This window comes from Tachypleus tridentatus, chromosome 12, assembly GCF_004210375.1.
Source record: "Tachypleus tridentatus isolate NWPU-2018 chromosome 12, ASM421037v1, whole genome shotgun sequence".
NCBI lineage: Eukaryota > Metazoa > Arthropoda > Merostomata > Xiphosura > Limulidae > Tachypleus > Tachypleus tridentatus.
The window spans coordinates 67,941,947-68,216,952 of record NC_134836.1 but is presented as its reverse complement, the minus strand read 5'-3'; the positions used below and the strand labels follow the sequence as shown (position 1 = coordinate 68,216,952).

The window sequence follows — 275,006 nt, the reverse complement described above, 5'->3', positions numbered from 1 at the left end:
TTAGGTAGTCATTCTGACCAATGCTGACTACCTGACAATAGTCTCATTGCCTACCTGCAAACCACTACAGAGTAGTTATGACATAGTTAGTGTGACCCTATTCGTCCAAGGAGCGGTTGTCATTATTTGTCATTATGACCATCCATTAAGAACGGACTGTTGTCATTATGACTATCCAATGACCATGGAAGATAAGTTATGTTGACCCGGTTAGGACCACCTCTGCAATGTCACTGTTAGGCAAAGAGACAATCTTCAGTCAGTTGTGGTCAGCAGAACCGTCACTGAGTAGTCAACCCCGCATCCATCTAATGATTCAACCTAAGTCCGAGTAACCTGCCACCATCCTGAAAAATATAAAATGCATTTTAGCAGCACCATTTTTATTCTAAACTGAACACAAGTGTACATCAATATACATGTACAAAAATAAAATTCAAAATGCAGCAACAATTTGAAAATAAACAACTGAACTTTACATTTGGTTTTTAAAAATTCACCCTGGATCAAATACACATGACAAGTTACTATTACCAGATCTAATATAATCTTATGGCTTTGAACACTTTCCTCTTCCTTTACTTTTGGACGTTTTGACAGATTTCCCGCTGCTATGTTTTTTGACATTCAAGAGATAAAGAACTGAAGAACACATCTGTCTGTATCTTTATCAGATTTGGTAATTTTTCTGGTCTCATCATAGAGCTTCAGAACAACTCTTTCAACAAAGTTGAAAGTTTTCTTGAGTTTTGTTGGAAATGCAAAGTTGAAGATATAAAACTCCCTATATACATAGTAAATGCTTCCACAAAATCTTCAGTGGCACAGATATCAAAGCCATCAACATATAACTTGAATTCCTGATCACAAAACTGAGAAATTGAACTACATTGAATGTAAAACCACTCTCAGCAAGTTCCCTAACTTCAGTACCCATCATGATACTTTCACTTTCTTTTAGAAGAAAAGGGATACCAAGAAGGGCAATACTAGATGTAACATCAGGCATGTGCGAGAACTGTTTCATAAGAAATGCTAGCAATGGATTATTTTCTGGTGATATGTTTCTGTCCTGCAGGTAAGAATTTACTGAGTCCTTATATTGAGAAAGTTGGACACTCCTTTTTCTGCATCATTTCCTAGCGGTTTAAATTCATTCAATATCTTTGCTGGTGATGCCACAAGTAAGGATAATGCTCTATAAGTTCATTGACAGGAGTGTTGTCAATGACCAGTTTCCTACGATCATGCAGAGTTTTGTCCATAAGCAAGTCTACTTTACAAAATCACCCCTTTTTTATGCAATGTAGACGACTTTTCATCCATTCCTTGTGTTTTCGGTGGAAGTTTCATCTTCCCCAACTGGCTTTTTACGTAAGTATTGCTTTAATCCATATAGCCTCTGTTCTGAGATGTGGCTTAGAGATGGGGTTTCATCTGTTGCAGTTTTCGTCTATTTTTTTCTTTCTTGGACTATAGGCAATGATGAATCCTTCCGCTTTCTATTATTCTGGAATTTCTGACGAAGTCTCATCCTCCACAGCTCCTGCAATTAGAATTGACAGAATTAGTTCTATTGAGAATGAGTAACAAAACTGCCCTGGTATAACTATAATTATTTTAAACAGTATTTCTTTTAAACCACTTTTGGCATTTCCAGGTTTAATCTGAGAAACTGAAAGTCTTACACATACGAGGGCTGTTCAAAAAATACGCGGACTGACGTCATAAAACAAAATGTACTTTAGTTAGAAGTTACAGGTCTGGGGCCCCTTCAAAGTACTCTCCTCCCCAACGCACACACTTATCCCAACGGTGTTTCCACTTGTTGAAACAGTCCTGGTACGCTTCTTTTGTAATGTCCTCCAGCTCCTTCATCGCATTTGCCTTAATCTCGGGAATCGTCTCAAATCATCTTCCTTTCAAGGGTCTTTTGAGTTTGGGGAACAAGAAAAAATCGCAAGGAGCAAGGTCAGGTGAGTAGGGGGGTGGGGAAGAACAGTGATCAGTGTTTGGCCAAAACTCACGAGTTCTGAGGGCTGAATTTCGTAGCAACGCGGTGCATCTTCAATTTTTCGGTCAAAATCTCGTAACAAGATCCAACTGATATCCCACACTCTCCAGCAAGCTCCTGACAGTCAGGCGTCGATTTTCCCGCACCAGGGTGTTGATTTTGTCGACGTGTTGGTCGTCAGTTGACGTGGAAGGACGTCCAGGACGCTCATCATCTTCAATGGACTGTCGACCATCCTTAAAACGTTCATGCCACTTGAAACATGCCGTACACTTCATAGCAACGGCACCGTAAGCCGTGTTAAGCATAGCAAAAGTTTCAGTCGCAGATTTTTCAAGTTTAACACAAAATTTCACAGCAAGTCGTTGCTCCTTCAGGTCATTCATTCTGAATATACATATATCAAGTTACTTGCCTAAAACAACTCACAACTAGGGAGACCAGACGTCCCGTGTTTGGTAGCTTGTCCAGGAAAGAGCTTTATGATAAAGACATTAAAACTATCAGGCACGTAGAACCGCGAATGTTGTATCAGGTACTCATGAACCCGAGTGTGAATGTGGAGGCAGTGAAAACACTACACATTCTTGTAGTGAATTTCATAAATTTATAATGAAAGGAAAACAGAACTCCGTTAAATCCATTCTTTACAAAACTGTGCCCAGAATGTTTGAATGTAATACCGGAAACTAAATGTAGTATGTTTAATGATGTCGTGGGTTCTTAAATAAACTTATAAAGACAAGTAGGGACCGATGTGTACGTAACCTAAATCGTTGTAGTGATACAGAAAGTTTTAATGCAACCACAATTCTTAGGGCAAGAAAGTAAACATTACAAAAACTGAATTTAAAAAAAATCATGCTTTATAAAAATCACTGTAATCATGTTAGTCTAAGCCAAAGTAGGAATATTTTCACATTTGAAGTAATTCTGTTTTTTTGTAATTTGGACGTGCTTGTTTCGATGTAAATTTATAACATCAAAACTTTCTATATTACTGCAGCTTGCATGGTTACATATTTACTGATCCATACTTGTTAAGCTAAAATAAACGTTTTTTTTTGTTCTTGTTTGTTTCTCTTTCTATCAGCTATATTTTGCACTAACGTGGGACGAGCCCATATCTGATTCGATTTTATTACTCATTAAAATTTCTTCTAACTTACCCTCAATTTTAATTACCCAAACTAGGGCATACACTACTACCATTTTCAGTATAAGAAAGGAATTCGACTGATAAATTTAGTCATTTTTTGTACGCTTATCTGGAAAAATTACTTTATTACTAAGATAAAAATATGTTAAAATAGAATAATTTTGATTCACCCCACAATGTCACTCTCTCTTCCAGTTGTTTCTGAACGTTGCTCATATTTTCTGGTACAATCTATGCAGAAGAAGAGATGTATCGGACGACATGGTTCCTATCGTGGCAGCTGACTGAATTAAAAATCATCTGATTAAAATGTAGCAGATTAATCAGTTGTCACAATTATATATTAGGTGTGTAAGGATTATTCTACTACTGTATACATCATATAAGATGTACAGTGAATTGATTTCGTTTTTATTATGAATAAAACTGCTTTGGACAGACACAAAGTTGTTACTGCTGGATGTGAAAACATCCTCAGAGCAACGTTCTTACTACTGAATGTAGTAACATACTTAAAACAACGTTCTTATTATTGAATGTAGTAGCATCTTCAAATCTATTACGTTTCATTTGTTATTAAAAGTTTATTTTTTTCCCATTTAATGTTAGGTTAAGGATTAAATCTTACAGTTGTCATGAACATGTGGTTTCTCCAATTATGCCACGCTTTCACCAAACATACACTTAACAATAACAAACTACCTCGTAAGCATACACTTAAAATAAGAACTAGTCAAGGCGACGACTTTTGAAGAGTAAATCAGGTAGTCAAACGGTGCCAAAAAGACTCTCCAAGTAGTCGCTAAAATCGATGACTACCTAATATGACTATTAAATATTAGTCATTTTACTATTGTGTAGTCGGAAAATAGTCAGGTGATGGTGATACCTGGCAGGTAATAAATTTGACTGCTTTATGATAGTCGTTATGACTTTCGTTAGGTAGTCATTCTGACCAATGCTGACTACCTGACAATAGTCTCATTGCCTACCTGCAAACCACTACAGAGTAGTTATGACATAGTTAGTGTGACCCTATTCGTCCAAGGAGCGGTTGTCATTATTTGTCATTATGACCATCCATTAAGAACGGACTGTTGTCATTATGACTATCCAATGACCATGGAAGATAAGTTATGTTGACCCGGTTAGGACCACCTCTGCAATGTCACTGTTAGGCAAAGAGACAATCTTCAGTCAGTTGTGGTCAGCAGAACCGTCACTGAGTAGTCAACCCCGCATCCATCTAATGATTCAACCTAAGTCCGAGTAACCTGCCACCATCCTGAAAAAATATAAAATGCATTTTAGCAGCACCATTTTATTCTAAACTGAACACAAGTGTACATCAATATACATGTACAAAAATAAAATTCAAAATGCAGCAACAATTTGAAAATAAACAACTGAACTTTACATTTGGTTTTTAAAAATTCACCCTGGATCAAATACACATGACAAGTTACTATTACCAGATCTAATATAATCTTATGGCTTTGAACACTTTCCTCTTCCTTTACTTTTGGACGTTTTGACAGATTTCCCGCTGCTATGTTTTTTGACATTCAAGAGATAAAGAACTGAAGAACACATCTGTCTGTATCTTTATCAGATTTGGTAATTTTTCTGGTCTCATCATAGAGCTTCAGAACAACTCTTTCAACAAAGTTGAAAGTTTTCTTGAGTTTTGTTGGAAATGCAAAGTTGAAGATATAAAACTCCTATATACATAGTAAATGCTTCCACAAAATCTTCAGTGGCACAGATATCAAAGCCATCAACATATAACTTGAATTCCTGATCACAAAAACTGAGAAATTGAACTACATTGAATGTAAAAACCACTCTCAGCAAGTTCCCTAACTTCAGTACCCATCATGATACTTTCACTTTCTTTTAGAAGAAAAGGGATACCAAGAAGGGCAATACTAGATGTAACATCAGGCATGTGCGAGAACTGTTTCATAAGAAATGCTAGCAATGGATTATTTTCTGGTGATATGTTTCTGTCCTGCAGGTAAGAATTTACTGAGTCCTTATATTGAGAAAGTTGGACACTCCTTTTTCTGCATCATTTCCTAGCGGTTTAAATTCATTCAATATCTTTGCTGGTGATGCCACAAGTAAAGGATAATGCTCTATAAGTTCATTGACAGGAGTGTTGTCAATGACCAGTTTCCTACGATCATGCAGAGTTTTGTCCATAAGCAAGTCTACTTTACAAAAATCACCCCTTTTTTATGCAATGTAGACGACTTTTCATCCATTCCTTGTGTTTTCGGTGGAAGTTTCATCTTCCCCAACTGGCTTTTTACGTAAGTATTGCTTTAATCCATATAGCCTCTGTTCTGAGATGTGGCTTAGAGATGGGGTTTCATCTGTTGCAGTTTTCGTCTATTTTTTTCTTTCTTGGACTATAGGCAATGATGAATCCTTCCGCTTTCTATTATTCTGGAATTTCTGACGAAGTCTCATCCTCCACAGCTCCTGCAATTAGAATTGACAGAATTAGTTCTATTGAGAATGAGTAACAAAACTGCCCTGGTATAACTATAATTATTTTAAACAGTATTTCTTTTAAACCACTTTTGGCATTTCCAGGTTTAATCTGAGAAACTGAAAGTCTTACACATACGAGGGCTGTTCAAAAAATACGCGGACTGACGTCATAAAACAAAATGTACTTTAGTTAGAAGTTACAGGTCTGGGGCCCCTTCAAAGTACTCTCCTCCCCAACGCACACACTTATCCCAACGGTGTTTCCACTTGTTGAAACAGTCCTGGTACGCTTCTTTTGTAATGTCCTCCAGCTCCTTCATCGCATTTGCCTTAATCTCGGGAATCGTCTCAAATCATCTTTCTTTCAAGGGTCTTTTGAGTTTGGGGAACAAGAAAAAATCGCAAGGAGCAAGGTCAGGTGAGTAGGGGGGTGGGGAAGAAGAGTGATCGAGTGTTTGGCCAAAAACTCACGAGTTCTGAGGCACAAATTTCGCAGCAATGCGGTGCATCTTCAATTTTTCGGTCAAAATATCGTAACAAGATCCAATTGATATCCCACACTCTTCAGCAAGCTCCCTGACAGTTAGACGTCGATTTGCCCGCACCAAGGTGTTGATTTTGTCGACGTGTGGGTTGTCAGTTAACGTGGAAGGACGTCCAGGACGCTCATCATCTTCAATGGACTTTCGACCATCCTTAAAACGTTCATGCCACTTGAAACATGCCGTACGCTTCATAGCAACATCACCGTAAGCCGTGTTAAGCATAGCAAAAGTTTCAGTCGCAGATTTTACAAGTTTAACACAAAATTTCACAGCAAGTTGTTGCTCCTTCAGGTCATTCATTCTGAAATCCGCCAAACGAAAAAATCGCACTTCACTTAAAACCGCGTAGCTAATACACAAATGAAGATATCTGCAATCGAGAAATGGCGTCGTAATCAGCTGATCTGTGCGAACCTAGCGACACCAAGCGGATTCCCCTGGAACCAACTGGAGTCGCGCAATTCAAACAGTCCGCGTATTTTTTGAACAGACCTTGTACTGGTTAATAAATCAGTTGTACGAGTTCATCTTGACAATGTATTCTCTTTAGTGTCAAATTAGTTGAGTCATGTTACATCGTATACAAACAAAACAAATATTTCAAAGTATCAAAATAGTGTTTTCCCACAGCCCCTCCTTGATAGATATATGTACTTGTGTGTATTTTTAAAAAATATAAAAACTTCCCACAAAATTTACACTTGTTTTTTCACTAATATTATGCAACACAAAAATGCTACTTAATTTATTTTGTAACTAATGAACATATTTCTTGCAGAATACATTTACACCTTTACAAGTGGTGATATGGTCATTCCGGTTATGCACTTTAAGACGAATTTTATTGAGCTCATAAAGTAAAATGTGTAGATGAAAGAATATATTTGTGATGAAAATATATTTCACAACAAACATAACATAATGCACATGTGGATAGTACTTACACGAACACCTTGGGGTGTTAGATTTGGGGCATCTGACAACTGAGGGTAGCGCATAAATATTTCATCCACTACTTGGTCATACTGCCTTTAAGTGGGATATCTGGAAAATAGAGGTTGGGCAGGCTATCAAGTGCAGATGAAGGCATCTGAAGAGATAATTACACGCTTGTAATCAGAAATGGTACACATGGTATTCACTGCACAGCACTTACAAGGTATAGTTGGAAACCTCAGTGTAGACTGCATTCAGTAAATGGAAGCGACCTTCTTTCTCAACAGGTTTCCTTTGCGACAACAGCAAAAGCAGTAGATCTAGGCAGACTTGGCAAATTTTCCAGCTTAAAGGGTACTGGCCAAGCCTTGAATGCTAAGATGCTGACCAAAGAAAATATCAAATGGTTCAAAACACTTACAAATTGGGGTTGACTGATTGCAATGAAATACTAACTAAGGCCTAATTGTCTCAAGTGAAAGATGAAACTATTTCTCCAACAGATTGAAAGATCTTTCTGACATTCATTAGGACATATCTTACTGTGATGATATGGACTAAATTTGTTCAGTACTGGGACCGGGTGAAGATGCACTCTGCTTGCTTGAAGGCACTTCAGTGTTCGGTGGATTCTGGTCAAAAATACATTTTTAACGGGTCTAAATTTGTAACAAAAAATTAACAACCGTAATTGTACTATGTTGAATAATGTATATTGAACAATTTTACTTCTTTTCTTCGGAATAATGTTTCCGCATAGTGATTTCCAATGACTACATAAATGATTATAATCACTCAAATTTAAATGGGTTGCGCATTCTTACAAATGACTCACCACAACAGTTATCTCTCCGTCAGAGGCCCCAGCATTAGAAAGTAGAGAAACGCGCAACTTTGCTCGTGGTTTTAGAATGTCAGATCATTGGACATTCACACAGTCCTGCCAGTCTTCCATGTACACTTGAGCTGACAAGTTGGTAGCATCTACATTCAGATTTAGGTTGTCAGAAATCTTACTGGGCAACAATCCCAGATCAGCCATTGACACCACAATTGTTTTTCATTGTAGGTAATGTGGTAGGATAAAACCATCTCTCTGGAATCTAAAGGTATAGGTACTGATCAAAAATGATTCATACGTATACACATGCAGAAAAGTTGTCATTGAAGAACAACTACAAAATACCAAAAAGATATATTGAATTTCCATAAATTTAACATCAGCAGGACTGGTATAAATCAGCTAAATAAGTAATTTGTTGTTTTGTCCTAACAGATAGTAGTCTTTAAAAGGTAAAAGCAAATATAAGTAGTCTGACCTCAATAGATGGTGATGATAGTCGTGATTTTAGTGCAAATATGCATGATACATATTACATATGACACATGTTCTCTCTGAAAATTTTGATGAAATTTGTCACATTAAGGTAGAAACAAATTTACATAAAATATGTCAAATCTTTTGATGAAATTTGTCACTGGAAGGTACACACCAAGTTACATAAAATAGGTTAAAATTTACCACTGATTAACGAGTTTTGTTTAAAATTTGTCTTCATTCAGTCGCTACGAATGTAGTGATGTAGGATGATTATATTTTCGCCTTTGTTCACATAACAAGGCAATGGGTAATGATCATAAAGATCTGGAATGCTCAGAAGTTCATAACTTCTCATTGGCTCTACAATGTAAACATGAAGATGCATGTGATAATCAACAGTCTGGTATCTTTGACAATACAAAAAAGGTTTCCCACAAAGAACAAAGCAACAGATCATTGAAGAACATTGAAGACTGTCGAATTCATAGCTACTGACAACCATTGTCCCTGTGTTATATGTGAGGCAGTTAACTGTACAACCTGATGCTTTAGTGACAAAATCGCCTTCCCAACAAGTGCACTGACAAGGTTTCGCTCTTCTCCGAGTGAATTCACAGGCAATCTGACAGTCTTAGTCAGATCAAAGGCATCTATTCCAAGAAATCCATTGCTTTCCAAATGGGAACAGAGTTTATACTGGTGTCTCATTGCCATTATTTTGGCTAGATTCCTCCCGTTTTTGGTACGTCTTGCAACATCAACAAAAAACTATGTTTGGCCTCAAATCTCATAATCCACACATTCCTCAGTGGACCAAATCTGCGGGTCATCTCTGGGTAATGCAAAGTAAAATGTCCCTTTGGCTTGAGAGTTCTATTTGGAAATTTTTTTTCATAAAGAGAATGGAACTGGTGTATCACATCATTTAAGAATTCAATGCTTGCATATGACATTTATGGACACATTATCAATTCTACCATATCCAACAGAGCCAAGAAAACTTCCCATTTGTTGTTGCCTTCTGGCACTGTATCACCCACCAATAATGAAAATAACCTTAAGGGACACTAAACTTGCACATCCTTTTGCTTAATGTATACAGACCCTCTCAAAATAACAAGCTCAGGCCTATGGATTTTATCAGTTCCTTTGTAATGGAACTCCTTCACTCTGCCTGCAAGGTACTGAAGGCTGAAGTATCCAGACAAGACATACTGATCTACGAGTAAAACTAAAATTTCTGACAACAAGCCAAATTCAAAAAGGTCATGCAATATATCAGGTGGTAGAGCATTTGCCACATGAAATTGCTGCAAAACGTTCAGAGGCGATCTTTTTTTAACCCCATATGTACTTGACAAAGTCGGTTCAGTTTCGACCATTGCAACTTGGTAATTTAGGGTGCAATAGATCTCTCTGGACATTTTGAATAGTCAACTTTCTTAAATTATCCGAAGCTACCATGCAGAATCTACATGATCTGAGAGCAGAAAATTATTCAAGAAACCCTCCAATAGCATGGCTTCCCAAATTATCTGCAACAACAAGAAGAGGTGCACCTCTGAATTTGAATGTTCCCTATGGTTTGACAATGTCAATACCGATGTTTACAAGAACAGATAGTTCTTCAATCAAAGGTCTCATCACTGTATTTAGCCCATGTTTTTTTTAAATTTTGGCTCTTCACAAAGATTGCCAAGAATATACAATGAAGTTAAGATCTCAAAGCAAGTTCAATATTGCCTAACTGATAGTAGAAAGCAGCATATTTGTAAGCAGGAGCTCGTATTCCAGCTTGGTTCACAGCTGTAAACTCATCAAAATAGAGAATGATTTAAAGGGCAAGAGGAGTTTCTTGCCAGAATGGATGGTTTTTGAAATGTTCACCATCAACGACATCTCTAAGACAATCATCAGCTGACTGGCGAGGATAAAAACCTGGCTAAAAATATCATCATGTTTAAGCAAACACTTCAGAGTATCTAATAAAGAAACATACTGCATTGTGTCATGTTTCCCATCACCAGCAATTCCCAGGTCATACTCAACAGGTTTTACAAATGACAAATTATCTTCAATATAAGACTGGAAATTATTGTGGTCAGTAAAATTTTCAATCATGGAATGAAAGTCAAGACTTTCTTTCTTGCAAGCTTCCATCACTGCAACTATACTATTTCTTGGAACCCCTCTCACTGATCAATGTTCTTTTTATGGTTTGGAATAAATTTTCATCTTTGGCAGCCATAATAAAACAGGACAAATTTTAAAAATTACTTGTAGTTTTGTAAGTATTTTTTTTTCATTTTCACGCAGCTGCAGAATTGTTTTAGCTAAGGTTCTTCGCTTGTCTGTGACAACTATCACCTTATTACCATCAAATGCCTCATCACTGTCAGAGTTTTTATACCTCTGTTCCATAAAGTACTCGGCACATTCACCACCAGCTTCATTATCATGCCTACTGGTAGTAGCAAACCATCCATGCTTTTTATTTATATGTCTTTTCAAACATGTGATGCTTTTGAATGGTCTTTCTGTTTTTGTTGTTTTTGAATTCCTACACGAGGGCTGTCTGTGCTAGCCGTCCCTAATTTAGCAGTGTAAGACTAGAGGGAAGGCAGCTAGTCATCACCACCCACCGCCAACTCTTGGGCTACTTTTTTACCAACGAATAGTGGGATTGAGCGTAACATTATAACGCCCCCACTGCTGAAATGACGAGCATATTTGGCGCGACAGAGATGCGAACCTGCAACCCTCAGATTACGAGTCGCACGCCTTAACACGCTTGGCAATGCCGAGCCTGAATGGTCTTTCACATCCATTAACCCCACATGGGACAACAAATCCAGGCTCATGCTCATGAACTAAAGAAAAATGTGGAATAAGCTTGTTAAAATGCCTAACCTTCTAGTTACATTTAATGCAAGGAAAGATATTGAAAACGTCTGACTGTTCTGCCATGTTTAACTCGAAAGTTTACCAAACTTCACAGCGTCTATTAATAAATATCACCCAAGACATGCATCCAAATGTCACGGGTTTTCATTGTGGAACGTGAAATGTATCATTTATTTAACAAAATTTAATGATAAATTTCAACAATAACAACTAGCAAATGTCGGTCGCTCGCGTACCGATGGTGTATCCTTGGACTTGCTCTCAATCTAGCGAATAAAAACGTACTTCAAAATGCAAATTCTTGCCACAACCACCCCCCTTCCCCCGGAGATGGCCAAAAATATTCATTGGCCAGATCTCTACCTAACTAACATATTCACCAAATTGAACAGAAATCCGAAAGGAATTGTGGACTGTACAGTGAACACAAGGAAATCTCTGCAGACGCATACGCATGCTGATGCGTGATCCATAGTATCCCCCGATTTTCGTAAGGGTATACAATTTTTATTATTTTAACTACACAACTCTGTTGCTCATGACTCGATGCAACATCCCCCGGATCCTACATTTCTCTCACCGGTATGGATTATGGGAGGGACCCAAAGTCTGAGAAAGTTCCCTGGGAACAAAGAAGGGAGAGGGGTTGGGGGAATATTTTGCAGGATCACAGACCTCCTATTCATAGTGTACGGCCTGGCGCTAGCTCCTATCTCGCACCATTCGATTTCAAACTATAGAGTTTAAAAATTTATATACATTTTGTACCTAAAATATATTTTTAGATAGTTTGCAATATTAAATTAAAGAAACACACATTAAACACAATATATGTTTCACTTTTTTGCTGTTTTTATATGATTTGTCTTGCCACCCCAATTGTAAATACATTGTTGGCTGTGTTAGTGGATCCCACCATAATACACACGTGGCATAAAGTGTGTACGCTTTAGCATTTGCAGCTCTGCTGATTTATTAAAAATAAGGATTTATTATTTACGTATTATCGTATGTCATCTTTCATTATCAAAGGTCTATAGAATCATAACAGACGAGGTCCCTTTTAAATTTAACAGAGCAGCAACATGGATCATTGCGGGCTTTTGATTCTACCACAGAATATGCATTCAAGATACTAAATATGTGCATTTGTCATGTCAAGACTGGGGAATGTTTTTGATTTCATACTTGCTTCAAAGCATTACCTAAATATAAATTTTCCTACTCTACTACTACTAAACTACAGTAGTACGGACTTATACAATGTAACGGGCAACCATCCTTTTTTTACACATAACGAGTTGTACAACAAAATACGGATGGATTCACTTCAGCTAATCTAGAAAGTTAAACATTCGTACCCCTTTATTGTTTTATTAAAATATAGTATAGGAAAATAAGACATAAACGATTAATATTTACCTTAATATTTTCTTCTTTCCATCATTTGTGCGGTTGCATGGCAATTGTGCAATGTCAGTACAAGTTTTGGTCATTATAAATTCTCTAAACATCACATGTAATTCTCCAATATGCGATAAAATATTGCTGTGTGTGATTTCTCCACCCCCCCTCGTCCCCTATGGGTTTATAGTGCCATTCCAACCTTCGGCTGCTACTAAGAAGTGGACCGTGCCGTCTTTACTTCCCTCCTGTGTATGTATTGTTGTATGTGAGCTCCTAAATCGACCACCTTCAGGAATGATCAAACTCTCACCACAAATAACACCTACAGCCCTCCTTGCACAAGGAATTCCCGCCTTCAGATAAACTCGACCTGATACTCCCCTCTGGAAAAGATATAGTTTCCCTCGCGCCTAATGTAGCTGCTTTCCATTTGTACTCGATTTGCGCTGCGGACCACTAGACGAATCGGATGCATTTCCCGGAGGTGTAGTGTCAGCGCGAGTGTTAACCACGTGGGGAAAGCTGACTTCGGTCATAACTAAGATCGTTGTGGATTGTAATAATAAATGTATTGATTATTGGATTTCATATTCGAATGTTCCAACACACGCACACAACGATATAAAAACACAATTGTCAAATAAAACAGTGAAGAAATAGCAGTGGTCGATAAATAAGATTTATTTAGGTAGGATTTATTTTGTGTGAAAGAAATTTATTCCCCACCCCCCAATAAAAGTAAATAAATAAATTCTTGCAAAGTTTAACCCTGGTCACGTTTCAATTGTTGCATTTATGGAATAAAATACATGTATAGAGTCATCTGCTTGAACTGCACCTTAATGATATAAGAAACATCAAGAGTGTCAGTTCATGAGTTAATGGTGACTATGGTGTTGGTCTTCCTGACCACAAAGTAGTCCTTAAGACTAGCATAGCAGTGCTGCTACGAAGTAGTCAAGATGACTGGGAAGTGGTCAAACAAACTGGGACATGGTCGTTCTGACTGGGAAGTAGTCAAACTGACTAATTGCTTAAATTGACTAAGAGTCAGTCAAACTGACTAGTAATAGATCATCTTTACTATTTAATAGTTAATTTCATATCCACGACTACAAAATGATAGTCATCTTGCTTATTGATACATTTTAGATAATCAATTTGACAGCGACCACGCTATCTCTAAAGCAGAAAATAAACGTGACTATGCCCTGGTAGTCGTAATGAACAACTTTTATTTAGAGTGTACTTGCACCATTTTAAAATAACTTGGGTAAATTCACAAGTAACGATTTATTAATAAAATTAAATGGTTTTATTTTGGAGTAACGAATAATATGTTTTGTCAAAATATATAATACGTCGATAAAATATAAAACCAGTTCATTTTGCTTATAAATCGTTGTCTGTGGATTTACCATTGAATAAGCATCGGTAAACGTTACACACGCATTGAGACTCTTTATAGGAGGAACAGTTCGGTTTCAAGAAACCTATAGGGAAGAAATTTATGTTGTATTTAATAGAGACAAACAAACAAAAATTGATATTCAGTTGTTACACCAAGACAAATAAAGTTTTTCACAGTTAAATACAAATATCAAATCTCATGAAGATATAATATTTGTGGGAGCTTTTCTTCATGGCTTTAAAATATCATTTTTCTTGGTATGAATCAGCTGTTGGAGTTATCTACACATCATCTGGTATGTACAATAACAGTTACATCTTATTGCATGTCATCTGCTATAAACAATAACTGTTAGACGGGTAGAGTTTTGTTAGTTGAACTTTACCTATAATATCAGTTGATTACTATTACTTCTTATGCCATGAGGGACGAGTGGAGTGTTTCTAAATATAAGATAAAGTTCCTAAATTCTTGATGTTGTCATGGACTTTCTGGTATTTTGAGACTACATTTTAGTTCAATATGCTCTCTGGTAAACGTCTCAAGTGCAACATTTTAAATAGTGTTATAAGCTATCATATTTATTTTATAATTTATATTTTAGCTAGAGGGCGTATCACGTTAAGATCGATTTAGATATTCAGAAATATAATGTACAAGAAACTTGGCAAAATACCATAAACAATAATAAAAATTCGGGTAATTTATGTAAGCTCGTGGTGAAACAGTGAAGCACCAAGATTTGGTTCGAATTTCGCACAAAGCTACACGAGGGCTGTCTTCGCTAGCCATCCATAATTTAGCAGTGTAAGACTAGAGGGAAGGCGGCTAGTCATCACCATCCACCGCCAACTCTTGGGCTGCTCTTTTACCAGCGAATAGTGGATTGACCGTCATATTATAACGCCTTTACAGGTGAAAGGCGAGCATGTTTGGTGTGACGGGGATTTGAACGCGCGACCCTCAGATTACGAGTCGAGTGCCTTATCCATCTGGCCATGACGGGCTGAAGCATGAAGAAGATAGAAAGTTGTTTTTAGCCGTTAGGGTGAAACGATCAGGGTTTACGTTTTTTTACCTGTTGCTTATCGTGCGTATTGGATTAATTTTATACAAGTAAATTGACTTTTACGTTGGTGTAATGCAGATCGCTTGGTTGTAAAGTTACAAAGAAACTATAAAGAGAAAATAAAGCTAATTAATCATGTTACGTGAAGTGAACGTTGAATTATTTTCACCAGATGATTTAAAATTACACTCTAGCGAGAGAACACTGTTTCTAAATTCACTTACTATAACAACATAAAATGTTGATTTACGAAATTTCAAATTATTCTCAATTTTTTTTTAGATATTTTTTTAATTTTAGATGTTTGTTTGCTGGAGGAAGCTTAGCACGATGTAATAATGATCCAAGAATATATCGAATCTCAGTGAAAAACCTGCAGTAAAAGGAAGAAACTATCAAAATTCTGATATCAAAAAATGTTTTAAAACTTTAGTGAGTCCTCTTTTTGTCACCAATTGCAACACACGATACTGTGTTTTTATTATTATTATTATTATAAACCAGTCGTTTTTACATATACATTATCATTATTGCTATGTCGAATTTTCATGTAAAAGATAAAATACGAATAAGGAGAAAAATGCCAAACTCTATAGGTTAAGCCAATTAATTAGTTATTCATTTCATTGTTAATTAATTAATTAGAGAATGAGAGGGTTATGGTGTTTATTTGTCTGTAATACTCTTAGTAAACTAGTTTATTTGTATATCAAGAATATATTATTTTTGGAATTTCTATTGAAACGTTGTTTCTGAAATTAGGCCCAGTGAGAGTAGTTTATAGTAATTGTTATTTAAGAAATAAATTAATTCCATACTACAAAAAGATCTAAAAGAACCTACCCGACAATGCTATGGAAAATTGCGATAATTGTAACAGACTTACACATTCTTGGTATACTATTATTTGTATTATATGTATATATATACTTTAACAAATTTACACATGCCTAGTGTACATTATTTGTATTTTATGTTCTAATAGATTTATACATGTCTGGTATGCATTATTTGTATTGTACACTGCATATAAAATAATGTTTTCCTTTCAGAAAATTTTTAAAAAATGTCACTTTAGGCAGGTATAAGTTAATGTAGATTGAGCGCCAGAGAAATGTGAAATTAACGCCTTTATTGCCACATGATGTCGCTCTGAGCTCATGCTAAAACACCTACTTTATGTGTTAGTTTTTTTTATTGCTCTGCTTATTAAAATCGTCACATATAGGCTTAAACGTTTGTTATTTTTAGAATTTGTGATACGTCAGTACTGTGCAGTAGAGGGTGGTTATTAGAGGGAGCTAAGAACAAACATATTAATGTGGTTTTAAAACTCGTGATTCGAACATTGTTCCTGTACCAAGAGCTGCTCCACTGTACACTCCATGAAAACCAGTATTACATAGCGTGATTAGATTCTTGAAACCATTGGTAAGTAAAACTAGTTTTTCATACAGTCGTCCTTCCAGGTCGAGTGACGTTTGTGCAGAACCTGTTTTGTTACACTTTATTAGGTTTTGTGTATTTCATTCATATACAGAAAAGTGTAACACAGCGCAGCTTGAACTTTGACCCTATTCCCCAACTCAAGCAAAGAATGCTCAATATAATTTGAGCTTTGACCCTATTTCCCTACTCACGCACAGAATTATCTCAATCTTAATAAATACCTAGTAATGATTTAGGCCAATTCGTATCATCAACTATATGAACAACAACTGTAAAGTTGTGAACTCGACTAAATTCCAAGTAATAGTTCAAGCCTATTCCCATCATCAACTATATGAACAACAACTGCAAAAGTGTGAAAGAGACTAAATGCATATTACTAAAATTTAGGTCTGTGGTTGTGCTTGTAACAAAACTGGCCCGACTGCAAAATCGATGGATCTTCCACAGACTTGAATGCTTGTACTGTAGTAGGGGTCAGTTCGTTATTCGGTTTGATGAATACTCGTTCACGATTAGCAATCCCACTAAATGTATTTGGCTTTTCAATTAATGTGTGTAGAGGATGAACTATGTCATAGACAAACTTTACAAAAGGGCGATACAGTAATGTCTACACTAACTTCTTGTAGGTTCAGTGGATCTTTAGACAAAACAATAATCACTGAAACGTAGCAAGAGCATTATGTAATGTAAATGATAATGCCACAATCCATATCATACAGCACAGACAGTCTTTTCTTTACTTCGTTTGTTGAGTTGCGCTTGTCAATATCCACGTTTAAGATCTAACGTGGAAAAACATTTTGGTACAGATAAAGTCAAACTTTCAAAATGGGTAAGGTTTCGTGTTTATAGCTTCATTAAATTCCATACAGAACCACATGGGTACAATCTTTGTCTTAATAAGTAAAATAGGTGATACTAGCTAATATGCGATTGTAATACTCATTTTTCTTTTATTAGTTCTATGTATCTGAAAACCTCAACTTGTTTTGCAAGGTGAAATCTTTTGGCTAAATGATATACTGGGCTGAATCTCCGGTATCAAGCTTGTTGAATATTCAGTTGTTCATTCTAAATCATGAGTCTCACTGCAGGAACTGTTTTGTTATTCTATGAGCAAGATATGGAACCATCAAAGTTGATTACTTGTAAGACCTCAGTAGTCCTAATCAGGCAGCTCTTGTAAGTGAGAGAATGAGGTGCCCTTATTTGTGAATTTGACATCAGAACTCCTGTAGCGTTCAGCAAGTGTGGCTACTTCTTGATGTGAAAGTCCTTTGAGGTTCCATCCAGATTTCACTCAAATCTTATGGTTTATGTTCATGAGATTAATGAAGATGTGTTAATTATTCATATCCTGGAGAGTTCTACCAATTCATCAGAACACATTGGAGTGATTGGTTCTGTTATAGTTTAGTTACTGGATGTAAATTTATTTTTGACAAATACTGGCATAAGTGTCTCACTTCTTACTGATACAATAACTTCTCGACCCGACATGGCCAGGTGGGTTAAGGCGTTCGACTCGTAAACTGAGGGTCGCGAGTTCGAATCCCCGTCACACCAAACATGCTCGCCCTTTCAGCCGTGAGGGCGTTATAATGTGACGGCCAATCCCACTATTCTTTGGTAAAAGAGTAGCCCAAGAGTTGGCGGTGGGTGGTGATGACTAGCTGCCTTCAATCTAGTCTTACACTGCTAAATAAGGGACGGCTAGCACAGATATCCCTCGAGTAGCTTTGTGCGAAATTCAACAAACAAACAAACAAACAAACCTTTTAGGTCAAATTTACAAGTGATGGTAACTGCCTTATACAAACATAGAAAATAAACTTACTTGTACAACTTCACAGCTAAAACTAAAACACAGTAACTAATTCACTTCACTTGTTAGAAGCAATTCAATGTCTTATCTTCCTAACTATATGTTATGATGCTTTGCGAACTTCCTATTTATTAGAGAATATGACATCAAAATTTCTTATAAGTTTTCAGGTATTCTTATTAAGCCTTTAGATTTTAGTGTTACCACTGCGAACCACGTCTGCCTATAACAAACAAGCAAATTACAAACGTTACGAATTAAATTTAGGACAATATAATTACTCGTTGTACTACCAGATGTTTAACACTGCTATTGTTATCCTTAAAAATCCGTTCTCACATATTATTTTATTCATTTACATCTATCCTCTCTAGCATCACAGATACGTGGAACGACAGATTTCATGGTTATTAAAACCATTCTTATGAGAGAAAGATAAGGAACATTCCGTTATCAATACTCCTTAATAGAACATACTCCAGTTTTACACTGTTTTATTTCATATTTTCTGCTTTGTTAGAATAAAACTTTAATATCTATTTCATGTCTTATATTTGAACACATTATTGTTTGTGTTTAAGACGAGTATCTGGAAGGATGGAACTTGAAAACAGTACTACCCTAAGAAGCAAGTACCGATGGATGACTCGACGTCAGATGCTAACCCTGACTACAATAAACTTTTCTGTAGCTTTCCTAGCCAGTTGCTTTGCACTTCTGGCGCCATTCTTTCCAGAACTGGTATGTCTTTAAACTTGTTTTTCATGAAAGAAATACCAGTTAATCGTCTTTCCATTTTACATATCGTTGTTAATGTTTTGTAAGAAACCAATTTTTGAAATTGAGATTAAATTTGTTGACTAGTGTGTAATATTGTAAGTAGTATTTTTAATTTACGGGTAAAAATAATCCATTGTTTAAAATTCACAATAAAACTTTTATTTCACCAACAGCCAAAATTAAAATAATTCAAAAAAATCCTTAATAGGAACTTGTAGTACTTCAGAAGATTTGTTTTTCTTAGACTTACATCAAAATTTAAAGTTAATATCCAGTTATTTATAGTATTGTACATTTCCTTTTTCAATTCTGTATCAGCAGCAGTTTTCACACAACAGACGGCTGAAACATTCATCATATTTAAAATGTCTAACATATCAAAGATGACTTCTACAGACCATGCCTTCCATTTTGGAGATGTCACTTCTTTTCTCTTGATCTTTAATAGCGTTAATTTAGTTTTTCAGAAGATAAGTTGTGCTCTTCCTTTTTTCGTTACGCGTGATACTGATGAAGTTTCGCATTACTGAATGCTTTCTGCTGACGTAACTAAAACTTTTAGTTAAATCGTAACTTATGTTAATAGGGAGTGGAAAATATTTGCTGATTATCTTAATATCTACTCTTTACATGTAAGATTGAACGAGGTAATTACATATTTTGCTTAACATACTTTTTAAAAGAAATAATAGTATAATTATTCTCACATCTGTTTTTTTCTAATCTATACTCAATCTCTTGACCTTAATGTAAAAAACCATATCACCCTTTTTCTTAAACTCTTAGCTTTTCATACTTAAATAGATGGATAATTTGAAACTTGTTCTATTCCTACTAATTTGAAAAACGAATTGAATTATATAAAAAGCATTGCTAATAATTATAGTGTTAACATCACTGAACATCTAACACAGAAAATATCACCCAATGTTTACTAAACAATGCTCTAGATTAAACAGTGTTTATGAAAATAAAATTAATATACGATGTATATACGGTAATATGGTACTATCCTTATGTTCAGGAAACATACTTTTATTTTCAAACCAAATAAACATATCAAAACAATACTTCTCAGAACTGAGAATAAAAAAAATACACTTTGGATAAAAAGGTGCATATCGAATTAGATGTGAATACATCAAAAATATATTGGTTAAACTAAAGATAACTTGAAATATTATCTTTATGAACATACAGATTCTATACGTAATAAAAACACTTTAATTTTTCCACTTGCTGAAGTTACTGTCGAAACAGAAATTGATATGATGGCACGAAAAAATAAATTGGAAATTAACCCAACACTCAAAGTGAATTGAATTTTAGAGAATCAATAGATATTTCGTGTTGTAAATTAAATAATTCTTTGCTTGATAAAGATGTCTGGTTAACTGTAGTAATGCACAGTTTTGGATAGATATATTCATTATTTGCTCATAACACTGATACAACCCTTAAAGATTACAATGAGTAAAATCTTTTCTCTATAAAATTACCTTCTTCTCATCTAGCCCCCCCCCCGCATCCTTACGATAGTTGTGTAAAACTACCTAAACTTGAATAACCTTTAAGTTTTAGCTGTCAACTAAATACAATTTTCGTTATTCCTTTGAAATGTTGACCTCTTTTTTATTTTAGATTTCATTACACTAGCTTCTTTGTTTGAATTTTTAGTATTTTTACATTTTAACTTAGACATATCTTTATTGGATGAAACAATATATAGAAATTTTATTAAACTTAAAGCCTCTGTAGAAAGTAGAAATGTGATGTATTAGTGAGAAAATAAGAGTACAATATGAAGACCAGATTTAGTCAGTTAATGATTTATTTAGTTTTGTGTATATAAGTGGCTTAGGCAGTGAGAGTTATCGCATATATTCAGTTACCTAATGAATTAGCCAATATGTTTGCTATTGATCCACTAGTAATGATATTCTACAGGTAAGTTTCTTTGTGAATTAGATGTGTATTAATGTAGGAATTGCTGTTGAAACTTTGTTTGTTAAATTAGAGATGCAAATGAACGTAGTTTGCAAAAAATATATTTAATGCTTTATCATTACATGGACTGAAATTGAAATTGTTTTTATAAACTAATACGAAAGAACCAAGACAACGAGAAAACACGTTACATCAGTGTCAGAGTGGAATTGTTTTGATAAAAATAAAATACAGCTTTTAACTAAACTTCAAGATGGATCTTTATAACAAATATTGTCATTAAGTCCATATTATATTTAACTTTATATAAAATCAGTATTTATTAGAAAGTATCTTATTAGAAAAATACGCTAAACTTTGGAGGTTCTTTTAGTACCAAGATGTGCGAGAAAATACGTTTTGTGAGCTAATGTAGCGAGATAATGTGGTGTGCGTCTGAAAGCTCCAATCACAATAAATAACATAAATGTAATAATATACTTTAGTGTGAATTATGAATGTCCTGACAAAACGGTTAATGCTTGCTAAGATAGATTGGAATTAAGTAATCTATTTAACCCAGTTATATTAATTTTTCAACAAAAAAAATCAAATACTATATATTGAGAGTTGGGTAAATGTGATTCAAAGTAATCTTTTTAACTATAAATTAACAAGGGTTCATTTATTTCCTTCAAGAATCTCCTTGCATATTAAACCTTGGAAAAGCCAAAACTACCACTCTATTATTATTTTTCATAATAATTGATTCTTAAACTTTATCCTCTCGTGCAGTTCTCTCTAGCATACAGTACAGATGCCTTATTTTCTAGTTACCATCGATAATCTTGAAAACTTCAATAATATCGTCTATTATGCCTTTTTATTTTCAAGTTGCAAGAGAAAAGATAAGATAAGATATCTTAGCACATCTATATAGCATAATCGTACCATTCCCACCGTCTAATTTTTAAAATTTAAGTAAATATAATTTTCGTTTGTTTTAAATCGGGAACTCTTACCTTTACAAACTATTTTAAGTGAGGCATAAAAAGATGAGAGTGTACTAGTCCAAGTGAGGCCTAACAAGGAGAGTATGTACAGTTCTAATCGAGTCCTAACAAAGTGACTATGCACTATTTTAAATGAGGTCTAACATGATAAGCATACATTATTCTGACATAGGATTAACAATGTGAGCATGTATTATTCCATATGAGGCCAACCGAAGTGTGACTTGAGAGTGTATTTTCATTCCTAAGAACGTAGTGCTTCAGAACTCACACAATTAATTAGCTTGTAAATTCACACTGAAATATTTATTCAGGCAGAGAAGAAAGGGGCAACACCGATTCAGTACGGCTTTATTTTTGGAGTTTTTAATTTGGTCATGCTTCTAGTATCTCCAGTGTTTTCAAAGTTGGTAAGTTAAAATGTTATTTTGTACACTAGATCGTTGTTATAAGTTACATATAAGCATCAGTGTTGACTAACTTAAAAATACGACAACGTTCACTTTCTACAAGCTTAAGATGTACATGTTTTTAACAAATATTAGTTCGTATCGGACGTCAAGACGCAATCACTGCGTGGTCATTCCTGGTTTGGTGATTACGAGAATCTTTGTGTAGGAGTAATACACTGAGTTTCCTGAATAACTACTACTAACTCACTTCCTTTCACTTCATAGGAACTGATATCGACCGTATGGTCCAGTTAACATAACTTGCCACACTTGGTTCTTATAAAATTTACTATGAACAAGAGACGAGTTATAATCGCGATTTTCTTTTACTTCTTTTTAGTAGAATGTAATGCTAAATGTGAAATTTTGTATGTTGTTTATATATGATAGCATCTTGTATGAATAGTATTGTTGGGTTATAACAGGGTGATATATGAATATTACAAACTCAGATATTGAAATAGGTGTGGTACAGTATAACCGTTAATCCGATACATCATTCAAACACAATAACGTGACGTTTGAATAGTGTTGTAGAAGTATAATAAATAGTATGGTATTGAAAGAGTGCATTGAGGTATAATGTTTTTTTCAACTTTGCGCAAAGTTACTCGAGGACCATCTGCGCTAGTCGTCCTTAATTTAGGAGTGTACGGTTAGAGACAAGGAAATTAGTCATTACCACCCACCGCCAACTCTGGGGGTACTCTCTTACCATTAAGATTAACCCTCACATTATAACGCTCACATGCTTGATAGGGAAAGCGGGTTTGGTGTAACGGGGATTCGAATCCGCGACCCTTAGATTAGGAGTCGAGCGCCCTCATCTACCTGGCATGCCGGGCATATAATATTTTAATGGTGCAGTTGAGACATAATAGCGTGATATTAGAATAGTGCAGTTGAGATATAATAGCGTGGTGTTTGAATAGCGCTGGTTTACAATAATCGCGTGATATTGAAATGGTATTGTTGAGATATGAAAGCATGGTACTTAGGTATAACAGCGTGGTATTTGAAGAGTGCTGTTGAGCTGTAATGACTTGCTATTTAAATATTTCTATTTAGGTATCATAGCGTTGTATTTAATAGCACATGGAGATGTAATATCGTACTATTTGAATGGAGAATACGTCTAAAATTCTTAGACTTTTACTGTTTCATGAAGTTGTATTAAAGTAGCTTCTAAAGGGTGTAAAGACAGAAATATTAACTTCAGTTAAAACACATGTTTAAAACTTCATTGACAGATGAAGATGAAATAGCTTTATATCAAAGAGGAAGCACGTGTTACGTGTACGTTGGAAAAAATAGGAAGTTTTTAGCTAGGAAAAATACTACAAAACAGTAGAAATAAAACTGTCGTCATTATAAAACTACGGAGTTAGAGAGACGATAAGCGAAGGTATGTACCTAATATAAGGTATTTAGATACCAAGAGTGATGTGTGTACCCACCATAAGACGTTTAGACACGACTAGTGATGTGTGTAACCAGCAGAAAATGTTAAGATACGACTGGTGATGCGTGTACCAAACATGATATATTTGTACACGACGAGTCATGTGTGCACTTAACATGAGGTGTATAGACACGACAAGTGATGTATGTAACTAACATGGGATGTTTAAACATGACTAGTGATATATATCTACCCCATATGAGATATTTATACACGACGAGTGGTGTGTGCACCGAACATGAGGTGTATAGACATAACTAGTGATGTGTGTACCCCACATGAGATGTTTAGATAATTTGCTGGATGATACTGAATTCATACTGTGATTGTTTGTCGTTTCTTAGAGATAAAACAGTTTCAGATTCTGGTATGAAGTTCAATTTAAGGTTCAAATAATTTTGTTAAATTTCAAAGTTTTGATTAAGTCCAATAATCGATAGTAAACCAGTCTACTACATTTGTATAATAAATAATGAATTTGTAGTGTTCGAGCAAATCTCGTGGTAGATTTCTCGAATCTTGTTCACAAAAATAAGACCTCCTGAAAGGTCATGTTTTATATGATGTTCGCTTTTTTGATTTATCAACGTGATTATTTTACGTGATTACTACCAATTTCAGGTCCTTTACGTGACACCGAAGTTTATTGTAGTTTCTGGAACGTTCATCGCAGGATGCTGTTCTTTGTTATTTGGGTAAGAAATCACACTATAATGGAATTCTAGCTTATGTGGTACTGCAAAAAGTTTTTTTTTTATTACGTGATGTGAAGTCGCCAACTTCGCCAAATATTTTATCCTGTCTTAGTGTAGATTTGCAATAGAGGTCACGATTTTTCTGTTTTGCCTTTGTTTTCGGTCACGGAGAACTTTATTTTTCTCCATTCGAATATTATTGATGTTGTAATTCAAATGTTCGCTAGATGGTGGTGCGATTTATTAAGATGGGTCTAAAACACAAAAAATTCTAAGAATGCAACGTAATGATTTTATATATATATAAATATAATTGTGCTCTCTGTTGTATAAACATGCAACTACTTCGAATGGTTTAGTTGATCTTCACCCAAACTGGTATCGAGGTTAATTAGGTCCATGTGGAGATACATACTGCTTTTCAGTTCAGTGTTTTGCGTTTTGCGATTTTTTATGAGCGTTTTATATTCTTATCAATGCCCCCTGAAAATGAATTTTCACCAAATTTGATATGGATGTTCAATGGGTCGTAAAGGACTATACACATAAGTTTTAAATTGTGTGTGTTTTGCGCTTTTTATGGGCGATTTTTCGTTTTTTTTAGAATTGCATGTAATGAAGCAACTTTATATCCTAATATAACCTTTAATTAATCGTCAGTTTACTCAACTTCCGTCTAAGAGACGCGTACTCCAGCTAATTCTTCATAATTCAATTTGAATTTAGGTCTTGGTCTCATGTTCAACGTTATTTGATTTGCTCTGGTTTATCTGTATAAATCCAGGTGTTACCTGAGCGTTAACTGGAAACTTTGATCAATAATAAATCAGGATTTATTTTTCTCCAAATGTATATTTATAGTTATTTACTAATTATTAAAGAATATCTCTCAGAAAATGTTGTCGAACTATTTTTTACTGCTCCAGAACTTCATTATTAAAATATTCTACGGTATTTGAATATTTTACCATTAAAATATTGCTTACAACTCCAAGACTTTATTATTGAAATATTGTTTACAATTCGAAGACTTTATCATTGAAATGTTGTTTATTGCTCGAGAGTTTTATTGTTGAAATATCGTGTATTAATCAAGGATTTGATTATTTATATTTTGTTTACTACACCAGCACTTTAAACCGTTCCCCTCCTGGAACCCCATTTATTGCTCTCGCCTTCATTCTAAGATCTGTGAAAGCTGTTGGAGCCGCTGCTATTTTCACTGTTGGGTATACCATTGTTGGAGCAGAGTTTGATAAACGTCGAGCAACTGCATTTGTATGTAAAAAATGATATAATATGTTTATTATGGATAATTGTAAAAGCTGAATATACAGTGTCGTAGAGTTTGACAATATATGAAAAGCATTGTAAAATCTAACTTATTGTTTTTGAATGCTCACTAGTATATACACTGTATGCGAACAATAGTTTAGTACATCGAATACATTGGCCAATACATCTCAACATATTTCGTAATATCATGACATTAAATGTACCTTTTTCTATTCAAATATCAGATCGACTGGTAAACGATATATTTTCCAACTTGAACATATTTGCAAATTATCTATAATCACAATTAACTATGAACACGGGTGAGCTAGCCTGTTGAGTAAATTGATCAGTACGTTTACATTTTTTGGATCTGTGTTACCTATAGCGTATATTAAACTCCTTTATACAAGTTGTTTTTATAGCACAGTTAGCGAAGCTACTTTGTTTTGAATTTCGTGCAAAGCTACTCGAGGGCTATCTGCGCTGATAGCAGAGAGGCTACAAACGCAGACCTAGAACAAGTCACGAAATGTACAAGCCTGTAAAGAAACAAAGGACTAAATAAAAATAATTTGTTATTGTTATGTAGACTAGACGTTGAATTATTTTCACAATATAATTTACATGAATCCACCAACAAAAGATAAAATATTATCTTATTTCTTTCGGTATTTTCTTGTGTTAACATTTTTCTGTTGGTTGTGTTTGATGTAGCACGTTACATAGTGGCATCTTTAAAAAAATCACTGAAATATACTGTGCTTGTAGTTCTAATTTTACGTAATGAAATTAAGTCTCAACATTTTTGATATTTTATTTCATATGTACTTTTAATTATGCTTTAAACAGCTTTGTTATTTTAAGCCTAATTTTTAAAATGTCAAATGAAATTATTTTCATGTAATAATAATTAATTTGCTAGGCTTCCATTGAACTGTCATATGGATTTGGTACAGCAATTGGGCCAGCAGTTGGAGGCCTCCTTTATGAGGTGAAATTTGTTATTCATACATTTTGTGCAATTTTAATAAACCTAAATATACATTTAGAGACCTTTATAAATCTATTTTAAAATATCTGAGATCTGTTCATGTTTTTGTTATTAAAACAATATGTGTATATGTGTTGTTAGGAAGATGAAAAGAACAGCACGTCCATTAAGATGATGTTTATCCGTTGCATGATATCTCATTTTAATTTTGTAGCAAGCATTAATTTTTTATCTTATAAATATATATATATATATATAAAACAAGCTCCATTTTTGCCCGTTTCATATTTTTTTGCTGTTGGCAAGTTTCTTTTTACTTTAATTCAAGATGGATTTTTAAAACTTGGAGTGCATTTCATTAAAAACATTGATAAGTTGGTCCTAAAATTTACATAATTTCAGATAGGAGGGTATATGGTTCCATTTTTTGTTCTTGGAGGAATTTTGATGACGCTTACTTTAATACTTTTCTTGTATCTACCAGAATCAGGTAAGTTACAATGTATTATTATTATTCACACACGTATTGTTGCATCCGTTGTCTTAAGTTTTGTACTGCTGTTTCATTGGACGTAGTTTTAAACTAGTGTTATAGTCGTGGGCTAATGACTAGAACCTTCTTTGAAAGCCTATGAATGTAGTTCAATCGCATAGAACACTAAATGGGCTAGAGAAAATAATCGATATGCGAATTGTTTTTTACTATCGGTTGATTCAATATTGACTTGGAGTATTTGTTGGCTTGTCTTTTACTCTAACCAGCTAGTCATTCTGTTGAATATTGAGTATTTCATCGAAATACAAAAAGTACGAGCATATGACGTAGAGAAGAGAAAACATTACCAAGTAGCTGTTTAGCGTTATTTGAAAGTTAGGCCTATTGCTCGGATAACATTAGGTTAGTGTGTAAAATTTGTAGAACTTGTTATTAAACGAATAAACCAATTTTGTTATCAGAACATGAAGTAGACTTCGTACTCTTTTTTTTTAACTGAGAAAATTTTAAAATCATCTTGGTTGTACGTACTATATGAAACTCCTATCTTATTATCCCATGGTTGTAAATTCTGTATGAAACTCCTATCTTATTTTCTCCTGGTTGTAAATACTATATGAAACTCCTATGTTATTATCTCCTGGTTGTAAATACTATATGAAACTTATATCTTATTATCTCCTGGTTGTAAATACTATATGAAACTTCTGTCTTATTATCCCGTGATTATAAATCCTAAAGAAAAGGCCGATCCTGTCATTATGTGGTTTTAAATACTAAACAAAATGATCATCCTGCCATCTTGTAGTTATAAATCCTAAAGACATACTCCAAAGTGAAATCTGTTTATACTAAATAGTGAAAAACGAGAAGAGGGAATTGAAACTATATCCGACTAACACTGAGAAACTAAAGTTACAAAATGAGCCATCTGCACTGTGTCAACCAAGGGCAACGAAATCCGGTTTTTAGCGTTACAAACTTTCAAACCTACAGCTAAGTCACTGGGGTTTAAATGTGAATAATAACTTTTTATAGTAATTGGATCTAAAATTAAAAGGATACCAGTAGTATAACGTTAATTATAGTGAAACCACTGTTTATTAATTAAAGGCAGATAAACTTATTTCAGAACAAACGTTTGAAGAAGAAAGTGGAAATTTTTTCAGAGTAATTCTGGACTTTGGGTTTTTCGTGGATATGCTTAATATCTTAACAGGACTTCTATTTATTGGGTTTAACGGAGCTACACTAGAGCCACACATTAGACAGGTATGTAACCAACTAAAATTACCTGATCTAATTTGACTTGTTTCTCTCTGGCTCCTCCTACTTTTAACTTATAATGTTAAATATTAATGTTTTAAATTATTAGAAATTTGGAACTATTTTATTACGACAACGGTGTTTATATGGCTTTTTCTTCAATCAGTTCGACTTGAAGCATTCCACAATAGGGCTGATATTTATTATTTCTGGCGGAGTGTATGTCTGTGGTACTTTATTCTGGGGACATGTTTCCGACAAAATGGTGAGTACATATGCGATAGGTTCTATTTCAGTGAAAAGATGTAATATTTTTTTAACACAAGGAATACTTCTACTTCAGCCTGTTACCCGAATACTGTATCATATGTTAATCAGGTGAGTTGTTTAAAGGTGAATTTTACAGAAAAGAAAACTTTACAGTCAAAAGAACTGCTCATACTGATTAATTTTGCAGGTTCACATTTTTATAAAAAATATGTGCTAATAAATGGAGCATAGAACTTGGTGCAGGAAGAGCCCTTTCCAGTCCGAACGTTTTAGTTTTTACGTTTGTCGCGAGGAAAAGTACTGTGACGTAATAGTTGCTAAACAAACCGCCAACGCTAACGCGTTGAATGTAAATAAAAATGGCCAGTGCATACGGAGAAACAGAGGCGGAGTCTGTTTTGACTTTGTGTTCTGAAAAATGTCGAGTAGCGCCATATCAATTCAAACCTACTCTGAACGAACCTAGAACAGTTACTTTTGACACTAATCTGACAACTTACAGTGATGAGGACAGTACCACGAGCGAGAGTAGCGGAACTGTGAGCGATACTTATAGCTACCAGGCCGGTTGCGAGTCGGTCATACCTCTAGTGGAAGAATGGTAAGCCTAAGTCATGACAACAAATATGGTCTGTATTATTTCACGTGCAATTTTTAGCATATCGAAACCTGTCTGATGTTTATGAATTATTGGTACCACAGACTGGGTTTTATTTGTTTATACTTTGCCGACTATGGTAACTTATACTCAGCTCTTCCACAATCATTGTTTATGCGAGCAGATGCCAACCAGGAGAGAGTGCATTGCGTTTGTTGTCGCTAATTCGACAAGGTGTCAAACCGATTAAAAGATGAAGAGTACATTACCCAGACTCGAGGCTTTGATGGAAATTGCCTGTATGTCGATGTCTTGGAAGCATCATACTATGAATTTGTTGACTTGAATGATGAGGAGCCAGGTCACGAGTGTGTATTTTTCAAGATGCAATTAAACGTAAAATAGTATATTTGAGTTTAACCTACAATTAAAGATACTGTTTATCCAAAACTATGATCCTACTTAGTCATTCCAAGTCATCCAAAATAGTAGGATCCGACACAAAACATGAGCATTCAAAGTGATCTTAACAAAGCTTTTCATGGTGTGAAGGAGTCCAGTTCTTCCCATTGACCATCCACACCCACTGTCGTCACCTTGCCGGTTCCTTCTCCTTGTACGGAAACGAAAAGAAGCTTTTGTCCGATGCCGAACCGTTTTTACAACCATAAGCAACGCAGTAAACCATGTTATTATAAAACAAACATAAAGTAGCAATATCAAGACAAAAAATAGTCTCACAAAGTATGTAATCCGAAAAAAGCACCGATAGATTTACATAAAACACCAGCACTGAAAGGAACGAAATGGTCGGCGCGCAACGAAGCGTATTTGGCAACTGTTACAACATAGTTGTGAAACTGTGGAAACAGCCGAACGACGGAGAGTAACTTGAGTTCGAGGACCCGCATATTTTACTCAAAAACTAAAGTGTTTAAAAATATGGCAACCACACATGAATTATACCTAACCAAAGTAGTTTCTACGGCAATTATTAATTTTGTTGAAAATTCACCTTTAAGAGAATGGTGTGTTAGTCTAAGATTATATAAAAATTTGTTCGTTATTGTCTTAAGTGTAGCTACTGTTGTTGAGAAAATGTTACCATTGTTAAAATACAATTGTTTTTCGGCTCGTGACTCTTATTATTATTATTTCACTAACATTGTTAAATTTGTACATAATTGGAATATATATTTCAAAATAACACACATTAAAATCAACAAGTCACGTGACAGCCACATCCAATGTAAAGTCGCGGTGGAACGGAATGTATCTGAATTACATCTTGATTTTGGGGACGCTTAGTTATTGTGATTCCATCCAAAATTTATCGTGTTTAGGAACAGTATCCAACAGCTTCTTCCGACAAAAAATATTCATACAATTAGATCATAAAGATACGTTCAGATCTGTGGTACTGGCTGGCATTAAACAACAAAAATATATGGATTGACTTGGAGCATAATTCTCACTCTAATTCTGACGTTTTATGACACAAATAAAATTTATTAAAATCACACATGACCAACATAATCTATATTAGCTGTAACAGTTTTTGTCAGTTAGGCTAACCTGAAGGTAACCTAAGAAGGTCGAAACGTTGTTCTGTATTTTATTTTAACTAACGTTTCAATACCCAAACCAGCAGTCTTGACAATACATGTAACTAAAAATGCTTGTTATGGATTAGGGGGTTTTGATGAACGATAATTTAAACACTAGATGGAAAGAAGTGCAGTTGACTAAATCAGTCAAACAGAAACTCGTATGAAACGAGAAAGTCTTAGAATTAATTGCATTGATACTGCTTGTAGATTTAAAAACATATTCCAGAGCAATCCGACAGAAATAAAACGCTGAGTTTTTGAATATTTTCTTTGTTTTTAGATTATAAACAACATGAAATGTAATCAGATAACATGAAACACGTGACAAATGTACGTAGTGAACATTTTAAAACCGGGAATAGAAGCTGATATTTATAAAAACAATGTTTCAACAGCCTAATTCCCGTGCACCTTTGTTCTTGGCCAGTGCCCTCTATGGAACAACGTGTTTACTACTGGGACCAGCTCCATTCATTTCTACAGAAACGTAAGTAATTATAATAATCTTATGTTAAAGTTTTGGCTGTGATTTTATTTGTTGGTTAAGTAACGAATACATTCATAAGCAAATCCGTGACTCTTCGTTATGTTATTCGATACCAGCTGCCTGTGGATGGTGATTGTATCTCAAGTACCGTTGGGATTAGGCTCAGCAGCCAAGCTTGTGGTGGGATTCAACCATTCCTTAAAACATACAATGTAAGGCATTATACGATATATAACTTTAATGGTTTTATTTAATACACCCTTTATTCTTTGCAAAAAAAAAACTCCAGAAATAAAATAATCAGCTTCTGACAGATTTGATATTTCATTACCATGGAACTTTTGAAATTAATTATACCACCAGTTATAACAGTACCTGATGTTACTAAAAACGTTTCAAAGTTTACCGTACATTTATCGAAAATATAGATTGAAATTTTCTTCCATAATCAGATCACGAGGCTTTCCTGATGATATACCAACCATAGCAACAGTTGCAGGTGCTTTCAACTGTGTTAACAGTCTTGGGTAGGTCGTAACAACTGTGTTAATACTCTCTGGTAGGTAGAAACAGCTATGTTAATAGTCTTGGATAGGTAGTAACAGCTGTGTTTATAGTCTTGGATAGGTAGTAACAGCTGTAACAGTCTCTGGTAAGTAGTAAAAGTTGCATTAACAGCATCTTATAAAACTCTAACGACTGTGTTAACAATGTCAGATAGACACTAACAGTTGCGTTAATAATCTCGGGTAGGTAGTAACAGCTGTGTTAACACTCTGAGGTTGGTTGTAGCAGTTGCATTAACAATGTCATACAGACTCTAACGACTGTGTTAACAGTCACGTGTAGGTTGAACAGCTGTGTTAACACTCTCAGGCAGGTAGTGACAGATGTGTTACCAGTCTTGGAGAAATAGTAAAGGCTGTGTTAACAATCTAAGATAGGTAGAAACAGATGTGTTAACAGTCTCAGATAGATAGTAATAGCTGTGTTAACAATCTGGGACAGGTAGTAACAGCTGTGTTAACAATCTAGGATAGGTAGTAATAGCTGTGTTAACAGTCTTGAGTGGAAAGTAACAGCTGTGTTAAGTCTCATGTAAGTATTGACAACTATGTGAACACTCTCAGGTAAGTAGTAGCAATTGTATGAACAGCCTTGGATAAGTAGTAAGAACTGTACGAAGAGTCTCGGATTGATAGTTACGGCTGTGTCAACAGTCTCAAGCCAGTGGTAACAGCTGTGTTAAGTCTCATGTAAATATTGAGAACTGCGTGAACATTATTTAGTAAGTAGTAATAATTGTGTGAACAGCCTTGGGTAAGTAGTAACAGCTGTTTTAGCAGGCTCAGGTTTGTAGAAGCAAATATTTTAGTTTTAAAAATAAGTTAATTGCAGATAACTTTTTCCCGTGTTCATCTTAATTTTTCCATTGATTACAGATATATCTTTTGACTTCTTTAATCTTGTGTTTAGTTCAATATCTGGATTCATCTATGGGCTCTATTTATTATTCATAGAACTTATTTCTACATACAACAGAATAATTTGAAAAGATATGGTTTAAAAGTGAGTGGAAATTTTGAAAGCCCAACATGTCTTAAGTGTAGATTTTTTAAAGTAAAATTAGGAAAGAAATCATACTATTATTGTTTCATGGCTGGAATAAATCAAGTTCATATCCTTCTGTCGTCTATACTAACATCTTTGTTTCTTCCCACAGTGAATTCATTGGACCATCAATAGGTGGAGTTTTACTTGAAAAAGTAGGCTACAAAACTGGAACCATGGTTCTGTTAGGATTTGAAATGGCCATTGTAAGTTTACAATGCTTAACTGTTGTGTCTATTGAACACATTTTACAACATTGATTTTAAGCCTTTACAAAGTCTTTCCAACATAGTGTGTGGTATCAACTTCACTAAACTTTTAAAATATAACTGTATTTATCATTCATAGAACTTACTGAAGGAAATGTGTGCAAAACTCCATAACATCAACAAATAAACCTATAATTATACTTGGTAAAGACCACAGAATACACACAATTACAACATGAATTAAATAACACTGTGAATTATATGTATTTAAAACAAAGTTTCATAATTGGATAATGGGAGAGAGGTCAGTGCAGTATAAATTTCCAGATCAGCTGTTTGTTATGAATATAATTCCAGCTATTTCAGAACTATTTCTGCACAGCTTGAGCCAACAAAATGATTTGTTTGTACTGTGTTAAGAAGGACCATCTCAAGGAATATGAGAACAGATGCATTACCTCACAAGCTACTTTATAGTTACTATGTAGAAAGGAGGTACCTGTTACTTTAGTCTGTATTAGAGTAGCTGGACGGCCACACCTTACTTCAGGTAGTATTGTATGTTAGGCTATTGTACGATTCAAGAACAGTGGTGACAGCAGTAAGCCTCATGGATGCTATCATACCCTTCAATCTTCTGGAACTCATATTTTCTTACAATTCTTGGGCAGTGGACACGCCTGATTTTGCCACTATAATTCTTAGACAACAGGCACATGATTCTGCCACCACAATTTTTGGGCATTTGACATATCTGATTTTGCTACCACAATTCTTGGGCAGTAGATACACTTGGTTTTGTCACCTATCCTTTCAGGAATTTTTGTTAAATCATCTGCAACACATGAAAAAGTACTGGAATATTTCTGCTGTCATGTGGGGTGCTCAAGGGTGGGTGAACAATACCTTATCATGTTATACCAAGGTATGGATCAGTGCTACACCATTTTTTCTCCTTCCACAATGACTACCTCACCAGACAAGACAGTGTTCCAATGAAAGATGAGGCTTCTATCCAGTCAAGTTCAGTGACAAAACATAGGCTTGAAAATGTGGTTATTACCAGATCAATGAACTTTATTGACTGAGCATAACCCATCCCTGAAAAAACATCCCAAACAACTCTCATCACCAGTTTCCTTCCCAGTAGCAGAATGCAATTCCAAGAGCCGAGATCTCAGGTGTTTTTAAATATGATGTTTTTCTGTCTTACTTGTTGCAAAGAATACACTAATAGTAATATCCTTTCAAGTGTGTTTAAAAAAACAACAACATTCTTTCTGGAGAGGGAGACTGGTTATTGGTAAACTGTGAATGTACTGTTTATGTGTCAAAATGGTACTCTCATCTGTATATGTATAAACCACGAATATCTGTGTCTGGCCAATATCTAACTATTTCTAGATAATTGGGCCAGCTAGTCTCAACCATACATTGTAGGATGATAATTAAGAATAAGTGGTATGTGAATGGGGATTTCATAGCCCTTCCATTCCCCATTATCAATCTTTTTTTTTAGTATTTAAAAATACTGACCCAAGTTAACAATATTCACAGATGGCACCAGATTCTCACACTGGAAAAAGACTAACTTTTCTATGAGAACATGCACACAATGTATGGGAAGGAGGTCTCACAAATGTCTTGTATATCTGAGAGTGCTCTAGCAGTCTTTATGGTGGAATGCAATGAAAAAATTGTCTGCCAGTACTACAGTAATAAACAAAACCACTGAAACTTCTACTCCAACAGCCACCATAATGCTTGTATCAAGAGCCGTTTCTTGAGTCATACCTACTTCCTACTTTAACCTGTGACCTTTCAACTTTAGCCTGTAAAACATTTCTGTAGCCAATGACTGTCTACTAATTAATCACATGAAACACCTTGGAGGGACATTAAGAGCTGAATGCTGAAAGCAGGTAACAGAAAGCACTACTTTCACCATTACCTCTTTCTACAAAGTTACCTGACTATCACACAGTGAATACCAAGTTTTTATTATACACTGCTGGCCAAAATCTTAAGGCCAATGAGCATAAAGAAAAAATATGCATCTTGCATTGTTGGACTCAACCACTTATTTGAGCAGAGCTTCGAAAGATGAAAATAAGAAAAGGGAAAATAAAAATAAACTTCTTTTTGCTTTTAATAGGGAAAATGTGAACACTATGAAATAAGCCTAAATACTAGCTGGTCAAAAGTTTAAGACCATATCAAAAAGAAGTCCTAAACAGAGAAGGAAATGCTCAACAAAAGGTCTCAGTAGTGAGTTGGGATGAACACATTGGATGATCCAAAAGAATCACGTTATTCACCATGAAAATGTCCTTTGTCCTGCGGGCATTGTGGATTGCAGCTTTGTCCTGCTGAAAGATCTAGTCATTTCCACACAAGTGAGGACCTTCAGTCAATAAGGATGCTCTCTCCAACATGCCAATGCTGCCAGTTGCTGTTTGTCACTCCTGTATAACCTGAAGCTCCATTGTTCCATGGAAGGAGAAAGCACCCCAGATCATGATGGAACCTTTTCCACTGTGCCGTGTAGAAACTGTCTCCAGTGTGATATCCTTATCATGCCACTAACATTGGAAGCCATCTGGACCATCCAGGTTAAATTTTTTCTCATCAGAGAACAAAACCTTCATCCACTTTTCTTGTCCCATGTTTGGTGCTTCTCAGCAAAGTTTAACCAACCACTTGAAATTCTTGTTCCGTGCCCCTCAGAGTCTTTTAAGAAATTTGCAACAGCAGTTTTACTTCACCCAATCTCACCAGAAATGGCACATTGAGAGAGACCTTGTCTTTGCAGCTCAACAATTCTGCCACGTTCAAACTCTGTCAACTTTTTAGCCTTTGCCATGTTTTTACCCAATGTAACTCAGATGTCAGTGGGAGATGTTGAAAATGCTAATGCTTGAACACAAATGACTAAATTTTGTTACGTGTTTTCTGATTAATGCTTCATTTCAGTATGATCTTAAACTTTTAACCAGCTTGTATTTAGGCTAATTTCATAGTGTTCACATTTTCCCTATTAAATGCTAAAAATGTTTTTCATTTTTATTTTTCCTTTTCTTATTTTTATCTTTCGAAGCTCTACTCAAATCAGTGGTTGAGTCTAACAACACAAAATGCATATTTTTTTCTTTATGTTCATTGGCCTTAAGATTTTGGCCAGCAGTGTATACATAATTAGTTCTTAAAAGTTATATAAAACATTTTGTGAAGTAATAATGAACACTGTAATAATATGTTACATTTTAAAGTCTCCCAGGGACAGCAGTAACCCTTCAGATTTGCAATACTAAAATTAAGGGTTTGATTCCCCTCGGTGGACACAGCGGACAATCTGTTGTGGCTTTGCAATTACAAAACCCACATGTGATATTATAAATAACTGTGTGAAAGTTAGGATTTTTGTCCTATTTGTTTTAGCATTCACCCACATATTTGTTTGAGTTCATAACCTGGACAAACCACCTCAGCCAGGTTGTTATAATTTGAAAAATGTTAGCAGAAGAAAAGCTTTCACCTCCAGTTTGGTTCTGAAAAGTAAAAGGTTCTGCAACTTCAAGACAGTAGGTGAACTTGTTCTCCAAGTGGGTTTAAAACTTTGTAATTTTCAGTAGAATTATGACTGTAATTCTCATTTAAACTTCATTCAGTATTATTTAGTTAAAATAAAAATGAACTAAGTGTATGCAAGTACTATAATCAAATTACATGCTAAACCTACATGTTTAATATTTTTCATGCTGCTCTTAACATTATAAATTATTTTCCTTCTTTCAAAATCTGAACTGATAGAACACATTGTGTAATAATCTGGCAAGATCATATCTATCAGCCTCTCCCTCCCTACAAACACAAAAATGTTTCTCCTACACTTTCTCCTGATCTGTCTACAATCAGTTCTCATGTTTAATAAATATCCTGTGTAAGTCTCCCTATCTTCAACAAATAACACATTGAATTCCAATGTTTTCATTATGTTGCCACAAAAATATTTCAGTGTTATTACATGCTGGTGTTCCAATAGGATCAGTTTAGTGAATATTCGGTGTTTCTTTTTTGTTTTTTCTGTAGTTTGTGGTTACTGTTGGTTACTCATCATGGTTAACATGGAAGAGGACAAGATTCATAGAAGAAGAGAAAATTCCTGTTCTCTCAACTGTATATCACAATTCATAAGAATCGTGTTATATACACCAACATCATCTCACCCAGGATTGTCTGGTAAAGTCCTTGTTTACATGTTTACAGAACTGCTACTGAAAGTGAACAAGTACAACTAAAAATATGTGAATCTGGTTAAAACCTGTACATCAACTACATCTAACTGAGGGCTGTTTAGTAAAGCCCTATTTTACGTGTTTACAGAACTGCTATTGAAGATGAACAAGTACAATTAGTATGTGAATCTGGTTAAAACCTGTACATCAATTCCATCTAACCCAGGACAGTCCAGTAAAGTCCTTGTTTACAAAACTGCAATTGAAGGTGAACAAGTTCAACTAAAAGTATCTGGTTAAAATCTGTGCATCAACTCCATCTAACTCAGGACTGTCTGTTAAGGTCCTTGTTTACAGAACTAATACTGAAGGTGAACAAGTACAACTAAGAGTATATGAATCTGGTTAACCCCTGTATATCAACTCCACTTAACTCAGGACTGTCTAGTAAAGTCCTTGCTTACATGTTTACAAAACTGCTATTGAAGGTGAACAAGTACAACTAAAACATGTGAATCTAGGTAAAACCTGTACATCAATTCCATCTAACCCAGGACTGTCTAGTATACTCCTTGTTTACAGAACTACTATTAAAAGTGAAGTACAACTAAAAATATATAAATATTGTGAAAACCTATACAAAATCTCCATCTAACTGAGGACTGTCTAATGAAGCCCTTCTTTACATGTTTGCAGAACTGCTATTGAAGGTGAGTAACTACAATTAAAAGTATGTGAATCTGGTTTAAACCTGTGCATCAACTCCATTTAATCTAGAAGTGTCTGTTAAAGTCCTTGTGTACAGAACTGCTACTAAAGGTGAACGCATACAACTGAAAGCATATGAATCTGGGTTAAACCTGTACATCAACTCCATCTGACCCAGGACCATCTAGTAAAGTCACTGTTTACAGAACTACTATTGACAGTGAACAAGTACAACCAAAAGTAAAGAAGCTAATTAAAATATCTATGATTGTTCATACTAACAATGTATCAATGTAGAATTCAAAATTTAACTAAATGTTGTCAAAGTCCATTATGACCAGAACTTCTAAGTAAATGTTGTCCAGATCCAAGTAGAAATGATTATTTTCAAACTTCTCCCACACTGTTACTTTATAATGTAACAAAACAGATGTGTTCTGTACAATTTAAGTTGCTATATATTTTCTAAAAATAATAAAAAACATGAAAAGGACTTCGAGGTAATTTTATGTCAGTGAACTTCAAAGAGAAACTGTTTGATTATTCATAAACCCTATGACTATTTTATGTAAAAAGATTTAGTTACTCTTCAGTGTTTTTAAACTAAGTGATTAGTAAATGTATACAATAATCAGTTGAGAAAAAATGGTGAAGAAATATTCATAACTAAATTATCAAGTAATCAGTTTGCAATATACAGTAAAGAAAGATTCATAACTAACAGATGAATTAATCAGTTAACAATACACAGTAATGAATTAGTTCATAACATACAGTAACAGAAGATTCATTATTAAATGATGAAGTAACTACTTAAAAATATGACTTACAGAAAGATTCATTACTACAGGTAGATGTGATCTGTTAAAAATACACAGGAAAGAAAAACTGATTACTAAATGATGAAATAATCAGTTAACAATATACAGTAAAGGCAGAATCATTACTAAATGTAGATGTGATATGTTAAAATACAGTAAAGGCAGAATCATTACTAAATGATGAAGTAATCAGTTAACAATATACAGTGGAGGAAGATTCATTACTGAATGAAGAAGTGATGAGTTAATGATACACTGTAAACAGATTCATTACTAAAGATAAAAGTGACCAGTTAACATTTTGTAATGTAAACAAAGATTTATTACTAACTGAAGAACTGATGAGTTAACAATATACTCTAAACAATGATTAATCACTAAAGACAGAAGTGACCAGTTAACATTTATACTGTAAACAAAGATTCATCACTGAAGGTAGAAGTCACCAGTCAACAATATTCTGTATCCAAAGACCCATTACTAAATGTAGATGTAACCAGTTAACTGTTTCCAAAGATTCATTAGGAAATATAGAATTAATCAGCTGACAGTATATAAGGAAAGATTAATTACACTATGTAACAAAATTTTTACTTTTTCTTGTTCCTGGGCAGAAAGTGTTATTTCCCAAATGCATATGCCTAAAGTAAATGGAAAAGACCTATTTTTGTCTTCAAACTTTGCCTATGTGACCTGGGTAATGAAATTTTCAAATTTACCCATTTTCCAGAACATTCTAGGTAGATTCAGTGCTGAGTGGCTGATAAAGAATTTTCTCGAATTTTCAAGAATTTTCCAGAATGTTGTAGAACTTATGAGAATTTTCAAGAACCTTTTAGAATTTTCTAGAACTTTCCACAGTAATATATATACAAGGGCTCACCACTCACAACTGCAGTTTAGTTCTAGCTGCTTAAGAAAACACATAGACCTATCCAAGGAGACTTTACCAAGTTTCCCTCTTATCTTTGCCTTTGGGATAGCAGCAAAACTACTGCACACTACAACAGAAAGCACTGGTCACAACGGACAGAGTTCTCTGTGGGGAGGAACAATGTCAAGTGTAAGCCACTAGTGGACCTCCAAAAAGTGTTATTCCCACCATTGCACATAAAACTGGGTCTTACAAACAATTTCTCACAGCTCTTGATAAGAAGTCTGCAGCCTTTGAGTACCTTCAAGACTTCTTCCCTAAGCTGTCTGAGACAAAGGTCAAAGCTGGTGTCTTTGTTGGACCACAAATAAAGAAGATCCTGGAGTCTACATAATTCCCCAAGAAGCTCAGTAGGAAAAAAAAAAGCTTGGGGCAACTTTGTTGCAGTGGTTCAGGGCTTCTTTGGCAATCACAAGGCCAAAAATTATGTGGAACTGGTTGAGGCTCTGGTGAAGACCTACTGGCAAAATGGGCTGCAGGATGTCCCTGAAAGTCCATATCCTTGACACTCATCTTGATAAATTCAAGGAGAATATGGAAGCATACTCAGAAAAGCAAGGCAAGCTCTTCCACTAAGATATACTGGACTTTGGACACTGCTACTAATGAGTGTATAACGAAAACATAATGGGAGACTATACTTTGGGGCTGATACGTTAAAGTGATTTACATTACAGTCACAAATCTCAAAAAAAATACTTCTAAAAACTTTTGTTAATTTTTGTTCAACTTTAGATTAAATGCATGTAAATCTTGATTCATATCTTGTTTTATTCAGACCTTATGCAAATAAAAATGTGAAAATTTGCCCGTTTTTATATTGAAAATAGGTTAATTTCTAAATTTCATTATCCAGGTCACAAAAGCAAAGTTTGAAGGAAATAATGGCCATTTTCTGTACTTTTACAACAAGCAATTAAGAAATTACACTTACTATCGAGGAACAAAATTTGTGTTACATAGTGTCACTAAGTGTAGAAGATACCAATTAACAATATACCATAAACAAAGATTCATTACTGAATGTAGAAGGATCATTCGATGTCAAATCATCCAGATTTTGGAAAATTTTCCAGGTGACCCCCTCAGAATGCCTTGAAAAAATTCACGTGCTCATCTACTCATATAATGAAAAATTCTACATTCAGTTATGAATTTTTCTTTACTGTATAAATGTTAACTGGTGACTTCTGGGTCATTCCATGTCAAATCATCCAGGGGGCTGCAGGTGACCCCCACAGAAGGCCTTGAAAAAATTCACATGTGCTCATCTACCCATATAATGAAACATTGCCAAAGATTAGATCAGTATCTCTTAATAGTTTCCGAGTTACAGTTCTGTAAAATTTATTTTTTTTTATTTTTGGCAAATTCATTTTCAGGCAACTTTGGCTGCTTAAAGCTGCAAGAGTAATGGTGGTAGAAGGCTGAAATTTGCTACACTAACTGGGTTAATCTCATATAATTCAAAAATGGTCTCAAACCAAGTTTATCTCTCTTAGGATTTTCATAGTGAGGCTAAAAAATAACCAGAAAACCCAAAATTGAAAAAAAAACATTCAACTTTGTATCATATTAAGTCTTAGAGCTATGGCTTGTTAAATAAACCAATGTCTATCAGATCTCCTGTAAAAAAATTTAGTTGCATGGAACTTTTATGATTTAGCTAAAAATAGCCCTACTTCATGCCACAGTTTGACCATGTCACCAGTTATTCAGTTTTTTCAGATTTATACCATATATTCTTACATCTCTGAATATGATCTACAAAAAAATCAAGATGGTCTTCAACCTACCTTTTGAGTTATAATTTTTTAAAGTATCCTCTGACCACACGTTTTTTACTTGAAAAAAAAAATTCAGTTCAGGTGTGTTACTGTGTGCAAATATATCCATACAATTTTGAAAACATTTATGAATCCCATTGAAATATTTTAATCAGCCTTTACCATAAATTCTTAGATCTCTGAACATGATCTCAAGATATCAGTGTTGTTAGCATGTGTGTTCTGTCAGATTGTCTGAAACACGACACAGTAGCTGTTCATGCTTTCATTACCACAGTACAAAGCCATGTCAAACAGAAATATCCAAACACAGAAAAGATTATTCATTTGAGTAATGGTGCAGCTTCACAATACAAGAATTTTAAAAAATCTTGTAAATCTTTGCTACCATATTGAAGATTATCAGTTGTCCGCTGAATAGCATTTTTTTGCCACCAGTCATGGGAAAAGTCCATGTGATAGAGTTAGTGGTACAGTGAAGAGGCTAGTGGAAATAAAGATTGTTCAATCTTCAAACATTTGAATTTACTTCACTGCACATCACAATTCCATTAAAACTTTTAATTTTGTTATGAATTTGTTAATAGAAGATGTAGAGGCTGGTGGCTTGTGCAAGCCTTCAATTGCCTATAACTTATCAAATTTTAAGTGTCTCTGACATGTACCACTGGACAAAGGACCACATTCAGTTCTTTCTTGTCAATCAGGAATCAGTCCTGCAGAATTGTGTAAAGTTTGATCTACTTGAGCACTATGACAAATACAAAACTGTGTCAGGTATTAGGTCACATCATAGCTTTATTCTACCAACAAATTGTATATGAGAAGGCTATCAGAGGATGATGTGTACACAGTTGTAACTGTTGGTAGTAGCAGTGAAAGTGATGCTACAGCAGCTCAAATAGGGTCTAATGATAGCAATGACAATTATCAGCCAGGGAAATATGTGGCATGCATATACAATCATGAATGGTATGTGGGAAACATAAAAGATAAATCAGTTGAACATTCCGATGTGTTGGTGTCATTTATGAAGAAATCAAGAAATGAACTGTTCTCATAGCCTGCAAGGTCATGTCAAGATGAAAGCTGGATTCCTTTCCAATATATTCTTTGTCTGATACATGCACCTACCGTGCAAGGCAATAGTGCTCACCACTATGTTCCGAGTCAAAGTGATCTCAACATAATCAATCTCAAAACTCAGAACTTTATTCAAGCTGTCTGAACAAAGCAATGTTTATTTTATGTTGTTAAGGCTAATTTATCACCAAAGCAGTTTTTTGAAACATTGCATTGTCATGATTATTTCAGTTTGGTGTGACTATAATCTTTCTCAGTTATCACCTGTTGTGACACTGTGCTTTTTGTGTCTGATTTACCATTATTTATTATATTATGAATCTTAAACTCAACTATATCTGCATAACTGTAATGCATACACAATATATTTGCATTACCATGTGATCTAACTAGGTATGCCAATAAACTTGTCCTGAAATGAATTAATTCTTTCTTGTTTCTTACAACTTAATTATTTAACAATGTAAAAGGCTGGTTAGAATATTTCAGTGGCATTCATAAAATTCTGACAGTTATTTTTCAAAACTGTAAGAATATATTTGCACACAGTAACACACCTAAACTGATTTTATTTCAGGTAAAAAACGTATGGTCAGAAGATACTTTAAAAAATTATAACTCAAAACAAAGGTGGAACACTATCTTGATATTTTTTGTAGATCATATTCAGAGATGTAAGAATATATGGTAAAAATCTGAAAAGGCTGAATAACTGGTGACATGGCCAAACTGTGGCCTGAAGTAGGGCTATTTTTAGCTATATCATAAAAAGTTGCATGCAGCTAAATTTCTTTACAGGAGATCTAACAGACTTTTAATTACAATAATTGCTGATTTATCAACTCTTATGTTATAGGAAATCTGAACAAAAATTCAGCTTTGTATGATATTTAGTCTTAGAGCTATGGCTTCTTAAATAAACCAATGTTTTTTTTACCATTTTGGGTTTTCAGGTGATTTTACAGCCTAACTATGCAACTCCTAAGAGAGATAAACTTGGTTTACGACCATTTTTGAAGTCTGTGGGATTAATTCAGTCAGTGTAGCAAATTTCAGCCTTCTACCACCATTTCTCTTGCAGCTTTAAGCAGCCAAAGTTGCCTGAAAATGAATTTGCCAAAAATAAAAAAAAAAGTAATTAAATTCTACAGGGCTGTAACTCAGAAACTATTAGATATATTGATCTAATCTTTGGCAATTTTTCATTGTATGGGTAGATGAGCACATGTGAATTTTTTCAAGGCATTCTGAAGGGGTCACCTGCAGCCCCCTGTATGATTTGACATGGAATGACCCAGAAGTCACCAGTTAACAACATAATGCATCCAAAGATTTGTTACTAAATGCAGATGTGACCAGTTAACATTTATACTGTAAAGAAAGATTCATTACTGAATGTAGAATTAATCAGTTAACAATATATGGTAAGCAAAGATTCATTACTGAATGTAGAATACACTAATTAACAATATACCATAAACAAAGATTCATCACTGAATGTAGAAGTCACTAATTAACAAGAAACTGTATTCAAAGATTCATTACTAAATATATATAAGTGATCAGTTAACAATATACTGTAAGCAAAGATGTATTACTAAATGTGGATGTGACCATTTAACAACATACAGTAAAGAAAGATTCATTGCTAAATGTACAAGTCACGAGTTAACAATATACTGAAACAAATATTTGTCACTAAATGTAGAAGTTACCAGTTAACCATATACTATATCTAAAAATTCAATACTAAATGTAGAAGTCATCAGTTAACAACACACATTATGTAATGATTCACAACTAACCTTAAAAGTGACCACTTAAGAATGCATTGTAATTAGTGATTGATTACAAAAAACACAAGTAACTAGTTAGCAGTAACTGTATCAAACAACCCCATCACTAAATCTAAAAGAAATAATATAATATTAAGGGACCTGTTGATCCATCTAGGCCATCTCCACTAAAGTAAACTGACATTACTTAAAAACAACTTGGAGAGCCCTATAATTCACACATTACTGTACAAAAAACTGTTATCACAAAGTCAAGAATTAGATTTCAGGGCTACTTTCAAAGAACAATGGAAGATAAATCACAGGTGAAACATCAACATCTTATTAATATTCATATTTAGTACAACAGAAACTCAGTGGAAGTGTTTGAGTTCAGTCAAATAGTTAATATTTTTTGTCACTTTTTATTTAACTGCAGATGGAATTTTAGGCATTGTTGCAACATAGTTAAAGAGCCCTTTGGGAATTTACTCTGAATGTCTATAACACACTCCCATAAAGTTTCTTTGGAATTCACTTTTGATTTGTCAAGTTTTTCATCTATTAAATCCTAGATCTGCCCAAATACAATGATATTGGAGCTCTACAAAGACACTGTATCATTGAATGACTCCAATGGCTTCTTTCTTAGCCCACCCCCCGCTAGTACAGCAATATGTCTCCAGATTTACAACCCTAAAATCAGGGGTTTGATTCCCCTGGTGGGCTGAGCAGATAGCCCGATGTGACTTTGCTATAAGCAAAACACAAACACTCTTTCTTAGCCAAGTAATTTCTGCATAGGTTGGATGAGTTTTGGGGGTCATTTTCTTGGTAGTAGAAGCCTTTACTAATAATATATAAACCAGTGGGTACACCAAGACATATCAGTATTCAGTGGTACTTGCACTGGTTCATTAACCCATCTATTTTACAAATATCTCCTGTCTCCATGCTTCATGGTAGGTGCTATGTATTGAGGTAAGTATCTTTCACCTTTCTTCTGCAGAACATAACAACCTATGCTTTGAAACAAGTGTTCCAAACTTGGACCCTTTTTCAATAAAGAACAGAACAGTTTTAGTACATTTTAGCATATTTCATTCTCTTGACAACATCTGGAGATTGAAGTAAATGTTTTTTAACTGCTGGATGACCAAACATTCCATTTTCATTGAGTCTTCTTGATACTGTAGATCTGGACAGTTCTTTCATTTGATACATGGTGGTTTATTTCATGTTTGACATCAGTGCCAGTCTTCCTTCTGTCCTGAAGACTGCATAAACAAAGATACTTAACATCAGTATCATTGCATTTAGGTGTTTTGCCTCTCTTTCCTATTTTGAAATGTTGCTGTCTTGGTCTCACATTATAGGGTGTACTTGACAGTGTTTGGGGAGCATTTCTAGTCTGTAGCAAGTTGTCAGAGAGTTCAACCAGCATCATGTAAAGCTTCTATGCAAACTTCCCACTGTACTGAGAATTTTTATTCATTTTGGGCCATGGCATGACAACAAAACTTAATATATAGTGTTAAACACAGTTTTTATCAGGGTATATTTGTGGATTGGTACTAAAATGATTTCTTTTAGCATATATATGCTAACTTCTTTTTATATAGTTAAGACACTGCATGTAGTATCATGACAGTTATTTCAGACCCTAAATTTGACCTTATGTTCATTCAAATATAATCCTTATGACATGCTCTTGGTATATGGTAATTCTAAAAAAATGATAAGTATTCTCACCCTGGCTGATTTAATTGTCGACAGGGAGCAACGAAGTATTACCTTAGTGTTGAAACATATTTGTTAATGACATGGAAGAATTACCAATCCAAATGGAAAGAATGGTAAAATATTCTCTTAACACTTTTCCACAGTACTGAATATTTACCCATTTTTCCCTTAAAACATTAGTGCCTCCACCACATTCATAGGCAACCTATTTCAGAAATGATTTCCCTATTAGAAAAATAAAACTGCCTCAGCTGAAAATAGCTCTTATCCCAACCAAACTTTATATTTGTGCCCTCTGATCCTACCATTCTCACTCTTAACAGTATTAACCACCGTAATCAGATCTCTTCCACATCTCCTCTTACAAAGTATCATTCCAAGTATAACTCTAGTAACCTTTCTAATGGTCCAATGTCCTCCTGAGATAAGGAACCAAAGACTAAACACAGTATTCCAAATGTTACCTACACGATTAAATTATAGCCTTTTTCAGACTTGTATTCAATATTTATTTAGCTACAACCTAAAATCATATTGGCCTATAACTGGCAACAGTACACTGCTTTAATGGTTTTAAGAGACTGATCAACCGTTACACCAAGATCCCTTTCTTTCATGACACTGTTAAGTTATTCCTATCCAAATTATACTTATAATTCAAATTATGATAACAAATAAATTATCTTACATTCAGTGTAATTAAAATCTATCCAATCTTTATTTAACCAACACACTAAATGATATAAATCCTTCTGTATACAAGTTGGTAGAAATCAATACCTTGATATCATCAGCAAAGTTAAGTAATTTATTAACTATTCCTTCATCTATATCATTGATGTAAATCAGAAAGAGAAATGGTTCTGTGATTTAACCCTGAGGTACCACACTTGTAACATTAATCCAGTTTAATTGAACTCCATTTGTAAATACCATCTGCTTTCTTCCATCCAGCCACTCTTCTATCCAGTTTGCTAACTTATCTCTCAAACCTGTAGATAAAATGCGTTAAAAGCCTTTTATGTGGCACCATATTAAACATTTCCTGAAAATCTAGATACACTAAATCTATATCCTTACCCTCGTATACATAAACAGTAACCTTTTCAAAGAATGTCAAACGATTTTTGAGGCGAGATTTTCCCTTTGTGAAACCACGTTGATTATCAGAGTAGATTCTAAACTTTGTTAAATACTCTTTAAGTGTCTCTTTTTTCAGACTTTCTAAAACATTTTGCATAACTAGTGTAGGCTAATAGGCCTGTAGTTACTGGAGCAGTAGCACTGCTTCACTCAAAAAAAGGAGTAACATTAGTCAACTTTCTAACTTTCCCTGTATCATCCTACTTCCATCCTGACACACTGTTTGGTTTTATTGTATTTAAAGAAATCTTTATTGTTACATTTTTCTGCCAACCTTCTCATGTACATCGTGTTTGATGTGCTATTTGAACAACTCTCTCGCTATTCTTCTAAATCTCCCATCATAACAGTCAATTTAAACTTCTTACATTTATGATGCTTTCCTTTCATTTTATCCATTTGTACAATTTGTGGGCCAACTTGGTTTTTTCACCCTTGTCTTTCTATGAGGAACTTATCTTAAATATTTAAAACATCTTATCATTGTCTTTAAGTAACTGCCCCATTTATAACAGATAATTCTTGTCATCTTTTTAAAGTTTGCTTGTTTGAATACTGTAACCAAAATATCATTATTCATTATTTCCAATAGTAGCAAAACATCAAACTTAATGGATCAGTGATCACTTGTACAAAGACGTTTCCAAATTTCCACCTTATCAAAAATTTCTGTATTAGAAATAAACAATAGATCTTAAATAGCATTGTTCCTAGTAAGTTCCTTGACCAATTGGTGAAGAAATCCATCTTGAATGGTTTCCTGAAACCTTTCTCCCTCATGGTTTGACTAACATTTCACAATAATGTGTGACTAAAACTAAAATAACTCATAATTTTGGTTTTATTAATAGTTAAAGTCTGAATCTTACTGTAAAGTTTCTCATTAATTTCATCATTATCACCTGATGGACTGTAATCAGTTCCCACTAAGTTTTTCCCGTTACGTTTGCTAATAGAAACCCAATTGAATTCCATCTCCTTGCTGTTATCTTTGATATATCAGCTTCAGTAGAATGTATTGTAAATTTTGCATATAAAACCATTATTTCCACTTTCTTTAATAATCTGTCCCTATTAAATAACCTGTAATCCTTTACCTCAAATAAATTTTTGTCAAATGTTTGCATTTAACCATGTTTCAGTTATTCCCATTATATCAGAATTCTCCGTTCCTACAAGTGCTCTAAGTCACCTATTTAACTTATTGTACTTCTTGTTTTATAATAGTTACAGTTAAGCTTATTCTTACAGCAATACATCGTTCCTATTATAAATTTTTCTCCACATCTAATTTTTTCTGCATTTAATTTATTCTAGCTCTCAACACTGTTTAGTCTTAGTTTACAACTTCCCTTACACCTGAGTTAATAGAATTGTTAAACAAGACATCCCCTACCCTATTGAAATGCAAACCATCCATTCGAAACATCTCTCTTCCGTCATTGAACTGATACTGAAAGACCAGTCAGCCAACCTGCTCATCCTTGCACATTAACCCACACCTAGCAGTTAACCCTAATGACCTATTTATAATTTCCAAACACAGTCAATTTAAACTTCAATGAATCGAAGAGCTTATTACTAAACACAGAAATAATCAATTAACAAAACTTCATCAAAAGTAACACAGAAAAAGATTCGTTAACTTGATTAAAAAAAAAAAGAGTCACATATAAAGCTTTATCAAAACTGAGAACGAAGCGGTTTTGATTTTAATAACTACACAGAACGAATATATATCAAAGTGATTAATCTTCAAAAGTAGTAGTAAGTAATTAAACAACTTTATACCACCTAGAATAAAAAGATATCTAAAAAAGCTATATTCTCGCCCAAACATTCTCGCCCTTTAAGCCGTGGGGTCGTTATAATCTAACAATCAATCCCACTATTCGTTAGTAAAAGAGTAGCCCAAGAGTTGGCGGTAGATGGTGATGACTAGCTGCCTTCACTCTAGTCTTACACTGCTAAATTAGGAACAGATAGCGCAGATAGCCCTGGAGTAGCTTTGCGCGAAATTCAAAAACAAACAAACAAACTATTTCAAATTTTATTGCATAAAACTTCTTTTGTGTTAAAGAAGGTAATAGGAGAAAGCTTTATGAAACGTGATAGTTTACTGTGGAAAATGGAAATTAAGGTTATAAAATATTTTGGGTCGTTTTATATTTTTGGTTTAACTTCAAATAAATAGTTTCGACAACTACATGCATACTCACTCTTCTCGCTGAATAAATTGTGGCATAGACAGCGCTGAAATTTTGTAAATATAAAGCACGTGCTTTAATGTTTACGTACAAGTAATACCGCCCATTATTTCATAAAACAACCAATCACATTCGCTTTTGAAATATTTTGACGTTTTGCTTTTTTTTCTATTTCCATCAATATATTTTGTTGTGTAGGTTTATGTACTTGCTAACTGTTTAAAATTTAATTTAAATAATTTCATAAAAGCTCATGAATACTTTATAATATAATTGACGGAATATATATATATTTAAATACCCGAGTAAATCCAAACTTTAGTTGGCACAGAGAATTTGCTTCATTATCTAATGTGCGTGTTTATAACTTTGTATATTAACACTTTAATATAGAAGCACTAAGGTTACAATATTACTACAATTGAAGAGAAACAGAAGTAATAATTGTATGGTAAACACAACTGTTGCTTACTGTTAGTGTTAGCACAACTACTGTTACAACAGATGAAGTATTCTATCTTTATTATATTGTTATATTGTTGTCATGCGTTTAAAGAGACAATATTTTTCGTTTATTTTTAATATTTATAAATTTCCTTATCTTTAAACTATTAGTATGAGTATTTAATGTTCAAATTGTTAACAGATATATTCAGTAATTTTTATTGGTCAGATTCACCATCTAATCTAAGTACTTAATATTTACACCATAGATCTGATGCATGTTACAAGTGTGTAAAAAACATAACATAAATTGTGAGCTTTTGGTTACATTTAGAGTGTGAGGTAAGTTGGTCACACATGACTTAATCATCAGTTTCATGTGTGCATGCTAAGGATGGTTAGATAAATGTACTTTATTATTAGTTTTCAAGTAAAATCTAGAAAATTCATTATTTTATTTTTGAACTTTATTGTATAAAGTGAAATTGGAACAAATGTACTTAAACACTGAAATCTTTAATTACTTTATTATATATAGAAACAAACAAACTTGTTACATATAGGAAAAAAATGTGTTTTAGTGGAAGGAAATTATATTTGTGTATGCTTCATACAAAGTAATTTATGGCTTGTAGTCTACATTCTTGTAGTGCAAGATCTACATCAGTAATTTTACACTGGTAAATACACAACAGATCAGACATGATCAGTTATCCTACATGTAGATTTCTATTTGGTTTTGTGTTACTGCTAAACACTAAGCAGTTTAAGAACACAGACACTGAGGATGGGGGATAGACACCCATGACAGGAACTTCCTTCATATGCTATTGAGTTCAGTGATTTACTTCTAACGTTGTGTGCTTTCATTATTTGTAAGTCTGTTGTAAAGAAAGCTTTCTTGCTTACTTAAGACTCTGTGAGGCTGGCTTTGTTAAGACATTGCATTATAAGAGCAACTAACTGAGTGGCTTTCATTATATGAGGGATACAAATTTGTTAAATAGCTTTCAGTACCCCCATTATAAAAACTGTTCTGTTTCTCAATAAGAAAACTTTTTTTTATTCTGACCCACTTTGTTCTAAAGTGAGTATTTAATGCTATGTTTTAATGTATATCTTTAAGGAACTTCAAGGAGTGTAATTCTACCAATCAGAAAAAGAGCCACTTACATCTTTGAAATAGCCAATCTTTTAATTAAAACTGTGATAACTTTCATAATTTACTGAATGATATGTTATATAGCACCACATAACACCAAGACAAAAAAAAACTTTTGTCCAGTTATGTTGAAAATCATTAGGTAAATGTCTTTATTTTCTGATGGCTTCAGACAACAGGTGGATAGGAGACTAATTATTATTAGATATTTTCTAAACTTTTCTGAAACTTTTTTTCTCATAATTAAATTACAACAGAGTCTATATTACAATGTTTTTGTTTTGTAGCATTGTGTTTAATACTAAAGTAATGTAATGTTCTTGTTTTCTAACATTGTCTTTAATACTAAAGTGATGGAATGTTCTTGTTTTGTAGCATTGTGTTTAATACTAAAGTGATGGAATGTTCTTGTTTTGTAGCATTGTGTTTAATACTAAAGTGAGGAATGTTCTTGTTTTGTAACACTGTGGTTGATACTAAAATGATGGAATGTTTTTGTTTTGTAACATTGTGGTTGATACTAAAATGATGGAATGTTCTTGTTTCATTGAGAATGTTTTTCTTATCAAAAATGTTAGTGCCAAAGCTGAAATTCACAAATTTACCTTTACCTAACTTTAGTACTAACAAATGTGAAGTAATGAAGTTGGGTGGAAAGATAATTTGGACCTTTTATGTAGTATTCATGAACATGCTGTTTGGAGTGAACAAGAAAGAGAGCTGATGTGATGTAGATATTAGAATTGCTGCAGCATCAGTTAACATGTAGATTGGTAGTGGAATTATCAATTTGAAAATGTTAACTGTGTTAAATCTTTGGAAACCTAGTTACAGATTAAGTGTTATGTTTTTGTTAGAATAGTCAAGTTCTGAATAATTTGTTGGTATGTCTTTCTAGTTTTAAGATATTTGAAACATTTATTATGGGGGACAGTTTTGTTTTGGTTTTGATTCTTTGGATAATGGTTTATCCAGACTGGCCTTTTGTTAGATTAATTTATCCTCAAACTTGGATAAAAACTGATATTTTCTAAGTATATATGTTTCTGAAGTGTTGATGAATTCTCATATATATTAAACTAGTAAATTAATAAAGATGTGTCTCTTGGCTCAAAGCTCTGTTCCACTCCTAGTGGACTGCTAATCTTCTCCACACACTTAAATATGATCCATAACTTGGCTTAATGCAATGTTAGGCATTTTTAACCCATCACTCTACATCATAGTTCAATAGCTGAGGAAAGGTTCGACTTATCATCTCTTCCATTCATGTGTAGAGGTGGGACTCACTGGTATTTGTTAGTTAGTTAATCTTTAAGCCAATTACATTTGGTTATTCTGACATGAGACTTTATGAAATTTAAATAATAAAAAACTAGGTTTGATTAGATGGTTATTTTCTGACATTTCACTGAGTTAATTGCCCACAACAACTCCCAACGGATGACAGTAGAATGACTCAGGATGCTAAGAAATTTTCCCCAAGTGAGGCTAATTCCTCCAGGTACACCAGTGATTGTAAATCATAGTTTTGACACCATGACTCAAGCATACAGATCATATCATGATTGCTGTATGTATTGTGACTCAAAGAAGTAGAAAGTTGTAGGAAATACTAATTGTCTATAACATTCCTTTATCAGCAATAACATTGTAAATACATTGTCCATAACATTCCTTCATCAACAGTAACATTGTCCATAACATTTCAGTGAAACGGCAGTTCGATTTAGAATGTCCAGAGGGAAGCAGCAGTAATGAAGGATTCAAAACACCAAGGACTAAAAGAGGGTGTTCCTGGAACTCATATGATAATCCTAAAGGTAGTATATCAGTATTAAGTTTGTTTCATAAGTGGATTATGTTAGTGTGCAACCCAGAAAGGAATGTTTCAGTTGGATTACAAAGAATATTAACAGTTGTGTGATGTCACTGTCACAATATTTCAGTTTGGTTGCAATGAGAGCAATTGAATAATGTTAACTTTATTAAAAAGGATTTCTTGAAACTGGGATGTAGTTTATGAAGAGGTCTTTTTTTTAACCTTTTGTATATTTAGGATGGTTTGTTTTTTATAATAACTTAAAGATATGTTAATTTTAGGCATTTATTTATTACACATTTTGAGATGTAAAAATTTATAACTGTAAATAGATTATCTTCGTGTCCAGTTTGTAATAAAGTACATATTTTGTTAGTCCAATATATTTTATCTATGAATAACTTCAGTATCACTAAAATATTTTGTTTCAGTCAAATTACTTGTTTGTTTGTTTGTTTTTTCTTTGGCCAGCTGAAACATTACTTGTAGAAATATAACAAATCATGACAGTGACTAAATATTGCAAAAGTTTAATTATTAGTGACTAAATATTACCAACGTTTAGTCTCTAGCGACAACATATTGCCAACATTCAGCACTAGTGACTACATATTGCTAATGTTCAGCATTGGTGACTAAATATTGTCAACAGTCATCACTACACCCTTGTGCAAATTAATTGAAACAAATAGTCATTTTACAATATTTTCAGCATGGCAGCCGGTGTAGGCTTGCTGGACCCGCTGATTTCTTTTAATAGTCGTTTTTTCACATAGATGGCATCATTAGCTGTGTTTCACAGTACGGTCGATCTATTTTTGGGATATATGTGATGAAATTTTGAGGAATATTACGTCATTCGAAATTGTGTTAAAAGGGCAAGGAGACGAGTCAAAAAACTTCTTACCAACTCAATGAAGAAAAAACTGTATCAATGGGGTCTGAAATACAAGAACTGGACGGAAGAACAATGGAGGAAGGTGTTATTCAGTGACAATCCTCATTTCTTCGTACAGGGTCAAAGAAGTCTGCATGTTCGCAGATCTCCAGGTGAGAAACTTCGAGAATCTCACATCAATCGGTTTGTAAAACATCCCTTGAAGAAGATGTTTAGGGGCTTTTTCAGCAACTATGGCTTCGGAGGCTTACATATCGTAGAAGGTATGATGTTAGGACCACAATACATCAAAGTTTTGCAGAGAAGAGTCGTTCCAGAATTGACAAAGAGATTTCCAGATGGATCTGGCATTTTTCAGCAAGATCTGGCTCCGTGCCACACATCGAAACTTGTGAAGAATTTTATGACCACAACACGAATAAAGGTGCTGGACTGGCCTGGAAACTCTCCAGACTTAAATCCTATTGAAAATTTTTGGGCAATTTGTAAAGAAAGACTTTGGGGAAAAAGACTGTACTATGAAAGATAAGCTAATTGAGGCCATAATTGAGGTGTGGTACTGCGATCCAAAAATTAGTAAACATTGCAATCAACTCGTGGACTGATGCCTAAGCGGATTAATGATCTTCTGAAAAATAAAGGTGGTCATATCATGTATTAAGTTGTGAGTAATTTTTGGATTCTCAGAAATAAAACGCAAAAACTTGAAAATATCGTAATTTACCGTCTTGTTTCAATTAATTTGGACAAGGGTGTTGTTGCTACATATTGCTGACATTCAGCACCTGTGATACTCTGTTGATGTACTTTGTTGGATGAAGTTTAGGGTTCTACAACTAAACTGGCAGATAAACAAAACTGTTTTAATATCTTAATTATTTATTTAAGGAAATATTTTTATTAAACAGTTTATCCTATTATGATGAGCTTTGAAAGAAGTTTGTGGTGTGCATATATGTTTCTATGTTTGTACAGTAAAGTCCCCAGGAGAGAAGACTAGATTTGATATGTCATTGGGACTTCTTACCAAATGTTTGTTAACATCTGCACATAATGGAGTAAGTAATAATCATTTCTGAAAGTTTAAAGTTTCTATGTACTTTCATGTAATTTGTTGAGCAGAAGTAATGTTTTTTTGTAAACACAAAGTACTCAGACTTTCAAAATGTCAACTGATAATTGTGGTTTATGTTTACAAAGATGCCATAATTTTACTTTATGTAGTTTAGTTTATATGTTAAATATTCAAAGTGTTATTTGTCTTAGTAACACAAAGCATAAGGAGACTATTTATTTAGACTTAATGTGCAGAACGTAAGGTTTTTTTATTAGAATTTTTAATTTCTAGTTTACTTCCTAAGTTTTGTTGTGCTTTACTTTGAGAATATAACTCTCCCATTCATCTTGCTTGAGCAGTAATCATTTAATTACTGATGAATGGAAAGGAAATAATGTTTGTCCACATGCATGTTTAATAGTGTGTGTAATTTATTAAATGAAGAAGTATCTTTAGACTTTGCTTTTTTGTAACTGCATTTTTAACAAGCTTCAGGAACTTCTGAATTCATTGTTTAAAGTAATACAATAAATACAAGTATGGGAAAATTAGTTTGTAGTTTTTAGGCTATAAACTTTAACATGTGTAGTATTGTTTAAAGTTTATTGTTTCAGTTATTTGAAGATGTGATATATGTTTTGATTATCTTACAGGTGGTTGATCTGAACAAAGCATCATCACTTCTAAATGTCCAGAAACGACGTATTTATGACATAACCAATGTATTAGAAGGAATAGGACTTGTAGAAAAGAAGTTAAAAAACAACACACAGTGGATGTAAGTGATTGTGGTTTCAAATACGGTACTTCTCTTCCCTCACAATTAGTTTCTCCTGTTTTGTGCTTCCCTCTTAATGTGAACTTTTTGCATCTCCTATTGGAATAAAAGATCCCAACATGTTTGTCATTCAAATCATCATACATCACCATCAATAGGAGAGTTCTACTATTATGTGACACGTAATTCTCTATGAACCATCACTTCGAAGTTTGTCAGATGTAAGCACCAGAAGATTGTGGGATGTGCAAGAAGAGGGAAGTACTTATCAGAAATTAATTTAGAGTTTATGAAAATTATAAATTTTGATGTTATCCCTCTTTCCACTCACATGATTAGCTAGAACCTACATTGAAAAGGAGGGACCAGTGTGAGGAAAGAACAGGCTTACTTCTCGAAAGTGTCCAAAGGATAGTCTGCAGATGAAAGAAACAGATAAGATGATTCAAGGAGAGACAACACTTCTGAACCAAGTATCTCTTTTCCATAAATAGAAATGAATACATGTGGTGGAAAAGAAAGAGAGCACATCTGACTGGGGAGAATATGTCTGAAAAGTGATCCTGGTCAGACAAATAATTCAATTTTACAGAATTAAAGTTGTTAAAGGAGGATGTGTACCATGGTATAGAATGGCTTGGGCGTGATGGACCATACCTTGTAAGTCAGTCACATGTTTGTAATGTTTGTGTATTTATTAAAATTTTTTGAAAGTTTTACCTTTACAAAATTAGGGGTTAGTTGTTCCTTTCTACATTGTTGAATAAAATAGATGTCATTTCTTCTATTGATAATTCGTTGGTTTAAATTTCTTAGTTTCTTAATGATCGTATGAGCGTGTACTGTTAATAGTGGTGTACAGTATTCTAGTTCAGACATAATGGAAACAGGTAAGTACAAATACACTGAGAAAAATTTCAAGTCTAATCTAAATCAACTTAATCATAAAGCCTTAATGGCCAGTTTCGATGTTATATCCCTATTTACAGAAGTTCCAACTGTTGAAGCCTGCAAGATAGCCTTAGTACTCTATATCCGAGACCCAAACCCAACAATAGACATTCCCAGCAACCAATTAGCAACCCTCATAGAATTCACCACGATAAAGACAAACTTCATGTTCAACAACCACAACTATATACAAATAAATGGCCTAAGCATGGGCAACCCAGTATCACCAGTTCTAGCCAATATTTTTATGACACAAGTTGAAACACAAGCAATTAACACACTATACTGGTACAGATATGTAGATGACACGGTTGCGTGGATTCAAATCTACAGAACACATACTTAATTTTTTCAATCACATTAACTCTATACATCCCAACATTAACTTCACATGTGAACAGGAAGAAAGCAATCAAATATCATTTATTAACCTCAAAATTACAAGAACCGACACACAATTCAAAACAGAAATCCACCGAAAAATCACCCATACTGGACTATACATTCCTTGGGACTCAGCACATGAAACAAAACAAAAACTCAACATACTAAGAAACCAAATAAACACAGCCATAAAACTATGCTCACCAGATAAAATTAACGATGAATTAGACAAAATAAAACAACACTTGATCAACATCAATAAGTTTCCTCCACAAACCATAGAACACATTATACGCACACACCTAGACAGAAAGCAAAATCAACCAACAAAAGTAAATATATCTCACGAATCAAAAAATCACGAAACCATATACTGCTGCATACCATATATTCATGACATCAGCAGACAAATAACCAACATTTGGCAAAAACTAGTAACAAAATATGAAATTCCAGTTAATACCAAATTTATTCAAAAATCAGGCACAAAACTGAGGACTATACCATGTAAAAACTACACTGACAAACATCACACCAACATTATTTATAAAATACAATGTGATAACTGCCACGACTACTATATTGGAGAAACAAGTAGAAAAATGGAAACCAGATTCAAAGAACACAAAAAGTCACCTTCACGCGTTTTCGAACACGGAAAATCAAATAAACACAACATAACCATAGAAAACACTCAAATACTAAATAAAGAAACAAACATAAACAAACGCAAAATTAAAGAAGCCTTACTTATACAACAACTTAAACCCAAAATAAACCAATATAAAGGAACGCCTTTATACCTATATTAATAAAATAAATAAAATTATATATTCAAACATATAACACCGCCCTCTACATTCCGACAATCAGTTACATAACCCTTCCAAACATGTGGTCAACTTCCGGTCAGTTACCTCTTTCTTTGTGAACCTGACGATGACCGAAGAAGGTCTAAACGTTGTTCGCTCTTCTATGTAAAATATTTTCTCAGCCCAAACGAGCCCTTTTTGCATATATATTATCATTATTGCTATGTCGAATCTTCATGTAATTGGTAAAATACGATTAAGGAGAAAAATGCCAAACTCTATAAGTTAGGCTAATTAATTAATTATTAATTTCATTGTTACTTAATTAATTATAGGATGAGAGGGTTGTGGTGTTTATTTGTCTGTAATTCTCTTAGTAAACTAGTTTATTTGTGTATCAAGTATATATTATTTTTGGACTTTTTATTGGAACGTTGTTTTGAAATTAGAACCAGTGAGAGTAGTTTATAGTTATTGTTATTTAAGAAATAAATTAATTCCATAATACAAAAAGATCTAAAAGAACCTACGCGACAATGCTATGGAAAATCGCAATAATTGTAACAGATTTACACGTTTTTGGTATACTGTTATTTGTATTTTATATATATATATATATACACTTTAACAAATTTACACATGCCTAGTGTACATTATTTGTATTTTATGTTCTTATACATTTATTGTATTGTACACTGCATATAAAATAACCTTTTCCCTTTCAGAAAATTTAAAAAAATGTCACTTTATGGAGGTATAAGTAAATGTAGATTGAGCGCCAGATGATGTGAAATTAACGTCTTTATTGCCACATGATGTCGCTCTGAGCTCATACTAAAACAGCTACTTTATGTGTCAGTTTTTTTATTGCTCTTCTTATTAAAATCGTCACATATAGGCTTAAACGTTTGTTGTTTTTGGGATTTGTGATACGTTAGTATTGTGCAGTAGAAGGTGGTTATTAGAAGGAGCTAAGAACAAACATATTAATGTGGTTTTAAAACTCATGATTCTAACATTGTCCCTGTACCACGAGCTGCTCTACTGTGCGTTCCGTCCAATCCATGAAAACCAGTATTACATAGCGTGATTAGATTCTTGAAAACATTGGTAAGTAAAACTAGTTTTTCATAGTCATCCTTCCAGGTCGAGTGACGTTTGTTCAGAACCTGTTTTGTTACACTTTATTAGGTTTTGTGAATTTCATTCACATACAGAAAAGTGTAACACAGCGCAGCTTGAACTTTGATCCTATTTCCCAACTCACGCAAAGAATGCTCAATATAATTTGAATTTTGACCCTATTTCCCTACTCACGCACATAATAATCTCAATCTTAATAAATACCTAGTAATGATTTAGGCCTATTCGTATCATCAACTATATGAACAACAACTGTAAAGTTGTGAACTCGACTAAATTCCTAGTAATGGTTCAGGCCTATTCCTATCATCAACTATATGAACAACAACTGTAAATGTGTGAACTCAACTAAATACCTAGTAATGGCTCAGGTCTATTCGTATCATCAACTATATGAACACCAACTGCAAAAGTCTGAAAGAGATTAAATGCATATTACTTTGGGTCTGTGGTTGTGCTTGTGACAAAACTGGCCCGACTGTAAAATCTCTGGCATCTGTAACTAAAATCAATGGATCTTCCACAGACTTGAATGCTTGTACTGTAGTAGGGGTCAGTTCGTTATTCGGTTTGATGAATACTCGTTCACGATTAGCAATCCCACTAAATGTATTTGGCTTTCAATTAATGTGTGTAGAAGATGAACTATGTCATAAACAAACTTTACAAAAGGGCGATACAGTAATGTCTACACTAACTTCTTGTAGGTTCAGTGGATCTTTAGACAAAACAATAATCACTGAAACGTAGCAAGAGCATTATGTAATGTAAATGATAATGCCACAATCCAGATCATACAGCACAGACAGTCTTTTCTTTACTTCGTTTGTTGAGTTGCGCTTGTCAATATCCACGTTTAAGATCTAATGTGGAAAAACATTTTGGTACAGATAAAGTCAAACCTTCAAAATGGATAAGGTTTCATGTTTATAGCTTCATTAAATTCCATACAGAACCACATGGGTACAATCTTTGTCTTCATAAGTAAAATAGGTGATACTAGCTAATATGCGGTTATAATACTCATTCTTTTATTAGTTCTATCTGTTTGAAAACCTCAACTTGTTTTGGAAGTTGTTTTGTTCATGAGCTTAATAAAGATGTGTTAATTATTCATATCCTCGAGAGTTCTACCAACTATTAATTCATCAGAACACATTGGAGTGATTGGTTCTGTTATGGTTTAGTCACTACATGTAAATTTATTTTTGACAAATACTGGCATAAGTGTCTCACTTCTTACTGATACAATAAATACTCGATCCGACATGGCCAGGTGGGTTAAGACGTTCGACTCGTAATCCGAGGGTCGCGAGTTCGAATCCCCGTCACACCAAACATGATCGCCCTTTCAGCAGTGGGAACTTTATAATGTGACGGTCAATCCCACTATTTGTTGGTGAAAGAGTTAGCGGTAGGTGGTGATGACTAGCTGACTTTCCTCTAGTCTTACACTGCTAAATTATGGACGGCTAGCGCAGATAGCCGTCGTGTAGCTTTGTGCGAAATTCAAAACAAACAAACAAACAATAAATGCTTGCCTTATTGTTATGGGAAGAAGTTTAACCTCTTGTAGTATTATTATCATACAATGCATAGGAATATTCTGATCATATGCTGTAAAACTACTTAAAGCCAGTGTAATCTTGAGTAAATATTGTCATTGTCGACTGCAGGGCATCTTTAAAGATGTACAGCTACTTTGATTCAGTCTAATTCGCACATTCTTTCTTTATGACATATTTAATCCATGAGGAACATTCAGGTAAGATAATTGGGCAAAGCTTTCCATATTTTCTGAACGTTTGACTAAGACCTCACCTTTCCTCTCTATCCTATTCCATGACACTGCTCCGGATACTTCTTTCAAATGCTATTACAAACCATTTTGGATAGAGTGGTTATTAAGAATTGGTACTTTCATGGCTCTTAACAGTAGGATTACTTAATGTTATTGAATTTGATCTTTCTAAACGGGCAGTAAGTTTGTTTGTTTGTTTGTTTTGGAATTTCGCACAAAGCTACTCGAGGGCTATCTGTGCTAGCCGTCCCTAATTTTGCAGTGTAAGACTAGAGGGAAGGCAGCTAGTCATCACCACCCACCGCCAACAATTGGGCTACTCTTTTACCAACGAATAGTGGGATTGACCGTCACATTATACACCCCCACGGCTGGGAGGGCTAGCATGTTTAGCGCGACGCGGGCGCGAACCCGCGACCCTCGAATTACGAGTCGCACGCCTTGCGCGCCTGGCCATGCCAGGCCCAGGCAGTAAGTTGGATGAATTGTTTTTCAATATTGTACACATTCACTCTTGAAAGAAGTTTGAACTGGGTCTGGTATACTTTGCATAACGTCTCACATTGAAGATGATTTCTTGGTTATCTGATGTTGAACGGACTAATTTATGGAATTTTATTTGGTAATTTAGTAGTTTCATAGCTTGAATAATCCAGAAATGTCCTTCAATTACAAATGTAGTAGTAATAGGTTTAGAATAAATAAATTCTTCTATTCCATATTTGATATTAAATGGTCGTTTGGGTCAGAACTCTTGTGTCAATGCGGAAATATATGTGACTTATTTATCATTTGTATTTAATGAATCGTTTCTCAGGTTCTGTTAATAATGCTGTAAAGCTGTACTTCTGTGATATTTATATGAATTTCTTGAAATTATTTTTGTAATATTTGTAAATTTTCAATAGCTTTATCGATCTTCTCTTCAGTAAAATTAATTTGTCGTTTAAATTTTCCTATAAATTGTACATCTTCTTTTATCTCCTGTACACTCTTCCTGTCTTTTTTAATTTTCTCTCTTTCTCTCCGTTTTTCTTTCCATCTGTTTTACCATACCCATCATGATTCCCACTTCACCAGAAGCTTTTGTAGTAATCTTGAACAAAAGTTGAAGTTTTGTGAGAGCTCATTTTTATTCTCACTAAAATAATTCCACATTTCACAACAGTGTTGTATGTTGATCTTTCATTGGCGAAATGTTGTACATTAACTGGAGAAAATAATTTAACGTCCAGTCTGCGTAAAAGATAACAAGTTAATTCATTTCCTCGTTTAACGTTTACATACTCAAACATTGTGGTACCTTTTAGGTCAAATTTACAAGTGATGGTAACTGCCTTATACAAACATAGAAAATAAACTTACTTGTACAACTTCACAGCTAAAACTAAAACACAGTAACTAATTCACTTCACTTGTTAGAAGCAATTCAATGTCTTATCTTCCTAACTATATGTTATGATGCTTTGCGGAACTTCCTATTTATTAGAGAATATGACATCAAAAGTTCTTATAAGTTTTCAGGTATTCTTATTAAGCCTTTAGATTTTAGTGTTACCACTGCGAACCACGTCTGCCTATAACAAACAAGCAAATTACAAACGTTACGAATTAAATTTAGGACAATATAATTACTCGTTGTACTACCAGATGTTTAACACTGCTATTGTTATCCTTAAAAATCCGTTCTCACATATTATTTTATTCATTTACATCTATCCTCTCTAGCATCACAGATACGTGGAACGACAGATTTCATGGTTATTAAAACCATTCTTATGAGAGAAAGATAAGGAACATTCCGTTATCAATACTCCTCAATAGAACATACTCCAGTTTTACACTGTTTTATTTCATATTTTCTGCTTTGTTAGAATAAAACTTTAATATCTATTTCATGTCTTATATTTGAACACATTATTGTTTGTGTTTAAGACGAGTATCTGGAAGGATGGAACTTGAAAACAGTACTACCCTAAGAAGCAAGTACCGATGGATGACTCGACGTCAGATGCTAACCCTGACTACAATAAACTTTTCTGTAACTTTCCTAGCCAGTTGCTTTGCACTTCTGGCGCCATTCTTTCCAGAACTGGTATGTCTTTAAACTTGTTTTTCATGAAAGAAATACCAGTTAATCGTCTTTCCATTTTACATATCGTTGTTAATGTTTTGTAAGAAACCAATTTTTGAAATTGAGATTAAATTTGTTGACTAGTGTGTAATATTGTAAGCAGTATTTTTAATTTACGGGTAAAAATAATCCATTGTTTAAAATTCACAATAAAAATTTTATTTGACCAACAGCCAAAATGAAAATAATTTAAAAAAATCCTTAATAGGTACTTGTAGTACTTCAGAAGATTTGTTTTTTCTTAGACTTACATCAAAATTTAAAGTTAATGTCCAGTTGTTTATAGTATTGTTTATTTCCTTTTTCAATTCTGTACCATCAGCAGTTTTCATACAACAGACGGCTGAAACATTCATCATATTTAAAATGTCTAACATATCAAAGATGACTTCTACAGACCATGCCTTCCATTTTGGAGATTTCACTTCTTTTCTCTTGATCTTTAATAGCGTTAATTTAGTTTTTCAGAAGATAAGTTGTGCTCTTCCTTTTTTTCGTTACGCGTGATACTGATGAAGTTTCGCATTACTGAATGCTTTCTGCTGACGTAACTAAAACTTTTAGTTAAATCGTAACTTACGTTAATAGGGAGTGGAAAATATTTGCTGCTTATCTAAATCTCTACTCTTTACATGTAAGATTGAACGAGGTAATTACGTATTTTGCTTAACATACTTTTTAAAAGAAATAATAGTATAATTATTCTCACATCTGTTTTTTTCTAATCTATACTCCATCTCTAGACCTTAATGTAAAAGACCATATCACCCTTTTTCTTAAACTCTTAGCTTTTCATACTTATATAGATGGATAATTTGAAACTTGTTATATTCCTACTAATATGGAAAACGAATTGAATTATATAAAAAGCATTGCTAATAATTATAGTGTTAACATCACTGAACATCTAACACAGAAAATATCACCCAATGTTTACTAAACAATGCTCTAGATTAAACAGTGTTTATGAAAATAAAATTAATATACGATGTATATACGGTAATATGGTACTATCCTTATGTTCAGGAAACATACTTTTATTTTCAAACCAAATAAACATATCAAAACAATACTTCTCAGAACTGAGAATAAAAATACACTTTGGATAAAAAGGTGCATATCGAATTAGATGTGAATACATCAAAAATATATTGGTTAAACTAAAGATAACTTGAAATATCATCTTTATGAACATACAGATTCTATACGTAATAAAAACACTTTAATTTTTCCACTTGCTGAAGTTACTGTCGAAACAGAAATTGATATGATGGCACGAAAAAATAAATTGGAAATTAACCCAACACTCAAAGTGAATTGAATTTTAGAGAATCAATAGATATTTCGTGTTGTAAATTAAATAATTCTTTGCTTGATAAAGATGTCTGGTTAACTGTAGTAATGCACAGTTTTGGATAGATATATTCATTATTTGCTCATAACACTGATACAACCCTTAAAGATTACAATGAGTAAAATCTTTTCTCTATAAAATTACCTTCTTCTCATCTAGCCCCCCCCCGCATCCTTACGATAGTTGTGTAGTTTTAAAACTACCTAAACTTGTAAAACCTTTAAGTTTTAGCTGTCAACTAAATACAATTTTCGTTATTCCTCTGAAATGTTGACCTCTTTTTTATTTTAGATTTCATTACACTAGCTTCCTTGTTTGAATTTTTAGTATTTTTACATTTTAACTTAGACATATCTTTATTGCATGAAACAATATATAGAAATTTTATTAAACTTAAAGCCTCTGTAGAATGTAGAAATTTGATGTATTAGTGAGAAAATAAGAGTACAATATGAAGACCAGATTTAGTCAGTTAGTCAGTTAATGATTTATTTAGTTTTGTGTATATTAGTGGCTTAGACAGTGAGAGTTATCGCATATATTCAGTTACCTAATGAATTAGCCAATATGTCTGCTATTGATTCACTAGTAATGATATTCTACAGGTAAGTTTCTTTGTGAATTAGATGTGTATTAATGTAGGAATTGCTGTTGAAACTTTGTTTGTTAAATTAGAGATGCAAATGAACGTAGTTTGCAACAAATATATTTAATGCTTTATCATTACATGGACTGAAATTGAAATTGTTTTTATAAACTAATACGAAAGAACCAAGACAACGAGAAAACACGTTACATCAGTGTCAGAGTGGAATTGTTTTGATAAAAATAAAATACAGCTTTTAACTAAACTTCAAGATGGATCTTTATAACAAATATTGTCATTAAGTCCATATTATATTTAACTTTATATAAAATCAGTATTTATTAGAAAGTATCTTATTAGAAAAATACGCTAAACTTTGGAGGTTCTTTTAGTACCAAGATGTGCGAGAAAATACGTTTTGTGAGCTAATGTAGCGAGATAATGTGGTGTGCGTCTGAAAGCTCCAATCACAATAAATAACATAAATGTAATAATATACTTTAGTGTGAATTATGAATGTCCTGACAAAACGGTTAATGCTTGCTAAGAAAGATTGAAATTAAGTAATCTATTTAACCCAGTTATATTAATTGTTCAACAAAAATAATCAAATACTATATATTGAGAGTTGGGTAAATGCGATTCAAAGTAATAATCTTTTTAACTATAAATTAACAAGGGTTCATTTATTTCCTTCAAGAATCTCCTTGCATATTAAACCTTGGAAAAGCCAAAACTACCACTCTATTATTATTTTTCATAATAATTGATTCTTAAACTTTATCCTCTCGTGCAGTTCTCTCTAGCATACAGTACAGATGCCTTATTTTCTAGTTACCATCGATAATCTTGAAAACTTCAATAATATCGTCTATTATGCCTTTTTATTTTCAAGTTGCAAGAGAAAAGATAAGATAAGATATCTTAGCACATCTATATAGCATAATCGTACCATTCCCACCGTCTAATTTTTAAAATTTAAGTAAATATAATTTTCGTTTGTTTTAAATCGGGAACTCTTACCTTTACAAACTATTTTAAGTGAGGCATAAAAAGATGAGAGTGTACTAGTCCAAGTGAGGCCTAACAAGGAGAGTATGTACAGTTCTAATCGAGTCCTAACAAAGTGACTATGCACTATTTTAAATGAGGTCTAACATGATAAGCATACATTATTCTAACATAGGATTAACAATGTGAGCATGTATTATTCCATATGAGGCCAACCGAAGTGTGACTTGAGAGTGTATTTTCATTCCTAAGAACGTAGTGCTTCAGAACTCACACAATTAATTAGCTTGTAAATTCACACTGAAATATTTATTCAGGCAGAGAAGAAAGGGGCAACACCGATTCAGTACGGCTTTATTTTTGGAGTTTTTAATTTGGTCATGCTTCTAGTATCTCCAGTGTTTTCAAAGTTGGTAAGTTAAAATGTTATTTTGTACACTAGATCGTTGTTATAAGTTACATATAAGCATCAGTGTTGACTAACTTAAAAATACGACAACGTTCACTTATATTAGTTCGTATTGGACGTCAAGACGCAATCACTGCGTGGTCATTCCTGGTTTGGTGATTACGAGAATCTTTGTGTAGGAGTAATACACTGAGTTTCCTGAATAACTACTACTAACTCACTTCCTTTCACTTCATAGGAACTGATATCGACCGTATGGTCCAGTTAACATAACTTGCCACACTTGGTTCTTATAAAATTTACTATGAACAAGAGACGAGTTATAATAGCGATTTTCTTTTACTTCTTTTTAGTAGAATGTAATGCTAAATGTGAAATTTTGTATGTTGTTTATATATGATAGTATCTTGTATGAATAGTATTGTTGGGTTATAACAGGGTGATATATGAATATTACAAATTCAGATATTGAAATAGGTGTGGTACAGTATAACCGTTAATCCGTTACATCATTCAAACACAATAACGTGACGTTTGAATAGTGTTGTAGAAGTATAATAAATAGTATGGTATAGAAAGAGTGCATTGAGGTATAATGTTTTTTTTCAACTTTGCGCAAAGTTACTCGAGGACCATCTGCGCTAGTCGTCCTTAATTTAGGAGTGTACGGTTAGAGACAAGGAAATTAATCATTACCAACCACCGCTAACTCTGGGGCTACTCCCTTACCATTAAGATTAACCCTCACATTATAACGCTCCCATGCTTGATAGGGAAAGCGGGTTTGGTGTAACGGGGATTCGAATCCGCGACCCTTAGATTAGGAGTCGAGCGCCCTCAACTACCTGGCATGCCGGGCATATAATATTTTAATAGTGCAGTTGAGACATAATAGCGTGGTGTTTGAATAGTGGTGGTTTACAATAATCGCGTGATATTGAAATGGTATTGTTGAGATATGAAAGCATGGTACTTAGGTATAACAGCGTGGTATTTGAAGAGTGCTGTTGAGCTGTAATGACTTGCTATTTAAATATTTCTATTTAGGTATCATAGCGTTGTATTTAATAGCACATGGAGATGTAATATCGTACTATTTGAATGGAGAATACGTCTAAAATTCTTAGACTTTTACTGTTTCATGAAGTTGTATTAAAGTAGCTTCTAAAGGGTGTAAAGATAGAAATATTAACTTCAGTTAAAACACATGTTTAAAACTTCATTGACAGATGAAGATGAAATAGCTTTATATCAAAGAGGAAGCACGTGTTACGTGTACGTTGGAAAAAATAGGAAGTTTTTAGCTAGGAAAAATACTACAAAACAGTAGAAAGTAAAACTGTCGTCATTATAAAACTACGGAGTTCGAGAGACGATAAGCGAAGGTATGTACCTAATATAAGGTATTTAGATACCAATAGAGATGTGTGTACCCACCATAAGACGTTTAGACACGACTAGTGATGTGTGTAACCAGCAGAAAATGTTAAGATACGACTGGTGATGCGTGTACCAAACATGATATATTTGTACACGACGAGTCATGTGTGAACCCAAAATGATATGTTTATACACGACGAGTCATGTGTGCACTTAACATGAGGTGTATAGACACGACAAGTGATGTATGTAACTAACATGGGATGTTTAAACATGACTAGTGATATATATCTACCCCATATGAGATATTTATACACGACGAGTGGTGTGTGCACCGAACATGAGACACGACAAGTGTGTAGACATAACTAGTGATGTGTCTACCCCACATGAGATATTTATACACGACGAGTGGTGTGTGCCCATGAGGTGTATAGACATAACTAGTGATGTGTGTACCCCACATGAGATGTTTAGATAATTTGCTGGATGATACTGAATTCATACTGTGATTGTTTGTCGTTTCTTAGAGATAAAACAGTTTCAGATTCTGGTATGAAGTTCAATTTAAGGTTCAAATAATTTTGTTAAATTTCAAAGTTTTGATTAAGTCCAATAATCGATAGTAAACCAGTCTACTACATTTGTGTAATAAATAATGAATTTGTAGTGTTCGAGCAAATCTCGTGGTAGATTTCTCGAATCTTGTTCACAAAAATAAGACCTCCTGAAAGGTCATGTTTTATATGATGTTCGCTTTTTTTGATTTATCAACGTGATTATTTTACGTGATTACTACCAATTTCAGGTCCTTTACGTGACACCGAAGTTTATTGTAGTTTCTGGAACGTTCATCGCAGGATGCTGTTCTTTGTTATTTGGGTAAGAAATCACACTATAATGGAATTCTTGCTTATGTGGTACTGCAAAAAGTTTTTTTTTATTACGTGATGTGAAGTCGCCAACTTCGCCAAATATTTTATCCTGTCTTAGTGTAGATTTGCAATAGAGGTCACGATTTTCCTGTTTTGCCTTTGTTTTCGGTCACGGAGAACTTTATTTTTCTCCATTCGAATATTATTGATGTTGTAATTCAAATGTTCGCTAGATGGTGGTGCGATTTATTAAGATGGGTCTAAAACACAAAAAATTCTAAGAATGCAACGTAATGATTTTATATATAAATAAATATAATTGTGCTCTCTGTTGTATAAACATGCAACTACTTTGAATGGTTTAGTTGATCTTCACCCAAACTGGTATCGAGGTTAATTAGGTCCATGTGGAGATACATACTGCTTTTCAGTTCAGTGTTTTGCGTTTTGCGATTTTTTATGAGCGTTTTATATTCTTATCAATGCCCCCTGAAAATGAATTTTCACCAAATTTGATATGGATGTTCAATGGGTCGTAAAGGACTATACACATAAGTTTTAAATTGTGTGTGTTTTGCGCTTTTTATGGGCGATTTTTCGTTTTTTTTAGAATTGCATGTAATGAAGCAACTTTATATCCTAATATAACCTTTAATTAATCGTCAGTTTACTCAACTTTCGTCTAAGAGACGCGTACTCCAGCTAGTTCTTCATAATTCAATTTGAATTTAGGTCTTGGTCTCATGTTCAACGTTATTTGATTTGCTCTGGTTTATCTGTATAAATCCAGGTGTTACCTGAGCGTTAACTGGAAACTTTGATCAATAATAAATCAGGATTTATTTTTCTCCAAATGTATATTTATAGTTATTTACTAATTATTAAAGAATATCACTCAGAAAATGTTGTCGAACTATTTTTTACTGCTCCAGAACTTCATTATTAAAATATTCTACGGTATTTGAATATTTTACCATTAAAATATTGCTTACAACTCCAAGACTTTATTATTGAAATATTGTTTACAATTCGAAGACTTTATCATTGAAATGTTGTTTATTGCTCGAGAGTTTTATTGTTGAAATATCGTGTATTAATCAAGGATTTGATTATTTATATTTTGTTTACTACACCAGCACTTTAAACCGTTCCCCCTCCTGGAACCCCATTTATTGCTCTCGCCTTCATTCTAAGATCTGTGAAAGCTGTTGGAGCCGCTGCTATTTTCACTGTTGGGTATACCATTGTTGGAGCAGAGTTTGATAAACGTCGAGCAACTGCATTTGTATGTAAAAATGATATAATATGTTTATTATGGATAATTGTAAAAGCTGAATATACAGTGTCGTAGAGTTTGACAATATATGAAAAGCATTGTAAAATCTTACTTATTGTTAATATTTTTGAATGTTCACTAGTGTATACACTGTATGCGAACAATAGTTTAGTACATCGAATACATTGGCCAATACATCTCAACATATTTCGTAATATCATGACATTAAATGTACCTTTTTTCTATTCAAATATCAGATCGACTGGTAAACGATATATTTTCCAACTTGAACATATTTGCAAATTATCTATAATCACAATTAACTATAAACACGGGTGAGCTACCCTGTTGAGTAAATTGATTAGTGCGTTTACATTTTTGGATCTGTGTTACCTATAGCGTATATTAAGCTTCTTTATACAAGTTGTTTTTATAGCACAGTTAGCGAAGCTACTTTGTTTTGAATTTCGTGCAAAGCTACTCGAGGGCTATCTGCGCTGATAGCAGAGAGGCTACAAACGCAGACCTAGAACAAATCACGAAATGTACAAGCCTGTAAAGAAACAAAGGACTAAATAATTTGTTATTGTTATGTAGACTAGACGTTAAATTATTTCCACAATATAATTTACATGAATCTGCCAACAAAAGATAAAATATTATCGTATTTTTTTGGTATTTTCTTGTGTAAACATTTTTCTGTTGGTTGTATTCGATGTAGCACGTTACATAGTGGCATCTTTAAAAAAAATCACTGAAATATACGGTACTTGTAGTACTAATTTTACGTAATGAAATTAAGTCTCAACATTTTTGATATTTTATTTAATATGTACTTTTAATTATGTTTTAAACAGCTTTGTTATTTTGAGCCTAATTTTTAAAATGTCAAATGAAAGGTTTTCATGTAATTAAAATTGAATTGCTAGGCTTCCATTGAACTGTCATATGGATTTGGTACAGCAATTGGGCCAGCAGTTGGAGGCCTCCTTTATGAGGTGACATTTGTTATTCATACATTTTTGTGCAATTTTAATAAACCTAAATATATATTTAGAGACCTTTATAAATCTATTTTAAAATATCTGAGATCTGTTCATGTTTTTGTTATTAAAATAATATGTGTATACGTGTTGTTATGAAGATGAAAAGAACAGCACGTCCATTAAGATGATGTTTATCCGTTGCATGGTATCTCATTTTAATTTTGTAGCAAGCATTAATTCTTTATCTTATAAATGTATATATATATATATATAAAACAAGCTTCATTTTTGCCCGTTTTATATTTTTTTGCTGTTGGCAAATTTCTTTTTACTTTAATTCAAGATGGATTTTTAAAACTTGGAGTGCATTTCATTAAAAACATTGATAAGTTGGTCCTAAAATTTACATAATTTCAGATAGGAGGGTATATGGTTCCATTTTTTGTTCTTGGAGGAATTTTGATGACGCTTACCTTAATACTTTTCTTGTATCTACCAGAATCAGGTAAGTTATAATGTATTATTGTTATTCACACACGTATTGTTGCATCCGTTGTTTTAAGTCTTAAGTTTTGTACTGCTGTTTGATTGGACGTAGTTTTAAACTAGTGTTACAGACGTGGGCTAATGACTAGAACCTTCTTTGAAAGCCTAGGAATGTAGTTCAATCGCATAGAACACTAAATGGGCTGGAGAAAATAATCGAATTGTTTTTTACTATCGGTTGATTCAATATTGACTTGACGAATTTGTTGGCTTGTCTTTTACTCTAACCAGCTAGTCATTCTGGTGAATATTGAGTTTGTGTTTCATCGAAATACTAGAAGTACGAGCATATGACGTAGAGAAGGGAAAACATTACCAAGTAGCTGTTTAGCGTTATTTGAAAGTTAGGCCTATTGCTCGAATAACATTAGGTTAGTGTGTAAAATTTATAGAACTTGTTATTAAACGAATAAACCAATTTTGTTATCAGAACATGAAGTAGACTTTGTACTCTTTTTTAACTGAGAATTTTTTAAAATCATCTTCGGTTGTAAATACTATATTAAACTCCTATCTTTTTATCTCCTGGTTGTAAATACTATATGAAACTCCTATCTTATTATCTCCTGGGTGTAAATACATTTATATGAAACTCCTATCATATTATCCCGTGGTTGTAAATTCTAAAGAAAAGGTCGATCCTGTCATGCGGGGCCCGGCATGGCGAAGTGCGTTAAGGCGTGCGACTCGTAATCTGAGGGTCGCGGGTTCGCATTCGCGTCGCGCCAAACATGTTCGCCCTCCCAGCCGTGAGGGCGTTATAATGTTACAATCAATCCCACTATTCGTTGGTAAAAGAGTAGCCCAAGAGTTGGCGGTGGGTGGTGATGACTAGCTGGCTTCCCTCTAGTCTTACACTGCTAAATTAGGGACGGCTAGCACAGATAGCCCTCGAGTAGCTTTGTGCGAAATTCCAAAACAAACAAACTTTCATGCGGTTTTAAATATTAAACAAAACGATCTTCCTGCCATCTTGTAGTTATAAATCCTAAAGACATACTCCAAAGTGAAATCTGTTCATACTAAATGGTGAAAAACGAGAAGAGGGAATTGAAACTATATCCGACTAACACTGAAAAATATGTTTGTTTGTTAAGCATAAAGTTGCAAAATGAGCCATCTGCACTGTGTCAACCAAGGGCAACGAAATCCGGTTTTTAGCGTTACAAACTTTCAAACCTACAGCTCAGTCACTGGGGTTTAAATGTGAATAATAACTTTTTATAGTAATTGGATCTAAAATTAAAAGGATACCAGTAGTATAACGTTAATTATAGTGAAACGACTGTTTATTAATTAAAGGCAGATAAACTTATTTCAGAACAAACGTTTGAAGAAGAAAGTGGAAATTTTTTCAGAGTAATTCTGGACTTTGGGTTTTTCGTGGATATGCTTAATATCTTAACAGGACTTCTGTTTATTGGGTTTAACGAAGCTACACTAGAGCCACACATTAGACAGGTATGTAATCTACTAAAAATACCTGATCTAATTTGACTTGTTTCTCTCTGGCTCCTCCTACTTTTAACTTATAATGTTAAATATTAATGTTTTAAATTATTAGAAATTTGGAACTATTTTATTACGACAACGGTGTTTATATGGCTTTTTCTTCAATCAGTTCGACTTGAAGCATTCCACAATAGGGCTGATATTTATTATTTCCGGCGGAGTGTATGTCTGTGGTACTTTATTTTGGGGATATGTTTCCGACAAAATGGTAAGTACATATGCGTAAAGGAAAAATGTAATACATGTTTAACACAAGGAATATTTACACTTCAGCCTGTTGCCCGAATACTGTATCATGTGGTAATAAAGTGAGTTGTTTAAGAGAATGGTGTGTTAGTCTAAGAATATAAAAAAATGTTCGTTACTGGCTTAGGTGTAGCTAGTATTGTTGAGAAAATGTTACCGTTGTTAAAATACAATTGTTTTTCGGCTCGTGACTCTTATTATTATTATTCCACTAACATTGTTATATTTCTACTTAATTGGAATATATATTTCAGTATAACACATATATCAAAATCAGCAAGTCACGTGACAGCCACATCCAATATAAAGTCGCTGTGGAACGGAATGTATATGAATTACATCTTGATTTTGGGGACGCTTAGTTATTGTGATTCCATCCAAAATTTATCGTGTTTAGGAACAGTATCCAACAGCTTCTTCCGACAAAAAAATATTCATACAATTAGATCATAAAGATACGTTCAGATCTGTGGTACTGAGTGGCATTAAACAACAAAAATATATGGATTGACTTGGAGCATAATTCTTACTCTAATTCTGACGTTTTATAACACAAATAAAATTTATTAAAAATCACACATGACCAACATAATCTATATCAGCTGTAACAGTTTTTGTCAGTTAGGCTAACCTTAAGGTAACCTAAGAAGGTCGAAACGTTGTTCTGTATTTTATTTTAACTAAAGTTTCAATACCCAAACCAGCCGTCTTGACAATACATGTAACTAAAAATGCTTGTTATGGATTAGGGGGTTTTGATGAAAGATAATTTAAACACTAGATGGAAAGAAGTGCAGTTGACTAAATCAGTCAAACAGAAACTCGTATGAAACGAGAAAGTCTTAGAATTAATTGCATTGATACTGCTTGTAGATTTAAAAACATATTCCAGAGCAATCCGACAGAAATAAAACGCTGAGTTTTTGAATATTTTCTTTGTTTTTAGATTATAAAAAACAACATGAAATGTAATCAGATAACATGAAGCACGTGACAAATGTACGTAGTGAACATTTTAAAACCGGGAATAGAAGCTGATATTTATAAAAAAATGTTTCAACAGCCTAATTCCCGTGCGCCTTTGTTCTTGGCCAGTGCCCTCTATGGAGCAACGAGTTTACTACTGGGACCAGCTCCATTTATTTCAACGGAAACGTAAGTAATTATAATAATCTTATGTTAAAGTTTTGGCTGTGATTTTATTTGTTGGTTAAGTAACGAATACATTCATAAGCAAATTCGTGACTCTTCGTTATGTTATTCGATACCAGCTGCCTGTGGATGGTGATTGTATCTCAAGTACCGTTGGGATTAGGCTCAGCAGCCAAGCTTGTGGTGGGATTCAACCATTCCTTAAAACATACAATGTAAGGCATTATACGATATATATATCTTTAATAGTTTTATTTAATACACCCTTTATTCTTTGCAAAGAACTCCTGAAGTAAAATAATCAGCTTCTGACAGATTTGATATTTCATTACCGTGGAACTTTTGAAATTAATTATACCACCAGTTATAACAGTACCTGATGTTACTAAAAACGTTTCAAAGTTTACCGTACATTTATCGAAAATATAGCTTGAAATTTTCTTCCATTATCAGATCACGAGGCTTTCCTGATGATATACCAACCATAGCAACAGTTGCAGGTGCTTTCAACTGTGTTAACAGTCTTGGGTAGGTCGTAACAACTGTGTTAATACTCTCTGGTAGGTAGTAACAGCTATGTTAATAGTCTTGGATAGGTAGTAACAGCTGTGTTAATAGTCTTGGATAGGTAGTAACAGCTGTGTTAACAGTCTCTGGTAAGTAGTAACAGTTGCATTAACAGCATCTTATAAACTCTAATGACTGTGTTAACAATTTTGGGTAGGTAGTAATAGCTGTGTTAACAGTCTGAGGTAGGTTGTAGCAGTTGCATTAACAGTGTCATACAGACTCTAACGACTGTGTTAACAGTCACATATAGGTTAAATAGCTGTGTTAACACTCTCAGGCAGGCAGTAACAGCTGTGTTAACAATCTCAAATAGATACTAACAAATGTGTTAATAGTCTTGGAGAAATAGTAAACGCTGTGTTAACAGCCTTGAGTAGAAAGTAACAGCTGTGTAAAGTCTCATGTAAGTATTGACAACTATGTGAACACTCTCAGGTAAGTAGTAGCAATTGTATGAACAGCCTTGGATCAGTAGTAACAGCTGTATGAACAGTCTTGGATAGATAGTTATGGCTGTGTCAACAGTCTCAAGCCAGTGGTAACAGCTGTGTTAAGTCACATGTAAATATTGAGAACTGTGTGAACAATATTTAGTAAGTAGTAATAATTGTGTGAACAGACTTGGGTGAGTAGTAACAGCTGTTTTAGCAGGCTCAGGTTTGTAGAAGCAAATATTTTAGTTTTAAAAATAAGTTAATTGCAGATAACTTTTTCCCATGTTCATCTTAATTTTTCCATTGATTACAGATATATCTTTTGACTTCTTTAATCTTGTGTTTAGTTCAATATCTAGATTCATCTATGGGCTCTATTTATTATTCATAGAACTTATTTCTTCATACAGTATAATACTTTCAAAAGATATGGTTTAAAAGTGAGTGGAAATTTTGAAAGCCCAACATGTCTTAAGTGTAGATTTTTTAAAGTAAAATTAGGAAAGAAATCATACTATTATTGTTTCATGGCTGGAATAAATCAAGTTCATATCCTTCTGTCCTCTATACTAACATCTTTGTTTCTTCCCACAGTGAATTCATTGGACCATCAATAGGTGGAGTTTTACTAGAAAAAGTAGGCTACAAAACTGGAACCATGGTTCTGTTAGGAATTGAAATGGCCATTGTAAGTTTACAATGCTTAACTGTTGTGTCTATTGAACACATTTCACCACATTGTTTTTAAGCCTTTACAAAGTCTTTCCAACATAGTGTGTGGTATCAACTTCACTAAACTTTTAAAATATAACTGTATTTATTATTCATAGAACTTACTGAAGGAAATGTGTACAAAACTCCATAACATCAAGAAATAACACTGTGAACTATACGTATTTAAAACAAAGTTTCATAATTGGATAATGGGAGAGAGGTCAGTGTAGTATAAATTTCCAGATCAGCTGTCTGTAGTGAATATAATTCCAGCAATTTCAGAACTGTTTCTGCACAGCTTGAGCCAACAAAATGATTTGTTTGTACTGTGTTAAGAAGGACCATCTTAAGGAACATGAGAACAGATGCATTACCTCACAAGCTACTTTATAGTTACTATGTAGAAAGGAGGTACCTGTTACTTTAGTCTGGATTAGAGTAGCTGGACAGAAGCCACACCTTAATTCAGGTAGTATTGTATGTTAGGCTATTGTACAATTCAAGAACAGTGGTGACAGCAGTAAGCCTCATGGATGCTATCATACCCTTCAATCTTCTGGAACTCATATTTTCTTACAATTCTTGGGCTGTCAACATGCCCAATTTTGTCAGCACAATTCTTGTACAGTAAACACACCTGATTTTGCCACTATAATTCTTAGACAACAGACACATGATTCTGCCACCACAATTTTTGGGCAGTAGATATACTTGGTTTTGTCACCTATCCTTTCAGGAATTTTTGTTAAATCATCTGCAACACATGAAAAAGTACTGGAATATTTCTGCTGTCATGTGGGGTGCTCAAGGGTGGGTGAACAATACCTTATCATGTTATACCAAGGTATGGATCAGTGCTACACCATTTTTTCTTCTTCCACAATGACTACCTCACCAGACAAGACAGTGTTCCAATGAAAGATGAGGCTTCTATCCAGTCAAGTTCAGTGACAAAACATAGGCTTGAAAATGTGGTTACTACCAGATCAATGAACTTTATTGACTGAGCATAACCCATCCCTGAAAAAACATCCCAAACAACTCTCATCACCAGTTTCCTTCCCAGTAGCAGAATGCAATTCCAAGAGCCGAGATCTCAGGTGTTTTTAAATATGATGTTTTTCTGTCTTAATTATTGCAAAGAATACACTAATAGTAACACCCTTTCATGTGTGTTTAAAAAAACAACAACATTATTTCTGGAGTGGGAGACTGTTTGGTTATTAGTAAACTGTGAATGTACTGTTTATGTGTCAAAATGGTACTCTCATCTGTATATGTATAAACTATGAATATCTGTATCTGGCCAATATCTAATTACTTCTAGATAATTGGGCCAGCTAGTCTCAACCAAACATTGTAGGATGATAATTTAGAATAAGTGGTATGTGAATGGGGATTTCACAGCCCTTCAATTCCCCATTATCAATCTTTTTTTTTAGTATTTACAAATACTGACTCAAGTTAACTATATTCATAGATGGCACCAGATTCTCACACTGGAAAAAGACTAACTTTTCTATGAGAACATGCACACAATGTATGGGAAGGAGGTCTCACAAATGTCTTATATATCTGAGAGTCCTCTGGCAGTCTCAATGGAGGAATGCAATGGAAAAAATTGTCTGCCAGTACTACAGTAATAAACAAAACCACTGAAACTTCTACTCCAACAGCCACCATAATGCTTGTATCAAGAGCCGTTTCTTGAGTCATACCTACTTCCTACTTTAACCTGTGACCTTTCAACTTCAGACTGTAAAATATTTCTGTGGCCATTGACTGTGTACTAATTAATCACATAAAACACCTTGGAGGGACATTAAGAGCTGAATGCTGAAAGCAGGTAACAGAAAGCACTACTTTCACCAATGCCTCTTCCTACAAAGTTACCTGACTATCACCCAGTGTATGCCAAGTTTTTAGTATACACTGCTGGCCAAAACCTTAAGGCCAATGAACATAAAGAAAAAATATGCATTTTGCGTTGTTAGACTCAACCACTTATTTGAGTGGAGCTTCGAAAGATGAGAAAAGGAAAAAAAAAAAAACTTTTTTAGCATTTAATAGGGAAAATGTGAACACAATGAAATTAGCATAAATACTAGCTGGTCAAAAGTTTAAGACCATACCAAAAAGAAGTCCTAAACAGGGTAGGAAATGTTCAACAAGAGGTCTCAGTAGTGAGTTGCATGGCTGTCATTGTGAATAACTTAAAAGATTTGCTTTGGCATGGTTGATATAAGCATTTGCAGAAGGCTGGCTGGAATGGTATTCCAAGTGGTGAAGATGGTTTCATGAAGATCATGCACTGTTTGGAATTGACATCCATTTCTATAGACTTCCTTTGCTATCCACCCTCAAACATTTCCTATGGGGTTCAGTTCGGGTGAACACATTGGATGATCCAAAAGAATCACGTTATTCACCATGAAAAAGTCCTTTGTCCTGTGGGCATTGTGGATTGCAGCTTTGTCCTGCTGAAAGATCCAGTAATTTCCACACAAGTGAGGGCCTTTAGTCAATAAGGATACTCTCTCCAACATGCCAATGTAGCCAGCTGCTGTTTGACACCCCTGTATAACCTGAAGCCCCATTCTTCCATGGAAGTCAGTTTGTTATAATTTGAAAAATGTTAGCAGAAGGAAAGCTTTCACCTCCAGTTTGGTTCTGAAAAGTAAAAGGTTCTGCAACTTCAAGACAGTAGGTGAACTTGTTCTCCAAGTGGGTTTAAAACTTTGTAATTTTCAGTAGAATTATGACTGTAATTCTCATTTAAACTTCATTCAGTATTATTTAGTTAAAATAAAAATGAACTAAGTGTATGCAAGTACTATAATCAAATTACATGCTAAACCTACATGTTTAATATTTTTCATGCTGCTTTTAACATTATAAATTATTTTCCTTCTTTCAAAATCTGAACTCTCCCTCCCTACAAACACAAAAATGTTTCTCCTACACTTTCTCCTGTTCTGTCTACAATCAGTTTCATGTTTAATAAATATCCTGTGTAAGTCTCCCTATCTTCAACAAAGAATAACACATTGAATTCCAATGTTTTTATTATGTTGCCACAAAAATATTTCAGTGTTATTACATGCTGGTGTTCCAATAGGATCAGTTTAGTGAATATTCGGTGTTTCTTTTTTGTTTTTTCTGTAGTTTGTGGTTACTGTTGGTCACTCATCATGGTTAACACGGAAGAGGACAAGATTCATAGAAGAAGAGAAAATTCCTGTTCTCTCAACTGTATATCACAATTCATAAGAATCGTGTTATATACACCAACATCATCTCACCCAGGATTGTCTGGTAAAGTCCTTGTTTACATGTTTACAGAACTGCTACTGAAAGCGAACAAGTACAACTAAAAGTATGTGAATCTGGTTAAAACCTGTACATCAATTCCACCTAACCCAAAACTATCTAGTATACAACTAAATGTATATGAATCTGGTTAAAACCTGTACAAAATCTCCATGTATTTGAAGACTGTCTAATGAAGCCCTTTTTTACATGTTTACAGAACTGCTATTGAAGGTGAACAACTACAATTAAAAGTATGTGAATCTGGTTAAAACCTGTACATCAACTCCATGTAACCCAGAATTGTCTAGTAAAGTCCTTTTTTACAGAATTATTACTAAAGGTGAACGCATACAACTAAAAGCATATGAATCTGGGTTAAACCTGTACATCAACTCCATCTGACCCAGGACTGTCCAGTAAAGTCACTGTTTGCAGAACTACTATTGACAGTGAACAAGTACAACCAAAAGCAAAGAAGCTAATTAAAATATCTATGATTGTTCATACTAACAATGTATCAATGTAGAATTCAAAATTTAACTAAATGTTGTCAAAGTCCATTATGACCAGAACTTCTGAGTAAATGTTGTCCTGATCCAAGTAGAAATGATTATTTTCAAACTTCTCCCACACTGTTACTTTACAATGTAACAAAATAGATGTGTTCTGTACAATTTCAGTTGTTATATATTTTTCTAAAAAACAAAAACATAAAAAGGACTTCAAGGTAATTTTATGTCAGTGAACTTCAAATAGAAACTGTTTGATTATTCATAAACCCTATGACCATTTTATGTAAAAATATTTAGTTACTCTTCAGTGTTTTTAAACTAAGTGATTAATAAATGTATACAATAATCAGTTGAGAATATATAGTAAAGAAATATTTATTACTAAATGATGAAGTAATAATTTAACAATATACAGTAAATAAAATATTCATTACTAAATGATGGACTAATCAGTTAATATACAGTCAACGAAGATTTATTACTAAATGATGGATTAATCAGTTAATATGGAGTCAACAAAGATTCATTACTAAGTGAAGTAATCAGTTAATATACAGTAAAGAAAGATTCATTTCTAAATGCTGAACAAATCGGTTAATGTAGAGTCAACAAATATTTATTACTAAATGATGAACTAATCAGTTAATATACAGTAAACAAAGATTCATTACTAAGTGAAGTAATCAGTTAATATACAGTAAAGAAAGATTCATTTCTAAATGATGAACTACTCAGTTAATTTTCAGTCAACAAATTACTAAATTATGAAGTAATCAGTTCGCAATATACGGTAAAGAAAGATTCATAACTAAATGATGAATTAATCAGTTAACAATATACAGTAATGAAATAATTAATTCACAACATACAGTAAAGGAAGATTCATAACTAAATGATGAAGTAACTACTTAACAATATACAGTAAAGGAAGATTCATTACTAAATGTGGAATGACCAGTTAACAATATACTGTATTCAAAATTTGTTACTAAATGAAGTGACCAGTTAACATTTTGTAATGTAAACAATGATTCATTACTAAATGAAGTGATGAGTTAACAATATACTCTAAACAATGATTAATTACTAAAAACAGAAGTGACCAGTTAACAATATACTGTATCCAAATATTCATTACTGAAAGAAGTGACTAAACATTTATACTGTAAACAAAGATTCATTACTGAAGGTAGAAGTCACCAGTTAACACAATTCTGTATCCAAAGATTCATTAGTAAATGTAGAATTAATCAGCTAACAGTATATGGTAAGGAATGATTAATTACACGATGCAACAAAATTTTTACTTTTTCTTGTTCCTGGGCAGAAAGTGTTATTTCCCAAATGCGTATGCCTAAAGTAAATGGAAAAAGACCTTTTTTTGTCTTCAAACTTAGCTTTTGTGACCTGGGTAATGAAATTTTCAAATTTACCCATTTTCCAGAACATTCTAGGAACATTCAGTGCTAAGTAGCTGAAAAAGAATTTTCTCGAACTTACAAGAATTTTCTAGAATGTTGTAGAACTCATGCGAATTTTCGAGAACCTTTTAGAATTTATACAGGGGCTCACCACTCACAACTGCAGTTTAGTTCTAGCTGCTTAAGAGTATACATAGACCTATCCATGGAGGCTTTACCAAGTTTCCCTGTTATCTTTGCCTTTGGGATAGCGGGGTCATCGCTGCACACTACAACAGAAACAACTGGTCACAACAGAACGAGTTCTCTGTGGGGAGGCACAATGTCAAGTGTGAGCCACTAGTGGACCTCCAGAAGGTGTTGTTCTCACCACTGCACATAAAATTGGGTCTTACAAAACAAGTTGTCACAGCTCTTGATAAGAAGTCTGCAGCCTTCAAGTACCTTCGAGACTTTTTCCCTAAGCTCTCTGAGGCAAAGGTCAAAACTGGTGTCTTCATTGGACCACAAATAAAGAAGATTCTGGAATGTACAGAATTCCCCAAGAACCTCAGTAGGAAAGAAAAAAAAGCTTGGGGCAGCTTTGTCGCAATGGTTCAGGGCTTCTTGGGCAATCACAGGGCCGAAAATTATGTGGAACTGGTTGAGGCTCTGGTGAAGAACTATGGCAAAAGGGGTTGTAGGATGTCTCTGAAAGTCCATATCCTTGACACTCATCTTGATAAATTCAAAGAGAACATGGAAGCATACTCAGAAAAGCAAGGTGAGCACTTCCACCAAGATATACTGGACTTTGGACACTACTTCTAATGAGCATATAAGGAAAACATGATGGGAGACTATGTTTGGGGGCTGATACATGAAAGTGATTTACATTACAGTCACAAATCTCGAAAAACTACTCACTTCTAAAATTTTTTGTTCATTTTTGTTTAACTTTAGTTTAAATACATGTAAATTTTGATTCATATCTTATTTTATTCAGACCTCATGCAAATAAAAATGTGCAAATTTGTCCATTTTTACATTGAAAATAGGTTAATTTCTAAATTTCATTATCCAGGTCACAAAAGCAAAGTTTGAAGGGAATAATGACCATTTTCTGTTCTTTTACAACATAAGCAATTAAGAAATAACACTTGCTATCCAGGAACAAAATTTATGTTACATAATGTTACTAAGTGTAGATGACACCAATTTACAATATACCATAAACAAAGATTCATTACTGAATGTAGAAGTCACCAGCTAACAATAAAATGTATCGAAAGATTCATTACTAAAGGTAGATGTGATCAGTTAACATTTATACCGTAAAGGAAGATTAATTACTGAATGTAGAATTAATCAGTTAACATACGGTAAGCAAAGATTCATTACTGAGTGTAGAAAACACCAATTAAAAATATACCATAAACAAAGATTTATTACTGAATGTAGAAGTCACCAATTAACAATATACTGTATTCAGAGATTCATTACTAAATATATATAAGTGATCATTTAACAATATACTGTGAACAAAGATTCATTACTAAATGTAGAAGTCAACAGTTAACAACACATTGTATGTAACGATTCATAACTAACCTTAAAAGTGACCACTTAAGAATACATTGTATTTGGTGATTGATTACAAAAAACACAAGTAACTAGTTAGCAGTAACTGTATCAAACAACCCCATTACTAAATCTAGAAGAAATAACATAATATTAAGGGACCTCTTGATCCATCTAGGCCATCTCCTCCACTAAAGTAAACTGACATTACTTAAAAACAACTTGGAGAGCCCTATAATTCACACATTACTGTACAAAAAACTGCTATCACAAAGTCAAGAATTAGATTTCAGGGCTACTTTCAAAGAACAATGGAAGATAAATCACAGGTGAAACATCAACATCTTATTAATATTGTTTGAGTTGAGTCAAACAGTTAATATTTTTTGTCTCACTTTTTATTTAACTGCAAATGGATTTTTAGGCATTGTTGCAACATAGTTAAAGTGCCTTTTCAGAATTTACTCTGATTGATTGATTTAGTATTTTATGGCACAAAGCAGCTAGGCTATCTGCGCCAAACGTCCGGTAAAAAGGTAAAAATAAATCAAATGTAGTAAAATACATAAAAGAGAATAAAGGTAAAGCAAAACATCATTGAAAAACAGAAAAAGTATAAAATCAATGTTGACACCTAGTCTACAATGTTAAGAGAGAAAGCAGAGTAAGAGAAGTTGTAAAGGACTTTCTTTCGCAAAATGGTAATGATCATAACCCGCCAGGAAGACTAACAGGTAAGTACAAGAACCACCGTCAGTCACCTGAAGTTTGCCTTTCCAGTTCTGGTTCCGGGTTATGTTGTCATAACAGCCATTATCAATAGGTAAAATAAGAAAAGTGTTAAAAGACATATAGCAAAATCGTAATAAAAATTAGCCAAATGTCCTGTAAAAAGGTAAAAGTAAAGTAAATGTAGTAAAATTTGTAAAAGGAAACAAAGGTAAAAACAAAACAGCAATTAAAACATAAAATGGCATAAAACCGATGTTGACATCCAGTCTACAAAGTTGTAAAGGACTTCCTGTAGCAAAATGGTAATGATCATAACCCGCCAGGAACACTAACAGGTAAGTGCAAGAACCATCGTCAGTCACCTGAAGTTAGTCTTTCCAGTCCTGGTTCCGGGTTATGTGTCATTATGGCCAGTACTAAAAGGTAAAGTAATGAAAGTGTTAAATGACATGCAGCAAAAAAGTGTAATAACAACTCGCCAGGACGACTAACGAGTAGTTAAAATGGATAGTTCAAACAGCAGCGTTAGTCACCTGAAGTTGGCCTTTCCAGTCCTGGTGTCAAGTTATTTAATGTTCTGGCCATTTTACAATGTCAAATTGAACTAGAGAAATTGAGACTATGAAAAGGGAACCATAATTAAAAAGCTGTAATGAATAAATATCAAACACTTAAATGAGGTTAAAAAGATTAATGGCCATTAAAAAACTAAAAACTTTATCAAGGTGGACAGTGTCACCATCACCAATAACACTGTCCAATGTTACAGACAAATCCTGGGACAAAACATGTTTAAAATAGTGCCGTCGTTGAGAGTCGTAACGATGGCAGGAAAGTAAAATGTGGCTTACAATGATTTGAGTGTCACACAAACAATACACTGATGCATCAGTTCCAGATAAAAGAAAACGATGAGTTAAAAATCTGTGACCAATGCATAGTCTAATTAGAACAACTTCCGAACCTTACGGAAGCTAGACGGCCAAAGCCCAATAGAGGGTTTTATTTGAAAAAGCTTGTTGTCACGTTGCTCACTCCAAGTGGACTGCCAGCTGGCACGGAGCCGAGCCTTGATTACATGACCATAGTCCATGTACGGAATAGGCACAGTGGTGATAGTGCCAGAGCAGATAGATTTAGCTGCCATGTCTCCAAGCGCATTCCCGCGAATACCAACGTGGCCTGGTATCCAGAAAAACTAGATAGAAGTAGATGTTAATGAGAAATGGCCAATCGGTTTTAAATATCAGTGAGAACAGGGTGTGAGCCAACGTGAAGTGATTCCAAGGCCAGCAGAGAACCAAGGGAGTCAGTGCAGTCGGAGTACTGCTCAGCTTCAATATGATCCAGGGCAAGAGATATGGCGTACAGTTCATCAGTGAACACAAAAGCTGTAGAGGGGATTCTGCGCGCAACCACCAAACTGCAACAAACCCAGGCAGAGCCCACAGAGTCAACTAATTTTGAACCATCTGTATCAATTGGAATAGAAAGGTTGATCGAAAGATGTTCAGTAAATAAAAGATGGTACTTCCAATAGGGAGTATCTGCCTTTTTTCAGATGACTTAAAGAAATGTCACATTTGGGGGCTGTAATAAGCCATGGGGGGATGGGCTAACTAGTGGTTTTCTGCAATGTTTTCCAAGGACAGACCCAATTCATCCAATTGCACCTGGATGCGAAGGCCAAAATGAGCAGATCGTCTGTTTTGAAAAAGTAAGGCCCACTGAGGAAGGAAAACACATCCCCAAGTGGAATGCTTTAATAAGGAGCAAAGTTTCGAAGAATACAGTAAAGACAGTTGCAAACGGCAAAGGTGCAGAGAAGGTTCGTGAGATTCCACATATAAGCTCTGAACTGAGGAGGTGCAGAAAGCCCCAGTGCAGAGTCGAAGTCCTTGATGATGAATGGGGTCCAGCATCTTTAAGGCCGAGGGTCTGGCAGAGCCATAGATCATTGATCCATAGTCGAGTTTTGAACGAATAAGAGCACAATATATCTTTAACATAGAACAGCGATCCGCTCCCCAACTGGCAGTAGAGAGGACATGGAGGATGTTTAGTGCTCTTGTGCATTTGACCCATAGCTGCTTTAAGTGTGGTATAAAGGTCAGCTTATGGCCAAAGATAAGCCTCAAGAACTTGGTCTCAGGGACTACTGGGACTGAAACTTCACTGATACGGAGTTCAGGATCAGGATGGATACACCGTTGGCAGCAAAAGTGCATGCAAACGCTTTTAGAGAAAGAAAAATTAAAGCCGTTAGCCGTAGTCCACTTCAGTACATGATTGAGAGAAGTTTGTAGTTGCCGCTCAATATATCTTATGTTCGACAACTGACACGAGATGTGAAAGTCGTCAACATAAAGCCCGTTTGCAACAGTGAGAGGGAGTTGTTCAGTGATGGCATTTATCTTTATACTGAAAAGTGTGACACTCAAAACACAGCCCTGAGGGACCCCAAGTTCCTGTACAAAAGAACGGGAAAATGTCGAACCCACACGAAATGGAATCTCCTGTTTATTAAAAAAAATTAATAAACATGGGTAAATGGCCACGTAACCCATATATATGGAGGTCTCGCAAAATGCCATACCACCATTTTGTGTCATAAGCCTTCTCAATGTCAAAGAATATTGAAACAAGATGTTGGCGTTTGAGAAAGGCTTTTGTGGTTGATGTTTCAAGTCGAATTAGGTGGTCTGTGGTAGAATGCTGTCGTCGGAACCCACACTGGATGGGCGAGAGGAGGTTGTTTGATTCGAGGAACGAATCAAGACGAGCATTAACCATCCTCTCTAAGGTCTTACAGAGACAGCTCGTCAAAGCAATTGGACGGTAGTGTGAAGGAATCTTGGGATCTTTCCCAGGTTTAGAGAAAGGTAAGATAATAGCCTGGTGCCAGGTATCAAGAAAAACATTCTCCTGCCAGATCCAGTTAAAAACAGTTAGAAGAATATCAAGAGAAGCAGGAGAGAGATAGCGCAGTATGTCATAGTGTACATCATCAGGTCTAACAGATGTTTCCCAGACCAATGAAGGGCCATTTTCAGTTCCACCAGTGTAAAGGGACAATTATAGTCAAAAAGACAGTCAGTTAAAAAGGAAAGAGGTGAACGCTCTGCCCAAGTCTTGATGGCCAAGAAGGTGGAGGAACAAGCAGAAGTGCTAGATACCCGGCAAAAGCTTTCACCTAGAGTATGAGTGATGCTCCAGACATCAGCTACCTCTTGGCCATCAGAGAGTAAGATGGAGAGGGGGACAGAATTGTAGTGCCCACTGACCTTTCGAATCCTGTCCCATATGACCTTAAAACTGGTGGTAGAAAATATGCTAGTAGTGAACTTAATCCAACATTTCTTCTGGCTTTGACGTCTTACCCACCTAGCATGTGCATGGGCCCGTTGGAAAGCAATGCGGTTCGAAAGTGTGGGATATCTATGGAAAGTATTCCAGGCCCGTTTTTGAGCCTTCCGTGCCAAGTGGCAAGCAGGATTCAACCACGGACGAGGATATCGTGGAAAATGTGTCGAGGTTTTAAAAATACACTGAGCAGCTGCTTGTATAATACAGCCAGTTACCGCTGCCACACAGTCGTCTATTGATGGCTGATTTACGATGGCAGGATCAAGTTCTGCGAGAGCAGTGAAAGTGGACCAGTCTGCCTGATCCAGCTTCACCGGGGCACGCGGGTAGGGTGGCATCGACCACGGCCAGTCTCTCTCAAAAGGATCGGAAAATGATCACTGCCTAGTGGATTATTGTCAACTCTCGATGAAAAATGGAAAAATAATGAAGGGGAGCAAACCGAGAGATCAATAGCGGTAAAGGATTGACTAGGTGCGTGAAAATAAGTAGAAGAACCAGTATTAAAAATAGAAAGATTGTGATCAGAGACCATACACTCTACATAGCGACCCCTCCTATCAATAACAGCACTTCCCCTGAGGGATGATGTCCATTAAAGTCCCCCAGGATTAGAAATGGAGACGGCAACTGTTCAATGAGAGCATCAAGGTCTGATTGATCATATGTCTCTCCAGGGGACAGGTAGACAGAACAAACAGTGATGGTATGACCCAAGGAAACACGGATGGCTACGGCCTCCAAGGGTGTGTTGAGTGACAAAAACAGGGTGGGCACATGCTGATCAACCAATAGTGCCACCCCTCCATGTATTCGTCCATCAACCAGCCTGTCATTTCTGTACAGAGAAAACTGCCGAATGGTGACCATATCAGCAGGTTTTAGAAATGTTTCTTGTAGGAAAAGACATACAGGATGGTAGGAAACAATCAGTGTTTTGATATCATCCAGATGAGAACGTAAACCTCGACAGTTCCATTGTATCAAGGTGGCCATTTTTAATGACGGGTAGGCGAAGTGGCTGAAGAACCCTTCTGTTTACGAACACGTCTTTTGTCCTTACTGTCCTTATTTGGAGGAGGTCTATCGACCTCCATGGATCCTGCCCTGGGTCGATTGGGCAGGTATTTGTTGTTGGAAGGGATTCCAGTGACTGAGGACGCAAACGAATGATTGTTTTGCATCGTGGGGTTGGAGAAAAAGATGTATCAGAAGAAATGCCTGTATTTGAAACTGAGGGATGTGGATCTTGAGAAGTGTTGGACTGTATGGGAGGAACAGATGGGTGTAGAAGTCGAATCATCAACCTTTTTAACCATGGAGGTCAAAAGGCCTTTCATTTGTTTTGAAAATGATTCTCTTGAAGGTACAGAGAGATCTGTCTACACTCCCACTGTAGTTGTGGAACGAAGTGCAACAGCATATGTCCGAGATGGAATGGCGGACAGCAATTTCCGAGCCTCAGGATAACTAATGTTATGGGTGGTTTTCAAACGCTGCACCTTTTTTTCCTCCAACCATTTTGGGCAAGAACGAAAGTAGGAAGGGTGGGAACCATTGCAGTTGACACGATGTGGCTCTGTGTGACATTCATAGGCATCGAGGTCCTTGCCACCACAACGACCACATGTCAGGGAACCAAGACATGACGTCTTTGAGTGGTCGAACCTCTGACATTGAAAACATCGAAGAGGGTTTGGAATGTACGGCCGTACCCTGCAAATTAGATAACCTGCCTTGATGGTGGCAGGTACACGTGGTGATGTAAATGTCAAAACGAGGATATATGTTGGCAGTGTAACTCTGTCTTTGCGAGTGGAGATGCACCTCACTGCAGAAACTCCTTGAGTGGAGAAACAAGTGAGAATCTCTGACTCGGGGACGTTCTTCAAATCCCTCTCAACAATAACTCCTAGTGATGAATTCAAGGTAGCATGAGGGGTAACCTCAATAGGTACATCCCCAATTGCTTTTGAATTCAAGAGGAGTTCACTGTGTTTGAATGTGGATGTTTCAACCAATATGTCTCCAGATCGAAGCTTCTTTACTGACTTTGGAGAGCCAGCAAGTCCCTTCTGAATAAAAAAGGGGGACATTTGCCCTAAAGGTTTTCTGAAAGAGAATGTAATATAAGAAAATAGGGTACAGGTGTTACAGATGTTGAAGATTGCTGCTCAGAGTCTTCAAGACGTGGTTGTTTACCTATTGAATGTTTTTTCACCATGTTATTTAAATTTTTTGTTGGAGGATCCATAGGAAAAAAGGAAAATTTCGGTACCCACTGACCCAACCTACCATGGAGCCCTACGAGAGGACGCAATACAATGTCATGCAAGGACATTGCAGCAACGCCAGGGTTTCGTGAGCACTATACCCAAACACCAGCATCAGACACAATGTCCACAACACCCGTTGAGAACTTCCAACACTGGTACTTGGTTGACTCTAGCTCAAGTGGACCAGCCGATTGACCCAAGGGGGGCCACCCAAAGGCCGCCCGTCTACAGGAAGTTAAGGCCAAAGTGGTGTGTTAGGGTTGAACCCCTTAACCACCAGGATCTTCTCCTCCCCTTCACGGGTCGCCACGCAAACACGTGGGTGGATGTTTAGATCCCAGAGGAGGTAAACTGAAAGACAGAACCTTTCCTGGAAGGTCCCCTCACCACGTACAGGAATCCACACCGAGGGGTACTCTAAATGTCTCTAACACACTCCCATAACGTTTCTTTGGAATTCACTTTTGATTTGTCAAGTTTTTCATCTATTAAATCCTCCTATCTGCAAAAATACAATGATATTGTAGCTCTGCGGGGCCATTGCATCATTAAATGACTCCAATGGCTTCTTTCTTAGCCAAGTAATTTCTGCATAGGTTGGATGAGCTTTTGAGATCATTATTTTCTTGGTAGTAGAAGCCTTTACTGATAATATATAAACCACTAGGTATACCATGACATATCAATATTCAATGGTACTTGCACTGGCTCATTATCCCATCTATTTTACAAATATCCCCTGTTGTCTCAGCAGAAAAACATCCCAAACCACTATACTGCCTCTCCAGTACTTCATGGTAGGTGCTATGTATTGAGGTAAATATCTTTCACTTTTCTTCTGCTGAACATAACAACCTATGCTTTTAATCAAGTATTTCAAACTTGGACCCTTTTTCAATAAACAACAGTGCAGTTTTAGTACATTTTAGCAGATTTCATTCTCTTGACCACATTTGGAGATTGAAGTAAATGTTTTTTAACTGCTAGATGACCAAACATTCCATTTTCATTGAGTCTTCTTGATACTGTAGATCTGGACAGTTTTTTTTCATTTGGTACATGGTGGTTTATCTCATGTTTGACATCAGTGCCAGTCTTCCTTCTGTCCTGAAGGCTGCATAAACAAAGATACTTAACATCAGTATCATTGCATTTAGGTGTTTTGCCTCTCTTTCCTATTTTGAAATGTTGCTGTCTTGGTCTCACGTTATAGGGTGTACTTGACAGTGTTTGGGGAGCATTTCTAGTCTGTAGCAAGTTGTCAGAGAATTCAACCAGCATCATGTACAGCTTCTATGCAAACTTCCCACTATACTGAGAATTTTTATTCATTTTGGGCCATGGCATGACAACAAAACTTAATATATAGTGTTAAACACAGTTTTTATCAGGGTATATTTGTGGATTGGTACTAAAATGATTTCTTTTAGCATATATATGCTAACTTCTTTTTATATAGTTAAGACACTGCATGTAGTATCATGACAGTTATTTCAGACCCTAAATTTGACCTTATGTTAATTCAAATATAATCCTTATGACATGCTCTTGGTATATGGTAATTCTAAAAAAATGATAAGTATTCTCACCCTGGCTGATTTAATTGTCGACAGGGAGCAACGAAGTATTACCTTAGTGTTGAAACATATTTGTTAATGACATGGAAGAATTACCAATCCAAATGGAAAGAATGGTAAAATATTCTCTTAACACTTTTCCACAGTACTGAATATTTACCCATTTTTCCCTTAAAACATTAGTGCCTCCACCACATTCATAGGCAACCTATTTCAGAAATGATTTCCCTATTAGAAAAATAAAACTGCCTCAGCTGAAAATAGCTCTTATCCCAACCAAACTTTATATTTGTGCCCTCTGATCCTACCATTCTCACTCTTAACAGTATTAACCACCGTAATCAGATCTCTTCCACATCTCCTCTTACAAAGTATCATTCCAAGTATAACTCTAGTAACCTTTCTAATGGTCCAATGTCCTTCTGAGATAAGGAACCAAAGACTAAACACAGTATTCCAAATGTTACCTACACGATTAAATTATAGCCTTTTTCAGACTTGTATTCAATATTTATTTAGCTACAACCTAAAATCATATTGGCCTATAACTGGCAACAGTAGTCTGCTTTAATGGTTTTAAGAGACTGATCAACCGTTACACCAAGATCCCTTTCTTTCATGACACTGTTAAGTTATTCCTATCCAAATAATACATATAATTCAAATTATGATAACACATAAATTATCTTACATTCAGTGTAATTAAAATCTATCCAATCTTTATTTAACTAACTTACTGAATGATATAAATCCTTCTGTATACAAGTTGGTAGCAATCAATACCTTGATATCATCAGCAAATTAAGTAATTTATTAACTATTCCTTCATCTATATCATTGACGAAAATCAGAAAGAGAAATGGTTCTGTGATTTAACCCTGAGGTACCACACTTGTAACATTAATCCAGTTTAATTGAACTCCATTTGTAAATACCATCTGCTTTCTTCCATCCAGCCACTCTTCTATCCAGTTTGCTAACTTATCTCTCAAACCTGTAGATAAAATGTGTTAAAAGCCTTTTATGTGGCACCATATTAAACATTTCCTGAAAATCTAGATACACTAAATCTATATCTTTACCCTCGTATACATAAACAGTAACCTTTTCAAAGAATGTCAAACGATTTTTGAGGCGAGATTTTCCCTTTGTGAAACCATGTTGATTATCAGAGAAGATTCTAAACTTTGTTAAATACTCTTTAAGTGTCTCTTTTTTCAGACTTTCCAAAACATTTTGCATCACTAGAGTAGGCTAATAGGCCTGTAGCACTGCTTCACTCGAAAAAAAGGAGAAACATTAGTCAACTTTCTAACTTTCCCTGTATCATCCTACTTTCACCCTAACACACTGTTTGGTTTTATTGTATTTAAAGAAATCCTTATTGTTACATTTTTCTGCCAACCTTCTCATGTACATCGTGTTTGATGTGCTATTTGAACAACTCTCTTGCTATTCTTCTAAATCTCCCATCATAACAGTCAATTTAAACTTCTTACTTTTATGATGCTTTCCTTTCATTTTATCCATTTGTACAATTTGTGGGCCAACTTGGTTTTTTCACCCTTGTCTTTCTATGAGGAACGTATCTTAAATATTTAAAACATTTGATCATTGTCTCTAAGTAATTCAACTGCCCCATTTATAACAGATAATTCTTTTCATATCTTTTTAAAGTTTGCTTGTTTGAATACTGTAACTAAAATATCATTATTCCTTATTTCCAATAGTAGCAAAACATCAAACTTAATAAATCAGTGATCACTTGTACAAAGACGTTTCCAAATTTCCACCTTATCAAAAATTTCTGTATTAGAAATTAAGAACAGATCTTAAATAGCATTGTTCCTAGTAAATTCCTTGACCAATTGGTGAAGAAATCCATCTTGAACAGTTTTCTGAAACCTTTCTCTCTCATAGTTTGACTAACATTTCACAATAATGTGTGACTAAAACTAAAATAACTCATAATTTTGGTTTTATTAATAGTTAAAGTCTGAATCTTATTGTAAAGTTTCTCATTAATTTCATCATTATTACCTGATGGACTGTAATCAGTTCCCACTAAGTTTTTCCCATTACGTATGCTAATAGAAACCCAATTGAATTCCAAATCCTTACTGTTATCTTTGATATATCAGCTTCAGTGGAATGTATTTTAAATTTTGCATATAAAACCATTATTTCCACTTTCTTTAGTACTCTGCCCCTATTAAATAACCTGTAGTCCTTTACCTCAAAGAAATTTTTGTCAAATGTTTGCATTTAACCATGTTTCAGTTATTCCCATTATATCAGAATTCTCCGTTCCTACAAGTGCTCTAAGTCACCTATATAACTTATTGTACTTCTTGTATTATAATAGTTACAGTTAAGCTTATTCTTACAGCAATGGGCCTGGCATGGCCAAGCGCGTAAGGCGTGCGACTCGTAATCCAAGGGTCGTGGGTTCGCGGCCACGTCGCGCCAAACATGCTCGCCCTCCCAGCCGTGGGGGCGTTATAATGTAACGGTCAATCCCACTATTCGTTGTTAAAAGAGTAGCCCAAGAGTTGGCGGTGGGTGGTGATGACTAGCTGCCTTCCCTCTAGTCTTACACTGCTAAATTAGGGACGGCTAGCACAGATAGCCCTCGAGTAGCTTTGCGCGAAATTTAAAAACAAACTATTTGAAATTTTATTGCATAAAACTTCTTTTGTGTTAGAGAAAGTAAAAGGAGAAAGCTTTATGAAACGTGATAGTTTACTTTGGAAAATGGAAATAGTTTTAAAATATTTTGGGTCATTTTATATTTTTGGTTTAACTTCAAATAAATAGTTTCAACAACTACATGCATACTTACTCTTCTCGCTGAATAAATTGTGGCATAGAGGGCGCTAAAATTTTGTAAACATAAAGCACGTGCTTTAACGTTTACATACAAGTAATACCGCCCATTATTTCATAAAACAACCAATCACATTCGCTTTCGAAATATTTTGGCGTTTTGCTTTTTTTTTATTTATTTCCATCAATATATTTTGTTGTGTAGGTTTATTTACTTGCTAACTGTTTAAAATTTAATTTAAATAATTTCATAAAAGCTCATGAATACTTTACAATATAATTGACAGAATATATATATATATATTTAAATACCCAAGTAAATCCAAACTTTAGTTGGCACAAAGAATTTGCATACGATATTTTTTAAAGAAAATCATGCGATCTAGTGCTAAACAAACTTGTAAATATATAAAACAACTGTCTATAATCTGACTTTCGTTATCAAAATCCAGGAGCTTGTTAATCAGAACAATATTTTTTTGGAAATTAATAGTTTCTAATGTCGAATTCATCTTTACGGGACACAGCCTCAAAATTACGCGGGAAATACAATTCGCGCCAAAATAAGGCTCTTTGTGCGATTAAAATAAGTTGGCGATCAGATATGAACCCAAAGTTTTGATATTGTACGATTTTTAAATCGTTCATAATCGGTCTATTTGCTTGATACTTCCTCTATATTTATTCATATTTTTTTCTGTAATATTAGCTTAAACATTTTTAATATTGTTTTATTGTAAATTTAAGTATAAAAGACAAAATTATATTACTTCACAAGTGCATTAGGGTTAGAATCTACAACATGGCAAGAACACCTCTGACTGCTACCATTTATCAAAATAGTGGTAGCGGCATTACCTTGGTGTCAGCGGTCAACTGCGGACAAAGCCACCCCATAACCCCTGTAGCCAAAACAGGGCATTTGGCTTCTATTGTGTCGCCAATCATCATTGACCAATATGGACAGACGCCTGACCACTATTATTTAGCAAGAAACCCACCAAAGCCTTCATTGGCAAGGAATCAGGTTATAATTTGTTAAACATTAAATTTACATTATTTATAAGCTTTTAACAAAAACAAGAGGTATAAGAATGCAGCAGATACGTGTGTGTGAAATTTAACTTATAATTATATTCATATTAATAACACCTGAATAATACGATTTAGCTTCATTATCTAATGTGCGTGTTTACATCTTTGTATACTAACACTTTAATATAGAAGCACTAAGGTTACAATATTACTACCATTAAAGAGAAACAGAAGTAATAATTGTATGGTAAGCACAACTGTTGCTTACTGTTAGTGTTAGCACTACTACTGTTACAACAGATGAAGTATTATATTGTCATGCATTTAAAGAGACAGTATTTTTAGTTTATTTTTAATATTTATAAATTTCCTTATCTTTAAACTATTAGTATGAGTATTTAATGTTCAAATTGTTAACAGATATATTCAGTAATTTTTATTGGTCAGATTCACCATTTAATCTAAGTACTTAATATTTACACCATAGATCTGATGCATGTTACAAGTGTATAAAAAACATAACATAAATTGTGAACTTTTGGTTGCATTTAGAGTGTGAGGTAAGTTGGTCACACGTGACTTCATCATCAGTTTCATGTGTGCATGTTAAGGGTGGTTAGATAAATGTACTTTATTATAAGTTTTCAAGTAAAGTCTAGAAAATTCATTATTTTATTTTTGAACTTTCTTGTAAAAAGTGAAACTGGAACAAATGTTCTCAAACACTGAAATCTTTAATTACTTTGTTATATATAGAAACAAACAACTTGTTACATATAGGAAAAAAATGTGTTTTAGTAGAAATAACAACAGAATCTATATTACAATGTTCTTGTTTTCTAACATTGTATTTAATACTAAAGTAATGGAATGTTCTTGTTTTCTAACATTGTGTTTAATACTAAAGTAATGGAATGTTCTTGTTTTCTAACATTGTGTTCAATACTAAAGTAATGGAATGTTCTTGTTTTCTAACATTGTGTTTAATACTAAAGTAATGGAATGTTCTTGTTTTCTAACATTGTGTTTAATACTAAAGTAATGGAATGTTCTTGTTTTCTAACATTGTGTTTAATACTAAAGTAATGGAATGTTCTTGTTTTCTAACATTGTGTTTAATACTAAAGTAATGGAATGTTCTTGTTTTCTAACATTGTGTTTAATACTAAAGTAATGGAATGTTCTTGTTTTCTAACATTGTGTTTAATACTAAAGTAATGTAATGTTCTTGTTTTCTAACATTGTGTTTAATACTAAAGTAATGGAATGTTCTTGTTTTTTAACATTGTGATTAATACTATAGTAATGGAATGTTCTTGTTTTTTAACATTGTGATTAATACTATAGTAATGGAATGTTCTTGTTTTCTAACATTGTGATTAATACTATAGTAATGGAATGTTCTTGTTTTCTAACATTGTGATTAATACTATAGTAATGGAATGTTCTTGTTTTCTAACATCGTGTTTAATACTAAAGTGATGGAATGTTCTTGTTTTCTAACATCGTGTTTAATACTAAAGTGATGGAATGTTCTTGTTTTCTAACATTGTGTTTAATACTAAAGTGATGGAATGTTCTTGTTTTCTAGCATTGTGTTTAATACTAAAGTGATGGAATGTTCTTGTTTCATTGAGAATGTTTTTTTTATCAAAAATGTTTGTGCCAAAGCTGAAATTCACAAATTACCTTTACTTAACTTTAGTACTAACAAATGTGAAGTAATGAAGTTGGGTGGAAAGATAATTTGGACCTTTTATGTAGTATTCATGAACATGCTGTTTGGAGTGAACAAGAAAGAGAGCTGATGTGATGTAGATATTAGAATTGCTGCAGCATCAGTTAACATGCAGATTGGTAGTGGAATTCTCGACTTGAAAATGTTAACTGTGTTAAATCTTTGGAAGCCCAGTTACAGATTAAGTGTTATGTTTTTGTTAGAATAGTCAAGATTTGAATAATTTGTTGGTATGTCTTTCTAGTTTTAAGATATTTGAAACATTTATTATGGGGGACTGTTTCATTTTGGTTTTAATTCTTTGGATAATGGTTTGTCCAGACTGGCCTTTTGTTAAATTAATTTATCCTCAAACTTGGATAAAAGCTGATATTTTCTAAGTATTTATGTTTCTGAAGTGTTGATGAATTATCTTATATATTAAACTAGTAAATTAATAAAGATGTGTCTCTTGGCTCAAAGCTCTGTTCCTCTCCTAGTGGACTGTTAATCTTCTCCACACATTTAAATATGATCCATAACTTGTCTTAATACATTGTTAGGCATTTTTAACCCATTACTCTACATCATAGTTCAATAGCTGAGGAAAGGTTCGACTTATCCTCTCTTCCATTCATGTGTAGAGGTGGGACTCACTGGTATTTGTTAGTTAGTTAATCCTTAAACCAATTACATTTGATTATTCTGACATGAGACTTTATGAAATTTAAATAATAAAAAACTAGGTTTGATTAAGTGGTTATTTTCTGACATTTCACTGAGTTAATTGCCCACAACTCCCAACGGATGACAGTGGAATGACTCAGGATGCTAAGAAATTTTCCCAAAGTGAGGCTAATTCCTCCAGCTACACCAGTTATTGTAAATCATAGTTCTAACACCATGACTCAAGCATACAGATCGTATCATGATTACTGTATGTATTGTGACTCGAAGAAGTAGAAAGTTGTAGCAAATACTAATTGTCTATAACATTCTTTTATCAGAAATAACATTGTAAATACATTGTCCATGACATTCCTTTATCAACAGTAACATTGTCCATAACATTACAGGTGAAACGGCGGTTAGATTTAGAATGTCCAGAGGGAAGCAGCAGTAATGAAGGATTCAAAACACCAAGGACTAAAAGAGGGTGTTCCTGGAACTCATATGATAATCCTAAAGGTAGTATATCAGTATTAAGTTTGTTTCATAAGTGGATTATGTTAGTGTGCAACCCAGTAAGGAATGTTTCAGTTGGATTACAAAGAATATTAACAGTTGTGTGATGTCACTGCCACAATATTGCAGTTTGGTAGCAATGAGATCAACTGAATAATGTCAACTTTATTAAAAAGGATTTCTTGAAACTGGGACGTAGTACATGAAGAGGTCTTTCTTTCAACCTTTCGTATATTTAAAATGGTTGGTTTGTTATAATAACTTAAAGATATGTTAATTTTAGGCATTTATTACACATTTTGAGATGTAAAAATTTAGAACGGTAAGTACATTATCTTCATGTACAGTTTGTAATGAAGTACTACATATTTTGTTAGTCCAATATATTTTATCTATGAATAACTTCAGTATCACAAAAATATTTTGTTTCAGTAAAATTACTTGTTTGTTTGTTTGTTTTTTCTTTGGCTAGCTGAAACATTACTTGTAGAAATATAACAAATCATGACAGTGACTACATATTACCAACGTTTAGGCTCTAGTGACAACATATTGCCAACATTCAGCACTAGTAACTACATATTGCTAATGTTCAGCATTGGTGACTAAATATTGTCAACAGTCAGCACTACACCCTTGTGCAAATTAATTGAAACAAATAGTCATTTTACAATATTTTCAGCATGGTGGCCGGTGTTGGCTTGCTGGATACTCTGATTTCCTTTAATAGTCGTTTTTTCACATAGATGGCGTCATTAGCTGTGTTTCACAGTATGGTCGATCTATTTTTGGGATATACGTGATGAAATTTTAAGGAATATTACGTTATTCGAAATTGCGTTAGAAGGGCAAGAAGACAAGTCGAAAAACAGCTTCTTACCAACTCAATGAAGAAAAAACTGTATCAATGGGGTCTGAAATACAAGAACTGGAGGCAAGAATAATGGAGGCAGGTGTTATTCAGTGACAATCTTCATTTCTTTGTACATGGTCAAAGAAGTCTGCATGTTTGCAGATCTCCAGGTGAGAAACTTCGAGAATCTCACATCAATCAGTTCATAAAACATCCCTTGAAGAAGATGTTTTGGAGCTTTTTCAGCTACTATGGCGTTGGAGGCTTACATATCGTAGAAGGTATGATGTGAGGACCACAGTACACCGAAGTTTTGCAGAGAAGAGTTGTTCCAGAATTGAAAAAGAGATTTCCAGATGGCTTTGACATTTTCCAGCAAGATCCGGCTCCATGCCACACCTCAAAACTTGTGAAGAATTTTATGACTACAATGCGAATAAAGGTGCTGGACTTGCCTGGAAACTCTCCGGACTTAAATCCTATTGAAAATATTTGGGCGATTTATAAAGAAAGACTTCAGGGAAAAGACTGTACTATGAAAGATAAGCTAATTGAGGCCATAATTGAGGTGTGGCACCGCAATCCAAAAATTAGTAAACATTGCAATCAACTCATGGACTTGATGCCAAAGCGGATTAATGATCTTCTGAAAAATAAAGGCGGTCATATCATGTATTAATTTGTGAGTAATTTTTTGTATTCTCAGAAATAAAACACAATAACTTGAAAAAATTGTAATTTTCCTTCTTGTTTCAATTAATTTGCACAAGAGTGTTGTTGCTGCATATTGCTAATGTTCAGCACTAGTGACTACATATTGCTGACATTCAGCACCTGTGATACTCTGTTGATGTACTTTGTTGGATGAAGTTTAGGGTTCCACAACTAAACTATCAGATAAACAAAACTGTTTTAATATCTTAATTATTTATTTTAGGAAAGTTTTTTTTATTAAACAGTTTATCCTATTATGATGAGCTTTGAAAGAAGTTTGTGGTGTGCATATATGTTTCTATGTTTGTACAGTAAAGTCCCCAGGAGAGAAGACTAGATTTGATATGTCATTGGGACTTCTTACGAAACGATTTGTTGGTTTGTTAACATCTGCACATAATGGAATAAGTAATAATCATTTCTGAAAGTTTAAAGTTTCTATGTACTTTCATGTAATTTGTTGAGCAGAAGTAATGTTTTTTGTAAACACAAAGTACTCAGGCTTTTAAAATTTCAACTGATAATTGTGGTATTATGTTTACAAAGATGCCATAATTTTACTTTATGTAGTTTAGTTTATATTTTAAATATTCAAAGTGTTATTTGTTTTAGTCACACAAAGCTTAAGGAGACTATTTAGACTTAATATGCAGAATGTAAGGTTTTTTTTATTAGAATTTTTTAATTTCTAATTTACTTGCTAAATTTTGTTGTGCTTCACTTCGAGAATTTAATTCTCCCATTCATCTTGCTTGAGCAGTAATTATTTAATTACTGATGAATGGAAAGGAAATAATGTTTGTCCATATGCATGTATAATAGTGTGTGTAATTTATTAAATGAAGAAGTATCTTTAGACTTTGCTTTTTAGTAACTGCATTTTTTAAGAAGTTTCAGTAACTTCTGTATTCACTGTTTAAAGTGATACAGTAAATACAAGTATGGGAAAATTAGTTTGTAGGTTTTAGGCTATGAACTTTAACATATGTAGTATTGTTTGAAGTTTATTATTTCAGTTATTTGAAGATGTGATGTATGTTTTGATTATCTTACAGGTGGTTGATCTGAACAAAGCATCATCACTTCTGGATGTCCAGAAACGACGTATTTATGACATAACCAATGTATTAGAAGGAATAGGACTTGTAGAAAAGAAGTTGAAAAATAACATACAGTGGATGTAAGTGATTGTGGTTTCAAATACGGTACTTCTCTTTCCTTGCAATTAGTTTATCCTGTTCTGTGCTTCTCTCTAAATGTGAACTTTTTATAATGCATGCCACAAACTTTTGCATCTCCTGTTGGAATAAAAGATCCCAACATGTTTGTCATTCAAATCATCATACATCACCATCAATAGAAGAGTTCTACTATTATGTGACACGTAATTCTATGTGAACCATCACTTCGAAGTTTGTCAGATGATGTTAAGCACCAGAAGATTGTGGGAGGTGCAAAAAGAGGGAAGTACTTATCAGAAATTAATTCAGAGTTTATGAAAATTATAAATTTTGATGTTATCTCTCTTTCCACTCACATGATTAGCTAGAATCTACATTGAAAAGAAGGAGGAACCAGTGTGAGGGAAGAACAGGCTTACTTCTCAAAATTGTCCAAAGGATACATCTGTGGATGAGAGAAATGGATCAGATGATCTAAGGAGGGACAACACTTCTGAACCAAGTATCTCTTTGCCATTAATAGAAATGAATACATGTGGTAGAAAAGAAAGAGAGCACATCTAACTGGGGAGAATATGTCTGAAAAGTGATCCTGGTCAGACAAATAACTCAATCTTACATAATTAAAGTTGTTAAAGGAGGATATGTACCATGGCATAGAATGGCTAGGGCGTGATGTACCATACCTTGTAAGTCAGTTACATCCAAATCCTCCTCACTGGGTGCCGTCATTCATGTGATGGTAGGATGCTGTCTTCACCACAGATCCTAAAATTGGGGATATGAGGAAACAACCAATCCAAGGCAAGACACTGGAGTGACATTGAACCAGGGAACTGTGAATATGTCATCTGGTGTCCAAGGGAAGCCCATCATGTGCAGTAAACCCTTGGGACCATGAAATTGGTCCTAAACATCCATAGGTAAGTGATATTACCATCACAAGAGAAAATGAGGGAATGTCCAGGACAGAGATAGAAACAACCCTGACTGACCCATGGCACAGAGGGAGAAATCAAGGGAGGAAATGGACAACAACAAAACTGTGTTGGGACTTAAGTTGATTGTTTCATTTGATATCAAAAACCAACTTGTGTGGCACCTGCATCTTCACAATAATAGGATAAGGGCACCCTCTCAAAAGAGGTAAACTGCATCATTTTATGATAAAACAGCATTTGGGCTGGCTGGTTGTCTTCTTGAGTTGACACAGACTGCTAAAATACAACAAAATCCATTACAAGTAACATCTGAATATTCTGTCAGTTTTTATGAATTCCAACAAAATAACTCCTCTTTCTTGAGACTTTGGATGGTGCTTCAAACCATTACTGTCCTGTAATACATAGCTAGTGTGATAATTTTATGTTTTATTCATTTAAAAGAGTTTCATGTCATCAGACATTATATTCATTTACAGATGTTTTCTGTCTCATGTCATCACACGGTGAATTCATTTACACATATATTATGGTAATAGTGAAAGAAGGGGACTTTGTTTCGCTGTGCAGAATACACTTGGTTTTAATGCCAAAAATAGGACCATGTTGCATTGTGAGAAATATAATTGCTAATAATGTTCTGACTTTGCTGTCTAGAATTTACTTCAAGCTTTGAGAATAAATAGTCATGTACAGAAAAGTTAAGTGTAAGCTTAGTTAGTTAAAGAGTAACGAGTGCATGATTTGGTCGAGTTTTCTGTTACTGTCAGGCAGTTTATCTAGTATTAGGAACATTGAGCATTTTATGTTAAAGAAGAAAAAAACATAAATTAGTAAGTAGGCTTCAGTGGAAATTCTGTTTAATGTAGTTTATTTTTGAGGTTAGGCCTATCAGTGATTGTTGATTACACTGAACTTTGAGCTTTAAGTTGAAGAAACAAAATGTTTTAGTTATTATTTTCACTAAACTTTCCTTTACTTTTCTTATAACCTAAACACCTCGTCCAATTAAAAAAAAAAGTAGTACTAAGTCTTTAATGACCACTATATTATTAGATTGTTTGTATATGTCTGACTTAAAAACAACATCACAACAATTTACAGGTGTTTCTTTGTCATTTCTTGAGCAGTTGTTGTATGTCACATTTTGTCAGTTTCTTACTAAGTTGTTTAACAGAAGTGCAGTACTAAATGTGTTAAATCTAGGATACTGATACATGAAAAAAGAAACAACTTGTACTCCTACTTTTTTATCTGGTTTTCTGTTGTAATGAACTGTTGCATTAAAGGTCATTAAATGTTTTGACCCTAATGTTATACATTCTTCAAAACATACTATTACACTCTTGGATACATGATAGTGATCACATTTCTTTTCAATATGTAGAGAAGTTTTAATGAGGTAAGGCTTCAATATAACTTGTATTTCAATATCTAGAGGTGATCATCATGCCATGTCTGCTGCTCAAGAGAAACTAGAAAGAGATCTAGACTTCTTAGATGCCAAAGAAAATCAGTTGGATGAACTTATTCAGTGTGCAAAGCTAGAACTGAAAATGGTGTCAGAAACTGAAGAAAATAAGAAATATCCTTTAATATTCAAGTAATGGTCAGTAGAACAACTGATTAATTACAGTTGATTAGGTTTACCATATAGGATAGTAAATGTTCAAGTAATGGTCGGTAGAACAACTGATTGATTACAGTTGATTAGGTTTACCATGTAGGATAGTAAATGTTCAAGTAATGGTCAGTAGAACAACATTGATTACAGTTATGTTGTTGATTAGGTTTACCATATGGGATAGTAAATGTTCAAGTAATGGTCAGTAGAACAACATTGATTACAGTTATGTTGTTGATTAGGTTTACCATATGGGATAGTAAATGTTCAAGTAATGGTCAGTAGAACAACTGATTGATTACAGTTATGTTGTTGATTAGGTTTACCATATGGGATAGTAAATGTTCAAGTAATGGTCAGTAGAACAACTGATTGATTACAGTTATGTTGTTGATTGATTGATTACAGTTATGTTGTTGATGAGGTTTACCATATAGGATAGTAAATGTTCAAGTAATGGTCAGTAGAACAACTGATTGATTACAGTTATGTTGTTGATTAGGTTTACCATATAGGATAGTAAATGTTCAAGTAATGGTCAGTAGAACAACCAATCAGTTAGTTGTTGATTAGGTTTACCATATAGGATAGTAAATGTTCAAGTAATGGTCAGAAGAACAACTAATTGATTACAGTTATGTTGTTGATTAGGTTTACCATATAGGATAGTAAATGTTCAAGTGATGGTCAGTAGAACAACTGATTGATTACAGTTGATTAGGTTTACCATATAGGATAGTAAATGTTCAAGTAATGGTCAGTAGAACAACTGATTGATTACAGTTTATTAGGTTTACCATATAGGATAGTAAATGTTCAAGTAATGGTCAGTAGAACAACTGACCGATTACAGTCGATCATGTTGTTGGTTAGGTTTACCATATAGGTTGGTAAATGTTCAAGTAATGGTCAGTAGAACAATTGATTTTGTTGATAATGAGTGACAATGTGGTTGGTTAAGATATACCATCTAGATTAATGAGTGTTCCATTAAAACTGTAAAACAGGTAAAGTATCTAGTGAGGCTTTCCTAAGACAGTTATTACAGTCAGGAAAGTAATATAATTACAACAAATTATCACACCTGTAGGAATTAAATTGACTTTTAACTATCATAGCTGTTGTTAAAATAAGTTCCTTTTAAATATATATTTCAATCCACAAATATGTATTTGTATTCTCTTTAATGGTGAATTACATATGCATATGTAACATACCGTGATCTTCATTGTACACCATCTCTGGCTGATCAGACAGTGGTAGCAATTAAAGCCCCACCAGAGACAAGACTTGAGGTTCCTGATCCCAGAGAAGTATGTATTTTACTTTACTAACACCGAATATTCACAAAGCATAAGTTGGTAATTATTACCTCACAATGTACATTTAACAATAATTTTATAACAGTTAACAACCCACAACACTTTCTTGTCACTATGTTTATAGGATAATATCTTCACTACACCATCGTATACTTATGTTTGTAAAATAATATCTGTGGTTATGTTTGTAAGATAATATTTTCCACTACACACCATGTTGTACTTATCTTTGTAATATAACATCACTACACCAACCTGTACTTATCTTTGTAATCTAACATCATCACCACACCAACCTGTAATTATGTTTGTAATATAACATCTTCACTACACCATCCTGTACTTATGTTTGTAATCTAACATCTTTACTACACTATCCTGTAGTTACGTTTGTTGATGTTATACATTTGATTTCATGTAAGGTCAACTATTTAATATCTACAACTGTTTATATCAGTTTGTTTGAATGCATGTATTTAATGCTGTTAACTTCAATATTTCTAGAATTAATGTTTTATTTCTGTTTGATTCTGTACACAGCTTTTTAATTTATAAGAATTAAAAAAAACTGTAATATCATTAACTTGGTAGACGTAGATGAAATTAAGTCTTAGATTGTAGTAGTGTGTTTATTTTGATTAAGTAAATATTTACCTGAAGTACATTCTCTTTGTTCAGTAAAATCAGAGAGAAGAAAAAAACAACACATCTTTTATATGAGGAAAATTTATCGTTTAAATTGTTTTTGTTTGTTTTTTTAAATGCAGAAATTACAGATATGGTTAAAAAGTGATAGTGGAGAAATTGAAGTTTACTTATGTCCAGATGATGAAGAGAAGCTAGATGAAGGAACATCATCAGGGGTTGAAGATACTAATTCACAGGATAGTTTAAAAGGTATGATTGTGGCTCATTCTAGAGACGTTGGCAGGATCCTTTCCTAATGAAATGTTATCACACTGTTGACAATGCTACATTGATTTTCCCAGTACTGATTAAAAATGGGGAAAATAAAGAATTCACAAAAAATAGTTCTTACTAGTATTGTATACAAAGTTAACTCATGATTTTACCATGCAGATCTTTAGAGGTTTTCTTCAGTGTGAGTATTACTGAAGTGCAGGTTCATGATATTTTGAAGAAATACTGTATTGGTTAACTTTAATGAGGTATTATAATCTAATCAGCAGAATCTGTTTTTTCTGCAGGTGATTGTACCTTGAAATGTGCATTGATTACAGAAGATGATGACTTAGCTCCTATGGGAAAAAACTTCTTGTTGCAAACTGAAGATCAGAACAATGAACCTTTACCCTTTCTTCACTTCGAACTGCCTCTGTCAGAAGATGACTACAGTTTTACCCTTGATGATGCAGAAGGATTATCTGATCTTTTTGATGCATACAACATTGCTGTTTGATTAGTGAAACTAACTGAAAAAAAAGGATGATGGAATCTAGCCAGATAAGCCACTGCTGGTTCTGTGGCTTGAGCCATAAGATTCAGTTATTCATGGCTCATTCTGGTGTTAGTTATTTTGATGTATTTTTTAAGTCGTTTATGAAGTTTGAAATAATTTTTAATCAGAGTTGTTGCAATTAGAAATATAGGGTAAGCTATTTCATTTCCTTATTCTGTGGATGGAGAAGTAAGTGTTGTATAAAAGGCCGGTAATGTGTTCTAGAAGTGGCTGTGTATATACTTGTTACAAACAAAGAAACTGCATTTTGAGATCATATGCTTATTTTGAATTACTTTACGTATTAAAATATTTTTATAATTATTCTGTAAGAATGTCTTTAAATGACTTAGGACCTGGTTTGATTTTTATGTGAACAAAAAAAAATAATTTAATGACTTGATTTTATTGAGAACTTTTACCATTTTTCAACATAAACTTATCACAGTTGTGACCTTTAACCTGAAAGGTTTTATTTTGAGTAATTATTTCGATTTGTTACTTTTTCATATATTTGTGGCTAATATTTATTAGTTTAAATTTAAACTTTATTATTTCATAACCATTCATAAAAGTTAAAGTAAAATAAGAAAAGATTTAGGAAGGAAAATTTAAGAATATTTTAATGTAGCACAAGTTTCTTCAGATTTGGAATTAATTGGGTTTCATTGTAGTTTTGTGTTCATGAAAGAGAAAGAAATATGAATTCTATTTTATATTGATCGTAGGCAGAGTATTCTGTATTCTCCAGAAAGTTAAAAAACTTATTGCAACCTGTGTTTTGCCATTTGGGATTTGTTGGGGTTTGTACAAAACCTGATTAACAAAAAAAGACACTTAAATGCATGAAATAATCTTTGTTGTTCAATTTCACAAAAATGTTTTAATGCACTTCTAACAATGTTCAGTTTACTATTCTTGTTCAATTCTGAGACTGTAGTATAACTTAGAATGGTAGTCAAGTGCCGTTGAGTTTCTGGATCTTTTCAAATTTACTGTTGTTTTTTTTTAATCATTGGGGTTTATAATAAAACTATTGGAATACAAATACTTAACATAAATTATGTACTCTTCAGTGGTCTGTCTGAAGGCTTATAATGCTAAAAACTGGATTTTGATACTTGTGGTGGGCATAGCACAATAGCCCACTGTGTAGCTCTGTGCTTAACGACAAACATAACTTACTTGTGTTATAATTTTTCATGTCATTTTGAAAAACTCAGGTGGTTAATATAATATAGCATTTGTGGACAACAACAAGAAAAATAAAAACTTTAAACCAGCCCATGTCAACTATAAAACGTTTTAGTTGAAACACATTTCACAAGCTGTTAAGATAGTGAAATTGGAATTACTACATTACTGAGACTACACACATTTTAAGATGACTGTTTTGTGCTTGTTAAACCTATAAGTAGATTTTCTTCCACAACTTTTGACTAAACTGGTGGAACTGTTTGTGTTGAGTGTTTACTGTCACATTAGTAGCACGCTAAGTGTACGGCTGTCGTGTAACTTCTGGATTAATTATCAAAATTCAATGATTTTCCTCTGCTCTACGATCATCCTACATGCTGAGTTTTGATTTGTTTTGAAGAGTTTGATGATAGATGCAGTAAGTTATTAGAGTACCTGGTATATTACGTGTTATATACCAAAGTAATTAGCAACTGTGTTCTTTCTGTGTTTTACACCTGATTCATTTAGTACGTTACACGTTACGTAGTGTGGTTTTGTTAACTTAATAACCATTTTTTTCCTGCATATCTCTTTACACTTTATTCACTTATATAATATAGTTATTTAATTTCTAATAATTTGCTTCTGCATATGTACTTGTACTGCAACAGACATTTGGTGAAAATAGAATTTTGTTGTAAATACTTACAACTACCAGGAATACACAGATCAATAACTGAGAAAATGTAGGTGGAAAATAAGGAATTGAGGCAGAGACTTGTTATACAAAATCAACAAGATATTTATTTTAACCTAGCTTAGTCACAAGTCTCAGTTACTTTGTCACTTATGCTTCTAAACAGCCATTTAGAGTTTACCTTTGTAGTCCATATCTGACTACTGTGGTGGCTTACACTCAACTCTGATTTTCACACCTGTATAGTCTATGCCTGACTACTGTTGGTTTAAAGAAAACTTGTACTGTCTTAGTATAGACTATACAGATGGGAAAATCAGAGTTGGGGTGTGTTAGCCATCACAGTATTCACCATATTGCTGAATATATATATAATTTAATATGTATTTATTGATGTCTAATCAGTATGATGTAGTTGTTTTGCAACCATTTTGAATAAATTTCTCTTGAAATGTGTCCGTTTTTAAAATCCATTCTTTGGTGTGATAGTTTCTAGTTATATTTTTATCTTACTATTGTATTAACTAAGTAAGAATTACGTGGAATATATGTAAACTTGATAATTCTGGAGCTGTACATTTAACGGAATATAAGCTTTCTTCATATTCTGTCATTTCAGCATAAGTTCAGAAGGATAAATGTTTAAGCAAATAGCAGTTTCTTGAAATACTTTCAAAAAATAGACGATTTTTAGTACATTCTTTGAAGTGTTTTAGTAGCTACAGATGTTAATTGTACAAGTAAGTTTAGTTGTGACAGAAATAAGAATATCCAGTCAGTCAGTTCTTTATAACAGAGACAAGTATTTTAGGATTCTGTCCAGGTTTATCTTCAAATCTAAATATTAAAGCCTTCACGAATAAACACAATCATTGTTCAACTCTTCTACACAAACGACGAATAACTTAAACTCAGTAACAGAAGTAAATACAATTTAATAGTAACGTATTAGTTGTAGGCTGCATCAAACCAAGACTGTGGATTACAAGATGCGGCGGTTTAGAATACCGTTACTGAATATGCTCGCCCATTCAGTCAGGGGTAGAGGGGGCGTTATTATGTGACGGTTCTCGTTTTTCAGTAAAAATGGCCTAAAAGTTGGTGGTGGGTGTTGACTAACTACCCTCCCTCTAGTCCGTCATTTTAAAATTATGGATGGCTTAGTTTGGTTTGTTTTGAATTTCGCACAAAGCTACACGAGGTTTAACTGCGCTAGCCGTTCCTAATTTAGCGGTGTAAGACTAGAGGGAAGGCAGCTAGTCATCACCACCTACCGCCAACTCTTGGGCAACTCATACCAACGAATAGTGGGAATTACCGTCACATTATAACACCCCCACGGCTGAAAGGGCAAGCATGTTTGGCGCGACGGGGATGCGAACTCGCGAGTCAAGTGCCTTAACCATCTGGTCATGCCGGGCCGGATGGCTTAATGCAGATAGCCTTTTGTAGAATTCAATAAACAAACGTATGTGGATGGTGTGACAATAATATTAATGTAAACAGTCATGTGGTTTTAATTAACGAAAAACATGCCCAAAGATATATTGCTAATAGACATAATGCAGAAGATAGATTATAAAGAGAAAGATTTATAGATATAATACAGAATATTAAAAACAAAGGTTTATAGATCAAACTATTCTGTCTCCATAACAGAAGATATCGGATTCAATAATCATCACATCTTTGTTAACTTAAGAAGATCGAAATGTTCTTTTATATTTTTAATTAAATTTTTAATACCCATACCAGACATTTTTAGAATACATTATCACACAAAATCAATTAGGAACTTGTAGTATTAGTGTGAATTTTAATAATTATACATGTTTTAGTACTTTCGTGCGTTAATTACCCGAGCTTTTGTCAGGTGTCGAACGTTCAATATGTAAGATACAAGCTGCCTAGGAACTACAGTAACAGTAGATTTGAGTGAGCAAATCAAACCTTTAGTTTTTGTTGATGAATTTAATAATATTGATAGAATTATACATGTTAGAAGAAAATGTTAATTTAACATTCTGAAAGAGAGACTAAAATCTGTTTTAAAATTAAGGAAGCTACTGAACAAATGTCTCGAAATAATAAAAACATTAACATAATTCTGAAAAAACGTATAGTACATAAATAACCTTAAACCAAAAAGTAGTGTTACAGTAGATAAAGGTGAGTTTTGTCATTATGAAGGAAGAAGTCTACAAAATGAAGGTAGAGTTTTTGCGTGATGCATTACTCATGCTCCTAATATCAAATCCTATACAGATAAGTCAAAGAAGAACTAAATAAACACAGGAAAAATGAATATCAATAGTTGTCTTTTCATGAGTTCTCGCCTTCAAAGTTTTATGGACTTTCCAAAATCCACATACCTGACATACTTCTACAAACTATATTGGCTCATCCACTTACAACTCTGCAATGGTGTTATCTATCAGTTTTGAAACCTTTGACCCAAAAACTACCCATAAGAAATTCAGACCACCATGTTTGTATTATTAAAGATAAATAAGAATTAAAAATGGAGATTTCTATTATTCCATTTCACAAGAGTTACTGTCTCTAATAATGTTAGTATTACATATGATTTACTAAATAATATCTCTATTTTCCTAATAGAACATATTTCATATCAAAATATCACGAAACTTTCGTAAATATACTTAAAATTTATTTTCTTTGGAACTCTCATACATCGAAAGGAAGGATGATAAATACTTCGATTGGTTCACCACTCTCTCCTATAGTTGTATTTGAGATAGTTATCGACAGTTAATTGACGAATATTTTGCCACGATGGTATTTTATTCCAAGGTTGTTGGAATGGCTGTTTTGGCCATGCTTTTTGACTCTGGACATGTTTATTGATACATATATATTCGTTTATTCAGTGTGAAGAAAATTTTGGGTTAGCTTAGGGACTGGTTGTTAAAAGAATATTTATCATTTTTCCTTTAAGTTTGATGTCATGAAAATTGGTGAATGATAACATCATGGTAACAGGACATTTGGAAACGTTAAAGCCTGGAATCTTGGGATTGTAAAATGTGTTAATGTATATTTAAAAATAGTTTGTTTGATGAATTCTAGAGTAAGCCATTTTTAAGCAAATATATTTCAACATTATCACTTCATCATGAAAATCACAATAAGAACTGGTAAGTTTATATACTCTATTATTTGAATGCTTATGAGATTAATTTTGTAACTTTTGTGTTTTGGTTTGTAATTAAATACAAAGTTACACAATGGCTATCGGTGCTCTGCCCACCAGCAGTATGAAAACTTGGTTTCTAGCATTGTAAGTAAGTCTGCAGACATGCTGCTGTGGCACTTGAGGGGGGGGGTTTGTAACATTTAGGTACGAATGAAAATACAGACCAAAAAATGTTGGTTAGTGGTACAGGTTGATCACGTTTTACTAATTTGACGAAATCAGATAAATCAAAAGAATTTTGACACTAAAGTCAATTTTGGTAACTGGAAGTAATAATTTACTTAAATTAAAAAAAACCTACCCAAACAGAGATATTGCATTTCTATGTAAGCAAATCTTATTTGTGACACGGATAACAGTTGACTCACCTAATGAAAATATAAAAACATTTAATGAATAAAGATGTATTAATGTAGCAGGAATTTTAAAGAAACTACTTAATTTATAATTGTGTGTTCGTATGTTATATAACTAGATCTGATTGGTTTGTTTATGAATTTCGCACAAAGCTACTCGAGGGCTATCTGCGCTAGCCGTTCTTAATTTAGCGGTGTAAGACTAGAGGGAAGGCAGCTAGTCATCACCACCTACCGCCAACTCTTGGGCAACACTTTTACCAACGAATTACCGTCACATTATAACACCCCCACGGCTGAAAGGGCAAGCATGTTTGGCGCGACGGGAATGCGAACCCGCGACCCTCAGATTACGAGCCGCATTTTCTTTCTTTAATTTTGATAGGAGTTTTTGAAATTTATTTTCTCTTTGTTTGATGGGATCCTTATTTAACACTTTAAACTTACTGGAATCATTAAACATGGCAAAGACTTTACCAAGATATTCTTGTTTATTTATGAGATAGCGAATTTTATTTGTATATTGTTATGGTTTTGTTTAATGTTAATTCATTGATTACTTTTGCCATTTAGTTTGGTATGCATCTCGAGTTACATTTAAACACTAACTCACCTACCAGCTGATCAGATTGATGTTTAGCTGTATGTATTTATTATTATAAACTTGACACCAACTTTGCACAGTAGTGACTACAAATGTTATCAATGTGTAGCAGAGAAAACTAATATGGGTATTAAAAACTTATTTAAATTACAAAACAAGTAATAATATTTTAATCTCCTCAGGTCATAATGAAGTTAAGAGGTAAGGAGGTCGAAACGTAGTTATTTGTTTTGTTTTAAATAAATTGTTAATACCCATATAAGATATTTGTACTACATATATTTCAAATAGGTTCCTCGTTATCAGAAGATATTATTATTAATGTTGTGGAAGATTATGTAAATTTATGGTGATAGGCAATCACATGATATTTAATTTCGTGGTCTGACGGCTAAATAAAAATCCCATCATGAGCTTCAAGTAGTTAGCTCACGTGAAAGAGTTAAAAACTATTATAACTTAATGTTGTTATTGATCTCGTAGTTGTTTGAATTCAGAATATTTTCATTTCCATATTAGATTCTTTTTTTTTTTGGCTGGTTCTTTTTTCTTGCTTCTTTTATTTATTGAACTAATTTTTAATATTCATTAATGTTAGTATCAAGTCCTGGACGGATGCCTATCTATTAACGGAATTGCCATTTTAAAAATGTAACGAACTGAAATAAACAGCCATTACAACCAGAGTTGAAACACACATACACATAAACGAATCTACCGAACGTTGACAGCCAAAAACTTTCTAACAATCTGAATGTAAAATTTAGCACTTAGCAACAACACAGTTGAGAACCCTTTGTTATCAACAAGAACTTTAGCTACCATAATTGGGCCTGGCATGGCCAGCGCGTAAGGCATGCGACTCGTAATCTGAGGGTCGCGGGTTCGCGCTCGCGTCGCGCAAAACATGCTCGCCCTCCCAGCCGTGGGGGCGTATAATGTGACGGTCAATCCCACTATTCGTTGGGAAAAGAGTAGCCCAAGAGTTGGCGGTGGGTGGTGATGACTAGCTGCCTTCCCTCTAGTCTTACACTACTAAATTAGGGACGGCTAGCACAGATAGCCCTCGAGTAGCTTTGTGCGAAATTCCAAAACAAACAAACAAACAAAAGCTACCATAATCATTCATGTGCAAAACAGCCCTTCAAACAACTCAGGAATTTACAACCATCTAAGCAAAGACTGTAGCGAGAAGCCAAAACACTGAAACACTTCAAAACTAGAGACTATGTGATATATAAATGAACATTAAGGGAAAAGGAAGCGATTTTAATTCAAAATACAAAATCAAAGCTGAACAACCAGCAAACGACACCGCTACCTCTCAAACTATGACAAATTTATCATGCCTGAAATAATGAAAGCTTTGGAATATCTTCCTTAGCTGCTGAAATGTAATGATAAAATTTGAAAGTTGTTGCCAGTTGAACTTTATTATACCATTCGTAGCGTTTGTTTCCTCATACTGATGACATCTTTATTAGTTGCAATACAAATAAACTTTGGATCAGATTCTCAATATCATTATTTTACGCTAAGTAACACGCAACTACTTGATTTTTTATTGATATAGAGACAAATAACACATTATCTTTTCTGGATATTAATGAAATAATTCGTTCAACACAAATTGGAGACTACTTTACATAGAAAAGCGATTATTTTGTTTATTTTTTCTGTTTTTTATTTTGCGAAAAACTTCACGAAGGCTATCTGCGCTAACCGTCCTAAATAGCAATAAAATACTACAGCCATTCACCTCAAATTCTTGGGTTACTATTTTACCAACGAAAAGTGGTATTGAGTATTTCATATGACGTCTCCACACTGGAAACTGCGGGCAATATTGATGAGCGGAAGTTTCGAACTCGAATGCTTCTAACGGTAGGTCACCTGCTTTGCAAAGCATAGTCCATCTGCCTTACTTTAAAATAACTGCTAACATTGATTTTGTTAATAAACGTGCATTTCCTTTAAAACTTTTTGGTGCAGTTTCAAGATATGTCAAGAAAAAGAAAACATGTTTAATTAAATTATTTAACGTACGCCTTTTTGTCGGACATGGCAACAAACTTTTTTAAATGTAAACAACTTTAAAGTGAAAACGCGAAACGTAGAGGACGTTGTTGTAAATATGGCAGGGTTCAATGAGAGGAAAAAGGTCGAGAGAGAATTGCAACTAAAGAAATTGAACAAATTCACAGAAGATTTCCGAAATGAACTTAATTCAATACTTTCTGTGCTTGAATGGACCTCAGAATCTTTTGAAGTACTGCAGGTTTGTTGATATAATAAAGTTTACTCAACAGATAAAGCAAAAGAAGTATACTACGCTTAGGCCTAAATTATTTGTATTACTATTATTATTAAATATTACTCCAGAACTTATATTAAGATAGAATTAAGACGTTACAAAATGATTTTAACTGTATAACATATGATATCGTAACTATTAGTCTAATGAATTCAGCTTGTAGTTGTACAGTTTTTAGAACAATGAGCTTAGTTCCTGCTGCAAAAGTGCAAGGTCTTTATTTTTGAAAACAAAAAACTAACTTTTCTACCCTTAGTTAAGATATTTGTGATACCATTGATAGTGATATTATTAGAAAGATTGAATCAAGTGTTTATCTTAGAAATGTAAAAAAATTTAAAAACTGAAAGATTTTCGACAAATAGTACATAGCAGATTGTAGAATAAAATACTTTATCATAATGAAACTTTATAGAGTGGATGGCAACTGCCCATTGTGGAGACACAAGTATAGAGGATGACGTTTTGAAAGTCTTCTGCCTTTTGTCTTCAGAAGATGAAAACACTACCAACAGCACACTGTTTGGATGTCTTAAGAGAATTGTTAACTATTACAGCAAGACCGTTTTCTTTCCTAACATTGTTAAAGTTATTTCCATTAAAATTATACTTCTAATTCAAATTGTGACATCCCACATGCGATATCTTCTGTTTATTGAAATTAAAATCCACTTGTCCTTTATTTATCCAAATAACCAAATAATACAAAATGTATTAGAAGGTAGCAGCAGTAGCATCACCTTCACAGTCATCAACAACAACTTTATTATCAGAAGCAAATTTAAGAAATTTATTGACTAATCCTTCACTTTGCATAATTTATATAAATCAACAAGAGTAAAGGTCTGTATACTGAGCCCTTAGCTACTTTGTTACATTAATCCAATTTGAAAGACATTTATAACAACTGTCAGCTTTCTCCTATCCATCCAGTTTTCTATCTGATTAATAAACCTATGCCCCTATACTTACAGAGATCATGTTTTTAATAAGACATTTTTGTGGCATTTTATCAGATGCTTTTTGGAAACCTGGGTACACCAAATTGACACCCATACTGTCATCAACACAAGTAGTAATTTAAAAAAAATGTTGAAAGATTAGCAAAGCAATTTTGCTACAACTGATGTAATACTAATATAACTATAATTACTGAGCCAATCAACTCTCAAGAAAAAAGGAGTAAAAATAGCCATATTCAAATATTCTTACTCCTGTCCATTATTCAAGGACATATATTTAAAAAAAAGTAATAACAAATCACTCATCTATTCAGTCCTTAATCTGTTTCAAAATCCTTGGGTAAATATTATTTATCTGGTCCAGGATTTTATTCTACTGTAAATTTCCCAGTTTTTTACTAACAATCTCACAATTAATGTAATCATATTATTCAATCTTATTTTCATCTACCTGCAATTCAGATGAGGAATATTTTTTGAACCTTCATTAGTATAAAGTTAATAACCCAAACCATCCAATAATCATGAGATGAGAGGCCCCTTCTCCTATCCTAATGTTTTGTTTACCTTTGATTTATATAAAGAAATCCTTCCAATTAATTTTGACATTTTCAGTCATCTGGTTTTCATGTATCATTTTTGACTTCCTAATGTCCTTTTTGTCCAACTCTTTTGATTTTGTAATACCATCTGAGGATCCTGTTAGTGACATCTTCAAGTCATACTTTTTGTCTTTTATTTCCTTTGTGGGTGAGCATTGTTTTAAACTAGTAGCAAATTTTTTTAAAAATTAGGAACATATCTATCAGGAATATTTTAATATTTATGTTTTCAGTTTGTCCATATTTCATCAGTATCTTCATTTAATTCTGTTGCCTAATTCACAATAGTTAGTTTTTGTCACATATCTTCATGTTTTGAAATTTGTAACCATGTGCAACAAAACATCAAATCTAATTGACTTGTGATAATTTGTACCAGGAAGTTCTCTATCCTATCAGCTCTTTCTATATTTAAAGCTAACAACAGATCTAAAATAGCATTGTTTCTAGTAGGTTTCCTGACCAGTTAATGAAGAAAACCATCCTGACCATCCTCATGGTTTGACTCTGTTGTATTCATGATGTTAATATGGTTATGACTTTAACAACAGTTGAATGTTTCATCCCATTATAGAGTTTCTCATTAATTTCATCAGTTCCACTTGGTTGTCTATAACAACTTCCAACTAAAAGTCTTCTCATATCCACTAAGAAAAATCCAAATAGATTCAGCATTCTTGCTGTTAGATTTAATATCTTCAACTTGAACAGGCTGTAACTCTTATTTAACATATAAAGTCACTTCTGTGTGGTACTCTATCCATATTGAACACCCTATACACTGGAATTTCAAAGTAATTCCTGTCATCAAAATTCTCTATATTTAGTCAGTTTTCTACTATTTTTGTTACATCAAAATCCTATATTTTAAATATTACTTCAGTTAAAGGTTTATGATACTAAATGGAAGTATGGCATTTTGCAAGACCTCCACTTATATGGGTTGCATGACTGTTCACCCATTTTTTATTAAACATTTTTTAATCAGCAGGTGATTCTAAGTTCACTTTCACATTCTTTCCTACAGGAACTTGGAGTCTCTCAGAGCTGTGTCTTGAATGCCAAACTTTTTTAGTATAACAATTAATGCCATCAGTGGACAACTCCCGCTAACTGTTGCAAACGGGGTCTATGTTCACTTCTTTCACATCTCATGTCAATTGTCGAACACAAGTTTTATTGAGCAGCAGCTACAGACTCCCCTCAATCATTTACTGAAGTTGGCTATAGCAAACAGTTTTAACTTTTCTCTCTCTAAAACTGTTTGCATGCACTTTTGCCACCAATGGGGTATTCATTCTGATCATGAGCCCACGTCAGTGAAGTTGTGCTTCTTGTGGTCCCTGAGGCAAAGTTCTGGTATGAGTCAAGTGTACAAGGGTACTGAACATCCTCCATGTCCTCTCTTCCACCTCTTAATGTTTTGTGCTAGAGATATATCGTGCTCTAATTTGATTGAAACTGGACTATAAGGCTCTGGTCTATAGCTCTTCCAGGACCAACATTGAAGATGTTGGACCCCATTCATCATCAGGTGCTTTGGTTTTGCATGGGAGCTTTTCACACTTCTCTAATTCAAAGTTTGTATGCACAGTCTCATGAACCACCTGTACACCTCTGCTGTTTGCATCTGTCTTTTCTGTATACTTCAAAACTTTGACCCTTACTATAGCATCCCACCTGGGGGATGTGGTTTCCTTCCTCGGTGGGCCATCCTTTTTCAGAACAGATGATCTGCCATTGTTCCTTTTGGCCTTTTTATCCAAAAACAGTTGGATGAATTGGTCTATCCTTGGATGACACTGCTGTATCTGCTGGTTAGCCCATTTCAACATGGCTTATTACCATCCCCAAGTGTAACTTTACTTTGAGTCATCTGAGAAAAGCAGATACTTCCAGTTGGAAGTACTGTCTGTTATTTGCTGAACATCTTTTGAACCATTCTTCCTTTCCAATTTATACGGATGATTTGAAATGGGACTGTCATGGTTTGTTGTGGTTTGGTGGTTGCTCACAGAATCCCCTCTACAGTTTCTGTGTTCACTGCTGAACTATATGCCATTTCTCTTGCCCTGGATCACATAGAAGCTACGCAGTACTCGAATTGTACTATTTATATGAACTCACTTAGATCTCTACTGGCCCTGGAATAGCTTCATGTTAGTTCTCACCCTGTTCTTGCTGATATTTAAAATTGATTGGCTTATTTTGCTTTAATATCAACTTCTATCCAGTTCTTCTAGATACCAGGCCATGTTGGTATTCACAGAATTTGGCCTTCTTGTTTCCATAAGGATGAGAAAGAAGTTGTCCTAACTAGACTATGAATTGGTCACAGTTTTTTAACCCATCGTTTTCTTTTATCTGGGACTGATACACCAATGTGTGGGCTGTGTGACACTCAGGTCACAGTCGTCCACATTTTACTGTCATAATGTTGTTATGACTCTGAATGATGGCACCACTTTATACATGTTTTTCCCACAGGTTTACCTCTGATTCTGGACAATGTCATTGGTGATGGTGTCAAATTTAAAAATGTTTTTAGTTTTTTAATGAAGATTGGTCTTATTCACAACATTTCAGGTTTCAATTCAAAAATTAGACTTTGTTTTGTATTAACATGAATTCTTTTTTACAAATTTTAATAATTGTATTTTAATTTTTTTATTGGTTGTTTGCCACGGATAGCCTAGTTGTTTTATGTCAAAATACCAAACAACTAATGAATCTTTCTACACTATATTTATATTTTTTGTATTTTATTTTTCTTTGTTTTGTTTATTCTGACCCTCACTACTGTCTAGTCCTTATGGTTGAGTTAATAGCTCTTGAAAATCAGCTAGCTTTTACCTTACTTCAATTTTGAAAATGCATACCAAAAAATACACTTTTCTTTTATTGAATTGATCCCCAAAGCCCAACCAGCTAATATGCTAGTCCTTACATGTTAATGTAAGCCTAGCTTTCAGTTCTAGTGACCTATTATAATGTTATTCCCACAGATAAGTCTTGGCAGCATTCCTAATAGAATTACTATCCATTTTTTTGTAAACCATGCATCAGCCACTTATGTTTACCATTTAGTTCTATCCTTCCCTGCTGTAGTTTCTCACCTGCATAAGCTAAAGGATGAAATCTATTACTTAAAATAATTTACTCATTACAGCTAATTTCACTACTTCTATTCTTATTAGTAGCTTCTAACTTCTTGAAAGTAACTATTATCTACTCTATCCTTTGCATGTTAAAGCTTAAGCTTATACTGAAATTCTGCTATGTTTATATTATTTGTTATTGTATTTATTACATTTAGAATAGCCTCTTCCAACCTGCTAACTATGAAAAAGTTGAAAATTCACGAATGGGCTTTTTAAAAGTGTGGGCCAATCCAGAGTTTACAAATAAGTCCCTGCATCTTGCAGACTCAGTGTTCTTCGCCACTGTAACCTTATAGTAAATAGTCAGTACTAAATACAAGTAGGCTATCGACAATAGTGTTAAGCCTAACACTTGAGAATTAAATGTTACAATATTTTATCATAATGTGATCTTCATTCTAAACTTAAGACTACTTTTGAAATAAAAAAGTGTCAAATAACTAATCTCTAGGTATTCATGGAACAGTACAATACACTTAGCCTGTTGTATAACTTACCAATAAGCTAATTTTCAGTTAAAAGTTATGTTAAATTTGCTAAGCCTAATCTAAGACTTTAAGTATTTATACCAATAAGTCTTAATTTAAAACTATTTCTAGAATTAATGGTTGCCTTGCCTTCAAAATGTACTTAAGAAAGAAATTAGTTAACACTATGATTCAAGTAATAATGAAATATATTTTGTCTTCATGTCACATTTAAAAGGTAAAATCAGTGGAAAATACAGTTAAGTACCAAATTATAATTATATCCATGTGTTATTAGCCATAATGTTTGTATATTCCTTATATCAATGGTTAGCTGAAACTTCCTTTGTAAAGAAAGCAAAATAATTCAGCTGTTATTATTATAATAGTAAAAGAATCAAGATAGCTGTAATATTCAGTATAAGCTCCACAAACCTGTATACAATACATGCATATTGTGGTAATCAGTATAAGCTCCACAAAACAGTATTATGTAAATGTGTACTGTGGTATTCATTATAAGCTCCACAAACCTGTATTATGTAAATGTATACTGTGGTATAAGCTCCACAAACCTGTATTATGTAAATGTATACCATGGTGTAAGCTCCACAAGCCTGTACTACGGTACATGTATACTGTGGTATAAGATTTACAAGCTTGTACTATTGTACATGTACATGTTTCAGAATCTGCTGTAAAACAAACTGTGCATACATTATTCTTCAAACATACTACTCTACTTATCCTGATCATGCTAAGTTCAGGCCTGCACGGGTGATTATGTAAGCTATCATTTATTGGTAAACTGTTCATCATTGGACTTGACTAAGATTTTAGCAAGGCCTGAAACAAACATTTTTTAGAACAAGTGGCAGTTAGTTCTTTTGCTGTGAAAATGTTATATATTGTTCTTCAAACATTTATCTGATGCAGAATTGTCACACACAAAACGTAAACTGTACTAATACAAAAATAAATGTTCTTTTGTTTAATCTTTCAGAAAGAGAAGATGGTAACATGTCCATTGGATAGTGGACACCGTTTACCTTCATCATCTCTCAGTAGACATACTGAGTTCTGCAAATGGTTCAAAGCAGGATATACAAGAGAAGAAATGGTAAGAAGACAGATAAGTACCTCTTTGAAACCACAAAAAAACTCCTTCAGTTCATGAAACAAAATTACTTTACAGGTTTTAATGTGTTGATGGCTTTTGATTTTCATGAGTTACAAGACAGAAATAACTTCAACTAAAATAATTTTACTGAGTTATACCTGCTGCTAGTGAGTAATACTTTGAACTAATTCTTAAACAAAGGTCTCTTTCATGTAACATTTATATTTAAGTCTGTTTTATTAATTTTACTGTGTTGTTATTTCCAGGAAAAGGCAGTGCCAAGCTCTCACTTTTTCTACAAAACCTCCACGTCTGTAGTTCCTGTTCTTATAGGTAATATTCACATGTGAACTTTGAATACATTAAATAGTACAGCAACAATATCATTATTATGTGTAGATTGTAAGATTCTTGTATAGTTAATACAAGTACTTTAAATGGATACAGTGCCTAAACTACAATGTCATTAACCAAATTTCTATTGGTTTTGATATAAATAATTTTGTGTGATGTCATTAGTAGTCTTCAGTTTCATTATAAAAAAGAAAAATGCAACACTGGTTTGAGTTCTGAAATTTAGAAAAGAAGTTTAAATCACTTAAAAATGTAATACAGTCAAGGGTACTGAAAAGTTAAATTTCTCCAACAATTATTTATGTACAGAATATTTTTAAAGATCAGTAAATAAAACATTTCTGTTTTTCTCAACTATTTTAAATTATGTATTTACTATCACCTTGTCAGAGTTGGAGTTGAGAAAGTTAAACAAATGTAAGGTATTTTAAAAGTTTGTCCTATGGACTTATGGTATGTATATGCTGACCATATACCAGAACTGAGTCTGAGATGTTCAGTAACAATATGAAGTCTGAAATAATTTGATAGTTTAACTTGATTTCCCAATCCTTAAGTATACAACTATATATACTTGCTACAGGCACTTGTGTGATAATTAGTATTTTAGGAACTGTTAACCCAATCCTTAAGTATACAACTACATATACTTACTACAGGCACTTATATAATTAGTATCATAGGAACTGTTAACCCAATCCTTAAGGATAAAACTAAATATACTAACTACAGGCACTTATGTAATAATTAGTATCATAGGTACTATTAGTAAGTAAGATGTTCAGTTACTAACTATCAGTATGTATGATGTTTAGTTACTAACTATTACCATGTATAATGTTCAGTTACTAAGCATTAATATGTATGATGTTCGGTTACTGTCAGTGTGTATGATGTTCAGTTACTGTCAGTGTGTATGATGTTCAGTTACTTACTATCAGTATGTATGATGTCTGGTTTCTAACTATCAGTATGTATGATGTTCAATTTTTAACTGTCAGTTTGTGTGATGTTCAGTATTATTAGTATGTTTGATGTTCAGTTACTAATTATCAGTATGTAGGATGTTCAGTTACTAATTATCAGTATGTAGGATGTTCAGTTACTAACTATTACCATGTATAATGTTCAGTTACTAAGCATTAATATGTATGATGTTCAGTTACTTACTATCAGTATGTATGATGTTCAATTTTTAACTGTCAGTGTGTGTGATGTTCAGTATTATTAGTATGTTTGATGTTCAGTTACTAATTATCAGTATGTATGATGTTCAGTTACTAACTTTATTGGTGTCTATAATGTTCAGTTACTGACTTTACTGGTGTCTATAATGTTCAGTTACTGACTTTACTGGTGTCTATAATGTCCAGTTACTGACTTTACTGGTGTCTATAATGTCCAGTTACTAACTTGACTGGTTTTGGTGATGTTCAGTTACTTCCTTTCGATTATCACATAATCATTAATTCCACATGTAGTTACAATTCACTGACATTTGGCTACATTATCTGGACTTCCACTAGAAAAATAACTCTTTTAGCCACTGTGGCTAAACAAAGTAATTTTCTTTCAGCCACAGTGGCAGTTGTTTAGCCACAATTTTAGGTTGTCAAAAACTGTGTGGTGCATGACTTTTAATATGCATCAATTCCATCCAGTAAAAAATAGTTGTAATTATGTGAAAATCTACAAGACATTAAGTTTTGTACTATTTTTTTATTTCCCAGCAATCTTCCCCACTAAAAAAAACAAAACAAACAAAATAGCAAAATAAACATGATAAAGAGGAAAATAAAGAGATACATTTCTCAAAATAACACAGAAACAAAAAAATGACTTAAAACTAGAATACGGTAACATGACTAGCAAGTATAAAAATTCAATGGCAGCTCTTCAGCCAAATCATTCTTTACTACAATGTAGTAATAGTAATTCTACCACATTCTCAACAGAAGATGTGGTAGAAGTTGACACCTGAGGTTCCGAAGCACATTTCTTCAACAGAGAATGGTACCCCCATCTGTCTTTGTGAGTAACCCAGTATCTGAATGCAGAGTCAAAGTTAAAATGATCTAAAGGTTTGGACTCCATGGATAAGTTCAGTAACATTTCTGTCTTAACCACATACAGATTGCTCCCGGCATCCGTTTTGATGCTGTTGTACCTGCTAATTCCCCGCTCACAGTGAACAGATGTAACTGGAATTATTAATCCAATTGCTGCAAGCTGAGACAGATTTGGAAAAGTTTGATGGGTCTGATGGATGTATTCCTTATAGAAGCTCTTCATGTTTTTGTTTTTGTGAGCATCCTGTTCCATTATGTTCCTTAGTAGCAGGCATTCAATCAGTGCCTCATCCTCATTGACGAAAGGAGAGAATTGCTGGATGAGTTTCTTCAGATCATCCTCATCAGAGACTGCTCTGCTGTGACATGGGCTAAATATTGAAAAAAATGACATGATGTTAGTGGCTGGGAATGCTACTTGTAGTCTTGTGACCACTTATTCAACAAATGACTCAGCAGCTGATCTGTACGTTTCACGTTGTTTATCAATATCTTTGATGTCATGACCTCTGTAAGAAGTGTAACAACTGGCATCAGGAGGTTGTGGGAGTTTCTTCAGTGCAGTCTGTGTGTAAAGACCAGGGATGTATACCAGCAACTGAATTGACCCATCAATAATTGCTTTAGCCTGATCATAAGATAAAAAAGTTCTCTGTAGAGATCTTGACAAAAGTCCAAGAATGCCAACAGCATTAGCCAGAAAATTAGTCATCATGACAAAGCTGTAACATGACATTTGCTGGACTAGACCATGTAGCAAGGCTTGGCCTGGAGTACCATGTTCCATTGCTGAGACCTGCAGGCAGCTTATCACATATGCAACACAGTTGACTAGTGCTTGGACAGAATCATTAAAAGAGAGCCATCGTGTGAAGAACACTTGCTTGATTTTGTTGCTTTTCTCTCCATGCAATGCTTTGCTCTCTTCCAGAACCCGACACAACTTGGGAGAATATTTCAGGCTTTTTGCAAACTGGTTCAAAACTGAAATGTACATCACAAGGTATGGCACCTGGTTTGCTGCCTTTTCAGCTGCCAACTGTAATCTGTGTGCCAAACAATGACTTGTTATTATCCAGAGGTATTCTTCCTTAAATTTTGTAGCAACACATGTTTTTATTCCCACCATGACATTTGCACCATCAGTTGCAAGTCTAACCAAGTCAACATCAAACAATCGTCGATCTGCCACGACTGAGCGCATTGTGTTGTAGGTAGAATCAGCCCCAGTGTTGGTTAGCTCACGCACAGCAAGGAATTGACTTGTAACCTCACCTAATGATGAAAGATACCTGATATAAATTATCAGTATAGAGGTGTTTCCTGCATCAGTTGCTTCATCTGCTTCAAGAGCAAAAAATGGGAAAGGTGATGCCCAAAAGTCTGCCTGCATTTCATCCTGAACTACATGATTTAGGGCACTGTACATATCATCCAGAGACTGGCTGTGGGTGTATATGAAGCTCTCTGTTCTACTTTGTGGCTGAGTCTGTAGTTTCTTTAGAGAGGTCACTCCCTGTTAAAAAATATATTAGAACTTGTGTTTTGAAATAAGACCACCAGTTAAAGTAATAAACAAAGATATTTGAAAGAGTTGGCTAGCTACTTAATTTTTGATAGATATTTTCAAAATGTTTCACTTTTAGAAAATTGTCAAATTGCCTTTTTTTAAGAAAATACTGTAGAAAATAGAAAGTATCTTATTTATACTAGAATGAAGAATATTCTTACATTGAATACTTGTAGTGAAAGGAGGGAATGAAACTTCACAGTTGGGATGGCTTCCTTTGTACAAGTAATGTGACTATCTGTGCCTGAATGCCACCTTTACATCCCACATACACATTCACAGCAGCAGTTGACATGTCCTTCTTCAAAACTTGTGATGCAACTGCACTGCGATGATCTTCTGACCGTGCATGCTTCACCAAGTTGTCTGTTTTAGGCTTAGTAGCAGTTTTCTCAGTGGTAGCATAAATATTTGTCTTCTTGTTGTCCCTGCATAATTTGCAATGGAATGTATTTTGTTGGGAAACATGTTCCAGCCAAGGACACTGTGAAAACCAAGTTTATTTAACAACTCTGAAAATTGCAGGTATATTTTTTTTTCACACCGACAGTCTGGTCACTGCTGCAAGCTTCAGTTTCTTCAGAGCTGTCTTTTCTTTTGGAAGTGGATTTCCCACCATCAGTTGATGTTGTTGCTTTGACCTTCTTTTGAAAAAACTTGATATATCTAACTGTTTAGACATCTTTTTATCTGATCTAGGAGTTGTCATGATCTCAATTCAAACACATGCCAAACAAAACTTGGGATTTCCACTTTGATACAGACCATATGTTGGTTTGACAAAGTCAGGTTTTCTCTGATTACTGTTTGTGTACCATGGGCAGAATCAAACATGTAGCATAAGAAATGAAAATAAAAGAAATCATTAGCACAGCTAAGTAATAATTTTTTTTAAAATTTAACTTGTTAGTTGTCATATCCCTGAACTCATAAAAATACATATATAAAGAAAACATAGATTACAGTCAGTGGTAGTTTTTAAAAGACATTTTTTGTTTCTTCAACTCGCTGGGGTGCCTCTGGTCATTTGTCATAATTAATGGCATGGATGGTGATAAAAACCATGAAAGCTGTCAAGACCAAACTTGAGCAGAATAAATAAAGGAAAACCATCCAAGACCGAAAAATTATCATCTTTCACCAGTGTGGTGAAACCAACACTAGATGTTTTAGCCACAGGCTGTTTCTTTTCGCCAATGGCTATGTGGCTAATGGCTAGCGGAAGCCTAGATTATCATCTTGTTCAGTTGATAAAAGTTTATTTTATTCTAATTGTATTTCATGCATAAAGAGTATCATATCATTAAACCTCAGTGTTTCATATGCTGATTCTTTATTGTATATTGTATAGTTGATTAGAAGCCATTAAGTCAACTCTTAGTTATGTTTCATTTTAATTAATAGTTCTGAACGTACTCAGTGTTGGACTTGAGAAAAATGTGATGGATGATTGAGAATATAAGAATAAAATATTTTCAAATCTGCAATGTTTGAAGTTGTTTGTTGTACATTTTATTAAAGAAATTATTCATTATTTTGACTTTTCCATGTAAGGTAACATATGTTGGAATAGCAAATGTGTACGTATACTTAAATATATATATATATATATATATATATATATATTTAAGTGTGTATGTGTTCTGAGTAACCAAGTAATATGTAGTTTCCATTCCAGCTACAAGTAAAAGAATTAACAAAGGTGTGGCTGTGTTGTGTGTGGTTATGGGCTTGTAGAGCGTATGATGGTATTTATAGATTTGCATCTTTTGACCTTGTCTATTGCTGTGTATAGAAGAGTTACTAATTAGTTTGGTGATGGCAGAAAGGAGTTGTGACTTCTTTAAATATTTATTATGTTATGTATTTGTTCAACACACATATAAGATGGGGGTTTAAACCCAATCTCTGATCTCCATCAATTGTAATTGCTGTGATACATACAAAACGTGGTGGTAGTCTTTTATCAAATCATGGTCTGTAGATCAAAGAAGTTCAGTGGATTTGAGTGAATCTTTGTGATTCTGTAAATCAGGTTTTGAGGTTGAAGTACTCCTGAAAAATTGGAAGATAAGTCAGTGACCTTAGAAATGTGTAAAAGTTTTGTTTTAGCAACATTTATGAGCCTCAGCAAGGCCAGGTCATTAGAGTGCTTGACTTGTTGCCTGAGGGTCTCAGGTTCAAATCCCAGTCCCACCAAACCTGCTCATCACTTAAGCCATAGGGGCATAATAATGTTTGCTTAATCCCACTATTTATTATTAAATGAGTAGCCTTGAAAACAACAAGATATTTATGAAGGTAAATAGTATCTTCACATATTTATTGAAACTGATGTTAAACTGATATCTCTTGTTTAACAAGACTTATGTGTGTATACTTTATAAAATGCAGAGATTATATGCTAGTTCTTATTACTGACAAACCTCAATATTGAAAGCTGTTGGTATTACCTGGTGATTTTGTTGAAGTTTTCAATATTTATATATCTTAGGAGAAAAATAAGATTTGTTTTCAATATTTCAGACAAGAAAACACAGAAAGATATTTTACTGAAAGCTGAACAGAAGGGCTTACTCCAAGGTGAGTAATAACATAAAATGTATATACACGTACTTCTATAACTGTATTCTAGCTTATATTTTAGATGTGTAGTGTTTAGAAGACACACAGACCTGTACAGTGTTTTAAAAATAAATTGACCAACTAACACATATTTTGTTTATTTATGATAAAATCATTTGTGTACAAAACAATTAGTATTCAACTATGTTTGAGGAGATGTTAATAGCCACTGTGCAAGAATGTGCAATTATAGATTCAGAAAGGTTCATAGCTATAATTTTTATATTATGTAAATCTAAAGCTATTGAAGGCAAGATTCAATAATCTTGGGAGCTATAGCTTTTGTTTTAATGTATAGAACAACTTTGTTTTGTGTATAGGATGTTAATGAGAGATTGGTGTGTAATTCTTGTTCTGTCTGAATGTAGTGTGACAGTGTTTGTAGATTGGTGTGTAATTCTTGTTCTGTCTGAATGTAGTGTGACAGTGTTTGTAGATTTGACAGTGTTTGAATGTAGTGTGACAATGTTTGTAGACGTGTTTGAGTGTAGTGTGACGATGTTTGTAGATTGGTGTCTGTCTGAATGTAGTGTGACAGTGTTTGTAGATTGGTGTCTGTCTGAATGTAGTGTGATGATGTTTGTAGATGGTGTGTGATGTTTGTATGTAGTGTAGTGTGATGTTTGTAGATTGTGTAGTGTAGTGTGATGATGTTTGTAGTGTGATGATGTTTGTAGATTGGTGTCTGTCTGAGTGTAGTGTGATGATGTTTGTAGATTGGTGTCTGTCTGAGTGTAGTGTGATGATGTTTGTAGATTGGTGTGTGAGTGTAGTGTGATGATGTTTGTAGATTGGTGTGTGAGTGTAGTGTGACAATGTTTGTAGATTGGTGTCTGTCTGAGTGTAGTGTGACGATGTTTGAAGATTGGTGTCTGTTTGAGTGTAGTGTGACAATTTTTGTAGATTGTTGTAATAAACATTAGTTTTTTCTGTTTTATTCATATTTACTGAATCAGCCAAAACCACATCAGTCTTTACAGTGTTGTAGTCCATCTAAGTTGACTGTTACTTCCCATTGTTTCATCATTATTAAACATCAACTGTGTTTGTTTTTACATAGTCTGAAATATTTTCATATGACTCCAATATACAGCCTTTAATTGTTTTCATGCTTCAACATGTAGAGTTGATTAACTTTATTTAGGATGTTATTCAAGTGTTCAGGTTTTGTAAATGTTAAAAACCATAAACTTTTATTTTGTTGTATTGAATCAAGTGGTCAACATGGCATTGAGGAAAAGGAATTTAGATATCTTCTTTCGTTATCCAAACATTTTGGTGAAAAATAGAAATGAATGGATATGTAGTTTATTTATACTTAAAACAAGTTTATTAAAATATCTTTATCACTGTCTCATACAGAACAGCTTTTTTATTCTACTGACGTTTTGAAGTTGACAGTTAATATTATTTTTATAATTTTTATTTCTTTTTCAGCAACAATGTGAGTAATGGATTCTTTCCAGTTATTTGTTTGACCATCAAAGTCTCTGTATCCTCTTTAGAATTGAATATCCTTTCACTGTGATCAGATTTAATAGTGTAGTGTAATATTACATGATGAGTAATGGTTTCTTTCTCGTTATTTGTTTGACCATTACAATCTTTATACCTGCTTCAGTGTTTGGTATACTTTCACTGTAGTCAGGTTCAAGTGTAATATTGCCTGTGCAATAAAGAACATTAAAACCACATGATTCATTCAGTTAGTTTGATGTTACAGGTTTTGTGCAGTGAAGAACTAAGTATTTCTAAAACAGATCATTAAGTTACAACAAAGTTTTTTGTAAACCAAAATTTCTGAATGGCTGAGAAATGGGCCTTAAAAAAATTTCAGAAAGTGAGGATATATATATAAGTAGAATTATGGCATCCTGAGTTAAAAATAAAATAACAAATGAGATTTTTTTAATATCATTCAAAAAACTTTCTAGGTACATAAATTCAAAGTACAATATGTTCAAGGAAAACTAGAAACTGCTGAAGAGAGTCATTATAAAATTAAGGTGGGTTTAGCTCTTGCTTACCACCTGAAACATTTATGTTAGTAGAGTTAAAGATTAGACCCTGTGTTTACTGTCTACATAAAGCCATTTATGATAGTAAAGTTGAAGACTGGATCCTATGTTTACTGTTTACATGAAAATATTTATGATAGTAAAGTTAAAGATTAGATGCTGTGTCTAATGTCTACATAGACATTTATGATAGGAAAGGTAAAAATTACATCATGTGTCTGCTGCTTGCATAAAAACATTTATGATAGTAAAGTTAGATTAGATCCTGTGTCTACTGTTTACATAAAGATATTTATGATAGGAAAGGTAAAGATCCTGTATTTAGTGTCTACATAAAGATATTTATGATAGGAAAGGTAAAGATCAGATCCTGTATTTAGTGTCTACATAAAGATATTTATGATAGTAAAGCTAAAGATTAGATCCTGTATCTGCTGTTATATAGACATTTATGAGAGTAAAGTTTGAGATTAGATCCTGTGTCTGTTGTCCACATGAAGATGGTTATGGAAGTTAAGATAGAGATTAGATTCTCTGTATGCTGTCTGTATGAAGAATTTGGTATCAATATGTTATGTGAAATTTTCACTTTTTGTTGCTTATGTTTCTTACTTTTACCCTTACTAATCATCTTTAAATAATTCAGGATTTTGTACAGTACAAACAGTTGTAAGAACGTGAGTTTAAAATGAGTTTTTTACATTGTTTGTCTAGAATAAAAAAAAGTTGTGATTCTGTAATACAAGTCAGTGTGGTATCAACTTGAGTTAATAACATCTTTGATTCAGTATTATATGTCAGTGTGGTACTGACATTAGTTAATAATATTCATGATTCTGTATTATGTGTCAGTGTGGTAACAACTTTATTTAATAACATCTGTGATTCTGTATTATATGTCAGTGTGGTACTGACATTAGTTAATAACATTTGTGATTCTGTATTATGAGTCAGTGTGGTACCAACTTTAGTCAATAACATCTGTGATTCTGTATTAATATGATGCTGACTGTAGTTAATAACCTCTGTGATTCTTTATTATAAGTGAGTGTGGTACCAACTTTAGTTAATAACCTCTGTGATTCTGTATTATAAGTCAGTGTGGTACCAACTTTAGTTAATAACATCTGTGATTCTGTATTATAAGTCAGTGCTGTAGTAACTTCATTTTCCAACACTGTCATTGTAGATTAACGTATCTAAAGAAGAGGTTGGTCAGTTTAATAAAAAACATAAAATATTAGTTTGTAGTTTGAAATTACAGTTTCTGATTAATGAGAAACACTTGATGTGTTGTTACAGTTTTTTTTATAGAAACACCCTGTTTGTTTTCATGTTAGTTTCCATGAAACATTGTTTGTTTTTATAGAGACTTCCATGAAATACCTAGTTTGTTTTCATTTTGGTTTCCTAGAAACACCCAGTTTATTTTCACATTGTTAATGTAAATAATATCTGGTGTTGAATGTTGGATAATAATATAAAATTGAAGACATCTTTAAGGAATCGAGTAGTGATTGAAAGGATGAGTAATAATGGAACTGATAGGTTAAACAGAATCCGACAATATTGTATCCACAGCAGCATATATTGATATAAGACAGATGTCACAATCAGAGATATAATTGTGCTTTGCTGAAATATGAAGTATTCACTTTCTGATTATAGAACTTAAAAAACAAACAATTTAGTACAATAAAATAGTTTAGGTTTCATCTTACACTAACCTATAATTGGTTGTTGAAAACATATAATTACTCATACATAAAAAGTGTCAGGAGAAATATGTATGAACTTGTGTGACAGTAGTATCCATAGTATTAAATGACATTTTGGTACAAAAATTACTAAAGTAGTTAATTGTAAGTTGTGACTGTGATAATGAAACAGTTATTGAAAGAGGATGGGTATAGACCAGTTAGTAGCATGCTTAGACTGAATCTTATACTTTGTACTTTGAGGCTGTGTAAGAATGATGGTCAAATCATGCTCTTGAGAGACAAGAGTATCCTAAGAGTTGGTGGTGGGTGTTGTTGACTTGACCTTAACCTGTCAACCCAAAATTGGGGAAATGTTTGTACATATTGAGTAACTCTGCAGACATATTTTGTAAGAAACAAAGAAGAATCAAATAGTTTTTATTGTTATTTTACATTTTTAAATGTACATAAGAATAACTAAATATAACACATTCCATTTATTAATGATTCATTATATCATAAAAATAATTCCAATCAATACATATTGTATCTCTCTGGAGATTTGTATTAATTATTATAAACAAAAAAATAAAAAAAATAAATCAAGTATATTATTTTCATGTCTTTTCTAGCACTTGCAGGCTATACTGGTACTTTAAGACCCTACAGGTGTTTTCAGGCTATACTGGTACTTTGAGACACTACAGGTGTTTTTAGGTTATACTGGTACTTCAAGATACAACAACTGTATTCAGGCTATACAAATCCTTTCACACCATGCCATTTTGTTTATTACTTTCTTTTATATAGCTAGTTCAAATATGACTCAGCATAAACATGGGTTTTGGTACATATTGTGGGGACAGTGCAGATAAGATATTGTATTTTTGTGTTTAGCAACAAAAAACAAACAGCCCAAAAATTTGACAAAATAATTTACTAACTGTAAATTTCTTAATTGTGAGATTAGCTGACACCTCTTTACACCTCTGTTTAAATCTAAAACTTGTGTGAAAGTTTATATACTTCTAAATGTTTTTATGAAACTTTATTATTTTCTACAAGTGTTATTTTCAATGGTACTCATTACTTTATATGAGTACTTTGATATCCAGCTGTTGTAAATGGTACTAAAACAGTGGTGCCACACCAGATGTACAAAGTATAATAAACTTGTTAAAACACAAAACTACTATTTTTGAAAATCATTAGATCATAATAACTGGTTGCTTGTGCTTGTCTAAAGAACAGTTTAATTAGTTTCTAATCAGTCTTCTAATATCCTAGGGTATCATTTCTCAAGTAAGTTTATCAAATGAACTTATTCAGAGGAGGGGGGACCATCTGTACCTGTTGCATTTGTTAAAACATGTTTTATTATCAAATATTGTAGAAGGATTAGAAGTGTTGCCATGGCCAGTACATTTGATTTTCTGAACTTTATTGACTTCATAAATTGTGTGAATTGAGTAATGCTATTGTTGGTTACACTTTGGAAATACTCAGACATGACTTAAAAGTTATGTATGGTAAGAACATAATTCTTTAGATAGTGTAAAATATTTGTAATAATTCAGATATTACAAATATGTACAGTTACCATAATGTTTTACACTTGTTACATTCATCTGTGGTTGTGATACCTACTGTTAACCAGTTTAGCTGTATGTAGCAACATGGTTATGATCGCTACTGTTAACCAGTTCATCTGTGTATAGTATTATGGTTATGATATCTACTGTTAACTAGCTCATCTGTGTTTAGCATTATGGTTATACCTTCTGTTAACCAGTCCATCTGTGTGTAGCATTATGGTTATGATTCTCACTATTAACCAGTCCATTTGTGTGTAGCATTATGAGCATTATGGTTATGATTCTCACTGTTAACCAGTCCATCTGTGTGTAGCATTATGGTTATGATTCTTACTGTTAACCAGTCCATTTGTGTGTAGCATTATGGTTGTGATACCTACAGCTAACAAGTCCATCTATGTGTAGCATTATGGTTATACCTACAGTTAACCAGCTCAGCTGTGGGTGGCACCATGGTTATACCTGTTGTTAATCAGTTCAGCTGTGTATAGCATTATGGTTAAGATCTCTACTGTTAACCAGTGCAGCTGTGGGTAGCACCATGGTTATACCTACTGTTAACCTTAACCAGTTCAGCTGTGTGTAGCATTATGATTATGATACCTACTGTTAACTAGTTCATCAGTGTGTAACATTATGGTTATATTTACTGTTAACCAGTTCATCTTGTGTAGTATTATGGTTATACCTTTTGTTAACCAGTTCAGCTGTGTGTAGCATTATGGTTATGATCCTTACTGTTAACCAGTTCAGCTGTGTAGTGTTATGGTTATGATACTGTTAACTAGTTCATCTGTGTTGAGTATTATGGTTATACCTACTGTTAATCAGTCCACCTGTGTGTAGCATTATGGTTATGATATCTGCTGTTAACTAGTTCAGCTGTGTTTAGCATTATGGTTATGATATACTGTTAACCAGTTCAGTTACCTGTGTGTAGCATTATGGTTATACAGCCTGTGTTCAGCTGTGTAGATACATGTTAACTAGTTCATCTGATTATGATCCCACCTACTTATGGTTATGATATCTGCTGTTAACCAGTTCAGCTGTGTGTAGCATAATGATTATGATCCCTACTGTTAACCAGTTCAGCTATGTGTAGCATCATGATTTTGGTCACTTATGCTATTGTTTGTGTCCATATGATCAGAGATAAAAAATGAAAATTAATTTTACTTTTTATGTAATATATTAAACCTATGTGATATATGTATATATAATTTGTTATTGTATGTTGTGTGATTGTTAAATTGTCTAAGTGAAGAAAATGTTGAAAGTGCAGTGATTCATTGAATTAGAATCACTATTTTTTCTCTGTAATAATAGAATACATTTGTAATGATATGTTGTCATTGTTTGATTAAAACATCATTATGATGTTAAGAGTTCTATATAGATGCTATTAATAACAGTGAAGGGTTTCATCCACATACTTGTACATAGAGAGCATCATCTCGGTAATTTGTGATGTATTACAGGAAATATTGTTATAGGAATATTTATTGGGACTTGCTAAAGACTGACATTTGTTTTCTTTTCACCTTTTATAACAGAATGTTAAGTATTGTATTAACAGGTACGTAATGATGTATAATAATTTTAATGATGAAATGCTGTAGTTCTTAAGTCTGTTAACATGCATACAGTCCCACTGTAAGTGGTATTATTTGTGTATTTCATTGTAAAAGTAACTGTTTCTCAAGTTTATCCAATTTAATTTGCTGCAGGACCTTCAAAGGCTGTATTGGAGGATAAAGATGTTCCTTTGACCATGGAACGATGTGTGACAGAACTCAGTCCAGAAGAAAGACTAGCCATCTATGAGCATGTGGTTGAGAAAGGGAAGGCTACAAATAAGCCAATGGCTTTTCGACTGGAGGATCTTCAGATGAGCTTCGAAAAGAAAGATAAAGGTGCTTTATTAACCTTTGAAACAGGCAGTCTGTTATTGAATCATAGTTTTAGCTGTTTAGATGCATTTTTCTTAAGGGTTTTACTCATTTGGTTTGGTGATTTTTACACATCTTGACCTATTTCTGTATTAAGGAAAAATTTCTGTTTCCAAATACAACCGTTGTGCTTGTTCATATATCAAGAATAACGTTTATGATATTCTGTTATAAATTTTATAAACCATATCCCTTTATACCCAAAAACATCAGTTGTTCAATTCCATTATTTACAAATTATATCTTTTTCCACATCAGGAACTCCAATTTTATAATTCTATCATTTATAACTACTATCATTTTTCACACCATTTTTTAGTTGTCCAGTTCCATCACTTATAACTATTATAATTTTCTTCATCAATCTTCAGTTGTCCAGTTCCATCACTTATAACTATTATGATTTTCTTTATCGATATTCAGTTGTCTAGCTCCATCACTTATAACTACTATCATTTACTAAATATACTTCTGTTTGATGTTTTCTTTATAAAAATAAATTCTTTCTTTTTTATGCTTGCTGTATATCATTTTGAATGGACATACAATGGATGGTTAATGTGAATCTGTTTTATCACCATTAAACTATAAGAATACAGATTAAAATTAAAGGGAAATAATATGTAACATGAAACAGTTTTATAGAAAATCATTTTTTTTTATGAATAATAGATTTCTTTTTGAATATAAGCAATCTTGTCAAGTACTTCACTAATGATATTCTATTTTCATTAGTGACTTTTGTTAGAATATCTTTAGAATGGAAAATTGTATATTGGAATTAATATTTAAACACAGATTCGACTTTCATTATTTACCAAACTTGTGTGTATATGGTGTTTATTACTTCAAATAGTCTTATTAGGAAAAGTTTTGGTAAATTGTTAAACCTTTGAACCTGTTAATATGGTTTCATATAGAAACGTTCTTTACACACATTCATGTAATGTCAAACCATTGACCCAAGTGTTTAGTTTAATCAGATTGTTAATGAGTGGTTTAAAACTTAAATTAGATACTGATTTAACATCAGTGTGAGAATACAAACTAAATTCATTTTTCATTACAGTTTGACAAACTTTCCAAATTTCTTATGATCTTTATATCCTTGTATACAACAAGTGTATGGCTTACCATATATCAATAAAACAAGTACTTTTCTGTATCTGCTGTCAAACTCTAAAGTACAATCTTGGAATAATTCCAGGCTTGGATATTTTCCCCTTATGACATTGAAGTGTTTTTAACAAAAGAAGGAATTTTATGGTCCAAAGGGAATTTTTTTGTGATGTTTATCATGAAACTTAAAGATTCCAACTTCAGTGCCCTAAATATTACCTATTTTATGTTTAAACAAAACTTTACTGGTAATGAGTGTGATGTTGGAAGAAAATTTAAAGCTTAACTATTCTGTATAAACAGAGTTATTGAAACTCTACCACTCTTTGAATTTGTAATGACAAATGATTTATAAACTGGATGATACACTAAAACATTTTCATAAAAGAGTGTGCTAGGTAATATTATAGTAAAATGTATAATAAAATATTGTTCCTTCTTGTTAGAATTTCTGTATTATGATTGTTAAATGAATTCCCTATAACTAGCACACAATAACTAAATTTGAAACCCTTTTGTGTATTAGCTCCTGAGAACCCTAAGAGTGAGCTTGAACTTCTGGCAGAATTACGAGATTACAAACGGCGTAGAGTATCATATCGTAGTAAAAATGTTCACATTACAAAGAAATCTTATACTGAGGTGAGGTTATATTTACCTTCACAGTTGTTTATTGTGGGACCATTGTGTTTTACTTGATGTCTGTTTTGTTTTATCTAATACTGTTGTGTTTTACTTGATACCTGTTTTGTTTTATCTGATACTGTTGTGTTTTACTTGATACCTGTTTTGTTTTATCTGATACTATTGTGTTTTACTTGATACTTGTTTTGTTTTATCTGATACTGTTGTGTTTTACTTGATGTCTGTTTATAAGATATTGTTGCATTTTCCTTGATGTCTGTTTTGTTTCATCTGATACTGTTGTGTTTTACTTGATGAGTTGTTTTACTGTAGATATATTTAAAGAAATTAGTAGTGTTACTGTAGATATATTTAAAGAAATTAGTAGTGTTACTGTAGATATATTTAAAGAAATTAGTAGTGTTACTGTAGATATATTTAAAGAAATTAGTAGTGTTACTGTAGATACATCTAAAGAAATTAGTAGTGTTACTGTAGATACATCTAAAGAAATTAGCAGTGTTACTGTAGATACACCTAAAGAAGTTAGTAGTGTTACTGTAGATATATTTAAAGAAATTAGTAGTGTTACTGTAGATATATTTAAAGAAATTAGTAGTGTTACTGTAGATATATTTAAAGAAATTAGTAGTGTTACTGTAGATATATTTAATGAAATTAGTAGTGTTACTGTAGATATATTTAAAGAAATTAGTAGTGTTACTGTAGATATATTTAAAGAAATTAGTAGTGTTACTGTAGATACATCTAAAGAAATTAGTAGTGTTACTGTAGATACATCTAAAGAAATTAGCAGTGTTACTGTAGATATATTTAAAGAAATTAGTAGTGTTACTGTAGATATATTTAAATAAATTAGTAGTGTACTGTAGATATATTTAAAGAAATTAGTAGTGTTACTGTAGATATATTTAAAGAAATTAGTAGTGTTACTGTAGATATATTTAAAGAAATTAGTAGTGTTACTGTAGATATATTTAAAGAAATTAGTAGTGTTACTGTAGATACATCTAAAGAAATTAGTAGTGTTACTGTAGATACATCTAAAGAAATTAGCAGTGTTACTGTAGATACACCTAAAGAAGTTAGTAGTGTTACTGTAGATACACCTAAAGAAATTAGTAGTATTACTGTAGATACATCTAAAGAAATTAGTAGTGTTACTGTAGATACACCTAAAGAAATTAGTAGTGTTACTGTAGATACACCTAAAGAAATTAGTAGTGTTACTGTAGATACACCTAAAGAAATTAGTAGTGTTACTGTAGATACACCTAAAGAAATTAGTAGTGTTACTGTAGTACACCTAAAAGAAATTAGTAGTGTTACTGTAAATACGTCTAAAGAAATTAGTAGTGTTACTGTAAATACGTCTAAAGAAATTAGTAGTGTTACTGTAAATACACCTAAAGAAATTAGTAGTGTTACTGTAGATACACCTAAAGAAATTAGTAGTGTTACTGTAGATACACCTAAAGAAATTAGTAGTGTTACTGTAGATACACCTAAAGAAATTAGTAGTGTTACTGTAGATACATCTAAAGAAATTAGCAGTGTTACTGTAGATACACCTAAAGAAGTTAGTAGTGTTACTGTAGATATATCTAAAGAAATAAGTAGTGTTACTGTAGATACACCTAAAGCAATTAGTAGTATTACTGTAGATACACCTAAAGAAATTAGTAGTATTACTGTAGATACATCTAAAGAAATTAGTAGTGTTACTGTAGATATACCTAAAGAAATTAGTAGTGTTACTGTAGATACACCTAAAGAAATTAGTAGTGTTACTGTAGATACACCTAAAGAAATTAGTAGTGTTACTGTAAATACGTCTAAAGAAATTAGTAGTGTTACTGTAAATACGTCTAAAGAAATTAGTAGTGTTACTGTAGATACATCTAAAGAAATAAGTAGTGTTACTGTAGATACACCTAAAGAAATTAGTGGTGTTACTGTAGATACACCTAAAGAAATTAGTAGTGTTACTGTAAATACGTCTAAAGAAATTAGTAGTGTTACTGTAGATACATCTAAAGAAATGAGTAGTTTTACTATAGATACACCAATTAGTAGTGTTACCTATCAAAAGTGATCCAGGGTATCCAACTTTAAATGAAACAAACCTATCAAATGTGATCCAATGTCTCCAATTTGAAATAAAAGAAACTCAAATGTGATCCAATGTCTCCAATTGTAAATAAAACAAACCTATCAAAAGTGATCCAGGGTATCCAATTTTAACTGAAACAAACGTATCAGAAGTGATCTAGGGTGTCAATTTCATATAAAACAAACCTGTCAGAAGTGATCCAGGGTCTCTAATTTTAAATAAAACAAGCCTATTGAAAGTGATCCAGGGTGTCCAACTTTAAATAAATATTTTCTACACCACCATCTAATACTGCTCAGTGAATGTAAGAGGAAACATCTATTGTTCATTGATGTGTGATTAAGCTGTTTTATTAATGTGTTTATATTAGTGGTTTAATAGTATATTATGAAAGTAACAGGTGAAGTAAGATCTGATATTCACATTCATTATTAATTGAAATGTCCTGTTACAAGATGTTACAAACTTAACAGGCCAGGTAAGGTCTAATGTGACAGTTTCATATTGTTTTGATTGAACTGACTTTCACTGGTTGTGGTAGTGTTTAACATTAGAAATAAGAAATTAATGTAATATGTTTATATTGTAAAGATTTAAACCTCTTAAAGTATTTCTTCTCTTCTGGCACATAAACCTATTTAATATTAAGAAAAAATGTTTTAATATTTTTTGAATTTATAAAATTTTTAAAGATATTGTCACATCAGCTGTTCAGTTTGGATGAATAATTTTAAATGTTGTTCAATTTAGAAACTAAGAGATGTCATTGAAAACCAAACTGAATACTTGAAGGCTTTGAGAGAACAAGAGAAGAAAGAAAGAGACCAACACGTAACTGATGTGAGTGTAATTTCTAACAGGTATGAAAAAACTTGTCAAATTTAATTGTAATGTATGGGAACTGGTGTTTCATGATGTATTAAGTAACTTGACATTTTGAACTAGTTGGCTTACTGTTTCACTATTCCTGAGTCATCTTATCCAATCAGAGAGATTATATTAAACATTTTTTTTTTAAATATTAAATAGGTTTACATTAAACATTATATTAAATAAATATAATTATTTGTTAGAATTTGCAGAAGTTTAATTAAAAGACAAATATTGTTAAAACTACTTCAGTGATGAAAATATCAGATCAAATAGTGCTAGCTCATCCTTCTTTAACAGATCAAATAGTGCTAGCTCATCCTTCTTTAACAGATCAGAGTGCTAGCTCATCCTTCTTTAACAGATCAAATAGTGCTAGCTCATCCTTCTTTAACAGATCAAATAGTGCTAGCTCATCCTTCTTTAACAGATCAAATAGTGCTAGCTCATCCTTTAACAGATCAAATAGTGCTAGCTCATCCTTCTTTAACAGATCAAATAGTGCTAGCTCATCCTTCTTTAACAGATCAGAGTGCTAGCTCATCCTTCTTTAACAGATCAAATAGTGCTAGCTCATCCTTCTTTAACAGATCAGAGTGCTAGTTCATCCTTCTTTAACAGATCAAATAGTGCTAGCTCATCCTTCTTTAACAGATCAAATAGTGCTAGCTCATCCTTCTTTAACAGATCAAATAGTGCTAGCTCATCCTTCTTTAACAGATCAGAGTGCTAGCTCATCCTTCTTTAACAGATCAAATAGTGCTAGCTCATCCTTCTTTAACAGATCAAATAGTGCTAGCTCATCCTTCTTTAACAGATCAGAGTGCTAGCTCATCCTTCTTTAACAGATCAAATAGTGCTAGCTCATCCTTCTTTAACAGATCAGAGTGCTAGCTCATCCTTCTTTAACAGATCAGAGTGCTAGCTCATCCTTCTTTAACAGATCAGAGTGCTAGCTCATCCTTCTTTAACAGATCAGAGTGCTAGCTCATCCTTCTTTAACAGATCAGAGTGCTAGCTCATCCTTCTTTAACAGATCAGAGTGCTAGCTCATCCTTCTTTAACAGATCAAATAGTGCTAGCTCATCCTTCTTTAACAGATCAGAGTGCTAGCTCATCCTTCTTTAACAGATCAGAGTGCTAGCTCATCCTTCTTTAACAGATCAGAGTGCTAGCTCATCCTTCTTTAACAGATCAAATAGTGCTAGCTCATCCTTTAACAGATCAGAGTGCTAGCTCATCCTTCTTTAACAGATCAAATAGTGCTAGCTCATCCTTTAACAGATCAGAGTGCTAGTTCATCCTTCTTTAACAGATGAAAGTGCCAGTTCTTCCTACTTCAAATACCTATATATAAAACTTGGTGATTCTTCAAACTTTTATTTAATTTTGTTAGAATCTCATGTTGATTTCATTTCATGTTTTTCATCTTTCATTGCAGGTGTTTTCACTACATTTATTGTTAAGGTACAGAAAATAACAGATGCAATAAAATTTATTTAAAAAATGTTCTTTAAGACATCCTAGAAGGTATGTAAATGAAATATGAAAATGGTTAAATGAAAAAAGTATTTTTATTTTGGCATTTAGACTGGTATGAACTGTGCTGAGTCCATAAGTTTGTAAGACAATACTAACAAATCTCATTTTTGTTTATAATAGAAATTTCACATGTAGTAAAAGTTTGGCAAATTTCAAGAACGTATACATAGTAAGTTCAGGATGATGATAAATGTTAATACTCCAGTGGACTGTTCTAAAGAACATGGGGTTAATGTAGAAGCATTCAAAATCCAACATTTTGTTAATGAGTGAATCTTGAGCTTGTTGTCTTGTTATTGGATACATGGACATGATTTAGTGTACAGGATAAGAAGAGCTTGTAGTCTTGTTATTGGATACATGGGCATGATTTAGTGTACATGATAAGAAGAGCTTGTAGTCTTGTAATTGGATACATGGACATGATAAGAAGAGCTTGTAGTCTTGTAATTGGATACATGGACATGATAAGAAGAGCTTGTAGTCTTGTTATTGGATACATGGACATGATAAGAAGAGCTTGTAGTCTTGTTATTGGATACATGGACATGATAAGAAGAGCTTGTAGTCTTGTTATTGGATACATGGACATGATAAGAAGAGCTTGTAGTCTTGTTATTGGATACATGGACATGATAAGAAGAGCTTGTAGTCTTGTTATTGGATACATGGACATGATTTAGTGTATATGATAAGAAGAGCTTGTAGTCTTGTTATTGGATACATGGACATGATTTAGTGTACAGGATAAGAAGAGCTTGTAGTCTTGTTATTGGATACATGGACATGATAAGAAGAGCTTGTAGTCTTGTTATTGGATACATGGACATAATTTAATGCACATGATAAGAAGAGCTTTTGCTCCATTTATTGGAAATATATAATAAATAATGTAGTTTGTAATGTTTTGTGTGTACAGCAAGGATGACCAATGCAAAGACACATCAAACAACATTAGAAGCACCAACTCACTAGGCAGACATCATAAGAGAAACAGAGATTGTTCTTCCTGCAAAGAAAGAGACCGTTATCATGGTTCCTCAGGAAGTAATGACAGGAAAAGAAGAAGGAATAGCAGCAGAGATGAGAGAAACAGTGAAGAATGGGATGTGTCAACTTCTCATTCCAGAAGAAGAGGTTCTCAGGAGAAACTGGAATTGTTTTCAGGATCACGGTTAGTATCATTGTTTCTTTGTCACTGTTTTAATGGTATCGTTTGAAACCTTCTTGAGGCCACATCTAATTTTCAAGTAAATATCACTGTATATCATGCTAGAGTGTGAATAATTACATGTGTACCATGTGTTGTACAATACTAGAATGTGAATTATTTCCATTCTGTAATCATACTATGCTGTAATACTAAATGCACCTGTAACATATTTCAAAGAATGGAGACCTGAAGGTAAACCATGGTGAAGATGAAGTGTACAACAAAGACAAGAAAACTGGTTGTTTTGATTATTGGTACTTATTTGGAAAATAGCTAGAATTGATCTAGGTCTTGTCATAAGTGGGACATACTAACACATACTAACTTTATTTTGCTGGATAATGAACTAAGTAATAATGACATGCACAATTGTATACAGGGCATGTGCAACTAGACAAGTGACTCAATGTACTGAAGTGAGATGGACCCAAACATAAGAAATAACAGAGTAAATCTACCTTATCACTGATTACATTATGCAGTAGAATGTAAAATCAATAAGAAACTATTTAGAATTTTATTTCATCAGAGCAAATGTATTCATTCTTGTGAAACAATAATGTAACACATTCTCAAAGTAAAATTAAAATTGATAGTCTTGTGACATCACAATGAAAGTGGTTATATGTTTCAAAAAATGTCAGTAGTTGTGGTTTATATCTTGAAGGTACACTATAATTAGACCACTTTGGTTTACACAATTTTGATTTACAATGTCAGCAATTGTGGTTTGTTTCTTGAAAGTACACTATAATTAAACCACCTTGGTTTACATAATTTTAATTTACATTGCACAAATATTTGTGTTTGTGCCATTCAAAATATGTATAGTAAACATGATAGTAGTACAAAGGCTTTTGTTTGTACAGTTCCATACCATATATCTACTTAAGTGGTAAATAGTGTGACAATACTTGTTTAATAGTAGACACATCTGTACTATAATTACACTGTTTTATAATAGCCACTTTGAAGACTTTCTAAGGTTTAGAATTATGAGAGATTTAATTGTGTGACAAACATTACATGGAATGATAAAACATTCTTTCAGTTTAATGTGTCTTCTGTTTAAACTGTTGTCTATACTGAGTGTTTATTCATCGTAGGTCACAAGAAGAGAAGCACAATCATTCATGTGAACAATCAGATTTCCACAAGTCTGGAACTATCAAACGTAGACAGAAGATCAAATAAAAACTTTACTGTCTCTACTCTTCTGTTTCTTCAAGAGGACTGAGCACCATGTGTTAAGAAAAATGCAGTATTGTTGTTATCTACAAATATCTTGCTGATTTAGACTGTTGTAATTGTGTTACCATGTTTTTATTAAACTCAACTAAACCATAACCCATTACATAACAGAGGCACTGTAGTTTAGTTGTTAGTGTGTGATATATATATATTAGTGTACTACAGTCATTAATAATTGTTTTAAGTTTTGTTTTTTTGTAAAAAAGACATTCCAGTAGATCATTTGGAACACTAATACACAAAGTTTGTTAAAAAGTCTGTTTTCAGAACAATAAACGTCTTTATTCAAAATTTATTAGCTGTTTTGTTCTTGTTATATAACCCCAGAATATATTAATGTGGTTCTGGTGGATCTGAACATACGGCTGTTTGCTGTAAGGTGCAATATGATGAACAGGTGGAGACAGATTTAGTCAACATTCTGGTAACAGGTTCTAATAGATCTGAACCTATGGTTAAATACTGTTTTGAAAGAAGATAAGGAAAATGGTAGGTAGAAATAATATTGTGAAGGTGGTGATGTGAATATGGTGACCCTCTTCAAATGATCTCCATTTGCTTTCACCAGTGACTGCCCAGAATTACCACATGAAAACACTTCACAAACAGCTATTAGATGATGATAATTGTGTAGTCATTAAGACATTAATGTTGATATCCAAGATGGTTCTTACCTCTGATTGTTACTTCTGTTAATTTTTGAAACTGTATCATCAAGTTTGAAGTGTCATATGCATACTGTGTGCCAGGCTGGAAAGGTATTGTTGAAAAGTCTGTTTATGATAAATAGAACTTTCAAATCTTACTCATACAAAGTTAATTGATTCTTCAGTTACGATCTGAAATAAAAGATTGATTGTAAGTCAATTTAGCTTGGATGAAGTTCAAATTTTGACATCCCTACTCTGGTATTTAATTTATTTTAGTTATTTGTAAATAGTTTAGGCATTGTGTTTGTTAATAGTGATATATGTTGGTGATTAATATTATGATGAACGTAATATCATATTTCTATTTTAATACCAAAGTTTGTTAAATTTATGTTTAGGAATGTACATAACTTATGCTGTTAAATCTCTTTTGCAAAATTCCTGCCTGTTCACTAAAGTTGTAGAAGATTCTTGAGTGTAAGAATCAACGTGTGTGTGTGTAAAAGTATAAATCTCGATCCTACCAAAAGTGTTCTGTATATATAAAAGTATGCATCTGGATCCTGCAAAAGTGTTTGTACGTATAAAAGTATACATCTGGATCCTGCAAAAAGTGTTTGTACGTATAAAAGTATACATCTGGATCCTGCAAAAAGTGTTTGTACGTATAAAAGTATACATCTGGATCCTGCAAAAAGTGTTTGTACGTATAAAAGTATACATCTGATCCTGCAAAAGTGTTTGTACGTATAAAAGTATACATCTGGATCCTGCAAAAGTGTTTGTACGTATAAAAGTATACATCTGGATCCTGCAAAAGTGTTTGTACGTATAAAGTATACATCTGGATCCTGCAAAAAGTGTTTGTACGTATAAAAGTATACATCTGGATCCTGCAAAAAGTGTTTGTAAGTATAAAAGTATACATCTGGATCCTGCAAAAAGTGTTCTGTACATATAAAAATATGCATTTGGATCCTACCAAAAGTGTTCATATATATATATAAAAGTATTCATCTGGATTCTACTGAATCTAACAGGTGATGGTCAACATTATATCTGAACTGCTGAGTATTTGTACAAATGAGGACATCATGAAATCTACCATATAGTTTTTGTACAGACATAAAAAGAAACGTTAGATATACAAGACTGTTTAGTATAATAGTTTCGTTTAGTGATCTGATCTAGTTTTTATAACAAGAGCGTTAATTATATTAAGGCTATAGCTGTAACAAATTTTGTTACATAACTCTGTAAGAGTCGCACTGTGTTTGTATAGTTCAGTTGTTGTATTGATAACTTCATGTTTCTCTAAACCTCTAACTTGATAATGTAGTGTGGATATTGTTACATTATGTGGCCTCGTAGTTTGTAGAAAGTTCGGTTGGTCAAGGTAAACAAATATACTCTTCAAAAAAAGAAACGCAAAAGAGATATTTTTGCTATTTTAAAGAGAAATATATGTAATAACGTTACAAGCTCAGAGTATGTGATGTTACACGTGTTAAGGCACTGATTGTCAGACTAAAATGACAATAAAAGTTGTGCACTTTGAAAACGGAGGAAAACATCGGATTTTTCGCCAAAACGCATTCGTGTCCAATAAATTTGTTTGAGAGATATCTGCATGTTCTGCAAGTGCAACATGTGCAAAATCCCTATAAAAGTGACGGGTTCTCGGTTTCCATAGTTCAGTGTTAAGCCACCGACATGCAATACAGTTACGCCAAGACTGACTGAAGCACAACGCAACAACGCCATTGGTCGCTTGAAAGCAGGCGAATCTCGATCAGATGTTGCCAGAGCTGTGAATGTCCATCCAAGCACCATCACAAGGCTATGGAATCGTCACCAACAACATGGATCAGCTCGTGACCGTCCACGATCTGGCAGACCTCGTGTGACCACGCCCGCACAAGATCGCTACATCCGGTTACGTCACCTTCGGGATAGGACCACCACTGCGACGTCTACTGCCTCAATCATACCAGGGCTGCGTAGGAGTTCCGATCAGACCGTACGCAATCGTCGACGAGATTCTTAGGCCCCATGTGCAACCCATCATGGTGAACGTCAACGACGTTTTTCAACATGACAACGCCCGTCCTCACACAGCCCGACTCACCACTGTCTTCTTGAGACATCACAACATCAACGTTCTTCCCTGGCTCTCCAGATCACCAGATTTAAACCCCATCGAACATCTTTGGGACGAGTTGGACCGACGTCTGCGACGGCGACAACCTTAACCGCAGACTCTACCTTAGCTTGCAGCAGCTTTGCAGGCTGAGTGGACAGCCATTCCACAGGATGTGATTCGTCATTTCATCGCTTCCATGGGCAGGAGATGCCAAGCAGTTATTGATGCTCACGGGGGGCATACTCGTTATTGACGTTCAGTGACGTTAAACTTCAACTAGTAAGCGTAATCTGAGGGTCGCGGGTTCGCATCCCCCTCGCGCCAAACATGCTCGCCTTTTCAGCCGTGGGGGCATTATAATGTGACGGTCAATCCCACTATTCGTTGGTAAAAGAGTAGCTCAAGAGTTGGCGGTGTGTGGTGATGACTAGCTGCCTTCCCTCTTGTCTTACACTGCTAAATTGGGGACGGCTAGCACAGATAGCCCTCGAGTAGCTTTGTGCGAAATTCAAAAACAAACAGACAAATCCTTCTAACGCAATTTCGAATGACGTAATATTCCTCAAAATTTCGTCATATATCCCAAAAATAAATCGACCGTACTGCAAAACACAGCAGTGACGCTGTTTGTGTGAAAAAATGACTATTAAAGAAATTCAGCGGGTTTAGTGAGTCTACACCGGCCGCCATGCTGAAAATATTGTAAAATCACCATTTGTTTCAATTAATTTGCGCAAGGGTATAAGATGCGTTTATATCTATCTTTTCTGCATTCATTGAACTGAAGTGTATGCACGTGTTCAGGACAAACAGTAATTTTAATGTCTGTTAAAAACAAATTTTCAACAAATTTAATAATTGCCTTAGAAACTGTACTTTGGTTAGGTATAATTCCTGTGTGGTTGCCATATTTCTAAACACTAGTTTTTGAGTAAAAAATGAAACAAAACATGCGGGTCTTCGAACTGAAGTTCTCCTGGTGTTCGGCTGTTTCCGTGACGTTTTACAACTATGACATAATAGTTGCCAAACACGCTTCGTTGCGTGCCGACCATTTTGTTCATTTCAGTGCTGGTGTTTTATGTAAATCTATCGGTGCTTTTTTCGGATTACATACTTTGTGAGACTATTTTTTGTCTTGATATTGCTACTTTATGTTTGTTTTATGATAACATGGTTTATTGCGTTGCTTATGGTTGTATAAACGGTTCGGCATCGGGCAAAAGCTTCTTTTCGTTTCCGTGCAAGGAGAAGGAACCGGCAAGATGGCGACAGAGGGTGCGGATGGTCAATGGGAAGAACTGGACTCATTCACACCATGAAAAGCTTTGTTAAGATCACTTTAAATGCCCATGTTTTGTGTCGGATCCCACTGTTTTGGATTCCGTGGATTTCATTCAAGCCAGGCAGGTTGAGACTGAAAAAAACATCGGCAGTAGACAGGATCGTCCCCACCATCTTTCCTCTTGTAGAGCTGAGGACTGATCTCAGCCTGCAGGGTACAGGTTCCACCCCTCTGAAGCCATTCCTTCCCATCACGAAAAGAATAAACTTAAAGGTATGTGTGCAGTATAAAGCGATAAACAATAATTAGTATATTATAATAATTTAAAAAGTACAAGTTTCTGAAGAATGTAACTAGACATACACATTTTACATTCATGAGCGTGTTTTGCATTTGTGGCACCTGAAAGTCAGTGAAACCTTGATTTCTTAGTCTAGACAGTGGACAGATCTATCCCAAATAGAGTATATTCCAAGTTTAAAACCTGGTAAATCATTCTGTAGATGTTTTTGTATCATTTTTAAATATGGAAAAGTTTGAAGAATTCCATTTTTCAAATTTAACATTTCAAGATAAATTGAAATAAGACTATGTCTTGAACATGTTGAAGTAATACATGTTATGTATTTTAAAAAAAATTTAGACTTGTACAAAATCAAATATAAACTCCATAACATATTTCCGTGACTCATCATAACAAAATTAATCTTAACACAATACCTTGACATTGTCATATTAAACGTAAATCTCATAAACCTCATAAAGCATGTTGTTTTAATATATAATCTTATTTCTTCAGCTTTTAGAGGAAAGTGCTGCTGATGACGCAGATTAGATGTATACCGGGTACGTTAACTACAGTATTCGCGTGTTCGAATCGCGGTCACACCAAACATGCTCGTCCTTTCAGCCGTGGGACGTTATAATGTCACGGTTAATCCCACTATTCGTTTGTAAAAGAGTAGCCCAAGAGTGGGCGGTGGGTGGTGATGATTAGCTACCTTCCCTCTAGTCTTACACTGCTAAATTAGGGACGGCTAGCGCAAATAGCCCTCGAGTAGCTTTACGCGAAATTCAAAACAAAATAAAAAAATCGTTAGGTATGATGGATTACTACTATACAGCTATTTTAACAGTATTGCCATATTACAACAATGCTGCACTGCCTGGATTTCTTAAAGGGAAGTACAACTCATTTTTAACTAGTAAAAACTATTAAACATTTAATAGAAACTTGTCTGGTTCCATTCTAGATCAATCGATGAACACAGTATGTCTACCTATACATCGCAACACTCGTAATAAATATTTGTCCATATGCATTGATGTAAATGTTGATGACGTTGATGTAACTGGTCATCAGTTTAGTATCCCCAAAACTGATCTCCATGTCGTAACTTTTAGATGTTTTGAAAACATTCCAACCATCTGGCTAGTTCTTGCTCTTCTTCTACTAAACCATCAATGTCATTTGCAAAATTCAGGTTTGTGGTTGTCTTGCCTTCAGTAGTGAGAGAACATTTATAATCTCTCAAGGCATCGGTCATAATACTTATTAGAAAGATGTTAAAGAAGATAGCTGACAGTAGACATCCTTGTAGAACTCCAATCGTTGTTTCAAACCAGTTCCCTTAGCTGCCTTGTATGAGGATTTCATATATGGTCTTGTCATAAAAATGTTTAATGACTCGCACAAGATGTACTTTCTCATGGTTGCCCATAAGTCTGCATGCCATACCCTCTCAAAGACCTTCTTGGTGGTGGAAATTATCTTCTTTAATGGAACTAGATATGCACACTATTCCAACTTCCTGCTTAGTAAACAACATGTGACTTTAAACATAACACAATCTCTATTAGGGGGGAAAAACTGTATGAAAATAACCGATAGGAAAATTGTTGTGTTATTAGGAAATATATCAACCCTTTCAAGTGTGTACACGTTGTAAACTATACTATAAAATCAATGTATTCCCACTTGAACACGTATTTTTAGTATTAATGTTCCAGGCTGTACAGAGTTTGTATACAAGTGTTGTACAAACTGATCATGTTTTGGTATTTCGAAAAATACATTTTTGGGTTATTGGTTTTGGAACAACTGGCGAGTTACATTCATCCCCACACACAATACCACAAAAATAATTTAGGCTTGCAGGATGACATGGGGTGGGAGTTCAGAACCGAACTTAAACCTCTATTCATTCAGTTTAGGAGGAAAAAATACGCGCCAAGTTTGGTGATAATTGGTCCAGCGGTTCATTACTTGTAAGAAGAAAGAAAAGAAATCTGTTTTATTGTTTGATTGCTTTTAAATTTCGCGTAAAGCTACTCGAGGGCTATCTGCGCTAGGCGTCCCTAATTTAGCAGTGTAAGACTAGAGAGAAGGCAGCTAGTCATCACCACCCACCGCCAACTGTTGGGCTACTATTTTATCAATGAATAGTGGGACTGACCGTCACATTATAACGTTTCCACGGCTGAAAAGGCGAGCATGTGACCGGAATTTGAACCCGCGACCCTTAGATTACCAATCGAGTGCCTTGCCAGGCCGACGTAAGTGGGATACTTGAAACTGAACTCACTGTTTTTCTTTCTATATGTTGTATTACAATCACTTTGATAATGTCACGTGCTTCTTGTGAAAAAACACCTTTAACTGACAGACATAAATAAAAGAGTATTTAATAGTGACATTTGTGAATTTTATTGTTATTTATCGATATCAATTCTCCAAATTTTAAAAGCTACTAATATTTTGAAAACAGTATTTAAATTTCTGTAGACTGTAGCTGTAAATGAGTGAAGTTGAACGTACTTGGTTTTATAGATTATAAACTACCCTAGAAATAATAAATAAACATTACTGTTTTAACATAAGAAACACAAAGATAAGTGATTAATCCGATTCCCTTCTTGTTTCTACAAACTTCATTATATATACCGGTATTTGCTAGGCCTAATCATAATGTCGACAGTTTGAAACCGTCAGCAACATTTTCATTTATCTAACAGAAGCATAAAAAAAACAAAAAAACAGATTAAAACTTTAATACCATGAGCGTGGTGGATTCATCACATCATCGGTCTTATCAAACTTTCCAATCGATTGATCTGATATTTTCAGACGACTGGTGACAATTTTTAAAGGATGACTTTATATTTCGATGAGGCGTCACAAATGTCATAAGCGAATCAAAGATGATGAGAAAAATGAAAGGGTATTGCTTTTAAAACTACGCACCTGTCATAAAAATAATAAATTGAATATTTCTCGGTTCCTTGTAAAATAGAAGTTTTTACTTAAAAATATGTCTTATTAGATGGTTTTAATGGACTGGGCGTGACAAAGTGATAAGCAAAAATTATCGTATTTGCAGTAGATTAATCTAAAATGCCCGGCGTGGCCAGGTGGGTTGAGGCGTTCGACTCGTACTCTGAAGATCGCGAGTTCGAATCTTCGTCGCACCAAACATGTTCGCTCTTTCAGCTGTGAGGGCGTTATAATGTGACGGTCAATCCCACTATTCGTTGGTAAAACACTAGCCCAAGAGTCGGCGGTGAGTGGAAATGATTAGCTGCCTACCCCCTAGTCTTACACTGCTAAATTACGGACGGTTAGCCCAGATAGTCCTCGTGTACCTTTGCGCAAAATTAGAAAAAAAACAACAAACTCTAATAAGTTATCATGTCTATAGTATGTAAACTCAGTAACTTATCATATCTAAAGTATATGAACCCAGTAAGTTACCAATCTGTTGTAGATAAATCTAGTAACTTATTATATACCTAATAGATAAACCCAGTAACATAACATATCTGTAGTAGATAAACCCAGGAAGTTATCATATTTGTAGTATATAAATCCAGTGAGTTGTCATATCTATAGTAGATAAATCCAGTAAGTTATCATATCTGTAGTAGATAAATCCAGTGAGTTATCATATCTGTAGTAGAGAAATCCAGTAACTTATCATATCTGTAGTAGATAAATCTAGTAAGTTATCATATCTGTAGTAGAGAAATCCAGTGAGTTATCATATCTGTAGTATATAAATCCAGTGAGTTGTCATATCTATAGTAGATAAATCAAGTAAGTTATCATATCTGTAGTAGATAAATCCAGTGAGTTATCATATCTGTAGTAGAGAAATCCAGTGAGTTATCATATCTGTAGTATATAAATCCAGCGAGTTGTCATATCTATAGTAGATAAATCAAGTAAGTTATCATATCTGTAGTAGATAAATCCAGTGAGTTATCATATCTGTAGTAGAGAAATCCAGTAAGTTATCATATCTGTATTAGATAAATCTAGTAAGTTATCATATCTGTAGTAGATAAATCCAGTGACTTATCATATCTGTAGTAGATTAATCCAGTGACTTATCATATCTGTATTAGATAAATCTAGTAAGTTATCATATCTGTAGTAGATAAATCCAGTGACTTATCATATCTGTAGTAGATTAATCCAGTGACTTATCATATCTGTAGCAGATAAACCCAGTAAGTTATCATATTTGTAATAGATAAACCCAGTAAGTTATCATATCTGTAGCAGATACACCCAGTAAGATAAAACATCTGTAGAAGATACATATAGTTCCACCTAATTACGTATTTGTATTCATCTCTCTCGACATCTCCAGCAGGCTTAGAGTCTACGTGTATCTACTTAACACTTTGTTCAGACAGTCTGATTAAAAGTATGACATCAAAACTGTCCTGATGTTTTCCTAAAGTATTATAAATGTCCATTTCCTTCGATTTAGAGCAACATTCCTGAACGTCAACAGGATATCCTGGGCATCAATGTCTTAACAACGACAGGTCACAGAGAAAAATATTTTGCTAGAGAACATCTAAACGTTAACAGTTTTATTTATAGACAAACATAGTTTTCGTTTTCACTTGTTTCACTGAAGATCTTTTCAGTTTCTTACTTTCCGCTGTTTCTCTTAAGCAGCGCTTAAAATGGATTTCTTCTGCTTTCAGAGTGAGTTATCGTGATTGAAAATATTTCTGATAGGAAGACTCATCTTGAGTTTAGAATGTTACAAAAATAACTGATCCATCATTCTTGATCTCGCGGGAGATTAAAGGTCCGAGTAAACCAAGAACATTCTTTCCTTTAAGAGTTGCAGTGAAAGTTTGAAAGTACATGAAACTTTCGCTGGCTAGATTTCTATTACAGTAAAGAAGCTGAGGTACCCGTTCTTTGTCCGGGTTATGAATTTAAGTAAATATGTGAATTGAAAATATTATAAATAGCAGAAAATCCTAACTCACACAGTTTATTTATAATATATTATTACAATATTCATTATTGCCCCACCAAACGTTTTGTATAAGATTTAAGAACTGTATATATACTTAAAACTTGGCATACACTGTGTGATGGTTAGGTATCTTTGTAGGAAGAGGTATCGAAAAGTAGTGGTACTTTCTGTTACCCTCTTTCAGTATCCAGCTCTTAATGTCTTTTCACAGTGTTTTACGTGATTAATTAATTGACAGCTATTGGCCTCAAAAGTGTCTCACAGGTCAAATTAGACAAGAAGCAAATCTTCACATCAGCCTCGTGGTATAGAAGCTTCAGTTGAGGTTATGTATTATTGCAACAGTGGCGATCGTTTTTTTCATTGCATGTCTCTATAGAGATATACAAGACGTTTGTGTGTTTCACATGTACTATGGGCCCGGCATGGCCAGGTTGGTTAAGGCGTTCGACTCGTAATCTGAGGGTCGCGGGTTCGAATCCCCGTTTAACCAAACATGCTCGCCCTTTCAGCCGTGGGAGCGTTATAATGTGACAGTCAATCCCACTATTCGGTAGTAAAAGAGTAGCCCAAGAGTTGACGGTGGGTAGTGATGAGTTGCTGCCTTCCCTCTAGTCTTACACTACTAAATTAAGGACGGCTAGCGCAGATAGTTCTCGTGTAGCTTTGCGCGAAATTAAAAAAGCAAAGAAAAACAAATAAACATACACTATGTGTATGTTGTCATAAAAATGTAATTTTTTGTTTTTGCAGTAAGTATGTGGCTCCATCTATAAATGTAATTAAAGATAATATATGCTTAATAACAGCGATAATGGAGGTGGTGAAGAGAAGTTGTGAACACCCTTTAACACGCTCTTTGTTCCAAACCATCATCCCACAAAGTTTGGATAGCATTTGTCCAGTGACCTTAAAGTAGTTAGATAACGGACAAACAGGCAGATATAGACTATTGCGCTTTATATAGATAGGGTGTAGGAAGTCTTCAGTTCCACATTTTAACTTGTTCGAGCTGTATAATGTTTCGGTAAGTATATGCTCTATCTGGAAACAGGGTTTAATAAATAGAGAATAAGAACGACTGCGGTAAAATATGTTATTGCAGCAGGAAAGTTCCAAACAATTAGGAACAAGTGTAAAGCATACGTCTTAATTAAAGCATTGTAGTCAAGGGTATAATGTGCTGTAGTCAAGCCTATAGAGCACTGAACTCAAGAGTAAGTACTATAATTATGAGTATAGAGTACTGTGGTCACGAGTACAAGTACTGTAATCACAAATATAATGTACTGTGGTCAAATACTTATACTTAAATAATATAGATAGTATTAAACCTTCTCAAGCAAAAGGTGTCGCTCTATTCATAAATATACATACACACACACATTTATTAAAAAGTAAGCAATCGGCGCCAGTGTGATAATTAACCTAGAGGTTCTGTTAATGTCCATAGCAACTTAATATAAGGGTTAACTAACTATACTCTATTGTACTCAGATTTCATACACTGGTAACTACGATTTTTAAAGATAATCTATGAACTAAAAGTATTTTATAAATCGATTCATTAAACTCGCATTCAATCCTAAAAAATATTTTATTTGTGACTTCCTTAAAAGAGTTCCGTAGTTTTCTGATAAAAGAAAACGTAATGAAGTAAATTTATAAACATACAGTAGAAAACTAACTGAAATGAGTTCCGCCAGGGAATGAAGCCACTAGCATTCTAGAATCTCAACTAATCAACTATAAATTTATGGAGTATTCTAGAAGTCAAGGCAATGAGGGATATTCCATGTTATATCTATTAGATAGTATATGTCTGTGAGATTATACCTATCCACATATCTCGCAAAACATAAGTAGGGAAGAACAAAAACATCTGGAAATTGAAGCCCAAGAGTTAGCGTTATGAATCATCATATTTAATGCTAAGTCATTGATGAAGGGATAAATTATCTTGAAACTATTTTTACTTTTACTAAAGGCGTAGCTGGTAAATAAAGTTAAAAAAAAGTTTCATATTTCCTTCAAGGGTTGCGGGTTTTCTGAGCGAGACCCGATTTCGAGGTTATGAAATCTAAGGGCAAAAAAAACCTTTAGCGCAAAACCTTTACCAAAATTATTAAAACATTTGGTACGTAGTTTTATAGTTTAAATGAGCATTTTCTGTAATAAAACAAAAAATATATCATTGATCTTTAGCTTTGTAGCAGCCTAGTTACAGATGTGGTGGCATCTAGTGTTGATATTGTTAACTATGGTGTTAAAAGTTGCAAAATTTATGTAATATGGTGTGTAGGTATGAAATACTGATAAGTGCTTCTCAGAGACTTACAATTACCGTAAATTTTGAATTCACAGCTAAATATATATGATAAATGAATAAGCCAGCTAGCTAATATTATACTGCTATGTTTCTTTAAAGTTGGTTAAACACATAACAACAGCTCGTTCGTTACCAATAATTCTAATTCTTTTAACTGCATTCGTTTCGTTTGTTGGATTTTGCGAAAGCTTTACCAAGGCGATCTGCACTAGACTTTCCTAATTTAGAACTGATAGAATACAGCGAAAATAGGTGCACCCACCGCCCACTGTTCTACTAACACACAGTTACATTGCAACGTGACCACAACTGAAATTGTGAGCATAAACGGTTACGGAATTCGAACCTTCGATCTCTATAACTATAACCATCCAAGTTTTATCTGGTAATGTTAGATTAAAAAGTATTCTGTAATACAAATAATAATTTCAAGCTTGCTGGATCTCTTAGTATCGACCGACAAGAATGAACAAGAATTATACGTAATTAATTATGTACTACTGTAAGTATTTATTGATGTGTAAAAATTGTCTTTCACGGTTTTTTTTTTTTTTTAATTAAGGATAAGATGAAAGTTCGTATTGCTTAAGCAGTACTCATTCTGTAACTTACTCATTGTTTCGGTCTGATCTTGCCGTTGGCAATCATAGTACGTCATGGTACAGAAAAATGACCCTTTCGATCTGCGATATTATTTTTTTAGCAGTTTTTGTCAGAAAAAGTATAAACGTAGGAAGAAAGTTTAGAAAAATAATCAGAGGAGTAACCTATGATCAAGGATGAAATTAATGGAACTTTTAAATTATTAATTTATCAAATGTACATCTTTTCAATGAAATACAGTTTGATGAATGCTGTTTGCTTATGTGCAGTGATAACAACTCACAAGTTACTGAATTCAACCAAACATACAGTGTTAGAAACTACTTTCACAATACTTAAAAAACAACACTACACGAGCAAGAGCTTGTATAAAAACCAAAAATGGTCATTTCACGCCCAAGTGGTAAGTCCACACCGCTACAAACCAAGTGTTGATACGGTTTGTAATAGAGGGGAGAACCATCTGTGGATACCGGTAAAATGTTGGTGAAATAACCGTTTTAACTAAGTTCGTATGCGATTCTCCAACAAAGAAAGAGATCCTTCTCCCTTAATATATCACGTATTACCTTTCCAACAAAGAACGTGATTAATGGCTAATTAGGATGCTAGGTTTCAGGAACAACTAGAACGAGGAAGAAGTTATAATTTATTTACTTCAGTAACTTTTTGCTTCGAAGCTAAACTTAAGGAAAATATAAATTAAAAAACAACAAACTTATTACCTAAGGGAATAACTAACACATGCCACTATATTGCTTCACAGAAAAGAACCAAAGAACAGATAAGGGTGAGAATAAATACGTTTTTAATGAACAGAAGTTTTCCCATTATCAACACTTGTGGCATTGTATAACATATGCTAAATTATTAAAATCTCAGAATGAATTTAGTTGACTGATAAACACGCGTTATCAATATAAATACAATGAACATTCGGAATCCTGAAACTGTGGAAATATTGATGTTTTCCAAAACCAAACAAAAGACAAGTTAACATATAAAAACCTATTTTATTTTCCACAACACACAAGTCTACTTATAAATACTACTATTAAATATGTAGGTGCTAAATTTCAATAACATTTCTGTTAGTTGTTAGTTCAGAGTTATTTAGAACTTGTAGACTCTCAATATGACGGATCACAGTGTATAGGCTAACCAAGCCAAACTGTGAAAAAAAAACGACAGAAGATACAATAAAAGATGAAACTTCTAATCAGATGAATAGCATCGGATGAATTGTTAATGCTACTGGATATGTTTTTTAAATAACGGGAAAGATGATTCTAGCAATAGAAATAGAAAATTATTTAATGAGGTAGTTATAGATGTATGCTATAGGTTTCATTGTTTGGTTTCAGGAAGAAAATAAAAACAATTAGTTATGATAAGGAAAATAATGTATGGACGAGGCTCTGTCTTGATGACACATGGATATTTATCAGACACTAGATGGTAACCAAAGTGGTAATATATTTGATAACCAAAGTGCCAGACAGCAGATAGGTTGATATTTTTGTGTTGAAAAGATCTTGATTTCCAACGAAATAGTTTTCATCTACGCGTGTTTGTTTATATATTTGATAAACAATGCTTTTCTTTTGCATCTAGTGTTGATTTAGAAGAATGACTTACCATTCATTCATGCCAATTTCTTTAAATTAAATGAATTCTCAAAAGCTGTGTGACTTGATAGGTTGATATATTTTCCTTTATGTGTTGAAAAGATCTTGATTTCCAACGAAATAGTTTTCTTACTGTAATTTTTAAGTTAAAACCGCATCCTCGAGAAATCGAATTCTAAGTTCAGCATTCGACTCATTCGCTAGATATATTACTTAGTACTACTACTCTGAGACTTGTTTGATTTTGAAATGAAATAACTTTTTGAAGTCTTTTTGTCCAGCGACACAGTTTTTCTTTTGGCCTCACGGTCGTTTCCTGATATGCATTTGACAGGATGAACTGGGAGTTTACATTTCCCTTAGCAACAACACAGATAGAATATGTACGATAAAACAAAACGTGAACATTACTGGAAGTGTTTATTAAACGTTTCGGACTCATTATAAATCAATCATCTGTAAACTAGAAATACAAAAGTCAGTGATGCGTTGTTGAGAAATTTATATGTAAAAACGGCTCGTTTGGGTTGAGAAAATATTTTACATAGAAGAGCGAACAACGTTTCGACCTTCTTCGGTCATCGTCAGGTTCACAAAGAAAGAGGTAACTGACCGGAAGCTGACCACATGTTTGAAAGGGGTTGTGTAACTGAGTGTCGAAATGTAGAGGGGGTATTAGATGTTTGAATATATAATTCTATTTATTTTATTATACTAATATAAGTATAAAGGCGTACCTTTATATCGGTTTATTTTGGGTTTAAGTTGTATAAGTAAGGCTTCTTTAATTTTGCGTTTGTTTATGTTTGTTTCTTTATATAGTATTTGAGTGTTTTCTATGGTTATGTTGTGTTTATTTGACTTGCAGTGTTCAAAAACGTATGAAGATGACTTTTTATGTTCTTTAAATCTGGTTTCCATTTTTCTACTTGTTTCTCCAATATAGAAGTCGTGGCAGTTATCACATTGTATTTTATAAATAATGTTGGTGTGGTGTTTGTCAGTGTAGTTTTTACATAGTATAGACCTCAGTTTTGTGCCTGGTTTTTGAATAAATTTGGTATTAACTGGAATGTCATATTTTGTTTCTAGTTTTTGCCAAATGTTGGTTATTTGTCTGCTGATGTCGGGAATATATGGAATGCAGCAGTATATGGTTTCGTGATTTTTTGATTCGTGAGATATATTTACTTTTGTTGATTGATTTTGCTTTCTGTCTAGGTGTGTGCGTATAATGTTTTCTACGGTTTGTGGAGGAAACTTATTGATGTTGATGAAGTATTGTTTTATTTTGTCTAATTCATCGTTAATTTTATCTGGTGAGCATAGTTTTATGGCTGTGTTTATTTGGTTTCTTAGTATGTTGAGTTTTTGTTTTGTTTCATGTGCTGAGTCCCAAGGAATGTATAGTCCAGTATGGGTGATTTTTCGGTGGATTTCTGTTTTGAATTGTGTCAGTTCTTGTAATTTTCAGGTTAAGAAATGATATTTGATTGCTTTCTTTTGTTCACATGTGAAGTTAATGTTGGGATGTATAGAGTTAATGTGATTGAAAAAATTAAATATGTGTTCTGTAGATATGAATCCCGCAACCGTGTCATCTACATATCTGTACCAGTATAGTGGTGGATGTAATGCTGTGTTAATTGCTTGTGTTTCAACTTGTGTCATAAAAATATTGGCTAGAACTGGTGATACTGGGTTACCCATGCTTAGGCCATTTGTTTGCATATAGTTTTGGTTGTTGAACATGAAGTTTGTCTTTATCGTGGTGAATTCTATGAGGGTTGCTAACTGGTTGCTGGGAATTCTATAGTTGGAGGGTCTCGGATATAGAGTTCTAAGGCTATCTTGCAGGCTTCAGTGGTTGGAACTTCTGTAAAGAGGGATATAACATCGAAACTGGCCATTAAGGCTTTATGATTAAGTTGATTTAGATTAGACTTGAAATTAAAAGAGTCTTTGATGAATGAGCTGGCTGATGTTACATATTTGGAGAATGCCCATGCTATGTATTTACCAAGATTGTAATTAAACGATTCATATGTGGACATTATTGGTCGTAATGGACAATCTGGTTTATGAGGTTTGGGGATGCCGTATATTTGCGGTGTGCGTGAGTCGGTTTTACGTAGGTAGGAATAAAGTGTTTGTGAAATTGTGTTGGCTTTTTTTCATTTGTAGTAGTAATTTGTTCAGTTGCGTCTCGTGTGTCTTTGTTGGATTTGTGTGTATTGGTTTAAATTTGTTCGTGTCTGATAGGATGTTATTCATTTTTTGGATGTATTCATTCGTGTTCATTATGACTATAGCGTTACCTTTATCTGCGTTTAGAATTTTTATGTTTTTGTCTTGTTTTAGGTTTTTAATGGAATTAATGTCTCTTTTTGTAAGGTTGTTTTTTAGTTTTCTGTTTTGTGAAATTATGTTGATGGTTTTGTGAGAAAATTCTTTGAAAAAATCGTTTAAGATGTTGTTTTTAGGTGTTTCTGGAAAATATAAATTTGTAATTTTACCTGGGAAGTTTGGCTGTTGGATGTCAATAAAATTATCTAAGTTGTCTTCTTTCTGTTGGTTGTTTTTGGTTGTTTCCTTGTTTTTCTTCTCTGTAGAAAGTATCACAAGTCTCTTGGCTAGGTCTTCTAAACATGTTTTGATTTCTATGGTTGGAATGGACCTGGGTGCTATTGCGAAGTTGAGTCCTTTGTTAAGTAGATGTATCTCGTCTGTGTTTAATTGACGGTCGGATCTGTTAATTATGAGGTTAGTCAACGGTTTGTCGTTTTGGTGTCTTTTCTGTTGTTTGCATCTTAGTTTTCTAGTTTTTTGTTGTGGCAGATCTTTTTGTCTCTGTCGTTCTTAGTATTGATTTGGTTTATGTTTCGTTGTATAAGTCCGTAAATCTCTGGTTTAATGCAGCATGCCAGTTGATGGTCTAGGTTCATTTTTTGAACCAAAAAAGGTTCAGACCAAAAAAGTTATTCAAAATTTACCAAATTTATTCAAAACCAGGCACAAAACTGAGGTCTATACTATGTAAAAACGACAAACACCACACCAACATTATTTATAAAATACAATCTGCCACGACTTCTAGAAACAAGTAGAAAATGGAAACCAGATTCAAAGAACATAAAAGTCACCTTCACACGTTTTCGAACACTGCATCAAATAAACACAACATAACCATAGAAAACACTCAAATACTATATAAAGAAACAAACATATTAAAGAAGCCTTACTTATACAACTTAAACCCAAAATAAACCGATATAAAGGTACGTTTTGTTTTATAATAATTATGCATTCCGGAAAATGAGTCGATTACAGCTAAATTCTGTACGGACAAAACGATCATATGGATATTTTTGTTTGTTTTGTATTTCTAGACGTAATTAAACAGGAAAACGTTTTACTAAATTCTGTATTAACATGGGCGTCCTAATAAGATATATTACCATTATATTCAGGATATATAAACGAAATTAAAGTATGTAAATGATATTACAGAATTGTACCCAACTTGTTACTTTATTTCGGGTTTGTAAAGGAAAAAGTTGAAAAGAGAGAGAATTTTAAAGTAAAAATGTTTGTGTTCATCGAAGTTGACCCAACATTTGCTTTTGTCCTTCATGCGTACCATGAATTACGTAGAGAACGCCGACTTGTACTACATAATATACAAGAAGCTAGAGTGAACAGAGTGAAGGTTTCAAATGTTATGGATGAACTTCTGTTCCGAGATTTTTATGGGTTTGCCAGAACGTATGCCCTCTGTGCTAGAGTACGCATGGTGAGAGCTACAGGAATGAATGTGAGGAGAGGTTGGTTCGGAAACGAGATCTGTTACAGGAGAAATGTTTTAGATCAAAACAATTGTCACCATCCACTAAATGGCCCTCTATATTGAATAACCGCAAATGCAGAGGAAGATATCGAATATTTCAGTAAATACGATCAACTTTATCCTTACTTTCTTTTCCGAAAAAATGTCAAATTCAACCGAATGGTCACCAAATTTCGCTGCCTTCAATGATGTTGATATTTTCTCAAGACTTCACTGAAGTTGTAGAAATCACGACAACAGCAACTATCACCGACTTTGGTGGAAACAACCGTCCTGGGCGTTTTGACGGATACATCAACGTTCTCTGCCATCGATGTACAATACAAGATCGTCAGGATGGACAATATATCCGCATACTACGGGCGACTTGTACTGACTGGCTCAACATTAGAAACCCACAGTTGCATCCACAAAACGACGGCGAAGACACCATTGAAAATGTTCTGAATAGAATTAGAAATTTACAGATTTGAAAAAGAGAAAAAAACAGAGAAGGATAGAAATAAGTTTTCCTTCACACATCATCGTTCTTTGGGAAAACCGTTTGGGAATTTTAATATAACAACAGAAGTTGGATAGTAATTCACAGCTTGTGCCTCGTTAAATTCTGATGCATGTTGCTAGGCCTAAATAAATATTAACCATTTCAATTGTACAAAATTATGTTTGTTTTGTTATGGCAAAGCCACATTGGACTATCTTCTATCCACGAGAGAAACTGAACCCCAGATTTTATTGTTTAAACCAGAAGACTTATCACTGCCCCACTAGGACATTTTTTGTATTGAAGCATTTAAAGATTTGGAAGCCTAAGAAAAGTTCACAACCAAAAAATTTATTATTTGCATAATTGCAAATTGTTGTTAGTACATTAATATTTTGTCACTCAGTACACTAATGTATTTGTGTATTACTTGTTCTTTTGATTATTTTAAAACATTTTTAGAAATACTTTTATTTGTAAAATAAAACTATTTGTTTTCACATGTGAATTATCATAACAAGATCAGTTGGCCTCTCCTTTGAGATTGTGTGTATTTATATTTGAAAATGTCAAACTTCACCTTTGAAAACTCTGAAGATCCTTTACATATCCAGAGTGTTCAACAATCTGGATCATTTTTTGTATTGTGATAAGTAGTCTCAACCTTAATGTGTCCATGAAATCCAGTCACTCCACAGAGTTAATCACCCAATATCAAGGAAATGCCCTATTTCTGCATTATAAAAACAATGTTTCAAAGTGATCTAGGGACAAAGGGTAATAAACATTGTATTTCTTTCAAGTTATATATATGTAGTATTAATGTTTATCTCATTATATGGAAACTTATTGATATTACACTATTCTCAAATTGTGTTCTGTATTTGAAAGTTTACTAATGTTTTTATTTTGTTTTTACAAACTTGTAATAAACTTTCCAGCATAGTTACTGTTGATATAAATAACAACCAAGTAAATAAACATCACACTAACAAATAGATATCGTGATATCAAAATTACACTTAGATATAATTTACTCCCTTAACTTAGAGTTGTATAATTAATGTTAGTGATATGAACCATTTGATGAAATATGGAAATGGAAGAAATGAGAAATCCAGAAATATCAACATTTACATTAGACATCTGAATGAAGCGTACAAACTACAAAGTATAAAAACAAGTTTATTTCTTCAGTCAGTTATGAGAAATACTGTGTATTCTGCAATATTATTTTTGTATCTAATATTAATTATGTGTAATCAATTATTTTGTATTCGAATCTTGTATTTTCTGTAAACTTACTTATTAAACATAAGATTTAATTTCTTGCATTTTTGTTACCACAATTATACAGTTTACATTATTTGTGAGCTAAGGCAATGATTCTTCACATGTTCCCATTGTATAGTATAAAATAATTTCTCTTTTCCCTTTCTATACACCAAACATACATATGTTATTAGAATATCAAATATATATATGACAATATAAAAATATGTCTCCTACAAGCCCTTTTTTTCTTCTTTGTCATTAAATATTAGCTGTATTTGTGAAGGCCAATTATAAAATCAATCACTTAATTGTTACTTTAGAGAAATGTAAGCATATTTGAATGGCTGTTATAAGTACTGAGTCAATAAATAACTCATAATACTTAAAGTCAACTTTAATAGTACCAGAAAAGGTTAACTTTTCTAAAAATATTAAATGATAAATGTTTTTTGTGGTTGTTGGTAAATGGTCACCCCCAATTTCTATACCTTTCATTTAGAAATAACATTGATACATGTTTGTGGAACAGCACTCAGTAGTAAATAAAGGAAACTCCTTCTGTATATGTGAAAATTAAGGTATCCAATTTTTATTTAAGGCACAAATTTACAAAAGTGTGAGAAAAATTACAACTGACATTTTTTCATAATCAAAAATATTTCAAAGAAGAGAAATTAAGTCTATTTTTCAGAAATTAAAGAAATATTTTTATAATATTTTTTTGTGTTTACAATAAGATTCTCCTTGATGGAAAAAGCTATGTCCAAGGTATAATATGATTCTCCTTGATGGAAAAAGTTATGTCCAAGGTATAATACGATTCTCCTTGATGGAAAAAGTTATGTCCAAGGTATAATACGATTCTCCTTGATGGAAAAAGTTATGTCCAAGGTATAATGTTTATTTAGTTCTGAACAGAACTGGGCTAGGTTTTGGGGTACTGAACAGAGTTAAGCCAGGTTTATTTAATTTTAATAGAACTGGAACAGGTTTTCTGGTACTGAACAGAGTTATGGGATGTTTAATAATTCTTAACAGAACTGGGCTAGGTTTTATGGTTCTATACAGAGTAAATCCAAGTTTATTTAGTTCTGGATAGAATTGGACAAGGTATTATGGTACCTAAGAGAGGTAAGCCAGATTTATTTAGTTCTAGTATAGCTGGACCTGGTTTTGTGGTATTGAACAAAGTTAAGCAGAATGTAATTAGTTCTGAACACAACTGGACTAGGGTTTGTGGCACTGAACAAAGATAAGTCATGCTCATTTAGTTCAGAGCATAACTGGGCCAAGTTTAGTGGTACTGAATAGAGTAAGATAGGATTATTTAGTTCTGAACTGAACAGGACTAGTTTTTTGACTGAACAGAGTTAAGCCAGGTTTATTTATTTCTGAACACAACTGGGCTAAATTTTGTGGTTTTAAACAGAGTTAAGTTTGGTTTATTTAGTTCTGAAGAAAACAGGCATGGGTTCTGTTGTACTGAACAGAGTTAAGCCAGGTGTATGTAGTTCTGAATACAACTGGGTGAGGTTTTATGCAACTGAAAAGAGGTAAGACAAGTTTAGTTAGTTATGAACAGAATTGGGCTATGTTTTGTTATACTGAACAGATATAAGCCAGGTTTATTTATTTCTGAACAGAACTGGGCAAGGTTTTTTGGTACTAAACAGAGCTAAGTTAGGTTTATTTAGTTCTGAAGAGAACTGGGCCAGATTCTAAGGTACTGAAAAAAGTTAAACCATGCTTATTTAGTTCTGAACAGAAATGGGGTAGGTTTTGTAGTATTCAATAGAGTTAAGCTCAGTTTATTTAGTTCGTAATATAACTGGATGAGGTTTTGTGCTACTGAAAAGAGGTAAGACAAGTTTATTAAGTTATGAACAGAATTGGGCTATGTTTTGTTATAGTGAACAGATATATTTAATTCTGAAGAGAATTGACCCTAGATTTTGTGGCACTGAACAGAGTAGAGCAGGTTTATGTAGTTCTGTAGTAAATTTGACCAGGTTTTGTGGTAGTGAACAGAGTTAAGCCAGATTTATTTAGTTCTGAACAGAACTGGGCTATGTTTTGTTATACTGAACAGATATAAGCCAGGTTCATTTGGTCCTGAACAGAACTGAACTAAATTTTGTGGAACTGAACAGAGTTAAGCCAGGTTTATTTCGTTTTCAACAAACATGGACTAGGTTTTTTGGTGTTAAAGAGAGTTAAGCCATGTTTTTTTTAGTTCTGAACATAACTGGGGTTGGTTTTGTGGTACTAAAGAAACTTAAGCCAGGTTTGTCTACTTCTGAACAGGATTGGGCTATGTTTTGTTATACTGAACAGGTATAAGCCAGGTTCATTTAGTTCTGAACAGAACTGAACTAGGTTTTGTGGAACTTAACAGAGTTAAGCCAGGTTTACTTAGTTCTGAAGAGAACTGGCACTGGTTCTGTTGTACTGAATGGAGTTAAGCCAGATTTATTTAGTTCTCAACAGAAATGGGCCAGGTTTTCTGGTACTGATAAACATTAAGTCAGCTTTATTTTGTTCTGTACAGATCTGGGCGAGGTTTTGTGGCACTGAACAGAGTCAAGCGAGTTTCATTTAGTTCTGAACAGAACTGAGCTAGGTTTTGTGGTACTGAAAATAGATAAGCCATGTTTATTTGGTTCTGAACAGAACTGAGCTATGTTTTGTTATACTGAACAGAGTTAAGCCAGGTTTATTTAGTTTTGAATAGAACTGGGACAGGTTTTCTGGTACTGAACAGAGTTATGGGAGGTTTAATAGTTCATAAGAGAACTGGGCTAGGTTTTATGGTACTGAAAGAGTAAAGCCAGCTTTATTCAGTTCTAAGTATAACTGGGCGAGGTATTGTTGTACTGAACAGAGTTAAGCAAGGTTCATTTATTTCTGAACAGAAATGGACCAGATTTTGTTGTACTGAACAGAGTGTAATGAGTTTTATTTAGATCTGAACATAACTTGGCGTCGTTTTATGGTACTGAACAAATTTAAGCTAAATATATTTTGTTCTGAACAGAACTGGGCTTGGTTTTGTGGAACTGAAAAGAGTTAAGCATGATTTATTTAGTTCTCTAGTGAACTGGGTCAGGTTTTACGGTAGTGAACAGAGTTATGCCAGATTTATTTAGTTCTGAACAGAAGTGGGGTAGGTTTTGTGTTACTGAACAGAGTTAAGTCAGGTTTATTTAGTTTTTGACAGACATGGGCCAGGTTTTCTGGTACTGAAAAACGTTAAGTCAGCTTTATTTTGTTCTATACAGATCTGAATGAAGTTTTGTGGTACTGAACAGAGTTGAGCCAGGTATATTTAGTTCTGAACACTACTGGACCAAGTTTTGTGGTGGTGAATAGAGTTCACCCAGATTTATTTAGTTCTGAACGAACTGGGCTATGTTTTGTGGTAGTGACTATAGTTAAGCAAGGTTTTTTTTAGTCCTGAGTATAATTGGACCAGGTTTTGTGGTACTGAACAGAGCTTAGCCAGGTTTTTTAGTACTGAACAGAACTGAACCAAGCTATTTTAATAGTAAACAGAAGTTAGACACGTATATTTATTTCTGTACAGTGTTGAGCCAGGTTTATTTACTACTGAACAGAACTGAGCCAGGTTATTTTAATAGTAAACATAGGTGAGCTCTGTTATTTTAATAGTGAATATAGCTGAGACAGGTTTATTTAGTACTGAACACAACTGATCCAGGTTATTTTAATAGAGAGCAGATCTGAGCCAAGTTATTGTAATAGAGAATAGAGCTGAGCCTGGTTTATTCAGTTCTAAACAGAGCTGAGCCAGATTTTGTAGTACCGAACAGATCTGGGCCAAATTACTTTAATAGTTGATCTCGGTGATCTTAATAGTTTACAGCACTAAGCCAGTTTTATTTAATACTGAACAGAACTGAGATAGGGTATCGTAATAGTGAACAGAGTTGATACATTTTTACTTATTTTTGGATAGAGCTGAGCCAGGATGATTTAGTTCTGAACAATGCTGATCCGGGATTATTTTGTTTCGAATAGAGCTTAGCCAGATGTTTTTAGTTCTGAGCAGAACTGGGCCAGGCTTTGTGGTACTGAATAGAGTTAAGCTAGGTTTATTTAGTTCTGAACAGAACTGGATTATATTTTGTTATACTGAATAGTGTTAAGTCTGGTGAATGAAGGAAAATTATAATAAAGATGGCTAAAATTTTTAAGACAAAGTTTTATTTTAAAGAAGGCTGGTATGAGAATTAAAAATTTAATTAAAATACATTTTTACTAGAAGTGGGTTTCTCGTCATCATGAAAGTAAGGTTGTATTTGTTGTACCTGTATATCATTACTTGGTTTGAGCAACTATGATTCTACGTATTTTTGGAGGGATCAATGTGTGGAAGGGGTGGTCTAAAAAGTTTAATAAACAAAAGTGCCGAAACGGTTTTTGTAATAAACGAAGCATTGCTTGGGGTGAGAATCAAATTCATCTATGAAAAAGGAAGGGAAATAGTACGTAGAGGATGTTTCAAATGATACAAGGTTTTTCTGAAACCGTTTTAACAATCAACTACTGAAGAAACCCACGAGTCGTATCTCTTTAATTCAGCTGAAGCCTTACTGATGACTTTCTGACCTCCATCTCGCCGCATGTTAAATGAATTTCAAAGTTTTCGGGCCAATTGTTTTTTTTGTCAAGCACAAATGTATAATGTGCTATATCGGCAATTTCACTATTAATCAACCTATTTTCGATCGATTTCTTCAGTGTTCTGTAAAACGTTTCCAGATTAATTGGAGGATACTTTTGAAATCTTATATCATGCTCTTGTAAGTTCAAACTCGTTTCAAATAATTCTTGGAGAGAGCATCACATACCCTTCCTAGATCCAGTAGAAATTCTGTGCTTGTAATATTTCGCTATAAGCTCTCAAATCCACATTATCTCTGTTTGTCTCTTGTTCAGTCGCACTTCGCTTCTTTGAAATGTTGCATTAACACTTCATAGTTTCCAAAACAGCTTAAACTAGATGGGTGCCTCCAACATGGCCAATTTGTAAAAGTTGGATCTTCAGCGAGTTTGTGCACATTTTCAGTTCTTCTCTGTTTTTAGGCGATGTGTGATACAAGACATAAAATTTGTCAATAAACACTTTAAATCTATTGATCCATGAGACTGATTTTATAGTGTCACTGACTGACAGGTCTAATCTGTGATTAGCACAGTGCCACACAATTACAGAAGGAAATTTGTTCATCAGTTTCTTAACTCCACACGTAAAAGTTCGTCTTTTTAAAGCATGAAATAAAGTAACCTATAAATTATCATGTATAAAGTCAAATCAGGAAATGTATTATTGCATAACAATTGTTTCGTTAACGACGTAATTTGTTGTACATTGTCTAATTAGGAAAACATAAACTTTAATTAAAACATGATATTGTACTTTTTTAGGGATTATTTAAATCTATAATTATGCATTTTATGCATCAGATTGTGTAAAATATAGTTTTTTTTAGGACAGGAAACGTAATGATTTAGTTCCAAAAATATTTATTCACTTGATTTAGTACGTTTTTAATTACGATATTGTCCTTTTAGGATGATTTAAAATTATAAGGAACAATAATTAATGTAATGATAAACATCCTTTTATGACAAAGTAACTATAAATGTATTAATGAATTAGTGTTAAGTGTCCTTTTTGATGACGATTTAAATATAAATTATTTAATTAATTAGTGTTACGAGTCCTTTTATATGACGACTTAATTAACTAATGAATTAGAATTAAATGTCCTTTTTAGAATATTTTAATTTAAAATTTTTGTATGAGTTATCGTCTACTACACGGTATTAGTATGTTATTCATTATGTTGTTGTTGTTTGTTGTTTTAAATTAAGCACAAAGCTACACAATGGGCTATCTGTGCTCTGCCCACCACGGGTATCTAAACCCGGTTTTTAGCGTTGTAAGTCCGCAGACATACCGCCGAGCCACTGGGGGGCGTTACTCATTATGATCATTTCTTTTGTATCAGACCATAAATTCAACATTATGATATCATGGTCTCCTGTCATGGCGGCGTAGCGACGCGTCCCTAACGACATCCCCTCAGGGGGTAAAATTTTGAAGAATGATCTCAGTATCTTTGATGCTGATACAGAAAAAAGAGGCACTTACTAGCCATAATAAATTGGAACTATGCTCTCGTTATCTGTGATGACATCACCTCCTCTAAGACAGCCAATCAGCGGGCGAGACCAGAGTGGTAACCTTACTACTGACGTAGGCAACTTATAAAAAGTTTTAGGATAAGAAAAATAGATTAATTCAGTTTTAAAATTAGGCATAACGTCAGGAATTTACATTGGGTGAGATTATTTAACTCTAGAAATCTGTTTAGCAATTTAAAATAAGCTTTTCATTTACATCTACAGATATAATAACACAAAAGGTCTTTCTTTGGAAACTTACGTTTAATAAAAAATATTTAATCATATTCTAAGAATAATGTATACATCAGTTAAGACATATACATAGTTTTAACGTTAACAGTACCACCAAACAATTAAAACACAAATATAGTTTCACCAATTAGAGTATTGTAAAACACATTGTAGTTTTAACATGAACAGTAACGCTAAAGAACTAAAATACAACTACAGTTTTAATATAAATTGTGCTACCTGACAAGTAAAACAAAGTTATAGCTATAATGTTAACAGCACCATCAAACCAGTAAAATACAGCTACAATTTTAAAGTTAACAGAACCATCAAGCAAGTAGAACACAGCTACAGTTTTTACAGTAATTGTGCCACCAAACAAGTAGAACACAGATACAGTTTTAACCTTAACAGTACCACCAAACAAGTAAAACACAACCACATTTCTAACGTTGACACTACCACCAAACAAGTAGAACACAGATACAGTTTTAACCTTAACAGCATCACTAGACAAATTGAAACATAACTATAATTTTACCCCCATAGAAAACTAGAACATAAAGACAGTTTCAACACTGATATAAAATCCAGAAAAATGAAACATGATAATATCGTTACTTTTAGTAACAACCGCTGCAGTCCAAATCTGGCTCCACTGTGACATAAAAAACAGCTTGGAGACTGTTCTTATCTATTTATATCGTACAACAAAGTACGGCCTAGTGACTATTCTCATTTATCTCTACCGTACAACAAAGTACAGCCTAGTCACTTTTCTCATCTATCTATATCGTACAACAAAGTACAGCCTAGTCACTGTTCTCATCTATGTATATCGTATAACAAAGTACAGCCTAATGACTGTTCTCATCTATGTATATTGTACAACAAAGTACAGCCTAGTGACTATTCTCATTTATCTCTACCGTACAATAAAGTACAGCCTAGTCACTTTTCTCATCTATCTATATCGTACAACAAAGTACAGCCTAGTCACTGTTCTCATCTATGTATATCGTATAACAAAGTACAGCCTAATGACTGTTCTCATTTATCTCTATCGTACAACAAAGTACAGTCTAGTCACTGTTCTCATCTATCTATATTGTACAACAAAGTAGAACTTTGTGACTGTTCTCATCTATCTCTATTGTAAACCAAAGTACAGCCTAGTGACTGTTCTCATCTATCTATCTATATGATACAATAAAGTACAGTTTACTGACTGTTCTCATCTATCTATATCGTACAACAAAGTACAGCCTAGTCACTGTTCTCATCTATGTATATCGTATAACAAAGTACAGTCTAGTCACTGTTCTCATCTATGTATATCGTATAACAAAGTACAGCCTAATGACTGTTCTCATTTATCTCTATCGTACAACAAAGTACAGTCTAGTCACTGTTCTCATCTATCTATATTGTACAACAAAGTAGAACTTAGTGACTGTTCTCATCTATCTCTATTGTAAACCAAAGTACAGCCTAGTGACTGTTCTCATCTATCTATCTATATGATACAATAAAGTACAGTTTACTGACTGTTCTCATCTATCTATATCGTGAAACAAAGTACAGCTTAGTGGCTGTTATCATCTGACTTGATCGTGCAACAAGGTACAGTCAGTGGTAAAAATGTCGTTAGAAATGTTGAAAGTTATCACCGGTAAATCATTGGTAATCTTATGTATTTTTAATCTTAAAGTCCATGTTTCGTTTATTCTTGTTTAGCAGAACAGAAATAGCATATTTGTTGACTCTGTACTGAAGTAAGCAAACAAAAAGAAATATCTATATATAGAATTTTCTTCAAACATTGTTCACCTGCAAAACGTTACCAACGTTACAGCTGTGTTTGAAAGTGATCATGATGACGTGGAAGTGCCTGGGGGTTTGATCGGTACAACATTTTCGTGTTTTTCTGGCCAAGGTAAGTTCTAATTATTGTTGTCCACAAGGAAACCACGTCGTCAATAACTTTAGATCTGTTTATAACGTAACTGACGCCAAAAGGTTTGAATCAAAACAGCTTTCTTTTTTTTTAAAAAAAAACCTTTAAAATCCACACAAGGAATTGTTGAATTGTAGACTTTTACTGTTATACACATTCAGATATAAGTACTGCAAACTAGGGTTTTAGTAATAAATAAATTTGAATGGTGAACTTTCGTATCTTGTTATAACGGTAATGATGAAATTGTAGCTTGGTTGTAAGTGACCAACACTGGTGTTAGGAGTGTAATTTTAATAAAAACTTAAGATATTGACTACGAGTAATTATTAATATGGTATATGCGATATAGTGATAAGTCGTATGGTTCGAGTGTAGAAAACAAATGAGAGAAAATTGTAAAACGATATGCTAGAGTTTAGTGGTGTCCAATATGATTGCGGTGCTTGCTGAACGTATGGTGACCAGGTCACCGTATTCGTCACATAAATATTTGTTATAACTACAACCAATGCGCAGGTTTTTAAAAATAGATTTGAGGTTTTAAGCCTTGTGTAATAAATATTGTAAGGTAAAATAAAAACAACACGCCTATATTCTCAATATTAATGTGAAATAGAATAAAAAATATAACAGATCAAGTGCATCAGTTAGACACACATCTGTATATGATTCGCTAAATATGGCGAATGGCGAACGAAATGGTCAAAGCTGCCATAGTGTAAAACGTTATATTTAGAATGTAGTTGGAGAAATGTATTTTGTGAATACACATTTTATGGCGGATCTTACTACTGTGATTCACATTAGTTGTAACTACGGACTGACCATTGTTCTTTACACACACCAATCAGTCAGATATCTTGTCAGTGAGGCTTTTGTCTCCGATACTAAACAAACACTGAACGGGGGCATAGGATGCTGGAACACTCAGGTACCAGTTGTCTAGGAAATATAGGGTATAAAATGTTTTTTCATGGATCTTATAATAATCTATAGGATTGCTTTCTTCGGGAATCGAAGGACAATCGAGGTAGATGTTGATCTCAATATCCTCTGAAGATCAGGTGGCTGGTTTCTTGGAGGCAGCAAAGAAACTACACTTTATTTCTTTGTTAAGGGGGATTTACAGTCCTCTTTTGATTCCATGCTTGTAGGAAACGTTCTTCACTTCTTGCTACATTCAAAGACAGCAGGTTTAATGAAACACTAGTCAAGTTTGAAATGATTCAATGATGCCGCTAAACAGAAGATACTTCACTGATTCAGCTGGAAGTGAGCAGATAGAAATCATATCTGGACCCCATGCTGTCGATCTAAACCATACATCCATATACACACAACACTATATAACTGGAGGTAACACTACTTTGACTCTGGGTGATATTTGTTGCTTCTTCAACAGGTGTCAGTATTGTTAACAAATATACAAACACAGTTGGATTACCAAAAGTAAGTTTTGATGTTCCAGTATCTAGATTATCCAACTTCTCCTGGGAAGTCGAAAATACAGACATAATCATCTTAATCTCCGAGTTCCATCATCTTGGTGTTATCGACTGAACTCTGGCTTCTCTCTCAAGTAGCTCATTAATTTTTCAATGAAGGTCACCATGGTTGATGTTTTAAAAATTACTTTCGGTAGCGGTCCAACTTCTTTCACGTCACCCCTTACTACAAGATGCAGCAGGTGGGAAAAGAAGTCATGTTCAGAAATAAATTCGGATTAACAGTGACTCCAAGAAACATGCACATTTATCTACCACTCCAGATATCTACAGTGACATTGATTTGTGTACAAGCTACAGCAGAGAGATGACTTTTGTTGAGCCTCATCAAACCTGCTCAATGTTGTGGACAGATGCTTGCTGCTGAGGAGATATACTGAGAAGTTATGATTACCATTAGATCTAGAAGATTGTTTAACTTCACCACTGAAAAGGATAAGTGTGTACTGACTGTAGAATTGTGTAGAGTTAAATTTAGTTTATTCTGTACAGTACGCTGCCAATATAGGCTGTCGTATCTGGTTGGAAGTACCAGAGCCAGATGTAAACCTATGTAGCTCTATCTCACGATTGGTCTAGAAATATAAAAGTATATTCCAGTTATATAATTCAGTTTAAAAGAATAAAAATACATCATAATAAATAAATATCAGTTACATAATATAGTTTATAACAAAACCTATAATACTAAATAAATAAAAAAAATACATAGTTTAATACGCAGGACAAATTTAGGTTGCCTATATATATGTTATTGTATAATTTACACAGAACATAATTTATTTAACAAAAACTTACCTTTAACAGTGTCAGTCCACGCACAATATTTATTTACACTTTGCCTTGACGTGACCGGATCTATCAGTAGAAGATATGAAGTGCTGATATACCAGTTTAGTGTCCATCTCAAATTCTCTCAAATAACCGTGTAATACAACTTATCCGATTTAAGATGTCATGAATATGACATTTAACAGTCTAGAAATGTGACGAGTGCGAAAGTTGACAATTTCTCTTACAATAATAAGTATTTACAAAATCATTCAGGCAATACAAATACAATGCTGTTTATTTGAATTGTTTTCTTTATCAAATTATTCGAATAGAAGAATGAATATTCCCAAAGCTGTATTGGAATACGAATAACCCATGTCTAGTCGCAACTAATGTTGTATTGTCCTAGATTCCGATTGAAACATTATTCAGTGTTTTATATAAGTTTGAAAAATAATATATTTATTGTTAGAAAATACTGAATTGAAACATATAATTCAGTGTTTTAAACAAGTTTGAAAAATAATATTTATTATAAGAAAATACTGGACCTTTGACCACAGGAGTATTAATTAATCAGCATTAAGACATTAACTTATTATATTATCAGTATTTATTCATGGATCTATAATTTGATCAGTGTAAAATCGTGGTTTCACCATGCACGTATCGGTTGAATAATCCCAGATCACTTAGATATTAATTGATAAGTGTTTGATTAGTGTTCAGTCGTGAAGTTATGATTGGATAAAATGTTACATAATTAGAAATAGCATCATTATATGATTAGTAATTAATCATGTTATTTGAATATATTAACAGATGCTACTTAATGATTTTGTTGTTTCAGTATTTAATCACATATTCATTACTCAATAAGTGTTTGTTCACGAACATGTCTTTTGAATTTCGCACAAAGCTACTCGAGGGCTATCTGTGCTAGCCGTCCCTAATTTAGCAGTGTAAGACTAGAGGGAAGGCAGCTAGTCATCACCACCTACCGCCAACTCTTGGGCTACTCTTTTACCAACGAATAGTGGGATTGACCGTTACCTTATAACGCCCCCACGGCTGGGAGGGCAAGCATGTTTGGCACGACTCGGGCGCGAACCCGCGACCCTCAGATTACGAAGCTCACGCCTTAACGCGCTAGGCCATGCCAGGCCCATGTCTTTTGATCCGAGTTACTTTTACATGTGTACTTACTGTTACAGGATACACTTTCAACGTTTTAATTCGGATGTTAGATAATGGGCACATAAATATGGGGAAGTAAGCCTAGAACGTTTTAAATGACTTCACTAAAATTTGATAACTACATTTTGCTTTATTATAAAGTTGTAATCAGTTTTGTCCGATAAAGTATTCAATTTCGGTTATCTATTTGTAATAGTGTTGGTTAACACGTTTATATTTGTTGTTTATTCTTCTTTAGATGTTATGTCTTCTTTAACTATTTTACTATTCTTGACCTTCAACAATACACTTGGGGTCCATATGGACCCCGACGATAACTGTTTTGAAATATGTTTTACATTGACCAGTTATATTTTTATGTAATTGTCACATTATTATCCTCTGACACAACAATAATAAAACTTTCGATATTTTGCAGTCGAATAATTTTGTGAATAAAAAGTTGCATGGGATCCGCACAGATCCCATATGTATAGACTCACGGAGGTTATCCATTGCGATAAACAGTGATTACGTATTTAGATCTCTCCTGAAGCAAAGTAATGCACACAACCTACTTCAGACACGTCTCCAGAATCCCCGTGCAATACAGAAAGACGTCAAATCTGCCTTTGTAGACCTAGGATTGCTTGACACAAGACAGCATGCTGGTCAAGATGTTCCAGCAACAAAAAAACGATGTTATCTTTACCCAAGAATCGCGGACAGGAAAGTCCATCAAATCTGTACAGCATGTGGAAACCATGTCTGTGCTGATTACTCTACACCCAATGTATGGTGTGATGAGTGTTTGTATGGTGTGATGAGTGTTTGTATGGTGTGATGAGTGTTTGTATGGTGTGATGAGTGTTTGTATGGTGTGATAAGTGTTTGTATGGTGTGATAAGTGTTTGTATGGTGTGATGAGTGTTTGTATGGTGTGATAAGTGTTTGTATGGTGTGATGAGTGTTTGTATGGTGTGATGAGTGTTTGTATGGTGTGATGAGTGTTTGTATGGTGTGATAAGTGTTTGTATGGTGTGATAAGTGTTTGTATGGTGTGATAAGTGTTTGTATGGTGTGATAAGTGTTTGTAAAATGACTGGTAAAAGATATAAGAAACACTTTATGTTCACTCAGAATAAGTTTTGCTTACATGTTGTCCAAAATTTGACATTAGTTTAGCTCTAAAACAATGTTTGATGTAGTTCGACCCCCTTGGGTCTGTTCGGATCTCAAGCACATTTTCTTATAATTCGGTATTTTTTGTTACATATTCGAAAAACCTGTTTCTTCATTCAGTATTTTATTAGTTTTAATTGTGAGATGTCAATTAGAGAAGAAGTGACCCTATATTATCCAAATATATGCCAATGATGACAATTTTTTGTCTAAATATGAGAAAATGGATATAAGTAAATTTCATATTTTTAATAATAAATCACATATTATACACTTATTGTACTTAGTCTTTCTTACAGTTTATCTGCACAATGCTACGAGAAGCCAGTATGCTAACTTTTCAACACCTAAATCATAGCTTCAACATTATGATCATTAAATATATGCAGGAAAATATCTCATACATAGTACTGCGGTTAACGTACAGCTTACCTGTACAGTTTCACAGTTTATCGATCGAGTAATTAAATACATGCAATGCCTAACTCTGATTCGAATACTCCACTAATACTGGATTAAACTAATTTCAACTTAATCATCATTTGTTGTTCACTTCTCGCTGAAAGCAAAACACTAATTTTAACAGTGGTTCCCAACCAGGGGTGCGAGATGGCGTTCCAGGGGGTGCGAGATCCATACCCCTTCAAGTTGGATAATATGTCAGATGATGAAAAACTGAAGGAAGATCTTATTAAACTGCGCACAAATCGAGTTCTTGAAATGCAGTTTGAAAGCAAAACTTTGGAAGAATATTGGTGCTCAGCAATGGACATGTTTCCAAGACTTTGTGAAAAAGCACTAAATGTGCTCATCCCATTCGTGACGACATAGTTATGCAAGTTTGGATTTAGTGCCCTTTTGTCAATCAAGACAAAATCTAGAAATCGCTTGGATGCACAGGCAGACTTGAGGATTACTATCAGCAACAAAATGCCACGCTTTGAAAAACTTGTTAGAAATAAACAGGAACAAAAGAGTCATTAAATTTAAATTGGCTTATGAACATTTCAAATTCAAAGAAATTTCATTTCATGCATGGTTGAAAATTTATTTTTTGTAGGCCATGTAAGATTTATGCAACTTTTAGTTTGTTGTAATTTTTTTTTTTTTCCAGATTATAAAAATTTGTTTTGGCCACCTTCACCTTTATTCTTAAATAAATAATTACTGTGAGGGGTGCGATAACATATTAAAATTTTTTAGGGGTGTGGGGCATAAAAAAGGTTGGGAACTACTGGATTATAGTATTTATATTCTAGCCTTGTTTCCAGATTATTCACAAAGTTACTAAATATTTCGTGATGTTATTTAGAACACTTTACCTTACCTCCAAAGACTTACTTAGTCGTAACTTCAAGCGTCTTCTGGCGAACACCTGAATTAAAACACATGTCACAACAATATATCTAGTAAACTTCATTAATGCGACACATATTAGCATGCTAAACTACAATTTTAGTAAACAGAGTAAGAAATGTGTACATTCGATATTGGAATGATATATTCTTGAATTCTCGGTAAATACTGACGTAACCTATATTTTTGACATTGTAATGCATTGTTTACTAGAATTAATTTTTTTATATGATATAATAATAATTGTGTGAGATTATATTAGGTCTCTGTGAAATCTCGAAGTTTTATATACCACAAAGATTAGTTGTTTGTGTTTGGATTTCAAGCAAAGCTACACCAGAGCCATTTGCGCTAGCCATCGCTAATTTAGCAACTAGTCATCACCATCCACCGCCAACTCTTGGGCTACTCCTTTACCAACGAATAGTGGGATTCATCGTTACTTTATGAAGCCCAAGGCTGAAAGGGCGAGAATGTTTGATGTGATGGGGATTTAAATTTGCGACCCTTAGATTACGAGTGGAGTACTTTAACCACCTAGCCATGCTGAGCTTTACTGCAAAGAAAATACGTAATACGTACGATTAATTATAAAGGCCCGGCATGGCCAAACGTGTTAAGGCGTGCGACTCGTAATCTGAGGGTTGCGGGTTCGAATCCCGGTCGCGCCAAACATGCTCGCCCCTTCAGCCGTGAGAACGTCATAATGTTACGGTCAATCCCACTATTTGTTGGTAAAAGAGTAGCCCAAGAGTTGGCGGTGGGTGGTGATGTCTAGCTGCCTTCCCTCTAGTCTTACACTGCTAAATTAGGGACGCTAGCACAGATAGCCCTTGAGTAGCTTTGTGCGAAATTCAAAAAACAAACAAACAAACAATTAAATATATTGAATTAAGCACGAAGCTACACAATAGGGTATCTGTGCTCTGTCCACCAAGTGTATCGAAACCTGGTTTCTCGCGGTGTAAGTCCGCAGACATATCGCTGTGCCACTAGAGGGCGAAACGTACGAAAAAAAAAAAGGTATCAAAATAAACGAGCTAAAATAAATTGGTTAGTTTGTGAGTCTGAAAATGAGTTATTTAGTCAGTGAGTTGCTATTGGTTGGTTTGCGAATAACCTTTGCATGTGAGTCATCGATTAACTTTATTTATGAGTTAGGCTTACCATTAGTCTAGAAATTTCTAGTTAACTGTTATGTGGTAACGTGTTCTATCATTGGGCGGATGCTTCTTGATGATTTTGTAAATATAATACGAAATCAGTTGCACATTACGGCAACGAATTAATTTATATTTTCAATTTTCATTTGGTTGAGGCTTTGTTTACTGGTAGGTTTAACTCCACAAACGTTTAGATTGAAAATTTGAAATTAATTTACGCATAACACACTTGCAATTTTCTTTGACAATTGAACGATAGCAAACACAACAAATACGCTATCTAACACACTTTCTCGCTTATTACCTGAATAGACATAATAATTCTCACTAACCGAAGTAAATAACTCATTAAGTTATACTTAACTCAATTAGTCATTTTTATATTATGATAGGAAGGTCCAGTATTCTTACAACGGCCTTAACTTTCTTGAAATTTCTAGATCTTGTATTATCATGTTATAATAGTATGCTTCCCCTAGCAAACAAACACCTAAATTCAATATCGCATATACAATGTATAACTGTTTTTTTTTTGTTTTTTTAATTTCACACAAAGCTACTCGAGGGCTATCTGTGCTAGCCGTCCCTCATTTAGCAGTGTAAGACTAGAGGGAAGGCAGCTAGTCATCACCACCCACCACCAACTCTTGGGCTGCTCTTTTACCAACGAATAGTGGGATTGACCGTCACATTATAACGCCCCACGACTGAAAGGGCGAGCATGTTTGGCGCGACAGGGATGCGAACCCGCGACCCTCAGATTACAAGTCGCACGCCTTAACACGCTTGGCCATGCCGGGCCCCTGTGTATAACTTATAACAGGTGTTTGTGATGTTAGGTCTATAAGTGAACATAGCTTGCACTAAATGTTACTAAACAAGTTGTAACAATACCATGACGCTAAGCAAATAGAAGTGTTCAATTTTGGAGCTATTGGAGCACTGTTGTAGCACCTGAAATTGTAGCTGAGTTAAGAGCTACAAAAAAAAAGACAACAACAACATTAAAATCAAACTGTTTTATTTTAATAAATGCATTTTGGTTTTTATGGCTCCTCCTATTTAAAGAAATAGAGAGAAATCAAGCGTGACGTAAAACATACGTGATTTTATATTTTAAATGTTTTATTATTTATATAATACACAAGAAAGGTTGTTCTTTTTTTGGTTGTTCATGGTGACAGGGCAGATGTGTGAAGGATTTTAAAAGTTACTTGTTAATATTATAGTATAATTAACAAAATAGTAAATTAATATGTTTAAAAAAAACCCTCTCGACTAGCATATATAACCAAACCCAAAGTCTCATAGAATAATTTACTCTTATCCTGCCTGGAAGAATATTAGGTGCTGCGGCTATTTAGCATTCCCTCTTGTTTCCTTAAGCGTAATATTTATATCGAAAATAAAGCAATTTTTAAACTGTTAAAAATGCCACATACCTGTTATGCTGTCAACCAACTGTTTATGAAAAAACAAAGAAAAGCATCCTTTTATAAAATTTCATAAGTTAGTTTCTTTTTGTTGATTCAAAGTTTAAAAAAAATAGTATAATGTTTAAGCCTTAATTTTAAAACCTATCTTCTGACATTAATTACTAGGTCCACCCTTACTTGTAGTAAAATATCTATCTCACATTGAGACTGTAATGTTTACCGAATCTTCTTGTAAACGTTAAGTCTATCACTTCTAGCAAAGTTAGCTTCTCGTTCGACTTTTCATTTGATTGTCTTGTTTGTTACCTTTTATCTTATAATGTTTATACCTTTATCACTTAATCGTCTGCTCGCTATATTGTCAATATCTTTGAGTTAGAAACACAACTTCCAATAATCGTCTGCTTTTAACTCTCTTATAATAAAAAAATATACAATCGTAAAATATTCATTTCCAAAATAAACTAATAAACAATATGCACAATAAACAGTGTTTTATCTTACGACAGTATGACTTTTAATTTTAGAAAACAAAATAAAGTATAAATTATTTGCAGGATATTTTAGTCTTTTTTTTTTCATCTATCCTAAGTTAATTTTGTTGTGTAAGTAATTAATATCTTATCGACTAATTTATCATTCGATATTACAAAGATTTCTTTTTTTCAATTTCTACCTTTCCACCGCCAGCGCCAATACAGCGGTAGGTCCACGGATTTACAACGCGAAAATCACGGGGTTCGATTCCTCTCGGTGGACTCAGCAGGTAGTCTAATGTGGCTTTGTTATAAGAGAACGCACACACGATTTTACCTTTAATGAAAAATTAAATCATTAACATATGTGTGTGACACATATATTTATTTTGAGAGCCCCCCGCTAGTACAGCGGTATGTTTCCGGATTTACAACGCTAAAATCAGGGGTTCGATTACCTAGGTGGGCTGAGCAGATAGCCCTTTGTGGCTTTGCTATACGAAAAACACATATACACACATTATTTTGAGAACATGTAATACATTAGAGGTAAAGCTACTTCGCTATTCAATTACGAATAATCTCAAAGTTGGCGTGAGACGCTGAGTCATTAATCTTCTTCCGATCCATAGTAAAAAACCAAGATTAGCTACACTTACGCCTTAAGATGTACACAGCCATTTACATCAGGTTAAAAATACAAATCCTGCAAATATATGAGACTTCTCAGAAAACTTCTATGGAGTGTAAGATAAGTAATACAATTGTTTGAAACAAACAATGAAGCCCATAATATGAACATTTTTTAAAAGTTTCGCTTTGCACATTACTTTAAAATTGTGTGAATATATGAAAACATTGTACTTGAAGACGTGTAGTGATGATACATATCTATGTGGAACAATAGCAACACAAGTAACAATATGTTGTTCTGATGATACATATCTATGTGGAACAATAGTAACACAAGTAACAATATGTTGTTCTGATGATACATATCTATGTGGAACAATAGTAACACAAGTAACAATATGTTGTTCTGATGATACATATCTATGTGGAACAATAGTAACACAAGTAACAATATGTTGTTCTGATGATACATACCTACGTGGAACATATCTACGTGGAACAATAGCAACAAAAGTAACAATATGTTGTTCTAAAGTCAAAACTGTCCCAGCAGGGCCAGGTGGTTAAGACACTCGACCCCTAATCCGAGGGTCGCGGGTTCGAATCATGTCACACTAAACATGCTCACACTTTCAGTTATGGGGTGTTATAATGTGACGGTTAAACTGACTATTCGTTGATAAAAGAGTAGCCCAAGAGATAGCGGTGGATGGTGATGACTAGCTGCCTTCCCTCTAATCTTACACTACTAAATTAGGGACGGCGAGTGCAGACAACCTTCGAGTAGCTTTGCTCGAAATTCAGAAAACAAACAAAGCCTAAACTATATTTTCAATGTTTTAATTCGTATGCCAACTAGATGCTCACAATGTTAAGATCAAAGAAGTTTGTGGGAATAAGTCTCTGCGCTTAAAACATAGAGGAATATCAATAGATTATAAATACAAGAATGAGTTTTGCTTCAAAAAAGAAGTAAATAGTGGATGAGTATTAAATCGGTGCAGTATTAGCTTTGGCTGAGTGAAATCTTCAGTTTTAGTGAACTGTTTTGAATAGTGTTCATTATCGCGTATATTTGGTTATTAATCAATCAATAGAAAATTTTATGAATAACTTTATTTTTTATGTCAATCGTGCGTTTTGTGCCTTCTTTGTAAAGTTACTTGGATCTACTTGTTACAACGTGTATAAATTTGTAGAATGTTAAGTAAGAAATAAATGATTTGTATAGTCACATCGACTAGACTTTAAATTATTTTTCCACTGGATAATTTGGAAAAACCCTTTAACGGCATTATAACAATTGTTTTAGTAGTGTTTATTTAACTGTTGTTATAAACAAATGTGCACAAATGCTCTGCCCACCACGGATATCAAAACCCGGTTTTTAAAATTAAAATTATATCCAGAAGAAACAGATCAAAAATTAGAAAACTGAAACGTAAACCAAGTCAATCAATCCAAAAGTAAAGCACAGAAAGATATCTATGAAGTACTAAAATTGTATGACAACAAGACTTATCAAATAGAAATAACACTAGTGACTGACTGAAACCTTATCAATCATATTTATAATTTTACCTCAGCTATCGATAATCTCTAAATTTTCTCGATTTCTATGACGCAAATTTAGAGCTTTTTAGGCCTAGTAAGTTCCAGTGTAGTTTCATTACGAAAGAGGTCTTAGACATGCACTCCCTAGTTAACATCCAAATTTAAACATTGAAAACATAGGTTACGAGAACATGAGTAACTTACAAAAACAATTGATATGTTAACCTTTTTTCTTCTTTTTTTGCAGGAAACACGAGAAAATTACAAAATTTTGTTAGATTTCTGAATATGTGGCTTAGGAGGAAGGTTCTTTACGGTTTAAGTGGATGGTGTTGTATTTTTGTTATATATCTAGTGGTGATACTTCCATCGAGTGACAACGGAGATCTCATTGATGAACTGTCTATAAACAACATATCTAGCCAACATGACGTCACTACACAAGACATTAACCGTGTTTACAGATATTACGATACCCACACAGAAGAAATTCTGGATGGCTTCAACAAACCGTTCTATAATAATTCTTCTTGGGTAGATGATTGGGTGAAGATGGATACAGATGTTTATGCTTATTCCGCGTATTTAGATAGTCGTGTTTTAAATGGATCTTTAGACCCAGTTGTTCGTATATTTGGTTGGTCCACCAAAAGAGGTAAAGAGTTAAATAACATGAAATGTGTCATTTACACTGAATATAAACACCGGCGCTACTTAAGGTCTGCTGTAAAGGTAAAAATGATAGGACAAACACCAAAAATTTTTATTTGTTCAGTTTCTGCCAAAGTAAGTAAATACGTGCGTTCAGCTGCACTCGAAACCAGTGATGTAGAAAAGCTACGGTGGATTCGCGTTCATCATCTTCCATTGGCTCGGAACTCTGATGCTCGTGGAAAGATAGCAGCTTGTGTTGCACCTTTTTATCACTATATGAACAACACTTATTTGGTTGCTCAGTTCTTAGCCTTCTACCGTGTTGTTGGTATCGATCACTTCACCTTTTACAACTTTGAAACTGGCCCACGTCTACGGAAAATGGTGGAAAATCTCTCAAAGAGAGGACTACCGATAGACTTTTTACCGTGGAGCAGTAGACACTGGAATCTTCCGAATAACTTGAAAAAATTCAGAGAGGGTGGATATGCACACATAACTCAGATACAGGACTGTTTGTACCGAAATATGTACCGTTATGAATACGTTATTAAACTAGATGTGGACGAATTCCTCGTTCCATACAATAAAATATCTTTACAACAGTTAATGGAAGAACTCACCAATGAAAGCTGTTGCGACAATTACAGATTCAGACAATCAATTTTTTGCTTGAAATTTCCGTCTTTGAAGAAAATCCGGAAGGATCTTTATCCTTTTGTCACGTTCCATAAGGTCCTTGGAAAACCCCTGCACACGAGGAATTGGCCAGACTTTTTGAAGTATATTGTACGACCAGAGAAGGTTATCTATGGTGGTATTCATAATGTTCGAGAAATGACACCAGGTGCCACTAGCGTCAAGATAGAAGGAAGCGCTCTGATTCACCACTACAGAAATATTCGAGTTTGTAATTATCACAAGGAGAAGAAAACGGCAATAATGAGCTTCGAAATTCCGCAATATTATGGAAAGAAAATGCTGGAGCAGATAAAAGAATGGAAACATCTTTTATAGTTCAGCAAGTTTTCAAAAATAATCATAATTACTCGTAACTGGTACTATATAAAATTACCATAAAATATGATAGACACAGCAAAACATAATAACTATGGTATGAAAACGCAACATGATTTACATGGCCAACAGAAAAATCAACAATTTGAGCTTTGAATGTTAATGAAAAAGCAATTTTTTAAAGTAAACCGTAATTTTCGCACAACTCCAAAGATATAGAAGATTTGTAACTACCCGAGGTTATGATCTAATTCTTTATTCATTATATGTATAACGTTAGAGACCTCTTCACTAAGGATAGGACAATTTCATGGAATATGTTCTTGGATATCTTCAGTGAAGGATATATTATACTATGTAATAAAATTTTCACTTTTCTTGATCCTGTGCAGAAAGTGTTATTTCTCAATTGCTTGTGCCCAAAGTAAATGGAAAAGACCTATTTTTCTCTTCAAACTTTGCTTTTGTGATCTGGGAGCGTATAACGAAAACATGATGGGAGACTATATTTGGGGGCTGATACGTGAAAGTGATTTACATTACAGTCGCAAATCTCGAGAAACTACTCACTTCTAAACATTTTTTTCATTTTTTATAACTTTAGTATAAATACATGTAAATCTTGATTCATATGTTCTATTATTCAGACCTTGTGTAAATGAAAATGTGCACATTTTCCCGTTTTTACAAAGAAAATAGGTTACTTCCTAAATTTCATTATTCAGGTCACAAAAGCAAATTGTGAAGGGAAAAATGGTCATTTTCTGTACTTTTACTACATAAACAATTAAGAAATAACACATACTATCCAGGAACAAAATTTGTGTTACATAGTGTTATGTTTTCGTTTAGGCAGTATTTTATTTTATCAAAGGTCTCTTTAGAAAGGATAAGTTACTTTTTAGGTTAGGGGGACCTGTATTGTCATAGGTCTCTGTAGTAAAGAATAGCCTCTTCGTTAGGTTAAGCACGAGCACTTTAATGTCAAAGGTCTCTGTAGTAAAGAATAATCTGTTCTTTTGGTTGAGGACAAGTCCTTTAATGTCAAAGGTCTCTTTAGTAAAGAGTAACCTGTTCTTTGTTGTTGTTCTCAATGTCAACTTTAGTGAAGGAGGTTTCTGATTCTTTACTTTGATTAATTTGTTATCAAAAACATATTGTATTAAGTATTTCTATATGTGTTTTGTGATTTTAGAATTTTCTTGGATTAAAATATATGAACCAACTTTGAGTTCTAATGAAAAGTTTGACATTTTGATGGATCTAATAATAGTCAAACACACACCAATAATATGAAAAACATTCTAATAATAGTGAGGATACAGATTATAATAGTGAATATACAGATAATAAAGGTCAAAATACGCATCATTAATCGTCAAAATATACATTAATAGCAGCAAAAATACTAATAACAATAAAACCAATATGTGGGTCTAATAACAGTTGAAATACTCTTCAAGAAGAAGAAGCGAGTTCTGAAAATGATAAAACGAGTAAAGGAGGAGACAGAAAATTAACAAAATTCAAGAAGAAAGTGACAGAATATTAAAACAAAACAGAAAATAAAAAGAAAGAAGAATCAGACAAGTATTACGATAATAATAAATATAAATCTGATTGCAGTCAAGACCTACGGAGATATTGGCGGTGTATAAGGATATTACAATAACAAGGTTGAAGACATACAGATAGGCTATAATAATAGAGGAATTAAGTAGAAAAAAATACATCATTGAGGGACATTACTGAGGTATAAAAAAGTATTTTAGTGTTAATCATTTCAGTCCTTCATAACGCCTTGAAAGTATCTGAAGATACGCTGTTGTTTATCAGTACAAACATTCTAGGGTGTGAAAGAGAGAAAGAGATGTTTTAGGCCCAGCATGGCCAAGCGGGTTAAGGCGTGCGACTCGTAATCTGAGGATCGCGGGATCGCATCCCTGTGGCGCCAAACATGTTCGTCCTTTCAGCCGTTTGGGCGTTATAATGTGACAATCAATCCCACTATTCGTTGGTAAAAAAGTAGCTCAAGAGTTGGCGGTGGGTGGTGATGACTAGCTGCCTTCCCTCTAGTCTTACACTGCTAAATTAGAAACAGCTAGCACAGATAGCCCTTGAGTAGCTTTGTGCGAAATTCAAAAACAAACGCTATTGTCAGTGTTAATTATTTAAAGATTTAATAACACGCGGAAAGTGTTTTTGTAGACACGTTGCTTATCGTTTGTATTTATTTTATAATGTGATATAAAAATTGATTTATTTAGAAAAAATATAGTCAGGGAACCAAAGCATACTAGTTGTACATTACGGGAAGCAAGTCGTTCAGCATTTCTATTAAGTTAACGGCAGGTTACGTCCTGTTTTGAAGTACGAATATAGCAACAGCAAATATATGAGTTAGATTTATCACCTGATAGAACACAGAGAAACGTGGTAATCATCTGTAAAGATACGGAGTTGTGTTAGGAGTTGCTACTCTCAATTCTGTTGAAAAAGTCATACAATATCTAACGTTGGAAATATGCTCTGAAAATATCTGTTATTATGTCGTTGTTAATGATTTAATTAGGGTGGAATACCTTAGCACAAGTGATTATTGCTGTATTAGGTTTGATGTTTTCTGTACACAGAAATTGTGAATAATGGTATTTTGATTCCAAATTTCAAAAAAGAAAGATTGGAAGGGATGTAACAAGGATTATCTATTGTGAATTGGGCATTTGCGTTATTTGGAGACACTGATAGCATGTGGAAAATTTTTAAAGAACATTTTTTCAATATTCAAAATAAATATATTCCTTAAAAAATAAAATGATAGTTGCAAGTAAATAACCAAGTTGGCTTACAAAGGATATAAGAGATAAAATTAAAGAAAAACATCACAAATTTAAGAAATTTAAGTTTACTGGTGTTACAGAAAGGTTATATAAGATCAAGAAAGTTGGTCAAACAGGGTTATGTAAGATCAAGAAAGTTGGTCAAACAGGGTTATGTAAGATCAAGAAAGTTGGTCAAACAGGGTTATATAAGATCAAGGATGTTGGTCAAACAGGAAATTAGGGAAAGGATGTAAGAAAAAAATTTGACTGAAAATACAAAAAAATAACAATAAGGTTTTTTTGAGAACAATAAGGATAAACAAAATATTAGGATTGGGATAAGATCCTTGAGGGATAATAAAGGAAGGCTTGTATCTGATGATTATGAAATAGCTAGATTATTGATTTCTGCTTTTTTCCAGTTTTTAGTGGGTCTAGCATAGCCAGCTGGTTAGGTCACTCGACTCGCAACCAGAAGGTCGTGGGACTGAACCCCATCACATCAAACATACATGCCCTTTTAGCCGTAGGAGCGTTCTAACTGACAGTCAATCCCACTATTTATTGGTGAAAAGGTTGACGGTAGGTGGTGTTGACTAGTTGCCTTCCCTCTAGTCTTGCACTGCTAAATTAGAGATGGCTAGTGCAGATAGTCCTCGTGTAGTTTTGTGCGAAAAAAAATCAGGTTTTAGTAATGGAGACTTAAATTTTACGCAATTGATAGATGAAAATAAAGTTGAGCAAGACAACTGCATAAGTTCTGAACTTGTTAAAATAAAATTGAGAAGTTTAAAGAATGATAAGGCTCCTGGACCAGATAATATTTTCCTGAGGGTTTTAAAGAAGTCAAGGATTAGATATGTAAACCATTTGCTACAATTGTTTATAAGTCTTTGAATAGTGGACAAGTACCAACAGATTGAAAATTAACTAATGTCATTCCGATCTTCAAGGCTTAATAATTATACGTCTGTTAGTCTTACGTTGTTTTCTGCTTATCAATAAAAGTGTTAATACCTATACCAGCCGTTCTGAGATACATAGTCTTACTTCAATTGTGGGAAATGTTCTGGAAATTCTGATAAAATATACTTTGCAAAGTAATTTAACAAAGTTTAGAATTTTATCGGATAGTCAAAATGGTTTCACTCAGGGAAAATCTTGCCTAACAAATCTTGAGACATACAATATATATAGATGAGGGTGTAGATATGGTGCATCTGGATTTTCAGAAAGCATTTGACAAAGTCCCATATAAAAGGTTTGTAAAGAAACTTATCTTTATAGGCGTGTGGGGTGGGGGGAATATGTTAGCTAATATGATAGATTAATGTCTTGATGAAAGAAAGCAGAGGGTTGTTATAAATAGAGTTCAATTAAATTGGATTAATGTAACAAGTGGAGTACCTCAGAGCTCAGTCTTAGGACCAGTTTTCTTTCTGATGTAACCCAAAACCTTTATCATCAGCAAATTTCAGTAATTTATTGATCATTCCTTCATTTGTGTTATTGATTTGTGTTCAATGTTTCTGTAGGTACAACATAAAATTCTATTTACCCTAACACTAGCAACAGCACACTGCTTGGATGGCTTAAGAGACTGATCAACTATTGCAAGATACGGGAAATAGAATTTTAGGTTGTACATACAGAAATAGTGAACACAAATCTAAAGAGGCTATAATTTCATTGTATAAGTCATTGGTTAGGCCATATTTTAAATATTGTGTTCAGTCTTGGTGTCTTTACCTTAAGAAAAACATTGAGTTGGAAAGGGTTTAAAGGAGGGTTACCAGAATGGTACCTGGGATGGAGGGTTTGAGATATGAAGAGAAATTAAAATTCTTAAACTTATTTATTTTTTAAATAAGATGAGTTAGAGGAAAACTGATTGAAATGTTCAAGATTGTGAAATGAATTGTTCACTACCGGTCAATAAACAGAGAGTTGTGTTCACCATCTGTCAGTAAGCAGAGAGTTGTGTTCACCATCTGTCAGTAAGCGGAGAATTGTATCCATCATCTGTGTTATTCTATAGTCTGTAATATTTACGTTTGTTACTAAATTTATGCTATTACATGGTCTGTGGTTTTTACATTTGTTAATATATTTGTGTTGAAGTGAAATATATATTATTGTTGATGTAAATATTTAGGTTTTTAATGTATTTTGTCGTGCGTCTTGCGGCGAAAACAACCTGCTCTAGGACACACTGTTATTAATAAGAATATTACTTTAGTTGTATTCCACTTTCCGTAGCTCATACTGTGGTAATCCAAGCTTTTGCATATTTTCAGTGGGCCCTTTCTTCCTTATTTTTAATTCACAGAGAAAGTGTGGAAAATTTATATAATAAAAAACATACTTGACTTTATGTTGTTTTTTTTAATTTAGTGTACTGATAAAGCTTTACAACCTACAGTTAAATTTCGAATTTGGTCTAAATACGTGTTACATGTGTAAAATTATTCAACAAAAACTACTAGTTTTGACCAAAATATTTCCCGCATGGCTTTGCAAAAATTCACGTGAGAGATCGACCTAAAATTGTTACTACAGTTTCACCTAATACAAAAGAGGACTTATTTTAGTTTCTATCATTCGGATTAAAGTTGGCTGATTTAAAGCAGTAAAACTATAAGGTGAAAGGACATACAGGTTTATAAATATTGGTTAGGCCAAGCAAACCAGATTAGCAATTTCTAGCTCAAGTTTTCAAAAGAATTATATTAGTGGACGTTTATTATTTGTTATTTATTGTGACATTTTATGCACAAATTCTCCTAATTCTTCTTATTAAAGAAGCAGCATTAGTTTAAGCAATTAGCGTGAATAATGAAACTTGATAGGGCTGTACCGATTGCATGAGGGTGATAACAAGAAACAGTTAATGCAAATTCCATAGCGTTACTCTAAAGAAAACTATCGACACTGTTTTAGAGAAGAAAAAGAATCTTATTGATTTTGTAAAGTATATGTCTGTTTCGAATAATATAGTTGCGATCCTAAAGCTAATGTTGGTTACTGTCATGTGTCACTTTCTTATTTCCTGTGATTTGTTGATGTGTATAAACAAAAAGCGATAATGTTTAACCAAACACATGATGGTAAAAAAAGATTCGGTCGATAAAGAATTCAACGTACGAATTAAAGAAAGGAAATCAAAATTGACAGCTAAACTGGTAGCTACACTTATAGCATTAACGACAATTTTACAGCAAATATCCATTCATTTGTTAACTTGGACGCTCCCCTTCAACTTGCCCTAACGCAGCCTGGCTAACTAATGAACGAATATTTGATGTGAAATTCTTATAAATTCTATAAGCGCAGCTACCAGTTTGGCCGTCAACTTGGTTTTATTCCTTTAAGTTTCACGCTTAATCTTTGTTTGAACTGCATTTTTTTTTTCACACCTAAGGTGTGTTTGATTAGATAAGATGAGTATCATAAATTAAAATTACTAGAAGAAATAGCCGCCCTCTAGGCAGGCATAACTGCTAATTCCTACTGAGGGCTATTAGGCCAACGGTCTTTTCTGGAATTAATTGACAATTCGAGAATAATGTATTTATACTTGACATTGAATAATATTCATCATTCACAAGAAAAATATTTTATTTAAATCTTAGTTTAAAAATAATCTATCATCACAGCATTGCATCACAGAATAGACTGTATTAAATTATTTATTTGTAGACACAGTTATCAATGTCTTGCTTTTACGTTTTAACACTCATGAGATTTTCACTAAAGAAAAACAAATAGTTTTTAAGTTTTTGTTTTATATTTCAAACTTTCTCCTTTCTGGTTGTAATTTTCATTTCTGCGAAAATTTCAACTGTTTCATGTATTGCTCAGCTGTGCAAATACTGTCTAGTTATATAAAAAAATTATCAAGTTATGACAGGTGAGGCAGTTTTCCAGATCCGAGTTTTGGACATATACATCACAGTATTTATTATAATAAGATTTCATAATAAGAATTTCATACCAGCTAGAGCTAGTACGTCTTGAACTCGCATTTTGTGCACATTTTATATTTCTTTGTGGGAAAATAAAAAAATAGATGTTACACGAAAGTCAAGCAATCAGGATACTAGATATTCTGAGAGATCACGACAGAAACGGTACCGTAATTTAGTTCTGCTGCACATGCGTGCTCTTTTCTGTTTCGTAGGGCGTGATGTTAAGTGATGGCCAAATTTAGGCCTAATAATAAAAATCTTACGGCTTGTCGGTATACTTTTGTCAAATTAGACTCGACGATTAACCTTTGACTTCGGCGAGGGCAATCACAAACAAAGGCGCCATCAAGATCTGCAAAGATCACGATCACCCGCGGCCAAATACCCTTCCACCTTGGTTCCTCTTGTGTGAAAACAATTCAACCCACCTGTTTTCACGAGTCTAAAAGGATCCACCCAACTTTTACCAAATAAATAATTTTACGAGTATTAGTAACAATAACTAAAAATGTCCTAAACGGTAATAACATATAAATATTAAAATATAAATTAAAAAGTCTTAAATGATAACAGTATATAAATATTAAACAATAAATTTAAAAATATTAAATAGTAACAGTATGCAAATATGAAACAATACATTTACAAAGTCTTAAATGTTGAGAGTATATGAATATTAAAAATATGGAAAATATTCATAACATCATTCATTTCTAAAGTTTCTAGATGACGATTTGTCTGTAGTGTTGTTGTTTTGAATTAAGCACAAAGCTACACAATGGGCTATCTGTGCTCTGCCCACCACGTGTATCGAACTCCGATTTTTAGCGTTGTAAGTCCGCAGAAATACCGCTGAGCCACTGGGGGTGTCTGTCTATAGTGACCTTGAGCAAATATTAAAAACAAACACCAAAAAACCTACAAACTTACAGCTATTTAGCCACAACCCACATTATAGTATGAAGATTTGCTTGAAATACATGACTAAAATATAAATCAGATTAACCAGTTCAACATTAAATTTGATTATTTGTGGTCAAGGTAGTTACAGCTTCCACAACATAAACCAACTGGACAGTGAACTTGGGTAGAGGGAGAAGCAGTTGATCCTGCATAATTCAATCTGACCAAAATAAACACGAAACTTGGTCCAAGAGAGCGATAATTTGTCTTCCAACAAATCAGATTTACCAGTTTACCTACTAAACTTAGGTCAAGAGAGTTTTCTACAAATCTGATTGACCAATAAAGTTTCTACACTAGTCTAGCTAAAATGTTTCAAAAGGATAAAGCACACGCCCAGAGATAGATAAGCCAATAGTTCATGTAGCTTAAATCCTGGAGAAGAAAACCCATAAAAATAACAGTACCTGTAGCATAAAACCCAGAGAAGAAAACCTATAAACGTAGTCGTACCTATAACCTCAATCCTTGAGAAGGAAAACCACAAAAACGACAGTATATGTAGTCCAAAATTTGGAAAAGAAAAACCACAAAAATAATAGTATTTGCGGCTGAAAACTTTGAGAAGAAAACCTATAACATAACAATATCTGTAGCCAGAAACCTGGAGAAAAAAATCCACAAAAATATCAGTACCTGTTCTCTAAAACCTGAAAAAGAAAACCCACAAAAATATTAGTAGCTATAGTTCAAAACCTGGAGAAAAAATTTAGAAAAATAACAGTACTTGTAGCATAAAACCCAGAGAAGAAAGAGTGTTCTGCTAAAATGTCCCAATTGGTTTAACGGTAAGTTTGAAAGTTTATAAAGTTAAAAATCAAGCTTCGGTAACTCAGGTTGGCACAGAACAAATTGCACATTTTATAGTTTTATGTTTAACAACGAACAAACTTTTTCTAACTCTAGACAACATAAGCGTCCTCTAACGGGAACGTGGACAATTGAGTAAATAACTGTTCTGACTTTTGACCAAATAATAAAATGCAGATGACTGTAATTTAGTCAATCACAGCACTCTTGAAGCTGAAAACGACCATATAAAATCCGTAAGGTGGCGTGTCGCAATTACCACAATCACAATTTTCATTGATGATAAACATTGTTATTATTTTATAAGGTTATATAATAATACAGAAATTATTGATGATAACCGTTGTTATTATTTTACAAGGTTATACAAGAATATATAACTTATTAATAAAAAACGTAATGTTGTTCTTTTATAAAGTTATATAAGAATACAGAACTTATTGATAACAAAGGTTATATTATTTTTATAAGGTTATATAAGAATACAGAACTTATCGATAACAAAGGTTATGTTATTTTTATAAGGCTATATAAGAATATAGAACTTATTGATAACAAGATTATGTTATTATTTCAGAAGGTTATATAATAATACAGAACTTATCGATAACAAAGGTCGTGTTATTATTTCAGAAGGTTATATAAGAATACAAAACTTATTGATAACTTGAAGATATTATATGCTTGTTAATCTAATTTATATAACAACGTATAACAGAAGTTGGAGATATTATATGCTTGTTAATCTAATTTATATAACAACGTATAACAGAAGTTGGAGATATTATATACTTGTTAATCTAATTTATATAACAACATATAACAGAAGTTGGAGATATTATATACTTGTTAATCTAATTTATATAACAACATATAACAGAAGTTGGAGATGTTAATCTAATTTATACAATGAAAATAGGCTATGAGTAGAAGGAGATATTAATATGTTAATTTCTCTAAATAACACCTTTTCATCCAAAATACATTATTAAAAGAATAGGGCAGAAGTAAATTAAATATTATATTGTTTAATGAAAATATTCCCTTAAAGTTATTTTTTTATGTCACAGATGGTTTAATTACTGATACTTTTTGCCTATAGATGACACTACCTTAAACACATAGAGTCTTTTTTTACTTTTTATTTTCTCCCTGATGTTTTACATTTTATTATACTACCCGTGACTCTTACAATAGGTAATGCCAAGTTACTGTGTATCCTCTGAAGGGGACATCGCTGTGGTGTCATCATGTTCTCTCAAGAGGTATCGTGGGTTTCCACTCGAGGATAAACTGTCATTTTTTTGCTGGTCTGTGGCTGAAAAGGCTGTGTTTAGTTGACTGAACGTCGTTTTTTCTTTGTCGTGTTTCTTCTATTTGAATATTTATTAATTAATATCAATTCAGAAATGAAAAACATTTTAAACAGAGCTCTGTGACATCCACAGGGTATATGGTGGATACCATACTATGTAATTGTAGAAATAAAGAACTGCCAATTTGATTTACATGCTACACTTAATGGTATTTTTAATAATTTTAAACGTATATTTAAAGCAGCAGATGATACGACTATAGGCAACTTTAATTAATAAAACATCTGCTGTTAATAGTTTTAAATCGATTTGAAAATTTAAACTTACCTTAACATTTGGTGAATATTTTTCTTGCTACCCTCCAACCAGTTAACTATTTTTACTTTTTTTCGACCTCGCCACAAAAGGCTCTGATGACAGCGTTACACGAAGACAGATATTGTTTATTATTTAGTTGGATAGATTGTTATTATCATTAATAGTGTTGGTTCCCGCGCTTAATATTACCAATTTTATCACTTTTTTAAATTTTATTTTTTTATTGCTGTTTATTACAGAAGCTATTTTGCATTATAATGTAAAGCTTATGTGTTTAGGAGTAATTTAAATTTCTTAAACTGGTATCACCTCATGAGATTTTGTTGGGATTACAGCCGAAACTGTCGTAAACAGCACGTGCACCTCACTGATGGTACGATATATCCTAACCTTCATGAATCAGGACGTATGTTTAATTAGAGAATTTCATTACCATATTGCTATTTAATTTTCACTCTAAGCTGGTTGGTTTTTTTGGAAAAAAGTTAGTAATAATTATATCAACAAGTTGGGATCTGTTTTACATCTAAAGTAACTATAACTGTACTAAATATCTCCATTAACCTAATACTCTACTAAATGTTTATTATTAACCGCACATTATACCGACTACCTAACCAAATGAAAACTCTACTAAATATCTACATTAACCTAATAATTTACCAAATGTCTACTACTAACTGCACATTCTATTCAATATCTAACTAACTGAAAACTTTACTAAATATCCACATTAACCTAATATTCTACTAAATGTCTAGTACTAACTGAACATTCTACTGGATATTTACACTAACACATTTGGTCTCGTCTTAGAATACAAAACTATCATACTTCCAGTAATTTGTAACTATAAAATACATCAGTGAAGTAATGACTTACTATTATACGAATAAGGTGACCAACTTTCCTTAAGATATCTTCTCGCGATTTCTAAAGAAAATAGGTCATCTGAATGATATGTATAGATCCTCTGGTTGGTGTGTGCAGATCATGTGGGTGGTGCGTATGGATCTTTTGGATGGTGTGTATGGATCATCTGGGTGGTGTATACTATTACATCTCGCCTGTATTTGTGTGTACACTTAATCTGTATCCAACCGTACTTAGCTTTTATAACGTATCAATAGATGTATTTTTGGTTACAAACTATGATAAATTATACATTACATTGAACTTGATAAAATTCGAGCCAGTGACTTTATCAGTGTGAAAATCACACACTTTAAACTTATGTAACCATGGATACTGGCGACCAAACAACATGAACACTATGTGACGTTAATTAAACTACATTAAAACTGTGTGATTGTTTTAATTAGTATGCGATGCTCTAACACGAACTATAGAGGAATGAAATTATTTCAAGTCTAGGCTTAAAATCCACAAGGGAAAAGACAACTGGAACTTGTAGTGATATCAGTATGAACTTTATAACAACGATGTTGTGATGATGTGGTTGCATTAGTTAGCCTACCCTTAAAAAACTATTAACTGTGTAATTACTGTATATATGTTTCTTAGAACTCCAAGCGGTAAGACATAGCAACTATTTTATTACTGCAAAAGGAATTGTTTTACTTTTGAGTTAGTGCATTAAGTACGGTAATAACAACCTTATTTTATCTAAGAGTTCTAAAAATAACTTGCGTATAACTGTTGTACTTAACCACATTCACTCTAACGATACCGAAACTAACAACGTTATCCTTGTAACAAATACTACATCAAACAGATATAACATTCTAACAGCTGTTGAAAACAATAGTGAAGACACTGTAAGAGCTGTTGAAAATAATAGAGGTTTGGTTTGTTTTGAATTTCGCGCAAAGCTACACGAGGGCTATCTGCTCCAACTGTCCCTAATTTAGCAATGTAAGACTAGGGGGAAGGCAGCTAGTCATCACCACCCACCGCCAACTTTTAGGCTACTCTTTTACTAAAGAAAAATGGGACTGACCGTCACATTATAACGCCTCCACGGCTGAAAAGGCGACCATGTTTGGTGTGACGGGAATTCGAACCCGCGACCCTCAGATTATGAGTCGAGTGCCTTAACCACCTGGCCATGCCGGGCAGAAAACAATAGTGGTGACACTGTAACAGCTATTGAACAGAACAGATATAACATTTTAACAGGTATTGAAAACAATAGTGATCACATTGTAACAACTGTTGAACACAACAGTGGTGACTGCAACAGGTGTTAAACACAGCAGTGGTGCCACTGTAATAGCTATTGAACAGTGGTGACTCTGTAACAGCTATTGAACACAACAATGGTGCCACTCTAATAGCTATTGAACACAACAGTGGTGAATCTATAAAAGCTGTTGAACACAATAGTTGTGATTTTGTAACTGTTGAACTCAGTAGGAGGAACAATAGCTGTTGCTCCAGGATTAACCAGTGGTGCCAGAACAGAAGAATTTGGACAGATGAAGTAATAGCTAAAGTCGTGACTGATTAATGCCAGATTTTCCCGAAGAACTGAGCAAATGCATGCGCTTTTCTAACCATGAGACAAACACATAATCCTTCCTGTCGAATGTTGGAGCAGCAGAAGTTAGTCACCTTGATTTTCCCTCTCAAGTGATTACCATAGCGTATAATCAAGCCATTATTAACCCGGACGTAAAAACTGTCTACAAGTACCACATGCATCAATTACATAAACAGACGTTGTATAAAATTAGCAACTTTTATATTGGTGTTTAAAAAAATATTTATGTTTATTGAAACTTTTAAGGTTTCACATCGTGTTTTAAATACTGATTCAGTGGTTACAGTATTAAATAAAGTTTAAACAAACAGATATTTAGAATTATTTGTATATTTCTTCACAAAATATTTTGTTTTTTTTCTGTCAGTTTTTTATAAAAATGTAAGAAATTGGTCAATATTTTATTTTGTAAGATTAATTTTGTCGATATAAAAGCTTCAACAAATGACAGATTTATACTAACTAATGTTAGTCTAATAATATAACATTCTGGATGGAATATAATAATGTAGAAATAAGAATTATATATAGTAATTATATAATAAAGATAAATTGTATTTTTAATAAGACATTCCTCTCCGGTTTTATTGATGGACTCAGCACGTGTTGCAGGAATAGAGTTGTCGGACTTAGTACCAGGATCAGGAAGTATAAGCAAGTTAAGAAAGGTTTTCTCTCTGTTTTATAAAGTTATATATAACATACTAATTACGTGATAAACAGTGTCACTTCATGTATATCAGGGAGTATAAATAATTTAAAGAAGGTTTTCTGTCTGTTTTATAAAGTTATATATAACAAACTAATCACGTGATAAACAGTGTTACTTCACCTGGATCAGGGTTTACTAACAGATGTTACGATTCTTTGTGTTAAATATTAGTGTTCTCATATTTTTTCTATTTTGTAACTCAAAATCTAAATCCGGTTTTTTTTGTGTCGAGTTGATTGTATTTTTTCTCTACTTCCATTTATTTCAACAAAATATGTCCGTGAACTGAAACGAATGCTGTAAAATCAGTTTGTTGGAAGGAATTAAAGACGTGAGGAGTTTGTTTTATTGTAAAGAACTGATGAAGTCGGTTGAAAGGTAGACATGATGTAGTATAAAGAACCCTGGTAGTCGATAGAAATTACCGTCATTGGGAGTAAAGAACGAACCACTTTGCTCACTCCGTACTCTTATGGTTTCTTCATATTCATGAAGCCATACAAGTAGTAATTTTCGTTTCTTAACTTCCATCGTAAAAACCTTACAAAGCTATTCAAAAGGTAAGTAGGAGAACAGGAGAAAATGTGATAATATTTCACAGCCCGACTAAGTAGAGGTGGTCGGTAAAACCGTTTCAGTTGGACGGCTTGATTACCGAGGGAATGGTCGTAAATCAAGTTAAACTCTATTCAAATGAGGATTTATGTCAAACGTGGAGGTTTAGCAAGGCTCTTACAAAGTGCTGACATCTGTTAACATACAATTGAATACTTAATATTTTATGCAAAGCCTAGAGCTAGTTCTTACGAAATTCGGTACAGTAAAGATCTAAGAAAAATATGCCAAAGTTATTCGTGGAATTAATTAGAATTTATTTAGTCTAAAATTATTTAAGACATAACAATTCTTAACTAAAAGAGAATTCTAAAATGTCCACTGTTAAATTAAAGTTTTGGAAATAAGATTATTAACAGTAAAACCTAATGTTTGAATCCCACACTAAGCTACACGATGGCTATATGTGTTAACTGTCCATTATTTAGCAGTGAAAGGCTAGAAAAAAACAACTATTCATTGCCACTCAGCGCCAACTCTTGAGCTACTCTTTTATCAACGAACAGTGGGATTGATCGTCCCATTATAACGTTTCTTCCACTAAACCGAAACGTTTACCTAAATAACTAAAACAAATCCTTTACCTCATATTGTTTAAAATGGTATTATATTTCATAATTAATTAATTTTATTTTTTCACATTATTTCCTGAGAAGTGAGTGTCGTCGCTCCCCGCTAGTACAGCGGTAAGTCTATAGATTTACAATGCTAAACTCAGCGGTTCGATTCCCCTTGGTGGGCTCAGTAGATAGCCCAATATGACTTTGCTGGAAGAAAACACACACACAAGTAAGTGTGGAGGGTTTATACTTGTACTCAGTTTACCTTTTCAGCTTTGGGTTATTTGCTTTCAAATCCATTATTTGTTCTTATTCCACACGATGTATTTGATAAATTGCTGGACTCTCCATCATCCGGGTGTTTGTGCCAAAGATTGTTAATTGTTCAGGTTTGTTTTCAACCATGGTAGGAGAATAACAATAGAACTGGCTGGGTACAAATTGACACAAAATTCAAAATAATTGATCATTTAACTTTCTTGGAAACATTTAATTATATTATGTAGAAAATCTTACCTTTATGAGTGAATTTTGTGTTGAAAACATGTAATCTTAATCTATATAATTACTAATGTCGTAAGATTTCTGTCAGAAAAAAAAATGAGAACAAGCTGAGCTAGCAAATAACACTTTGTAACACAAATTTTGTTACTGGATAGAATGTGTTATTTCTTAATTGCGTATGTTGTAAAAGTACAGAGAATGACCATTATTCTCTTCAAACTTTTCTTTTGTGAGCTAGATAATGAAAATGAGAAATTAACTTATTTTCTACGTAAAAACAGGCAAATTTGCACATTTTCATTTACATAACGTCTGAATAAAACAACATATGAATCAAGATTTACATTATTTATACTAAATTTATGCAAAAATGAACAAAAATATTTAGAAGCGAGTAGTTTTTCCGAGATTTGCGACTGTAATGTAAATCTCTTTCACGTATTAGCCTCCACATATGCCCCCCGCTAGTGCAGCGGTAAGTTTAGGATTTACAACGCTAAAATCAGGGGTTCGATTCCCCTCGGTGGACTCAGCAGATAGCCCGATTTGGCTTTGCTCTAAGAAAATACACACACTCCTCCAGATATAGTCTTCCATCATGTTTTTGATATACGATCCTTGGTAGCGGCGTTCAAAGTCCAGTATATCGTGCTGGAAGCGCTCGTCTTGCTTCTCTGAGTATGCTCATACGTTTTCCTTGAATTTATCAAGGTAACCGTCAAGGATATGAACTTTCAGGGTCATCCTGTAGCCCATTTTGCCGTAGTTCTTCACCAGAGCCTCAACCAGTTCCACAAAATTTTCGGCCTTGTGATTGCCCAAGAATCCCTGAACCACTGCGACAAAGCTGTCCCAAGCTTTTTGTCCCTTCCTATTGAGCTTCTTGGGGAATTCTGTGCACTCCAGGATCTTCATTATTTGTAGTCCAACGAAGACACCAGTTTTGACCTTTGCCTCAATCAGCTAAGGGAAGAAGTATTGAAGGTACTTGAAGACTGCAGACTCTTTATGAAGAGCTGTGACAAACTGTTTCATAAGACCAAATTGTATGTGCAATGGTGGGAATAACACCTTCTGGAGGTGCACTAGTGACTCACACTTGACATTGTGTCTCCCCACAGAGAACTCGGTCCGTTGTGACCAGTGCTTTCTGTTGTAGTGTGTAGCGATGTCCCTGCTGTCCCAAAGGCAAATATAACAGAGAAACTTGGTAAAGCCTCCTTGGACACCCCTCAGGAATGCCACCATTTTGAAGTCTCCGATAACCTCCAAGCCATACTTATCGTACTTTAAGGCAGACGCTGTCACAGAGTACTTTTTGTTCTTGTCTGAATAAATTGATCATATATATAGCCGAATATATCTGGAGAACGCTTGCAGCTTCTTGATGCTATCTCTGATAAAATCAGATAGGTCTATGTGTTCACTTAGGCAGCTAGAACTAAACTGAAGTGGCGAGTGGTGAGCCCACTGTATATATATTACTATGGAAAGTTCTAAAAGGTTCTTGAAAATTCTCGTAGGTTCTACAACATTCTAGAAAATTTTTGAAAATTCTTTAAGTTTGAGAAAATTCTCTATCAGCTACTCAATCTACCTGGAATGTTCTGAAAAATGGGTAAATGTGATACTTTCATTACCCAGGTCACAAAAGCAAAGTTTGAACAGAAAAATAGGTTTTTCTATTTACATTAGGCATAAGCAATTGGAAAATAACACTTTCTGTTCAGGAACAATAAAAAGTAAACTTTTTTATATAGTGTTATAGGTTTAAACGTATACTCTCTTCACTGAAAGAAAGAATGTTCCTAAAATATTTTTCTCTTAGCATGGCCATGTGCGTTGAAGCGTTCGACTCGTAATCCGAGGGTCGCGGGTTCGAATCACGGTCGTACCAAAATGCTCGCCCTTTTAGCCGTGGGGGCGTTATAATGTGACGGTCAATTCCACTATTCGTTGGTGAAAGAGTAGCCCAAGAGTTGAAGGTGAGTGGTGATGACTAGCTGCCCTCCCTGTAGTTTTACACTGCTAAATTAGGGACGGCTAGCGCAGATAGCCCTGGTGTAGCTTTAGGCGAAATTCAAAAACAAACAAACAAACTCTCTTCCATACCCCCTACCAAAATAGGCACACATATAATACCCAAGACTATTTATTTTTTTAGCTCGCACTTACTTTGTAACTAAATGTAACAGCTACTAACAAAGGTCCTCTACACCTATTAATATGTGTCTTGATTGGTAAAGGTAGTTGACTTCTGTTAATATAAGCACTTACAATATGAACTTTTCGTATATTCATGGGGTAAGGCGTTTTTACTTAAACAAACGCGTTTAATCAGGAAGTACAGACAAATTAAATTGTACCTGTTTTGTAGCTTGTGTTAACAAAATTTGTTTCCGAACCTATAGCGTTAAAATCCAGGTTTCAAGTATCCTAATGTGGCTTTGCTCTGAGAACAAATAAACAGAATTATGTCGTCGCTATCCAGGTACAATTAAGTGTTTAGATTTATGTGAGCGTGATAATAGAAAACATTTATTAATCGTTTAACACAATAATTAATGCTGTCTTATAGTAGTTGTTGTTTTTTATTAACAACCAAAAAGTGTAACGTCGTACGGTTGTATATAACACTTCGTCTCCATCCTGGTCAGTTAATTTCACGCTACAAAAATGACCCTTAGCGTAAACAAATGTAGTACATCGTACAGCTGTGTAGAATAAACTCTAGATATGGTTCTTCCTAATAGTAACTAAACTTCCTCTACCGTCAATATAGTACACTACATATTTATATCTTCAAAGAAACTTTCAGTGCAATTCTTACCGATAGTTATTGATCGCCCTCTAACGTCAAAATGCACACTACGTATTTAGGTATACAGAGAAAACTTCCGATGTATCCTTCCCAATAGTCATAATCTAGTAATATAGATTGTTTTTTTTTAATTTCGCGCAAAGCTACTCGAGGGCTATCTGCGACAGACGTCCCTGATTTAGCAGTGTAAAACTAGAAAGAAGGCAACTAGTCATCACCACCCACCGCCAACTCTTGAGCTACTCTTTTACCAACGAATAGTTGGATTGACCGTCACATTATAACGTCCCCACGGCTGAAAAGGCGAGTATGTTTGGTGCGACGGGGATGCGAACCCGTGACCCTAAGATTACGAGAAACACTCCTTAACCCACCTGGCCATGCCGGGCCTTTAATATAGATAAACAAACTTTATTATATTCGTGATGAGGAGAAACCCACTTGAAGTAAAAATTGTATTCTCAAGGCGGCTGCTATGGGTATTAAAACTTTAAGTAACAAAACGTGTAAAACATCGTTGTTCTTCAGAAATTTAAACTTTATTATATTAGGCAAAAATTTAACGGTAAGAGGAATGTAACCCTTACGTACCCCGGGGTACAGGGAAAACGAACAGCGGATGAATGAAGGGATTTTCTTCAGAATATTTCACATAATTTCAGCAGCCAAGGCTGACCATAGGGCACGTGACCAAGCAATAAGTTAAATGTTAATCCTATATACGTATATATATATGACAAAATAGACATTTTCTTCTACGCTTAAGATAAATATATTTCAAGCAATACAAAGGGTTTGAAGTTTTCTCTGCCCCTTCATTATCATGACTTGTAGAAAAGTGGAAATAAGCAAATCTCTGCTGTGTAGGACAACACCAAAGGAAGTTTCGCAAACCAGAACACCTAAACAGCTGATACACGTCTTTCTAAGGTAGATATTGATAGTTTAATATTAAAGTAGAACTGTAATAAACTAATTCATTTCGTTATAATTATTTAAGAACTACGGAAACCTGGAAGTTTATTTTTGTTCGGTTTTGATGTTCTCAGAATATGATCTGAGTACAACACTTCGGTTTCTATACGATAATGTATAAATAACAAAACAAGAGTTAAGTTTATGCGTGATTATAAAATGATGATAAAAATGACAAACAGCATTTTCAAGTTAGTACTTTTATTCGCAAAGTAAAAAAAGTAAAAGTTTCTTCCTTAGTTTATTACTTGTACTAATAAAGTAAAAGTTTCTTCTTTAGTTTATTACTTGTAATAATAAAGTAAAAGTTTCTTCTTTAGTTTATTACTTGTAATAATAAAGTAAAAGTTTCTTCTTTAGTTTATTACTTGTACTAATAAAGTAAAAGTTTCTTTAGTTTATTACTTGTACTAATAAAGTAAAAGTTTCTTCTTTAGTTTATTACTTGTAATAATAAAGTAAAAGTTTCTTCTTTAGTTTATTACTTGTACTAATAAAGTAAAAGTTTCTTTAGTTTATTACTTGTACTAATAAAGTAAAAGTTTCTTCTTTAGTTTATTACTTGTAATAATAAAGTAAAAGTTTCTTCTTTAGTTTATTACTTGTAACAATAAAGTAAAAGTTTGTTTCTTGTAAATTAAAAGTTGCAGATTTTTCACTAAACTTCTTGTTGATATTTTGTTTGTTTTTACTTTAATAGACCCTAACTGACAAAAAGGTTTTCATCTGCTAAAGTTCAAGACTCTTAAACTTACAGGAACTGTTATTGTGGTTGATATTAGAATCACCATTCAAGGGAGAGAAAGTGGCCAAGGAACGTTGATCAAGGCAATATTACTAGTACCACACAGCCCTCTGTTACCAACAGTAAAACAATCTTTAATATACTTTATCACTTCTATTTATTATCTCTCTATACTTGAAAATTAGGGTTATTTGAAACTCCCCAGTTCTAGCCAACTTACATGTTGATATATGTAATTGACGACAGGTTTTAACATTTTGATCACTGTAATTTCAGGGCCACATGTCTGATTTCTTATGACAAAGGCACATCGGTCTATCTGTTACGTGTGTCTAAAGAAGGATAGACAAAAAAAAATTGAATATGCATGAGTTTGACCTCTACTTCTAAATTATTAACAACCATTCACAGAGCTGTAATCAAAATCACGAAATCAAATCATCTCAATTAATATTCTAGAAAACGAAAGTGCAACCTCAAAACACCTTTCCTTTACATTCTCACCCCTTCTTACTTTTACACTCTCGATAACTACTCTCCCAGCCGCTAGGTGTCCCTTTCTCACTATTACACAGAAAAATAAGCAGTTTTGTTTATCGCTCGAAGCCTTGAAAACATTCCTGTGACAAACCCACACAGGCCAGGCATGTCTCGGTGGTCTCGTAATCTGAGGGTCGCAAGTTGGAATCCCTGTCACGCTAAACATATTCGCCCTTTCAGCCGTGTGGGCGTTATAACAGTACGATCGATCCCACAATTTGTTAATAAAAGAGTAGCCTAAGAGTTGGCGGTGGGCGGTGATAATTAGCAGCCTTCCTTCTAGTCTTACATTGCTAAATTAGAGATGGCTAGCGTAGATAGCCATCGTGTGCCTTCGCGCGAAATTCAAAATACACCAAACTAAACCAACCCATACTATAACAGCACATCCACATGAAAAGATTTATAAAGATTATGGATATAATATAGACAACATGTCCACAGTTTAAACACCATATCTACTACATATTATAGTTGAATTATAAGGAAGATGGCTTCTTATTGATGTTATAGTTTTATTATATACATGTTTACCGAATAAATATTATAGTTGTATTATATAGCACATGGCTTTTGTATAAATATTATAGCTGTATTATATAGAAGACGTTTACCGTATAAGTATCATATAGAAGATGTTTACTCTATAAATATTATAGTTGTATTATATTGGAGATGACAAATATACAAATATCATAGCTGTATTATATAGAAAATGTCTACTGTATAAATATTATAGTAGTATTATATTGAAGATGTTTACCATATAAATATTATAACTTTATTATACAGAAGATTTTTTACTATATAAATATTATAGTTCTATTATATATCAGATATTGACATTATAAATATTATAGTTGTATTATACAAAAGATATTTACCGTATAAATATTATAGTTGTTTTATATAGAAATGTTCAGCGTATAAATACTATTGTTGAAGGATACAGAGGCAGGCTACTGTATAAATACTATAGTTGTATTATATAGAAACTGGCTACTGTATAAATATTATACTTGTTTATATAGAATGTTTCTAGTGTATACATTTTATAGTTGTATTATATCAGATGTTTACTGTGTAAAGATTATACGTGTACTAAAAATAAGATGAATACTGTATAAGTATTATAGACGTATTATGCAGACGACGTTTACCGTATAAATATTATAGTTTTATTATACAGAAGATGTTTACCGTACAAATATTATAGACGTATTATGTAAGAAATAGATATTGTATAAATATTATAGGTTTATTATATAGAAGATGGCTACTGTATAAATATTATAGTTGTATTATAAAGAATACAACTACTGTATAAATATTATAGGTTTATTATATAGAAGATGGCTACTGTATAAATATTATAGTTGTATTATAAAGAATACAACTACTGTATAAATATTATAGAGTTATTATAAAGAATATACGCTTTGTATAAATAATATAATTGTATTACATAGAAGATACTTACTGTAAAAGTATTACAGTGGTAGTATATAGATGTTTGCAGCATAAATATCAAAGTTGTATTATATAGAAGATACTTAGTGTAAAAGTATTATAGTGGTAGTATATAGATGTTTACCGTATAAATATTATAGTTGTATGATAAAGAGATGTTTACTATATAAATATTGTAGTTATATAATATGGAAGATTTCTACAGTATAAATATTATAGTTGTAAGATAATGAGGGTGGCTACTGTAGAAGTACCGTAGTTTATTATATGGAAGATGGCTATTCTATAAATATTATACTTGTTTATACAGAAGGTGTCTATTGAATAAATATAATAGTTGCTTTATATAGAAAATGTGTACCGTATAAATAGTACAGATGTATAATATAGACGATGATTCCTTGTAAATATTATAGATGTATTTAATAGAAGATGGGTACTCTATAAATATTATATTTGTATTATATAGAAGATTTGTACTGTATAAATACTATAGTTGTATTATATAGAAAATGGCTACTTTATAAATATTATACTTGTTTTTATAGAAAGTTCCTAGTGTATAAATGTTGTAGTTGTATTACATAGAAGATGTTTATGTTATAAATTTTATAGTTGTATTATATAGAAGATGTTTACTCTATAAATGTTATATTTGTGTTACATAGAAGTTGTTTACTGTATAAATATTATAGCTGTATTATAACGAAGATCTTTTCTTTATAAATATTATAATTCTATTTTAAAGAAGATGTCTACCGTATGAACATTATATTTATGTTATACAAAAGATGACTACTGTAGAAATATTATAGTTGTATTATAAATAAGATGTTTACAGTAGTGATATTTTTGTTCTATTATATATAATATGTTTACCGTATAAATATTATACAGCATTTACAGTAAAATATTATAGTTGTGTTATATAAACGGTGTTTAACGTACATATATTATAGTTGTTTTATACAGGAGATGTTTACCGTAAAAATTTTGTAGTTATAAAATATAGAAGACGTTTACTTTATAATTATTATTGTTGTATTATATAGATGCTTACTGTATAAATTATATATTTGTATTACAAAGAAGATATTTACTGTATGAATATTACAGTTGTATTATGTAGAAGATTTCTACTGTATATATGTATTATAGTTGTTTTATATAGAAGACGTTTACTGTATAAATATTGTAGTTGTATCATATAGGAGATGTTTAATGTATAACTATTACAGTTGTATTATGTAGAAGATTTCTACTGTATGAATATTATATTTCTATTATATAGAAGATGTTTGCTGTGTAGATATTATAGCTGTATTATACAGAAGATGTCTACTGTACAAATATTATAGTTGTATTATACAGAAGATGTCTACTGTATAAATATTATAGTTGTATTATATAGAAGATGTCTGCCGTATAAATATTATACTTGTATTATACAGAAGATGTCTGCCGTATAAATATTATACTTGTATTATACAGAAGATGTCTACTGTATATATATATTATGAATGTTTTATATAGAAGATGGCTACTGTATAAATATTATAGTTGTATTATATAGGAGATATTTGCTGTATAGATATTGTAGTTGTACGATATAGGGAATGCCTACTGTAATTATGTGTGCAAAACCTTTTGTTTTTGATATACATGTAAGTCTATTAAGTTTTTCATTTGACATGTTTAATTAGCTGGTGAGGTTTTGAACACGTATACCATGGATTCATAATGAACAGAAACCCTCTTGAAGTAAACATTTGTGTTGTAACGATGGCTAAAGTGGGTACTAAAAACCTTTATTAAAAACAACAACCAAGTAAGAACATTTCTTAAGCAGTTGATGACCTAAGGAGGTCAAAACGTTGTTACTTGTGTTACTTCCATACCAGCTGTCCCACTGTAGCTTATCACACAAACAAATGTGTTTATTCAATAATTACATACACTGTTTATCGGACCTTTCCTCTGATCTTCTGGAATAGCTTTTCTATAAAACCAATATATTCTAACATATTACTGAGTTGGTCTTTCTTTTTTCCTCTGAATAACTAGATACTTGTCTTGGTGTTCAATGTTGTTATATTATTCACTGCAGACAACATTACTGTATAATTCGTAAAATGTACGTCGTTTGTACTTCGGCTGAGCCAAAAAGCTAATTCCCTTTGGCATCAAACCGTTTACTGGGACGCCTCCTGCAGTCAAAGGACGGATTAATAACTCACAGAGAAAACCACTACCTGTCAAAGGAAGTGAAAAATTCGGACGTGGTGTGTGACGTCAGAAAACAAATCGTTCATTTGTTTCTCACTTTCAGCTTCAGGTTTCGTATTACCCAAACAACCAGTATCGCCTTCATCTCATGTTTTAGTGCTTTACCTTAGGTTTGCAGCACACTTTGTGGTATCAAATACTGCTCTATTTAAATATTATTAAATATATTTCCAGCTAAGTTATTAACTCCTTGAGAAAAAATAACGTTAAAATCCATTTTATCATGCTCCCATATTATTAAAACCAGAAAACAAATTGAAAATCAATTTTGTTTGTAACATAGTCACTATTTTAAACTAGTTTACATTTTATTAGCAAATGTTCGCTGACTAAATTTGTACAAAAAACAAACAAACTATAAATGTATGAAAAAGCCACAAAAATTGTATTTTTATATTTCAGTTTCTTAATTTTGAAGAAGTATTTATATTTAAGCTCTCCGTATTTTTTCCAACACGCATATCAAACCCCTTTCTTAGCCTTGCAATACTTCAGAATTACCATTTAGGTTTCGAAAGGTATAGATATAAAACATGCTACGAAAAGCTAACAATTTGAGGTTTTAGAGACAGGAAAACATCATTGCATAGCACTACAATCTGATAGAAGAGTATTTGCCCGCAATATCACAGAAGATATTGTTTGTTGATATTTTGTAAACGGAGGGACATCTGAGGTTAGAAGGATGTTCTGGTGGAGGATTATTCATTTACAATATTTTACAGAAGATGTAGTTTGTTGATATTTTGTAAACAGAGGAACAGCTGATGTTAGGAAGATGTTCAGGTGGAGGATTTTTTTATCAATAATACTGTACAGAAGACATTGTTAGTTGATGTTTTGTAAACAGAGAGTCAGTTGATGTTAGATTGATGTTCTGGTGGAGGATTGATTTTTCATAAACAGTATTGTACAGAAGACTTTGTTAGTTGGTATTTTGTAAACAGTAGGTCAGCTCATGTTAGGAATATGTTCTGATACAGGATTTTTTATTAATAATATTGTATAGAAGACATTGTTAGTTGACGTTTTGTAAATGGAGGGACAGCTGATGTTAGGAGAATGTTCTGGTGTTAGATTTTTTTATCAACAATATTGTATTGAAGATATTTTTAGTTGGTGTTTGGTAAACAGCAAAAGAGCTGATGTTAGAAGGATATTCTGGTGTGGGATTATTCATCAACAATATTGTACAGAAGACATAGTTTGTTGATGTTGTTTAAACAGAGGGATAGCTTCTGTTAGAAGGATGTTCTGGTGGAGATTTTATCATGAACAATAATGTACAGAACACATTGTCAGTTGATGTTTTGTAAACGGAGGGACAGATGATGTTAGGAAGATGTTCTGATACCCGATTTTTAATTAACAGTATTGTATAGAATACTTTGTTACTTGACATTTTTTATAGGCTAGGTCAGCTGATGTTAGGAAGATGTTCGGGTAGAGAATTTTTTTATCAATAATATTGTACAGAAGAGATTGTTAGTTGATGTTTTGTAAACAGAGGGATAGCCAATATTAGGAGGATTTTCTGATAGAGAATTTTTCATCAACAAAATTCTACAGAAAACATAGTTTGTTGATGTTTTGTAAACAGAGGGAAAGCTGATGTTAGAAGAATGTTCTGATTGAGGATTTTTCATCTACAATATTGCACAGAAACACTAATAGGTGATTTTTTTGTAAATAGAGGGATATCTGATGTTAGGGGATATTCTGGAGTGAAATGGCTAACGACTGACTAATTAAAGATAATGCTATTTGTATTAACACCATCATTATTTTGTACGTGTAATTATGGTTTCAATAACTAGTTTGTATAAATAGGTGAATGGCTGTAGTTTCCAATATTATTGTATAAGTAGGGGAATAGTTTTAGTTTCAAATATTATTGTATAACAAGGAGAATGGCTGTAGTTTCTCATATTATTGTATAAGTTGGTAAAAAACTGTAGTTTTCAATAGTATTGTGTAATTACGTAAATAGTTTGAGTTTCCAATTGTTTTGTATATCACAATGAAAAGCTTTAGTTTCCCATATTATTGTATAACCATAGAATAGTTTTAGTTTCTAACATTATTGTATATCTAGATTAATAGTTTTAGTTTCAATATTATTGTATAACTAGTTGAATAGCTGTAGTTTCTAATTATTGTATAACTATGTGAATAGTCTTAGTTTTTAATATTATTGTATTACGAGGTGAATAGTTTTAGTTTCCAATATTATTTTGTAATTAGGTTAATAGTTTTAGTTCCCAGTATTATTGAATAACTAGTTAGAAAGCTCTATTTCTAATTATTGTATAAGTACGTGAATAGTTTTAGTTTCCAGTATTACACTATGTAACGAAATTTTTATTTTTTTTTGTTCCTGAGCAGAAAGTGTTATTTCACAATTACTTAAAGTGAATGGAAAAGAACTATTTTTCTCTTCAAACTTTGCTTTTGTAACCTGGGTAATGAAAGTTTCAAATTTATCCCTTTTCCACAACATTCCAGTTAGATTCAGAGCTGAGTAGCTGATGGAGAATTTTCTCGAACTTACAAGAATTTTCAAGAACCTTTTGAAATTGTCTAGAAACTTTCCATAGTAATACATATACAGGGGCTCACCAATCACAACTTCAGTTTAGTTCTAGCTGCCAAAGTGAACAAATAGACGTATCTGTTGTTGTTGTTTTGAATTAAGCACAAAGTTACACAATGGGCTATCTATGCTCTGCCCACCACGTGTATCGAAACCCGGTTTTTAGCGTTGTAAGTCCGCAGACGTACTGCTGAGCCACTGGGGTGCTAGACGTATCTGATTTTATCAGACATATCATCAAGAAGCTGGAAGCATTCTCCAGACGCATTCTGCTATGTATGTTGTCAGTTTATCAAAACAAGAGCGAAAAAGTATTCTGTTACAGCATCTGCTAAAATATGTGAAACCTACAATGCATATTTCGGCATGCCTATCGGGGATCAAGATAAACCCTAGACACTTCATTTTACCTGCGAGCACTGCAAAAAACTCTAGAAGGTAAGACGGACAATTTTTGCTTGCTTGAATAGTAAGATTTTATATTATACAAATTTTAGATATTTTAAAATTGAAATATCTTTTAATTAATTATTTTTTAATTTCCAATAATATAGAAAAATATCACATATAAAATATTTTGCATGAACCCCTTACACATTAATTTTGGATAAAAAAATCATTCTTCATAATAACAATTTTATTTTGCTCTTTTGCAGGATGATACAGAGGAGAAAAGAGAGAGCCATGAATTCGCTATTCCTAGAATTTTGAGTGAACCCTCTGACCACTCAAGCAATTTATACTTCTGCATGGTAGACCCTTCCAAACGTCGAGCTGGCAATAATGCATCTGCTATTATGTATCCGAATCTTCCATCATCCATCGCCCCAGTGTCACACTGCCCTGAGCTCCCTGTACCCACTCCATCAGAGAGAAAGCAGCAAATCAGAAGACGTTCAAGATCCAGATTACAATTTCAGAGGTGCAGCTGATAAGAGAAACCCATACTACTACTACCAAAGAGACCTGAATGACTTCATCAGAGATCTTGGTCTAACAAAGTCGAATGCTGAACTTTTGACATCTAGACTCAAGGATTGGGATTTGTTAGATGAAAGTGTGCAAGTCACAAGTCAGAGGAAGCGTCACCGACACTTTTCAAGTTTCTTCACTCGTCCAAATGGGCTCTGCTTTTGCCACAATGTATTCAGTCTGTGCAAGGCAGTTGAAATTGTTTGTAACCCGAACGAGTGGCGCCTCTTCATTGATAGCTCATCCAGAAGCCTTAAACCTCTGATGCTCCATAACGGGAATAAGTATCTGTCTCTTCCCCTGGCTCATTCGGTGCACCTCAAAGAGGAATACAACAGTGTCAAGACCTTGCTAGAAGCCTTGAAGTATGATGAGTATGGCTGAGAGGTTATCAGATACTTAAAAATGGTGGCATTTCTGATGGGTATCCAAGAAGGCTTTACCAAGTTTCCCTGTTACCTTTGCCTTTGGGACAGTAAGGACACTGCAGCACACTACAACAGGGAGCACTGGCCACAGAGAACTCAGTGCGTTGTGGAGGTGTTGTTCCCACCACTGCACATAAAATTGGGTCTTATGAAACAATTTGTCACAGCCCTTGATAAGGAGTCTGTAGCCCTCAAGTACCTTTAAGACTTCTTCCCTAAGCTGTCTGAGGCAAAGGTCAAAGCTGGTGTAATCTTGGTGTGCACAAAATTCCCCAAGAAGCTCAATAGGAAGGAAAAAAAAAGCTTGAGACAGCTTTATCGCAGTGGTTCAGGGCTTCTTGGGCAATCACAAGTCCGAAAATTATGTGGAACTGGTTGAGGCTCTGGTGAAGAGCTAAGGCAAAATGAGCTGCAGGATGTCCCTGAAAGTCCATATCCTTGATGCTCATCTTGGTAAATTCAAGGAGAACGTGAGATCATACTCGGCTGTGCAAGGCGAGTGCTTCCACCATGATATACTGGAATTTGAACGCTGCTACCAAGGATCGTACATAAAAAACATGATGGGAGACCATATTTGGGGTTGATACGTAAAAGTGATTTATATTACAGTCGCAAATCTCGAAAAACTACTCACTTTTAAACATTTTTTTCATTTTTGTATAACTTTAGTATAAATACATGTAAATCTTGATTCGTATGTTGTTTTATTCAGACGTTATGTAAATGAAAATGTGCAAATTTGCCCGTTGTTACATAGAAAATAGGTTAATTTATAAATTTCGTTATCCAGGTCAGAAAAGCAAAGTTTGAAGGGAAAATAGTCATTTTCTGTACTTTTACAACATAAGCAATTAAGAAATAACACATAATGTCCAGGAACAAAATTTGTGTAACATAGTGTAATATTAATTTCCAATATTATTATAATACTAGTTCAATGGCTGTGGTTTCTAATTGTTGTATTACTAAGTGAATATTTTTAGTTTTTAATATTATTGTATATCTAAGTGAATAGTTTTAGTTTCCATTATTATTGTATAACTACGTGAATAGTTTTAGTTTGCAATATTATTGTATAACTTGTTGAATAGCTATAGTTTCTAATTATTGTACAACCAGGTGAATAGTTTTAGTTTCTGATATTATTCTTTAACTAGGTGACTAGTTTTGTTTCCAGTATTATTGTTTAACTAGATGAATAGTTTTAGTTTGCAATATTATTGTATATGTAGATGAATAGTTTTAGGTTTTATTATTACTTGGAACTAGGTCAATAGCTGTAGTTTCCAGTATTACTCAGAACTAGGTGAATAGAATTATTTTCCTTTACTATTTCTTTACGAGTATATATTTGCGTAGAGGACTTGAAAGCTTGCGACATATTTACCTGCTCTCGGAAGACATGTGAGCCCTTGCTGATTGCAACAGGGTCGCCACGAGGAAATTAACCTCGGCAACAATAAAGGGAAAATAGCTCAAGCAGCGAGCAACACATTCCCCACTCAGTGTTTTCATTAACTCCTGTGTGTTGAGAGAATAACTCACAGCATGTGTCGTTTACTCCTATCAGGTGCTGGGCGACCAGACAACGGAATGCCTTCTCACTTTCTGTGACTTCAAACCGGTGCCACTTGGTAAAGACTTATACAGACTGTTTTCCTTGTAATACAACCTTTATTCCAACAGGACTGACAAATTAAAGCTTCATGAATGTAGACCCACTTAAAGTAAATCGTGACCCTCGCGGTGGGAAACGCGTAATAATTCCTTTAGTTAAACCTTTCTCGTAATAAAAAATTATGCTACGAACTTCTACTGTTGAACCTATTGACCAAGTCCCAAAATAATTCATCGTGTATTAAATTTCTACATCTAGAAATAGTAATTGAAGAAAAACCAAAATTCAGCACCAGATACACTGTAGGCCAAAATATTAAGGCCAATGAACATACAGGACAAGTGTGCACTTATTTGAGTAGAGCTTCGAAAGATGAAAAGAGAAAATAAAAAAACAACAGCTTTTTAGCATTTAATAGGGGAAATGTGAACACTATGAAATTAGCCTAAATACTAGCTGGTCAAAAGTTGAATACCATACCAAAAATAAGTCCTAAACAGGGTAGGAAATGCCCAACAAGAGCTCCCAGTAGTGAGTTACACGCCGTTATTGCAAATAACTTCAAACCTTCGCTTTGGCATGGTCGATATAAGCGTTTGCAGAAGGCTGGCTGGAATGTTATTCCAAGTGGTGAAGACGGCTTCACGAAGATCATGCACTGTTTGGAATTGACGTCCATTTTATAGACTTCCCTTGCCATCCACCCCCAAACATTTTCAATGGAGTTCAGTTCGGGCGAACACGCTGGATGCTCCAAAAGAATCACGTTATTCGCCATGTAAAAGTCCTTTGTCATGCGGACATTGTGGATTGCAGCGTTTTCCTGCTAAAAGATTCAGTCATTTCCACACAAGCGAGGGCCTTCAGTCAATAACGATGCTCTCTCCAACATGCCAATGCAATCAGCTGTTGTTTGACGCCCTTGTATAACCTGAAGCTCCGTTGTTCCATGGAAGGAGAAAGCACCCCAGATCATGATTAAACCTCCTCCACTGTGTCCTGTAGAAAATGCCTCCGGTGGGATATCCCTATCGTGCTAGTAACGTTGGAAGCCATCTGAACCATCCAGGTTAAATTTTTTCTCATCAGAAAAGAAAACCTTCTTCCACTTTTCTATGTCCCATGTTTGGTGCTTCTCAGCAAAGTTTAACCGAACTGTTTCGTGGTGTGGAAGGAGGCGTGGCCTTTGAAGACGTTTACGGTTTTTAAAGCCTTTCTCTCGTAGATGCCGTCTTATTGTTCTTGAGCTGCATTCTGCGTCCGTAAGGGCCTTAATCTGGTTCGACGATCGGCTGGTGTCTTGCCTAACAACCTGTCGAATCCTCCTGCTCAACGCCAGCGAAATTTTTTTGGGCCGACCACTTGAAATTCTCGTTCCGTATGCTTCAGGGTCTTTTAAGAAATTTGCAGCAGCAGTTTTATTACGCCCAATTTCACCAGCGATGGCACGTTGAGAGAGACCTTGTTTTGCAGCTCGACAATTTTGCCACGTTCAAACTCTGTCAACTGCTAGCTAGTGTCTTATAAAATCTTTAAAATCTTTTATAAAACCATCTGGCATTTGATAACTTCACTGTTTATATTAAATATACGTTGATTAAGAGTCTTTCTATGACTTCAATCAAGAGCTGCTAATGCTTGGTCAGCGTAACATATTACCTGAAGGAGTCGACAAGAAAAGTTTTGATTTTCCCATATGTTGCTTTATCACCGATTCTTCTATCCTATGACCAGAACCAAGTACGCACTGAAGACTGAGTTCACTTTCCGCTCGATTACTTCAAATTAGTCGCTCATCAATTTTCTTCTCCAATGCACCGAGTTCTCGAACACACACTGGCCTCGACTTGTATGGATTTACTTATCCAACGATGGTAACCTTTAGCTTCTAAGTGTTCTAGAAAATGACAGGGCCTTTTTAACTTTACCTAAACACGTGTAGCTATTAAGCAAGACATGTTTTAAACGTACTTAAAGTTTACTTTAGCTAAACTCGTGTAGGTATTAAGTAAATCATGTTATAAAGGTATTTAAAATTAACTTTATCTAAACACTCGAAGGTATTAAATAAGACCAGTAATAAATGTTCTTAAATTTCTCTTTACCTAAACACTTGTAGTTATTAAGGAAGACATGTTTTAAATATATCATTAATGCCAAAACAAAAAAAAACTTATAAGTTAAAGTGCGCAATTTATTGCTGGGAAACTAGAAAACAAAATGTAATCAGTCCTTGTTGGAGATGTAAGTAGTATAAACATTTGTAAAACAAAATGTAATCAGTCCTTGTTGGAGATGTAAGTAGTATAAACATTTGTAAAACAAAATGTAATCAGTCCTTGTTGGAGATGTAAGTAGTATAAACATTTGTAAAACAAAATGTAATCAGTCCTTGTTGGAGATGTAAGTAGTATAAACATTTGTAAAACAAAATGTAATCAGTCCTTGTTGGAGATGTAAGTAGTATAAACATTTGTAAAACAAAATGTAATCAGTCCTTGTTGGAGATGTAAGTAGTATAAACATTTGTAAAACAAAATGTAATCAGTCCTTGTTGGAGATGTAAGTAGTATAAACATTTGTAAAACAAAATGTAATCAGTCCTTGTTGGAGATGTAAGTAGTATAAACATTTGTAAAACAAAATGTAATCAGTCCTTGTTGGAGATGTAAGTAGTATAAACATATGTAAAACAAAATGTAATCAGTCCTTGTTGGAGATGTAAGTAGTATAAACACTTGTAAAACAAAATGTAATCAGTCCTTGTTGGAGATGTAAGTAGTATAAACATTTGTAAAACAAAATGTAATCAGTCCTTGTTGGAGATGTAAGTAGTATAAACATTTGTAAAACAAAATGTAATCAGTCCTTGTTGGAGATGTAAGTAGTATAAACATTTGTAAAACAAAATGTAATCAGTCCTTGTTGGAGATGTAAGTAGTATAAACATTTGTAAAACAAAATGTAATCAGTCCTTGTTGGAGATGTAAGTAGTATAAACACTCGTAAAACAAAATGTAATCAGTCCTTGTTGGAGATGTAAGTAGTATAAACATTTGTAAAGAAACTACTTTTAGCATGTTTTGAATATGGTTTTTCATAGGTTTTTATTCTAGTTTTAAGGTTGGTGGGATTAAGATTTTCTTTATTTTCGCTTGTTTCTTTTCCGGTTGTCTGAAATTGAAATTGTTTGGGTTTGAGAGTGTTTTAATACATGTAAACATTGTACCTTCTAAGCGAGATTAAAGAACAGTACAATACGTCAGGATATATACGGGCAATTCTGGTATACATTTCACTTTAGTTATGTCCCATACTGGAAATAAAGAAGACAACCACACCAACAAAGCACGCGTAGTGTGTATCTGTGACGTGTTACTTATTTCCTGCACATTACCTTTCAGGAGAAGCTGGAGATAACTTACTTCTTACTATTTCCGGTTTAAAGTTTTCCTTCTACTCACGTTTCAATCCGTTTCGATGGTGTGGATTTTCTAGAAGTCCGTTTTATTCCGTGAGGGTTTAGTTGCTGGGCTATGTAGTTGTAAGTTAGAATTTAAGACAGATGTAAAAAAAAACAAGCAAACTTGAAAATCTAGGTGATAAAGCAGCTCACACCTGAGTCCAGCTGAGGATGGTAACATCTCATCTGAGTCCAGTTGAGAATGGTAACATCTTACCTTGTTCTATCAGGGAATGGCAACATCTCGTCTGAGTCCAGCTGGAGATAGTAACATCACATCTGAGCCTAATTTTGAGCTGCCTTCTTTTGTGATCTAGTTTCATGGAGGTCGTTATGATCTGTGTCAAGTTAATATCGTCAGAACTTGGGTCAAGTTAACTAATTTTTCAGTACCTCCAACATCCACCATGTGAAAGTGAAATAGTATGCCAACTTTCAAACAGAAGCTTATTGCGTTAGAAATTAGATGTGGTAACATGTTTGTGTACACACCATTACAGGAAGTTCCTCTCATGAAAATGTACAGGAAATCAAAGCTTCTCTCTATAACTGGAATGTTATGTAACATTATTAAGTTTAAGGATAAGGATTTGCTTAAAGCATTACTAAAGATTATTAGATTTTAGACTTAGGCTACATTTATAACATTACATTATATTATTAAGTTTCAGACTTAGGCTTTATTTACATTATATTATATTATCTGGCTTCAGACTTAGGCTTCATTTAGATTATATTCTATTATCAAGTTTTAGACGTAGGCTTTATTTACAATACATCATACAGTTTCAAACTTAGGCTTGACTTACATTATATTATATTATCTAGATCAGACTTTGGCTTCATTTACGTTATATCATATTATCAACTTTCAGTCTTTAGCTTCATTTACGTTATATCATATTATCAACTTTCAGTCTTTAGCTTCATTTACGTTATATCATATTATCAACTTTCAGTCTTTAGCTTCATTTACATTATATCATATTATCAACTTTCAGTCTTTAGCTTCATTTACATTATATCATATTATCAACTTTCAATCTTTAGCTTCATTTGCATTATGTTATATCATCAAGTTTCAGACTTTGGCTTCATTTATATTATATTATATTATCAAGTTTCAGACTTTGGCTTCATTTACATTATATTATATTGCAAAGTTTCTGACTTAGGCTTCATTTACATTATATTATCTGGTTTCAACTTAGGTTTTATTTATAATATTATATTAAAGCATTTGTATAATATTTTCAACTTTAACTCTAAAGCTGTATTCAGAGCCTTACATGTATTATCAATTTTCAGACTTAGGATTCAGTTAGGGAAATTACACTGTATTATGATGTTTAATAATTAATATTCAATTAAAACTTTACAGAATGAGGATTAATTTAGAAGACTGTATTATAATATTAACTTTTAAAATTAAGATTCAAGCAGATTTGTGCTGGAGCCTTGTGTATTGTGAACTTGGTAAGAGTGTTTTATAAACTATGTAACATGAGGATGATTTTGAAGAGAACATTTTATACACATACACATCTTGTAGGTTTACTTGTTTAGTTACCGTGACATCAAGGTAATGACTGGTTTATAGCAAGTCCTTCTATGTCGTGACGAGTAGGAATATAGTAGAAAACTGAAGCAAAACACATGCAAATGGTCAGAAGAGTAGAGTTTTATTGTCCATATACATATTTGAAATACACACACATATGTATATATATGTAATATTCAACACAAACATTATATTGTAGAAGAAATTTACTCAATCCGCAACACACGAATGAGTAGGTCTGTTACATCTAAAAAAATTCAACACTGTCATTTAGTGTTTTGTTATCAATAACAGAAGTGTAGAATGTAACATTTGGTTTATACTATACAATAGAGATGTAACAACTGTTTCAATCGGCTCTGAGTAAAAATTGGTTTTTACAGGATGGATTTGTTGAAAATAGTTTGTTTACCAGACTCAGACATGTGTTAAATATGTTATTGTTTGTTTTGTTGATACCAACATCATTAGTTATACTATAGTCTACTTGGGACCTGTTCACAAGTGTGTATCTTGTAAATAAACCCGATGTCAGTAGTTATTCTATAGTCTACTTGGGACCTGTTCACAAGTGTGTATCTTGTCAATAAACCCAACGTCAGTAGTTATTCTATAGTCTACTTGGGACCTGTTCACAAGTGTGTATCTTGTCAATAAACCCAACGTCAGTAGTTATTCTATAGTCTACTTGGGACCTGTTCACAAGTGTGTATCTTGTCAATAAACCCAACATTAGTAGTTATACTAAGGTTCCTTGGGACCCGTTCACACACAAGTCTGTATCATGACAATAAAACCAACATCAGTAGTTATACAAAAGTTCACTTGGGACCTGTTCACAAGTCTGTATTTTGTCAATAAACCCAACATCATTAGTTATACTAAGGTCTACTTGGGACTTGTTAACAAGTCTGTATATTGTTAATAAACCCAACGTCATTAGTTAGAGCAAAGTTACATGAGACCTGTTCACAAGTTTGTATCTTGTGAATTAAAACAACATCATTTGTTATACTAAAGTTTACTTGGGACCTGTTCACAAGTTTGTATCTTTTCAATAAACCCAACATCATCGATTCTACTAAAGTATACGTGGGACCTGTTCACAAGTCTGTATCTTGTCAACAAACCCAACATCATTAGTTTTCATCTCTTGCAAGGTGTGAGTGAGAAAATGACGGATGAGATCACCTTTCCTTCGAAAGACTTTATCACAAGAGTCGCAGCTGTAGGGCTTGAGACCGGTGTGCGTGAGAAGATGAGTTTTGAGGTTACTTTTCTGGTTGAAACTACGGTCACAGAAGGAGCATTTATGAGGAGGTTTCTTGATATGGATGACCCTGTGAACAGCCAGAGTACGAGACTGACAGAAACTTTTTCCACATTCCATACACTTGAAAGGTTTGTTTTTAAAATGGACATACCTGCGAATAAACATATATTTTCAAAATTTAGTGAGTAGTTTGTTGGTCAGGAACAAGGTCAAATCAATTATCTCTACCAAACTATTCAATACTTAAATTCCCACTATCTCTACCAAACTGTTCAATACTTGTCTTCACACTATCTATAGCAAACTATTGAAAACTTGTATCCACACTGAATCTACCAAACTACGCAATACTTGTATTCAGACTATCTCTACCAAACAAATCAAAACTTGTATTCCTACTCTCTATACCAAACAATTCAAGACTTGTATTCACACTATCTCTACCAAGCTACTTAATACTTGTATTCAGACTATCTCTACCAAACTATTTAATACTTGTAATCACACTATCTCTACAAAACTATTCAATACCTATATTCACACTATCTTTACCAAACTATTCAATGCCAATTTTCACACTATCTCTATCAAACTATTGAAAACATATATTCACACTCTCTATACCAAATATTCAATAATTGTATTCACATTCACACTATTTGTACCAAAGTATTTAATACTTGTAATTACAGGCTCTATCAAATTATTCAATATCTGTATTCACATTGTCTCTACCAAACTATTCAAAACCTGTATTCACTCTTTCAGTACCCAACTATTCAATTCTTGTGTCTACACTATTCAAAATTTGTATTCACACTATTTCTGAAAACTATTCAATACTCTAATTCACACATTCTATACCAAACTATTGAATATTTGTATTCACAATGTCTTTACAAAACTATTCAATACTTCTATTTACACTAACTATACCAAATTAATTAATACTTGTATTCACACTAGCTCTACCAAAGTATTAAATACTTGTACTCATACAATCTCTATCAAACTATTCAATATCTGTTTTCACGCTATATCTACCAAACTAATTAATATTTTATTCACACTATCTCTACTAAAATATTCAATACTTGTATTCTTACTCTCTCTACCAAACTATCTAAAACTTTTATTTACATCATCTCTACCAAACTATTCAATATTTCTATTCACACTGTCTTTACCAATCTATTCAATACTTGTATTCACACTATCGCTACCAAACTATTCAATGCCTGTATGCACACTATCTCCACAAAACTATTCAATACTTGTATTCACCAAACTAATGAATAATTGTATTCACATTATCTGTATCAAATTATTCAATACTTGTATTCGCACTATCTCTATCAAATTATTCAATACCTGTATTCACACAGACTATATCAAACTATTCAATACTTGTATTCATACTATCTCTTCAAAACTCTTCAAAACTTGTATTCACACTATCTCTACCAAACTATTCAATACTTGGTTTTACATTATCTCTACCATACTGTTCAATACTTGAATTCACACTCTCTCTACAAACTATTTAAAACTTGTATTAACATTATCTGTATCAAACTATTTAAAACTTGTATGCACACTATCTATACCAAACTATTCAATATTTCTATTCACACTGTCTTTACCAATCTATTCAATACTTGTATTCACACTATCGCTACCAAACTATTCAATGCCTGTATGCACACTATCTCCACAAAACTATTCAATACTTGTATTCACCAAACTAATGAATAATTGTATTCACATTATCTGTATCAAATTATTCAATACTTGTATTCACACTATCTCTATCAAATTATTCAATACCTGTATTCACACAGACTATATCAAACTATTCAATACTTGTATTCATACTATCTCTTCAAAACTCTTCAAAACTTGTATTCACACTATCTCTACCAAACTATTCAATACTTGGTTTTACATTATCTCTACCATACTGTTCAATACTTGAATTCACACTCCCTCTACAAACTATTTAAAACTTGTATTAACATTATCTGTATCAAACTATTTAAAACTTGTATGCACACTATCTATACCAAACTATTCAATATTTCTATTCACACTGTCTTTACCAATCTATTCAATACTTGTATTCACACTATCGCTACCAAACTATTCAATGCCTGTATGCACACTATCTCCACAAAACTATTCAATACTTGTATTCACCAAACTAATGAATAATTGTATTCACATTATCTGTATCAAATTATTCAATACTTGTATTCACACTATCTCTATCAAATTATTCAATACCTGTATTCACACAGACTATATCAAACTATTCAATACTTGTATTCATACTATCTCTTCAAAACTCTTCAAAACTTGTATTCACACTATCTCTACCAAACTATTCAATACTTGGTTTTGCATTATCTCTACCATGCTGTTCAATACTTGAATTCACACTCTCTCTACAAACTATTTAAAACTTGTATTAACATTATCTGTATCAAACTATTTAAAACTTGTATGCACTATCTATACCAAACTATTCAATATTTCTATTCACACTGTCTTTACCAATCTATTCAATACTTGTATTCACACTATCGCTACCAAACTATTCAATGCCTGTATGCACACTATCTCCACAAAACTATTCAATACTTGTATTCACCAAACTAATGAATAATTGTATTCACATTATCTGTATCAAATTATTCAATACTTGTATTCACACTATCTCTATCAAATTATTCAATACCTGTATTCACACAGACTATATCAAACTATTCAATACTTGTATTCATACTATCTCTTCAAAACTCTTCAAAACTTGAATTCACACTCTCTCTACAGACTATTTAAAACTTGTATTAACATTATCTGTATCAAACTATTTAAAACTTGTATGCACACTATCTATACCAAACTATTCAATACTTGCATTCATACTATCTCTACCAAATTATTCAATACTTGTATTCATACAGTCTATACCAAACTATTCAATACTTGTATTCATACTATCTTTCCCAAACTATTCAATACTTGTATGCACACTGTTTATACCAATCTAGTCGATACCTGTATTCACACTATCTATACCAAACAATTCAAAACTTGTATTGAGAATATCTCTATCAAACTCTTCAGTAGTTGTATTTACAGTATCTGTACCAAACTATTCTATACTTGTATTCACAATATCTCTACCAAAGTATTCAACAATTGTATTCTTACTCTGTCCACAAAACTATTTAAAACTAGTATTCACACTATCTTCTCGAAACTATTCAAAACTTGTATTCCTACTCTCTCTACCAAACAATTCAAAATTTTTTATTCCCGCGATATCTACCAAACAATTCAAGACTTGTATTCACACTATCTCTACCAAGCTACTCAATACTTGTATTCAGACTATCTCTACCAAAATATTTAATATTTGTACTCACACTATCTCTACGAAACTATTCAATACTTGTATCCACACTATATCTTCCAAACTATTGAATACTTGCATTCACACTGTCTCTACCAAATTATTCAATGCCTTGTATGCACACTATCTCTACCAAACTATTCAATACTTGTTTTTACACTATTTCCACAAAACTATTCAATACTTGTATTCACCAAATAGATGAATAATACATCAAACAAATGAGTAATTGTATTTAAATTATCTCTATCAAATTATTCAATACTTGTATTCACACAGTCTATATCAAACTAACCAATACTTGTATTCATAATATCTCTACAAAACTATTCAATACTTGTATGCACACTGTTTCTACCAAACTATTCAAAACTTGCATTCTCACTATCTCTACCAAACTATTTAATACTTGCATTCACACTATCTTTACCAAGGTATTCAACGCTTGTATTCATGCTATCTCTACTATACTATTCAATGCCTGCATTCGTACTATCTGTCACAAACTATTCGAAACTTGTATTCACCCTATCTCTAACAATGTATTCAATAGTTGTGTTCACACTATCTCTACCAAACTATACAAAACTTGTATGCACACTATCTCTACCAAACTATACAAAACTTGTATGCACACTAACTCTACCAAACTATTCAATGTCTGCATTCACACTATCTGTAACAAACTATTTGAAACCTGTCTTTAACACTATCTTTACCATAATACACATAACTTGCATTCACACTATTTATACCAAACTATTTAATACTTGTGTTCACACTATCTCTACCAAACTATACAATACTTGTATGCACACTATCTCTACCAAACTATACAATACTTGTATGCACACTATCTCTACCAAACTATACAATACTTGTGTGCACACTATCTCTACCAAACTATTCAATGTCTGCATTTACACTATCTGTAACAAACTATTCGAAACCTGTATTTAACACTATCTTTACCATAATACACATAACTTGCATTCACACTATTTCTACCAAACTATTCAATACTTGTATGCACATTATCTCTTCCAAACTATTCAAAACTTGTATTCACGCTTCCAAACTATTAAATGATTGTATTCACACTATCTCTACCAAAGTATTCAATAATCCTACTTTATCCTTTCCCTTATTTGTAAATATTGCACTGTTTGTAATTCGATTTTAACTGAAACTCAGTACCTCAGTAGACCCTACACTAATTGCACTTGACTAAAACTCAATACCCTGTTAGACACTTGAACAATAACGTAACAGCCATGTATATTTTATACTGTTTATATTCTAACTAACTAAAACTCCACAAAAATTGTTTTGATACTACATCATTTGTATTATAACATTTGTAAACCTAGCTATATTGTTAAGAGTTTGTATTGTGACATCTTTAAATCTAACTTCATTCTACACTGTTTGTATTCTGACATCTTTAAATCTAACTGCATCCTTCAGTTTGTATTCTGACATCTGGAAATCTAGCTCCAAACTTCACTATTTGTGCTCTAGGTTAACATCAAGTTCATCTTTAAACCTGTTCTTCTCGATAGTACTGCTAACTTCATCTGGGTACCTGTTTACCTGTATGGTACCATTAAGTTAATTTTTAGTACCATTAAGTTCATGTGGATAGTACCACTTAGTTCGCCTATCAACCTGTTCATCTGGATGTGGTAGTACCTATATGTTCATCTGTACTTGTTTGTGTAGTACCACTAGTTTCATCTATAAACCTGTCCACCTGTGTAGTATCACTAGTTTCATCTATAAACCTGTCCACCTGTGTAGTACCACTAGTTTCATCTATAAATCTGTCCACCTGTGTAGTACCACTATATTCACCCAATATCAGAAAATAAAGACACTGCTTAGAAACTTTAGATGTAATCAACACAAATGATCTATCACTAAACCACAATAATGGTTTTGTATTTGGCATGATCTGTTCATCGTTCATATACTTGATCTTTACTTATATCCTGTTACCTGCTGACAGACTTTCTTCACATTTATTCCCTACTGTCTTTGTAACGATATATAAACTTTGTATGTCTTATAACTTATTCTACCTGAAAAAGACAAACTAATGATATATTGAAGTATGTAGCATTTGCCACCATCAATATAACTCTTTGCCAGGTTTGTAAATAATTGTTCTCCTACCTATTGTTATATTAGCTCAATGTGTTTCCTTACTCGAATAAACTATTAGTATTATTTACAAACAATCACAAGATTCTTTGTTCTATAATTTAGTAAGGGCTACTTAACTGTGGTTTCCTACATGATCTTATCTCTTGCAAGCTTTGTTCCAGACAACTAAAGATGGCCATATAAAAAGTGGACTACTCACCTGTGGTCCCGCAGATGATCTTGTCTTCGGAAAGCTTTTGACAGATGTCACACGTGTAAGGTCGTTCGTCTGTATGTGTTCTCACGTGGATTAACAAGTTGTAGGACTTGGTGAAGCGACGTTCACAGTATTTACAGATGAACTCTTTCTTTGGTCGGGAGGACACCCTTTTGTCTAACGTTGTCCCAACGTGTGTCTTCCCAAAAAATCCTGGATGAATCGTTGAAGGATAGACGGGACTGAAAAGAAATGGAAAGGGATGACCAGAGTCACCAGAAGAGTTTGATAATGTAGCATCGGGTGCGGTTGTTGGTGTCACTGGAGCACTGCTGCTGGAGGTCACAGATTCAGCAAGATGTGCAAAGTCAAATCTTTTAATGCCCTTAGTTGACGTATCCTGGACAGCCAGCCTGTTAGCTGTGTGGTATGGATCGGGTAAACAACTAGGAGTACGGCTACAACACTTGAAAGGTAGAAAGAAAGTGGAATACGTTGACCTGGCAACCACGGGTAACGGGAGTGTATACATAGGGGGTAAGATAATTGATTTGGAACACACAAAACTGTCTGATGTGAGGGTCAACGTGGATTCTGAGTGGCTTATGGGGGTCAGCGGAGAAGTGGGAAGTACCTCTCCTCCATCGTGCCGGTCAACAACAAAACAGAACATGATTTCGACAAATGTATATCTTGTTTACAGAGCAGATTTTGTAAACCTCCGCTGCTAGACGTCAGCCACTTAGTGCCAGCTCATAATCCACTTACACAGAAATCCGGAACTGACCCTGAGGGAGAGGGCGGAGACGCTATATTGCACGCGCTCTGGTCTCTGACTCTTAAAATTTCTCATAAGCTACACTCGAGTGTCACCTGGTGACAAAACTTCCGACAGCACACTCTTTCATCATAGTAAAATCCTAGTGTCGATCACAGTTTTATTTTGGACAAATATATATAATTTAAGGAACTTTGGTGAATAGCGTGAAGATAAAAAAAACGACTTTTGTTAGGGGAGTTAAATCGAAGAAAATTTTAGTTTTCATAGACTGTGTCAAAAAAGTGCTACGCTCTAGCCTGTAGCTTCTTGATAAATAGAATTTTAAATCAAACTTCCTATTTTTTATTAGTGAAAAAAGTTTGTTTGTTTGTTTTGGAATTTCGCACAAAGCTACTCGAGGGCTATCTGTGCTAGCCGTCCCTAATTTAGCAGTGTAAGACTAGAGGGAAGGCAGCTAGTCATTACCACCCACCGCCAACTCTTGGGCTACTCTTTTACCAACGAATAGTGGGATTGACCGTCACATTATACGCCCCCACGGCTGGGAGGGCGAGCATGTTTAGCGCAACGCTGGCACGAACTCGCGAACCTCGGATTACGAGTCGCACGCCTTACGCGCTTGGCCATGCCAGGCCAGTGAAAGAAAAAATAAAAATAAATCAAAACAATTGTAACTGAGTTGGTAATCAATATGATATCATTCGTTATTCCCTCAACTATTGAAAGTTTATCTATTGGTATTCCCTTAACCATTCAGAGTTTACCTACTGTTATTCCCTCAACCATTCAAAGTTTACCCACTGGTATTCCCTCAACCATTCTAAGCTTATCTATTAGTAATCCATTAACCATTCCAAGTTTACCTGTTGGTATTCCCTCAACTATTCAAAGTTTACCTATTGATATTCCCTGAACCATTCAAAGTTTACCTACTGGTATTCCCTGAACCATTCACAAGTTTATCTAAATAAAATTTATGATGCTCAAGTATGTCTGGTGAAATCCAGTTTTTCTAAGATAAGCCGTTGTTGGAAAACCATTTCAAGTGGAGTTTTCTTTATAACCATCATGGTTTTATATACATCGTTTTCTTTATAATAACTATGATGTTACATTAGGGTTACCTTTGTTATAACCATGATTTCATATTAGAGTTACCTCTATAACCATTATGACTTTATGTTGTTTTTTTCCCATATCACTATGATTTTGTATACTGGGTTTTCTTCATGAACGTGCTATTACTCAGAAACATGTACTGATAGTAGGAAAGCAAGGCACCTGACAAATAAACGTTTCACAGACCCATAAAAGCATCAATACCATGGGAGCTATTCGTGCTCTACTCTGTGTATGAATAAGTTATATTAATGTTTGGAGCATACAAATTAGCAAGTCGCTTAAAAATCACTACTGCTATAAATTCACTGTCAAACGGAATGTATCACAACTATATTTGATATTACCTGGCGTTCTTAGGTAATGTGATGTATTACAGTCGTTTCCAACATTCGTATCACATGAGAGACTTACTATCCCTTTCATTTAATGATGGTAGTGGAAAACAATACATTATGTATCAAACAGGGAACCGAGGAGCATCTATAAAAAGACCTACAAGAAGTCCTACACTAGTCATGGTATGCAAAGTGTGGCGTCTTGTAACAGATGAAAATCCACAAACATGAATTTCTGTAGAAAGGTTCGTGCACGCACTCCAGAAATAGTATGCAAAGTATTCAAAAAGAATGTTCGTCTAGAAAAGGTATGTCACGTGCACACAAACTCCTTTCATAACATATCCGTTCAATCGTCACATACCTCACACAGCTTGAAAATAAAACGGGTATTAAACACGAAGACAATCTAATCAAGCTTTCTGAAACATCATTAATTAATATTTGTGTAATTGGATTATTAAAGCAGATAATAGGAAGCCGTGATTCTCGTACACCTGAAGGAAAGCAAGCTGGGAGGAGTAGACATGAAGGTCTTACGATATGGACTAAACAACGTGGGCAACAAACACAGTCAACATCTATAGAGTCAGACAAAGACACATTTCCACAGACAGGCACAAAACACATAAAGATTAAGAAAACAGATACCTAAATAGACAGGTAAACAGTCAGACAAACATGAGTATAGACATATAAAGAGAGAAAATATATGGATAAAGAAAATAGATTCTTAAATATATAAGCAAACAGAAAAATAAACATGTTTATAGCCAGACTGGCACAAAAATCAGACAGACAAATACACAGAGAAGCAAACACCCATATAGACGTAAGTATAAATAAAACCAGCGAAGATACATCTATAACAACAGGAAGACGCCCAGACGCAGCTATAGAGAACTGAAGTTTTAAGATCCACCCAAGCTGATTTCACGTTTTAAAGTGGACAGTGGAAGACTGGGTGGACTCTTTCTTTAGTTTGAGAAAAACAGGGTGTTGGGTAGCTTTACCTGTCTAATGATCTGGATTTGTATAGATGTAAACCTAATAAACTGAATATTTTAGATTTCGACACAAAAAGTTATAAACACAGGTGGTTTCAAAATATAAAACAACGAATTTTCTATAAACTTACGTTATTTCAACGTCTAATGGAATTATTGGTAATACACTTTCAACACTATTTAGCGTAGGCTACTAGAAGAACACGTTGTAAACCGGTAAGTCGCAAAATATTAGCGTTATTGTAACCGGCGTTAGAAATCGGGACTCTATCCCAGATATTCAGTAAACCAATCATAGACTGGCATTTAAAAGTTAAAATCCTAAAAGCTTCCCCACCTTACAGGATTAGAGAAAAAGCTATTCAATGAGAAATGGTTATATAAAGAAAGGTTATTAAGACAAAAACAAAGATAGATTAGACCAATCACTATAGAAGGTGTGCGAAATAGGTTGACCCTAAATATTTCAGTCTCTGGTTCATTGAAATATCTTACTCAACAAGAGTAGCCTGGAAGTGTCTACTGAGCTAGTACATGTAGGTGTTACAAATAGTTACTGAGTCGACACTGTAGGTGTTACAAATGAATGGTTATTGAGTTTACGAATGGTTAATGAGTTGAGGTGTTACGAATAGTTAATAAGTTGACACTGTAGGTGTTACAAATGGTTATTGAGTTGACACTGTAGGTGTTACAAATGGTTAATGAGTTGACACTGTAAGTGTTACGAATGGTTATTGAGTTGACACTGTGTTACAAGAAGTTGAATTTTGATAGAAGAAAACATATGATGATTATTACTTAATTACATATCATTGCTATTTCTCTTTTGTCTTTGTTTTAATTCTAAAGTAAGTGTTTCGGGTTCACGTAAAATAAGCAGTAATTGTTATTTCCTTTCTGTATGATTATAAAACTTTCACTTTTTACATCAAAAGTCAACGAGCTGTTGAAATAAGACTCTTGAAAACTTAGGAGATCGCCTTAACATTGGTAGCTGCCACATATTCAAAGACGGTTTCTACCTATTTCCTTTACATCACGAATATTTTACTTGATTTGGTAAGTATCACGTTATGATTTCCACAAGCGCTGTTAAGACACATGACATCACACTGAGAAACGAGTTTATTCCCCATAAATAATCCAAACATGTTTCATCTCGCTAGAGTGACAAATCAAATCAAACTTGGATTGGATCAATAATTTGTATATGCTATCAGTGATATGGAGTCGAAAGAAGTAAGGTTATTTTTTATTAATTTTCATTTTAAATTTGCTAATAAGATCAATAATAGAGAAAGTTTATTAACTAAAATCATATGTTTATACTTTTAACGGATAATATAAACCAGATTCTATTCTTCTTACTAATGTACAATGTTTCATTATTCTTTCTCAGTCTTATTTAAACCATTTTCTATTCTTCTTACTAACGTACAATGTTTCATTATTCTTTCTCAGTCTTATTTAAACCATTTTCTATTCTTCTTACTAACGTACAATGTTTCATTATTCTTTCTCAGTCTTATTTAAACCATTTTCTATTCTTCTTACTAACCATTTTCTATTCTTCTTACTAACGTACAATGTTTCATTATTCTTTCTCAGTCTTATTTAAACCACTTTCTATTCTTCTTACTAACGTACAATGTTTCATTATTATCCATCCAAATTTGGTGGCAATCGATTCAGAGGCTCGCCAGTCTTTGGCTGACACACAGACACATATAAATTATTTATTTATAAATAATTACTTATACATTTAACAAGAAACGTAATAACTTTAGCCATGGTAAATTCAACTTCATAATGGAAAAGTATACTATTCTAGAACTTTCTCCTTTCTAATGAGACATGTAATTACTTTCATAACAACTGTTTGTAAATATTAAGTTTTCTGTTGTAAATGTTCATTATATGGATCACTATTTAAATAATCCAGAAAATTAACTGCATGTTTAATCCCAACACTGCTTGAGCTGTCTGATAATACGTTTCTTCATTTCTATGAGAGAAAAAAACAAAATTGATCAAGTATTAAAGTTTGACGGATACACATTTTTTTTTTTAAATTGTTTTTCACTTATACATAATAATAAGTGCCATACCGATACGATCAGAGCTCAAACTAGTTTTGCTGAATATTAGCTAGCATACAATAGTATGCCACCGCAACATGCATGATTTTGTTATTTTAATATTTAATGTTTGAAAATATGAGAAAAATTTCAATATTGTGGAACGTTAAAGAGGTTGTGTCACTGTTATACCGAAAGGTACTGTCAACTACTGGTGTAATAAACCTAAAAATGTTAACAGTTTTTTATGAAATGTTTGCGATCATAAACGCAGGAGAAAAGAGTAACAATGTGAGTTATAGGTCGTGGTCTTAGTATGGAGTTACAAGAACTACTAAGGTAACTACAATCCATGAAGCACGTGACACTGCTGAAAGTTCCAGGTACGCTCTCAGCTGTTGCCTTCAATTGCTGTGGACTCGGACAGCCATGTAAGTGACATTAAGCATATTTCTGATGACAAGGAAGAAGAAAACAAACCGATGAAAGAGCTAGAAGTGGAGGAACGACATGGTGCAGAGGAAAGAAGGATGTGATATGGATAAACCTCTTCCTACAACCAACGTTTGCTTAACAGGATACTTCCTGGAACTGATACAGACTTAATCAATGCCAACCGTAACAATTCGAACTTACATATTTTAAAAAGATGTACACAATTCTCTGGATGTTCTACTGCTATCAGACTACCACAGTGTGCCTGAAGTGAATCATTATTGGTCAACTCAGCCTGATTTGGGTGTGCCAATCGTGTACTACACAATAGGTAAAAACAGGCTTCTTGAAACCAAGATATAAATGCACTTTATCAACAATCAGAATCTTGCTCAAGAATACAAGTTGAACAAGATGTTTCCATTGTACAACATGTTGAATGACAGTCTTGTACAAGGTGGTGTGTTCCATTAGTTGCTTAGTATAAATGGATACATGGCACCATACTTTGGTCTCCACAGTGCCAAAATGTTCATCAAAGGAAACACCAGTTCAGTTTGTGCATAAAATATGGAGTCTTTGTGGTAGTGATGGGTATCCCTACCACATGAAGCTATACCAAGGAAAGGAGCAAAGAGTCCCAAATCAACCATTCAAAACTCATGTCATTACCACACTGGTTTAAGTTATTGCTTCTACTCTGGATGTCGAGAGGCATCAACTATTCATATTTTTTCCACACTTAGGATCTGCTGGATAGTTTGTCTGATTGCAATGTCGAACTACTGCGATGATTAGGGTGAACCATACCGCAGGTATGGCAACATTAAAGACCTGTACAGAAAATCTATGAAAAGAGAAAAATGGTTCTTAAACTATCATAGCGACGGTAAGATGTGTTTAACAAAGTGGCACGACAGCAACTGAGGAAACTCACATTCCAGTCCAAAAGTTGAAAGAACACGTGAAGGGAAGGGAGAAGATGTTATACAACCGCATCTAATCAGTTCCTAGAACAAAAGAATGGACGATGGTGACGTCATGGATCGACTTTCAGCCAAATAATTTGTGGTAAAAAGTGGTACTGGCCACTTTTTCTGAATATCTTGAACGTAACCACGATTGCAGCGTGGCAAGTTCACTGGACAATAGACCAGAACTACTGTCCCACCATGATTTCCGGTGATAGGCGACACCGTGCTTGCTCCAAGCTGACACAAGGGGTGATCAAGTATCACGTCAGAAGGCGCTGCTGCACTCCCGGATGATATCCACTTCGCTGTCCTCAACCAAGGTTTGAGCTCCACTTCGCAAGGACGGTTGAACATGTGCAGGAGTAACACAAAAAAATATGTGCATAATCGGCTTCGTGCTGAAAAGTGGAAACAGAGTTCAGATCTACATAACACACGTTTTAGTGTTTCTTTTGTATATTGTAAACTCTAGTAGAATGAAAAACATTTAAGAGAAACATAAGTTGAACATTTGTATCATTCAATAAACTTTACCTTACAAAACTATGATATCATAGTTTCACTCTCTTCTCATTAAGCCTCCAATGTTCCTTAAATGGGACATACTGTAAATCAGAAACCCAATACAGCTCTGATATTATAACTACGCTTTACATAGGATAATAGTTCACTCATGTGTAAAAATAATCAACATTTGACAACGTACTCAAGAGCCGGTAGAATAAAGGAATTAATCAGGACGGCGTGTTTGTATTGGTGTTCTTGACATAAAGCACATAAGAAATGTCAGTTTCACACCGTTAAACTTCACAGATATTGCTGTTGTTGTTGTTGTTTTTTTGTACGAAGACTTGAACTAAACATCAGGGTCAATTTAAACGCCAGTCATCCATGGTTAAAACACATAAACAGCTACGTAAATTATCGACTGTTTAATGAGCTCTACATCTCCTAATCAAGTAGATCCGAGAGGGTAGCCCTGGGTTTGGGCTATTTCTTCAATCCACTTCACAAAATGGGAAACTCTTGTGTAAATTCCAGGAAATTTGGGAAGAGCACAGTTTATTCCCCAACTTACTACTCCTGCTACAATCCACTGATCAGTCGTACTATTTCTACATATCAGCGGTCCTCCACTGTCACCCTGAAGAAAGAAATATACAGTAAACATACCTTCAACAAAAATACCACTTCAACATATGTCCAACATACATACGAGTACGATCTTAACAGCTAAATCAAATCAGTTTCATAGTAATACGCTTAAAATAAATTATACTAAGTACAGCTTGCCAAGACTGGTGTGAAAATTACCTTCCAACCTATCTAATTAACACATAAGCTTGAAAAATATTGTGAAACACATTTATCTAAAAATCTATAAAAATATCATCAACGGGAAACAAAGGGTGCGAAACCACAATAACACATAGCAGATAATATTATCATAAAGGCTTCTATGACATAAATATCTAAAGATAAGAGTTTCTATGATATAAATATATAAGAATAAGAGTTTCTGTGATATAAATATCTAAGGATGAGAGTTTCTATGACATAAATATCTAAAGATAAGAGTTTCTATGATATAAATATATAAGAATAAGAGTTTCTGTGATATAAATATCTAAGGATGAGAGTTTCTATGACATAAATATCTAAAGATAAGAGTTTCTATGATATAAATATATAAGAATAAGAGTTTCTGTGATATAAATATCTAAGAATGAGAGTTTCTATGACATAAATATCTAAAGATAAGAGTTTCTATGGTATAAATGTTCACCTGGCATGCATCTTTCTTCCCTTCTTCGTAGCCTGCACACACCATTGTATCAGACAAGATCACCTTTTCCTTGGAGTACCACAGTGCACACTTCCAGGACTCTATGATCGGTACTTCCACCTGGTGGGCGGCTTCTTTGTAATCCGCACCTACAGGGGGATGTGTTATTGGTAAAATATATTGAGGATTCTAGTCCCCATTACGTTACGTACCTGTCATACCATCCACATTACATTACATATCTGTGATACCATCTTCATTACACTACATATGTCATAACATCCATATTATGCTACATATGTATCATACCATTCGTATGAAACTATATATATCTGTCATACCATCCACCTTATGTTACATATCTATCATACCACTCACATTACACAATATATATATATATATCTCATACCATCCAAAACAGAAATATTACAATGTTTTATAGGCAACTTAATAATATTCCCTAGTTATAGAGAAAATTTTTAAAATATTAATCTTCCAACATTCTAACGGAAAACGTAAAAATATAAATATTTCAAAAATTTTCTCTAAAAAGAGGTAGGAATATTCCAGTATTCATGAAAACTTAAGAACCGGAACATTGCTTTTTTCTGGAGAAAAATTTAACAGAAGGAATTTCAACATGCTCTAGAAAAAAACTACAATAAAACAACAACTTCTAACGCTCTAGGGAAAAAAATTGTGTTAAATTTAATATAAAAACCTCACAAATCAGAGATTTTGACAAAGAGGTGTTGTTTTCTTAAGATCAAAGTTCGAGATCAGATATAAAGCTAGGCCTAATTTGGAACCATTCAGAGGGTCTTACTTTCTTCATGACGAGATTTCCCCCATCCTGCAACATAACAAGAGGTTCCAGGAGTTAAAGGGAAGTCAGGAGAAGGAAGGCACACCGGACGCAAAAAATCTCCGAAATTAACAGGGTTATCCAAAAGCAGAAGGGCGATATCATTGTTGTAAAGATTCTCAGGGTTGGAGTTTGAGTGTTTGAAAATCCCTTGCAGACCACGGCGTTCAGTAAAGGAGTACGATGTTCTACGAAGCATTCCTAGCTTCACAGTCCAGCCCGAAAGATCAGTCTGGCTAAATAATAGAAACATAGAATTGGTGTTAGAAACTTACATTTAAAAGGTATGTGTATTTGTGTGTGTTTTCTTAAAGCAAAGCCATATCGAGCTATCTGCTGAGTCTATCGACGGGAATCGAACCCCTGAGTTTAGCGTTGCAAATCCGTAGACTTATCTTTGTACTTTGTACTTATCTTAAAAGGAGACTTTGGCTATATGCGCCAACCGTCCCTAATTTAGCAGAGTAAGACTACAAGGAAGGGAGCTAGTCATCACCACTCACCGCCAACTCTTGGGCAACTCTTTCACCAACTCTTTCACATTATAACGCCCTTAGTGCAAGTAAAATAAAGATATTATATTTCACAGTAACTTTGTACATAAAAAACACAACTCTAGTTAAATAACCAAACATTTCTTCAATATTTAACATAATCACTTTTTTAAAGAGTCGTCAATATAGATTTTATTTTTAGTCCTAATATTGTTTAAAATATTCAAGAGTTTATCCTAAACTTGACAAATAAAAAATGTGCACATACTTGCCGATACAGTGTCCAGCAGTTAGAACCCATCGAGAGGAAATTAGAGTCCCACCACAAAAAAACACCTCGTCCGGACCTCCATAGAGCGCAACCAGCCACGGTGAAGTTCCTGGAATACTCTCGCGACCACCGACTATCCTCCAAGAAGCAGCCGATGGTAGCAACGACATAGTTCGACCGCATTCTGCCAAAGATATATTTTACTGTAATGTTATTTCTGTCATTCTATCGCTTCAGATATATATCCTTTATCTAAGAAGCTTATACTTTGAATAAATAATCTGAGTGTAACAGATATATCAATTTAATCCAATACTGTACGATTCCAGCGCCAGTAACATGAGTCTGTTGTTCACTTTTAAAACATTTCATGGAAAATATCATACACAAATAAATCCACACAGTTAGGTTGAAAATATTCAGTCACTTATTCGTATATCCATATGTCTAAATAGGTGTCTGCATGCAGCTTCTATCTTACTTATGTTTAAAATGTAAAGTTTGAAAAATTAATCTTATAAGGTGGGGCTCTTAGTGAAAAAAGTATTTTTTTCTTTCAGTTTTAAACTCTTCTCTGTAACTTGATTTATAAAAACAATGCAAAAGATATAACTAACAATATTCTGGGTTTTGAAACGAAGTGCTTTTGAGAACTATTTCGTTGTTTATTAATTCACTTTGGGATTAAATATTAATTATTGTCATTAGAATAAGAAATAAATAAAAACGAAGTGAACTGGCTGATATTTCACGATAAATTATCTTAAGAAAGAACCTGTTATTTGCTAAAGTACGCCATTAGAAGAATGGTCCAACATATTTCATTTTGTGCTGTTACATTCTCAGAGTACATTCAAAATTAAAATAACACTAATCCGCTTAAGGGCTTCCTCTGTTATCAAACTTAAGGACTAAAGTCTACTAAAACTGTTAAGAATTAACAATGAAGGCCTCACGAAACGTGTAAATCCTCCAGCTTTAAAGATAACCGGGGATATTTTAAATATATATTTTTAGTATATGTAGCTTTTATTTGATTACTGATTAATTTATTTATTTTTTCGTTTTAATATCCAATATAGCAAATCTCATTATAGAAATGTTTCGTTATTTTAAACTGTTGGTTCAAAGCTACACAAAGGTTAATTTCACACAGCTGTTTCTAAATTTAGCCTGATATATCAGGCTGAACTTTGCATAACAAGGTTTGTTGTTTCTAATTATTTGAGAAATGTTTAATGAGAAACCAACAGATGTCACTTTGCGAATATTACTCCTCGTTTCAAATTTGTAGAAGTCTGAATCAAATATTGAGAAAGAGAATTGTATTTTATGTATTACGAAAGGTAATCCTGCTAGCTTTAGATCATATGTATTTGACAATATGGTTCTTTACAATGGCCTGGTGGTTAACAACTCGCTACACAAAGAAAACAGGTATAAACAGCTTTCCACCAACTACTCAGGTGAATCCTCAAACATAAATATAAAAGATTCTAAAAAAATCTCTTTCAAAACTACTGTTTGTTTAAAGGCAATGAATATAGGTCGTTTGGTCCTAAACATCCTAACAAATAGCGTGAAGTGTTTGTAGTAAAGCCACATTGGATTACATGGTGTTTCTACCGTAGATAATCGAACCTTAGGTTTTTATCGTTGAAAGTTCTTAAATGTACCACTGGGTGACTAATCCAGGGTATAAAATTGTTAAATCACCATCGCTTTCCATAGATTCTAAATCAGAAATTCGAGTATCTTACAAATACAAGCCATTACATTGGAGTACGTAACAAATACTAGTCAAAGCAATGCAGTATGTAACAAATACTAGTCATTAAAATAGAGTGTGTAGCAAAAACTAGTCATTACATTGGACTATGTAACAAATACAAGTCACTATATTGAAGTACGTAACAAATACTAATCACTACAATGCAGTATCTGACAAATATTAGTCATTACAATGGAGTACGTAACAAATATTAGTCATTACAATGGAGTACGAACAAATACTAGTCATTACACTGGATTACAATACAAATATTAATCACTACATTGCCGTTACGATACAAATGGTAGTCATTACATCTGAGCACGTAACAAATACCAGTCAATACATTGGAGTACGTAACAAATACTAGTCATTACATTGAAGTACATAACAAAGGTAATCATTATATTGGAGTATGTAAAAAAATCTAGTAATTACATTGGAGTACGTAACAAATGCTAGTGAATAAAAATGCAATATATAACAAATACTAGTCAATACATTGCAGTACCTAAAAAATACTAGTTATTATAGTGGAGTATGTAACAAAGACTAGTCATTAAGCTGGAATATGTAACACATAGTGGTCATTACATTGGAGTATGTAACAAATACTAGTCATTAAGCTGGAATATGTAACACATAGTGGTCATTACATTGGAGTATGTAACAAATACTAGTCTTTACATTGAAGTACGTAATAAATACTAGTCATTACACTGGAGTACCTAAGAAATACTATTCAGTACACTGGAGTATATAACAAATATCAGTGTTTATATTGGAGTATGTAACAAATTATAGACATTATATTGGAGTGCATTAAAATACTAATCATTCCATTGGAGTATCTAACAAAGAGTGTTTATTACATAGGAGTATATAACAAATACTTGTCACTACGCTGGAGATTGTAACAAATACCACACGTTACAATGGAGAGCGTAACGAACACTAGTCAATACAATGGAGTATGTAACAAATAATAGTCATTATACTGGAATATACAGCAAATACTAGTCATTACACCGGAGTTAATATAGAAGACCTCATAATGGCTGAAGAGGTTTTGGGAATAGCAAACTTTACACTTCAGTTTTAATTCATTTTTATAGTGAAACAAAACCAAATACATATTTTGGGTTTGTAAATAAACAGCTATATTTCTGTTTTATTTTGGAGGCATTTAACATTATTTTATAAATACAGCGAACTCAAACTTACCTACATTATGGCACTTTACAAAAATTTCAAAAGAATCATTTTTGCACACCTCCCTGAGAAGAGATAGATAAATAACAATATTTCTTATCAAATATTGATCTACTTCTCTTTATGAACTGATAGATAAATAACAATATTTCTTATCAAATATTGATATACTTCTCTTTATGAACTGATAGATAAATAACAATATTTTATATGAATTATTCACACACTTCTCTTCATGAACTGATAGGTAAATAACAATATTTCACATGAATTATTCACACACTTCTCTTTATGAACTGATAGATAAATAGCAATATTTTATATGAATTATTCACACACTTTTCTTTATGAACTGACAGGTAAATAACAATATTTCACATGAATTATTCACACACTTCTCTTTATGAACTGATAGATAAATAACAATATTTTATATGAATTATTCACACACTTCTCTTTATGAACTGATAGATAAATAACAATATTTTATATGAATTATTCACACACTTCTCTTTATGAACTGATAGGTAAATAACAATTTTTATATGAATTATTCACACACTTCTCTTTATGAACTGATAGATAAATAGCAATATTTTATATGCATTATTCACACACTTCTCTTTATGAACTGATAGGTAAATAACAATATTTCACATGAATTATTGGTACACCTCTCACTATGAATAGACAGATAAATAACAAACTTTTATGTGGATTATTGATACATTTTAAACTATAATTGATAGAAAAATAATAATATTTTACATAAATTATTGATACACTTCACACTGTGAACAGATGGATAAATAACAATAATTTCCTTGAAATAATGATACACTTCACTTTATCAACTGTTGGATAAATAACAATATTTTACATTAATTACTACTACACCTGTCACTATGAATAGATAGATAAATAACAATATTTTACATGAATTATTCATACCTTCTCTTTATGAATAGATAGATAAATAACAATGTTTCACATGAAATATTGGTACACCTCTCACTATGAATAGACAGATAAATAACAAACTTTTATATGGATTATTGATACATTTTTAACTATAATTGATAGAAAAGTAATAATATTTTACATAAATTATTGAAACGTTCTCTTTATGAATAGATAGATAAATAACAATAATTTAAATGAATTATTATGCAATTCTCTTTATCAACTGATAGATAAATAACAATATTTTACATGAATTATTGATAAACTTCTTCTCATGAATACATGGATAAATAACAATATTTTACATGAATTATTGGTACATCTCTCACTATGAAGAGGAAGACAATGAACAGACAGTATTTTGCATGAATTATTGATACACTTCTGTTTAGTTATAGCGAGGTAAATAACAATAATTTACATGAATTATTGATACACTTCTCACGATGAACAGATGGATAAATAACAGTATTTTCCACCAATTATTGATACACTTCTCACGATGAATAGACAGATAAATAACAACATTTTACACGAATAATTAGTACACTTTTTTTATCAACTGACAGATAAATAACAATATTTTACATGAACTATTGATACACTTCTCCCTATAAATAGGTAGATAAAACAATATTTTACAGGAATTATTGTTCCTATTTTCTTTATAAAGTGATAGATAAATAACAATATTTCACGTGAATTATTGATAAACGTCTTCTAATGAATACATAGATAAATATCAATATTTTACATGAATTATTAGTACACCTCTCACTTTGAAGAGAAAGACAATTAACAGTATTTTACATGAATTATTTATACACTTTTCTTTAGCAATAGAAAAGTAAATAACAATAATTTAAATGAATTATGGATACACTTCTCTATAGAAATAGGAAGATAAACAACAATAATTTACATGAATTATTGGTACACCTCTCACTATGAACAGATGCATAAATAACAGTATTTTCCTTCAATTATTGATACATTTCTAATAATGAATAGATAGATAAATAACCATATTTGACACGAATAATTGGTGCGCTTCTCTTTATCAACTGATAGATAAATAACAATATTTTACCTGAATATTAGGTACACCTCTCACTATGAATAGATAGATAAATAACAATATTTTACATTAATTATTGGTACATCTCTCACTATGAATAGGTAGATAAATAACAATATTTTACTTCAATTATTGATAATTTTCTTTCTTGGAATAAATAGATAAATAACAATATTTTACATGATTATTGATATACTTCTCTTATGGAGCAAAAAGATAAATTACAGTAATTTATATGAATTGTTAAGACACGTTTCTTTATGAACTGATAGGTAAATAACAATATTTTCCATGAATTATTGATACACTTCTCTTTATCAACAGATAGATAAATAACAATGTTTCACATGAAATATTGGTACACCTCTCACTATAAATAGACAGATAAATTACAGTATTATACCTGAATTATTTTACAGCTCTCACAATGAATAGATACATAACTAACAATATTTTACATGAATTATTGATACACTTCACACTGTGAACAGATGGATAAATAACAATATTTTACATGAATTACTACTACACCTGTCACTATGAATAGATAGATAAATAACAATATTTTACATGAATTATTCATACCTTCTCTCTATGAATAGATAAATAAATAACAATATTTTACATGAATTCCTGATAAACTTCTCTTTATGAACTGATAGATAAATAACAATGTTTTCCATGAATTATTGATACAGTTTTCCTGATCTACTGAGAGATAAATAACAATATTTTACATGAATAATTTATACCTTCTCTTTATGAATAGATAGATAAATAACAATAATTTACATGAATTATTATGCAATTCTTTCTATCAACTGATAGATAAATTATATATTTTACATGAATTATTGATACACTTCTCACTATAAACAGATGGGTAAATACCAATAGTTTCGTTAATTATTGATACAGTTCTCCTTATCAACTGATAGATAAATAACAGTATTTTACTTGAATTATTGGCACACCTCTCACTATGAAGAGAAAGATAATTAATATTATTTGACACGAATTATTTATAAACTTCTCTTTAGGGACAGAGAGGTAAGTAACAATAATTTACATGAATTATTGATACAATTCCCTTTAGGAATAGGAAGATAAAAAACTATAATTTACCTGAATTATTGATACACTTCTTCCAAGGAAGAGATAGATAAACAATAATATTTTACATAAATTATTGACACACTTCTCGTAATGAATTGATAGGTAAATAACAATATTTTCCGTCAATTATCGAATTGATAGGTAAATAACAATATTTTCCGTCAATTATCGATACACTTCTTTTTATCAACTGATAGCTAAATAAAATCCTTTACATGAATTACTATTACACCTCTGACTATGAATAGATAGATGAATAACAATATTTTCCATGAATTATTGATACACTTCTCTTTATCAACTGATAGATAAATAAATACGTTTACATGAATTACTTTTATCTCTGACTATGAATAGATAGATGAATAACAATAATTTACATGAATTATTGATACACTTCTCACTGTGAACAGATGAATAAATAACAGTATTTTCCATCAATTATTAATACACTTTACCCTAGGAATAAATAGATTAATAACAGTATTTTAGTTGAATTATTGATACACTTCGCTCTGTGTTGAGATACAATTCAGTAAGGTTCTTACTACACTTCAGCTGATTAATAAGATACAAATGTATCGTATCTGTAATCATAGAATACCAGAGTTCGCTGCACTAAGAAAAACACTTGAACAAGTCAAACCTTAGTTGAAGTCATATTTTAGATAAACCGAATAATAGAAATTATTTCTTGTAATGCATTTATTCCATCAAAATAACTCAACATCTGCAATGTTTTAAATGTAATTTGTTAAGGTTGATTTACATGGTCCTTAGTTTATATAACTACTTATTAGGCTTAGGAGATACTTACTTATTTTTAAATAAAGTTTTCACTTCTCTTTGTGGTTTTTTCATCACCCCTATTGCCACCCTATTTTCAGCTGAAGATACATGGGAGACATTGCTGGAACTAAAAAAGCTGTTACTCAAAGCTAGTATAACAACATTCCTGGTTAACTTCATGGTATTTACATCATTATATTTGTGTAACATCCCATCCAATTTTTCTACATACTTATTTTTAGACAATATCATGAAGAAACTGTGAAGTTATGACTTTCTTTTATGAAGGTTCAGATCTCATTGATTAATAGTGTTGTTTTTTTATTAAGCACCTATATTCAATTTCATGAAGTCAAATAATAACAGTCTGTAATAACTTATACCCATAATTCTAGTAACAATAACTTTGACTTTTAAAGTCTCAACGATATTCAACATCTGCTGATCTTTTCTAGTGTCTGGGACAGTTTTCAGTTGTGTTCTAAATAAGATATCTACTTTTAAGGCATCTTTTAATGGTGTCCTACCCAAGACCCCTACCCTCTGGGACATCTTTTGATTGTGTCCAATATAAAGTATTTACTGTCTGAAACACCTTTTGATGGTGTTCCACACAACACTTCTACGGTCTGGGACATCTTTTATGGTGTTCTATACAGCACCTCTACCCTACCTAAAGGCTATCTTTTGTCTGGATCCAATACAACACTTCTATTTTCTGGGACATCTTTTTATGGTTACACAAGATCTCTACTTTCTGTAACATGTTTAATTATGTCCTATACAATACCTCTACTGTATAAGACATTTCTTGAAGGCGTCCCACACAAAACCTGTTCTGTCTAAGACATCCTTTGATTCTTTTCTACATTAAAATCTCCAGTGCTGGAATATGTTTCAGCATGTCCCACAGAAGATCTCTACTGTCTGGGACATCTACTGATTGACTCCTACTCATTCACGCTGTTTTTAATATATTGTGTATGATAATATCTGGTCTTGGTTCTATAATATACATATAATACTATCCAGTCTTGGTTCTATGGTAGATATATGTATAAATAATACTATCCAGTCACGGTTCTATGATAGATATCTGTATATATGATACCATTTAGTCTTGGTTCTATTATAGATATATGTATAAATAATACTATCCAGTCACGGTTCTATGATAGATATCTGTATATATGATACCATTTAGTCTTGGTTCTATTATAGATATATGTATATATAATACTATCCAGTATTGATAAGTGTAAAAATGATACTATCCAGTCTTGGTTCTACGACAGATATATATATGTATAAATGATATTATCATAGAACCAAGAGATATGTGTAAATGATACCATCTGATTTTGATTCTATGATAGATATATTTATAGATAGAAATAAAGAAACTGGTCTGTCAGTCATAACACAAACTAATACAATGAACAGTTCTGTAATACATACTCATTTTATTCTTTCCCATACTGTATGAATACATATACTGTCATTACAGAAATTATACTAATGATTTTATTTAATATTTTACAGTGTGTATTGTATCCTAGTTGATTGCAGCATTTTAACTTGAATAGAAAGATTTACACAGGACATATGACTAGTCCTACCTGTATCCTAGCTTCATGCAGGCCTTGCTGGCGATCTCACTGTGTGCCCACTTCTCAGCACATACTGGTTGCCAGCGTTCTTTCTGTCCATCATACACCTCCAATCTTCCTTGTCCAACTTGGGTCGTGTTCTTGTTTATACGAACTAAAAGAGGAAGAAATGGTTTTACTCAGTTTTTCTATAGCATCCACACACTGAAGACTGACTATGTAGTCTACACACTCACATAACGTAAGAGAGGTCACCAGTACTTATGACTGACCATGTAATCTACACTCTCACATAACACAAGAGAGGCCATCAGTGCTTATGACTGACCATGTAATCTACATAGTCACATAACGTAAGAGAGATCACTAGTATTTATGACTAATTATATAATCTACACACTCACATAGCATAAGAGAGGTCACCAGTACTTATGACTGACCATATAATTTACACACTCACATAACACAAGAGATTTCGCCAGATTGATGACTGATTATATAATTTATATATAAGAATACATAAACTACTGACATGGATGAATGCTGTATATTAATTACAATATTCTTCATCAGTTCGATAGACGTAATTGTTATAGACAACAAGCCCCAAGGAAGGGGGTTCATTTATCATCATAGATATAGAGTCATGAGTCAATTAGCAATCAATTACTATCTTCCATAAGATTATCTTTGGGGTAATTTCTATTAATTATTGTTAATAACATTTGATGAAACAAGTTAAATACACGTATCGAAAGTAAAAGTAATTTATAAAATAATTAAATATAATTATTTCTATTCGTCTCAGAGTAGACTTGCCTTTTTTTTCAATATTCTATTGTTCTTATCGAAGTTCCTCAGGCGTTTCTCTTTTAATTAATATTATCCAACTCATTTTATCGATGAACTCTACTTACGACAGGAGAGTTCGTCTTGTCCGTTCGAACAATCCATCAAATCGTCACAGACAGCTGTATTTTTAACACATTGTCCATTTCCACAGTATAATTCATCTTCTTTACAGTTCCCTAGGATATTAAACGATTAATAATTTGTCATTTATTGTTTTCCAAGAGATTTCAATCATACGATGTTCTATATTTATACCACAGATAAACTTCTAGCACTCCTGGTGAGCAGAGGAGATACACCCCATTGTGGAACTTTGTGCTTAACTAGAAACAAACAAACAATCTCTAGTGGCCTAGCGGTAAGCTGGAAAGTTTACATGCAAGAACTCAGATTTCGTTACCTGTGGTGAACACAGCATAGATAACAATTGCTTAGTTTTGGTTTAGCAAACAAAAACGGTGGAACAGTGGTAAGTTCATGGACTTTAACGCTAAAATCAGAGCATTGATTCTTTGTGGTGGACAAAGCAAATAGCCTAATGCGGCTTTGCTTTAAAAAATACAATATGTATGTATATTAATTCATAAATATTTATGATTAGGTAAAAACCAAAATATTTTTCTTTCAGAAAAGTTCATATGCACCTTTACACAAGTAAACCATTTTCATTGAAATCAGATCACTTTTCGTTATGCCTTAAGTGTTGACAATCAATGGCTACGAATTTCTCTGGACCAATCGTGACGTGAGAGTGTTATCGATAATTTTCAAACCTAAACATAGTAATGTAACAAAATAGTAATTTGATCTAAGTGAGAGATTTTTCTTCCAAATATGATAAAAATTCTTAGGTGGTAGAAGAAAATGAATATTACTTTCGAAACCTGTAATTACGGAAAATCCACTATTAAAACCAAAATTTTTATGGTGGTTAAATTCACTGTCCTGTGTTATTAATAGCTGCATCAGTTGTTGTGCTTAGTTTTGTTAAGTGCTGGTTTTCGTGTTAGTGAACAGCTAAATCCTCTTTAATATGAATGTGTCACCTCTGTTTTATGTAAATAAATGCTACGATAGAAACAAAAATACATCATTGTTTTCCACAGTTTGATTGTGCAAATAATTATGTTACTAAACTAAACTTTGATACGAGTGTTTCTTAAATTAAACTTATTAGTGAATTAACCCTCGCGCATTCAGAGATGGTATTCAAGTGTAACAATTCAGCAACAACCAAACTCACCATAGTCTTAGAGCTAGTTTTTAAACACAAAAAAAGCACTTATAACAGTTCTACGGCTACATTCAAACACATAAAAGTGCTAAGAACAGTTCTTGTACTAGTTTCAAACACATAAAGTACTAACAACAGTTCTAGTACTAGTTCTCAAACACAAAGTACTCGCAACAGTTCTGGAGCTAGTTTCAAACACATAAAGTACTAACAACAGTTGTAGTACTAATTTTCAAACACAGATAAAGTACTCACAACAGTTCTGGTGCTAGTTTTCAAACACAGATAAAGTAATTGCAATGGTTCTATTGCTAGCTTTTCTAACACATAAAGTACTCACAAAAGTTATATAGCTAATTTTCAAACATATAAAATACTCACAACAGTTCTAGCACTAGTCTTCAAACACAGATAAAGTAATTACAATGGTTCTATTGCTAGTTTTCGAACACATAAAGTACTCACAACAGTTATATTACTAGTTTCCAAACACATAAAGTACTCACAACAGTTATATTGCCAGTTTTCAAGCACAGATAAAGTGATTACAATGGTTCTATTACTAGTTTCCTAGCACATAAAGTACTCACAACAGCTATATTGCTAGTTTTCAAACACATAAAGTATCCACAACAGTTCTGGTACTAGTTTTCAAACACAAATAAAGTAATTACAGTGTTTCTACTGCTAGTTTTCAAACACATAAAGTACTTATAACATGTCTAATACTATATCTCATAACAGCTGGTATGTGTATTAACACTTTTACAGACATGGAGAGAAAAACGTTTCCACATTTCTATGTCAGGTTCTCTTTCATAACCTGAAGATGACCTAGGAAGGTCGAAACGTTGTTCTTTCCTTATCAATAAAAGTGTTAATACACATACCAGCCGTTATGAGATATATTCTATTTCAAGTGGGTTTCTCGTCATCAAGAATTCTAGTACTAGTTTTCAAACACACATAAAGTGCTCACAACGGTGCTGTTGTTAGTATTCTAACACATAAAGTATCAACAGTGGTTCTGTTCCTAGTTTTCTAACACATAAAGTCCTCAGAACGGTTCTGGTGTTGGCTTCCTAATACATAAAATACTCCAATGGTTACAATGCTAGTTTTCAAACCATTATGTACCCACAACAGCTATGTTGCTAGTTTACAAACACATAAGGTACTACAACAGTTATACTGCTTGTTTTAAAACGCAGAGAAAGTACTAACAACAGTTCCAGTACGAGGTTTTTAACTCACCGCAGTTTCTCTCGTCCTGACCGTCACCACAGTCAAGGAAACCGTCACACACCCATTGTTTAGGAATACATCGAGTCATGTCACATCGAAATCTTCCTCTGCAAGCTGGAGACAGTAACACATAAATACATTACTGTCAAATATACAAATATATTACTGTCAGATACTCCAAAATATACAAACACATTACTGTCACATACTCCAGAATATGCAAATATATTACTATCAGATATCCAGAATATAAAAATACATTACGATCAGACATTCCAGAACACACAAATACGTTACTGTCAGGTACTCCAGAATATACAAATACATTACTCTCAGATACTCCACAATATACAAATACATTACTGTCAGACACGTCGGAATATACAGATTCATTACTATGAGGTATTATAGAATATACAAATACATTACTCTCAAACCATCAGAAAATGCAAACACATTACTGTCCGATTCTCCAGAATATACAAATACATTATCGTCAGACATTCCAGAATATACAAATACATTACTGTCAAGTACTCCAGAATATTCAAATACATTACTGTCAGATATTACCGAATATACAAATACATTACTGTCAGAAACTCTAGAATATACAAATACATTACTGTCAGGTATTCCAGAATATACAAATACATTACTGTCAGATATTCCAGAATGTACAAATACATTACTCTCAAACCATCAGAAAATGCAAGTACATTACTGTCAGGTACTCCAAAATGTACAAATACATTACTGTCGGACACTCACAATAAGCAAATACATTACTGTCAGATACTCCAGTATATGCAAATACATTACTCTCAAACCATCAGAAAATGCAAGTACATTACTGTCAGATACTCTGGAATATGCATATACATTACTGTCAGACACTCCAGAATATGCAAATACATTACTGTCAGATACTCTTGAATATAGAAAAACCGTATTTCACGTCTTGTAAGACGCACTTTAAATGAAGAAGAATATTGAAAAATCACCATGCGTCTTCCAAGACAAAAAGTGTTTGATGGATTAAGGCAAGAGGTTAGCTAGAGTATACTTAAAACAACCTCTCATACAGATTGTAATCTCATTAATTACCAGCTACAAGTATTTTCAATAAAATAAAACATTCAATTTAACTAATACTTTTGATATATTGTGAACAATAGATGCATTTTACTGTGTTTACTCAGTAAATTAAAAAACATCTAGAGTACATCAAGATATTGGTTACTGAGCCAAAATATTTTTTTCTTAGAAATGTCTTTCCATAATTAGGGTGCGTCTTCCGCGATGCAGCCTCTTAGAAGGCGTAAAATACGGTACTGGTTCTATTTGTTTGTTTGTTTTTGAATTTCGCACAAAGCTACTCGAGGGCTATCTGTGCTAGCCGTCCCTACTTTTGCAGTGTAAGACTAGAGGAAAAGCAGCTAGTCATCACCACCCACCGCCAACTCTTGGGCTACTCTTTTACCAACGAATAGATGGATTGACCGTAACATTCTAACGCCCCCACGGCTGAAAGGGCGAACATGTTTGGCGCGACGGGGATGCGAACCCACGACCCTCGGATTACGAGTCGCACGCCTTAACGCGCTTGGCCATGCCGGGCCCAGGTACTGGTTCTATCTAGTTCTTTCTGTGATGTCATTGTCTCAGGAGTTAGTGGTTCTATCTTGTTCTTTAGGTGATGTTGTTGGCTAGAAAGTTAATGGATCTATCCAGTTCTTTATGTAATGTTGTTTTCTACGAAGTTACTGGTTCTATATCGTACTTTCTGTGATGTGATTGTCTCAGAAATTAATGGTTATATCTAGTTCTTTAAATGAAGTTGTTGTCTAGAAAATTACTGGTTCTATATAGTTCTCTATGGGATGTTGTTTTGTTCAAACTTAATGGTTCTATGTAGGCCCCTAGTAGTACAGCAGTATGTATGCAGACGCACATTGCTAGAAACCAGGTTTTGATACCTGTTGTGGGCAGATAGTCCATTGTGTTGCTTTGAAATTAATTCCAAAAAACTGGTTCTTTATGTGATGTTGTTGTTTCAGAAGTTAATGGTTCTATCTGGTTCTTTATGTGATGCTCTTTGTGAAAATAAGATATATCGAAGTTCAAACCAGAGATCAGTTTTAATAATTAAAAGAAAGTTGTTGAAATGCCAACTTAGTTTAAATGTAAGGAAACTCACCCTTGATTTCTCTTTGAAGTTGAATATTTTCCATATTTCCAATGCATTCTTGGGGATCCTGACTATCTGGAAAGTTCTCACAATCGATTCCATCGGGCCAACTTAAAGCAAAGACTCCGAGAAAAAAGTTACACTTCCGAATAGCCTCTGAAAGATGTGTAACAGAACCTTATATTTAAGTTTCGCTCATTTTCCAACTAAACCTATTGTTATTAACTGACTACTAGTGGACGAAGATCATGAAGTATCTTATAATGTTGTTGTTTCCTGATATGAATCTCTTTCTTCACCCAATTCCTTCTAGATGCAGTCTTATCTTTTCTGGGAAAACAAACTTTGTTTCTTATTCCAAGCTATCTTAACGAAGGTCATATTTTTTATCTCTTATCACATCTGATCTGATCTGTCTGCTGTATAGTTCCAAGTTAATATTTATGGTAATAAGAAAGATGCTTGTCTTGTTTGATTTATTTTCACCACATATTCTATAAACTCAATAGTTAACTTCCATTACGTAGAGACTAGTTGATCACTCGTAGAAACAAGGTGTGGTAACGACAAGAAACAAGTTTATAGTAACAATGTTGGCAGGAACTATATAAATATTACAAGTAACTCAAGTTTGGTAAAGTGTAGTACAAGTAACAACAAACTGTAGCCGATGTGGATTCGTCAAAGTCTAGAAGCCAATCAACAAAGACTTGGAAAACTGCAATATTTAACAACTAGTGACCCGTCAGAGAATTCTTTAGCCACGAACTTAAGGACTACCGTAACTTGCATGACCTATAGTGATGGTAAAACTATAACCTTTAACTATTAGCAAGTTCCCACAGATCTACGTGGATTATTCTATCTTACCGTATTTCGGCTTGATAACCTAATCCATTTTTCCTTTCTATTATAATAAGTCACTAAGTTTTGTGTATTAAACCATCGATCATAAGGAACCCTTCATACGACAGAGCTGATAATGCGTGAAAGGCACGCAATAAGCCTTGTCTGAGTTCATACGGATAAGGCACGACTCAAAACTGGCACTGGGGACAAATATTACAAGTAAATAAAGTCTGTGCTCTCTGCAGCCGACCATCTTGCTGAGCACGTGGTAAGCACATGTTGTGATTCTCATAAAAACTCGTGGCTGGAACAGGAAACAAATTTATGGCAATATCATGTGACGATCATGATAAACCATTTCATGAGATGAAAATACATTAGCAATACTGACCACAGTGACTGAGCCTAATAAAACATACTTAAATGAAGTCATCTTTTGCTAGAACATAAGTAGTTCTAAACAGAAGACACCATGTCCATATAGTGAAAGGATGTTTATTTTTTTAAAGTTCAGATCTAAACCTGTCAAACGTATAGTGATGTCGAGAAAACCCACTTGTAGAGAAATATATATGTAAAAACGGCTCGTTTGGGTTGAGAAGTTTTATTTTATTTTATTATTCTTACGTAGAGGAGTGAACAACGTTTCGCCCTTCTTCGGTCATCGTCAGGTTCACAAAGAGAGAGGTAACTGACCGGAAGCTGACCACATGTTTGAAAGGGGTTGTGTAACTCAGTGTCGGAATGTAGAGGGCGGGCTTAGATGTTTGAATATAATTTTATATTATTTATTTATTATATTATTTTTGAATATAGATATAAAGGTGTTCCTTTGTATTGGTTTATTTTGGGCTTAAGTTGTTGTATAATTAAAGCTTCTTTAATTTTGCGTTTGTTTATATTTGTTTCTTTATTTAGTATTTGAGTGTTTTCTATGGTTATGTTGTGTTTATTTGACTTGTAGTGTTCGAAAACTTGTGAAGGTGACTTTATGTTCTTTAAATCTGGTTTCCATTTTTCTACTTGTTTCTCCAATACAGAAGTCGTGGCAGTTATCACATTGTATTTTATAAATAATGTTGGTGTGGTGTTTGTCAGTGTAGTTTTTATATAGTATAGACCTCAGTTTTGTGTCTGGTTTTTAAATAAATTTGGTATTAACTGGAATGCCATATTCTGTTACTAGTTTTTTCCAAATGTTGGTTATTTTTCTGCTGATGTCGGGAATATATGGTATGCAGCAGTATATGGTTTCGTAAATTTTTGATTCGTGAGATATATTTACTTTTGTTGGTTGATTTTGCTTTATGTCTAAGGGTGTGCGTATAATGTTTTCTTCGGTTTGTGAAGGAAACTTATTGATGTTGATGACCGAAGAAGGTCGAAACGTTGTTCACTCCTCTACGTAAAAAAATGTTCTCAACCCAAACGAGCTGTCAAACGTACAGTACCACCTGTCCTGATACTTTTATCAGACTGTTAAAATATCACCATCGTACAAAATATCATTGACAAGATATCAAATACAGCTATAGATAGAACCACTACTTCCATCATTACCATTAGGGGTTTAGTGCAATGACAGAGAAACATAAACAAACGTTGTTTATACATGGGAAAACTCTGAAGCTGGCGAGTATCAGACAGTACATAAGTCGATTTTATTGTAGTCAGACAGTAAATATGGTCGTTTTTATTGTAGTCATACAGTATATACAGTATATTTTATTGCATTCAGACAGTATATATAGCCTGTTTTACACTAGTAAGTCAGTAAATATGGTCTATTTAATTGTATTCAGAGAGTATATATTGTCTGTTTTATAGCAGTCAGTCAGTATATATAGTTTATTTTATTGTAGTCAGACAGTACATATGGTTTATTTTATTGTAGTTACACAGTATGTATTGTCTATTTTGTACATTTACATTCTAATTACTTACGTGACGTAACTAAATAAATAGTGCTATTACCTCTCTACTAAAGTCAAAATATAATTTTATTATTTCTGTCACAAATCATTTTATCTTATTATTGTTTAATCTCTTTATTGTAAGAAGTAGTACCTTGTAGTTCACTGTAAAACAGTTTTAGTGTTCTTGGAGTAGCTCACATACATTTTACTTTTGTATTTTATCAGAAACCTCGTCTGTTATCAGACATTGTAGTCACATAACATACAAAAACATAGTAAGTGCAGTTAGATAGATTAATTCAGATTAACTTGTTGGTCAGTTAGTTTTTCGAAATGATGCTTAGCTTTAATTAAAAATGAGAATAATTAATAAAAATAAACTGTGTTAGTGAGACTAATTAATAACAATAATCTGTGTTTCTGAGAGTAATTAATAACAATAACCTGTGTTAGTAAGACCAATTAATAACAATAATATATGTTAGTGAGAGTAATTAATAACAATAATCTGTGTTAGTGACATTAATTAATAACAACAATCTGTGTTACTGAAACTAATTAATACCAATAATCTGTGTTAGTGAGAGTAATTAATAACAATAATTTGAGTTAGTGAAAGTAATTAATAACAATAATCTGTGTTAGTGACATTAATTAATAAAAATAATCTGTGTTAGTGAGACTAATTAATAAGAATAATCTGTGTTAGTGAAACTGATTAATAACAATAATCTGTGTTAGTGAGAGTAATTAATAACAATAATCTGTGTTAGTGAGACTAATTAATAAGAATAATCTGCATTAATGAGACTGATTAATAACCATAATCTGCGTTAGTGAGAGTAATTAATAAAATAATCTGTGTTAGTGAGACTAATTAATAAGAATAATCTGCATTAGTGAGACTGATTAATAACAATAATCTGCGTTAGTGTGAGTAATTAATAACAATAATATGTGTTAGTGAGAGTAATTAATAAGAATAATCTGTGTTAGTGACACTAATTAAACAATAATCTGTGTTAGTGAAACTAATTAATAACAATAATCTGTGTTAGTGAGAGTAATTAATAACAATAATATGTGTTCGTGAGAGTAATTAATAAGAATAATCTGTGTTAGTGACACTAATTAAACAATAATCTGTGTTAGTGAAACTAATTAATAACAATAATCTGTGTTAGTGAGAGTAATTAATAAGAATAATCTGTGTTAGTGACACTAATTAAACAATAATCTGTGTTAGTGAAACTAATTAATAACAATAATCTGTGTTAGTGAGAGTAATTAATAAGAATAATCTGTGTTAGTGACACTAATTAAACAATAATAAGTGAGACAATTAATAACTGCGTTGCGTTAGTGAGAGTAATTAATAACAATAATCTGTGCTAGTGAGACTAATTGATAAGAACAATCTGTGTTACTGAAACTAATTAATACCAATAATCTGTGTTAGTGAGAGTAATTAATAAGAATAATCTGTGTTAGTGACACTAATTAAACAATAATCTGTGTTAGTGAAACTAATTAATAACAATAATCTGTGTTAGTGAGAGTAATTAATAAGAATAATCTGTGTTAGTGACACTAATTAAACAATAATATGTGTTAGTGAGACTAATCCAATAATCTGTGTTAGTGAGTAATTAACAAAGTAATTAATAACAATAATCTGTGTTAGTGACATTAATTAATAAAAATAATCTGTGTTAGTGAGACTAATTAATAAGAATAATCTGTGTTAGTGAAACTGATTAATAACAATAATCTGTGTTAGTGAGAGTAATTAATAACAATAATCTGTGTTAGTGAGACTAATTAATAAGAATAATCTGCATTAGTGAGACTGATTAATAACAATAATCTGCGTTAGTGTGAGTAATTAATAACAATAATATGTGTTAGTGAGAGTAATTAATAAGAATAATCTGTGTTAGTGACACTAATTAAACAATAATCTGTGTTAGTGAAACTAATTAATAACAATAATCTGTGTTAGTGAGAGTAATTAATAACAATAATATGTGTTCGTGAGAGTAATTAAGAAGAATAGTCTGTGTTAGTGACACTAATTAAACAATAATCTGTGTTAGTGAAACTAATTAATAACAATAATCTGTGTTAGTGAGAGTAATTAATAAGAATAATCTGTGTTAGTGACACTAATTAAACAATAATATATGCTAGTGAGACTAATTAATAACAATAATCTGCGTTAGTGAGAGTAATTAATAACAATAATCTGTGCTAGTGAGACTAATTGATAAGAATAATCTGCATTAGTGAGACTGATTAATGACAATAACCTGCGTTAGTGAGAGTAATTAATAACAATAATATGTGTTAGTGAGAGTAATTAATAAGAATAATATGTGTTAGTGACACTAATTAATAACAATAATTTTAGAGTAATTAATAAGAATAATCTGTGTTAGTGACACTAATTAATAACAATAATCTGTTTTAGTGAGACGAATTAATAACAATAATCTGCGTTAGTGAGACTGATTAATAACAATAATCTGTGTTAGTGAGACTAATTAAAAAGAATAATCTGCATTAATGAGACTGATTAATAACAATAATCTGCGTTAGTAAGAGTAATTAATAAAAATAATCTGTGTTAGTAAAACTAATTAATAACAATAATCTGTGTTAGTGAAACTGATTAATAACAATAATAAGTGTTCGTGAGAGTAATTAATAAGAATAAACTGTGTTAGTGACACTAATTAATAACAATAATCTGTGTTAGTGAGAGTAATTAATAAGAATAATCTGTGTTAGTGACACTAATTAAACAATAATCCGTGTTAGTGAGACTAATTAATAACAATAATCTGCGTTAGTGAGAGTAATTAATAACAATAATCTGTGTTAGTGAGACTAATTGATAAGAATAATCTGCAGTAGTGAGACTGATTAATAACAATAGCCTGCGTTAGTGAGAGTAATTAATAACAATAATTATTATTAATTATTGTGTTAGTAAAACTAATTAATAACAATAATCTGTTAGTGAGACTAATTAATAACAATAATCTGTGTTAGTGAAACTGATTAATAATAATAATTATGTGTTAGTGAGAGTAATTAATAAGAATAATCTGTGTTAGTGACACTAATTAATAACAATAATCTTAGAGTAATTAATAAGAACAATCTGTGTTAGTGAAACTAATTAATAACAATAATCTGTTTTAGTGAGACGAATTAATAACAATAATCTGTTTTAGTGAGACGAATTAATAACAATAATCTGGGCAAGTGAAAATAATTAATAACAATAATCTGTGTTAGCGAGAATAATTAATAAGAATAATCTGTGTCAGTGAGACTGATTAATAACAATAATCTGCGCAAGTGAAAGTAATTAATAACAATAATCTGTGTTAGAGAGAATAATTAATAAGAATAATTTGTGTTAGTGACACTAATTAATAACAATAATCTGTGTTAGTGAGACTAACTAATAACAATAATTTGTGTTAGTGAGAGCAATTAATAGCAATAATCTGTGTTAAAAGAAATAAATGACAATATTTTAAGAATCGCTACTCTAATTCTGAATTTTAAATGACTTACATGAAAATGATAAAAATTATATTTTTATTATATAGATGGCGCTTTAACCGTTACTGTATCTGTCGTATCTCAGCCGACATGATGAACTATGTTACTGCACAAAAGGCCTGTCTCGTCGGTTCTGGATATAGCAGACATAGTGTGGTTGATAAATTACTACATATTCTTTAAATAAAAAAATCTTGTAATTACCTTTACAAAGAGACCGACACGGTGGCACCAACTGACCCTGACCAACACATTTGGGTGCGTATAAAGAGCAAAAGAACAGTGGGGTAAGAAGGTAACATTTAACACTGAAAAGAGGTTCAAAGCGACTTAACACTTCGGTGGCTACCGTCTGACTTTTGTGTCCCAAAAGGTTCGGAAGAACAGTGTAAGAATAGGGCACTTTATGTTTGTGGCAAACGGGGATTCGAAGACTTATACATTCTCCTTCTGAAGAGAAAGATAGGTAGAATTACTATTCAAAATAAAACCAGTTCACAAAAATAGAAAAACCTGTCCTGTTCGACATGTATACTCTTATCGTACTGTCTGGCAATATTTAACATAACTAAAGTAAAACTAAATATCACGCAAAAACATAACCCCCAGAAATCCATCACACAGCGCCATTTAATATAACCATTATAAAACACATAACTTGGGTTATTTAAAGTAACTTCTACATAGATATCACTTAAATACACCACATGAGTTAGCATAGCTACTTTAAATATGACACATAACGATTCTTTCTTGAAGATGTTCACAAAATATGGTAAAATAATGTACAAATATACATCTTTTTTTAGTAAGATATGCAAAGAACTCATGTCGCTGCAGATAAACTAAGTGACTACCTCTTTGGGTGAAAATTTTAGAACAAAAATGTTTGTTTTTTTATGATACACAAGGCTACATACAGAGCTATCTGTACTCTGTCCACCACGGGTATCGAAACACAGTTTCTAGCAGTTTAAGTCGGCAGATGTTCCATTGTGCCACTGGGGATCTAGAATTTTATAATGACAGAACATATACGGCTTAAGACATCTCGTCGATCAATGACTGATGTCCAAGCAAATTGAACTATATTTTCAATGTTGATGAGTGCCAAGTGTTAGATATACACGACTGTTTGAATATCATGTATGGTGAGAATGTTAAATTTAGTTATTTTTTAGGAGCGAGAGTGTATCGCAGATTTGTTAACGTAACAGTGGAAATCATGCTTTATGTAGTTTAGTTGTCGTAAACTGGCGAATGTCCTGTTACTGCGTCATGTTATTTTACCGTAAGCAAAAGAACTCGTCCTTAATGACTGGAAGTTAGTCTATCAATTTAGATTTAAAAACGTTAATGGTGTTTCATTCAGAGCTATAGTTATGAGCTGCTTACACTACTCACAGCGTTAAATAATTATTATGCATTTTAGTCATGCTAAAAGCTACTCAACAATAGCATACAATTAAATTTACATTTTTATTTAAGTTACGTCACATCTTGAAACGCTAATGAAAGTGTGATTAGTTACTAATAATTTAGTGTAGAATATCCTGCTTCTGAAATAACATTTGGCTTCAATATTATTCATGACTGTTTCGCCGTCATTCAAATATAGCGCGGGAAGTTCGGACAGATACAGAGTTTGCAATATATACTCTTCAAGAAAAGAAACGCAAAAGAGATATTTTTGTTATTTTAAAGAGAAATATATGTAATAACGTTACAAGCTCAGAGTATGTGATGTTACACGTGTTAAGGCACTGATTGTCAGACCAAAATGATAATAAAAGTTGTGCACTTTGAAAACGGAGGAAAACATCGGATTTTTCGCCAAAACGCATTCGTGTCCAATAAATTTGTTTGAGAGATCTGCATGTTCTGCAAGTGCAACATGTGCAAAATCCTTATAAAAGTGACGGGTTCTCGGTTTCCATAGCTCAGTGTTAAGCCACCGACACGCAATACAGTTACGCCAAGACTGACTGAAGCACAACGCAACAACGCCATTGGTCGCTTGAAAGCAGGCGAATCTCGATCAGATGTTGCCAGAGCTGTGAATGTCCATCCAAGCATCATCACAAGGCTATGGAATCGTCATCAACAACATGGATCAGCTCGTGACCGTCCACGATCTGGCAGACCTCGTGTGACCACACCCGCACAAGATCGCTACATCCGGTTACGTCACCTTCGAGATAAGACCACCACTGCGACGTCTACTGCCTCAATCATACCAGGGCTGCGTAGGAGTTCCGATCAGACCGTACGCAATCGTCGACGAGATTCTTAGGCCCCATGTGCAACCCATCATGGTGAACGTCAACGACGTTTTTCAACATGACAACGCCCGTCCTCACAAAGCCCGACTCACCACTGTCTTTTTAAGAAATCACAACATCAACGTTCTTTCCTGGCCCTCCAGATCACCAGATTTGAACCCCATCGAACATCTTTGGGACGAGTTGGACCGACGTCTGCGACGGCGACAACTTTAATCGCAGACTCTACCTCAGCTTGCAGCAGCTTTGCAGGCTGAGTGGACAGCCATTCCACAGGATGTGATTCGTCATTTCATCACTTCCATGGGCAGGAGGTGCCAAGCAGTTATTGATGCTCACGGGGGCATACTCGTTATTGACGTTGAGTGACGTTAAATTTCAACTAGTGAGCGTGGACTTCGCCTTTGCAGACTTTGGATGTTCAGCAGTGAATGTGCAAAGTTTCACACATGTCATACAGAACTACCCGGAATAAACTTGTTAACAATATGTCTCCAATTTTGCCTTTTGTGTTTCTTTTTTTGAAGAGTATATATATATATAAACCATAAACAGCGTATATTGGCTATTTTAAAGTGAAATTATTACAGATTGTACTGTAATAACAGAGCAGAGAAGAATAATTTGTCTTGTTAAATTGCGTTACAAAGTAACTGAACCAGCCTGTGGGAATTTCATGAAATTGAAACAATTATTTAAAGCTCTGGATACATCTGTAGTGAGCAAAAGTGTAAAGAATATTTCTATATAAGTTTGACTTGTTTAACATACTTTTCTAAAACAACTAAAGTGCGTGGTGTTTGTTTATTGTTCAAATTCATTATCAACAAGTCACAGACATCTACAGTAGATCTAAAAAAATGCGGTCCTGTGCAAAACTTGACAACAAAACAGGCCCTGTCTCAGATAAGTAAATTGCATTATCTAAATATATATATATATATATTTGTTACAGATTTTTATTACATTATCTATATATATATATATACATATTTGTTACAGATTTTTATTACATTATATATATATATATATACATATTTGTTACGGATATTTTAAAATAATTTGTTTCTTGAATAACATCGAATAATGAATTCGACTAAATGTCATATTATATACATACCTAAATTAATATCGGATACTAATACTATACAGTAAAGTCAGATGGACTTTAAACCTTATAAATAATTTAACTTTCATTTTCCAGTGTTTTTTTTTTTTGTTTATTAATTTTGCACCAGAGTAACTTTCATCACCAAGAAGTTAAAAGTTTAGGGTAACTTTCACCACCAAGAAGTTGTAAATTCATTCATTTGTTGGGAGTGCCCGGCATAGCCAGTTGGTTAGAGCGCTCGACTCGTAACCTGAGGGTCGCGGGTTCGAATTTCTGTCCACAAAACGTGCTCGCCCTTTCAGTTGCGGGGGCGTTATAGCATGACGGTCAATCTCACTATTAGGTGATAAAAGAGTAGCCCAAGAGTTGGCGGTGGGTGGTGACGACTAGCTGCCTTATCTTTAGTCTTACACTGATAAATTCCGGAAGCGTAGCGCAGATAACCCTCTCGCAGCTTTGCGCAAAATTTTAAAACAAACAAACAACTTATCTAACCTAAACCAACTACGAATGACATTTGCAAATAAAGACGTCATGAATGAATATCACAACAATACTCCACTTAAAGTCAAACATTTAAAACAATTTAATTGTTCAAGAAATGGTTTTGAGAAAACAATAAAATATTATTATAGAATAAGTAATTTGAAGAAGATTAATAAGCATATTTCAGTAAGAAACTTTTGACGCATTTAATACAGCCATACGAATGCATGAAAAGCTTGGACTACCATAAACAGTGGGCTGAAATTAGAAGATTCGGTGATAAACATGAGTATTAAGTTGAAATTAATAGCTGGGGTAATGGTACCCTGGATGGAAATTATGTAAATTAATGATTAATTAAAGCTTATCTTAGGATATGAAAAGTTTATTCCATTATATATAATTTAAAAAAAACGCCCATAAAAAGAGCTAAAAAGAGAAAATGTGAACCATAAATTTGCAGTAATCTCCTCAAGGCATGGACCCAACAAACCCTTATGCCAAATTTGGTAAAGATACATCAACCGGGTAGAAGAAATTGTTAAAAAAACCGCAAAAACACTCTTGAAAATCACAAATTGTAAAATAGAAAATTTGTGTATCTCCATAGACCTAACGAACCTACATGCAAGTTTTAGTGATCATCCATCGACACCCTAGGAACAAGTTACGTGGACATACAAGAGACACTACTGTTATATTTCTATAGATAAGTAGTTACATGAACATACAACACATAAAACTATTATATTCATATAGATAAGAGTAGTTACATGGATATAGAACAGACAATACTATTATATTTATACAGGTAAGTAGTTACATGGACTACAACTAACAGTGCTATAATACTTATATAGATAAGTAGTCACATGGACATACAACAAATCGTACTGTTATATTTATATATATAAGTAGTTACATGGACGTACAACAGACAGTACTATTATATTTATATGGATAAGTAGTTACATGAACATACAACAAACAGTACTGTTATATTTATATAGCGAAGTAGTTATATGGACATACAAGAGACAGTGCTAGTATATTTATATAGATAAGTAGTTATATGAACATACAACAAACAGTACTATTATATTTATATACATAAATAGTTACGTGGGCATACAACAGACAGTACTATTATACTTATATAGATATTTAGTTACGTGGACATACAACAGACAGTACTATTATATTTATATAGATAAGTAGTTTCATGAACAATCAACAGATAGTGCTATTATATTTATATGATAAGTAGTTACATTGACATACAAGAAACAATACTATTCTTGATGACAAGAAACCCACTTGAACTAAAAATGTATCTCAGTACTATTTTACTTATATAGGTAAGTAGTTAGATGAACATACAACACACAATATTATTAAATTTATATAGATAAGTAGTTACGTGAACATACAACTCACAGTATTATTAAATTTATATAGATAAGTAGTTACATGAACATACAACACACATGAAACAAAAGAAAAACTCAACATATTAAGAAAACAAATAAACACAGTCACAAAACTATGCTCACCAGATAAAATTAAAGATGAAATCAACAAAATAAAATATCACTTCATCAACATTAAAACATTTCCTCAAAATGATGTGGAAACAACAAACAAACAACAATAAATCCCAATATACAACAAACTATGCTGGATACCATATTTTCCCGACATCAGTGAAAGAATAACCAACATTTGGAAAAATTAAAATCACAACATTTTATTAAACACCAAATTTATTCAAAAACCAGGTACAAAACTAAAGTTCATACTATGTAAAAACTACACTGACAAACACAACACCAACATTATTTATAAAATACAATGCAACAACTGCCACGACTTCTATATTGGAAAGGGAAAAATCGTGACCCTTATTGCAAATCTGCATTTACACAGAATAAAAACTTCTCGAAGTTGGGGGTTGTACATTGTGTAATAACAAAGTTTTTCTAATATCATATAAGCAATAGTTCGTTATAACGTGATGAAAAATGAGTAAAATGGGGTGAGACATTAACATTAGACTAAAAATAAAACTTAAAAGTGGGAAGATAAATGAGCATTAGGTTAAATATAGAGAAAATGGAGACAGACATGAACATCAGGCTAAAAAACATACCCGAAAAAGTTGTTTGATTGTTATTTGATAAGACCTGACAATGACCCACCACTCTGTAATAGATTGTCAGTAATTAGATATTAACACATATTCCTACGCTAAAGTTATGTATTATTCTTCATCAGATTAGCAATTAATTTACTGTTCTACATAATTAAGCTACAACAAAACATTCTGTTCTTGAATATAAAGCAACTCTAGTGTCCAAAAGAGAATTAAAGCATACTATGAATGACTTCCATATTTGTGAAAACATCTTTACATACCTTTGTTGACCGTAACGTTTCCTAATGAAATGCTCCTAGGGAGAACTGCAAAGAGGAATATATTTAATGAGTGGAAACACAAGTATGTTAAAGAATGATGTCATCATTAGAAATTAGAGGATGATTTAGTAGAAGTTATTGTTTGTTACAAACGTTGAAAGGAACAACTTAAAACATAACATGAATTTCATTCTAGAAGTTACGTCACAAACCTTTGTTGATGCACTATTAACAGTGTAGTGCTGATTGGAGCAGTATTCATTAGTGTAGTGTCGATTGTTGTAGTATCAATTAATGTATCGAGGGCTATCTCCACTAGCTATCCCTAATTTAGTGCAGTGTTGATTGATGTACTATTAATTAGAATAGTGTTGATTGGTGTAGTAGTAATTAGTGTAGTGTTGACTGTTGTAGTCTTAATTAGTAGTGCTGATTGATGTGGTATTAATAAGGGTAGTGGTGATTTTTGTAATACTAATAAGTAGTGTCGATTGTTATAATATTATTTAGTATAGAGCTGATAAATGAATTATTAATTACTGTAGTGTTGATTCGTCTATTCTTTTTTGCCAAGTACTTAAAAACATCAATTAAAAATTGTTGGTTGATTGAATATTAAAATTTGTTCATAACGTACGTCATGACGACAAATTTTACAGAGACCTTAAGTACACGTTAACAGAAGTTAACATATAATAATTTCTACGTCAAGTCAAAGTCTTATGTTATACAGTTTTAAATTCATATATACTATAAACAAATAGTACACTTTAACAATATTATTATACCGTAGTTTATATGTTAAATATTCATAACAGTTCAAGTACTTATGTTACATTATTTTAAATTCATGTTTACATACCTACTATAAACAAATTTTAAGTACACGTTAACAATAGTTGTTATACGCTAGTTTATATGTTACATTTTTATGATAGTTCAAGTACTTATGCTATATTGTTTTGAATTCATGTTTACATATGTATTATAAACAGATTTTAAGTACACGTTAACAATATGTAATGTGCAATATTTTATATGTTAAATATTCATAACAGTTCAAGTAGTTATGCAATATTATTTTAAATTCATGTTTACATGTTTGTTTGTTTGTTTTTTAATTTCGTGCAAAGGACTATTTGCACAAATTAGGACTATTTGTGCTAGCCGTCCCTAATTTAGCAGTGTAAGACTAGAAGAAGGCAGCCAGTCATTACCATCCACCGCCAACTCTTAGGCTACTCTTTTACCAACGAATTGTGGGATTAATCGCCACATTATAAAGACCCCACGGTTGAAAGAGCGAGAATGTTTGGGGTGTCGGGGATTCTAACCCGAGACCCTCAAATTACGTGTCGAACACCCCTAACCACTAGGCCACAAAAATATGTAATTTACGAACACTAATACGTTTAAATTTTTTTAAATATAATTATTATTATTACCATAGTGTGATAATATTAACATACACTTATAATATTTTTTAGCTGTTAAGTGTAGTATCAAACCACGTATAATATGTATTTTTCTTTTTTGTAACAAGACACAAATTGTTTTGAATAATGAAATGTTTTTTCAATATTTTTTTACTGTTCTCATTAGTTGAATTTGTTCTTTCGATTTAAATCTATTATCTATAATTACTTGAAGATGTTAAACATATTCTGTTTTTGTTAATGAATTTAATGGCTGCAATATTTATTAGCTAGGCTCAGCATGACCAGGTGGGTTAAGGAGTTCCTCCCGTAATCTGAGGGTCCCGAGTTCGAATCCCCGTCGCACCAAACATGCTCGCCCATTCAGCCGTGGGGGCGATATAATGTTACAATCAATCCCACTCTTCGTTGATAGAAGAGTAGCCCAACAGTTGGCGGTGGGTGGTGATGACTAGCTGCCTTCCCTCTAGTCTTACACTGCTGAATTAGGGACGGCTAGCGCAGATAGCCCTCGAGTAGCTTTGCGCGAAATTCAAATCAAACAAATAATTACGACTGTAGCATTACACGGAGTCACTTACATTCGTTTTGATGAATATCTTCTATGTAAAATAAATTCTTAAAATTTAATCACAGAAATCTTCATTAAGCCATTTATTTTTTAATTGAAGTCGTTAATTATTTTTTTGATAACATCTCTATCAAAATTTCTCAGCGGCAGACGTAGTTCAGATGTTCCATTGCGTAGCCTTGCACCAAAACTAACATAAATGTTTGTTTTTTGAATTTCGCACAAAGCTACTCCAGGGCTATCTGCGCTAGCCGTCCTTAATTTAGCAGTGTAAGACTAGAGGGAAGGCAGCTAGTTATCACTACCCACCGCCAACTCTTGGGCTACTATTTTACTGACTAATAGTGGGATTGACCGTCACGTTACAACGCCCCTACGGCTGAAAGGGCGAGCATGTTTGGCGCGACGGGGATGCGAACCCGCGGCCCTCAGATTACGAGTCGCACGTCTTAACACGCTTGGCCATGCTGGGCCTAACATAAATAGAAACCACTAAAATAAATCAAAAAATTATAAGGGGTCCAAATCCTGTTTGGGATTAATGTAGCAATAATTATATACGGTTAACTACTTGTTTTTTGTTTAATCTACACAACTTAAACCAATGAAATACCTGTTAATACAGTTTTATAGCGTTTTTAAAGTTCTTACGAAAATGATTCAAAAACATCTGCCAACGTAAAAAGGAAAGCATTAGCTTATTAATCATCTTACTTAGTGCGTCTCCTTTAACTTATTTTTCTATAACCAAATTGAGAATTAAAAAGGTAATAATTCAAAAGTTTTGTTTTGTTATTTAGTCTTCTGTCAAATTTGTTTTATAGATTTATATTTCCTGGGCTGCAATGATTAAAAAAAAATAAAATAATTATTTCGACGTGAGATTGGGGAAATTAAACAACAATACTTTTTAATATTATCGTTTGGTCTTATAAAACTGCAGTGGATATCTGTTCTTTTTTTTACTAAAACACAAAAATAATTGAATGGGATTAATAATTTCAAAGCTCTACTTACATTTTGAAAACCAGATTGTAACTATGATAACAACAGCGAGAAGAACCAACACGTTTAACATTATTAAAACAATTTTCCATTTTTTCTTAAAACGAAAAGGCTCCTTCCTATCTTCCTCTACTGGTACATTCTGAAACGACAACAAATTTCCTTCCAGTCAATACAATCAGAGAGGATATTAACTAACAACAAGGGATGTTTGTTATCAGATAAAGCTACACAAAAACTTAATAAGTGATAATTTCAAAATCATCCAAACCTGTCAAAGCACGTTTATTCTATTTCATGTTCACTAAGTGTAATGAAAATACAAATACAAATATGTTTTTATAATTATAATTAGACGATAAACAAAGCAAATACAGCGGCATCATGCTAACAGGCATTGAAATTCTGGATTGTAATTGTGTGTGTAGTAAATTAAGTGGACAGTTTACTAGTATCTTATATACAATAAACTTTGAATAACTCTCACTATGTTATGCATAAGTTATTGATCCAAAGCCTTTTTCCCATGCCATTTAATAGAATCATCCAAACGCCCTCTGTTGAGTTTAACTGTTAATGTAGAAGACAGTTGATGAACATTTTAACAACCAGTAACATTAATAGAATCATGAACCACGCCTTTGGTTTGAGTTCAGCTGTTTATATAAAAGACAGCCAATGAGCACTTTAATAACCAGTAATGTTAGTAGAATCATGAAACATACCTTTGGTGAGTTTAGTTGTTAATATAGGAGACAGTTAAATAATACTTTAACAACCAGTAATGTTAGTAGAATCATGAAACATACCTTTGGTGAGTTTAGTTGTTAATATAGGAGACAGTTAAATAATACTTTAACAACCAGTAATGTTAGTAGAATCATGAAACATACCTTTGGTGAGTTTAGTTGTTAATATGGGAGACAGTTAAATAATACTTTAACAACCAGTAATGTCAGTAGAATCATGAACCATACCTTTGGTGAGTTTAGTTGTTAATATAGGAGACAGTTAAATAATACTTTAACAACCAGTAATGTCAGTAGAATCATGAACCATACCTTTGGTGAGTTTAGTTGTTAATATAGGAGACAGTTAAATAATACTTTAACAACCAGTGATGTCAGTAGAATCATGAACCATATCTTTGGTGAGTTTAGTTGTTAATATAGGAGACAGTTAAATAATACTTTAACAACCAGTGATGTCAGTAGAATCATGAACCATATCTTTGGTGAGTTTAGTTGTTAATATAGGAGACAGTTAAATAATACTTTAACAACCAGTGATGTCAGTAGAATCATGAACCATATCTTTGGTGAGTTTAGTTGTTAATATAGGAGACAGTTAAATAATACTTTAACAACCAGTGATGTCAGTAGAATCATGAACCATATCTTTGGTGAGTTTAGTTGTTAATATAGGAGACAGTTAAATAATACTTTAACAACCAGTGATGTCAGTAGAATCATGAACCATATCTTTGGTGAGTTTAGTTGTTAATATAGGAGACAGTTAAATAATACTTTAACAACCAGTGATGTCAGTAGAATCATGAACCATATCTTTGGTGAGTTTAGTTGTTAATATAGGAGACAGTTAAATAATACTTTAACAACCAGTGATGTCAGTAGAATCATGAACCATATCTTTGGTGAGTTTAGTTGTTAATATAGGAGACAGTTAAATAATACTTTAACAACCAGTAATGTCAGTAGAATCATAAGTTCAATTTCCAGTACTCTTAGTTACAATCGATTTTAATTGTAAATCAAAACTAGGATAGGATGCAATTTTCCCTCTCTCTTCTTGCCTTGTTTGAAACAAGAGCTATCATTTCGAAAGAAGTCTAAATTATGTAATGATTTTTTTTACAAGGAACTTCATACTATAGTTATAATTTGATAAATGTATAAGACGACGTCATTAAATCCTAATTATATGGACTATTTTTACTGCTACTAACTGATCTTAAGCTGTGAAAATATTTCTATCATCATTTTAGAAATTGGATCTTGAGTAATAATAACTGAAAATATTGGATAGAAAAACTGATTTTCCATATTATAAAAATATTTTCAATATAATTAAAATAAAAGAGAACAAAATCCAAAGGGAGTATTTTTACCTGCATAACACTCAGGTCACTTGAAGTTCGCATGACTGTTGTTAAGTTTTAAATTCTTGTAGTTTAGGCAAGTCTTGAAAAAGTAGGAAGTTCAAACTGTAATATTACCTTCTATAGGTATACTTGGCTGTTCTACGTCTCATGAATTTCGACTATTATTGGCTTTATCTCGAATGCAAGCACCCAATGAGAACCGTCTTTTCACTGAAACAACACACACGTGATCAAATGGTCAGATGATCTGAAACTTGACTAAATGATTAACTATTTATTTAAACAAATTTAAAGATTCAACAAATATTAATTACAACAACTTGGATAATGTATAACAAATAAAACCAAAACCTGGATAACATAAAATAACCAATAACAATGATATTTTTAACCTAAATAAATAATAACAAAAACCTGGATAATCTACAATAAACAATAATGATGATGTGTTTAGCCTAGAATAAATAATAACAACAACATGGATAACATACAATAAATAATAACAATAATCTGTTTAACCTACAATAAACAATAACAGCAACCTAAATAACTTACAAAAACTAATAAGAGCAGCGTGGATAAACTGGAGTAAATAATAACAACAGCATGAATAACCTACAATAAATAATAACAACAACATGGATAACCTACAAAAACAATAACAATAATCTGTATACTCTACAATAAACAATAAACACAACCTGGATACTCTACAGTAAACAACAACAATACGCTGGTTAGCCGATCGTACATAATAACAGTAATCTGTTTAAACTACAATAAACAATAACAATAACCTGAACACCCTACAATAAATAATAACAACAACCTGGAAAATTTACAATAAATATTAACAACAGCCCAGATAACATACAATAAACAATGACAACAGCCTGGACATTCTAGAATAAATATTTACAACAGCCAGTTGAAACAACAATAAACAATAACAATAACCTGGATAACCCACAATAAATAAAACCAAAAAGATGGATAATAAACAATAAATAACAACATTAATTTGTTTAATTTACAATAAACAATAATAACAACCTGTATAATCTACAATAAACAATAACAACAATAATCCATTTAACCTACATTAAACAATAACACCAACCTGGATAACCTACAATACACATTAACAAAAACGTTTATAATCTACAATAAACAATAATAACAACCTGTATAATCTACAATAAATATTAACAACAGCTGAATAACCTACCATAAACAATAACAACATCGATAACCTACAATAAATAACAAAAACTAGCTAGATAATCAACAGTAAACAATAACAATAATCTGTTTAACCTACAAAAATAATAACAATAATCTCTTTAACCTACTATAATCTACAATAAGAAATAATAATAAGCTGGATAATCTACAATAAACAATAAAAATAACATGTTTATCTTCCAATAAACAATAACAGCAACCTGAATAACCTATAATAAACAATAAAAACAACCTTTAAAATTAACAATAAATAACAACAACAGTCTGGACAACGTAGAATAAATAATTACGACAGCCAGTTGAAACTACAATAACAACAACCTGGATAACTTACAATAAAAATTAAAAACAGCCTGTATAATCTACAATAAATAATAACAATAGACTGTTTAACCTACAATAAAAAAAAACAACCTGTATCATCTACAACAAACAACAATAACGACATTTATAATCTGCAATAAACAATGACAACAACCTCGATAATCTACAATAAATAATAGAAACAGCTTGGATAACCTACAATAAATAATAACAATAACCTGCATAACCTACAATAAATAATGAGAACAACAAGGATAATCTACCTTAAACAATAATAGCAACAAATATAATCTACAATAAATAATAATAATAGCCTGGATAACATACAATAAATAATAATAATAATCTGTTTATCATGAAATAAACAATAACAACAATTGAATAACCTACATTAAATAATAACAGCATTTTGAATAATCTACAATAAACAATAACAAGTACCTGGATAGTCTAGAATAAAGAATAACAGCAACCTGAATGATCTACAACAAATAATAACATAGCCTGTATAAACTACAATAAATAGTAAGAACGACTTGGATAACATACAAAAACAATAACAATAAACTATATAATAAAAAATAAACACAACCTAGAAAATTTACAATGAATATTAACAACAGCCTGAATAACCTACTATAAACAATACCAGCCCCCCAGCGGTATATCCGCAGACTTACTACGCTAAAAACTGGGTTTCGATACCCGTAGTGGGCAGAGCACAGATGGCCCATCGTGTAGCTTTGCGTTTAATTGAAAAAAACAATACCAACAACCTGGATAATCTACAACAAATAATAACAATAATCTGTTTAGCTCACAATACACAATAAAAACAACTTTTATAATCAATAATAAATAATAACAACAGCTTGGCCAACCTACAATACATAATAACAATAATCTGTTTAACTTAGAATAAATAATAACAATAATATCTTTAACCTACATAAACAATAACAACAACCTGTGTAATCTACAATAAACAATAACAACATCCTCGGTAATCTACAATGAATAATAACAACAGGTTAGATAAACAAGAATAAATAATAACAAACGCCTAGCTAACCTACAATAAGTAATAACAACAACATGGATAATCATAAAATAAACACTGACAGCTACCTGTATAATCTACAATAAATAAAAACAACAGCTTGGACTTCTTCCAATAAATAATAACCATAATATGTTTAATCCACAATAAATAAGAACAATAATCTGTTTAACCTCCAATAAACAATAACAAAAACTTGGATAGTCTACAGTAAACAATAACAACAACCTGGATAACCTACAATAAAAAATAACAACAATCTGTATAATCTACAATAAATAATACAACAGTCTGGTTGACCTACAATAAATAATAACAATAATCTGTTTAACCCACAAGTTACAATTATAATAGACTGTTTAACCTATAATAAACAAAAAACAACAATCTGTGCCATCTACAATAAACAATAATAACAACGTTTATAATCTACAATAAACAATAATAACAACGTTTATAATCTACAATAAACAATAACAACAACCTGTATAACCTACAATAAATAATGACAACAATGAGGATAGGCTAAAACTAACAGTAACAACCACATATATAATCTCTAATAAAAATAACAACAGCCTGGATAATCTACAATAAACAATAACAACAACGTGTATAATCTACAATAAATAATGACAACAGCCTGGATAATATACAATAAATATTAACAATAATCAGTTTAACCTACAATAAACAATAACAACAACATGGGTAGTCTACAATAACAATAACCTATATAAACTATAATAAATAACAACAACAAGCTGGATAACCTATAATAACTAATTACAATAATCTCTTTAACCCACAATTAACAATTACAACACACTCTTTAATCTTGAGAAGCAATAACAACAACCTATATAATCTACAATAAACAAAAACCACAAACTCGATAATCTATAAAAAAATAATAATTTGTTTAACTCATAAAAATAATAACAATAATCTCTTTGCCCGACAATAAACAATACCAACAACTTGAGTAACCTACAATAAATAATAACAACTGTCTCTTCAATGTACAATAAACAATAACAACAGCCTGGATAACCTACGATAGATAATAACAATAATCTGTTTAACCAACAATTAACAATTACAATAAACTTTTAATCTACAATAAACAAAAAACAACAACCTGTGTCATCTAAAATTAACAATAACAACAACCTATATAATCTACAATAAATAATAACAATATACTCGGTAATCTAAAATAAATAATAAGAACATGTTGGATAAAAAAGAATAAATAATAACAAAAGTGTGGATAACCTACAATAAATAATAACAAGAATCTGGATAATCTTAAATAAACAATGACAGCAAACTGTATATTTAGAATAAATAATACCAATAGCCTGGATAACTTACAATAAATAATACTAATCTGTTTATCTTGCGATAAACAATAACAATAAACTGAATAACCTACATTAAATAATAAGAGCAATTTCAATAATTTAAAATAAACAATATCAACAACCTCTATAACCTACAGTACACATTATCAACAACCTTTATAACCTACAATAAACAATATCAACAACCTCTATAACCTGCAGTACACATTATCAACAACCTTTATAACCTACAATAAACAATAACAATAAAATGAATAATCTTCAATAAATAATAACAAATTCCTGGATAACCTACAATAAACAATAATAGCAACCTGCATAGCCTACTATAAACAATAACAACAACCTAGATAATCTATAGTAAACAATAACAACACGCTGAATGACCATTATATATAACAACAATAATCTGTTTAAACAACAATAAATAATAACAATAATATCTTTAACCTACAATATACCATAAAAACAGCTGTATAATTTACAAGAAGCAATAACAACAAGCTAGATAACCTACAATAAATACTAACAACAACAAGTTTATATTACAATAAATTATAACAACAACCTGAATAATCTACAATAAATAATAACAGCACCCTCTATAATCTACAACAGACAATAACAACAGCCTGCAAAACTAACAACAAATAAGCACAACACCCTGAATAATCTAAAATAAACAATAACAATAGTCTGTTTATCTTGGAATAAACAATAACAACAAGCTGAATATTCCACAAAAGATAATAACAATAACCTGTTTAACCTGCAATAAACAATAACAAGAACTTGAATAATCTATAGTAAACAATAACAACACGCTGGATACCCTAAAATATGTAATAACGATAATCTGTTTATCGTACAATAAACAATAACAACAACCTGGATAATCTACAATAAACTATAACAACAACCTGTACAATCTACAAAAAATAACAAAACAACCTGGATAACTTGCAAAAACCAATAGCAATAACCTGGATAATCTACAAAAAATAATAACTACAGTCTGAATAATTTACAATAAACAATAACAACAACCTGCATAGCCTACAATAACAATAAGAACAACCTGGATAATCAGCAATAACTGTTAAGAATAGTCTGGATAACCTATAGTAAACCATAACAACAATCTGTATGATCTACAGTAAATAATAACAACATCCTGAACAATCTACATTAAATAATAACAATGATCTGTTTAACCTAGAATAAATAATAACAATAATCTCTTTGACCTACAATAAACAGTAACAACAACCTGGATAATCTATAATAAGCAGTAACAACAAGCTAAATATCCTACTGTAAATAATAACAATAATCTGTTCATCTTGCAATGAACAATAAAAACAACCTGAATAACGTACAATAAACAATAAAAACAATTTATATAAACTGTAATAAACAATAACAACAACCTGAATAACGTACAATAAACAATAAAAACAACCTGTATAAACTGTAATAAACAATAACAACAACCTGGAAAATCAACAATAAATAATAACAACAGACTGGATATCCCACAATAAATAATAACAACAATTTGTATAATCTACAATAAACAATAACAACAATGGCTAATCTACAATAAATATTAAGAGCAGCCTGAATAACCTACCATAAATAATAAAAACATGCTTAATAATCAGCAATAAATAATAACAATAATCTGTTTAACCCACAATAAAGAATAACAATGACATGGATAATCTGCAATAATTAATAACAATAATCTGTTTAATCCACAATAAATAACAACAATAATCTGTTTAACCTACAATAAACAATAACAACAACTTGGATAGTGTACAGTAAACAATAACAACACGCTGGATAGCCTACAATAAATAATAACAATAATTTGTATAATATACGATAAACAATAACAACAACCTGGATAATGTACAATAAGCAATAACAACGGCCTGAATAACCTAAATAAAGAAAAATAACGACCTGGATAATCTATATTAAATAATAACAACAGCCTGGACAACCTACAATAAATGATAATAACAACCTGGATAATCTACAATAAACAATAACAACAACCTGATTAATCTATAATAAATCTACAAATAACTGATGGCATGTTTTTGTTTATAAAAATATTTCCCACAGTGAACATAACTAATAAAGTTCAAAACAAAAATAACGTTAAACAACATCTTCGAACTTACCTATGGAACCACTTTTACCCCAGTAATCACGACTTACAACTACACAACCAGTGGTCACAAATGTTTAAGCTTTAGACGTAAATCTCCTATTGCTTCGTGGGAATGACGTAGCTAGAGGCGTGGCTAGGAGTGTCTCGTGCAATTTTCTAAAGATAACCACAGCTCTTCTTTCGACCAGTTGTCGTTCTTTCAGAAGATACGTGTCATTTATCATTTGTCTTTTTAAATTATTTTCTTAACCTCCAAAATATAACGAAGTCTAAAAAAAAGACAGTTTTTACTGCGAAGTCGTGAAGCTTCAGAAAAGTTCGTGACAAAAGCGGATAACGAAACGTACAAGTGAGATAGATATATAGATGGACAGAATTCAGTTTTCTTATATAGATATATAGATGGACAGAATTCAGTTTTCTTTGTTATCGCAGAAACAAAATTACCTTAATAATTCAACGTACTGTAAAATGTAAAAATGCAGTAAAGTATTTAGAAGTATAAATACACACGTACAGTAAAGAGATAACGAAGAGTATATTAAGGTCCATTAATGTGCTTAGAAATATAACCAGAAAATCAGGTAAAGTGTAGCGTATAAACTAGTATCAAAGTTTAAATAACAATGTTTAACACCAATATTAAATACAAGTGTTTAAACTAACAACACTTTGTAGACCACATTTGTAATCCAGTATAAGGTTTAAATAACAATGTTTAACACCAATATTAAATACAAGTGTTTAAACTAACAACACTTTGTAGACCACACTTGTAATCCAGTATAAGGTTTAAATACAAGTATTTAAACTAACAACATTTTGTAGACCACACTTGTAATCCAGTATAAGGTTTAAATACAAGTATTTAAACTAACA

At 33.2% G+C, this 275,006-nt stretch overlaps 8 protein-coding genes, 1 long non-coding RNA gene and 1 pseudogene across 15 annotated transcripts; 8 read left to right on the top strand and 2 right to left on the bottom strand.

Annotated features, from left to right (window-relative positions):
* Positions 1-16,421: 16,421 nt before the first annotated feature.
* Positions 16,422-39,122, top strand: LOC143233484 (MFS-type transporter SLC18B1-like). 5 transcript variants are annotated; one of them, XM_076469753.1, is made up of 14 exons: positions 16,462-16,696; positions 19,127-19,286; positions 22,579-22,674; positions 24,800-24,873; positions 26,004-26,151; positions 27,074-27,142; positions 27,545-27,632; positions 28,771-28,910; positions 29,071-29,169; positions 31,778-31,869; positions 31,986-32,081; positions 32,322-32,396; positions 33,593-33,686; positions 37,779-39,122. In XM_076469753.1, exons 2-14 carry the CDS (start codon positions 19,143-19,145, stop codon positions 37,881-37,883), a joined length of 1,320 nt encoding a protein of 439 aa, XP_076325868.1. In that variant the 5' UTR covers positions 16,462-16,696; positions 19,127-19,142; the 3' UTR covers positions 37,884-39,122. The 5 variants fall into 5 exon arrangements, with proteins under 5 accessions (XP_076325869.1, XP_076325868.1, XP_076325870.1 ...); XM_076469754.1 differs by lacking the exon at positions 22,579-22,674 and having other exon boundaries at positions 16,422-16,696; XM_076469755.1 differs by lacking the exon at positions 31,986-32,081 and having other exon boundaries at positions 16,518-16,696.
* A 14,063-nt stretch (positions 39,123-53,185) lies between these two features.
* Positions 53,186-56,937, top strand: LOC143235652 (transcription factor E2F3-like). Its single transcript, XM_076473877.1, has 4 exons — positions 53,186-53,249; positions 53,444-53,554; positions 55,427-55,509; positions 56,162-56,937. The coding sequence occupies exons 1-4, from the start codon at positions 53,186-53,188 to the stop codon at positions 56,288-56,290; spliced, it is 387 nt and encodes a 128-aa protein (XP_076329992.1). The 3' UTR covers positions 56,291-56,937.
* A 2,323-nt stretch (positions 56,938-59,260) lies between these two features.
* Positions 59,261-70,319, top strand: LOC143235651 (uncharacterized). Its single transcript, XR_013019346.1, has 4 exons — positions 59,261-59,543; positions 63,313-63,472; positions 69,060-69,133; positions 70,263-70,319. It is a non-coding gene; the product is annotated as an uncharacterized LOC143235651 (long non-coding RNA).
* Positions 70,320-70,344: 25 nt separating this feature from the next.
* Positions 70,345-80,824, top strand: LOC143233482 (MFS-type transporter SLC18B1-like). The gene is made up of 10 exons (XM_076469752.1): positions 70,345-70,411; positions 71,332-71,400; positions 71,806-71,893; positions 73,256-73,395; positions 73,556-73,654; positions 74,756-74,847; positions 74,964-75,059; positions 75,298-75,372; positions 76,443-76,536; positions 79,728-80,824. Exons 3-10 carry the CDS (start codon positions 71,818-71,820, stop codon positions 79,830-79,832), a joined length of 777 nt encoding a protein of 258 aa, XP_076325867.1. The 5' UTR covers positions 70,345-70,411; positions 71,332-71,400; positions 71,806-71,817; the 3' UTR covers positions 79,833-80,824.
* Positions 80,825-94,506: 13,682 nt separating this feature from the next.
* On the top strand, positions 94,507-108,503 carry LOC143233481 (transcription factor E2F3-like). The gene is made up of 8 exons (XM_076469751.1): positions 94,507-95,171; positions 97,973-98,084; positions 99,961-100,052; positions 100,704-100,828; positions 103,209-103,359; positions 104,597-104,707; positions 105,484-105,613; positions 105,925-108,503. Exons 1-8 carry the CDS (start codon positions 94,947-94,949, stop codon positions 106,134-106,136), a joined length of 1,158 nt encoding a protein of 385 aa, XP_076325866.1. The 5' UTR covers positions 94,507-94,946; the 3' UTR covers positions 106,137-108,503.
* Positions 108,504-114,350: 5,847 nt separating this feature from the next.
* On the top strand, positions 114,351-143,785 carry LOC143233480 (U11/U12 small nuclear ribonucleoprotein 48 kDa protein-like). The gene is made up of 9 exons (XM_076469750.1): positions 114,351-114,506; positions 120,738-120,854; positions 121,121-121,187; positions 127,374-127,430; positions 134,516-134,701; positions 136,383-136,498; positions 139,365-139,474; positions 141,946-142,200; positions 143,346-143,785. Exons 1-9 carry the CDS (start codon positions 114,363-114,365, stop codon positions 143,431-143,433), a joined length of 1,140 nt encoding a protein of 379 aa, XP_076325865.1. The 5' UTR covers positions 114,351-114,362; the 3' UTR covers positions 143,434-143,785.
* A 1,197-nt stretch (positions 143,786-144,982) lies between these two features.
* Positions 144,983-150,262, top strand: LOC143233479 (uncharacterized). The gene is made up of 2 exons (XM_076469749.1): positions 144,983-147,841; positions 148,368-150,262. The coding sequence occupies exons 1-2, from the start codon at positions 147,575-147,577 to the stop codon at positions 148,401-148,403; spliced, it is 303 nt and encodes a 100-aa protein (XP_076325864.1). The 5' UTR covers positions 144,983-147,574; the 3' UTR covers positions 148,404-150,262.
* A 20,995-nt stretch (positions 150,263-171,257) lies between these two features.
* LOC143233478 (beta-1,4-galactosyltransferase galt-1-like) lies at positions 171,258-185,593 on the top strand. The gene is made up of 2 exons (XM_076469748.1): positions 171,258-171,396; positions 182,923-185,593. The coding sequence occupies exon 2, from the start codon at positions 182,964-182,966 to the stop codon at positions 184,344-184,346; it is 1,383 nt and encodes a 460-aa protein (XP_076325863.1). The 5' UTR covers positions 171,258-171,396; positions 182,923-182,963; the 3' UTR covers positions 184,347-185,593.
* A 33,430-nt stretch (positions 185,594-219,023) lies between these two features.
* On the bottom strand, positions 219,024-226,842 carry LOC143233467 (uncharacterized; annotated as a pseudogene). The gene is made up of 2 exons (XR_013018183.1): positions 225,969-226,842; positions 219,024-220,336 (listed from the first exon to the last, which is right to left on the bottom strand). The product of XR_013018183.1 is annotated as an uncharacterized LOC143233467 (transcript).
* Positions 226,843-233,655: 6,813 nt separating this feature from the next.
* Positions 233,656-274,308, bottom strand: LOC143233477 (atrial natriuretic peptide-converting enzyme-like). 2 transcript variants are annotated; one of them, XM_076469746.1, is made up of 15 exons: positions 274,138-274,308; positions 267,953-268,156; positions 265,837-265,966; positions 262,813-262,857; positions 256,723-256,968; positions 250,187-250,333; positions 247,996-248,100; positions 245,573-245,683; positions 244,665-244,809; positions 243,074-243,172; positions 239,112-239,164; positions 236,114-236,300; positions 235,313-235,587; positions 234,487-234,635; positions 233,656-233,844 (listed from the first exon to the last, which is right to left on the bottom strand). In XM_076469746.1, exons 2-15 carry the CDS (start codon positions 267,983-267,985, stop codon positions 233,656-233,658), a joined length of 1,914 nt encoding a protein of 637 aa, XP_076325861.1. In that variant the 5' UTR covers positions 267,986-268,156; positions 274,138-274,308. The 2 variants fall into 2 exon arrangements, with proteins under 2 accessions (XP_076325861.1, XP_076325862.1); XM_076469747.1 differs by having other exon boundaries at positions 268,061-268,156.
* Between the last annotated feature and the right edge of the window lie 698 nt (positions 274,309-275,006).

Excerpts from the sequence above, each read along its gene's own strand:
- LOC143233484 (XM_076469753.1), top strand. The coding sequence starts at position 19,143 with ATGGAACTTGAAAACAGTACTACCCTAAGAAGCAAGTACCGATGGATG. Across the intron at positions 22,675-24,799 it reads CTCCAGTGTTTTCAAAGTTG|GTCCTTTACGTGACACCGAA; the intron begins GTAAGTTAAAAT and ends TACCAATTTCAG. Across the intron at positions 27,633-28,770 it reads CTTGTATCTACCAGAATCAG|AACAAACGTTTGAAGAAGAA; the intron begins GTAAGTTACAAT and ends AACTTATTTCAG.
- LOC143235652 (XM_076473877.1), top strand. The coding sequence starts at position 53,186 with ATGACTCAGGATGCTAAGAAATTTTCCCCAAGTGAGGCTAATTCCTCC. Across the intron at positions 53,555-55,426 it reads CTCATATGATAATCCTAAAG|TAAAGTCCCCAGGAGAGAAG; the intron begins GTAGTATATCAG and ends ATGTTTGTACAG. Across the intron at positions 55,510-56,161 it reads TAACATCTGCACATAATGGA|GTGGTTGATCTGAACAAAGC; the intron begins GTAAGTAATAAT and ends ATTATCTTACAG.
- LOC143233482 (XM_076469752.1), top strand. The coding sequence starts at position 71,818 with ATGGTTCCATTTTTTGTTCTTGGAGGAATTTTGATGACGCTTACCTTA. Across the intron at positions 75,060-75,297 it reads CATTCCTTAAAACATACAAT|ATCACGAGGCTTTCCTGATG; the intron begins GTAAGGCATTAT and ends TTCCATTATCAG. Across the intron at positions 76,537-79,727 it reads TAGGAATTGAAATGGCCATT|TTTGTGGTTACTGTTGGTCA; the intron begins GTAAGTTTACAA and ends TTTTTTCTGTAG.
- LOC143233481 (XM_076469751.1), top strand. The coding sequence starts at position 94,947 with ATGGCAAGAACACCTCTGACTGCTACCATTTATCAAAATAGTGGTAGC. Across the intron at positions 98,085-99,960 it reads CTCATATGATAATCCTAAAG|TAAAGTCCCCAGGAGAGAAG; the intron begins GTAGTATATCAG and ends ATGTTTGTACAG. Across the intron at positions 104,708-105,483 it reads AGGTTCCTGATCCCAGAGAA|AAATTACAGATATGGTTAAA; the intron begins GTATGTATTTTA and ends TTTTAAATGCAG.
- LOC143233480 (XM_076469750.1), top strand. The coding sequence starts at position 114,363 with ATGGCAGGGTTCAATGAGAGGAAAAAGGTCGAGAGAGAATTGCAACTA. Across the intron at positions 120,855-121,120 it reads GATATACAAGAGAAGAAATG|GAAAAGGCAGTGCCAAGCTC; the intron begins GTAAGAAGACAG and ends TGTTATTTCCAG. Across the intron at positions 134,702-136,382 it reads CTTCGAAAAGAAAGATAAAG|CTCCTGAGAACCCTAAGAGT; the intron begins GTGCTTTATTAA and ends TTTGTGTATTAG.
- LOC143233479 (XM_076469749.1), top strand. The coding sequence starts at position 147,575 with ATGGGAAGAACTGGACTCATTCACACCATGAAAAGCTTTGTTAAGATC. Across the intron at positions 147,842-148,367 it reads CGAAAAGAATAAACTTAAAG|CTTTTAGAGGAAAGTGCTGC; the intron begins GTATGTGTGCAG and ends TTATTTCTTCAG.
- LOC143233478 (XM_076469748.1), top strand. The coding sequence starts at position 182,964 with ATGTGGCTTAGGAGGAAGGTTCTTTACGGTTTAAGTGGATGGTGTTGT.
- LOC143233477 (XM_076469746.1), bottom strand. The coding sequence starts at position 267,985 with ATGCGAACTTCAAGTGACCTGAGTGTTATGCAG. Across the intron at positions 236,301-239,111 it reads TGTAAAGTGCCATAATGTAG|AATGCGGTCGAACTATGTCG; the intron begins GTAAGTTTGAGT and ends TATCTTTGGCAG. Across the intron at positions 233,845-234,486 it reads GGAAGAAAGATGCATGCCAG|GGTGACAGTGGAGGACCGCT; the intron begins GTGAACATTTAT and ends TTCTTTCTTCAG.